At 42.7% G+C, this 285,077-nt stretch overlaps 1 protein-coding gene across 2 annotated transcripts; it reads right to left on the bottom strand.

The window, feature by feature from the left end:
* Positions 1–9,301: 9,301 nt before the first annotated feature.
* Positions 9,302–239,843, bottom strand: RCAN2 (regulator of calcineurin 2). 2 transcript variants are annotated; one of them, XM_087817432.1, is made up of 5 exons: positions 239,692–239,843; positions 200,028–200,254; positions 32,626–32,799; positions 29,860–30,031; positions 9,302–11,870 (listed from the first exon to the last, which is right to left on the bottom strand). In XM_087817432.1, the coding sequence occupies exons 2-5, from the start codon at positions 200,250–200,252 to the stop codon at positions 11,710–11,712; spliced, it is 732 nt and encodes a 243-aa protein (XP_087673558.1). In that variant the 5' UTR covers positions 200,253–200,254; positions 239,692–239,843; the 3' UTR covers positions 9,302–11,709. The 2 variants fall into 2 exon arrangements, with proteins under 2 accessions (XP_087673558.1, XP_087673557.1); XM_087817431.1 differs by lacking the exon at positions 239,692–239,843 and adding an exon at positions 239,204–239,333.
* Positions 239,844–285,077: the final 45,234 nt, after the last annotated feature.

Consider the following 285,077-nt stretch of genomic DNA (forward strand, 5'->3'; position numbering starts at 1 on the left):
TCTGACAGAGCTCTTTAGGAACCTGCAGAAGCACCCTGGCTGGGGGTGCAGTGGGCTGGGGCGCTGGGCCGAGCACTGAACAGTGTGGGTTCCCTTCCTGCTCGGGGTGCATAGCAGAGGCAACCGATCAGTGCTTCTCTCTCACATCTATGTTTCTCTTTCTTTCCCTCTAAAATCAATAAAAAAAAAAAACATATCCGAGGGTAAGGATTAAAAAAAAAAGAACTGGTAGAAGTAATCAGGTGAGTTTAAGAAGCACTTAAAACTTATTTGGGTAAAACTCCCCTCTAAGGCACCTGAGATCATGTGAAAGGAGCATGACTGCCTCCCACCTTCTGCCAGGCTTCCACACGCAAACAGGAGCAGGCTTCTGTCCGCAAAGGAGGGAAGGAGGGAAGGGCCATGCGGGGAATGGCAGGTGGCGGGTCTCAAGGGGCAGGCAAGGGGAAGGTGGGTTCCCATATTCTTAGGGATCCCTCTAGTCTGACCTTCCCAGGCTGGGCTGACATCTGCAAGGAGGTCTCCTGAATTTTTGCTGCTGTCCTGAGAATCCCAGACGGCAATAAGACCCCGAGTTGTCCACACTGACATTTACACTGGTAAGGACAGCCACTGCCAGGCGGCATCAAATCACAGCCAGACCCCAGAACACAGGCTGGCCAGCTGCCAGACTTGCCCGGTCACTCATTAATCTTAAAATGATGTAACCCACATTTTACACATTTGCATTTCTGGATCTCTCTTATTTTGTTATATTCCTCCCCCCCCCCCCCCCCCCGCCCCGTGTTTATGACTGTGTTAGCTTCCTATGGGCTCTGAATAGATCAGATACAGTCCTGTCTCCTCCTGAGCACGGGAGACTGAACCCCATTCTTTCTCATGTTTCTGTCTGCTCATGGATCTATGAATCAAGGGGCCCAAGGCCCACTCCCATTTTCCAGCTCCAGAAATAAAGAGCAAGAAAACTCACAAGGATCTGCGTTCTCCTTACTTGAGCGTGTCATTCCCGGAAAGATCTGCCCGCTCTTTTGGGACCAGAAACAATGTTAGATGCAAACCGAGATGGTAAGTTCTGCTGGAAATCACTGAGCTGGTGAGAGACCCAGAGGGGGGCTGAGCCAATCCAAGGCCAGGTGCAGATGGGAAGGCCTGAGCGTCCCTGCCCCTCCTTCTCTGGAGATGTCCCACTTTGCATAGTCTCCCCCAAGCTCTTTGGTGTAGGGTGTTCCACCCTGGGCATCGAGATGGTAGTAAATGAGTTCAAACAACAGAGCAGGTACCACAGGGCCGTCTTAAGCCCCCAGGTCCAACGCTAACAAGTGCGTTACCTGCCCAGCTGGCCCTCTGCAGTCACCTCTGCTTTCCCATAGGGGGGGAGTGCAGTGTCTTTAAAACTTTAGGCTCTGGACTCAAACTCCCTGAGCTTTAAACTTAGCATTTTGGGCTTAACTTTTGTTCACCTGGGTTTCCGAGCCTGCAAAACGGAGCAATAAAAATCAACTTCACAGACCGTCATGAGGATTAAATGAGAAAAATTCACAAATGTTAATTATCATTCTTCTAGCGATCAGAGCTGGATGCTGGCTTTTCTCTGGTCTCTTTTCCTTTGTGTTGTCTTTTCAATATGGGGAGTTAACACTGGCACCTAGATGGCAGTGGTCTAGCTAAAGGCCAGAATGAAGTATGTCTAATGATAAGGAATGGTAACAAAACAACAAAAGATGCTGCATTCCGTAGGCGGGGAACTCACTCCCCTAAAGGATACTGCAGTGAGGCCCTGAGGAGAGTCCAGGCTGTTAGAAAACTTTTGCCCAGCACTGTTTCCGTTTGTGGGAAACCGATAAATGTTGATTTTTGGAGGTTTAAAAACGGACATTTGCTTGTCTCTCCTCTGACTTCAAGTAACTTGATGACACATTTCTTATTGCAACACATCCAATAGAGAGAAGGGCCTCAAGTTCCATTTTCAGGAATTGCGTGCTTTCCTGCAGAGGTGAGAGGCGTGAATGGCTGTGGAGGAGCACGCCCCTTTCAGGAGAGTGGCCGCAGCGCTTGGCAGCTAGTGGGCCGAAGAAAGCGTGGTTCTTACAGCAGAGATTAGGGAAGCAGATCCCCGGGGGGCTGGAGGCAGGCAGGAGGCCAGGGCCTGGGGCAGAACCTCAGTGATGGCAAGCACCAGGTGCCTCTGAAAATGGGGGAGCAGGTGGGGTTAAAAATAGGAAGATTGTCTGAAACATGAATAAGAGGCTGTTAGAATCCTCGCTCGGCCTCCGTGCACAGCCAGGCGCAAGGTTTCACTGGGTAGACTGTGGTCATTTAGCTGTAAAGATTCCTTGTTCCCATGGTGATATAAAGTGATGTTTTCTGTGCTGACTGCTCCTTTTCCAGACTCCCTAGACTAGATTACAGACTCCCTGGGGAGACTGAACTAGAAGGACTTGGGTGTCAGAGATAATGAATATAGCTAGAGGTGGGTGGCTGTGGGCGTGACCCCATCACTGAAAGCAAACAATAGGCTGGGCACCTAGAATACTGGTTGCCAGACTTCAACCCTCCAAGCAGGAGACCCGCAGCTCTTCTCTGGATAAATTGATTCGCTATGAGCATTACTTAATGATAATGTATTAATATTGGTGCATTCTATTGTAACAAATGTCCCTTGCTAAAGTAAGCAATTAGTAGCAGGGGAAGGTGGGTACCTGGTATATACAAATTCTCTGTCCTAGTTTCACAACTTTTCTGTAAATCTAAAGCTATTCTAAAAAAATAAAATCTGTTAGGAAAAATGACTGTGATGTATTTAACTCCATAACTATGTAATCAAATTTTTCTTAAACTACAAACAGAAAAAAGCTTGAAGTTGTACAATGAAAGTGACATCTAGACGGACCTACCGTGAAGTTCAGTCTTCAACTCATGACCAAACAATCAATTCCATCACATTTTTAGTGTTTCATGGAAAATATGAGCAAATCTCCAAGAATCACAAAACACTGGAGAAAACATATGACACAGGTTTTCTTAACCTCAGCACTACTGCTGTTTGGGGTCAGGTAACTCTCTGTGTGGCTGTGCTGTGCATTCTAAGATGTTTAGCAGCATCCCTGGCCTCTACCCATCAGATGCCAGAGTGCAAGTCCCCAGTGGTGACAAACAAGTGTTTCTAGACTTTTCCAATTTTTCCCCGAGAGGCAAAAAATCTGTCCCTACTAAGAATGGGGTGGGAGGGGGGAGATATCAAATAAATAAATAAAAGTAAATAGGAAAAAAGACAGCATGTAGGAAACAGAAAAAAAAGCAACACGTAACATTTCCAGAGTAAGAAGAGGAAATATTGTATAAAACAAGAACAGAAGGCAATAGACAAGAAACATTCTAGGAATGAAAATACTCTCAGGAATTAAATACACGTCAACAGAAAGAAAAAATTAAATAGAAGATTTGGAAGAGAAAGTTGAAGAAATTTCCCAGAAAACAGAACAGAAAGACAGACAGAAAATTGCAGAGAGACAGAGGGGGGATTTAAAAAAAAGAATTAGAGGATAATTTCAAATGATCTAAGATCCACATAGCAGATATTTCAAAAGAGAGAAGAAAAGATAGAGAGAGGACATTTCAAATAATTAGTCAGGAGAAGTATCCATAATTGAAGAATTAGAGTTTCTAGATTGAAAGGACTTGGGAGGTAGCTAGCACATGACACTTCACAACAGTTGGGGCAAAGCAGCCCTAAAAGCTTCCAGGAGGGAAATAAAGAATCAGAAATGAGAATGACATGGGGCTTCTAGAAGCTAGAACTCAATGAGTGTGAAGGTGTAATAATGACACTTTCAGACATGCAAGGTCTTGTAAAGTTTGCATCTCATGCTTCCCAGGGAAGCTAAGCGGAAAGTATCCAATGTCAAAACTGGGGAGCACAGGCTTTCTCATCCAAGTCCTCAGTGGAGGTGACGAGTGGTTATGAGGCTCTGATGGGCCTCAAGTCCCCATTAGGAGCACTCACCAGGCAGCCCTTTGGCTTTGTTAGTAAACAAGTCTTGGGGATTTGGCCTTGGGACATTTCTGCAGCTATAGCTAGTGGGAGAGAGGGGTTCAGTTGACCTCAGGTCTTCTAAAAGCAGCCCTTTTATTTCCTGCCCCCTCCTCTGTGCACCTGCTGACTTTGAGCTCAGGGTTTCTCCTAGGTTCAGGTGGAAAGGCTGACTCCCATGGTAGCCAGTACAGGTTTTCTATTGTGGCTTTAGCAGGTTTAGTTTCTCTATCAATCTGTTTTCTGCATTCCAGAAGGGACTCAGATTTTGTGGACAATATCCTTTCCTTGGGTTTCAGAGATTTTATGTATATCTTCTTTTGATGACTTTTTTTCTGTAATTTCCAAGAGATTTGGGGGTATCAGTTGGGCAGTAAACATATGTGTTTCATAAAATGTTTTAAACAAAAAAACTCAGAAAAGAAGATTTTACCCCTCTCCCACACTGACACAACTAAGGTCCTCAAGCGGTTATTATACTTTCCTTCTTAAAATTGATCTCCTTCTCTATACTTGTGTATTTTTTAAAAACAAACATAAGACTTCACAGTTATGCCTATTACATTTTCTTTACTATTTAGCTGGTTGCTCTCTCATTAAAGTGAGGAAACCCCACTTACACTGAATTAAGCAAAAGGGAAGTTGCTTGCATCTGAAATATTTAAGATGATTTTAGCTTCAGGCATAGTTTGATCTAGGTGCTTAAGTAATGACATTAAAACCGCTTGCAATCCCTGCTTCTTTTTTCTCAATCTTTAAGCTCTCCTTTTCTCTGGATTGCTTTCATTCTTAGGGAGAAAATAGCCACAAGGAAGCTCTAGGCTTTTCAAGTTTAAATTTTTCAATTTAATAATTTAAGTAGGAAAATATTCTCCTTCCCATTAGTATCAGCAAAAATCCTGGTATTGGTTCTGATTCACTTACCTTGGATCATGTGAACATCCCTCAATCATTCACTGTGACTGGGGGATTGATCAGACCTGAGAAGGTACTAGAACCTCAGGCTGTAAGATCTCAATTGACTTAGGAGTAGGAGGGGAGGTGGCTTTCCAAAGGAAGTCCAGATGCCACTAACCAGGAGAGGGAATGTGTTATAATACAATCTAAGTGGTAAAAACACAAAATGGGTACCAAACGGTGTGCCAGGTGTGATATGCATTAACACCTTACATAAAGAGCTGGGGTCACGTGGCACCAAAATTTGCGAATGTACCAATAATAATTGCTGCCGTTATTAGGATTACTTTATTTTATTTTATTTTTTTAAAACATATCTTTACTGATTTCAGAGAGAGGAAAGGAGGGAAAGAGAGAGAGATAGAAACATCAATGATGAGAGAGTCATTGATCGGCTGCCTGGCCCGCAACCCGGGCATGTGCCCTGACCGGGAATCGAACCCCGATCGCCGGGATCCTAGGTCGATGCTCAACCGCTGAGCCACGCCCGGCTGGGCAGTATTACTTTATTAAGTCCCCATGACAAAGGTGAGGCATTATACCCATTTTACAGGAGAGAAAACTGAGTTTCAGGGACTTTAGTAATTTGCCTAAAGCCAGGCACAGCATCTCCATCCCTTTCCCGCACACCAGGCTTGGCCGGCGGTGGCCCCCCGAGTCGTGACCCCCTTGCCACAGATCCCTCTGTGGTCTCCATAAGGGCCCCCGGCAACACCTGAGCAGGCGTTCGCCGCCCTTCCTGCGCTGACACCTGCTGAACCCCCCAGGCACTCGGCTGTCCCACGCGGAGAGGCGTGGAAGGAGCTTTGCTGTGCTGCTTCGGGAAAGGCTACTAACTCCTGGCATGACTGGCCCAGGTCGGAAACGCAGGGGCCTCGGGGCGGACGGAAAGGCTCGCGCCGTCGCAGAGAGCTCCAAGGGATGGAGAGACGGCTGCTGGGGGTGCCTTGGGTTAGTCTCTCTGGGACACAGGCTCTCCGAGGGAGTCTTGTGGGGAGCCCTTAGTGGCACCCCTGGGGGGGTGTGAAGGAAGTATGTTTAGGCAGAGGGAAGAGTCGGACTGAGATGCTGAGGCCCCAGGCAGTCCCTTAAGTAGCTCCGGAGCTGGGGGCGCCCTTGAGTTGTCGCACCAGGTCGTCCCACTCCCGCATGGCCAGTCCCTGCGTGCAGGCTCTCCCGGGAAGCGGGGGGTGTGACCCGGGGTGGGCGATCTCTCCATCTGGGTGCAATGCCTGGCCACCCAGTGGGGGGTCATGAGCCACCACCGCCTCAGCATGTGGGGCATGAGAGCCTCCGCCCTGAAGGGGGTGCTGGGACTTATACCACAGGCCGCCCCCCCCCCCCCCGCAGCACAGCACGCGGGCCCGTAGGTGCCGAGCTTGGCGGCATTAGGAAAACAGGGACGAACCTTTCTTGAGGAATAAAATGATGCCGCAGGCAGATCCACAGTCTGCTTGGGAGACAATAATGGTTCCACTGATGGTTGCAGCCGTCAAGGAGCCCACGTCATGCCCCGCCCTAAAAGTTGGCAAACTCAATTGTTGGATGCGACTGCAAAATAAGGCAAAAGAACCGAGGAGGTATTCTGCATGAAAATCTTTAGCACAGAGTATTTCAACCATTTCAGCCTGTGCTGGGTTTCCTATTTCCAACTTATACCGAAGGCGCTTGGACACACACACACACACACACACACACACGGACACACAACCTTAGATATGGCTTCCTTTTAGACATAAAATCTCCCAAATCAACTCCAAGCACATTTCTCCAGACTATCTTTGAAAGGAGCAGATGAATGGGTTTGACAGAAAACTTTTTGCTTGAAATTTTCCCTTTCTCGGGTTGCATAAATTTAAGGGGAAAGTCTGCCAAGTGTGCAATACCGCTCTGCATGGTGGCTCCTGGCAGGGACACACTGTACCAGCAGCTAAATGAATGTTTTCCCGAATCACTGACTTATTCTTTATCACCTGCTCTGTTCTCCCCTGCTCGCACCAGACCTTCTAAATGACTTGGGGAGGGAGAGAAAAAAGCAGCAAACTTTTCTAGAACCACGAGCTGCACTGCGTATTGACGTTGGTTGCTGAGAATTTGTTGGGCAGATAAGACTGCAGTGATGTCAAAGTTATCTTTTCAAGCCTAGAGTGGGCAGTAGGCGGTCAGGCCCCCACACTGGAGCCTCTGGACACTGAGGACTGTGGCTTTGTGTTAGGAAGTTTCTGTGAGAATAGGATGTCTCACAATGAATTGAGTCATATAATTTCCCTGCTGAAACCCTCTTCACTGTGCTTAAAATGAATTCCAAGCCCCCTAGCTTGGCCTACAAGGCTCTACAGAGCCCGGACCCCACCCCTTTCACAACCTCACTCTGAGCCAAGGCCTGGATCTCTGCTTCTGCCAAACTGATAATACCTTTGAGGTTCCTCCAACATGAGGAGGCCTTTCCATGTCCATGGCCATCACCCTGATGCCTGGAAGCTCTTCTAGCTCTTCAGTGGCCAGTTTTTTCTCCATTTCAGCTTCGATGTCACCCCTTCAGAGAGGCCTTCCCTGCCCACAACCCTTCACTTGTGTTCTCTCTTCTCACAATGTGTTCTTGCTTTTCTTCACTGTGCTCACCCGTCAGAAGTTGTAATTATTTATTTGCTTACTTCTTTGGTTATAGTCTCTTTCCCACACTTGATTCTACTCCTAGTGTCAGGCACACAGTATGTCCTTGGTTAGTATTTGTCACTGGGATGAACAGTGCCTCATCCTGTGCTAGCGTCCTGTGCTTTCTACTTTATAAATACTTATTTATAGAGTTTAAAGGTTTTGTATGTAAGGAAATATCTCACAGACATAAGATGGGTGTATTTTTAGGATGAGGGGACATTCCAAATTATTTTCACAACGAATGGTTCGTCCCTCCTCTTCTCATAGTGGTTTTGTTTCAGCTGAGGTCTAATTTACATTTTAAATGAATTTTACACATGTATACCTCCCCGGAGATCTAGATAGAGATGTAGAATGCTTACAGCACCCCAGAAGGCTCCATGTGTCCTCTCTCAGTCAATACCTCCAAAAGGTAACCACTATTATTTCTATTAATATAGGCCAGTGTTGACTCTTAACATCATAAATGGAGTCATACATCATATACTCTTTCATGTCTGTCTTTTTTTGCTCAGAAGGATGAGTTTGAGATCCATCCATGTTATTCTATGCCCCAGTGATTTGTGTTTTTATTGCTTTGTGATATTTCTTTGTGTGAATGTTACCACGGCTTACTTATCCAGCCTACAGTTGAAGGACACTTGGGTTGTATCCAGCTGATGGCTATCATCAGCAATGCTGCTGGGGGTGCTATGGTGCAAGCACTTTGGTAGATGTGAAAGTCATGTTTGCTGGTTGTATGTCTTGGAGTGCAATGGCCCCCAGACAGGCGTATGTTCAGCCGTAGTAGGTATTACCAGTGTTCTGCCTTGTTCTGTTTCATCACCAGCACCTGACATTTCCCCATCCTCAATTTTGGCCATTCTGGTAGGTGTGTGGTGTACCCTGTGAGACTGTGACTTGCCTTTCTCTGATGAGAGATGATGTTGAACGCTTTGTAATGTGTATGGACCACATGAGTATTTCAGGTATGAGTGTGCATGCATGAACTGCCAGTATCTGTGATGTGCCTATTTAAGTACTTTGACCATTTATTTAAAAAAATGAATTGCCTGCCTCTTTCTTATTGATTTGTAGAACTTTTTTTCTTTTTTCTTAAGACATTTTGGGTATGAGTTATTTAACAACTGTACGTATTGCAAATATCTTCTCCCAGTCTTTCAGTCTTTCCTTTTCACTCTCATAATGGTGTCATTTGACTTACAGAGGCTGTTAATTTTAATGAAATAGTGTCCCTATCATTTTTTTAAATGAGAGTGCTTTTAGTGTTCTATGTGATAAGCTTTTACTTGGGTGTCTTAGAGTGCTTTAAATGAAAGAACAGAATTGGGTAGATGTTAAAAGAGGGTCCTCGTACACTTGAAATGACTTTTAGGACCAAGAAGGTGGAATAATGACAATGACACAGGGGGCTCTCCCATTTCCCCTCATTAGAACCCAACCCATCCCTCCAAGCCTTGCTCAAATTCCTCCTTGTTCATGAGGTGGCTACCACCCAGCTTCACCCTCTGCTCCCATCAGGGAAAAGCTTAGATGAGTCCATCTCATCTCTGGGTAATCTCTTAGAAGGACTATGAGCTGAATTGCACTCCTCCACCATGGCCACTCAAAAATAGTCAACTCAGGCAGACAACAAAGAAATTACACCACGTGGACAAAGAGTCATTCACCAGGTATATTTGAAGTCTAAGCTCTTTGAGCTATACACGTGCACAAATGATTCAGTTGGTGGAAATCTCCCCCTCCCCCTCCATAGTTAAACTTTCCAAACTTAAAATAGTGCTACAGAGGTTTGCAGAATGTGCGGCACGGAAATGCTGAGGCGGTTCCGACTCTCACAGGCTGGGAGCTTCCGCGGAAACACTTCAGCGAGGTCTTCTTGTTCCTTCCCGCCTTCCTGGCGAAAGTTCCTCTTCCTCCCTCCCCAAACCCAGTCTCAGGAAAGAGTTACTGGGTCTGAGACAGATCTGCATGGACATTTTGCAATAAAGCTCACCAAGACCAACCATTTAGGTCATACACTCCACCGAATTTGTATTTTATGACTACCCAGAAAAGTCAATCTAATTTTTACTGAATTTAATTAGAAATGTCTGCTGTACCTGTTCTTCGACATTTAAAAACCATTTCCAAATATTTTTCTCTCATCCAGATTTCTTTAGAACCTGCATTTTGAAAAATTCTGAGTAGCTTAAAAAGTCAAACAACCCGCAGATGATAGAGAAGATTCAGCTGCACTTCTCTGTTCATCTCAATAGCTGAGGCCAACGCTTCTATTCCTTCCACTAGAGGGCGACATTTCTCCACTACTCAGCCTAACCTCTCATTTATTAATGAAAAACCAAAAATCTCCACAGCAAAGGAAAGTCAAAGCATCTGCTTATTATACACTCCTCAGACTTTATTTTTAAGAGGAGCCTTCATTTTTCTTATGGAAACTCAGGACCTTACAGGCAACGCTGTCCTCAGTTTTACTCATACTGTGTCCAGTACAATATTGCTATATTCACAGTAGAACGGACTTGAATTTCTGAGTGATCAGTCTATGTTTTAAGTTTCTGATAAAACTAACATACACCTTAGTCGAAAACCACAACAATCCTTCTATTAGTTGGCTGCGTTATTGTTCTTGTGTGTTTTTCTGAGGCTTGGGTAATGAAAGTATTTCCCCACTCCGTCGCAATTGGCATTGGCATCTAAAGTAATTCATTAACGTACAGGAGTCGATGAGGCCTGGCACATATAGCAGAAGGAAATGGTTCTATAGGTGTATCTTCTGTAATGCACTTTGGGCTAGAGAAATAGAAAACTCACATGTAACAAAAACAAATGATTTTTTGAGCAATATGGGCATTGCATGAGTAGGATTGGCATACATTTATCATCCTTTGCCTTCTCATATGCTCAGCAGCTGCTAGATTCTGGAGATTTAGCTTCATCCAAATCGTCTATAACTGGCATTAGCAACGTCACTTTATTTAAAAACAAGTGGTTTTGATAGCAAAGATGTTGGCTAATCATTTATACATTGGCATGAGAAGTCTTGTGTCCTTTCAAAATTCAGCATTACCCATAATAGAGTGTAATATTATCTGATTATCTGTATTAGTATACGAATGCATTCATAAGCAATGCACATATTATGTTTTTAAGCAGCAAATGGCTGAACAATCACTAAATAAAAAACATCCAGATTTTAAAAGCACAGCTGAAACATTTGTACAAATATACAAAGAGAAAAAAACAATCATTCAGACACCATGAAACTTCTGTAATAAATAGGTTTGTCTGAAATCGGTCTCTATCACCCTGGACGAGCCTCCCCAATGAGGCTGGAAAGTTCTATATGGAAGTGGTGTTCAAAATCTACTGAGCAGTATCTTTGGGGCCAAGCTCAGTTTTGCCTCCAGGAGTTTTAACAGAGCTATGAAGTATTGACTCAAAATAGTGACTATACCCAGGCTTGTTGAGCTGGATGATGCTGTGATAATTTTCCTACTCTAGATAGGACATGGCTGGATGCTGATAATCTGTGAGTTAATAGTACATCCTCAAATCATGAAAATAAATGCTGGTGATCATGCATGTCCTGGGAATGTCGGGATGCAGAGGACTGAGTGAGACCAGATAGGGAAATCTCATGCAGTCAAACTCAAGCGTACTTATGGTCCAACTGAAGTGGCCAGGAATAAATGACACACACACATCAGGACTGGGACTGAAACAGCTCACAGACAACACGGGTGCTATTTGTTACTGACGTCTCTGGCTTGGGTCATCACGAGAGAATGAAGATACAGGCTGTGCTGACTGTTTAATAAGAAAATACTACTTTTTTTCTAGAACTTTCTAAATAATGGATTATACTTGATGGTATGATATGATCAGGAAACATATCCCCTTTCCTAGCCCTTTTCTTTGAGAGGCTTAATTACAAGGAAGGAATCTCAAACAACCAAACACCCAGTGATTTAAAGGCAATTTTTTTTTTTTTTCCGACAAACAACAGGGAAAAAAGAAAGCATGGTAAAGAGGAGACGTATTGTTGAGGCGGAGCGGTGAGCTCAGTTGGACACGGAGGGTGGCAGGCCAGGACGCCGGGTCTGGATGATTTTTGGCTTTGGGGAAGTCTTTGGATCTTCTTCTTCCTCTATGTCACTGTCACACACGTGCACGACGACACTTGGGGTGGACTCAGTCCCTGCATGGAGCTCATACTTCTCTCCTGAAAAGCAAGAAAAGTGGGGGTGAGAAACAGGTTCTCTGACGAGGTTTGCTTAGGAAGCGAGAAGAATTTACAGCCTCAGGAAGCTTATGATCTTACCCAGGGACAGCTCGGGGCCCTGGGAAATGGAATGAGGTCTGTCCGTCACTGTAGCCCAGCCTGACCGCCTATCACCTACAACACGGAACAGGCCCCTGAACCGCTCTTAGCCTCAGGTCCTCAACTGTAAGTGTCCGAATGGCAGGATCTCCACCCCATGGGATTGTGGCGAGGACTGAATGGGCCTGGCAGTGAGTTACTGGCTTCTCTTCGATTCCCCAGCATTGCTGCTAGCTGCTGAGTAGCCTTGAGCCTGTCACTTCAGTTCCTCACCTTTTGGATAAAGTAGTCTCTAAGTTCTCCAGCTGTTCATGGATGGAATAAGGCAGGATCGTGGCTTGTTTGGGGATTGGCAGTAGTCACTGGGTAACTGAGATAGGTGGCGATCAAGGTCCCTTTCAGGCCTAAAAGTCTACCATTCTTAGCTTGCCCATCTTACAATGAAATTGCTGTTAGCCAACTGGCTTCCTGTCTGTCCCTTTTCACTTCGGGAGAGACTGACTGAGCATCTCCCATGGTCTGGCCCATTGCTAGTCATAAAGGCTACAAAGCACAATAAAAATAAAAATAAATGTGACTTTCTCAAGAGCATAGCCCAGTAGTGGCTTTTAGAAGCAGGAAGTGTCACAATATTCCATGGTAAGCGCTGGGTGGTGATATATGTCAAGAACTATGGTGCCAATTTTTTTAAAAATATATCTTTATTGATTTCAGAGAGAGGAAAGGAGAGGGAGAGAGAGATAGAAACATCAATGATGGGAGAGTCATTGATCGAGCCCACAACCCGGGCATGTGCCCTGACTGGGAATCGAACCCTGATCGCCTGGATCCCAGGTCGATGCTCAACCGCTGAGCCACGCCCGGCCAGGCTATGGTGCCAAGTTGTAAGGAGCAAGTAACTCTAAAAGGCTTCCTAGCGGAGGTGACAGCTGACCTGGGCCTGAAAGACAAGGAGAAGACCTCCAGGTGGTGGGGCAGGAGGAGGGGCTTTCTCAGTCTGCACGCTCGTAACTTCTCAGCTACTGACATGCTCACCTTATCTTCTGATGGCCCATCCTTTACTTCCTGTTCTTCATGAATCAGCAGAAAAGCCTATAAGCAATGTCCCCCAGACATCCTCCTGTTCAGTGGCTCTCCCTGTCTCACCAAGATCAAGTTCTGATTTTTTAGACTCGACAGAAGACCCTGTACAATCTCATCAATCTCTTCCAACATCATCTCCAGCAATTCTCTATTGACTTGGGTCAAACTGGTCTACCTGTTGCCCCCGAATCATGACAGCCACATTTTATACCCAGCAAGCCAACAACTTTTATTTGGCATAGCCACACCTCTCTGCGAGACTCCCTAAACCCTGCCTCCCCCCAACCAGGATCAAAGCCAGACAACACCCTGTCCAGGATCTTACCTCTTATCTTCAGTCTGTAATGGGAAGTGACCCTTGAGGGCGGCTAGAGCAAGTATTGTCAGTTCCAGCTCTAGGGTACCGTGTATGTGCTGCTGTGCACATCTTGGGGAAAACAGCCAGCTCTTGCAAGGTACCGTATTAAATTCTAGGTGCCGACATTAGGGAATTAGGAGCACTAATAATGCAGCAAGCATCAAAGCTCGTCTAAATTATGCTGGGAAGGATTTAAACATTTAGAGTCAGCTGTTATTAGGGGTTCAATTATGCCCTCCCAAAATATGTTGAAGTTCCAATTCCTGGAACCTGTTAATGTGACCTTATTTGGAGTTAGGGTCTTGCAGATGGTTAAGTCAAAATGAGGCCACTGGGGTGGGCCCTGCTTTGAAATGACTGGTGTCCTTAGAAAAAGGGGGAAATAGGAGGCACGCACTAGGAGGCTGGAATTACGGCTGCCACAAGCCAGGAGCTGCCGCGGCTGGAAGGGAGACTGGAACAGGTCCTTCCCCAGCGCCTTCAGAGCCTGCATGGCCCTGCCAATGCCTCGAGTCGGACTCCTAACCTCCAGAACTTGAGTCAATCAATTTTGGGTTGTTTAAGCCTCTCAGTCTGTGGTTCTTGGTTATGGCATCCCTAGCAACATAATATCCATCCCCTGCTAGGAGTGTTCTCTTTCCCTAGGAGTCAGGGAAATCTTTATTGGACCCCCCTCGACATCGTGGTGCATGGAGCAAGGGCTTTCCTGGGTGAGGGCAATGCGGTTCACAAGAACGGAGCCTCATGCCTCCAGCATCTCCCCAGATACTGGCGGAAGAAAGGATAGAACCAACCAGAACCATAGAAATAGGGCTCAGAAAGACTCTATAACTTAAAGTCCAGATCTGGTGAAATGGTAGGGTGAGAGAGTTGTGTCAACAAGTATTAAATCTCTGACACGTGGGCCAGTTTAGCTTCAGGAGAGGACAGTGACACTAACGGGGGACACGGAGCAACACCAGGAAGGAGGTCCTTGACTGAACCAGTCATGACACTTGGCTTATCCCCCGCGAGGACAGGAGCTGACAGTGGGCACCGTCACCCCCCGAGGTTAGTGTCCCATACACTCGCAGCTGTGGTGAACATATAGATGCTACTCAGAGCTCACTGAAATGTGTTCGTTCTTTCTCCTTAAAGAACTGTGTCGTTTTTATCAAAATGCGCAGGTAGAAGAACCACTTCAGCTACTGCTAAGGAGAGGAAGGTACACGAACCGCCTTTATCTGAGGCGCAGGCAGGCTCTGGGCCAGGGTGGCACACCTGGCCGGGGGCATCCTTGGGCGGTGGTTCTCACACACCTGGCAGCTACCGCAGGTACTTGCTAAAAACAGAGGTTTCCAGTCTGAGGAAGCAACCTGCGAATTCTGACTGAGTGACATCTGCACTGGCTCCCTGCTCCACAGGCGCTCGGCTGTGACAGGCAGACGGCTCTGGTCCTAGGAGGCTGAGGTCCTGGGAGGGCACCGGCATGCACATAGTGTGCCCCTTCCCTCCCTCTGTTATGCATCATGATTTTTCATTAGAAAATAATAATAGTGCAGGTAGACGGCAGTGCGGGGGGGGGGGGGGCGTGCTGAAGATGCAGAAAGGAACACAAACGAGGGATCCGGACCAGTTCTAGAGCCACTCCCACCACAGGCCTGAATTAAGCTTTGACCCTCTCATCTGTGTTTCTGGGGGAACAGGAAGCCCCACAGTGCTCCCCAGCAAACAGTGGTGAGTTCACTGTATCCAGGGTGCCTAACATGTCCTCTTTCCTTCAGGACACTCTGCAGTTCTGAATGAGACAGAGGAAGAAATGACATCTGTGTAATGAGATTAGGTGGCTCTTGTTTTTGTGGGAAGGATGTCTTCGAAGTTTGCACGTTTCGAGAAGTGCTTTTGAAGGAAAACAGGTGGCCACCAAAGTTCCCTTTGTGGCCCTGCTGGTGGTGACTCAGGGCAGAGGGAGCAGCAGTCTCCTGTCCTCTGAGGCAAGCGGGGATGACAGGAGAGTCCGCCATAGCAGAGCAAGGTCGGAGAGCGGGGCCTGGGGGTGAGGTGACCCAGGGACCCTGGCCAGAGGGCTCACCGGACACCCTGCTCCTTTCCTCGGCTGCTGTTAAGAAGCTAGCTTTTTTTTTTTTTTTTAAATTGTGGTTAAAATATACATTATGAAGCTAGCTTTTTGATCAAACCATTTGTTGGCCCTGCCTTGAATAAAGAACATTCCCTTAAAGACCCCTGTAGTTGCAATGTGTTTACCTTTCAAAAGTGGGTGCCTTCCTCTCAGTCTAGGGGTGCTGGGGCCCACTCAGGATAGGGGAGGGGCAAGTACCCTGTGCAGGGCACCCTGTGCGGGGACACCTTATGCAGGGAACTTTCATGTCAAGGTACCAAAGTCAGATTGCTTGGCAGTAGGGAGTTTATTGTCGCCATCCCATTAACTCTGACATTTCACTGTTCTGAATTTGAGAATTTTCTTACTATCAAAGCCCAGCAAAGTTAGACAGCTGTTGAGAGCCTACACAATAAAAAGAAATAGCTTTGGTCTTGCTGGATTGAATTTCTCTCTTTTTTGGCCTCTCTTTCCCTTTGAGCTGCAGCTTATTCCTGTACCATGAGGAATGACGTCAACACTGTCACCCTGCATAGGGACCAGAGGCTCAAGGGACCTCATGTGCACAGGGCAGGGCAGGTCCTGTCCCAGGGCAGTGGGCGGGGCCACGCAGAGCAGCGTTTCTTATAAAGGACGAGCAGAGTTTCACCCATCACACTCTGACTCCTCACTCTGTACTCCAGCTGTCCTTTCCCCTGCATGCGGAAAGGAGGCCGGGATCAAAAGTCCCCAGAAAATGCACTGATCAGGGGTTTCCACCAACCCCCAGGAAACAAATTCCCAGCCACGCAAACGCATAATCCTCTAGCACGTGGTCCAAAGTTAAACTCTCATCCAGCCTTTGGAACTGATGCAGGCTTGGCCACTGTTCAAAATCGATGCCAAAGTCCTGTCTCCTGTTTTCCTGAGGGGCTGGAGACAGGCTGAGGACAGCGTCACCGTCTCTGCACGTCCGGAGGAAGCGGAGGGGACCACGGTCTGCTTCCTGTCCTCAGGAGGGAGGAGGCTGAGTCCCTGTGCTGATGAGGGGACGGTGTGACGTGTTCTGGCACAGCCGCAGAGAAGTGTGTTGGTGACCGCTGGTCCCAGTGCCCCAGCAAGTTCTCCGTCACGCCATTCCTGAGGGATGGGCCATGAGCTGGCACCTTCTTGAATTCTTTATAAAATAATCAGCATGATTATGCGTGGTTTGTGAAAACCAGCATAATGCAGATATGATCAGGGTGGGCCAATAATACAGAAAATACTACATTTATGTGCTGTGAGACAGAGCCGAGACTGTTCAGATTCCTAATGAGAAAACTTCTGTGATGGAGGGAAAGAGAAACCTTCCTAAAGTGTCACCACCTCCCAGCTGTCCTTATATGACTTCTTCCAGGAACAGAGGGCGCCCTGCATGGACGCTTTCAGAGCACAGCGAAGCTCTTTATTTCTCGGCATTGCTGCTCTTCTCAGAAGATTCTCCGGAAAAGCAGGAGCTCCCCGTTCCTGTCCCTATGGGACGCCGTGTGCTCAGCCTGGTCTCACCCCCGCATCTCGATGCACCCACATCTCCATCCAAGTCTCCTGCTCTTCTCGGAACTCACATGTCTACAGCAGAGTGATGGATTTTCTCCGTCGATCTATGTTAACTTCCCAGCTATTCCATTTCTCTTAGAGCCTTCGAGATACAATTCCTCGGAGTCGGGCATCCTTGAACCCGCTCTGTCTTTCATCCACCGTAGTTAAGTCGCCGAGTGTCACTGAGGATCGCTTTGAAACATTTCTCGTGTGCTCCCCCCACACACCCTGCTTGTAATGACCTATCCATGGTTCACCTCCTCCCACCCACAGGACTTTTAGCTGGTTTCCTCACCCCAGGCAGTAATCTCCCTGCCAGAATAAACTTCCTAAAAACATTTGGAAACTTCATCTCATCACTTACTAGTGATGTGAGTCTGAGTGTTCTCCAACATTTCTAAGCCTCAGTTTTCCTCATCAGTTAAATGGGAATAACCACCATGTCCTTGGGATACTACAAAATAAAAAACTATGTGTCAAGGCCTTTATACAGCCCTCCCGAGACGCATGATAGGATTATTTAAGGCCGTATGGTGGTCGGTGCTGACCCCCCAAGTTAATTTCTGGTTTCAATTTGATGTAACTTATCTAGTTACACTTCACAATAGTGAACGAATGAAGCAGCTGATTAATTACAAAGAGCTTTGCTCAGGGGGGTCGCTGTTGGAAACAGCAGCCAGGGGTGGACAATGACCAGCTGGATCCCGAGTAACAGTGGGCATCGTGAGTTCTGATCCTCAAAACTGAATGACCCTTTTCCCCGTGACCACTGCCTCCTTCTTTCCTCATTGGTAAGTTTCCTCCTCTTTCGTCTCTGTTCCTACCCACTTCCAAGTTGCCTTTTTTTTTTTAAATCCTCACAAGAGGATATTTTTTCCATTGCTTTTCAGAGAGAGTGGAAGGGAGAGAGAGGGAGAGAGAAACACTGATGTGAGAAAGACACATTGTTAGGTTGCCTCCCACACGAGCCTTGACCAGGGCAGGGGAATGGAGCCTGCAACCAAGGTACGTGCCCTTGGCCGGAATCGAACCCAGGACCCTTCAGTCCATGGGCCAACACTTTAACCACTGAGCCAAATCGGCCAGGGCCCGAGCTGCCTTTTTAATGAGAGCTCTGATTGTCTTTTTCTGAGGTAGTGTGAGCCACATATTCATAATGTTTCATTAGATCGTCTTTGTATTATTCATAATTTTATCTGGGGATGTTTTATATTTCAAACCACTGAAGCCAGGACTTGAACTTCTTTTGTGATGGCTGCAGTTTAGGCCGCATGTTATAAATGTGTTAATGATTTACGGAGGCATCGAACTTGACCGTTCATGACCGAGTTATGTAATGTCTGGCACACGTGCACACGTGAATTTTTCTCCTCTAGTTTAACTTGTGTAAGTTTTAGCTTTTCAACTGAGCTGAGAACTATTGAAGGGCAGGGGTTTCCCTCATTTTCAGTGTGCTTTCAGTGCTCGGTCATAGAAACTTGCCGCCTGCCTTAAACATAACAACCATTTACTGAGCACTCGCCAAATGCTGGACTCAGTTCTAAGCACTTCACATAAAGTAGATATTTAATTATGACAGCAGCTCTGTAATGTGGGTTTTATAATGTCTGTTCATACAGGAAGAAAGTGAGATCACACAGGCAGTAAATGGCAGGGCCAGGATTCAATCAAACTCAGTTAAACCCTGTCTGAATTCAAACAACGTGCTCATACCAGTGCTTTCATATTCCACAAGAGACTCTACTGAAAGGGAGCCGAGTTTTATCCTTTACTTTTAATACGTTTTCATGGCAACTCATATTTTTAGTGAATATTGGTTCTCTAGCTAAATAAGGAGTATGTATTCCTTTTGCATCTTGCCTTTTTTTGTTTGGCCAATTGCTAGTTTTTCTAGGCATGCTCTCCTTGACAATGAATCTTCTCAAAAGGCAACATTTAATAAATCATAAAAAGAAAAGGGCTATAAATTATAGACTGAGTTAATCTACATCTCGTACGGTGACTTTGGACTCTGAAAAAAGACCCTCTGTGTTTCCTTCTTGCTTTAACTTTATTATCTTTCATATTAATGGTGAATTCTCAACAGAAAAGTTACGTGTTTCAGCAGATTATTTGTGTTTGGTGAAGATGGTCATAATTTCTGCCTGACATTACTCTTTGAGAACCTTGCCACTCCTTCATGAAGGACTGTTCCCACTGTGCTCCCTCCCCTCAGACCTGGGCACGCCTTTACGTCTGCCTTGATTGATACAGTCTAGCAGCAGTGACCAGTGTGACTTCTAAGTTAGGTCGCAAAAATGCCATGCACTTCACCTGCTCTGTCAGGATGCTCTCTCCTGGAACCTCACCTCCATGTTGTAAGGAAGCCCAAGCAGCTCATGGAGACGCACCAGGGTCCCTGACCCACAGCCTTCCTGAGCTCTCAGCCAACAGTCACACCTCTTGCCAGCCATGTGAGTGAACCTTCTTGAAAGTCGATTGGCCAGTTCCCAGCTGCACTGCCCCAGCAACAATGCACAGAGCAGAGAGGAGCTGCCCCCCGAGATCTGCCCAAATAGCGGATTTGTGAGCAAAATAAATAACTGTTATTTTAAGTCCTACTTATGTTGGGGTAATTTGTTATGCAGCAATTGATGGGTCACGAGTCATACAAGTTCTCTTTGTTTAGAAGCAAGCTAAGCCACTACAATTGAGTTGAAATTAATTGCCTTTTAGAGTCTTTCTCTCTTTTTCCCTGCTCAAGTGCTGGGTTAGAGTGGATACTTCACCAGCTCCAGTGGGTACTCGCATGTGGAGGGAGCTGCATGAGCCCACCACTCGGACCTCTCTCCCTGGCCCCTCTTTTGTTCCTCTCATGGAAGAGAAGCAACACCTGATAGGCAGCTTTAGGGAACAGAGCTGGAAATGCTCAGTTTACCTTCTCCTACCTTTTTTTCTGAGCCACCCCCACCTGCAAAAAGCCTGTGCTCTGCTCTGCTCTCAGCTCAATGCTAAGCCCAGCAGAAAAGTCGGTGCCGTGTGCAGGGCAGTGTGACATGTTCTGTCTCTGGGACAGAGGAGTAAACCTGCATGGCTCTGGACTTCAGCATCAGGAAGTCCTGGCTGTCGCTGGACTAAACCACAGTCTCAGCTTTAGCCGTTCATCAGAAACAAAGCCTTCACTATTGAGCTCGTCTGTCTTACTGTTATTTAACCCTCAGTGAGTTCTGAACCAAACGGGGAAAAGGCAGATGTCAGTTATAATCTACGCTGAATGTTAAAAATGGATGATGGCTTATTGAGGCAAGAGCTCAGGACATTTCCAAGGGACCCAGAATGCAGAGCTGGGCTGGGCTGTGTGCTGAGCACTCAACCTTAGTTGGGATTAAGAGCCCTTTATATTTGGTTGAGAAGAAAGGAAATTCCAATATCAAATCACTGCAGGCTTCGTCATACTTAAAAGGCACTGCAATTCCCTACCCACAATGAATTTATTGTAAATGTGATTTTCCTCAGGAGGAAGTGAGAACGTGGGTCCTGATGGACAGAATAAGTCCAATGGAGTTTCTATGGGTGTTAGTTTCACTGAACATACACCTGTTGGTGGAATGGAACAGAGATTGAGAGAAGAGTTGAGAATGATTTTAAATGTGCTTGGAAGGTGTTCGTTTCTAGGTTTCCATTCCTTTCAAGCGCTGGGTAAGGACTTCATCACATTTGGCAGGGAGAGGAGGGACCACAAGGCTGCCAAACCCAGCTGACTACTGCTCCCTGTCACTTGCAGAGAAGTCGAGGTGCCTGGCACTGATCCAGCTCCCAAACACCTGGGAGAGGTGGGAAGGAGACTGACAGCCAGAAGCAGTGGAGGGGAAGAGGTGACTTGCATTTTCTTCCCTCCCCACCGGCATTGGCCGGGATTTGCTTGCCATGTCTTGGAACCCTCTCTCAGTCCTGGCAGGGATACTGCTGGTTTAATTAGGGGCCAAAAGTGTTCCTCGAGAGAAAGACTCAGTTACAGGGAAAAACATTCTCCAAAAAATGTTTTCCAAAGCTGCCCCCTGCCCCACATCCCACCCAGACATGCTATTTCACAGTATTTTTAAGTTATCTACTGTCAATCTGGTCTTCCCCTATTTTTCCAAAAGGAAGGAAAGAAAGAGTGTCTGGGGGGGGGAGCAGGCACTTCTCTGTACTGTCCCCCTCTTTTCCCCTCTTCTGCTTGTTCCACACTGGTCCCTCGGGCTCCTTACTAGGCAGGCCTTGCCTCTGTGTCTCTCACATTTGACAACCACCTGATAAGTACTGCTAAAGTGTAATTAGTGTGGTTCTCAAACACTCTCAGCGTTATCTGAAAATGTGATGGGGATTTCTTTTTGTCATAGGGACTGCATTGGGTGTGGATACTGGCATTTAGCAGGTGATGCCCAAAGATGCTAAATGTACAGTACTGCCGTGTGTAGGACTGTCGGTTCCAAAATACCACATTGAAAAACACTGAGTTAAGAACTTAAAATAGGCACACAGATTTCAATAGGAGACTAGGATGTGGTTTGAAAAACAAGTGACAACAAATAGGGAGCATACAGGGAGCATTTACTATGCCCAGAGCTGGACATGTGGATGTATATGGGTTATATCATTTGATGCTCACAACAATCTGATTTTACTCTTGAGGAAGCTGAGGCACAGAGAGATTAAGAGTTTCCCAAGGTCATATAGCTACTCAAAAGTGAGTCTGGATTCAAACTCACATCCTGAGTTTTAATCATCACCCTAAAACAAGAGAAATACCTCTCCTCTTGTTGGAACTTCATTTACAGCTACACAGAGAAGGGGGGAAGAGAGGAGGTATTCCAGGGTAGAAGGACTTACTGGAAACTTAAAATCACAGCCATTAAATTGTCTATTCACAACTTCAATCTAAGAGGGGAGAAAGAACTTATTTTCTAAGTAGACATGGAAAGAGAGATTCAGGATTAAAGAAAATACTGCAGGGAGAAAGAAATATTCCAAGGAGGAAAGTCCTTTGCAAATGTTTCCCTCTCTGATTCCTTTGTGTTTCTATGAGCTCATATTTAATTTTGGTAGGGCCCGGAGAAAAATGTTATAGGTGGACTTGAGGGTGGGATCAATCACCGAATAGCAGGCCTGCCCCTTCCTTTGTGTAGCAGCTGCTGTCTCTGTCACAGAAGGTCCTGTAAGCCTGGGTGCAAAGAGCATGAAGCAGAGCACAGACCGACCCAAATATGTCATTGGCCGTTCAGAGAACAGGTCCGTTTAAATAACAATCACCGCCACCTGAACACCATTCTTTCTGGCCGGTAGACACTATTCCGAGAGCTTTACAGACCTCAGTTCATACAATGGCAGAGAACACATCTCTCTGAGAATGCCCTGTTAACAATACTGCTCAGAGCAGAGTGATCGCTGCCAAGAATGTGATTGTTTCTATGTGCCAGCCCCTGGAGTAATACAGCTCCACCTGTATTAATTATTCCATCTTCAAGATGACCTTGCAAGTTGTCAAGTAATCACCATTAAAAAAACAACCCAGAGGGATGAAGAAAATTGTTCAAGGTCACCACAAACAAGTGGTGGAGCGAGGAATCCAGCTGAGGTCCACGGAGGTCAAAGCATGATCACTGTATTGGCTCTGACGTTTAGAATAAAGTTGGGATGGTGCAGAAAAGACACCAGGGCTGCACACCATTGACTTCCCTGCCTCAGTAGGTCTAGTGACCTATTTTCCTATAATAAGAAAATATTATCGACATGAATGGAGTCTTTCTCCTTGTCTCACCATCCTCAGTCCTGCTCCACATCAAAGTAGGAAAACAGAAGGATTTCTCGGTAAGATGAAGGGGTGGGGGTGGGAGAGAGAGAGAGAATCTTTCTGTGGTTTTAAGTGGTGCTCTATTTCAATTAAAGAAAACTTGCTTATCTTTTGGGGCTTCCCTTGAAGACTAGAGCAGGATGGCCATTTGTCTTCATTCCCTCCTGAGCTATTTAAGACCTAAAGTACTTTGTGGAGGCCACTGATTGACTGAAGACCTGAATTAGTGGCTGTGACAAAGAGGGGGAGCCCTAGAAGGAAGGTAAGGGTGAGAAAGACTAAAGAGACCATAGACGGAGGAGTGAGAGGTCAAGGTTGACCAGAGACAAGGGGGCCTCCAAAGCTTGTGAGGTGGGGCTTGTCCACACGGGGTGAGAGGGAAGCAGCCAACATAAGAGAAGAAAGAGCTGTTGGTCTGAGCTCTTTGTGTGCTTGGTCACAGAGCCATGAGGTTTCCGTTCCCGCACCAGGGCTCTGGCTAAGGGAACAGCTATGGGATCGCGAGTGCATCAGAATTTTGGTCATGTGTACGCTTTTCTATTTTTATGCAATGTGCATGTTTTACCTGTGAAATAAAAAAGGAAGTATTTTATATTTCTACTCAATAGTGATTGAAGATAATTGTGGAATATAAGCTGAGACAAAAACCCCCTTTAAAATAGTTTTTTTTTAGGGAAAATTCTTCGAAAGGAGATGGGAAATTATGAGCATGCATTCCAGGATCAGAAATCTTTGTTCCTTGGGTGGGGAATGACCCAGAGAGACTGCACTAACTGGGGCACTGGAGACTGGCTGTTTGATTTGCTTTTCATACCCATGATCAGAAAATAGCAATTGTTTAAACAAGAACTGAGGATTCTGTAATAGTTACACTATGTGCACCCAAAATATAGGTGTTCAGGTATATTTTCTTTTTCTTTTTTTTAAATATATCTTTATTGATTTCAGAGAGAGGAAAGGGGAGGGAGAGAGAGAGACAGAAACATCAATGATGAGAGAGTAATTGATCGAGCCCGCAACCAGGCATGTGCCCTGACCGGGAATCGAACCTCGATCGCCTGGATCCTAGGCCGATGCTCAACCACTGAGCCACGCCCGGCCGGGCATCAGGTATATTTTCAAAACAGAATTTTCTCTACCTTTGAATCAATAAGCCTAGGATAGAAAATTTTCCTTCCTTATAAGTTACATGAATTAATAAAATATATTTTCCTTTTGGAGGAAGCCATATATACAAAGCAGCAAACCGGCAAAACTGCTTTACTGTGGCATGTTTTGATGGAGAAGAAGTTGGAAAAAATCTAAATATAGCAGATGTATGCAACGTGAAACTCGAGCACAGCTTTAAGCCTCCCTCTGCAGTTAACTAAAATTGATCTCCCTAACAAGAGCTAAAAATAGCAGGAGGAAAAAAAGGGAACAGACAATGACTTTTCATATCGCTCCCTGCAGGCTTTTCCAGTGACAATGAGTGTGACCTTCCGGAGCCATCCTAGAGAGCAGAACAAAGGCTGGCATTTCCCACCCCACCTCAGGTCCACCACCCATTCGGTGCAGCTACAGCTCTATTTTGCTATTTTTGCTGATTGGTATAGATAAACTCTTTTGCTGGGCTGGGCTTTTGTTTTTCCTATTTTGTTTTACATTCAGCAAGAACACAGCACTATCCTCTCTCTGGAGTCAGGAACAATGGGTCTTAGACAATAAACCAAAATAAATATCTGATTCACGTCCCCCTTGGTCAAAGCCTGGCTTATTTTGTCTCGGTCATTGTTAAATGACGAGCTTCTCTAAATTCACCAGGGGGACAAATATCAATGCAGAAAGCTTCTGTTTTAGAGAGATGACCACTGTCCTTTAAACAGAGCAGAGGAAGGCAAATTCTGATCCACCGGTCCCTCTGGACAAGAGAGGAAAACACCAAGCTGGTGCAGTGGGAGTGTTTTTTTTTTTTGGGGGGGGGTGCCAGTAATCAGAGAAATGAAATGTAGAGGAACCAAATTTATCAGTTGTTTTGTATTTTTAAAATTTCCTTTTGTAACAATCTTGAGTTTTTTTCCTGGAAAAATTGATTTTACTCTTCAAGAGAGCTCTTCGGTTTCTCAAACTTTTCACTCCCCAGGGCAAGGGTGGTGGCTTGATCAATCCTTTCTGCTTCTTGCTGGTGGCAGAGGAACATATTTTAACTTACCAGCTATGCAGCCTCAGGCAAGTTACTAAACCACTCTGTGCCTCACATTCCCCACCCGAATAAATGAGGAAAATAACAATGCTTGTCTCACAAAGTTGCTGTGAGCATTAAATACAATAATATAGTGACGTGTTTAGAACAGTGCCTGACGCACAGTAAGCCCTATCTATAAGTTTTAGTTGTTGTTTCTACTTAAATTTTTCCCCCTAATTTATCTATGTTTATTTACTTTCTGGATCAAAAACAGAACATGAAGTATGGGGACACTGATTAAGAATGTTTGAAATTGTGCTCTTGTATTTCCCAGAATGCAAACCTGTCCTCTCTGTGATACACAGAGCTGGGAGATGCCTCTTCAGTGTCACGTTGCCCTGGTCTCACGCTGTTACACCCTGTTAAGGATTTTAAAGGCAGCCCACAGGCTTGGATAGATCTTGGCTCCTTGGAAACTGAACTGTTCTCTCCATGCTTGTTTCAGGAACCTCTCTAGAAGTTCCAGGGGGTTCTGGATGAGGGTCACCAGGGTTTCTTTCTGTTTTGTCCCTGCCTGTCTGAGCCGAGTCCAGAGTCCTCATCTCACATTTGTCTCCCGTGAAAGGGTCTTAATAACGCAGGTCACTGCCACCTTGGGCAGCCTGACAAGTTACAGCTCCCGCAAGCCAGCCGGTTTGCTAAGCGATCTGGAGCCTGGCACCTTCCAGCCCTGGATCCCAGCCCCAGGCTGCTCTGTCTTTAGACTTCCTTTTTGTCAGCACTTTAGGTTCCTGCATCTCTTCTCAGGGACCCAGCTCTACCAACTTAGTGCCATTAGTCACTCCTCCAAAGCAAAACTCCACTCCTTCGACCACTGCAGTTGCTTTACTCTGCTCTCGTTCTAATTCATTTCTGTATCCCTGGAACAGAGGCACTCATCCCTTAAAACGGGATGAGTCATAATTTGTTACTGAAATGATTCTGCCAAAGGATTAAAAATGGATTTCACTAAATCATTATTTTTAAAATGGAAATGCCATAAGTCCTCTCACCGGAGAAAACATTAATTTGGTGCTGCCCGGCTCAGTTTGGTTAAAGCCCTAAGAAAGTAACAATTTGCCAGTGAAGAAATTATCTCTAGGCAGGCTAAACGCTCTATCTATTTACTCATTCAATATTTATTGAGCACCTACTATGGGCAAGGTGCAATCAGGCGCCGGGAATACCTAAATGAGTAAAACATGCATTCTCTACCCTCAAAAAGTAGGGAAGGCAGTAAGTTAGACAATAGAAAATTAGCATAAAGAGAAGTGAGCATTTGTGCACAATGCCATGAAGAGACTGAAGGGGCAACTCCTCAGGTTGGCACCTCATTGGAGAGGGCACAGAGATGTGGGTGGGAAGGATGCAGGGTGTGGCCCTGCTCTCTCATTGTTGCAGCTAAAACAGCTGCCAGAGGCCCAGGCCTCTACTAGAACTTGGTGATGTTTTCAGCTCGATTGCTGGATATAAATCATTCATCTGTGTGGGGTGAAGAAGTTTCAAGGTCACAGGAAAAGAACGAAAGAATAGCTAAAGAGAAACAGCCTCAGGAGTGGAAAGAAAGAAGTCCCAGGGAATGCATCCAAATTACAGCTGTTCCATGGGACGCAAGATCAGCCATTCTTAGAAAGCAGGAGACTCGTGAGATTCGCTCTTGCACACGTAGTGCACAGGACTTCGTTTGCACACTTACTAGACCCTGCGTTAGGCTTTCTGGAAGTCACAGTGGGGTTACAGATACCTGTCAATTCAGGGTTAGGATACACATTTTGCCCGTGTCAGAGCCCAGTGGGCCTAAAGTCCACCGAGGCAGCCAGTGTCCTTAATAGGCCCTTGGATCCGGCCAAGCGGGGAGTGAGAAGAGCTGGGTTTGACATTAGCCTCTGCCACCAACCAGCTGTGTCACCTCAGTGAGTTCGTCCATCTGTCTAGAGCTCAGTGTTCCGATCCGTAAAATGGGGATAGTCACTGTTCCTATCTCTGCTCACTGCACAGCAGGGCACTTCAGAACTGGTAGACAGTAACTCAGCTGGTAAGGAAAGTGAGGCTCATCCATTAGCAGCACAATTAATGCATTTTTAATGCTGTTGAGTTATTCACAACTTTACAAAGAACTCCCCTTTTTCCTCTGCCTCGTTAAGACCATTTTATTCTTCCTCCATGCCAGGCTCTGGGGCAGCCCTTCTGAGGCTGAATTTCCACTCTACCCGTCTCTCCTGCCTCCTTCAGTCCCAGGTCTCGCTGGTCCAGGGAGATACCCTCCAGATCCAGATTCAGCTCCCTTAGCCATGTGGGTGTCTGAGACTCGCCCTGATCTTGTCTTTGCATCAGGCTTTGTGAATGTGAACTGCATATGAATTTTCTTTCTCATTTTGAATTTGAACTTATTGGATTACCAGCTCCAAGTGAGTGGACAAGTCGACCCTGGGATCTGCTGGTCAGAAAGTCTGGCCTGGGCCCTGGCCAGTGTGGCTCAGTTGGTTGAGTGTCTTCCCGTGCACTGAAAGGTTGCCAGTTGGAGTCCTTGTCAGGGCACAGGCCTGGGTTTCGGGCTCAATTCCCAGTAGGGGGCTTGCATGAGGCAGCTCGTCAATATTTCTCTCTCTCATGGGTGTTTCTCTCTCTCCTTTCTCCCTCTCCCTCCCTCTCCAAAAATCAATAAAAAATATTTTAAAAAAAGGAAGTTGGACCTGGCCTGGGCCTCCTTGACAAAGACGGATGCAGGAAGAGCACAGCAGTGGAAGCCCTGTCATTGGCAAGTCACTTCTCCCCACCCTTTGGCCTCTGGGTCCATCCTATAAAATGCAAGTTGCCCACGGTCTCATAGGTCCTCTAGCCAAGACCTCGATGATTCTATGAAGAGCTCTGTGTGTTGACATTCAAATCAACTGCACAAAGTGTTCATATGTGTTCTTGTCAATATCTGCGCGCAAATCAAACAGGCAGCTTCAAGGACCTCCGCTCTGACAGGTCCATTTGCGGGGTGGGGGTGGGGGGGGGCAGTTCTTGCTGCTTGTGCAGTGTCCTGAATTACTGTGGGAAGTGGACCCAGGAGGCTTGACCTGAGCAGACTCAACTTCTACACTTGACATTGATGCATATGACAGACACAGCTCTCTTTGGATGGGGGGTGCATGAGCTCAGGATTCCTGTATGGGAACCAGACTTTCCAGGAAATCGCATTTCACAAATATCTCCCTTATTTTTACACTGCTTCTTTCATCAGCCCATCTCAGTTAGACACCTACTGCTTTTCATAACGGCTCTTTGAGGGAAATGGACGGCCACTTTAATGACCCCAGAAGCTGAGTGACTTGATGGTGATTTCCAAGATACCCCCAAGGAGCTTGCCCTTGAGAATCCCATAATTCAACTTTCAGGCCACACATGGGACAGCGAGAAATCCTCTTGCCGCGAGCGCTTATTAATCAAACTAGACTCATCCTCATCTGAGGACACCGTAAGGTGACCCACTCTTTCTGCTTTGCCTGAGAGATTCCTGGTTTTACCATTGAAAGTTCCCAGGATCCCCTCAGTACTGAGCAAGCCAGGATAGTGGGTCGCTCTAGTATCCAGGTTTCTCAAAATTCAGTGTATGGAAGAATCAACGTGTGGGATGATTCAAACTGCAGGTTTCTGAGGTGAGTGACTCTGGTCCAAATGTTTTCCTGACCACACTGAGGAATACTGGTAAGAACTTATAAATATACCACCCCTGGCATTTGGCATTTGGCTACTGGTGGTTCTTGAACTCATCTGCACATCAGAATCACCTGGGAAGATTTTAAAAAATACTAATGCCTGGACTTGATCCAAATCAATGAAATGAGAATCTCTTAGAGTGCAGTCAGGGCACTGAGTTTATATTTTTAAAGTTCCCTCTCACACTGGGAGAACCACCAGTAAAAAGAGCAGTGGCATTGGCCATTACTTCCCTTGGGGTCCACAGTGCCTAATACTTCAGCTGCTACCTGGCTGCACCCTCTCCACCATTTCCTCTCCTGCCATAATACAGGAAACATACTTTGGAGTACAAGGTGGAAACATGTGCTGAAATTGAGGACAATGTGATCCCAAGGTATAAAATGTAAAGAAACTTTTGGAAAAGTGGTTAGGAGATATGTATAAGAATGTTAACTGTAGATTTTTAACTATAATGGCAAGAAACTGGAAACATTCTAAATGTCCATTAACCAGAGAAGGGGTGCATAAAGAGTGATGTGGAATACTATACTGCCATGAAAATGAGTAAGTCCAAGATACATATACCAATCTTAGAACAAAGTGACCGTAAGATATTTCTAAAGTTTGAGGCTACTATGTCCAGTTTCTTGGGGCCTTGGAAGCTTCACTTCGGCAGGCAGAGGTTTCCTGGGCACATCTATGACAGCAATAAAACAGGGTTGCACAGCATAGAAACCTCATGCCAGCTGCTAGAGCTCATGTTGCTTGTTCTGAGAAAATAACTTTATGGTGGTAGAGAGAAAAATCCCATAAGAATTAAGTAGTCTTTTCCAATCTTACACTGTCGGCATTGCAATCCAGAATTCACATGGATAGATGTTCTAGAACTGGCTCCTGAATTGCTCTTAATCAGTTACAAAGTGTGATGCTACATTCTCATTCATCATCCCACTCGTTGTCCACATGGAGCAATACATCCATTAGAAATGCAGATGTGACCATGAACCCAGGGTCTCACGGTGGTTCATCGTGTTTGGCTTTTCTCGGCCGCTGACACATGTTTATTTTTAAAAGGGCCTCAGAACTTACCTGGTCCTAATTTGGCCACAGCGTAGAGGAGGTCATAGTTGAGGACGGGTGTGGCATCACTGATGGGCTGCCAGCCAACAGGAGGAGATGCAGGGGGTGAGATGAGAAACTGTTTGGCAGGCTGTGGTGGAGCCAAATGCAGCTTGTCTCCGCCTGTCTCTGGAGTCTGAACCTTTCAAACAGAGCAGAAATGAAGACGCATGATTCATTATGGCTGAGAGGTGCCACCTTGATATACTAAGGTGTAGTCTCACTTTAGCCTTAATAATTGAGCACATCGCATGTGGTGAGGAGTAATTATCTTATTTCACCCTTAAAACAGTAGATCTCAACCTTTAGTGTGCATCAGAATGACCCGGGAAGCTTACTAAAATACGAATTACTGGGCCCCACTCCGGGAGTTTCTGACTCAGTAGATCTGGGTTGGGGCCCAAGAATTTCATTGCTAACAAGTTCCCAGGTGATGTTAATGCTGCCAGTCACCAGATCCACCCCAGATCCACCCCTCCCTCCCTTTCCTCCTTCCTTCTTCCTTTTTCTTTCTTTTAATTGAGGTGAAATTCACATAATATGAAAGTAACTGTACAATATACTGTTGTTGACTGTAGGTAATATGTTGTACAGAAGACTTCTATAGCTTATTTATCATGCATAACTTAAACTTTATGCCTGTTGATGAGTAACTTCCCATTTCTCCCTCCCCTGCCCCTGGGTACCACCATTCCATTCTTTGGTTCTATGAATTTGACTATTTTAGGTACCTCATATGAATGGAATCATGCCATATTTGTCTTTCTGTGACTGTCTTATTTCACTTAGCTAATGTCCTCAAGGTTCACCATGTTGTCTCATGTTGCAGAATGTCCACACTACCTAACGTAATTTGTAGATTCAATGCAATCCTTATCAAAATCCCAATGACTATTGTCTTACAGAAATAGAAAAAAAAAATTCTAAAATTCATATAGAATCACAAATGACCACAAAGAACCAAATCAATCTTGAGAGAAATAACATCACACTTCCTGATTTAAAAATATAGTTAAAAGCTATAGTAATCAAAATAGTAATGGTACTGCAATGTAGACAGACCTAGGACACAGTGGCTCAGAATAGAGAGCTCTGAAATATATCCACACATATAGGGTCAACTGATCTCAGCAAGGGTGTCAAAAATATACCCGGTTCTGGGAAAACTGGATATCCACACACAATAGAATGAAACTGGATCCTTACCTTACACTATACACAAAAAATCAACTCAAAATAGATTAAAACTTAACGTGTAAGATATGAAACTATAAAACTCTTAGAAGAAAATATAAGGAAAAAGCTTCATGACATTGGTCTTGGCAGTGATTTCATGGATATGACACCAAAAGCTCAGGCAACAAAAACAAAAATATACAAGTGGGACTATATCAAACTAAGAGTCTTCTGCACAGCAAAGAAAACAACCAACAAAATGAAATGACAATCTATAGAATGGAAGAAAATATTTCCAAACCATATATAGGATAAGGGGTTAGTCCTACCAAATATATAAGGAACTCCAATAGTAAAAAAAAAAAAAACCACAACCCTACAACTAATAACTCAATTCAAAAGTGGGCAAAGGACTTGAATAGACATTTCTTCAAAGAAGACATACAAATGGCCAATAGGTATATGAAAAATGCTCAGTGCATGCCTTATCAGGAAACTATAAATCAAAACCATGATGAGATATCAGCTCATACGTGTCAGAATGGCTATTTTCAACAAAACAAAAGATAGCAAATGTTGGAAGGAAATCCCTGTACACTGTTAGTGGTTCCTCAAAAAATTAAAAATAGACCCACAATATGATCCAGCAATTCCACTTCTAGGTATTTAACCAAAAGAATTAAAATCAGGCTCTTGAAACAGGATATTAGCACTTCCATGTTCAATTGCCATACTATTCAAAGTAGCCAAGATATGGAAACAACCTAAATGTTCTTCGACAGAAGAATGGAGAAAGAAAATGTGGTATATACATAAAATGGAATACTATTCAGCCCTAAAAAAGAAGCAACGTCTATGTTCTTTTCACTGTACCATATTAATAGAGTCCGAAGGTGGAAACAATGTCCACTAACCAATAAGAGATGGATCAAGTTATCTACTGATTAAACATTATGGACATTGATCTTCTACTGTGTGCATTGCCAAGAATTACCCATCCATTTTTGGAAGAGCCAGAGTTTATTTTTGGATTAAATAAAACACAAAATTAATTTCTATATGTTTGTAGCCTTTTATTATAAATGTGAATCACTGAAAAAGTATATAGTCCACTGAAACTGGCATATAATATAAATTTTAGTTATAACTTTGCTAGGAAGGTTAAGAGTAGTTGTGATTAGAGCATTCTTTACAACTATTAGCTGTCATTTATTATGCATTTACCAGATGTTAGACACTTTAATAGCCAATAATTTATTTAGTCCTCACAGCAACGGTATGGGACATATATCATCATCCCCATTTTATAGACGAGGAAACTGAGACCCAGTAAAGTTATGTAACTTATCCAGGTTAGAGCCCAGGCTGTCAATTCTCAGAGTCTGCTTTCTAAATCTCTATGCTGTCCTTGCCTGGGAATCATGATATCAGTTTATTTCTAAATGGGCTAATTATGTACTACAAACCAATCTGAAAGTGGGAAAGAATTCCATTTACATTTTTTAAAAGGCAAAAAATAATATAGGGCAAAAGAATTAACTTTGGTCAGAATTACCTTACCTGTGCAAAGTAGAGTTTTAATTTTTTCCCTCTGAACTGGGTTTCATGAAGCTCTATCCTGGCTCGGGCTGCAGATTTGGGGTTGCTGAAGTTTATTCGGACACGTCTGAAGCTCTTAAATAGCTGGAACGTCACGCAGTCATCATAAGTCCGGAACAGACCCTCAAATTTTTCCTGATCAAAACAAACACAGAGGAACATCCATTGGTCATGTATCTTACATGATGCTTGATCTGACAAAAACAAATAATTAAGTAAATGAACAACTGTTCCCAACATAAAATTAAAACTGAACACGGGTTTTGTATTTTTTTTTAATCTGTTGGTGTATTACCAGGTGCGAAGCACGCTTATGGATTCAGTCAAAGGATCCATAACTTGGCTCCAGGAATCCGTAGAATAAGTGAATGGGGTTTAAAGCAAGTGAAAAACCTAAAAATTATGCAAAATATTTAATAAGTTTCTGTGTACCTATGTTTCTTCCTTGGGAGAGAGAGCATAGCTATCTTAAGATTCTCAAAAAAGTCCATTATCTCCAAAATATTAGCACAAGTCAATAAAGCACATGGCAGACATTGTTAGGGATTATCAATATTAATGGCACTTTTCTTGCCTAAAGATATGAGAGCCCACACTCCACACACCCTTCTAGTCAGACAGTACCATGTGATTAGTTCTGGTCAATGAAATGTATGTAGAAGGCAGGAAAAAGCTCTTGAGAAAATTTTCAGTCTCATTCCCTGAAGACAGCATGTGTTCCAGAAGTCAAAAGCAGATTCTCCTCAGCCTGGGTCCCTGAGAGGCTGTGTGGAACACAAATATCTCCCTCCTTGCTTTCACCCCATCCTATAGATGACTTTGCCTTGACAAGGGGGGGGGAAGGGTCCTTTCCTTTATTGCATTAAATCACTGAGATTTTGGGAACATTTTATTCCCACGGTATAACCAAGCCTATCACAATACAAAGTAATCATTTAAAAGCGTTGATTCAGTGCAATTTTCAATTCAGTTGAACAGATCCCTATTAAACGCTCACTTTGTACAATGTGTGGTCTCTAGGAGGATACAGAGATAAGCATCATTTTGTTTTGACTCACAATGATCTAACAATCTAATGTGAGAGGCAGACATAGACACAAATAAGAGAATGCCCATATGATTTGGAAAAGACACAGAGAACTAAAAATATTTATATATTAACACCATCCATCTGGTTCCTCTTAGCTTTAAAAAATCCTTATTATAAGTAACAAAAACAGTGCATGTTGAATTACTGAGTGTTCTTAATGGAGAAATTGCCACTGAGGAAATAACTTCTATTTAAAACAAAACAAAACACCTGATTCTTTTATTTCTACAGTAAAAGGCATTTTGTTATGAGTGAGTACAAGTGGGAATGAAGATGCACAAAAGATTAATGGTGCAAGATTAGTTTAATTTTTATTTGAAAGGGACCTAAAGGATAATTCACTCAACATTTCCCTCCTCATCTCTATCATTTTACCAAACAGGACCCCGAGGTCTGAAGAGATCAGGACCTGCCCCTGGTCACGTGGCCAGTTAGTGGCAGAATCCCGACCGGCCAAAGTCTTCGTGACCCTGAATACAGACATGCTTTCAACTACAGAAAAAATTACACTGCCAGGCTGAGCGGAAGAGACAGTTGCTTTAATGAGAGCAATAAACTGACCCAAGGATCATGTGTGACCACACCTAAGAGGGTCAATAACATGATGTGATGTGGGGTGGTAAAATCACTGACTTCTGAGGTTGCTCAGGAAAAGAAACTCACTTGTCAAAGAAGGGCTTCTTGGGCTTCCAGATGAACTTGTCTCAGGCCCTCAAGTCTCCGGCCTGTGATCCTTCCAAACGTTGTTGCCCATTTCTGAGATTCCCCAGGGAATCCTATAGCCCTCCCCCCCATTTTTGACTCCTGTGTCTGCACACTCTCTCTTTTGTCCCATATCTATCCAGTCCCAAACCCCAAAGCATACACTCAAGGCTAGCTTTTTGTTTGTTTGTTTCATGACATGCACAGAATTTGAGGGGTTCTTTCTGCTCTTTCCGGGCTCTGTTCTTAGTCCCCTTTCCTTATCAAGAGCGAAACAACACTATCTCCTTGTCTGTTCCTTGGCAGTATTTTTCTCATTTCTCAGGCCTTGGGATCAGCCAACTCCCAGGCTTGGGGTCTGAACCACCACTCCAAGGGGGCTCATTAAGGAATTTTTTCCCAATAATCCTGTGCTTTCCTGAACAGAAATTCTGGTGAGTACAATGCTTTCTGGTCCTTAACAATGACAGTATTCTCCATTGGTCAAATCATGGCTAGTGGCTTGATTAATTTGGGGAATTTTTAGGAATGGGAGGAATTAAGAGATTAACAGCTCTTATTGCTATAGAGAATGATCATTTTAAAACAAACTCCTTGGGTCGTCTCTGAGGCTCTATTTTTCCATTTCCAGTTTGGGAGTTCTACCTCCCTATACCTACCCCAAGGCCCCAGTATGAACATTGAGATAAGATGGGGGGGGGGGCGCAGGGGCTCTTTTCCTTTGAGTCCAACTCACTGCTTTTTATTCTATATTTCTTCTTAATGCCTCACATCTCAGTTGTTGAGCTGTTTGTCCTCAAGGGCCTGGATTAGGAGAAAGGAATCAAGGAGTCCTGGGCTCTGCGCTCTGGGGAGGGTTGGAAATCAATGGCCTATGTGCTGTCTCTGTTGGGACACCTTGGCAGATGTCACTAATGAGCGCACTTTTTTTCTCCACTGCTCTCAAAAGAAGCCTCCAGGCAGCTACTACCATCAAGCTGGAGTTGGCAAATGACAGAGGCCTCTTTGACATCCCTTGTCTGGGGCTTAGGTTCACAAGTCAACAGAGCCCTTTCACCAACTCTGTTGCGCCACCCAGAACTCAGAGGCCAGGTTTTTCACTGGACCACCTGGGGCCCCCACTTTACAATGATAGTAATAATCAATAATTGTAAACAAACACTGTTAGTTATTTTTCTGGAAGTAGCATGCTCATTCATTTTTGAGAAAATGGCTGCCAAATATTGAAGTCTGCAGAACTGTAGTTTGCCTGATAGTTGTTTTTTCAAGTCAAAATGCTGTTCCATGAGAAAAATAAGTGCCCAGTTCAGCTTCTGATAGCTTAGATTGTCTCCTCCAGCCAAGCACTGTGTTTTGTTTGCTGCAGAGTGCTTTGTGTATACTCCCCAGTTGTTATTCAGATTACTAAAAAGGTTCCAGGGTAAAGAGTTAATAAAATTAATTTCTACTGTTTCATCAAGGACATTCTTATGTAAAACTGGTATTTTGCTTCTTACTTTTCCTGTTTTTTTTGTTTTTTTTTAACAGTGAGTGTGTGGCTGTGAAGGATACAGGTAATACCAGTACAGCTTGATGCCACTGCATTGACTCACAGGGTAAAGACCCTTGCTTCTTGCTTTTGCACCGTGGGTGTGAATGTCAACACAGTTGAAAAGGGAAATGTATTACTAGTATTATGAAGACAGTTTTCACCTCAAGGGAAGTGGTGCTGGGGATTCCCAGGAGTCTGCAGACCACCCTCTGAGAGCTGCTGTGCAATAGAATCTCAGAGACTGTATGCATTTGGTTGGCTTGGGGGGTAGACAGGAGGGCTAGTGAGAGTCTTAGGGGAGAAGAGAGGTCATTCTAAGAAGTGTGATGAACCAAGGGGAAGCTGAGGGAAGGCAAATAGAATGAGGATGGTTTCGGCAAATGAGAGCCCATGGGTGATGCCACTCAAAGCTATTTAAACGGCTGTGGAGGTGAAACACAGATTGCTATAGACCGTGGAGTGAACGTGGCAAGGTAAACGGTGCAGAGAGTTTGGCAACGGCCAAAAGGGAACTGTGAGGATAACTATGTGGGAAGTCAGGGTCACGAGAAGATTCTTAGTAGTGCAGGGAGACATTTATTGGTTGAAGAAATGAAACCACTGATGAAGGAGAGAGAAGAGACAGGAAAGAGGGGAGGGGAGTAGATGGCAGAGACAAGAAGAAGGGGCTTCAGAAAGAGCTGTGGGCATTTCTTCCGTGTGACAGGTGACTAGGTAAGGGTGATGGGTTTGAAAATGAAACAAGCAGAACAAGATGGGTGTGTTTTTTTTTTTAGTCTCAGGGAAGTGGAAGGTGAGGCCCTCTGTTCAGAGCAGAGGAGGTGAAGGGAGACAGGCTTGAGGAACTTGAGAGAGATGTTAGAACAGTTGCCAGGGTCAGAAGCAAGGAGAGTCCCAGTGGAGGAATCTGAAGACTATGTTACAGGTTGAATTATTTTCCCTCCCCAAGATATGCTGAAACCCCCAGGACCTCAGAATATGACTTTATTTATAAATAGGATTTTTGAACTTGTTATTAGTTAAGATGAGGTCATGCTGGAGGGGGGTGGGAGGGCCCCTAATCCAATACAACTGTGTCCTTCTAAGAAGACACCATGTGGAGACAGAGACATAAGGAGAATTTCACATGAAGATGGGGGACTGGAGTGATGCATCTACCAGCCATGAAATGCCAGAAGCTGCCAGCGGACTGCAACTGCCAGAAGCTAAGAAGAGACAGGAATGAGCCGCTAGAGGTTTCAGAGGCCGCATGGCCCTGCTGACACCTTGATTTTGGTCTTCCAGCCTCCAGAGCAGTGAGACAATACATTTCTGCTACTTTAAGCCGCTCAGTTCCAGCAGCCCTAGGAAATTAATACAGGCGGCGTTAGTGAGCAATTGAATCTGGGAGTGATCCAGTTTGAAGAGTCAACCAGCACGATTAGGCCGATTTTTTCTCTAGGAGAGCAGTAAGTAGAAAATTAGGTCATCCTAGGGTGGGGTGTGTAAGCCAGGTGTGTGTACACGTGTGTGGGGGGAGAGGGAAGCACGAAAGAAGAGTGCTCAATGTATTCTCCTTGATGGGTTGATACGAAACCCCAAAGCGTTTTATAGAATGGCAGAATATTAAAACATTACCTTCAATGTAACTCTAGGCCAGGCAGGCAGCAGAGAAACAATATCATCTAGTGTATCACCTCACTGAACCCCCACTTCCTGAACAGGCCCTTTGAGGGAGCCTTGGAATCATGATGATCCTTGAGTAGCTACGAACTAACCAAAAGCCAGAGAAGTTAATGACCTTTACACAGTCACACCACCAACTAGTTAGCAAAGCCAGAGCTAGTAAACTCAAGTGGGTTATATGACAGAAATATCATTGATGATACGCAAACGAGTGAGAAGTCTGAAAACCAAGAACGAGAACTTGGGCTCTCCTTGTGGATCTGAGGAACACGCTTGGCACTGAAGGCAGCCGGAGTCCAGCGAGGTCTTCACCTTCCTTCCTACCAGTGCTGTGGGCCCATGCACTTTTCAAGTTTCTCTTACGGTCCTCTTTGGGTATAAATTATCTTAATAAGAAATTCAGCTTCTGTCAAAAGCACAATAAGAAATGCAGCTTCTCTCGTCTGACAGATAACACCTCCCAGAAAGTGCCCAGGGATGCAACAATTCATTTAGGTTTATCACCTCTCAGTGGATACCACCGGCAGGTCATGTGCAAATCCAAGTGTCAGGATCTCCTGGATTTTATGGTCAGCCCAGGAGAGCCACTGTCTAAGGGAATGCTGTCATAAGTCTTCCACAGCGCAGCTGTGTGTGTGAAAGGAGCAACCAGGCCTGCATGTGGGGGGGTTACGTCTGGATTTTAACCTGTCCGCATTTCTTAGGCCAGACAGACTTATCTTAAATTGTGCTTTGTTCCATTTGTGGTCTGATATTACCTAAATTAAAAACTCATCAGGCAAAGGAGGCTCTCAACCCTTATTTGCTGATAAAAGAAGTGGGCAGACTCCATGTCACATAACTGCTCTGAGAAAAGCTACTTCGCTGGCAAAGGCACAAAGACCTTTATCCCTTCTCCCTGGAGTCCTTGTGAGAGACAGAGATCTAAAACTTGACTCCAAACGCAAAAAGCCCCGCTTTGTCCCCAAACCTTATGGCTTCACCACTTGTTTCTCTCAACAGAATGCTTTCCATGGTCTGTATTTGAATCTATTCTCTCATTCCAGTGGTGGCCCTAAAGTTCGCTGTGGCTGGATGACATTGCTATACGAAGGTACATTTTTACTTCTTTACTTAAGGAAGTCTGCATTTCTCTGATTCCACTGAGCCATCACCTATGCATTTAGAACTAGAAAACCAAAAACCAAAAAACTCCAGAACTAAAAGAATGTACAAGCGCTATGAACTGGAGTGATCTTTAAACAGGGGGGCATCTAAGTGTTGTGGAACCTGAAGCTTTGACAACTGGGGACACCCTCTTTAAGCAAATCATACAACATTAGGCACGAAGTGAGATTTTTTTAAAAATGAGAACCAAAGAAAAACATAAGGAATAACTTCTGCAAATTATATAATAGATGAGCATGTGAGCATATGCCAGGGCCATGCCAGGGTTTGGGTAGAGGCCCATGCAAACGAGGGCCCTGAAGCTGATATTTCATTCACTTTCAGGAAACGTGACTAAGAGACTGAGTCTACAGTGCCATCACCAAGTAGTCTGGGGTCTAGGTTTTCAGAACAGCTAAAATAAGTAGAGTGTTTACCTCACTCTTACCACTGAGACTCATTTCCCTAAGTGTTTGAATCATCAGATTGAGAGCCCAGAAATCTGCATCTGCAAAGTTGCAGCCCACACATCCTATTACAGATGGCTATGCCCCTGCCCCACGTGAACCCATTTTGTAAATACCCAAGAGGCGGAACTGAGGAAGAGCAACACGTTAGGGGGATGCTTGAAACCTGTCCTGCAGGTGTTCAGTAAGGGGCAGCAGGTGCCAGATGAGTGGACCAAGAGAGGAAACCATGGCTGGCACCGTCTGCGTGCCTAGGAGCCTTGTTAGGTCTAACTCTGTGCAGTGTGCCCACCCTTTGGATGAAAGAGACCCTCCCAGCACCTGAATCCAGGGCTTGTTCTGGTGGGTCACATTTACCCTACCAAGTGCCCAGGGGCTACAGAATCTGGCTGTGCCAAGCAAGATACCTGCACGCTGCCTGCATGCTTCCTGTCTGCCTCCTACGATACTTGTAAGCTTTCCATTGGTTCTTTGAACACCTACGGCCTACTGGGGAGGAGCACCCCACATGTACTGGGGGTGGGGAGAGGGTGGACAGGCAAACTTGGGAGCTCTAAGAGAGCAGTGATGAACACAGATCTCTGTCACATGGACATATCTGCATGGTTATAAATACAAAGGAAGGGCCTGGCAGTCATTTTACAGCTGCCCATTTCAGTTTACGTCAGTGGCTGCCTTGGTTCATGGCATTTCCTGCAGGCTAACGACAGCGTCATCCTTCTCTGGGCCATCAACTCCTCTCCTCTGCTGGTCCGTCTGCGGGAGTGCCTGTGACCCTCAGCAGCCCTGATTCGATACATGCTCTAACTGTGCATGTGTAGCCGGTGAAAGGCACGGCCTCCCTTACAGCTTACCCAGTCTCCTAAGACAGGAAGTGCACTTCAAATTAATTTAAATTCATTCAAATTCATTAGCTCTAGATAAAGAGGGGCAGAATAACGCTGTGTTACTAGCCCAGACTCTAGAGCCACTGTAGTTCAAATCCTGGACCCAGGGTTTGTTCAACCCTGAGCAACTTACCTATTTGACACCTCAGTTACCTTACCTGTAAAAATGGGGATAAAGTATCTACCTCATAGGGGTGTCTTGAGCATTGAGTGAATTAGTATATTTAAATCACTTGGAAAGTTGCTGAGCAGTATGAGATGTGACTGTTATGAATCCCAGATTGGAAGATGACTATATTTGGCCTGCTAGCGCTAGCTGTACAAATCTCCCTATAACTAGATCCAAGTAAATCTTTATCTATGCCTACATCTATCTATATTTATATCTATACTTGTACCTGCATCCAATCCTCAAAGATTGTAAAGAGCAATTATAGGAATGCTCAGAGTAATACCTCCTATAAATTAAGTCTAATTATACTAACATGATTTCATTAATGTTATTATCTACTTAAAATGTAGAGCCCAATTAACCATCAAGATTTCTTTCTTGGATGTTGAGCTTTCAAAGTTTCCTTTACAAAATCAGCAAAATAAATTAAATAATTCTAAAGTGGAAATTTACTGGTTACTTGCCTTCAGTTCTTCCCTGTGAAAACCCTGCACCATCAGCAGGGGCTGGGGCTCAGAGAGACAGGAAGCAAACAACAAAGGTGCCAGCCACTAGCAAAAATCTCTGACGCTCAGATACCGAACAGATTTGTCAAGCCCCACCCACCTGGCTCCTTTGCCTGTCCCAAGACACCTCGGCTACCTTTTAGACAAACCCATCTCCACCAACTCTATTCTCCATAGTCAACTGTTTCCTGAACATTTCCTTTGGGGTATCCAATAGGGGCCTTCAACTTAATGTCTTAAAAAAGACAAATTCTTCACTGGGGCCTCTCAATCTGCTGCCCCTCTCCCTGGATGAATGGCCCCCAGTTCCCCAGTGGCTTAAGCGAGGAAGCTGAGAGCCATCCTGCTCTTTTCCCTCTCCCTCACCACACATCCCAGCACTCAACAAGCTCTGTTTCTCTCCGCCCTTCATTATCTGCCCTTCAGCCTACCACCAATCTCGTGGCTCGCCACAGCTCTCACCATTACTGCACTGGGTCTCCCTAGCATCAGTCTGGCCCCCTCGAATCAACCTTGAAAGTCTGCTGCCAGAGAAATCTTGCTAAAAGAGAAAATTCTAATTATATTTCTTCTCTATAAAATCCTTCAGTTGCTTCACATGACTTTAGAATACAGGTTGGCTTAGCCTTAAAGACCCTTTATAAAATGGCCATCACTCAACCCACTTTCATATTCCACCTTTTCCCTCACCTGTTCTCTGTGCTCCAGTCAGGCTTCCATTTACAGGTTCTCGAAGGCAGGCTATTTTGCATCTCCAAGCCTTCTCTCACTTGCTCTCTCACTTGCTCTCTCTTCTGCCAGTGACACCCTTTTCCTTCAGATAACTTATTTTTTTTCTGATTTCTTATTTTTTCCAGTTTTATTGAAATATAACTGACATATAACATTGAATAAGCTTAAGGTGTTTACATAAGGATTTCATAAAAGTATATGTTGAATAATGATTACAATAGTCAATTACTATTCAGCAACTCACATAGCTATAAATATTCCTTCTTGTGATGAGAATTTTAAGATCTACTCTCTTAGCAATGTTCAAATACACAACCCAGCGTTGTTAAGGGAAGTCTCCATGCTGCGTAGTACAGCCCTGTCGGATAACTTCTAATTGTCTCTCAAGTCCCATCTGAGAAATCTCCCCGAATCCCACCGAGATCTGGACGTCTCCCCCTGTGCTCCCGGAGCCAGCTACCTAGTCCGGAGGGTAACTGCTCCCTGTTGACCAGGCTGTAAGGACGTGAAGGGCAAGGGCGGCTCATTTGCTCTGTCCTGTGCTCCCGGCTCACGCCTTCGTTGGTGCTGCCTGTGAGCCGAGCAGAAGGCCCGTGTGGAAGGGGCTCGCCTGGTGATGAAACCCACGAGGGGAAGTGGGGGGCAGCCCCCCTCCTCCCCACGCTGCCTTCCGTAAATGTTTTCTACTCTTCATTAAACCCAACACGCATGTACTGGACACACAGGTTAAGATTCTCTACACTATAATAGGAAGCCTAGAATCAAATTCAACACGTTGCTTCCCAGGAGTCTTTCCTAATCCCTTCTCTCTACATTCCCCTCCTCCACCTCGGTTTAATCTCTATTTCCTTTAATTTTTTAAAAACACTCTGAATCTCTTTTTAGAATAATAGGTCACCAAAGTGTGTGTGTGTACACGGGGTGTCAAGAAAGATTTGAGGGAAGCGATGGTACATGAAGATGGATGAGATGTTGACGTGTGGAAAGGAGTGGCGGTGGGAGCTTTTGGAAGAAGCTTTTTGTTCCAGGGAGGACAGCAGAATTTTTTGAAGGCTTTATATACTCCTGTTACTCTGAGGTCACTTCTTAAAAAAGGTATTTGGGGGCACTGAGGAGGAAGATAGTTGGTCCTAAGCCACATTTTCCTAGGCATGGACACTCCCACGGCTATGAAATACTTGGGAACTGCAGGAAACGTAAGACAAATGAGAAATGAGGTTATTTTAAGGGTCTTACGTGTTTCTTATGACATTTATTTTCCTAGCAATATGCTCCACTGAATACATTTCATTTAAATTCCAAATGACAGGTCAAGGGCCTGCTGATGCAAATAGGACAAACGGCTCACCAGCTCGAACACCAATTTAGGAAGTGATTTCTGTCCAGAATGCCTCGCAATGTTGTCGCTGGAAGAGACAGGAAATGTACTTCTAAAAACAAGCATTGTTCTATCTTCTCAAGACTGAAGGGACGCCTCTGTTTTAATATCAAGCTGTCAATAATTGATGAGGACATTTTTAGTACGTTTAATGTTAAATTAAAGGGCTAAATCCTAAATACGTTCCCTATCACATCCTTCTGAAGAGAGGCAATTTAAAATTTAATACATTTTCCCATTTGGCATAAGATCAAAGTAAGCTTTTCAAAGGCAGCATGGTGTCCTTAACTTATTTTTCCCATGAAATTGAAACGCATTTGCATCCTTTTGAGATGCGGATATGAGCAACGTTTTGTGACTCAATCTTTAAATCTAGAAAGCAAGTCCACAGTTTGTTTTGCTCCTAGCGGCCTTCGCTACAGGTCCTGTTCCTCCCCTCAGTTACCCTTTTTTAATTCCTTAGTTTCTGTTCTCTCTGTCCTTTATGTAATGACATAAAAGGAATGCATGATAATGATGAAAACCTGATATAAAACTAAATCTCTTATGTTTAAATTCCTTGAGATTTGAAACTAAACTGATTGTTTCAACCCGTCACAAATTTGGGATGCACGATACCCAAAGGAAGGCGTAAAGAGTCAGCACCACCCCTGTGGGCCACTCCACAGCTGGGGCTAACACAACTTAATTTGGGGTTGCGATTTTGTCCAGTGGTTAAATTTTCACTTGGGTATTTACGAGATAGCAAGTAGGTACTACAGGTATGACTTAGAATGGCTAAGGGTGGAATGCTTTTGAGGCAGATAAAGAGATGGGATAAAGAGATCCAACAGTTTGCCTGACACGGCCAGCCAGTGACAGAGTGCAGATTTCATCCTAGAGAGTCTGGCACCTGGAGCTACCGTCTTAACCTCCAGGCTCCCCCATCTGTAGCAGGGAGAAGTTGGGTTGACATAGTTTCACCCCTTTTATTGCACCTCGCCCAACGGGATGGACACATCTTTTATCTTCAACCAGTTTTGCTCCTGCGTGCCTCACGCACCAGCAGCAGTGGGAAGAATTTCTGTACAATCCTAGGAAAGGTGGTTGGAACCGGAAAGGAAGCTTCATCTGTCAAAGGGATGAGCGCTTCACATAGGAGGTTCAGACTAGAAGCATCTGCAGATTGCATCATAGTGATGAAACCATGTTTCTTCCACAATATACACACACACGTGTGTGTGTGTGTGTTACACACACACGTTCAGGATTGTTGAACAGAGTCTGACTTAGGCCTCAACTACTGCCAGCCAGGAGGGATGATTTTACAGAGCTCTCTTTGCTTCGTGTGATAGCAAGTTTGGGGGAAAGCAGGCAAGCTGAGCGAAGGCAGTAACTCGTGATCACTATAATCAGGACCACTGTACAATGTTTTGTTGAAGAGGGGAGTGTTGTTGATTATGTGGGGCCTCAGGGTATCCTGGGTACACTGGACACGTGCTCACCAATTGGCTCGTCCCTGAATCCCTGGTTCCGAGACTGTGGTCCTCAGCCCACTAGAAAGGTGTGACAGCCCTCCCGATGGGCGGATCCTGTCTGAACATGTATGCAAGCCTTCTCTGCAGCTCTTAGCAGCAAATCATAAACATACCATAGACTTTCTTCCGATGAAGGGCTACTTATTTGTAATCTAATGAGAGAGTGAGAGTTACAGAATCAATTTTTAGGGGTTACCAAAATCCATAAATCAGTGAATTGATCAAAGGATTCTAGTTAGGTATTTAACTAAAAAAACTGGCTGCTGTATAATTCTTGGTCCTATTGCACCAGACATGCAGAGAGTTGGCCCTCTTAACCATAATAATCATTGCTACCACTTATAGACCTTCCTAAGTACAGACATTGTTCTAAGGGCTATACATCATCCTCACAGTCTAACCTGTGGAACACAGGCCACCACCAGCAGCAGCCTTGGGGGGCTTGTCTAGCAGGCCTCATCTCAGGTCCTAAGCCCTGAGAGCTACTGATTCTGAATCTGCATTTCGACAAAAGCCCCAGATGATGAGAGTCCCATTGAGAAATACCAGATTAGAAGACGTGGGTTGGACCATCTGAGACTAAGAGCTTCCTGTCTCAGTGAGTAAACTGATTTGTGTAATTGTGCTACTGGGAATTACAGTGCTGTCCTCTGGTGTTAGCGCTTTTCCATTCTTTGCATTCAGTCATACGTTTACAGAATTGCACTTAGCAATTACTCCTGTTGATTAAGTCTTATTCTTACAATCACCTCATTGTTTTTACTTTGATTACTATTTTGTCCTTTGTAAGTTTTTTGTTTTTACTGGGTTCTTTTCCCATTATAAAGAGGGAACTCATTGAGTAGGTGGGGCACTGTGTTGGAGGTTCCCATAAAAAAGTGAAGAGATTTTCAAGTGGCACAGGTTTTGGCCTCAGCTGATTGATAAGTGAATCCTGATCTGCCTGTGTGCACACCCAGGACAATTTATTCCTGCTGTGTGTGACTTAATCAGTCCATTTGAGACCAAGAAGCATAAACGTATGAATGACACCATATTTAGCATTGCAACAGGAGTGTAAGCATCAGACTTCTTCATCTCATTTAGTTTTAATTACTGTTCCTCCAATTCCCAGTGATCAATTTTTCCCCCCAGCATCACTTTAACCTCTATTTCTATTTATTTTTTATTTTTTAAAAATATAACTTTATCGATTTCAGAGAGGGAGCGAGAAGGAGAGAAACATCAATGATGAGAGAGTCATTGATCGGCTGCTTCCTGCACACCCCCACTGGGGATCGAGCCCACAACCCGGTCATGTGCCCTGACTGAGAATTGAACCCCGATCACCTGGATCCTAGGTCAATGCTAAACCACTGAGCCACGCCGGCTGGGCTAACCTCTATTTTTAGAAGGAACAGCAGTGGTTACTTTCTCCAAACCCTTTACCTGAAAGTTGAAAGGTATAAAGCACAGAGCCATAAGCCGACACGCCCAACATCTCATCACTAGTCAGAGGTAAAACTGCACTAGAACTTGGGACTTGAATGTACAAACACGAAACCCAAAGACATTATAGCAACATTTAATATCAAGAATCTCCGCTGGCACACCTTGACCCTGTGAAGGGAAGGGACACACGCCTTTATTTCGTTAGCAACACCACACAATTGCACTTCAGGTTCCTAGTTATATAATCTGTGTTATCATAACAAATGTCTTCTTTAAGTCATTCATCACAGAACCTCTGAATTGCTGGTCCACTTGCAACCAATTAACTTTTAGACCTCTTGAACATAACAAGATTTCATCTCAATCCTGGGCTATTTCTACCATTCTGTGTATCTTCCTCCTTGAAGAACTAATTTCTGTTATGTGGGAAATCATCTTTGAGTGGTCCCCCCCCCACGTGACAGCATATATACACGCGGAGTCATTCCATTGTCAAATATGCACACGTTAGACTGATGGTCCCAACAAAGGGCTCAACAGATCTCATGGCAGCAATGGGAAGAGGCATGGCCCATCAGAGGTGGCCCCAATTCAGGACTTTGCTTCCCTTGGAACAGTCATTGGGTGAGCTCTGTACCCTCAGAAGGGGGCTGGCCATAGTGATGAGGCAACTCCCCACTCTCCTTAGTTGAAGTCCATTCTCACAGGGGTCTCAGCTGAGAGCCTTCAGCTGCCAATACTTCAAGACGGGAGAATTCAAGCTGTGCCAAGAGGGCCTGAAGGACTCAGAGATGCTGGGTGGGGTGTCCTGACAGGCTTCAGGACATGGGGGGACTGGTGAGTGCAGGACCCCAGGACTAACCAACTAGAGTGACTTGACTCTAGGGCAGGGCAGAGCCTCCTGTGGGCAGAGCTGCCTTGGAGTCATTTTGAAAGTTGTTTGGCCTCAAGTTCCCTCAGGCTCAGGTCTGCATTTCCCTGCAGCCTCAACAGCCCTCAGGACTGATATGCTTCATTTAAATGATTGTTTGCTCACAGGATCAGCCTGGGAGCAGATGGGAGGCTGAGCTGTGGAGGTCTCTCCCCCCACGTGGCTGCCCTATGGAACCCCGCTCTTTCACCTGGTTAGCCCCATGACCCTCAGTGAGCAGGCGCTCCCCGGGTCTGAGAGCAGGAGCCAGCCCTGCAGCAGCCGCTCCTGCCTGGAGGACCTCACCCGCCTGCTGTCTCCTGGGACTTCTGATCCACTCAGGGAGCTTCCCCTAACCTAATGCCATGCATCGCTTCTTCTTCTTACATTTGCTCCTGTCATTTCAGGGAGATTTTGGTGGAGAGAGAAGTTAAATACCCTCTAAGCCTGCTACATTGAGCCAGAAGTGCCCCAGTGGTGGCTTGTCACGGTTGTATTAGGTTAAACTACGTTGAATTGCATTTTATGGAGGTTAGAAACCTTCAAATCTTAGAAATTTCATGTGGCTCCATCTAACAGAAAGTCCACAGAGCATTGAATAAACCAGATAAACTGAGGAATGCCTTCCTAACTCCCTTTAAAGAAATAACATCAGCTGCCAACTTTTACAAAAAGTATCTTTCATTCATTCATTCTCAATTCCAAGGAGGGAACTTAAAATGTCGTTCCAATGAATGTCAGGCGCTGTACCGGGAATTTCCCCCTGTCGTTTCACTGACTTCTACAACGCTGCTGCAATGTAGGCATCTACCTGGTTTGTGGTGGCAACACCAGTGTCTGTGGAGGCTGCATCTTAAACAGCGCAAGGAACGGCTGACCCAGGCCCACAGCCTCTATGGGGACACCTTGGGGGACGGGCTGTGTGAGTGTGGGATCTGAGGGGGCTATGAAAAGCTGAAGAAGCTGTCTCCTTGGGTACCCAGGCCTGTGGTGGCACATGATTCCTGTGAGCAAACTTGCCTCATTCCCTCCTGCCCCCTGAGAAGCTGCGGCCCACCAGCGAGGGTAGCTTGTGCCATGTCCAGGAAAAAAAGCCCTGTTACTTTCAACAGTGGCACTGCTGAGAAACAGAATTCCTCAGCAGCTCGGGCTGGCTTTCCACCCTTCCTTTCAGCTGGGGTGAGAGTAATAAAAACTGACCCCATGGACAACTGGGTTCTGGGTGCATCAGAGGAGGAAGACTCGGAGAAGAAAGAAAGGTATTTCACAGTGGGCAGCACAGGGCTCAGAGGCCTGGATCTGCAGGAACGGGACTGCTCTTTGTGCCCAGAGGATGAATATAAACACATTGATCACGACACTATATATAAAGAAGAATCATATTCCCAGAAAAGTCAAGACGGAGTCAAAGTTGAAAAGGCAGGTTTCAGGTGTGCATGTCGGATGCTCTGGAGGAGAGACACTTACCCTGGGAGCTAGAAGAATGCCTGGATGTTGCTGAGCGGCATGTGCCTCACCGTGCTCTGGAGGATTATTTAAGGCCATGGGCTCCCTCTGCTTTGTACCACGATCACCCAGTGATCCTCGGCCGAGTCCTGTGGAGGAACTGCCTCAGGCTCTCCAAGGTCTCAGAGGGCACCATGGAGAGGGTGGGCTCTGCGCTCAGATGGAGCTTGTCTCGCCAATGACGGGTAGTGACTAGCTGGGTATGTGTGGCGGGCTCCCTTCTCATGTGGCTTCCACTGATCCTCACCTCCTGGCATTCATGCCCTGTGTGAGCCCCTCCTCTTGAGTGTGGGCTAGACGCAGGGGTTGCTTTAAGGACCAGAACGTGGCCACAGTCATGGGATGTCACTTCTGAAATTAGTTTACAAAAAATGGAGACATATCTTGTTCCCTCTGGCTCTTCTCACCGGATTGCTCCAATTTAGTGAGCTACTCCTCTTGAGCTACACTCTGGAGAGCCCCACATGACAAGGACCTGAGGGAGACCTCCAACTAACAAGCAGAGAGAAACTGAGGCCTCAGTCTAATAACCTGCGAGGAACTGAGTGCTGGCAACAACTACTAAGTGAGCTTAGAAACACTTCAGAGGAGACTGTGGCTGCAGCCAACATTGTAATTGCAGCCTTGTGAGAGTCCTTGAGCCAGAAAACCCAGTTAATTCATGCCTGGATTCCTGACTCTTACATACTATGAGATAGGTTTAAGGGGGTAATGTGCTACTGTATTTGTCAGGATTCTCCAGAGAAAGAGAGCCAATGGGTGTGTGTGTGAGTGTGTGTGTGTGTGCATATACATAATATGTGTCTTTATATATGCAGAGAGAGAGAGAAGTTTCTTTTAAAGAACTGGCTCTTCAATTGATTGGATAAGACCCACTTACATTCTAATTTGCTTTATGCAAAGTTTACCCATTTCAATATTGTCATTCAGAAAACACCTTTATAGAAATACCCATAATATCTTTGACTAAATATCTGGGCATCATGACCCAGTCAAGGTGACACATAAAATTTACCATCACTGCTACCCTGCCATAGAAAACAAATACACTACAAGAACTAGGGACAGTACTTGATCTGGTTACTCTTCCCTTCCTGCATCTCCATAAGGACAAGGGTAAGGGTGAGTGTAAAAATCAGCTGATAGGACATTCCGGCAGCACATGACACACGGGAGGCAAACGCTGGTTTCTTCTGTTCTGCCTCCCTTTTGCTCCCGGAGGAAGTGGCTGTGGGGATAAAGGATAATCGTCCTGATTGTCCCGGGAAGCGGCGGATTCACACACTGAGACTCTTGAACGCCACCTTCTTTCAGGCTTTGCTCTATCCTCACGCCTAAGAAACTGGCGAGTGTCAACACAGCCAGAGCGGCCAACGTCAGGCTGACACACCTCTCAGGTAGAAGCTTCATCTCCTGGAAACTGCAACAGGGTCATCTCTTTTTATAGACAAAACTAAGGGTGACACTCAGCTGGTGACAGTGCAGCTGGCGTTTCAACACCAGTGTCTGTCTTGTGCCCTTTTCAATACAGCATAACTGTCTCACATGCTTACAAAGTGCTGTCCACTGTCATCCGAAATAGCTGATACCACTAATAAGGGGGACACAGCAAAATGTTAACATCTTAACGATCACTGACTTCAAAATGAAGTTAAGGCAGGCAGGCCTTTCTGAGGCCCCTCACCTTCCGCCTGTCGCTCACCGCCAGCCTGGTGAAGCGGTCATATTCTCCTTTGACTATATATTTTTAAAATAAGGGTCTTCTGTTTTTCTTTCAGCCTGAGAGAGAATTAACATATATAATTATATAAGTTTACGATGTCCAATATAGCGATTTGGTACACGTATATATTGCAAATTGATGACCACAAGAGAGTTACTGAACACATCCGTCACCTCACATTGTTACTATTTTTGTGTGTGTGGTGAGAGTTTTTAAGACCTGCCCTCTTACAAATTTCAAATATACAATACAGTATTGTTAAGCATAGTCACCACGCTGTCATTATCTCCCTAGAATTTATTCATCAGATTAGTGGAAGTCTGTGCTCTTTGAGAACGTCTTCCTATTCCATACCCCACACCCACCCCTGGCAAGCACCAATTTGTTCTTTGTTTCACTTAAAATAATGGCCACAGTGTCCGTTCATTTTGTCACAAGTGGCAGGATTCTTTCATTTCTTATGGCTGATTTATATTCCCATCGTATATAAATACCACATCTTTATCCATTCATACGATGGACACTTAAGTTGTTTCCATGTCTTAGCTATTGTAAACAATGCTGTGGCGAACATGGGCGTGCAGCTCTCTCTTTGAGGCAGTGATTTCATTTCCTTCAGATATATGCTGAGAACTGGAATTGCTGGATCATATGGTAGTTCTATTTTTTAAGGAGTCTCCACACAGTGGCTGCACCAATTTATATTCTTACCTCTATGAAGAAACTACAGTATTAGCCCCTTGAGATAAGGAACATTGACCTATTCCTAAGTAAGGTGCTAGGTTTATAAGGGTTTATTTTATTATGCTTCACAAATTATATATATATAAAATGTATTATATAATAAATTTCACAGAAAACAATTGGAAAAAGGTGTATCAAGATGTTAAAATATATTTGTCATAAAACTTAATATCCCTTAGGATTTTTGGTATATTTTTCTATAAATAGGTAATGTTTCCATTATTAGCAAAAACATAAATGTTATTAAAGATAAAAAACACTTTTTGAATTAAAATAATATTTTTAGCCTGCATCGCTCCTAGAAAAAATTAGCTCCATAAGCTTATTCCAGATTCTGTAGATTCTTCTGTAAGAGTATAGATTATTTTTTGTTCTGAGTTTGTCTTTTATAAGTTTCAAATTGAGATTTCCTGGCTTTGCTGTCCTAAGATACTATGAATATGGACTCTATTCACCTTAAGTAGGTCCCCCTGGGTAACATCTTTCATTGTAACATTCTTTTGTTTGAGTTTAAGGGTACCTAATGTTTTAAAATGTTCTAGTGTAGTTTACCTGCCCAGCTTTATGCCTCTGTGACTGTTTTGCTCAAGGAATGGCACCCAGAGCTGTGTTGTTATTATTTCAGGACTTGGTGTTCCGAATATTGGACGTGGGCACCACAGGCTTACACTGTTTTTTCCAGTGCCCTTCCCAATGGTACCAATATTCAGCTGTCCTTTTGGCCACTGGAGCAACTGGGCCCATAGACTTTACAAAAATGTGTTTCTTCTTTCACTAAAGATGAAGGCATAGGATTCAGACTCTCTCTGCTCTTGCTTTTTCATCCATGAAAACATGTCTGATGTGCTACTTACTAGTAATGATGATGACGATGACATTCACAGAAGGATTTTGTGCTTCAGGGTTTATACATCACTTTTACATATTTCATATCCTTTTTATATAGATTATATTGTTAATGTTCCCAAGCCTCCCAGGTATGCAGGGGAAGCATTATTACTATTGTCACTTCTCCGATAAAGAAAATAAGACTTAAGGAGCTTAAGTAATTTTCCTTTGCTGAAGCTAATGTCTTCATTTTAGTTAGAATAACTGAAAGTTATTACCATATTTCTTTGATTACATTTTAAAAAACCTACTTGTGCAGTAGTTTAAAAATGCATGGATCTTATACATATACGACCATAAATGGAATCACAAATATCTCACAAACACTAAGGCATTTTGTCCTTATATAGTGCAGAAAAGACGTTAATCGAGACAGACGAGCTGAATGGCTGTGTCCATCTATGGCATGGGCATTTTCTCTAAGTGGATTGTGGCTGTTGTGCTAATCACGATTAGTTCCTCTTTAGAGAGTTGAAAGAATGTGGGGGGAAATCATGATTTGTGTGTTTCTTTTGTGAACAAGCCTGCCCACTGCATTCGGTTCTTAGGGCAAAGCTGGCCTGTAGTCAGCTCCGTGAAAGGCTGGAGGCGTAAGACGTTGATAAAGAGGGTGATGAGAGTTTTGGCTGAATGGGACACAGCCTGGGCTCTGGCAGCAAGCAAACGTGGACTGTGATTGTTTTATCATCTTTCCAGCAGCATTTTAGCTGCCTTCTTGTTTGTGATTTAAAGATTAACGTAGAGCTTAGTTCAGGCAAGGTGTTCAACCTGCAAATGTTGATAAACAGGCAAAGCATTCACTAAACTTGTTTTTGGAATGTTGGTTGTATTTGTGGAGGGATTTTCTAACTTATGGTTTCTTTCTTTGAATTCCATTACTCTATTTGGTAGCTAAATGTGGGTCATCTGCTCCCTTAACTGTGATATCAGAAAACAAAGGGGTCAGATTCTCAGCCTTTGAGTTCAAAAGCTGAGGTGCACCTGCTAATATAAAATGTTTACAAGAATATTTGCAGAGTCAGTTCCCGTCAAAGAAGACAGAGTTTCTCTAGATTAGAGAGAGTTGGAGAGGAGAGCTATACAGTTAAATGCTGGTATGTGTCTGAGTCGGGGACCTACATGCCACTTCAATCTTGGTAAAAACCTTCAAGGGGTGAGTAGAATTCTGAGACCTCCTAAGTGAGTGTAGAGATCTGTGGGCAAGAGGTGTCCAGGAAAGTGTCAAGGCCACAGGACCCACGCCCCTGCCCACAGCCGAGTTTGTACAGGGACAGTAGACTGGGCATGGTTGTGTGGCATGTGCAGGCAGAGAGGTCCCAAGACAGCCCAGTGGATTCTCCATAGCTCTAGAATCGCGGAGGAGCTTCAAATACTTTTTTGGGTTCTTCCAAGAGAAGTGCAGATGTAGGCAGGGAGGGCAGGAAACCCAAAGACCTACTTTGTTGTCAGGACAAAAAGAATAGAGAGTAACCTCATTGACTTTTAAAGGGAGCAGATGGAACCATGGGCATTTCACGCCAGGACAGATGGATGCAAATGAACTGGGAGCTGGCAGCTTGAGGACACAGCAGTGGATGTTTGATCGGCAAAACTTAAACAAGGCCACCCTCACTCCCAACGACCATCTCACCACTTTGACAATGCATAGGGTTTTTAATTCAACATTGGTTTGGAGGTGGTCTAGACTGACTGAGAAAACCCTGTAGCAACTACAAGAAAAGCCAGAAGTGGCTAAGATTATGTTTTCACAATCAGCATTCTAGGGTTTCATGGTAGGTACTATTTTGACTACCAAAAATATAGGACATTATTGCCTCTGATCCCTGAGTCCATGGCCCATGAAGCCTATACCTGTGTCCCTCTTGAGCTCATGATGAGAATGCATTCACAATGCAAAACAGTTGATGAGTTTGCCAAGATTGGCCTTGGCTCCACCATCTTCACCCAAAAACAGACTTCATCTAAGTCATAATCACTGTTGTGCGTTTTTTTACCAGCTTGACACAAGAAGTCATGAATGCTTTTTTGTTAGCTTGGTGTATAAGCACCACCTACTTTGTAATTCTTGAGAAAGAAAAACTACCAGAGGCCAGTGATGGTAAAGAGCTTACAGGATGACCACAGAACAAGACACTCACTTCGCTACACAGCTGTTGAGACACAAGCCCTTCCCCACCATTCGCTCTTGGAGCCTGGTAGTTTCTCGTGCTCTCTCCATGCAAATGATACATTAAAAATAATAAAAACAAATTAGGAACTTTCCTAAATTATGGAAGATGTTCCACAAATGTAACAACAGTGGGGAAATATCCACTATGAGTTCATTGCCATTTCAGTGAGCTGATTTCTTTTCTTCAATAAAAAGTGTTCAAGAGAAAAAAACATATGGAGTAGGGTTTGATGTGTAGAATTCTACTGGATATCTTAATATACCATAAGCCTTACCTCAAGGTCAGACCAGAGCTTGTAACATCTGCCTTCACTCATGAACGTCAGTGGTGTCCATGGAAAGGCATATTTTGCCACAATATAATCTCTGATGAGAGCCAAGCAACTTGAAGTAGCAAGTGTGTCCAGGAGCACATGAGGTGTGGCCACAGCTAGGGGCTCTGTGCCCTAGGATTTAAGTGTTCCTCCATCCATGAGAAACATTAATCTAGCTCAGCTAAAACAACGAATGTGTTTACATCCTAATCTTGTCACAGTCAAACTGTCCCTCCCTCAGATCTCATGAGTTACACACAGTCTTTCCCCCAAAATGCTGCTTTGGGGAGCACTTTAAACACGAAAGCCTGTTTGTGTTTGAAAGAAGCCGATCCACACTCTCATAAATCATTCGAACTGCAGTTACACTTTTTCAAAGCTCAAGCACGGGAGTGGAAATTGCGTTGAAAACTCTCTGGACTGCATTAAATCATCCCTTTGGCTGTGCATCAGCTACGATTTATTTCATCTTGATGGGGCCTTTGCTTCCCAGAGTTAGTGTGTGCATCACTTTGTCATCTAGCCAGGGACAGAAGCTGGTTGAAAGCCAAAGAGGCAGAGAGTGGCAGCCTCCAACAGACATCTGGGTTGACTTCCCCTGAAATTCAGTGTGAGTGTCATTAAGTTCTTGAGCAGATACTGTTGGACCCTTTTGTGGAAATGGGAAAGAACTGCAGGATGACAATGTAAGGTTTTGTCTGGAAGGGAAAAGAGGGAACAGCTTTGTTCTATAAAACAATAATTTAGAATGGTGGTTAATGAAAAAAGAAAGGTAAATAAAACTGACAGGTTCAACTGACTTTCTGCTCTCAAGCCGTCCACTGTTTCATTTGGAGAATGTATTTGTTTTCTATTTTTATATCTGTTTCTGTTCTATCCCAAATGGGCTCAGATTTCCACATGGTTATTTACTGGTTAATTTTTCTATTATGAAGCAAAATGACCTGAGTAATATACCACCTTTGGTGTGAATTATTCCCCCATAGGAGATGGAAATGGCTTTTTCTGCAGATAGAGGACTGTAGAATTTAATATTGAAACTGAAACATTTTTGAGTATGAAAGGAGATGTTGGTAATTATCCTAGGAGGACTAGTACCCAAAGGGACCATACTGAGCAAACTGAGATATGTGGTTAACCAACCCATGGATCACAAAGAACAGTTAAAAAATGATTTTCTCCAAAGGAGACAATGACCTTTGTGTCCAGAAATGCTCACTTTTTCACTTTCTGGAAAGTAGCTTTTCATTTTGTTTCCTATTTTTTTTATCTATAAAGAAGGAACAGTCCCTGTACCTTTTTCCCCCCACCTAGTTTTAAAAATTTATGCCAGGGAGAGGCCTAGATGGGGCAGTGTTTGTGTCCCTCCAAAATTTATATGTCAAAATCCTAACCCCTAATGTGATGGTGTTTAGGGGTGGGGCTTTTGGAGTTGATTAGGTCATGAGGGTGAAGCTCTCATGAATGGGATTAGTGCCCTTATAAAAGAGACCCCAGAAAGTTCTCCCAGTGCTTCTGCCCTGTGAGGACACAGCACGAAGATGGCTATTTATGAACCAGGATGCTCTCACCAGACACCAAATCTGTTGGTGCCTTGATCTTGGACTTCTCAGACCCCAGAACTGGGAGAAATAAATGTTTGTTTAAGCCCCCCAGTCTGTGATATTTTTATTATAGCAGCCCAGACAGACGAAGACAGGCAGGTTGTTGTGTGTATGGGGAAGGGAAGTCTTCTGGAGGGTTATATTTAATTGACTAATCTGTTTTTCTCTTCCTATGTAGCCACTCCCCCATCCTTCCATAAAGAATTTAAAAAGAGAACTGAGTTCTCTAAGACAAAGTGCTAAAAGTGGCTTCAGCACTTAGGTGACTAAGTCAACAGAGTGCTGACTTATATGAACTTGATTGAACATCAGATGTTCAAAGGAAGAGGCTTTCTGAAGAGATGACTTAGCTCCATCAGCAGACCCACTTAAGCAGATCTCTTAACTCAGAAGTCGCAATGGAATTTCTGATTGTAAAAAATTATCTCATAACCTTCAGATTACCTTTTATGCATTTCCACCCACTTCCTTTTTCTTTGCACAAAAGATGTCTCCTAAGCCGTTCATGAAAAATGGACATGAATCTTAGTCCCAAAGGACTCCAGAAACAGGAATCTTTTTAATTTGTGGTATTTTAACTTTGTATTTTGGCATAATTTCAAGATTGACAGAAAAGTTGAGTGACTAGAAGAATACAAAGACTATCCTTTACGCAGATTCCCCAAATGTTAACATCTTATCACCTTTTCTTTATTCTTTAACTACCCCCCACACATATCCCCACACACAACTTCTGAATCATTTGAAAAAAGTTGCAGAGAAGATATGCTTTTACTTTTAAAAGCTTTGTGTATATCTAATAAAAGCAAGGACATTCTCTAAATAACCACTGTGCAGCTATCAAAATCAGGAAATTAACATCGACACAATAATCTATAAACCACTTTCAGTTTTGTCAGTTGTTCCATTAGCGTCCTTAATAACAACAACAAAAATTCGCATCATGTGTTGAATTCAGTTATTATGTTTCTTTAGTCTCTTTTGTCTGGAACATTCCTCAGTTTTTGATATTCACATTTCTGAAGTATACAAGCCAGATGTTCTGTAGAATGTCCCTCAGTTTGGGTTTGTTAGCTATCTCTTCATGATTAGATTCAGGTCACTCATTTCTGGAAGGCTGTTGCAAGTATTTTAAAGTCCCATGTACTGGATGCATAGTTTTTGGGGGTAAACTCATCTCTAACGCTGCTGTTTCATCCCAGTTCTTTTCATCAACAGCCCACCTTGATCCAATATAGCAAGTGATTCTCAACCTTGGCTATGCATTGGAAATACTAGGCCATACCAGATCCGGTTAACCAGAATCTTGTGGGATGAAACCTGAGCATTAGTATTTTAAAAACCTTCCCAGATGATTCTAATGTGCAGCCAGGAGTTTTTTTCCCCTTTGAATAGGTGCTAAGTTCTCTTGGCAAATGTGAGAACTCACATAGTTAGAAGATCTTTCCATTCAATCAACCTTTGCATTAAACTAGGTTAATAAAAGCCAAAATCTTGCTTGCTGGCACAGAGATCTGTTGACCCTCACTGTAGCCCACCTCCTAATAGTCCGAATTCTACATTTCCTAATGGACAGATATGGGGACTTTAACAACCAGGCAAGACCAGAAGAGTTCCTGGTTGTCTCCTTCTTTGGAGACGCATAAACAGAGTAGTCTTGCTCTAGAGCCAGAGGTTTCTCAGAGGTCTTATGCATGTAGAATATTTAGTGTCAGCCATGGCTTCTATCTGCTAAATGTAAGTAGCACCCCTAATCATGACAATAAAACATCGAGTGTCCCCTTGGGAGTGGGTAATTATCCCCTGTTGAGAACCACTGGTCTAGACTTCCCTGCCTCCAGGCCTTTGGTCAAACTACTCTTCACACTCATCTCCACTTATCTAAATTCCACTTGTCCTTTAAGGCCATCTGGATCAGGGCAGTATAGTATATATGTAATTCTGACAATAGCTTGCTTGGTTATCACTCTGTACTTGGTTCACTTACTGAAGGACAGCCTTGCTCAAGGAACTTGGCTTTTGTAATTCTTAGTCTTCTCTTCTGCAAAATGGGAATAACAAGAAGAGCTCCTCACAGACTTGTGAGAATTCAATGAGATAGTGTGTAAAATGCAGCTGGTGAACAGTAACTGCTCAGAAAATGATTGGTTATGAGATAGTCCAAGTAAAGAGATGAAAATATGCCTGGCAGATAAGACCTCAGCAGATATTAGTGATTGTTATCATCATCATTGATGAAGAAATTGCAACAGAGTGATTAAGAGTCTTGGTCAAGTTTACATAGCTGATTAATGGTAGAACTAGAAGTCGAGCCCATGCTTTATTTTGTAAAATGCTCCTTAACCTGCACAAAGCTTTGAAAGATCAAGGACAATTCCAGGGGAGATGAGACCCTTGGCAAGATGAGCTCTGGGTAGTACTGTAATAACCAAGACTTGGCAGTACAGGTGAGGCGATTAATCACTCTAAATTGGAGAAGTCAGAGCTAATACTATTCCAAAGAGCATTTAAAGGCACAGAATCCCTTAAGTACCATCCACTGAAAATAAATTTTTAAAAAGAGAACAGAAAAATATTAGGGATACTTTTAATCTCTTCAAGCAAAGAACTGGCAGACCCGGACACAGAACCTTTGTAATACATCAACGCTTAACCGTTAAAAGGATCTTTGTATATGAGGACACAGAGAGATGAACATAGGAAAAATGACTTCATCGTGCTAGAAGATACAAAAAAAAAAATCAGTAGACATCCCCAGGCACCCAATAAACATAAAGAACTAAGAAGGCTTGCTCTCCCTACAGAGCTGTATTTTGAGACGGATTCTGCTGGTTCCAATAGAGCGTTGAAGAATTACTTCTACTGCCAAAAGGCTGTAGCTTCTTATAAAATAATAGACCAGAGAAGTTCATTCATTATAGCCAGTGGGTTGACAGCCTTTGTCATCTGTTCTTTCTCCCCTTCAGTAAAGAAGCTGGGTATTAATTACATCGAAGGACTCTTAGTCAAGCAGTTAGCAACTGTGGATGCCTTGGGAGGTCTGTGGGCACAGGGGTATGCATATGTGTGGTGTGGTTGGGGTGTGTGTGTATGTGTGTGTGTGTATGTGTGTGTTTCAACTAGAAGCTGTCATCTTTTCCCTATCATCAGTCATTTTCAAGGACAATGTTAAAACTATTTATGTCAGTCCAGCTCTAGAACAGACCTCAGCCCCTTCCCTATAGCAGAAGCCCATGCTGTGCTAGGCTCCTCGGTTGCCGCTGGTTGGGAGCTTCCTGGGGAAGGTCAGGGAGCTGAGGCTTGGAGTGGGTGGGAATGAAGGGGGTGGGGAGGAGTACTCAAATACTCTAGGCAGCTCCCAGTTGGGAATGGTAGTAGGAAATGAGCTTGATATTTTAACAGATGTGTGCTGGCTAATTCCAGCCGTCCACATATTTCCAGCTTATGGCATTTGCTTATTTTATAGGCACAGGTTCACAAGGCAGGCTCTCAAGAGCAGAGTTTCTCAAACTCGTGCCCACAGTTGGTCTGCACAAGAGAATCCTTTGGTTTGCTTGTCACAACACAGATACCTGAGGCTGCTCTCCAGGAATTTGACCAAAGCCACAGAGTTAATCAGTAGCAGTCTTTCTCCAGAGCCTGCACCATTAACCACTAACTTGCCTCCCACTATCATTTTTAATAACCTACTTTCTCTGAGTGTCAAATATACTGGAAGCACCATAAGGCCAGGGGCCATTTCTGTCTTGCTCACTTCCATTTTCTCTGGGTCTACCAGAATCCTGAGCTTCCCAATTAAAAAAAATTGCATAAGAGAAAATTTAAAAATGTGTATTTTAGTACTAATAAGTTACATTTTCCTTAATGATTTGAATATGCTTATCAAAATGAAACCATTTAAATAGCTCACAAGCAACATAGGTTATTAATCTCTTTTTGTGGTTGCCGAAACTCAAAATTGGTCACACAGATGTGATAGGAGAAACTGATGCATTGTTAATCCTTAGGTTCTTCTGCTAAGAAGCCCTCTGTCTTTTTCTACTGAAAATGTGTGTGTTCATTTTCTAAATTATACCATGAAACCAAAGCCTCTTTGTGGACCACTGAGCTAGAGCCCTGCCCTTCCTCTTTATGATGCACTGACAGCACCATAAATAATCCCACTGGGAGTTATTGATGGGCCAAAGCCTTCAGATCAACTTGGCAAAGAACTGCTTTGAGGCTCTTCCTGGCCTTCAATGCAAACAGAGCTTCACATCCTTTCCCAAAAGCCATTTCCAGAATTCTGGCTCCAAGTCAAGCTTGCCTTTTCCCCTAAATGTATAAAATAAAACCTCAGGATTTTAGAGCTAGAAGAAACCTTTGGGTTTATCTAATCTACGCTTTCATTTCAGAGATAAGAAACCTTAAGCCTAGGGCAGACGTGACGTTCTAACTATTTACTTAGGAATCCTTCTCCATGGGCACTGAGCAACCAGGGGGCAGGTAATAGGCCTTTACAGACTGGATCACAGGGAAATCCAGGGAGTTCCAGGGAAGCGGCCTGGAAGGGACCTGCAAGGGGCTTGAGCAAAGGCTATTTTCCAACTGATATAAAGTATTTTAATAATTTAAACAAGAGGCACAGACATACCAGTGTATACTGACTAAATCTGCCTTGGCTCCGAGGAAAATGGCTTAACCACAGGAAGTCAGCAGCAGGGACAAGAACCCTGGTTTTCTGATTTCCATGCCAAGATGCATGCCTGGTCATCAAGGCCTCTTTGTCTTTTCGTCTTTCAGTACTCGCCAACCTTGATGGTGGGTTGCCATTAACATGATACTTTGGTTATAGTTTGAACACCTTGGCTTCCTGTTGGTCTAGTTAACTGAGATTAGAATCCTTTTCCATTTGACTGTAATGTTTTAAAAGAATTCTTTATGACGTTAATTAAATATAAGTATGAATGTTACAAAATCATCACATGGATTATCGCAGGTGGAGAAGGGAAAGTGGGCCCTGCTAGTGGTGGTAGAAGTCATGCAATGATAGGGACTGACCTGAGACCTCTCGTGGCCTGGTTTCTTTCATACCCCACGAGCCTTTAGAAAGACTGAATCCAGGAGCCAGCTGGTCACATTGCAGGTACCAAGTGAGTTAGAAAGAAGGGGAAATGTGACTTGTATGTATTTTTAAAATTATGTTTGGAGAAGACTTTATTGTTTTTCCTTTACAATTAAGGAATAGCTTGAACTATATGTAGTTTTAAAGGGTAAAGGGATAGACTTAATATAAACAGAAGAAGTGAATTTGTCCCTTCTCACTAAAAATAGTGGTGAAGGGTTAAGAAATCGAAGTAACAAAAAGAAGGGAACACCTCTTAATCTCCTCTTGAGCTTCTGCCAACATAATTGGAAACAAAAAGGAAAGGCCAGGAGACCACCATTAAGAAGTAATCAAACAACTTATAAGTATAAATGCATAGCCCATGGATACAGACAATAGATAGGTGAAGTCCTGGGGTGGGGTGGGGTGGGGTGGGGTGGGGTGGGGTGGGGTGGGAGATGGGTGGAGGAGGGCAGAGGGGAAACAATGGGGGACATCTGTAATACTCTCAACAATAAAGTAAATATTAAAGAAAAGAAGTGGTGGGGGTAGTGGTGATGGGGGTGGGAGTGGAGCTCGGGGTCGTGGTGGTAGAGAGGACAGATTAGCTGTAGTCTATGTAGGAAAGACCTGAAACTTGAATAACCACAGCTGCACTTGGAAGGAGTTGATCATAAGTCCTTTGAATGTAAGTCCATTGATCATAAGTGGCCTCAGGCAAAAGTTATCTCCACATCCCAGAGGGCTTTTGCCCCCAAACTAGAATTTTCTAGGGAAAGTTAAAGGAAGTGCTTGACTAAAGCTTGGGGGTAGAAAGAGGGTTGGATGAACCAGAGTTGCCACTTTATAAACTGAAGTGCAAAGGAAATGTGTATTATTTATGTATAATAAATGTCGGGATATTCAGTTGAAAGGCTTAAGATCCCAAAGGTGGCCATTAGGGCAGAGTAAGGATACTGAGTCCTGACAGAGTGGCCCTCACTGCAGTGGTGGGAACTTCTAAGTTCCTGGGCCTAGGGAGAGGGGAGAGCAGAGGATGAATGATCTGGCCCTGCAAGGACACTCCAAATGTTCCCCCGGACCGAGAAGGGAGAGAGAATGTCACAGATGTCTAGAAGAGAGTGATTTGCAAACATGGACTTCAAAATTGGTAATGGAAAGAAAAGTAACTAATTTTAATAAAACTTAACAGATAAGAATCTGTAGGTGCCATACCACTGCAGCAGACACTCAGTAAAGGAGGAACTGCCTTTTGAGTTTTGACTATTCCTGAATGTCCCTGAAACTCTGGGACACAGAGCATTTGAAATTTTGCTGAGGGAGTATGATAGTATGAGCCTGAGTCATGAGTGACGCAAGGCTGATGCATGAGTGAGGCTGAGTGAGTCATCCAGGTAGAGAGCTGGGCCCTGTGGCCTCCACAGCTGCATCACTTCAGTGTCAGCTACTTCTGGTCCCTGCATTCCTGGAACTCTGACTCTGAAGAGCTTATGGAATATTCTTCACTGCTGTTTATTTGGGGAAAACAATATGCTATTGCAATCTTCAAGAATTTGGGGTTAAAAGTATAAAATACCCATACCTTAAAATGCACCGCAAGACACTCATCCTCCACAGAAACAAATTGATTCCTTCAAATGATTCTTAATTTTTCTCTTATCTACTCCTAATGGAATTAGATTCTGTACCACACAGTTGATATTTGATTACATGCTGTCTTATAGTGTCTATTCATTGATCAATAACATGTGCTTGCCTTGCTTTCTCTATTATTGATTCTCTATTAGAGACCAGGTCTTAATTTGTTTACCTTCACCTGGATATACATACAACCTAGACCCCCTACTGAACCCCTAGCTCTGTGTGTGGGTAACTGTGCATAATGATAACGTAATGCTTAATAAAATGTATATCTAAAAATGTAGATAGGTCTTGAGCTCCACCTTATTTCCAAGAATGGAGTCTAGAACTCTGCATTTTACATAATCATTCTAAGTGATTTGATGATAGTGGTCCAAGATAACACTTTGAGAAACAATAGCTCTTTGCTACTTGCTTTGGGCTTGGCAGAATTCTCAGGGAATGTAAAAATCATCTGGGAGAGGCATTAACAAAGCCAATTCCCTAGTCACAGACACATAGGTTCTAATTGAGTGGATCTGGGATAGGGCCCAGATGATCCCAGTGTAGGTGATCTATAGGTCAAATTAGACAAAGACCACTCTAGTAGATGCCCAACAAATACTTATTTATTGGTAAGTTGTTCTAGCTACTTGAAGATAACCACATCCCAAATTTGATTATGGAAAATGTCTTCCTTGCCTACTTTTCCTAAATGCAGCTTTAGAGTTAGATACACTTGAATTCTGGCTGTGCCATTTACCAGATTTTAGATAAGGAGCCCATTCTTTGGGTCACTGTTTTCTGTAAAATGGGCTAATAATGACTCCCTTGCATGATTGTTGTGACAATTAAAGATGAACTGTGTGAAACCCTTGGCATACAGAATGTTATTAGCAAGCGCCAACTATTGTAAGTAGCCATTCTATGACACATCTCTTCTTGTTGCTGAATAAAGATATAACATTTCCCACAAATGTAACTTTATACCATAACACAGATTTTCAAGGATAGCTTGCAGAAATATATGACAGAAAGGAGAAGCAGACAGCATCAAATTTCATTTTGGCCCAAACCAAGATGGATCCTCCCGGCTGGGGTGACAGGACTGGTGTCATGTTTGAGGAGCTAAAGACATGAACTGAACTTCTGGGAAGCTGGAGAAACCTCCAACAGCTTCTCTCTGGGGCTGAAAATAGACATGCCCAGGCAGTTAGAAAGGGCACTTCAAGACCCAGCCAGGCAAAGAAGCCTTCCTCCCCGTACCTATCTGGAAACTGGCCTGCAGAGCCCTCTATCAGGCTGTGGGGGGCCTGGGAAGAGGCCCTTTGTGTGGACACAAAGCTTCCCTGAGAGGGAGGCTGATGGGTGAGAGCACACCCAGCGCCAACGCCCCCAGCTTGCACACACAATGACTCCACAGGCAGTCAGCAATACCTCGTCAGCACACCTTTGCCGGCGTCACGGTAAAAATAGACTTCAATTTCATCATTCAAAGAAGGCCTCGGCCTCTGCTTCTGTTCAGTTATACAAACATTTATGGGGCCCGGTTCTGGACGCTGGGCTGGGCTCTCTGTGGAGCAAGATGAGTGAGACAGACCTCTACCCTGGAAGGGTTCAGTGGTCATTCGAATCTTTTCCTTTCCCACTATGACCCCTGAAACAAACATGCATCTTCCATCCTGGATTAAGGTGAATATTCACTGAACGAATTTTTCTGTCCTGTGACATCATTATCAGAGACATGACTTCCATGATGGATCCCTTTTCATTTAACTTCTGATAAAACTTCACACTAAAAGTCTTTCTCAGAAATCAAATATTCATGATCCTCAAGTATACACACATTTAATAGGTTTTCGCTGTCATACATTTAACCTCTTTAAGGGAGACTGAAAGCCAAATTGTAAGGCCAGGTTGTGAGACTGTCCTTGGGGCCTGGTTTGCAGCCTCCTTTTGTTTTTTCTGGAAGGAGTGTGGGAGTTCTGAAGAGGCCATGGATTCTGTGAGCAAATGGCTGTCCTTAAACATCAACTTTCTCATCTATGGAGTTAACATTTGTCCTGCCCACTTCAACTGGGCTATTGCAATAATCAGAAAAGTTATTTGACATCAAAGTGCTCTGTAAGTGGCAACACACAATAAACATTGAGAATATTAATGTTTTTCCTTCCCTTACTTCCAAACCTTTCCTCTTTTTCCTTCCTGCAGAGTGTGGGTCTTACTCTTCTCCATCAAATCAATATATTCCTGAGAGTTCTTCATAATCAAGAATTTCAATAAAAATGCAGTCATGCCCTCTGCCCCCCAGCGTCCCTTTCTCTGCCCTCCATTCTCAAATTACAGTGACAGGGAGCTGGGGCAGAGAGAAATTTCACATACCGTAAAAGGCTGTGCAATGAAGAAGCTATAAAAAAGTCAACTAAATAAAACAATTAAAAGCAATAAATAAATATGGAGGAGCCTTTTAGAGAGTAGGCCAGCTTTCTCAGCATCGAAGCTTTAACTCTGGTGAGGAACGCCCCCCCCCCCCATTCCGGAATCTAGGAGCCAGTAGTTGATCAGATGACTCTAATGCTGCATGATTAAGATCCTATGCTGAGGACCCGGGAACACAGCTACTCATTTAGAGACTACAGTTCCCAACCTCCTTTGCAGGTGAGTATGGCCACATGCCTCAGTTGGGACGAGTGGAATGCAAGTGGAACGATGCAGGCAAATTCTCATTCTCATTTTTGAAGAAACCTGGTTGTCCTCTACTTTATGTTTTTCCTTCCCCTAGGCTGGGAAATGGAGAAAACTGGAGCAGTCAGCCTGGATCCCTTGATGACACTGTGGAGCACAGCTACTGACCCACCATGGACTGCCAGCTACCTCTGAGATGTTGTGCAAAAAAAACCCACGAACAAAACAAACAAAAAACCACTTCTACTTTACTGCACCTTTAGTTCTCTCTCTACAGGGCCTTCACCTGTACCCTAAGATAGGATTTTATCCATCCAGCACTCTTGCATATGCAGGAAAAACATGGATAACCAGGAACTAATGCAAATGAGGAAATTCCAATCCTGTAGATGGAATTAACAATCATGATATCTTGTGCAGTAAACATGGTCAGTGCTGAGATGTTAAATGATGAGAAAGAGAAAAATACAGAAAGACTAATTGGAACGCAGCTCACAGGAGGCCATTGTGTTGTCTGTTGATTGTTCTGTTCAGTGACAAAGGAAACCACAGCAATGAACTCTTTCTCCCTCTCACGCTGTTCACAGTCACCCTTACATTTTCTATGAATTACTATTCCAGGACAATTTTAAATATCAGTAAATCATTGTGCCTGAAATAATAAAGGAAAAAACCCAAATAGAAAAATTATCGAACTTGCAAATCCAGGAAAAGTGTAGAGGGAAATGAATCATAAGAGCGGAATTAATATGGTGCTGTCAAGTTAATAATCAAAGATATATGACTAAAAAATGAAGATGGAAGCCTGAAAGAAAGAATTATATCTCACCCAGTCAGCATAAGTATCAGGAAATACGGCAGCAAGATCATGATGGTCGTGTTTAAGTAAAATTACAGTTGACCTTTGAACAACACTGGGGTTAAGGGCACTGACAACTTCTTCTCCCCCCACCTCCCTTACAGTAAAAAATCCATGTATAATTTCTGATTCCCCTCAAACTTAGCTATAGTCATCCTTTGGTATCAGCAGGGTTTGGTTCCAGGACATCCAAGGATACCAAAATCTATGGATGCTCAAGTCCCTTATATAAAATAGTGTAGAACAATGCATACAGTTGGCCCTCCATATCCATAGATTCCCAACTATGGATGAAAAATATGATATTTGGTTTGTTGAATCCACAGATGTGAAACCACAAGGATATGGAAGGCCAGCTGTATGTTAACTGAAAAAAAATCCAAACATAAGTAGACCCATGAAGTTCAAACCCATATTGCTCAAGGGTCAACTGTTTTTTGAGGAAAATGATGAAATTTCTGGGTAGAATCTGGAATCCTGATTAAAACTCATGGGGATTAATAAAATTGTTATGATAATATTTCCTCACAACCCTGACCTAAAAACATCAGAGAAAGCACAACCAGGACAGGTCCACAAAGCACTGCCCAGTACTGTCGTCCAAACACAACCTGTACCCAACGGACAAGCCCAAGTTCATGAGTCAGAAGAGCTAAAGGTTCCACAGAATTAAAGGCAGCTTGCTGAGGTTTAGAAAAGAGATGCAAGAGGACAAGAAGAGCTTTAATAATAAAATTAGGAGAAATTTAATCAGTATGTTTCTAAGAGAACTTTTATTTATATCCTAAAAGCTCCACAATAGAGTAAAAAAAGAAAAGCTGAATCAGCTGAACTAAAAGACATTAAATATAATTAACCAGTACTTTCACTGGTGTTATTTTTGCTTTTTAAATAGAAACAAGAAGCGTAAAAGAAAAGGAAAGAGTGATGGAAACGGTGAAGAGAGGAGTTTCTTCATCGTGTTGAGTGACAGGTGGTGTGAACAGACCCAGGCCCCATAGCTTTAGGGGTTCCCCCTCCAGGCACTGCAGTGCCTTGGTTAAAACCGTAGGACTAAGGAGGAAACCAAATGACAGTTTGTGACTTTTTCTTAATAATTGAAAGGAGGTTCACACAAAAATGCACCTTAGGTTCTTCATTTTCTGCCATAGACAAGGTCATGCTTATTTACAACAAATTTTTTCCCCATGGCTATTTCTATAACTGGCAACTTGTACTTCTCAATCCCACTCACCCTTTTCACGCATCTTGGTCAGTAGTATTGTAATAACTATATACGGTGTCAGATGGGCACTAGACTTATCAGGGTGATCACTTCTAAGTTATACGAATGTCTAACCACTATGTTGTACACCTGAAACTAATAGAATATTGTATATCAACTGTAACTGAAAAATAAATTTTAAAAAATCACTAACAAACCCCAACAACACCAAAACACTTGATGGCCTTTTAAAAACCTCAACAACAACAAAAAACTTTTCATTTTATAACCAGAAATGCTCTGCAATTATATAGCCTTCCTTTGCTAGGACTCTTTTTATCAACATCTTCTAAGGACACCCCTGTCCCTGAAATACAGCTTTGCTGTGCCCTATGCATGCATAAGAAAGGACCCCAACTATACAGTGGCACGCGTAGTTTCTTCATCTACTAGGAGTCACTAGCAGATGGCAAGGGAATTTGAAGTGTTGACCGGTGTTTTCGGCAGACAGGCCGGCCCTTGCACAGGCACAGAGGCTTGAATGAGCAGACAGCGTTCAGCAACCAGCACGCACAGCTCAGGTCTTTCTAGCTGCTTACTGATGACTAAGACTTCTTACTTTCCAAACTGAAATGAAAAGGCTTACGATGCAAATACCTCTTGAAACTGCCCTGTCAGCAAACTTATTACACGAAACAGTGATTAGCCTGTCAGGCAACTGGGTTAATGCCAACCTCAGTTCTTTCCTTTTCTATAGGGAAGAGAAGATGAAAGGGTAGTGCTTGGAAAGCTACTAAGAGCTGGGGCAATGGGCATTAGCAAAGTTGGCCAAGTCTCTAGTTGAGAGATTGGTTGGCCTCCAAATCATTAAGCAAACTCATCAAGTAAATGATAGGCATGCAGTTATTATTTCAATTTCCTCCAAGATAAATGTGTTTAAAAAGCAAATGTTGGCTTCCTAATATAATTAGTTGGTTTGGGGATATTCTTGTCATGCTATCCTTTTGATTGATTCTTGGGACTGATTATTGTTTTGTTTGTTTGCTTTTGCCCTAAATGAACAGCAAAATTGTTGTCAACCTCCCTTTTAGAGGTTTACTTACTATTTTTTATTTTAGCATGTAATTTAATTGAGCCTCAAATGGTCGCTGAAATGACATAGAAACATTCTTAGATTATATGATATGGTATCTTTTATCATACCATTCTTAGATATGATATGCATATTTATGTCCCCCCAAATTCATATGTTTAAACATAATGCTGGTTGTAATATTAGGAGACGGGAACTTTGGGAGGTGCTTAGTGAAAGTGGAGCCCTCGTGAATGAGATTCATGTCCTATCATAAAAGAGCCCCCGCAGAGCCCCGTCTCCTGCCATATGAGGTTACAGGGAGAAGATACCTGTCCATGAAACAGTGGGCTCTCACCAGAAACCGAATTTGTTCATGCCATGATCTTGAATTTGCCAGCCTCCAGAACACTGAGAAATAAATATTTGTTGTTTATAAGCCACCCAGTTTATGGCATTTTGCTATAGCAGCCAAATGGAGTAAGACAACAGGTAAACTTATCTTTTCCAAACGAACATGTTCTCTACTCAACAAGTAAACTTTAGATTTACTTTCCATCCACCCTTCAGCCACCATCCATCATCCTGCCATCTACGTTCTTAGCACTTCACTGTGTTTTCTTAGAATTCAGCTGAGAAATCAAATGCTATGGTAACTGAACATATGCACTTATAATTTCCAGTTCTTTGTGCTTAATAATGAATGAATTTTGGAGAAAATCAGATCCATGAGGAAGAATTTTTTTGACAACCTTATGGAAAAGCATAGACACATTAGATGTATGTAACCATACATTCTATCTACAAGGGCTTTAGTAAATTAGAAAATATTGCAGCTCTAATGACTTGGATTTATGAAGGGCTAGAACATGTTATTGCAATATTCATATAAGAAATTCAAATTGAGGTAAACTTCCCAGAGCAAATGCAGCTCTTTTTAGATGGCGAGTGACAGCTTTATTCATTCTTCTATTTCATCAACCTTTATGGGGTATCTCCTACCGGCTAGCTATTGTGAGGCCCTGGGAAAGCAGAAACAAAAGACCTGCCTTCTCTGTGAACAGGAAAAACAACCTAGTGTGGTGAGGGCTATGAGAGAGATTTTCCCAGATGCTGTAAGAGCACAGAAGAGGGGCATGTAATTCAAGCCAAGAGGCGCAGAGTCGTTCCCACCTAGGGGAAGTAACTCCTGAGCGAGTGTAAGGGTGAGTGGGAGTTTGCCAAGCAAAACAGCAGGCAGGTAGAGAACGGTGATTTGCGCAGAATGAAAGAGCGTGTTGAAAAGACATGAGGCATAAAGAACAAATACATTATTTTGAGAACTGGAAGTAGTTCAGAATAACCTGTGGTGTATTTGTGTGCATCTTGGTGCAGAAAGGGCAAACAGTCAAGGGCAAGATCACAGGAGGCATAGTGTACCAAGCTAAGGGAGTTACTGGGAACAATGAAGGACCTTTAAGCAAGGCTTACATTTCAGAGTGACTGCTCATTCATGCAAAGTAATAATAATGATGATAATAATATAATTAAAACCTTAATATAAAAACAAACCCAAAAATTAATAGGCTAGTCACAGAATAACAATTAGCTATAGCTAATAAAAATATGAAAACACATTCAACTTCATCTGGAAAGTACCAAGGTTTCACTTTCCAGTTACTGAATCAGAATATATATTACTTAAACATTCATTCAGGCACGTGTGAGTGAGGCATCCATCTCATACACATAGAAGACATAATTTGTTCCCTCTTATCTGGGGAACAATTGCAAAAACTATATCAAAAACCTCAAAAATACTCATTCTTTAACCCAATCATTTCACTTCTAGCAATTGATCCCAAGGAAATAATAAGAGATAAGAGTTATAGATTCAAGCACAAAGTTGTTCACTTAGTGTTAGTTAAAATGATAAAAAACCAAAAACACAATCCAAATGCTCCACAATAGAGGAGTGGTTAAATTAGGCTTGTTTCTTTCCATTTCTAGACCATACTAATACAGGGTATGGCAAACGTAGGTTTACAGTTGTGAGTACAAGAGGCAGGTTTATTCTTTTTATTATTGTTTATTAATTTTATATGAACAACTGTAAACCTACTTTTGTCCCACCCTGCATTTCAAAGTAATTTTCAATTATATAGGATAATGCACTATGTGTTCTATGAAGAAACTGAACAATAAAATGATATATGGAACATGATCCCAACAATAATTAGAAAAATTACACATGCTTTTAACTGAAAGGAAATGCATCAATATGTTTACAATAATTATACCTGAGTTTTAAGAAAATGAAAAACTTTCATTTTCTTTGTTATGTGTCCAAGGCATTTTCCAAGGTTTAAGAAAAACAGTACGTATAAGCATATATGACTTTTATATTTTAAAGTTGTTTTTAAAAGGGCAGTATTAATTTTTCTATGATGTGGAGGCAACTAGAGGGTGAGAGAGAATGAAGAGAGGAAAGCTACATTTGGGGGCTGCTGCAGTGATCCAAAGGGGAAAAGGTGGGGGGCCTGGGCCAAGTCTGTGGCAGAAGCATGGAGAAGGAAAAGGCATCCAAGGACATCAAGGAGGAAGAGTCCTCAGAACCCCCTCCGCCTCCCCCCACTACTTGGCATGGGGCACAAGAGGAAGGAAGAGCTGGGCAACTCCCACATTCTTGGTGAATCGGGGCAAGTAGCTGATTTGCAGGAACAAAGATACGAAACACTCCACTTTGGACATGTTTTGTTTGCTTGGCCTTTGGAAGACCCATGTGGCGATGTCTAAAAAACATATAAGCAATAAACATGTAAGTTCCCTCTGTAGATCTGGGCCTACGAGGCAGCTCTGGAAGTCTCCAGGGTTATGTGTGAAACCTGAACTCAGAATTTGAGATGAGGAACAGAGAGATGAGTGCTGGCCAAGGACTGGGCCTGGGAAGACTGACGTGGGCCGGAGGAAGGGAAGGGAAGGGATGAAGATGAGGAGTAGCTAGAGGAGAGAGGAAAGTTAGAAGAGAGCCTGGCAAAAGCCCGGGGGGAAGTTCATTGCAAGTAGAGAGGGGTCACCTGTGTGAAGGCAAAGGACGCCCCTCTTCCGAGGTTCCTCGGTCTGCTCCATGTCTCTAATCTATTCTGTTCATCAGTTTATTAAGGTCATTAGATTCCACATATGAGTGAGATCATGTGATGTTTGTCTTTCTCTGCCTGGTTTATTTCACTTAGCATAATACTCTCTAGGTCCCACCATGCTGTCCCAAAGGGTACGAGATCCCTCTTCTTTCCAGCTGCATAGTATTCCATGGTGTGAATGTCCCATAGCTTTTTATCCACTCATCTACTGATGGGCACTTGAGCTGTTTCCTGATCTTAGCTATTGTAAATTGCTCTGCTATGAACATAGGGGTGCATATATTCTTTCTGCTTGGTGTTTCAGGATTTTTAGACATATTCTTAGAAGTGGGGTCACTAGGTCAAATGGCAGCTCCATATTTAATTTTTTGAGGAACCTCCATACTGTTTTCCATAGAGGCTGCACCAGCCTGCATTCCCACCAGGTGTACCAGGGCTCCCCTTTCTCCACACCCTCGCCAGCACCTGTCATTTGTTGATTTCTTGATAGTAACCATTCTGGCAGGTGTGAGGTGATACCTCATTGTCATTTTAATTTGCATCTCTCTGATGATGAGTGAAGTTAAGCATTTTCTCATATGTCTCTTGGCCATCTGTATGTCCTCTTTGGAGAAGTGTCTATTCAGATCCTTTGCCCATTTTTCAATTCGATGTCTTCCCTTTGTTGAGTTGTATGAGTTCTTTGTATATTTTGGATAATAACCCCTTATCAGATGTGTCAATGGCAAATATGTTCTCCCATAAAGTGGGCTCCCTTTTCATTTTTTTGACGGCTTCTTTTGCTGTGCAGAAGCTTTTTATTTTGATGTAATCCTGTTTGTTTATTTTTTCCTTTGTTTCCCTTGCCCTAGGAGATGTATTGGCAAACATATTGCTATGAGAGATATCTGAGGTTTTGTTGCTTATGGTTTCTTGTAGGATTTTTATGGTTTCATGACTTACATTGAAGTATTTTGTCCATTTTGAGTTTATTCTAAATTTTAAAGTAATTCATGTCACTATAAATCATTAAAAATTAAATCATAATAGAAGGAGGAATAGGAGAATGAAATAAATTTATAGGATACCCAGAGGCCATCTGACCCACCATTTGGCCTCTTATTTGTACATAAATATTCCTTGAACAGTGTCTCCAATGTCCTGAAAATCTCCAGGAAAAGATAAATGACATAAAGCAATGACCAACCATCTATGACAAGATTCATTCCAACACTGAAGCATCTTCTTAGGCAGTAAGCTAAAAAAAAATGTATCTCCTGTAAATCTTTCCCACTGTGATTCTGTTTTTAATGGAGTGGCCACATAGGTAGCTAGTCACACAGAAGCTTCAAAGCCAAGCCTTTCTATTACACTCGGAGGCATTCACCCGAAATACTCTAAATTCCTTCTTCATTTTCTTTCCTGATAGTGAAAACTCTTTTAAAATTCTTCTCTCATTTCTGAACTCTGTTCAAAAGAACTTTGCGACAAAGTCTCGACACGACTTGCAGTGCCTCTCCATTCTGTTTTAAGGACCCGATTCTGCACTTGCTCGGCCCTGCGGTGCTGGCACCCTCTCACTGCAGCAGGCACCCCGGCGGGGCATCCAATTCTGCATGAAAGGATTTCAGTGCAAAAGTTCTGCAGACACTGATTGGCTCAGCATGGGCTCTGCCAGGCCTTCCAGATGAGAAGATACAGCCTCCTGTCACTTCAGAGAGAGGAGGAAGAGCCAGCTACTCTTAGAAAGGAAATCATCAGAGTCCAGCTCCAGCCTGGAAACCGTGAAAGGGTTATACACAACCAACGCCTCTCCTTTCCCTTCCAGAGGCTGCGAAGTGCTAACCGACCAAAAGTCTGCCAACCACTGCTCAGCCCAGATGGGTAGAATCAACTGGAAAAAAAAAATGTAACATGGATGGGAAATGCTAGGATTTCCTATAGGCAGAGGCACAGGACATGCACTTTTTTTGCAGATTTCCTGAAGGGCCAAATTAAGTGTGAGCTTGTCTGTGCATTCTAAAACATTTATCACCATCGAAACAATCATACCGATGGAAACAGAGAGAACAGTCTCTGATTCTTTGACTTGATAAGAAAACCCCATTTTTCATTCATACTCTTGATTAAGACAAAGAAATATGTATCACATTTTCTGAAGGCTTTCTGCTAAAAAGTAAGTCAAGTAAAGGAATAAATTCTAGTTTTCTGTGAAAATTACTGGGCTGTAATTCTTTCAGCCCAAAACATTTTATAGAGAGAATGGTCAGAGAAAGAATAGCTGGAGATGAGAACTTCCCCTTTTGGGGAAAGAGTGGAAGAGTGGAGCACCTTGAAACAAATTTTACCTTCTTAATATTCCGCCAATGTCAAGCTGGCCTGAGAGCTTTAGTTGAATCCTGAAGGTCTGCCATGTACCAGAACAGAGCTGGTAATGCGTGTAAGTGCATGACAAGGTCTATTCTATTTCTTAATGACAGAGTGCCTAACAAGGATACTGTGGCTTCAAATGCACTTATCCTCACAGCAGCTTGCAAGAAAAATACTAAAAAAATAATTAATTTAAAAAATACCTTGCCTTTAATACTGTGAGATATTTTATTTATTTTAATTTTTTTAAAAACATATCTTTATTGATTTCAGAGAGAGGAAAGGAGAGGGAGAGAAAGAGAGATAGAAACATCAATGATGAGAGAGTCATTGATCAGCTGCCTCTTGCACGCCCCTGACTGGGGATCGATCCCACAACCCGGGCATATGCCCTGATTGGGAATCGAACCCCAAATGCCTGGATCCTAGGTCGACGCTCAACTGCCGAGCCACGCCCGACTGGGCTTGTGAGATATTTTATATACTTTCCCCAGTTAGCTGACTTTTACTCCTAGTTGTAAATACGATTGATGTTATGTGAGTGTCATAGATGTTGCTCAGTGTAGGGGAGTGGTATAATGTCCATATTCAAATAATTAAAAATTATTTCATTGGGTGGGGGGCAGTAGTGAGGGCAAACCAAGCAAACCAGGTACTACGCTCCCAGAGGCCTGGATTGGGTTTATTCATTTTAAACTTTATTCTCTGCTAACAGTTCAGTTTTTTCAATGCAGTAGATTCTCCCTCACTTTGATAAAATATCATACAAACTAATCACAGTTGGAGATGCTTTTTAAAAAGTTACCCAACTAAAGCAAGAGTAGAAACTGTCTTAGTCCATTTGGGCTGCAATAACAAAGTATGGCAGACTGGATGGCTTATAAACAACAGAAAGTTATTTCTCACAGTTCTGGAGGCGGAAAAGTCCAAGATCAAGGTGCTGGCGGCCTTGGTGCTTGGTGGGGGTCTGTGTCCTGGTTCATAAATGGCTGTCTTTCCCCTGGGTCATCACAGGGCAGAAGGGGTGAAGGAGCTCTCTGGGGTCTCTTTTATAAGGACACTAATCCCATTCATAAGAACTCCACCTTAAGCACCACCCAAAGTTCTCACCAGCAAATACTATCACATTGGGAACTAAGTTTCATCATATGAATTTGGGGGGAGCCCAAATATTCAATCTGTATCAGAAACCAAAACATCATCTCAACATAATTGCAGTGCAGCTATAAAAGCTGGTTTCTCAGGGTTCTACCATCAATGTATGTGGCTCTCAAGAGCACCAGTATTGATCCCTCTATTGCAAACATTTTTAGGACTTCTAGTTCATACCAGAGAACCTGGTGCAAGATTGCTCTTGGCAACAGTGCTAATAATGTTACCATTTGGGTACTGACTCTATATCAAATATTTAATTTGCATTATTTCCTTCAATATCACAGTAACCCTGCAGGTTAGGCCCCATGCCCATTTAATAGATGAGAAAAGTAAGCCTCAGAGAGAAGGTGAGTCACTTGCTATAGTCCTAGGGCTGGAACCAGGGGCCTCCAGAAGCCTCCTTGCAGGACTCAACACATGTTTGAAAACAGTAAAGCAAGGGTACCTGAATAAATCATGGACAGCTATAAGCAACATATCACTCTTTTCAAGAATCTCTGCATGAAGCTTGCAACTTAGAGTTGATAAGCATGTGTGTGAACCGCTCATCTATACTTGGGCAATATCAGGGAACCGGAGGCAACGCTATCACATCATTAAGGAGGCCAGTGTGTCTCCGACCTAAAAGGTCCACAGACCGTGTACGCGGGGCAATTTTCAAGGTTTCTAGTGTTGACTTAAATAATTTTTATGTTAATGTTATTTAAATATGCATGAATACAGAACTAGCCTTAACTACCTTATTCTAAAGCTCTTATACAAGTATTTTTAAAAACATACAAATGTTCAAATTAGATGCAAATGACAGAGCCAGTATAGTTTAAATTAGCAGTGGCTCACAGCACTAATGGGGTGCTGGCCTGTTTCAGTGTGGCTCACCATTCCCATCCTGTCCTGGGAATACAGGTTTTTCTCTTTTTCTTGCATGAGAACTTGAGCATCTATGAAGCCTTCATTCTCTTCCTCTTTTTTATAGATTGAAAATCCTATGCTGTTCTTTTCTCCTAAAATAAAAGCAGTATTGCCACTTACTGCCTTGCAACCTGAGGAGAGTTATTTGACTTCTCCCTTCCTCTTTGTTTTCAACTGTAAAATGGAGTTAAATAAATAGGACCTACCCACACTGGGTTGTTGTGAGGATCAAATGAGTCAATAAATATAAAAGTTCTCACAGTGGTGTCTGGTACACAGTAAATGCTCAGAATTACTATTTATTATTATAAACACAATTGTTAAGAAAAATATAAACATAGTAATGGAAAGACAGCTTCAATACTCAGTTGGTTATAAGGTGGTCATACTGACATTCAGAATTGAATTATATTACATTTTTATCATATACATGAAAATAGACTAACTGATTAAAGGCAACTATCGTTTGTATATTGTAAACTCTAGGGCAACCAGTAAAAGTTTTAAGAAGACATATTAAAAGAAGCCAATAGTTAAGATAAAATGAAATAATCAAAAGTGCTCAATTAATCTAAAAGAGGGCAGGAAAAAGAAAAGGAGAATAAAAACTGAACAAATAGAAAACAATTTGAAATGTAGTAGACTTTAATCCAACCATACCAATAACTACATTAAATGTAAATGTTCTAAACAAATGCATTAAAAGACAAAGATTATCAGATTGGTTAAAAAAGCAACACCCATGAACAAGAAATCCACTTTAATTACAAAGTCCCATATAGGTTCAAAGTCAAAGGGGGGGGGGGGGGGGAATAACATGCAAATGCTAATCAAAAAAGTTGGAGTTGCTATATTAAAGTTTTATTATCATAGAATTGAAAACACAAATATTTAATATATATATGAGAAGCATATATATATATCTAAACCTCACAGATCCTTGAGAAATAAGACTAGGAAGTAGAATTGAATTAATCTTACTTAATATCCTGCCTCATATGCTCAATAGATACTATGTCACATTTATTTACGTCTTTTTATTTTATTCTTTGAAAGTATATGTTATGGCATTTATTTCTTTGTCTGAACTTCAGACAAAGTTGAATAATTGGTGAGCAGGAATGTTAGACTGAAAGCTGTATTTAAATCCTAACTAGCTAAAATCAAATTTGAATTCTTGTCACTGAGTAGGCACATATTTCACTATTTAATGACCACATTCTAAATATGTTATTTAGTTAGAAGAAAAAAATAAAATGGGATCCTGTTTTCAGAATTTGTCAGCTAGTCCTAAGCCTTAATTAAAACGAAACCAAACCAAACCAAACAGATAGCTACGTAAACTAAGATTTTAGTGACTAAAGAGACAGCAGACTCTATTATTTAACAAAATCAGAAATGCCAAAAGAAAAAAATTCAAAATCCTAGCATGGAAAAGCTGAAACATCTTGTACTGCAATGAAAATCTGGGAAATCTGGGTCATATTTCTTTCTTGTACAGGGAAATGAGAATTCCAGCACTAGTGCTAAAATAGAGTGGGTGTAGATAAAGGAAAATATTTATCAACAGAGATGCAGAAATGTTTCAACAAGAACAGATTAAAGCACATTCTGCTAACATAGAAAAAGACAGGATTCAATAATTGCGAATGTCCCTTATTCACTCTGGCCTCCGTGTCTGCATCTGTAAAATGAGGAGTGAGTCCTCTTAGGATGGCTGTTAGGGCTACAAAGATACACAGGGATGGGCCTCCAGATGGCTATGCCTGTGCTCAGGGACCCTGACACCTTGGCCACAGGTGAATGATCCAGGGGTAGACATCATATCCTCCAAGATGGGACAATTATATCCTTTCTGGCATTTGACATTTCACAAGCAATTTAACACATTCATTCACTCATTCAACAAGCATCTATTGAGTACCTACTAAGGGCACTGTTCTAGTCTCTGTTAAACAAGACCAACAAAGGTATTATTCTCTTAGAGCTTACATTCCATTGGTAGATACAGACAACCGACAAACAAGAAAATATGAGATCCTATGCAATGGTGAAAATATAACAATGGTGAAGTGATGAGGAATGGTGAGTAAGGGAGCAGCTACTTCAAGTTGGGTGGTGAGATAAAGCATGTCTGGAGAGGTGATAAAAAGGAGCTGATAAGTTAGAAAAAGAGGGGAAAATCATTCCAGGCAGAAACCGAAAGAAGACCAGTGTGGCCTGAAGCATAATGAATAGCGAATGGGCAAAGAGATGAGTTTAGACAGATAGATCAAGTTATGTAAGGCCTTGTAGGCCATGGTAACGTGTTTGGGTTTTATTCTAAGAGCAATGGGAGCCACTGGAAAATTTTGTGCAAAGTAACATGACCCAATTTGTGGTTTCAAAAGATTACTCTCACTGAGTGATCTGGAGACTAAGGGAAGAGATTATAGGAGAGCAAGTGTGGAGGTAAGAGGACCTGTTAGAAATGACTTCAGTGCCCAGAAGGAAGGTGATGGGACTGAGGCTATAGTGGAGGGGGAAAGAAGTACAGTTTGGAGGTGAAATCAAAAAGATTTGCTGATATGGAGCATATGGGACAGAATACAGTCAAGGAAGACTGCTATGCTTGTGACCTGAGTGACTGGGTGGCTGATAGTACAATTTCCTGAAATGGGGAAGATTGTGGAAAGAGCAGGGCTTGTTTGTTTGTTTGTTCGTTTTTAAACCTAGAGCTCTGTTTTGGCCAGGTTAAGTAAGAATGCTGTATTAGACATCGAGTGCTGTGCTGGGTCCCAGCATTGGGAGGCATTAGAGCTGAGTCACACTAATGATGATGTCCACCAGAGGATCTGCAAGCCTGCTGCCCACAGGGTGGTCCCCATTTCTGCCATTCTGCAGTCTTGGTGTCTAGCTTTTCCAGCGATTGCATAAGACGCTCCTGCATCCTTTCTATAAGTTGCCATTTTTGCTTAAGCTAGCATTCCAGCATCTATTGTTTGCAACCCAAAAGGACCTTAACAAACCTTTGGTGATAGCAAGATCATTTCTAAGTTTCTTTCCTGCTTTACTATTTATGAGACTAAGAAGCCATTTTATAACTAACATGGTGTCATCTAAAACTTAGGGTGTGGATGGTGGGCGCAGTAGGCATTGGCCACGCTAAAAATAATGGCTACTCTATTGAGAGAGGCACTGTGCTAAGGGCTATGAAATACTTTATCTCATTTAATCCTTAAAACCACAACTCTGTACGGTGGTGGTTATTCTATTTTATAGAAAATCGAGGCTTGAGGGTGAATGTAAACTGTCTAAAGTCACAGAGGCAGTAAATGTTAGAACTGGGTTTCAAACCCAGGTTAGCTTAACCCCCAAGTGCACCAGTAACCACTGCACTGCACTGCCAGAAGCAGGTTTTCCCTACCACGACTGGAGATGATTCATTGAGATCCTAAAAGAACGAACATTCACAGTCCCTCTGGTTGGCACTGGAGCCACAGTCACCCACTGCTGGGTTCTCTGCAGAGTTGGCCACTGCACACCTGCTACGTAGAGCTCTAAACCGAATATGCAGAGTTCCGAGCTCTACTCGCTCGTCAGTTCCTCGGTGTCATTCAGCAGAGCAGAACCAACACGAGACTCGGATCTTCACCTTGGCCTTGGGTGAGAAGGCAGTCACTGGGATCTTGTGATTTGGGAGGACACAAGAGATCTTCAGCAGTCAGCCATTTAACAGATTGGGAAAGTAAGGCCTAAATAGCTTTCTTTCTAGGATTGCATGGCTAATTAATGAAGACTTAAAATTTGAAGACCAGGTTTCCTGAGCCTGTCTTATTTAGCAATTTCCAATCTTGTCAGGGTGCCAGCTCCCTCCCACTTAATAATGAGGTCATGGAGCCTTTCCTGGTTTTTGAGGGGATGGTCAGTCATCAACTTTCTGTTCTCAACCTTGCCCCTTCTTAATTTATTTTTACTAAGGTATAATACACAAATTTAAAATGCACAACCTTAAGTGTACAACTCAATGAGTTTTTACAGTATAACCGCCATCGATGTAATGACTTCCCAGCTCCAGATAGAAAATGTTTTCAGTACCTCACAAGGCACCATTCTGCCCCTTCCAGATAATAAGTGCCTTCCCCCTCCCTGGGGTAACAACTAGCCTGGTGTCTTATCACCCTAGATTCGTTTTGTCTGTTCTTAAACTTTTTGCAAATGGAATAATAAACATGTACTTCTCAAATCTATCTTCTTTTACTCTATATGGTGTTGCATATAGTGGCATCTCCTTTTACATTGCTGTGTAGCGTTCCATTGTGTGAGCATGTCTAGATTTATTCATCCATTCTCCTGCAGATGGACATTTGGGTGTTTTCCCCTTTTGGACTGTCATGCATAAGGCTGCTATAAACCTTCTTGTGCATGTTTTCTGGTGGACACATGCAAGCATTTCTCCAGGGAAGCAGAATTACTAGATTATAGGTAGATGTATATTTAGGTCTAGAAAACACTACAGTTTCCCAAAGCATCTGTAATAGTTTGCCCTCCCACTGGCAGTAAATGAGAGTTCCAGTTGTTCCCCTTTTTGCCAGCCCTTGGCACTGACTGTCTTGTTTCTTTTAACCACTCTGCTGGCTGTGTAATGGTATCTCATTGTGATTTTCATTTGCATTTCCCTGATAAAGAATGGTTTGGGCCATTTGGATATTTCTTTTTTGAAATGTCTGTTCAAGTATTTTGCTGATTTTTAACTGGGTTGTTTGTCTGTGTCTTACTGATTTCTAAGATGTCTTGCTATTCTCTGGAAACGAGCCCTTGTCAGCTGTTGGTGTTGTATAAGTGTCTTCTCCTAGTCTGTGGCTCGTCTTTTTATTTTCTGAGTGGTATCTCTTGATTAATATGAGTCCTTAATTTTTAACAGAGTCTAGTTCATCCATCTTTTTATTATGGTTAGTGCTTTTTGTGTCTTGTTTTAAAAATCTTGGCCTACTCCGAACCTTGCCTTTTTAACACAAGAGGCCCAGAGGAGCCATTTAAAATTGTGTCTTTGACAGGCTTTGAAAACTCTGACAATGAAGCTTTCTTTTCAGGCACAGGCGAGGAAAGATGTTGAGAAGTCAGAAGGGGAAAAGCACAATGGTGCTGAAGCTGGTGGAAGCTCATGGTCTGCAGCAGGCAGGCAGGAATCAAGGACTTATAATCAGAGCTCGTAGAGGGAGTTTTCTTGAGAGAAAATAACAATAGCAACAGTTTGCCCTCCCACTGGCAAATCTGATCTATATCAGGCCTTGTCCTGATACCATCCCCGTGCTTTTGATAGAGGCACTAGTCAACCTCCCTGAGCAGCTGCTGCAATTTCCTGACCAGGTTTAGGGAAGGGTCCCAGCAGAGAGCTGCACAACGGCAGGTGTACAAACAACCTTATGCCTTTCTTAGGACAAGGAGGACTACAAAGAAGTGCTAAGTCATCACAAGCCTCCAGTGTTTGTGCTGGATACTTCTAGTGCGTCACTTCATCTTCTCTTGGCCCCACCCGCCTCTTATTCCAGCTACCGCTGCAGTTACCAGTTTTGTGTGTTCTGATGAGCTCCACCCAGTGTGCAGCCTGGGCCCTGCCTCACCTCCGTGTCTGTCTCTTTCCATCCTTGGCTTCTCTGCTGACATAGAGGCAGGCACCCCAACAACACGCTTGGTACTCATGCATGTGCAAACCCAAAGGTCATGGGAGTTAGTCAACAGTCTGCGGGGAGAAACTTGGGCCCACAGTGATTGGGAGCCAGTGAGTAAATGTTTCTTTTTCCTTCCCTGGACAGAAGGTTCTGTACCATAGACCATACAGTTTCTCCTCTCTTGGGAAGGCAGCAACCAGTCGCCATAGCAGGGCCAGCTCCACCACCTGTCATCTTTGCCTTGGCTCCCCTCCTTCCTTGCTCCACTCCACTGCCTCCCTCACCCCCCCCCCCCCCCCCCAGTACGTAAGCTTTCATCTCAGGCTCTGCTTTCTGGGGAACCCAGGATAAGAAGGCACTTACTAAGACTCCTGCTTGATTGATTTTACTTCATTAGATTTCAAACAGATCAATTTTACACTATTATAATGTCAAAGGAAGACTCAGACCTTTTAAAGGAAAAGTATCATTATGAATTAAATTCAACCAATCAGGAACACACGTCAGCCACATGGGAAATTTATTGCATCGACATGATTCTTCGTTAGCCACAGAGCTGAAAAGATTTCTCCTAAGACATCTGCTGGAGAGGAGCCAACACCAGAATCAAAATTTATGTTGGTTCATGAGCTAATCAAGGCACTGAACTCAGTTAAGACAATTCATTATATGAGAAACACAGTCAGAAGCTGACTGTCCAGGAAATGTGGACTCGTCATTTGGCTTCCGCAGCCAGGACACAGCACAGTCCTGGTCTTAATTGGAGGCCTTTCTGGTCACGATCACCCCTTTGTTGGGCTGGCACCCGGTAAGCCGCGGGGCTCAGAACACGTGGCTGAGGGGGTGAAGGAGCCTCCGTGGCACTGGCACAGGCGGTAAGGGGCGTGTGCTGCGGATGCGCCAGGGTGCTGACAGGGGCTGTGGGGTGCAAAGCGCCACCTGGTGAAGGGAGGTGGTGAGTAGGCAGTGTGTCAATAGCAGCGTGACACCTGAGGGGGCTATGTGGCTCCAAGATTGGCTTGTTTCCACGTCCAAAGAACCAAATGATGAGAACTGTCAACAAGCAGTTTAGCTGAGCCTGGCCGGGCGTGGCTCAGTGGCTGAGCGTCGACCTAGGATCCAGGTGATAGGGGTTCGATTCCCGGTCAGGGCACATGCCCGGGTTGCGGGCTTGATCAATGACTCTCTCATCATTGATGTTTCTATCTCTCTCTCTCCCTCTACTGTCCTCTCTCTGAAATCAATAAAGATATATTTAAACAAACAAACAAAAACACAACAAAAAACAAAGCAAGCAGTTTAGCTGAAATCACCTTCTCCCTGGCCTGCTCGGTATTTCTCCTTTGTGAGAGGAGACAGATAGGAAACAAAGCCAATATGTGAATTATATAATATGTTATAAAATAAGTGCTATGGAAAAAAAGGAGAGCAAGGAGGTGGGATGAGGAGAGCTGGGAAATGCACTGCAATGCGTAGGGTTCGAGTATAGCTCCTCCCCTCTCTCTCTTTCTTTTTGCTAATCCCCACCCAAGTATATTTTTTTCATTGATTTTTTTCGAGAGGCTGGGAAGGAGGAAGGGAGGAGGGAAGGAAGAGAGAGACAGAGAGAGGGAGAGAAACATCAATGTGAGAGAGACACATCGATTGGTTGCCTCCTGTACATACCCCAACTGGGGCCGGGGATCGAATCTGCAACCCAAGTGTGTGCCTCGATCAGGAATCGAACCCAAGGTCCTTTGGTGTGAGGGCCAAATGCTCTAACCACCGAGCAACACCGCCCAGGGCAGCTCCTCCCTTTGGATCACCCCCTAATATCCTCTATCAGAAACCTTCCTGCAGACAGTAGAGGCCAGCCTATGTAAAGAAGTCTTCATGCATTACAGTAATGAGAGCCGTAATTATACTTTCTATTAGATTCTGTGAAACCCTAGAGTAATTATCCAACAAATCAACAAATGAAAGGACCCTCAGAAACAGTCATCAGACAAAGACACTGAGTGAAGGCCCAGCAGCACAGTGTTGAGTGGCTCGGGCTCTGAGCCAGGCAGACAGGTTTGGGGTCCTAGCTCTGCCCCTTCCTGGCTGGCTGACTTGGGCAGTTCATTAATCTCACAAAGCCACACTCTCCCCAATTGCGCAGAAGGAATGGTGACGATAGGAGTTACTTTACATGGGAGTGTGAAGAGTCAACGAGGTGATATGGGAAACACAAGCATTATTCCTGCACTCACAAGTGTTTCCTAATATCCCCTCATTGGACCTTCTTATCTTTTGTGACAGCATGGATGGACCTAGAGAGTATTATGATGAGCGAAATAAGTCAGACGGAGAAAGGCGGAACCATGTGATTTCGTTTATATGTGGAATCTAAAGAACAAAATAAACGAACAAACAAAATTGAAACCAACTCATAGATACAGAGAACAGACTGATGGTTGCCAGAGGGGAGGGGTGGCCTGGGAGCTGGGTGACAAAGGTGAAGGGATTAAGAAGCACAAATTGGTAGTTAGAGAATTGTCACAGAGATGTAGATTATAGCATAGGGAATATAGTCGATAATGTTGTAATAACTGTGTATGGGGCCAGGTGGGTATTTGAAATATCGGGGGGGGGACCACCCTGTGAAGTACATGATTTTCTAACCACTATGCTGTACATCCGAAACTAATACAGAATAATATTGAATGTAAGCTGTAATTGAAAAATAAAACAATATATAAAACAAACAAAAAGAAACCTCAACAATGTTGAACATTATTAGTCTAGCCAAATATGGTTTCTTCAATGACCCTGGAGAACATGAACTCTTATCTTAGACAAATTGGCCCACTTTGCAGCATAAAACGTGAGGAGAAATTTGAGTTCAGAGGAAGGAGAGGCAAATGTGCTTGATGGGGCCCGGGGGCATTTGGGGCACAATCTAGGGTAGAATGTGACTGGGTGCAGTGCAGGGCTGCTGGATGCGGTGTGATAGGGGAAGGACAGTTGTTGATCGAAATATGGTGTGAGTTGGGCAAACCCGCAGGATGGGAGGTGGAACTTGTGACCAAGTCACATGATGAACCTGCAGAAACTTTCAACAGAGTCTGGAGAGGACGATCTGGAAGTGGGGGAGAGACTGAATATTGTCTTCAAAGAACAAAAGTTTTTTTCTGGCAAAGAAAGAGCAGACTTGCTCTGTTTGCTCACACAGCACACTATTATTAGGATAAATGAGTTGAAGTTTTTCAGGGAAACAAGTGAATAATCATGGAAACAGTCTTAGTAAGGAGTGAGGACTCCGTCATTGGAGGGACTCAAGGAGAGGCTGGAGTGCCGCAGAGGAGATGGCGACATTAAGTAAGGGGCCCTTAGTTGTCTCTCAAATCCTTTCCAACCCTGAAATCCTGACTTAGAACCTCAATTAAGGAGGCAAAAGTAATAAGAAGCCTTGGAGGGCTCCAAGCTTATAAGTAATTTGAATAAAATCAAAGTGACCAGTAGAAGACACATGGAAGTGAGCCTGCTGATACAGAAGTTTACAGAAATGAAGTCATGAGGTGATGATAACATAGTCTGTGAAGATTGTCCAAAATGTTGCTTTGATTAATCCTAAACACAACCCTGGGAGGTCAATGTTACCCTCATTGCCATTTCATCATGAGCAAAGGGAGGCCTAGAAAGCATTTTGCTAGTAAGGGCAGACCTATGACTTCAATCCAGTTTTCTGACGTCTAGTCCAGCATTCTTTCCAATTCCCTGTACAGAATTTCCATGTTGGACTAAGAAAGAGGGATGAAAAATGAACACATGGGTGTTTCAAGAATTGTAACAGCCTCCTTACTGATTTCCCTGCCTCTCCCTCTCCCTATTTTCTCCTTTCTCACATCAAGGCTAGACTCCTGGAACATTGTGATCTTCCCAAATTAAGGCTCTTAATATTCTGATGATTCCCCATGGTTCACAGGGTTAATTGCAATGCTTTGGTGGGGGCTCAAGGTCATTCAGAGCATGACCTATCTTCACTCCTCACTTCAGCATTATCTTCCACTACTCTCTGCATATCTTGGGAGTAGGTCAAGTGTAGGCCAAGAGAGAGTGGTGGGGATTAGAGAATGCTTGCTCTGTTGAAAAGGGCAGACTTAACTGATCTAAAGCCAGGATATGAAGTCATGCAGTAACCATAATACAGTCCACAAAGACTGTCCAAAATGTTGCTTTGCTTAATCCTTACCATATCCGGGGCGAGGAGGGGCGAGGTGTAGCCTGTGAGAAAGGAGATTCAGTGATGTCAGTTCTACCAATGTTTTAAGAGAAGCTGGGATGTAGATTTTAAATATAAAACCTCTTTCATTTTTAAAGGCTAGCAACAAATTCAATTTAATAAAACAACACTATACAGGACAAATAAAACCCACCTAGCTCTGGCCAGGTGGCTCAGTTGGTTGGAGCGTCGTCTCGTACACCAAAAGGTTTCGGGTTCGTTTCCCGGTCAGGGAGAATATGGGAGGCAACTGATGGGTGTTTCTCTCTCACATCGATGTTTCTCTCCTTACTTGCCCCCCTTCTCTCTAAAAATCAATAAAAATATATCCTTGGGTGAGGATTGAAAAACAACCCACCTATGGATCTGGTTCACAGGTGAACATTTTGCAGCTTCTGATCTAAAGATGTTACCTTTTAGGTGAAGCTGGTCCTCATTTGTCCAACTTGAAATGAGTCCTGCTTCCTGGAAGCCCCATGCTAGGAAACACGCACCCTTCTTATGGCACTTGTACTAGTCATCTCTGCCAGACGGCATGATTTAAGGTATCAAATTTTCTTCCCTTTGGGGACTGCACAATGCTCTATTCATATTAAATACTCAGAAACAGATTTTGAACTTGACTCCACAGAAAAAGACTCGAAAAGATTTGGTTTTGTTTACACCTGAAGTCCATAAAAGGGGTTGATGACTAAAGATGGTTCCAGATTCCAAGCCCAGGCAATGACAATAATTGCCTGGAGTTATTGCTTAGGTGGGTCAAGCAGGAGGTTCAAGGGAAAAGCTGAGGCTTTGTTGTCTTGTGCTCATTCAAGTGCTTACAGTCCTCTTGAGTTTATTTCGCTTCCATTCGCCAGAACACCCATCAAGAAATCATTATAAAGTGTTTGTGCTCCAGAGCTGCTATTCTATCAGATATATTAGGAGGAGGGCTGAATGAGAGCACAGAGCGTCCTGACCCAACACACTCAGTGAAGGAACTTGGTTTTCCAATATTTGTAAAAAAGACTGGTTCATATTTCCTCCAAAGTGATCTCTTAGTTGACTTAACACAAGATTGCTGCTTGCTTATCTGTCCTTAGTACCAGCCAATAAACAGCTGCTGTTAAAAATTTTCCATTTTTGTCACAGTGTTGAACCAAAAGAAGCAATTGATATCGTCAATATAAGGAACCTCGTGGAGAATTTGATGAGTTACCAATGTCTGCACCCTTGAAAGACTTGATGGAGTTTTTCTCTCTCACTAAAATGGATGATATCCTATGAAGGAATGTTAATCAGAAATTGTGTGGACTTCAGAAAAATGACAGTTTTGTGGATGAAGCTAATATGTAATTCTCAATATAGCAGAACTGCTGTGTCTTTAACAGCTAAATCTCATTGCTGGATTCAGTTGAATTTAAGGAATTTTCATCATCAAAGTCGAGAGATGAAAGAGGCAAGAAAAATAATAGCCATTTCTTGAGTGCCTTCATGCCTTAAGTACATTCTTATTCATCTACAATGCCCTAAAGAGTAACATTATTAGACCCACTTTACAGAAGAGGAAATTGTAGCTCAGAGGTAAAGAAAACTTCCCAAGGCTGCAAAACTCATAACTGTTAGGGTCAGCCCAGGCTGGTCCTCTCCCTACTGCCCACTGCTCATCTTGCATTCCGGGCTATCGGAGAGATCACATTATTCGTCCACAGTGAGTGGCCTGCAAACCCGCACCTAGAGCTTCTGCCTCTTTATTCAGGCCTCCTGTCTTCCCACAGCCTGTGGCTGCATCATGGGTTCCACTGCATCTATAAAGGGTGCAGGAAGGCTGAAGACCTCTAAGTACTCACATGGGCAGAAGGTTGCCGGCTTATTTAACATAACTCTAATCTTATCCAGTGACTACAAAAGATCGGAATGATACTCTGGATCTGATTAGAGATGGTCTTGCCATGTGTTAATAAGAACCTTTGGGCAAATAGATTGAACTACCCACTGGATGGTGGTATATGTAAAGCAGGGTAGTGGGTCAGCATAGAAGAGCAGCCAGTGCTAAGGCATGGGGGTGGGACTCGGGAGGCAGCCTGCTGGGCTTGAATCTTGCCAGTTGACCTAGAAGGGAGCAGCCACATTGGGGAGCTCCTAATACCTGCCATGCCTTTCACACTCCAGGTCAAAGCTTACTGGTTTCATGAAACTTGACGAACTTCACCTAAGAATATGTGTTTTGAGATTTCATTAGGTCCTTCTGGGCCGTCATTTAACATATGGGAATTCTGAGACTTGAGTTCTCTAGTCATTTATTTAAAGGCTACATTTGTCACCTGCACTAGAAATTGCTTCCTGTCCCTCAATATCCACCTTCCTCTTCTGTTTATCATAGAATACTGATTTTTAGCCTAACACAGGGCCACCAGGAACATGGTGGCATTCTGAGCTCTCTCGCACCTCAATGTGTCCATATGCCCATGTTCTGTCCAGGTGAGTCTGAGAGGCAGTGATGTGTGCAACTTTTGGGGCTGCCCTGACAGACAGAGAGGCTCACCCCACCTCCTTCCTCCAACCCACTGCCCAAAACTAGGCCTGCAACAAACTCTAGCGCCATTAATTTATCCCCTCGCCTAACTTTTATTGAGTACCTACTAAATGTAGACTATTGCTCTGAGGCAAGACTGCTGGCATGGTATCTAACTTTCTCTCTGCTTTGTGCATGCTAAGTTCAGGGAATATGAGCCTCTATAAATATATTTTAGCAATAATGTTGAGGGTTTGGGGTCATTTTTGCATGTGTATTTGTTCTCGTGAGGGGCCCAAAATATTCTAGGTGCAGCATTTAACATCATTGAATTTCTATTTCCAAGCTGCCAGAAGTCTGAAGAGGCATCAGGGAGGCTTTTTGGATAAAGGACATCCGGCTGTGATTGTAAGTCTGCCTGCCTCACCCACAGCCTGATTCCCCAAGGCCGGGACCAGGTTTTGGAGCCTTGACTTCTGACGCTTGTCCCTAGAAGACAGTCAGTCCATGCCTTCTGAATGCACTTGCTGCAGACCCAAGGTGTAGCGATAACATATACGCGCTTCCCTCCCCCCAAATCAACCTCGTTGAATAGCAACCTAATGACATCCTAAAGATGGCTGCTTTTCTGTTTTGATTTCTTTCCTCTTAAAAAGAAAAAAAAAAGGAAAGACAGAGGAATAACAAAAGATAATCAGCGTGATTCAAGGATGCTGGGACTCTGCCCCTGAGTCCTGCAGGCCCCATCCAGTTTGGCTGGGAGGCAGCCCCTCCTCTCTACTCGCATCTTTGCAGCACCAGCCTCGGTGCAGCCACAGTCACGCTCCCAACAGAGAAAATCTTCCATCAGACCAGGTGGATGGGTCCCTCCCCTGCTGAAGATGCTTCTCACAGCCCAATCCATAAGGTCCAAGCTCCTTCGTAATGTGGGCCTGGCCTCTATCTCACACCCACCCAGGGCTCTGCTTTCTAGAAGTGACCACTCTGCCTGGCATTGCTGCTTTGGTGCAGGTCCTCCCTCTCCCAGGGGTGCCCTCTCCTACTTCCATATTTCCTTCATCTGTCCAACACCTACTTAGCCTGTAAGGCTGTAACTCAAGAATTATCTCTGTGGGTCGTCCCAGACCACCCTCCTGTAGATGTTCATAGTATACCGTAGACTGGGCTTATTCAAACCATGGCATTTTCTAGACTCTATGTATCACTCACTCCCTTCACTCCTCCGTCGGCCTACGAACCTTCCGAGGGCAGGAGGCACGCCTCCACTCCTGGGTTCCCAGGACTAATGCAGCACCACTACCTAACAACGTTTGTTAAATGTGGAATGAATGGATGAGGTGCCTCACTAATGCTATACATAGTCATCCGTAGTAATTTATTGATCACCTGCATTCTATCAGCCTTTAACTTAAATCTGGATCTTTTTTGCATATAAGAAGAAAGTCATAAATAAGAAGTGGTGTGAATTCAGGACTGTTTGCATCCAAAGACCAAGTTGTTTTCCACTAAACCACGAAACCAAGTTGATTCTTGCTTCCACCTCCAAGAACTATGCAATAAAACTGTGAAATCAAGCCCTGGTCAGTTTGGCTCAGTGGTTAGAGAGCTGACCCTTGAACTGAAGGGTGACAGGTTTGATTCCTAGTCAAGGCCACGTACCTGGGTTGCAGGTTAAATCCCGGGCCCTGGTCAGGACGCACGTAGGACGCAACCAACTGATGTGTTTTTCTCACGTGTTTTTTTTTTTTCTCTCTCTCTCCCTCCTCCCTCCCTTTCACTCTCTAAAAATCAACAGAAAAAAATATCGTGTGAGGATTAAAAAAATAAGTGAAAAAAAGTGAAGTCAAAGGAGCAAATTTTAATCTGTTTATTGATTGGGTACATAGTTTGGGGGATACGTCTAACCTGAATTTCTCACTGAGAGAACAGTACTTCCTACGTACATGAGAAGGGTGGCACAAGGAAGCAGTCACTGAAAGAGGGTTCGAGTCTTCTGAGGTTAACAGAAATGTTGACTGTTATTGATGCTAGGTGTTATTTAAATATAGCATGTTATTTTGCTGAGCACTACACTACAATATTATTTTGCTGAGCACTTTTTCTTACAAAGTTAGAATATAAAATAGACCATCCACTATCCCTCTCATTAATAATTTAGACCCGCCTCTCACATTCATTCAGGCAATATAATAGTAGGACTTTTAGCTTAGCTTTTGTTTTTGTGTTTTAAGTATCACTTAAAGAATTGTTTACTAGTTTTATGACACAAGCTAATAAACAGTCAGAGGTAAGTGTGCATGGCAGAACACAGAGTTTCTAGGGCAAAACGCCTATTAAGCAAAAGAGAAATTGAACTCAGCTTGAGTAATTAATCTAATTTCCACCTATCTCCGCAGTTTTAAAGTAGAAATGGGAAGCGAAGGTCAATATTAAAAGCACTGCAATTATAGTTTAGCATTACCGTGGTGAAACCAGTCTATAACTCCATCTAAAATTCCAGCTCAGAGACAGATGTAAATTTATTTTGAAAAAACTGGTTCTGAACTCAATCTCTGGTTTCCTTAATGGGCATCTTGCCTTGAAACCTTTGTAATCTGCCATATAAAGCTGGCTTTGGGTCTGGAAATCTAGGCAGTCCCTTGTAAAGAAGGTGGTCTAACAGCATGCTCAAGATGACTGAGAATTAGAGTCTATCACTTGTCTGTCAGCGCACACTTTCTCGAACTTACTGCATGGAGTCTCTAGGAACTCAGAAGTGGACAAAGGAGAAAGCACCTTCTGAAGCTTGCACACGAGGTGGGGGAAGGGGGCAGACAACGAACCAATAAATAAACAGACTATGTCACCTTGTGATTGTGCTGTGATGAAAATCAAGGCAGGGCGAGGGGTGGCGAGTGACCAGCAGGCTGTGCTATTTTAGAGCCAGCGGTCAAGGAACAGCTCGGTGATGAGTGAGGGAGAAGCAAGACAGGTGGACGCCAGGAGGAGGCGCGTTCTGGGCAGAGGGTGCAACACAAGTTCAAGGGCATGCTTGGCACGTGCAGGGATCAGGGTGGTTAGAGCTGAGAGGAAGAGATACACGGAGGAGAGGAGATTGGCAAAGCAGTTGGGCAAGGTGTGGTGGGGCTTGAGGGCCATAGCACGGATTTGGGCTACTCTGAGTGAGATGCAAGCCACTGAGCCTCTGAGTCTTGGTCAGGCAGGGAAGGGGAGTTTACTGAGGTTGCTTCCCTTTCGATGAACTCAACCAATACCAGCAACTTCCTTGGGGCTTCACCTCTACACCGCCCCCCAAGTGGCTGCAGAGTGAGGACACTGCCTGTCTATCTAGACCCCCTCATTTCTTGGTGCCACCTGCTCTGAAGGGACCCTTACTCAGGGGCACTTGGAGAGGAAAGAAAAGTCACAGACAAGGAAGGAGACTTAGCCTGAGATCTGTTGTTCCTCACTCCCTTGCTTAGCCATTTGCCTCATACTCTGATTCTGTGACCTCAGAGTGTCACTCAGGTAGGTCACTGCTGCCCCCGTGCAAAAATGGGTTGGAAACGGCAGCGAAGAGTCTCATATAATTAGAGCAGGTGAAGTAAGGCCACCCTGGCAAGAAAGCTCAAAGCTCCGTATAAGAAGCCTGCTAATAATAACGATGATGATGACAATGACAATAAGGGCTAACATTACTTTCGAGTGCTCTGTCTGCCAGTCACTATTAAGTCATTTATGGACTCAAATGCACCTAATCCTCACCACCAGCCTACAAGGCAGGCACTATTTCTTCATTTTATAGTTGAGGAAACTGAGGCAGAGAGGTAAGGCTCTTTGCTTGGGCTCACACAGTAAATGGCCAAGTGGGCAAACAGACAATTCTAACCAGGCTGTCTGGCTTGGAGGATGGGCGTGCTTCCTTCTGTGATGCCCTGTGTCAGCAAAGGAGACCTCTTCAGAGGTCGAAACAGCAGCATCCTTCCTGGGAAAAGTGGAACTGAGTGAAACAAAGGGCGGCCCTGCATGATGACAGAGCACAAGCTTTTGCATTCAATGGACTTCATTTCTGTATCTCCAGAGCCTAGTGTGAGGCCCCAAACATGGAAGGCACTCAATACATACTTGCCATATAAATGAATGAATAAAAGCACTTTGCATAGTGCCTGACAAATAGTAACCGCTCAATACATTATTGCTATTATTAAGTTTGCTTATCGCTTGCATATCCTGTTCCAGGAAAGGTGGCCTGAGATGATTGTCTTAGTCAACAGCTGAAGGCACAGTGAAATCACAGAGGACGAGCTCAGTTCCATCGGATGAACTATTGTTGCAGGCTATAACAATACACCAAGAGGTCTGTGTTGTGTCGTGAGCAAAATCCCAGTCCAAGTTTCCCCTTATGAATCGTGTGATCTTGCCCGCCTTGCAGATCTCTTGTGAGAAAGCTGAGTTTTGTATAATTACAAAAGTAAAATGTAATTATTATTATAATGAGCAGTTTTACCACCACTGTTCTGCAGTTCTTCATAGATCAGATCACCGCTCACTAAGTCAATGGTAGAAGTTGGGTGACGTCAGGGAACAGGTGGGGGAGCTCTCACAGCAGGAGCTCTCAGTCTGTTGGTGAGCCCTAGGTTTTCTAGCAGATGTTTTGTTTTCCAACTAGATGGCTTAATTAAAATTTGAAACAAATTCTAAAACAAAATCCGAAACAGATGCTATGCCTAGAACTGCCACAATGTTAGATTTATCAAGAAAAATAAAATGATCTCAACTACTGATTTATGTAAAAGTAGTACTCCCACCTCCAATAAGAAATAGAAGACAAAGCTGTGTTTTAGTCACTAGAGTAAATATTATATGTGAGCTCATTGTCTTATCTTCTAAGGTTTACATCCCCCCCTCCCCCGTAATTGATTAGCAGCTGGTTAATGAATCCTTAGGGATATTTGGGTAGGACAAAGAGTGACACAGTCCACAGTTTGAGTCCTGCTTCTGTCAGTTAATAGCTGTGTGATCTTTCGTAAAAGTTTAACTTCTCTGATCAGGAACATATTTACAATGAGGCAGATAAATAGCTGCCTTGGGCTATTATGGGAATGAATACCTGGTATGTGCCATGTGCCTGGCACTTAGAGATATTTAGTAAATGGAAAGAGTTGTTAGTATCTTTTAAATTGCCCATCTTGATAACATATAATATTGATCCATAGAGATGAACATCTCTGGGGGTTTATATTTGTCATAATGGGAATAGTTTGATGCTTAATTGAGTAAATGCCCCTCCCAAAGTCAGATCTTTGGGGCACAACATGAATACTGCTCACATATTCTTTTAGAACCACCAGAGATTGGGGGAGGGGTTTTCCAACTAGGAAGAAAACTACCCTATTGTTGGGACAAGTAGAATATTAAGAAAGATGCTCTTTGGTGGGGGATAAAAGCTGGTCCATAGTCCAATCTAGCAGGTGAAGGACAGATTTGCCAAAGTCATCTTTCTGGAAACTCTAAAGTCAGTATCTTCTTAAAAGTCTTTAAAAAAGGGTTCACAGTTCAGAGCTTGCATGTTAGATTCTGGAGAGAGTAATTATGCTACTAGACTGTAAGGATATAAACACCCCTTTGGTACTATAATAATAAAAAAGGCCATGAATTTCTTAGTGTTTTCCCCCCCTGAAGGAATTGTTTAGCAATCATTTAAGCTTCTGTTCAATTATTTTGCCAGGAAACTTCTCCAGGCTTTAAGTCTCTTAGATAGCGAAGAGCCACAGTTTCTAATAGCTAGTTAGACACGCCCAAGCTGAACAGAAAAGACCTCCCATGACCACGGGGCAAAAAGAAATATATAGTATATACATGCATACATTTTCAAATATATATTTCCTCTAGACACATTTGCCCTGAAAGAGAAACACGAAAGCGCATAGAGTGAATATTTTCTAGGGAAGGTCTGAATTGGTGATATTTTACTTTCAAATACTTTTAAGATAAATTCCTCATTCTAGATGAAATGGAGAATATGTAGCTTTGTATCTGCTTGAAATCCTCATTCAATGATCTCAACATTTTTTACATTGTATTTTGGCATCAGCTTAGATTTAGAGCTGGGAAAGGCTGCATTCCCTTTACATAAAGAATACATAAAGAAATTGTCCCTTTATATGAAGACATTCTGGGCCAGGCATGGGATGGAGAGTGTAAGACCTCCTTGGGAACCTGGGCTATCCACCACAAAGATGCAATGCCTACTGAGCTTACAACCTAAACACGCCCAGTGATAATAAGTGTTTAAGCTATCATATCCTTTCTTATTTGTCAATTCTAAGCTTCATTAGAAAGTACTAAAAAGCTCATTATAAATTATTGATAGTGGTACTCAGATAGAATCACTAAGGATGTAAATAGAACCCTCTGGGTTTTACATTGAAATCCATTTCTCTAGGAGACAATGTTAATGAAGATGCTGTTTCGTTGTTGTTATTTTTAAATAAATCTGACACTCAAGTTCGAGGTAGCAACTGTCAGTGTCTCAGTTACTTTCCAACAGTTCAAAGGCTCTTTAAACAGATAAACAGGTTTTTGGTTGACTTTTCTGCTTAACGATGTCATTAGTTGAATACTTTCCCTTGTCTTTCCCTCACATGACAGGTGGCTGAGAAATGTGCCTATTAACCTTCTCAGGGAGCATCTGTCATTTGCATAAAATCACTTCTCACGATGTGAAAGATGTTTGCTACTTTCTTCAGAGGCAAGGAAATGTTCTATATTGCACATTTAAAAATGCTAAGATTTTTTTTTTTAGGCTTCATTTTTGGCATTCAGTTGTGCTTAATTCATTTATTTTCAAAACGGCCTCAATTCTAGTCTCTTTTATTGTCAGAGAAAGAGCAAGTATTTGTTTGCTCCACTGTTAGTATCTTTGATGAACGCGCCACCCCACCTCCCAACCGCCACCCCCCTACCCCCTTTTGGTTTTCAGAAACGAAACGTGGCCTGCTGATATGTAACAAATACTCTTTAACATCCCAGTCACTGAATAGAGAACGGGGATTTCTGTTAACGTTGTGGTTACTGAAAGCTGCCGTGAATCTCTCTAGGGGGTTTCAGTTTTTGAGAACTAAGTCATAAGCAACTCAACCTCTTCTGTGTTACTGGGTGAACACATGGCATTTGAAGATGCTGACAAAGCTTTAGAGCTCGGCACAGCCCTAAGGCCATGGCTGTGGCCAGAGCCTCTGCCCAGCAAGCATGAGAAGCAGGCATGGAGGTTGACCGCCTCTCCTAGCAAACACACCCGCAAGCTTCTCCTCCGAATCAGTTCCCGGTGCCCGGTTCCCACGCACTCATGTTGTCACTCGTCTCTCCTCAAACCACAGTGCAAAGTATATGACACCAGCTCTGCCCCATCCTTCTCTGCTTCGACTCCCACCGAACAAAACAAGCAATGTGAAATCTCCAAGTGGCTCCGATGACAAAGAGGTTTCACTGTACCGAGGGACCACAATGTGCCGGTTTTTTCATAGCTCACAGAGCAGCGAGACACAGACGATGACTCAGTCACATCATACTATTGTGTGAAAAGGAAAACAAAATACAAAGCACTCGAGTATTTTTCTCAGTACGATTATCCTGTGTCCGGAAAGGTTAAGAGGCTCTCCCAAGGTCCCGTGGATTAGACGGATCCTGGGAAAGTCTCAAAGGCAGAGGAGAGAAAGAAGGACCACGAGTCACCTTTTAAAAGCCTTGGCCTTTCAGAAGGAGAAGGGAAAAGCCCAAGGTTTCAGTATATAAAGAATTATTATGCTGAGAACAAATATCAGCTTATATTTCTCCCTCCTGCATAGAAACCAACATGCTTAAAATATAGCATGGGGGAGGGAATTAGGTCAAGCAAAGTTTCTGAAAAGGAGCATCCTTAAAAATATTTTTTAAAAAATCAAATATGCCATAAGATAGTGACAGCTTCAATAGGTCCGCCAATGAATAAATGATTAAAATAGGTTAAAAGCGGGCTGGGTAAGAATACATCAGATAAGATTGTCTCTTTTTGCATCTGCTATTTCCTCTACCGAAATGCTTTGCCCTCAGGCCTAACCATGGCTCTCTCACTCTCTTCTGAACGACAGTGGAACAATGACATTTAATAAACGGTCACCTCCCCAGTGATGCTTCCACTGGCCATCCATTCCAAAGTGGCCAATGGAATTTCTAGAGAAAGACAAATAGGGCAGAATGTCATTTCCCTGATTTCTTCTTCTTTTCGGTGCCATGACCCAGCGGTTAGGTGAATCTCAACACTTCTGAGAGCTGAGAGACATTGCTTCTAAAACTGCGCACACCAAGCCTTCATCTGGGGGATACGGGTCAGTGTTTAAGCGGAGGTTACTCTAGGCGATTGACTGACATCGCCCGTACCTACCTTTGCCTAGAAGAGACCCCACACTGACTTCATATGATAATCTAGGTCTGGGCTCCATTCAGATGGGCCAAGGTAGAAGTTTTGGGCATGGGGCCTGGGCATCTCTGATAGTTTTAAAAACTCTCCACGGATACCAAAATGAAATCAGGTTTAAGAACCACTGGGCTAAAGTGAAATATAAATTTCATTATCCATCTTTGGATCCCTTTCATTTCCCCAAGGGTTTGGCTCTCCTTGGGGAGGGGGAAGACTATTTTCAGAAATATAAGAATACTGAAAAAAAAATCAACCCTGCCCACACACACACACACACGTGCACACACACATTCTTCAGTTCGCCGTATCATTTTTCTTCTATTAAGGGCTTCGTATTTCCTGATCTCTCTGAGCACTCTTCTGCCGTGAAACAGCTAAGTTCATGACACCACTAATGGGATTTCTGGAGAAAGCCAAATACGGCAGATCCCCATTCACTTGCTTTCCGCCTCTTTTTAGTACTACAGTGTTCGCAACTTTGGCAAAATTTACAAAGCTGGACTCTGAAGGGCCCCCAGTGCAACCAGCTGAGATCCACCCTGGAGGATACAGCTTTCTAAGTCGAGATCAGACACTGGGTTTGCACGGGCCACCACCACCTGCAAATAAGCCACTGCGCTTGCAAAGGCTGCCTGCTGGCTGCCCAACCTGGGGTGGCTGCTTCCCACGGGGCTATCTGCAGGAAGGAAGGGTCCGTATGAAGAGTGAGATCAGGACCCTGGATGCAGGCAGGCGAGTCAAACCCCCAGAGGGCCTCCCTTTTCTCCGACAGCAAATATTAAAGACTTTGAGGAAAGGAACTCTGGTCCCACCGTGTCTCTGTTATTGGAATTAATGAAGTTTGCCTTTGGGGAAACTTTGGTGCCAGAATTTCACATTCGAACATGACAAGAAATGGCCACTTTTGAACAAGGAGCAGATAGGTTTTCTCAACAACCCTCTTTGGCCCCCCTTACTTTGTTCATTTCTGTTTTTCCTTTTTAATGAGCACAGAGTAGATCTGAGCTTGGAAATCATGCCACTGTTTTACCTTGAATGATTAAATGTCTGAAAGGAAGGACCATGTTTTCTAAATTGCTGGGGGGGTGTGTGTTCATGTTTGAGGGAGTGAGAGGAAAAACACTTTCTGTGTCCTGGATTGTCACTGTAAACTCAGAATTAGGACATTCCAATAAGCTGGCGAAAGTCATCTATCACCTTCAGAGAATGTCTAAAAAGATGACAATGATGATGATGGCAATAGCTAACATTTATTAAACACTAAATGCATCAGGTACTATGTTAAATGTTTTACACGTATAATTTTCTTCAATCCTCCTAACAAGCCAAAGAGGTAGGAACTACTATTATCCCCGCATTACAGGTGAGAAAACTAAGGAACAGAAAGATTAGGTAGGTAATTCATTCCAAAGAGACAAATCCATCGTGATTTAGAGCTATTTGGTAGTAAGTATACATAATACATCTTTCCAGTGGGAGTCTTCCAGGAAGACCCCATAAATTTCTGATGAATAGTATCAGTTGCTCCATCATCTGGTCCTGACTCACCTCCCTCCCTGCTCCCCCTCCCATCTCTCAAATCCTGCTGCAGTCAAATTCTTGACTCACTCTACTGCAAACTGAAATGCCTCCCCCTCCCCAGATCTTCCCTCTTTCTGTATCAAAATCTACCCATCATCAAGTTCAGATGCCACTTTCTCCATGAAGCCATCCATCCCAACCACTCAAGTAGAACCAGCTGTAAGAATTTTGTGTCCCTTTAATTCTACAAGACATTCTCCGTTTTTAAGAAATATTGGGCAAGTAGTTATTTTTATGTCTACCTCGCAGATATGTCATATAAGCATATTTTAAACTCCTTCCGGTATAAGCATAATGCCTGTCATATTGCAAATGCCCAGTAAATGTTTTCTCATTATTGTATCTTGAGCCACAAAAGTTTAGACTATCTTACGACATTGCAAAACAAGCATGTAAACAACAGAGAACAGTTGAGGACAGGAAGAGAGCTATGAAGTTTTCGTTCTGACCCAGCAGTTGGTGGGAGATGTGTCTCTACCCGGTTACCATCAAACTTGAAATTGGTTCTAAACTGGAGGGACTCTGACGCCTGCTCTCCCGTCTGGAGTGTGTAAGGCAGGTGCACCTGGAGGGACTAGGGGTCTCTGCATGAGCGTTTCCATTCCGATGCGACCACAGGCAGCACCAAACCATTAGATTCTAATTTCCTGACCTCCATAGGACAGGTGGTAGACACGTCTACGCAACTGGCATGACAGTTGGTAAACACAGGGCCACCCATTTAAAATATGCAGAAACAGCAAATCAGATTTTTTTAATACAGTTCAAAAGTGTGTCCAACACCCCAATCTTGAATGACAGAGCCATGCGTTATGCTAACAGACATATAAATCCCCACCTGGGAAGCACCAGGGGGTCACTTGAGCTCAACAGTAAAGAATTCAAGGTCTTCCTTTAAGTAAAGACTAAGGCAAGGATGGAAAACGATTATGCAATGTAATTCCCCCTTTCTTCTTCCCATGATACAATGAGCAACTGACCTCTGTGTGTGTGTGAGTGTAAACTGTTCAAATAAGAAGCTCCTGCTCATTCTTACATTAAATATGAGAGAAACAAATCAAAATTCCCCTTTACAAGCGTGGAATCTTTTTCATAACGTAAAACCAAATGGGAAAAGCAAGAATGAATATCATCGGGGACAATCACCCATGACAATTAAACAATTCCTGCAGACAATCAGCAGGGACCAGCACCGTGGAATACTGAATCTTAAGACACAATATTTGTTTATGCCTGAACTTTCTTTTGGACAACTGCTCAGGAGAATGACTTGCTTCCTTTGCTTGACAAAAAATAAAAATAAAAAATTTAGGCAGCTTCTCTCCAACTTCATTTTGCAGGGAGCTGGAGACCGAAACTGCCACCCTTAGAAGAGCTTTTGTTCAATTGGAAGACCACACCGGGGTGGCATCTTTAAGCGACATGCCACGAAGGGGTTACTGTCCCACTAGCAGGGTGTCCTGGGTGTGAGGTTTATTATGTGCACATTCTTCCTTTACTCATTGAGTCAAAACCCCTCTGGACATTAAGGACTGACAAATTCTCCTTATTGACACAGACATGAGACTACAAAAACATGTCTACTGTGAAATCTCCTAATAGAAAAGGCCAGGAAAAACAGACGGCGGCGGACCTTATCGCAGTCAAAATTAATGTGCTGGTCCCCCTTCCAACTTATTCTAATGAATACAGCCATGCCCTCACCACATGCATTTCTAGCACAGACCGTGAGCTGCAAACTATTAAACAAAGTCTTGTCTCCTTAAGCTCCAAGGGCTCTGAACAGCAGGCATGCAAAAGATTGCAGGTGCGTACCTTAACCTCCTGATTGGTAAAGACCTCCACATCCACCACGCAGGCGACCAGAGTGGAAACATCACAGTCCATGCTAGGGGCTGGCATTCCCCCTCCTGGTTGTCAAAAGAGTTAGGCAGCCTCGGAGTCGTGCGTGACAGGGTGACGGGCAGGGCCCCCAGGTGGATGCTGCCGTGGCCGGGACGCGCCGGAGCTCGGCACCTGGAGCCCGCTGGCTGCGCGCACACAGCCCGCCGCCTCTGAGGCAGCGCAGCGGAGTAAGCAAGGGCCGGCTTTCTCATGGCAATGACATCACCACAAAGACTGACACAAGCTGAAGCTATTTTTTCCCCCATGCCTTTTATCTCTAGGCAGTGCAGTGGAGCAAATTGAACATGATTAGGTGCTAAATCTGAACTCAGACTAAATCAATTCAGGCAGCGCTAGCTAGGAACTGAGTCATAGCTGTTGTTTCAGCCGAGTGCTTATGTTTGCAAAAAGCAAGGAGGAGAAGCTGACACCAGAGGCTCTGTTTGGGGGAGGGGGTGTTGGGGGGAGGGAGAATTCTGCAGTTGAGCCTCCTGAGGTTAAGGTGTGACAATTTTCTGCCTCGGAGATGAGCAGGAAGTTGAGGCATTTTGCAAATTGCTTGCCTTCTGTTAATTGCCCTGCGCTGCTTGGAGCAGCCACACATGTTCTGGGCATCCTAATGCAGCCCGGGCACGGGCGGAATAGAAATCCATTCTTGGAGTGACTAAAGGGCTAGTCGTCAGTCATTTAGGCAGCCTGGTAAGAGAGATAATTAGAGGTTTGTGAAATTCTATTTGAAGCACATAAGTGCAGGCCAGTAACTCTAAAAGCACCCTTCCAAGCTCGGGATTTCAGGCTCTCTCCAAGGTCATTCAAACCAAAAGCGGCTCGTGGAAAGGAGTCACAGCGAACGTCTCATGCGGGGACAGATGGCAGAGTCTAATGGGCTAACGCATTGATGTGGGTCATTGTCAGAGCTTCGGGGCTCTATTTTGCCCGAGACTTTGAACACGTCCTATTGCTTTTTCGCTTTTTCTGATTTGTGGATGCCTGAAGGGCAGGGCCATGGATAAGTCACCTCTCTATCTTGAGCCTTTAGCAGAGTGCCTGGCACGAGAAGCAGTAATTGCCGAATGAATGAAACAACAGAACAGGAATCGCCTTCTTTCACAGTAGGAGCGAGCAAAGGAAAAACATCAGGTTCCTTTTTATTTCATTATTAGTTTTAAAAGCACCAGTAGAACTCACTAACATTTTCGCAGGATCTGCCCCCAGCAGGATACAGTTGCATCTTCAGTGGCCATCAGAGCAACAGGATTTGTAACAGATGGGCTCCTTTCAACACATGATTGAACAAAGTGGCCACCTCTGCATGCCGATGAGAAAGGGGGCATTTCACACAGAAGGTAGAAGTTTTGTCACGGTCCTCATTGGACTACATTTGAGTCTAGTGTTCCCCTCAATAAGGCATTTCCCAATAAGGCAAAATGAAATCAGTCAAGTACAAATATTTAGACTGATGAAACTGTGTGTGTGTTTTGTGTGTGTGTGTGTGTGTGTGTGTGTGTGTGTGTGTGACTTACTATGTTGTCCAGGGCACTGGTGGGGAATATGAAGTCATATATGCAGATAATTCAACTAACCCTTACAGAGTAGTGATTATGTGCAAAACTCCGTACCAGATGCTTTAAGAGATAAAATAACGAATAAGCAAAATTCATGATCCTCCAGGGGAGGAGACAGCCATGGAGACAAACACCTACACCAGGAGGCAGTGGCGACTGAGAGGTACAGATGGCATCAGGTGGGAGCACTGCAGAAAGAGCAATGGGTAATGAAGGGAGCTGCGGCAGAGGAGTGTCGAGGAGAACGTGACCTCTGCTCTGATCTTGAAACATGGGTAAGACTTTGCTAGACAGAGAAGGGGGAAGAAAGGCCCTCCAGGGAGGGCAACAGACTCCAAATGTCCAGAAGAAAGAATAGGTTTCTTAGGGGACAAGATTAAATTTGATTAGAGCCAGAGTAGACAAGGCAGCAAGAGTCAGATGACTCAAAACCTTAAGTGGTCCTTAGTGTCTATCTGGTCAACCATGGAAAGCCTGCAAAGATTCTGAGAAGGTAAATGGGGTCTATATACACGTAAATATAGCTAAATTGTAAAGGTGAATACAATTTTGAATACTATTAATAACTATTCAAGAGGCAAAACAAAGAAACGGCTATTTTTTTCATATGTCATGTATATGCTAAAATATACTTTTTTAAGGTTTCACCGGGGCGGCCTGCTGGTGTTTAACAATCAGCTCTCTGAAAAGAAAAGCCCAATGTGTGCCATTTGCTGATTTCTGTGGTGTAAATAATCTTATCTTTGGTCATTTCAAGCAACCGATATGAAGTCACTTGAACACAAAGTTGGAGAGCGATGCCTGTGATCTATTCCCACCAGCTGTCCCAGCCGCCTCCAGCACACCACGTTTCATTGTCATGAAAACGTCTGTCCGCAGAGGTGAAGTCCAGGCTGCGTGTCCACAGCCCATCAAGGAGCATGAGAGCAGTGGGAGCCGTGGACTGTAATCACTGGGCTCTGTGAATTATTTCACACTTTCTATTTAGGAAAGAGCTATTAAAAGACACATGTGTTATTTTGAGAAGAAGAGTTGTGCTATAATAAGGCTTTGGCAGGAGGACATTAGTCTATCCAGGAAGCAGAGCACAGCTCAAAATTGTAAAATAAGTGGGTTTCTGATGCACCCTCAGTTTCTCCTTTCTGACTGGTTTCTGCCTCAAAGATTCCTTCCTGTACTCAAGAACCCACCAACTTTACACCTTTCTTTTTAAAAATATCTTTTCAAGGACACAGCTCTCTCAATTCATTTATGTTATCACAAAGTGACTGGTAACTCATAGTGTTACCCATCACAGAGGAACCTGTATTTTCACAGGGGATCAAATCTTAAATTGAGCATACAATGCTTTTAAGGAGGAATTATAAGCCATCAAGAGCATATAGAGATTCTAAAATAAAATTATTGCTTTTTTAAAATAAGTTGGTTCAACAAATTAGATATACAATTCAACTGACTATACAAAACACTCATTTTCCCATAGACCAGAGCCCCTAGGGAGCTTTCCTGTTTAAAAAGTGTCCTTTTTCTCTAGGTGAAATGGACTTCTCATAGCTGGGGGATGACTGGTAGCCTTGGAGGTGTGTTGGGTATGTATTAAACCCCCTGGCTGATGGTTACAAGGCCCTACATACTCTGGCTCCTGCCTCCTCTCCCATCTCACCTCAGAACACTTTTCCCTTTCCTCTTAATGTCACAGAATCACTGATCTTGGCATTTCAAAAAATGCCAAGCTCATCTCAGGGCTTTTGCACTTGCTATTGACTTTGTCTGGAAATACCCAGATCTCTGCATGGTGGCTGGCTCCTTCCTTCTTCTCCCCCAGTTCTTAGCTCAGATATCATCTCCTTGGAGAAGGAGCCTGGATCCTATTTGAAATTACTCTAATCATATAGTTTTTTGTTTATTGCTTGTTTCCCCAACTAGAATTTAGTCTTCATAAAAGCAGAGATTTTTGCCTATTCTGTACCCTGCTGTATTCTCGGGGATTAGTAGGTATGCTAATAAATATCTGAAGTGTGACCGGATAAGTAAATGAATGAATCTTAACAGGCGAGTAGAGGGACTACAAACAAAATAAATGGTTCTTGATCTAGGCATTTCAGGAAGGTCCTCGCAGGAGGACACATGGGTGGCTGAGTTCAGTGATCACCCATCTCTGACAGCTGAACCCACTGGCACAGCTCTGCTCAAGAACACCCTTCCCAGGTGAAGTGGCCAGAAAATCTTAGGATTCATCCAAACCACTGCTCTTCCTCTGACTGACCGCACTGAGGGAATGTACGCAACATGATGCAGACCCCCTAGACAAAGACCACTTACTTTCCTTAGACAAAGAACACTTCCCTGCCCCCCAGGCCCGGCAGTCCTCTAAGAGGACTGACAGCTGAGCGGGTGCACTCACCTCCTACAGGGCAGGAGCAGGTGTGGGCCTGGAACCCAGAGGCAGCAGCCAAGTCTGTTTTACTAATGAGCATAGATGTTCCCATTACAACAGTGGGCTTTTGCAGGCTTTGCTCCTTCCGTGACACTTAAGTCTGTTTTTAATGTCTATTATAGGAAATTTCAAATATGTTCAGAAGTAGAGAGCAGACTAGAATGAGCGTTCATGTACTCACCACCCAGGTGCAAGTATAACTTGGGGCTATCCTTGTTTCCTCTCTGCCAATGAGTCTCAGAATGTGGTCCCCAGACCAACAGCACCTGTAGCCCAGGTGGTACTGTAGCAAATTCTTGGGCTACACCCGAGAATGAATCAAAAGCTCTGGAGGTAGGATATGTAGCTGTAATTTAACACGCCCTCCAGGTGAATCTGACCCAAGTTCAAGACTGAGAGCCTGCTCCATGTCCCCACCCACTCTCCCACTCGCTCCAGGTTATTTTTTTTAATTTGTTTTTGTTTTTGTTAATTTTCACTCAAGAATATTTTTTCCCTTTGCTTTTTAGAGAGGGTGGAAGGAGGGGAGATAGAGAGAGAGAGAAACATTGATGTGAGGGAGGCACATCAATTAATTGCCTCCCACACATGTCCCTACCAGGGCAGGGGAACGAACCTGCAACCCAGGTACATGCCCTTGACAGGAAATCGAACCTGCGACCCTTCAATGCACAGGCCGACACTCTACCACTGAGCCACACCAGCCAGGGCACTCCAGGTTATTTTGAAGCAGATGTCTGACTCACATCATTTTGTCTGTGAACATTTCAGCATACTTCTCTAAAACATAGGGCTTTTCTTTTGAAATCACAATACCTATCATCACAAAACCCAAAAAGCAAGAATAATTCCCCAGTGTCATCAGATACCCTGCCAGTTTTCATATTTCACCAACCATACTACAAATGCTCTCTTCACGCCCGGTCCCCTCCCTGGGTCCATACTGCTGTTCTTTCCTTCCTTTCTTTAATAGTTTGTTTACATCGGGATTCAAACTATGCTCCTCTCATGCCTCTTAATCTACAGGGTCCTCCTCCATCTCTCCTTTTTTGCAGTTTTTGTTGTTGATGAAATCATGTTATTTGTCCTTGAGCATTTTCCTCCAGTCTAGATTTTTTTAAAAATATATCTTTATTGATTTCAGAGAGAGGAAAGGAGGGAGAGGGAGAGAGATAGAAACATCAATGATGAGAGAGCCATTGATCAGCTGCCTCCTGCACGCCCCCTACTGGGGATCAAGCCCACAACCCGGGCATGTGCCCTGACCGGGAGTCGAACCCCGATCTCCTGGATCCTAGGTCGATGCTCAACCACTGAGCCACGCCCGGCCAGGCTCCAGTCTAGATTTTCTCGGTGAATTGCACAGTGTCATTCCACCGGTCCCTTCGTTGCCAGCAGGCCCTGTTACTCGGATCCAGAGGCTTGACAGATTCAGGTTTGCAGGACTTCTTCCTAGACGGTGTTACGCGCTTCCAACGGGGGTCACCTAACGCTGCTGTCTCTCTTCTGTGGTATGAGCGGCCTTTCGTGCTCAAGGCCTGGATTCGTTCTTTCATTAGGCGTTCATTCTTTCAGAAGGATGGTATTCCTTCTTCACTTATTCACGGGAACACTTTCATAAAGGGAACTACTTCTCTCTACTAGGGAGTTACCCTGAGCTACATTTTTATATGACAGGCAACATACATACTTGACTTTTCTTTATTAACTTTTGTTAAAAATGATTTGTTAAAAAATGATTTGTTCCCTTAATATCCTTTAAAGAAGATCACTGAGGGTCTGTTTTGTTTTTCAAGTGCCATTATGAATTCATTACACATATTTGATGGGTTTAAATCCATTGTAATTTTGCTATTGATGCTTAAATTGTCTACCTTTGGCTGGTGAGAGTCTAATAGGGTGGCTCCTGTGTCTTTTTGACATAGTCCCAATCGTCTTTGAGGATGACCTCACCTTCTGGCATGACAAGGTGTCCCGGGCTCATATTATCCATTTCTAGCCCCAGATAAGGAATCAGCCATTTCTCCAATGAGCCCCAGTTTTATTTAGTAAGTATTTCAACCTATTTCAAGATCCCAATCTATACACTTAAAGAGAGAGATGCTCTTTGCACTGCGTTGGCTATCGTTTATCAGCCTTTTAGTGGACAGAGGTAGGAAATAGGCAAATACATTTTATAGAGAGCATATGTCATGAGTTCAGACTGATCATTCCAATTCAGATACAGGACCACTGTAATATTTTTTAAATTTTTGCTGAAACTTACCCATCCTACACCGGCATCCTCTTTCTTCCACATCAAATATCTTGGTCCTTACCAACAAAATAACTACTCACTTGCCTTATCCCGCACCACATGCCCAGCAGCCTCACAATCGCATTATTAATGCCACCAGCAACAGGTCAAGGTATTTTTTCCAGGTTTTTTTTAATCCTTTGGGTATAGCCCATAAACGGGGTACAAAGTTTTGTGTCTTATGGTGGAGCATCTGTTCACTCAGTAAGAGCCATTTTCCCTTCCTCCTATGACACCTCGCTGAGGTCTGGTCACCGCATGGCAAACACATTCTCACCTCAGGGCTCTTGCACGCGGTGCTCCCTTGCCAGGATTGCACATAACAGTTTGTGAAACTATTTGGAATCGTTTCTCTATTCCATCAACTGGATACTAAGTTAGGTTCATTGGTTTCTAAAATGTTTACTTTCAGAAATTTACTTTTAAAGGTCCATTTGCTTCTAAAGTGTTTCTAATTTTTATTTTTTTTACTTTTTTCAAAATTTTTTGATTTGTAGGAATGCCTTTCCCATTAAATTTAATTTTGTTTCACAATTTAAAAAATATTACATACCTCAAAAATCAAAACCAATCTACAAAGAAATCTAGTTTCTATTCCTGTACCTTCCACTCCACTCCCTCCCTACATCCCATACAGGTTGCTGATATTTTATATTTATTGTTTATCCATTCTCTCACTTAAGGAAAATATCATCATATATATGAATATTATTTTCCCTCCCTTTCTTAGACAAATGATAGCATTCTTAGCACACTTTTCTCTCTTGCTTTTATTGCTAAAAAACATGCATTCCATAGTAATATGTAGAAGTATTTCTATTCCTTTTTACAACTGTATAGTATTCCACTATGTGGACTTACTAAGTGTGTGAAACTAGGCCCCAGCCTTTTGCTATTAGATGGCGCAGCAATTGATAGACTTTGCTCTTGCCTTTTCATATTTTGCCATTTTATCTTTGGGACAGATTCTACAAGTGGGATTGCTGGGTTAAAAGCAAATGTCTATACTTTTGCTACATCCAGCCAAATGCTCCTCCGTAGGAGTTGTACCATTTTGCTTCCCCACCAGCAATTTCTGAGAAAGAGTGGCTCCCCACGTGGCTCTCCATGGGACACGTGGCACAACCTGTTGGACACTTGCCCCTATGGTGGGTAAGATGTGGTTATTTCAGTTGAGCTTTGGTTTGCATTTTCTTATTATGGCACTTTTAAGGATCTTTCTATATGTGAACTCTCTTTTCTCCAGTTAGTTCAGATTCCATGTCTGGCCCCAGCGAGCAAAAAGCCCTAAATAGCTCTGCCCAGGTTGCTCAGTTGGTTAGAGTGTCCTCCCGTACACCAAAAGGTTGTGGGCTCGATTCCCTGCCAGGACACATACCTAGGTTGTGAGTTTGATCTCCAGTCAGGGCGTGTATGGGAGGCAAAGATCGATGTTTCTCTCTCTCTAAAATCAATAAAAACATATCCTCAGGTGAGGATTAAAAAAAAAAAATCCTAAACACCCACACATTCCTCGGTGAGTTTTAGTTTGCATTAATCTAGTTCTTAGCAAGGTGGAGCATTTGTTCACTCGGTGAGAGCCATTTGCCTTTCTTCTATGACACCTCGTTGAAGTCTGGTCACCACATGCCAAACACATTCTCACCCCAGGGCTCTTGCACGTGGTGCTCCCTTGCCTGGATTGCATCTGCCCCAGTCTCGGCAGGGCTCACTTATCCACAGCATTCAGGTCTCTGCCCCAAGGCCCCTGCCCAGAGAAGCCTGCCTTGATCAGCCCATCTATGCAGCACGCTTCTCACTACCTCCTTGCCCAGTTTTATTTTTCTTCAGAGCACTTACCACTAACTGATGATGTTATATGATTATCTGTGTAGCTTCTGTCTGTCTCTCCCATTAGAATGCAAGCTGCAGGAGGGCAGGGCTCCTCTACCCTGTTCACCGTGGTGTCCTGCACAGTGGGAGCTCAATGAAGGTGGTTTGGGGCAATGATTCATCAAATGAATAGAATCCTTTTGCTCTGAGAGCCACCTGCTGGGGACATGGACCAGAAATAAGCCTATCAAATGAGTCCCTGTAAAGGAGAGTGAACCTGAGAAGGGTGAGCAAATGAAGGTCACCAGGCAACAGGGATAGTGAGGTAGAGGCAGGAAAGGTCCATAAGGAGTGAGAAGGACCCTGGAAGGGGGGGAGGGACACCAAATGCAAACTCTCCCATCTGCACAGGTCCCATGTTCAGTGGCAGCTGCAACGCCCTTGGTCAAACTCAGGGACTGTCCTCATTCTACCACCACCCAGTTAGCACCTGCCGAGCCCCCACATATATCTTACAGCTAATCCCTGAGTGACACTCTGAAGAAGCCGTTGTCACTTCTTCACCTCACCCTCCTCCCCAGTCCCCAGGGCTTTCGCCCTGCCTTGCTCCAGCCTTCGGGAAGACATTCTTCCTTTCCCATCCTCCAGGTCTGACCTGGATGGTGCATTTTGTACCAGGCCTGGCTATGCCTAAGAAGCTGACACACTTGAAAAATTACTGGGATGGGCATAAATAGGGCATCTGCTGAGCACACCTGTCTTCCGGCATTGAATTCCCTGGAAATTGCTTCTCCTTCTCCCATCTGGGACTCAACTGAGGGCGACCCTGACCAAGCTGGGCCAGCCAGAGTTTTCATAAGGATTTTCCAAAGCCAAACTGGCTCAAGGGCACCCATCCCCTGTGGTGTCAGAAGCTTGGGGCTGCAGCTAGCCAAGTTTTTCATCACAAAGCCAACTTCAGACATAAACAGGAAGAAAAAGTCAAGAAAGGAAGTTCTGGAAGCACTGGAGTCCCCTGTCATTCCCTTGGTTATGTAAAATATTCTAGTATTAAACCAACCAATGCCTCCCTCTCTCCCATGCTCATTCAGATACTGTTGCTATCAGTAACAACCAGAAAAGCACCCCCCCTCTCTCTCACACACACACATACACACACACACACACACACACACACACACACACACACACACAGCCCTAAGTTAGAGAACAAGGGACAATAAAGTAAAAGTCGATCATCAGAGGCCACACATTCAGGTTTCCAAATTGTCCCATGGAGATGCTCTCTTCCCCCCCCAATTAGAATCGAGGTGAGGGGCCTGGCGCTATCCTAAAGCTCCCTCCTGAGGTGACAGCAGAGTCCCAGGATGGATTTCTGCAAAGAAGGGTTCCTCATAGAACCAGCTTCCCAGCTCTACTCGCTCCACCCTACTCACGGTCCTATAGGTTTTAGAGCTAGCTGACTAGCTCTCAGCCCCCTGCTTTGAAAATCTGTGTATTGGTCTGATACCTAACTTTGTTTGGAATGTTGCATTTACTATTTTATCCTGTTCTGCCTTGCAACTTGGAATTTAACATCCTGCCACACTGTCATTTACTTGGGGCTGACCTTGTAAAGTCACTCACTCTGCAAAAATTCATTAGCAGTATGCTACTTACACTTCACAACAGGCCCCATTTCGAGATGGGGAAGTAATTTGCCCAAGGTCGAACAGCTGGGAAGCAGCAGACCGAGGCTGAATCACAATGACTGACCTCCAAAGTGTGAGCTCCTAACTTCTCTGCTGTATGTGAATGTTCTGGAGGAGGGAACATGAACACATCTGCTCTTCAGGCAGAATTTTAGTGGTGGAATCAGGCTGGATTGGAAAGTAACAAAGGCAGGAGCAAAGGGAACTGACATCTCAAAGGAAGCAAGGGACTTTAGGAGGGTAGAGATCAATGTGGGTGCATTTTTGATAGAATTATCTACGCCAGTGGCAATGAGGAACCAGAGTGAGCCATGAGCAATGCCGGAGACATTGCAGAAATATAAGAGAGAACTCAGTGACCGCACTAGGTGGGGAAAAGGGGGGTTATTAGGGGCAAGGAGGGAGGTATGGGACAGCTTAGGTTTCAAAGTCTTATCTCCAAGGAGAAAATGGTGCCAGTGACAACGGTGGGTTCCTTAAAGAGATGAAAGATCTCCCTACCAGCAGAATCAAGAAAGCCACAAAGAAAGGGGGCATTTGATATGGACACTGGGTAGAATTAAGATGAATCAAGGTCTTATGAGCAAGAGGCTTGTTTAAGGACCAGTGAGCAGCCCATTTAGTTGGAATGTAAAGCTGAGCAGGGCAATGGTGAGTTAGAAGATCAGAAGGGAGAACTGTGACCACATAAATAAAAATTCTGAGTGCCAGGACAAAGGGTATATTTCATTCAGTAAGGGTTAGAATCTATCAGAAGTTTACTAAAAAAACTGCCCCTGTGGTTGAATCAGAGGGTGAGAGGGATTGTAAATGTTGGTAATCCCTCAGGCAATGAGGGGCTGACTTATGGAGATGCAATAGTAATATTAGGAAAGGAATGGATAGGAGAAATGCCATGAGATAGAATGTTCAGGATTTAACAATCAACTGGCTGTCAAAGTAATGGCCAGAATGGGGAGGAAAGCAGGTTGGAGGTCCCAGAAAACGGAGACATGGAGGAGGAGAGGAGACTCTGAAGTTCCAAGCCTGGTAGCTGTATGTGAAATAGCTTAGTTAGGTAGGTGACAAGAGCAAACTGATCTGTTTTATACATCCATGACCGTGAGGTACATGCCCAGATTCATTCATTTCTATCTTTAGCTATAACCATTAATGTTCACATATGTGAAAAGGCAAAAAGGAAAGATAAGGGTAAAAAGTGAGATTAGGACTTACAGGGGTGCATTTATTCTTTCTGATTAGTGTTTCAGGATTCTTCGGATATATTCCTAGAAGTGGGGTCACTGGGTCAAAAGGCAGCTCCATTTTTAATTTTTTGAGGAAGCTCCATACTGTTTTCCACAGTGGCTGCCCCAGTCTGCATTCCCACAGCAGTGCACCAGCGGTCTCTTTGGTCCACATCGTCGCCAGCACGTGCCATTTGTTGACTTGTTGATGGCAGCCATTCTGACTGGTGTGTGGTGATACTTCCTTGTGTTTTAATTTGCATCTCTCTCATGATTAGCGACGTCGAGCATTTTCTCATGTGTGTCTTGGCCATCTGTATGTCCTCTTTGGAGAAGTGTCTATTCAGGTCCTTTGCCCATTTTTTAATTGGGTTGTTTGTCTTCCTCTTGTTGAGTTGTATGAGTTCTTTGTACATTTTGGAAATTAGCCCCTTATCAGATGCATCCTTGGCAAATATGTTCTCCCAAACCATGGGATTCTTTTGTATTTTAAGGTTGATGTCTTTTGCTGCGCAGATGTAGTTCCACGTAGTTTGATATAGTCCCGTTTATTTTTTCTTTTGTTTCTCTTGCCCTAGGAGATGTATTGATGAAAACTCTACTATGTGAGATGTCTGTGACTTCACTGCCTATGTTTTCTTCCAGGATTTTTATGGTTTTGAGACTTACGTTTAAGTCTTTTATCCATTTTCAATTTATTCTTGAGTATGGAGTAAGTTGGTGATCTAGTTTCATTTTTTTACATGTACCTGTCCAATTTCCCCAACACCATTTATTGAAGAGGCTGTCTTTACTCCATTGTACGCTCTTGCCTCCTTTGTAAAAAATTAACTGACCTTAATGGTATGGGTTGATTTCTGGGGTCTCTGTTCTGTTCCATTGATCTATATGTCTGTTGTTATATCAATAGCAGGCTGTTTTGATTACAATGGCTTTGTAGTGCAGTTTGATAACCAGTGAAGCGATCACTCCAACCTGTTTACACTATGGAATACTATGCAGCTGTAAAGAAGAAGGATCTTGTACCCTTTGGGACAGTATGGATGGACCTGGAGAATATCATGCTAAGCAAAATAAGCCAGGGAGTGAAAGACAAATACCACATGATCTCACTTATATGTGGAATCTAAAGAACATAATAAACTGATAAACAAAATAGATTCAGTGGCATAGAAGCATGGATTAGACTGACAAATCTCAGAGAGAAAGTGGGGGTGGGAGGGTGAGTGAGGAGAGATTAACCAAAGAATTTATATGCATATACATGACCCATGGACACAGACAATAGTGTGGTGAAGGCCTGGGGCAGGGAGTGGATGTGGGGTGGAAGGGGTCAATGGGGGGAGAAGGGGACATCTGTAACATTTTCAACAATAAAAAAAAGACAGTGGTAACAAGTACTAGTCTTCATATGTATTAATTAGGGATGAACATTATTGCAAAGCTGTTATAGTTCTGACTAGTCAAGACTCTACAAATGGTTCCTTTCACCCTACCCCATTCTCTCATGCTAAAACCTCCGGCAAAGGAAAAAATAACATCAAATCTGTGAATAGTGGTCTTTCTATGCAACTGTTTCTACTCTCTTTTAGAAAGTTCTAGATTTTCACTTGAGGTGTAAATACATGAAAGTATTTGATGAGTCTTAATCTTTATTTGAAAATTCAAAATTATGGAGAAAAAAAAAACTTGTAGGAAAGCAACTGTACCATTTTTGGACCTGAATTTCTGATCTTCCCACCAAGTCTGCTAGTCTTCCTGTTTCAACCGTGGCACCACCTCCCACCTTGCATCAGAGCCTGTCATCTTTGATTCCTTCCATTGGTAGTCCATAGCTTGACTAGGGTACAGGGCTGGTTGATCCAGAGGATCAATGAGGTTGTCAAAGGGCCCTGTCTCTCTGACTCTGTCTTCTGAGGGGCATTAGAGAAACTTTCTCTAAGGAAGGACCATTTTGTTGAATGTTAAAGGGTAGATGGCAAGCAAGTAGGGAGATGACATGTTAAAAGTTGGCAGGGGCATGGGATGATGTGCTGAAGTATAAATCCTATGGCTAGACCAATATTGCAGAAATTTCCAGGCCAAGTTGGGGATTAGGAGTTGAAACCATAGAAAACACAGCTAGCTTGTTAGTAAGTGCTTGTGAGTTATGGGTAGGAATTTAAATTTTGTCCCATAGGAAGAAAGAGCCAGTGAAAGCTGTAACAGTAGCATCTTGACTCTCCCTGCCTCTAATTTCACTCCTATTTAATCCATCCTGCAAGCAGCCTGTGCTCAGAGAGGTCTTTCTACTAAGGCAATATGATTGCATTCCTGTCCTTGAGAGCGGAGTGTAAAGTTGGAACCGGGGCCACATGTGTGCAAAGGATTATACAGCAGGTCCTCGAAGAATGGGATTTCATTCAAGCTGTTTCGTTATAACGTTGATGAGAAAAAACACATCAATTCCAGGCCCAGGGCCAATGTCCGTGCAGAGTTTGCACTCTCCCATGTCCGCCTGGGTTTTCTCTGGGTACTCCGGTTTCCTTCCCCTTTCCAAAGATGTGCCCGTTAGGTGGACTGAGCATCTACACTGTCTCGGTCTGAGTGAGTGCGGGTGGCCGTGATGCGCCCTGTGACGGAAGGGCGTCCTGTCCAGGGTAGGTGCCTGCCTGCTGCCCTGAGCTCTGGCCGCCGTGACCATGCACTGGAATAAGCTGGTTGGAAAATAATTATCTTAACTGTTTCTATTCATCTTTCTTAAATGTATGTATAGCTCACATTTATTTTAATGTTTAATATTAGAAGTGGTTGGGGTCTTCATTTAGAAGCTTGGTGATGTTTTGTGATCAGAAATATGCCGTGGGAAGTTAACCCTTGTTTATATCAGTGGTAAAATCGGTTTAGATACATGTCCTTTTGCTTAATATCGCAGCTTCCAAGAACCTATTGATGAAGTTAAGTGAGGACTTACTGCAACAAGGAGATGTCAGAAATCTAAGAGGCAAATAGGCCTCCGAGACCTGGCGCGCAGCTTTTCTCCTGCTGCCTGAGTGGAAGGCCGGCCCCTCTGCTCAAACAGTGCATATCACTTCCATACACGAACGCACATAAACCCATTATAGCACTCACCCCGCTGCTTGGTTTAAATGTTTTATTGCATCCTCAGCACTTAGTACATCGCCTGGCACAAAACAAGTCATCAAGATAATGTTGATAAAGGAATGAAAGAATGCAGGAGCGAAAGGCAGATGAGCTAATGCCATGCTCGCTTCTTTGCATGAATGGATTATTTCCGAGGGATTCTATTCCGGCAGCAGCTCCGCTGGCTTCTGTCCTCGGCGCTTAGCGTGAAGTCTCCTGTCCCACCGCCCTATTCCTTGCCTCCTCAGCTTTGAGAGCCCCGATGGCCTAGAGTGGAAGAACGAAGAAGCATAGCCACGAAGCCCCAGGTGTATTTCTGTGGATAGAGATGGCTGGAAGTCCACCAAGGGTTGGGCTCCTTCCATAGTATAAATCTGTCCCTGGAAAGTGGTTTCCCAAACAGGGCTGCAGCTCCCAGTCCCAGAGTGACCCCGTCACTGAGTTCTGGCCAACGGAGTAGTAACAGAATTACCGTATGTCCCTCTCAGGCTTGCCCGTAAGAGCTCCCTGAAGGACCCTGGTCTTTGGAGCCAAGTGTTGAAGACGGCAGAGCCTCCATCAGCCCAGGCCTCTGAAAGCCTGCATGGAGCACACTCCTATTTCCTATCACACTGTCAGTGGGGTTTTCCTTGAGTGGGAGATAAACCTCTTTTCTGGTAAGCCCCTGAGATTTTAGGGCCTACTTGGTACAGCAGACGGCATCACCTAACGAACACAGCACACGTGTGTACTGTGTGTATGTTCACATATGCTTTCTCTGAGCACAAAATCCAGTTTTATACAGAATCAAAAATCAAAGGGAGACAGAACCAGAAGAGGATTTCATCCATAATGTGGACGTCTTTCATGTTCATTTAATTTGAATGTCTTAAATCAGCAAATGAGCAGGGATTCATATTGTTATTTGATATATCATGGTTAGAACGTTTCAAGAAAGAGACCAAGGGAGAAAATGGAGCTGGAGAAAAGATCTGGAAAGCCAAAAAGATAAGATGGACATGACTGGAAAAGATTTTCTGGTGAAGTTCATAACTTTTTAAACAGCTTAATTAGTAACAGACACTCATTATGACTGGTGAGATTTCAAATAAATAAATAAATAAATAAATAAACAATCTGGATTGGATGTGACATATATTAGAACTATATTATGCTTACATCATCACTGGGTCTTGTCAACCTGCAGACGGCTAATGCCCTGTACTTTCTGACCACCTCCCTAAAAATTGCAAGTAAGGACATCCAGCAACTTGCTCTATATTTCTAACCATTCTAAGGCTAAAGAAGGCACTAAGAAAGTAAATTCTCTTCTGTTACCCATGCATTCTTTCATTGGCTTCCCTTTTCAAGAATAGCTTGAGGAAATGTCCAAAAGCTGGAATAGAGCACGGTAAAGAGGAAGAGGTAAGAAGCCACATGGAAATGCACAAAAGGCTGATTATACACATTCGTACCACCTAGATTGGGGCTTGGGATGGGAGTGTCTGTTGGGCAGGTCAATACCTTTGGAAATTTCCAAAATTTTGAGAAATTACATTCTTTCTTTGACTGAGATATGTCTTTTGAGTGTTTCCATGGAGTTGGGGTGTCAAGAGTAGAAAAAACAAGAAGCTCTCTGTGGAGGACTGATGCTGGGATCAAGGAAATAAGAGGAATATAAAGTTTCAAGTTACTTTTCAGGTTAGCCAGGCTAGTTTATCAGAACAGGTAAGGAGAAAGAATCTCAGGGCAAATGCTCTACATAGTAAATATTGTACATCTGGGTGGAGTTTTATTTGTGCTGTGTTTTGAGATACCTGGTATGGAAGGGAAGGTGGGAAAAGACATAGAATTGCAGAGGTGGAATCATAAATGAACTTTTCAAAGAGGAAATATTCAATAAGCATGGCTCTGGGATGTGCATTGACATTTTTGATGTTGTTATTTTTGGTAAAGTATAAATGGAATTTTCAATACTCTGTTAGTAAAAATGTAACTCAGAACAATCTTTCTGAAATGCAGAAGCCTTTAAAAAGTAAGTAAAACACACAGAAACTTCCACTTATAGTTAAATATAGAAAGTTGTACGAAACTACTGTGCCACTCTCAAAAAGAAAAAGCCACCCTTTGGCGTGTGGCTCAGCAGCTGAGCATCGACCTAGGATCCAGGAGATCGTGGTTTGATTCCCGGTCAGGGCACATGCCCGGGTTGTGGGCTCGATCCCCAGTCGGGGGCGTGCAGGAGGCAGCTGGTCAATGGCTCTCTCATCATTGATGTTTCTATCTCTCTCTCTCCCTCTCCCTTCCTTTCTCTGAAATTATTAAAGACATATTTTTTGAAAAAGAAAAGAAAAAGCCACCACACTACACAATCACAGATTTTTAACACCCCTTCAGAAAGCGGATGAAAAAAAAACCTATATGCACCAAATTTCATAAAATGATGAGCCCTTCTCATGAGAAAAGAAATACATGTTTGCTTTCATCTTTTGTGTAATAGTGGGAGGAAGAAGAATTTACTAGACAGGCATAAGGGGGAAACAGATGAACTAATAAACTTTTAGTTTCATGTGGGCTAGAATAATGGATTAGAACCCCATTAATATCAAAGAACAAGTCTATAAAGTCAATACTTTATCCAGACAAAAACTAAAATAAAAATCTGTGAGACAATATAAAGTATTCTAGCATATGTATGATAAGAGTCCCAAACACAGAAGTGAGAATGATGCAGGAGAAATATTTGCACATATAATGGCCAAACTTTTCTCCAAATTGATTAAAGATGTCAATGCATAAATCCAAGAAGGCCATTAAACTCCGAGATGGCCACACCTAGAGACATCATAGTTAAACTCTTCAAATTCAAAATTAAAGAGAAACTATTAAAAGCAGTAAGAGGAAAAAGACATACAGAAGAATAGCAATAAAAATACTGGCAATAACGGTGACCATAACACCATGGAACAACGTATTTAAAGTAAAGAAAGAAAAATGGTAAACTATCAACCTAGATTTAGATATCCAGAAAAAAGTGACATTCAGATATGAAAATAGATCCTTATCTGTTGCTCATGAGAATGTAAACTAGTGCAGCCACTTTGGAAAACAGTTTTGCAGTTTCTTAAAAAACTAAACATAAAATTAAGATATGACCCAGAGATTCCACTACAAAATATCTACCCGAAAGAAATGAAGACAGATGGACATGAGACATGTGCATGTGCATAGTAGCATTATTATAATAGCCAAAAAGTGAAGACAATATAAATGTTCATCAATTGGTAAGTGGATAATCAAAATGCAGTATATTCATACAATAAAATATTTACTATTTATCAATAGAAATAAGCTATTGACATACTATGACATGGATAAACCTCATGAACATTGTGCTAAATGAAACGAAGTAAAAGGCTATATGTTGTATAATTCCATTTATATGAAATGTCCATAAAAGTAGATTAGAGGTTGCCTGGAACTGTGGTCGAACAAGGTGGTGGTCTACAAAAGGACCTTTTGGTGGGGATAGAAATATTTTAAAAACTGGATTGTGGCGATGGTTGTACAACTCTCTAAGTTTACTAAAAATCACTGAACTGTATATTTAAAATAAGTGAATTTGATGTTATGTAATTTATGCCTCAATAAGATTGTTTAATAATACAAAGACAAAATAAAAAACACAGACAACAGAAGTATGAAAAAAATCTATCTATTGCATATCTGAACTACTAGAAATGATTTAAAAAATATTCTTTCTACTAGAGGGATATAATCCCTAGTGGAAACGCTGATTGGCAGAAATGAATCAAGAAAACGAGAAGGGGTGAATTCGTGGGTATATTATCGTTATTATATTTATTTTAAAGTTCTTTAAAGGACTATTAATTATTTAAAGTAAAATAACAATATGAACTGTGGGATTTGCAGCATATTTAGGAGTTTAGTATATGACAATAACAGCAAAAAAGATTGGGTAGGCAAGAAAAAAATTATACTGCTGTGGTGATCTTTATGAAGTAATATAATTCATTAGTTGCAGGTAGGCTGTGATATGTTAAAGGTGCATATTGTAGCCTTTAAGCTATAGTAACCATTAAAAACAATATAAGGAGGACTAACTAAAAAGTACACAGAATAGAATCAAATGGAACACTAAAAAGAAATAATTGTGTTACCCAAGAGAAGGCGGAAAAGAGGAACAGAGAAACATAAACCAGATGGAACAAATAAAATCAAATGCCAAGATGGTAGACTTTAATGAAGCCACATTGATAATTACTTTAAATGTAAATGGATTGTAAACACTTTTATTAAAAGACAAACATTATCAGACTGGATACAAAGCAAGAAAGCAAGAATCAATCTCTCTCTCTCTTTCACCCCTCTGTCTCTCCATATATATTACACATATATTACATATATATCATATAAATATTATATCTATTATATATATCTATATATAATGTACTAGTAACACATTTTAAATCTAAAGACACAGACTGGTTAAAAGTAAAAGATTAGAAAAATATAAACCATACAAACAGAAAGCACTGGAAACATGAAGTAGACTTTAGGACAAAGAAAATTACCAGAGATAAGAACATACATTTTACCATTTTAAAATCAAGACAATGTAACAATCCAGAATGTGAATGCACTTGATAACAAAAATTAAAAATACAGAAGCAGAAGTTCACAGAGCTAAAAGGATAAATACAGATCTATAATCTCAGTTGGATATTTTAACACCTCCGTCTCAGCAAATGATAGAAAGAAAATATTAAAAAATCAGTAAAGATAAAGAACATTTGAACAATTCTACAAACCACTTTGACCTAATTGACATTTATACAACACCGTACCCAACAACTGCAGAATGCACTTTCTTTTCAGATGTGCACAGAACACTTGTCATGACAGACCATATGCTAGATTATAAAAAATCTCAATAAATTGAAAAAGATCAAAATCATGTACATCAGAGTTTCTCAAAACCCTCAAGTCCATGGAGTACCCGAGATCCTTTTACGAGGTCCACAAGTTCAAAACTTTGAAATATTGAGAGATTGTTTGCCTTTTTCTTTTTTAATTTAATTTAATTTTTTCCATCACCATTTACCCCCTCTATGCCCTCTTCCACCTTCACCCATCCCTCTCCCCCACAATCACCACACTGTTGTCCACGTCCATGAGTTCTCTTTTTTTCTCTTTTTTGCTCAGTCCTACCCTCCCCCCCCCCCCCCGAGCTCTCTGCATGCTCTCTAGCTATGAGTCTGTCTCCATTTTGCTTGGTAGTTCAATTTGCTCATTAAATTCCACATGAAATCATATGGCACTTGTTTGTCTTTTTCATTCTCATTCTTTCCTGAGTGTACAGTGAAGTTTTCCAGAGGTTGAGTGACTTCTGATATCGCAACAGATTAAATAAAGAAGCAGATGTGAAAATCTAGGTTTTTTTTAAAGCCAAACATTAAAGAAATTTGCAAAAACATAAACCAATCTCACTTTGTTCACTATGTTTTTATTGTCCTGAAAAATAGAATTTTTTCAAAAAAATATGATTTTTTCAAAAAAACATAAACAGATATAACCCACACAAACAAAAGCTCTTTGGGTCTCCAATAATTTTTAAGAGTATAAAGGTGGTGAGATAAAAATTTTTGAAAACCACTGATACAGAACGTGTTCTTTGACCACAAGGAAATGAAATTAGAACTCAATGAAAATAAGACGCCTAGAGACCTCCAAGTATTTGTAAATAAAACAAGACTCTTCTGAATAATTCTTCAGTCAAAGGCAAAAACCTAATGAAAAATTTTAAAAAATATTTTAAACCAAATGATAATGAAACAATATATCAAAATTTGTGGAATGTAGCTAAAGCAGTGTTTAGAGGAAAATATATAGCTTTGAATACTGATGTTGACAAGAAGAGCAATATTAATAAAATGAGTGCCAATTTTACACAAAATCTTTCAGAAAATAGAGAAGGAACACTTCACAAGTCATTTTATGAGGGCAGCATAATAATCCTGATGCCAAATTTTGTTAAAGATATAAAAATAAATATGCATAATCTATTCACGGTAATACATTTAGAAATCTCTTCCAAGAAATCATCAGAGACATAGATAAATATTTAAGTACAAGAGTTATAACAGTGAAAAATAGCCAACTATTAAGGACTAGTTAAATAAATGATTATATGTCTGTAGAATGAGACATTATAGATCTATTAAGAATATGTTCTCAAAGGAATTGATGCCATGGGAAAGACATAAGTAAAGCAAACGTAGCCTGAATCCATTATTATATGTAACACACATGCATTTAAAATCCTGAAAACAAATGCACCGAAGTATGAGCAGTGCTTAACTCTGAATTGGAGGGATTGCCAATAATTTTTGTTTTATTTTCTCTTTTGCTGTATTTCCTAAATCATCTTCAATGTAAATGTGTCACTTTAACAACAACAAATCCAATCTGTTGTTCAAAAAAAATTTGGATAATATAACACCATAATTCACAGAATGGTATTTCTCTGAAGAACCTTTGAAATTCACTAGTCCTCTGCTTCCATTTTATAGATGAGGAAATTGAATTCCCCTTTGTGGGTGGATACATACAATGTACTTAGGTCATGCATCAAGCTAGTGATAGAATCAAGTCTAGAATCTGGATCCCCCTCCTCGCAATACCATTCCTTTCACTTTAGGTCACAGTGTAAAGAACATGACATTGCTATCAAGGGTATGAAAATCCTTCAGATTTAATCACTGCTCTCCAGCCTGTGAGCCCAGGAAATTTATTCTGGTTTAAGCCATGAATTCAAATGTAAAGTGTTTGAACTTATGTTTTAGAGTATTTGACTAACAATCTCAACAAAAATGTAAGGGATAAGTAAGTTCTACATACTTTATGAGGAGACGGTTATTTTTCCTATCTGAATTTTAAAAATATTTTTCCATGTTATCTAAAATATTCCAATTCATTAAAATCTCAAATTAAAGCACTCTGTTCAAATTTGAATTATCAACTGCATAAAGAGCTTAATGATCTATGAAAGAATTCTGCCCACCCACCACCACCCCCAAAAAATTAAAACCAGTCATTGTTCAAAGTGCCCAGGTATCATTCAATAGAAACTTTGGCTTAAAGATCATTCTCGCATCCAAAATTTGGGTTAACTTACTAAGAAACAGCTCTTTAATAGACACTTTTCAAAGAACAGAAGGCACATGTCTTTCTTGGCATATTAATGAGTAAATCAAAACTGTGTGAGGATAAATGAGCAAGACCTTTCATTGCTGGAAATCTGGAGAAGAGGGCTTGACTATCTGTAAGACCTGAGCAGAACACAACACTGTGATTTACATCAGAGCATCCATCACTTTCCACCGTAAAGCCTAGATTCCTAGTGATGGCACATCTAGTAAAACACCTGAAATGATATCTGTGTCACTTCTGAGTTGAGGAAATTAAACAGCCATTCTGTGATGGGTCAGAGGTGACTGAACCCAGATTCACTGGGCGATGAGAGAGTGCTTTTTAATTTTGTAAGTATTTCATAGAAGAAGAAGAAAAAACACCAACGTCAATGGCAGAATTAGTGTGTCAGATCACACCTTCCATGATTTGAGTGGATAAAAGAGGCTAATGTTCATGTCCTTTGCCCTTAAATCGTCATAAAGTGACTTAAGAATCCTAGACAACAGCCAGTTTTTCCTCTGTGGTGCAGGAAATATCTGTGGAGCAATGAGCTCTGGGACCCCTTTCTACTCCAAGCCCATCTGAGGGGTCCTCTGCCTACCCACCAATTCTGGAACCCCACTCTTGGCCCTTCACTCACCCATAGAGCTTTTTCCTGTCACATCTAATCTTGCCTGTGTGAAGCCTTATTGCTCTGTCAACATCTGCTTGAAAACACACTGGCCTGGGAGTCAGGGTTCAGGTTCATGGTGTGGTTTGAGCCCCAACTGCTTGGGTACAAACACTAGGGAAAGTCACTCACTCTCTCTGGGCTTTCATTTACTCAGCTGTTCAATGAGCAGATTGGGTCAGGCAGGGAAGGCAACTTGGAGTGCTATGTTGAGGAAGATCCTGAGGCTGTTTTCATACCTCCCAGGAAAGAAAACTCAATCAGCACTGTCTGCCGGTGGCACAGGGGAGAGTGGTGAAATAAACCCTCCAAGTCTAAAATGCATGATGTTAAATGATAGCTCAGTAAGACATTTCCCCCAAGTTATTTCCACTATTCTTTCTGCCTTGCTATAAATAACTGAGGATTCTCCATTGCATGCTCTCGAATTACTTGCCACCCACCATTAGGTATATTGACACTGCACCTAACGTTTCAAAGGCAAATATAATGAATCTTATTTCACAATAAAAAAAAAAGTGAGCCATTTCCCCCAAACCATACAGTAAATCCAGGACAAATATTAAAATTTAGGGACCATCTGTTCACAAATAAACATATTTACTTGTTTCACAGCATTTATTGTGTATTTACTACATGCAAAGTACCAGGAGAGTCACTATTAAGGAGAGAAAAAGAGAACAGAATAACTAAGGATTTCTGGACCAAGGGATTTTAAATCTAGTGGGTGAGAAAGATACACACAGATAATGTACGTTGATACACACATGTCCATCTCAGAGAAAGAGAAGACTGTTTGCCCTGGAGCCTGCCTTGGTTTCCTTCTTCCTTTCTCATGCACAGCCAACCCCTAGGCATGTCCTGTTGACCCAACGGTCAAAGTCCACTCCAATCTGACCATTCTCATCTCCTTCCAGCCCTGGTTCCAACCATCATCTTCTCTCACCTGGAGTCTCTTCACTGGTCTCCTGGCTTCCCCTCTGGCTCTACCGTCTATTCCCACACAGAAGCCAGAACGATCTACCATTTAAAAAGCCCATCAGCTCATCCTTGTTCTCACCCTCAATAGTTTCCTGTTACACTGAGAACAGGATCCCAGCTCTTCACCATGGTCTATAAGAACCCATTTCATCTGGTCATGGCCCCCCGACCTGATTTTCCACTGCTCCTCTCCTCTTTTACCATGTTCCAACCATTCAGGCGTTCCTGTTGCTGCTTTATCGCACCGAGCACACTCCGGCCCCAGGGCCTCTACACTGTCATTGCTTTGGTTGGAAAGTCCTTCCCCCAGACCTTCACAGGACTCTCTCCTTCCCTTCATTCAGGTCTGATTTCAAATGGCACCTCTTCAGGGTGGCCTTTCCTGACCATTCTATCTAAACTAACACCTGCCCATTCCCTGACACCTCACCCTGCTTTATTTTTCCCAGGAGCATTTATTACCACTTACCACATCATAAATGTGTTTACTTTTTTCTTGGTTTCTCTGTTAGAATATAAGATCTATGAGGCCAGGAACACTGATAGCCACACATTCACTGCTGTATCCCCAGTATAAACAATAGCTCATGACAGTCACATAGTAGCACATAGGAAAAGAGGAGAGAACGGAATAATTAAGGATTCTGAATGAATGAGTGAATGAATGAATGAATGAAAGTAGGAGAGAGCTAGAAATTGGAGAAGAATCTGATATTGAATAACACCAAGGAATATTGTATTTTAATGTGTGTCCACACTTCTAAATTCCGTGCCAGAGCAATGGCTGATGTTAAAAAAGTTTGCTCAGTTAATGAGCAGGTGAGCAGGCTGGACAGAGGTGTCTGGAGAGTGGCTGAGATGGAAGCAGCTGTCTCATGATGAAGGCAGGTCCCCCTGGGTCTGGGGCACACAAAGCCACCAGCTGTAGAATGGGAGGGGAGCAAGTGATCGCAAAGATATAGCATTTGAGGTGAGCCATCTTGTATAAATTACATTATTTCTGGACATTTGGATCTAGATCCCAAATATGGGAATGGTAAAACTGATCTGATGCTTTGCAGGCTGAGGCAAGCTGTGGGCTGAACAAAACCACCAGAGAGGATTTATAGATTCACTGCTGCTCTAGGAATTGAGTTGAATGGCTCCTGTTTCTGCAAAGAGAAACTACTCTGAAATCCGCAGACACTGCATGCATCAGCGACATCAGGGAAGATTCTACTTTCCTCAGCGTAAAACACCACGTGGGAGTCTTTACGTAGCAAACACCATTCTATCCTTTAACACAGCTTCTTAACAGCAGGGCTGTAAGTGGAACCCACTAAGTCTGGCCCTAGGGGGTCCATGTACTTGACCATGCCCCTTGCTGCTTCTCATGAGAGTACTGACTAACTCGACCTTAGTGACTCATCCACTCTGTGCCTCAGTTTCTTGTGGACAGCAACAGTATTACTTCTCAGAGTCATGTGAGGCTCCAATGGGTTAACACATTTAACGTGCCCAGAAAGGGGCCCCACATGAAGCGAGCATCTCCTATTATTACTACCTCTGTAGGATCAGTTACTAGCAGTGCAAGTACCAGATCAAACACAGGACTTAATTTTTCCATAGTCACCTCGCTGGTAAGTGGAGCCAGGACTATAACCAAGCTCTGTTTCTCCCCCAAACTCTTGTTCGTACACCCTTGCTAGCTGCTGTCAGCTGTGTCCGGTGCTAGCATCCTTCTGGCATTTGACAATCCTCCGTCAAAGCTCTCTGTTCCCTTCCACACATTCTTTGTGATAGCCGAGTTTTAATTCAGCATGCAACCTGTTAATGATCTAGCATCCTAGTCGAAGTGTTTCAGCCAGGGGCTTGTCTTGCGGTGGAGCGCTGAAACCAAGGAGGGCAGCGGTGTGGATGCTGCATTCGGTTTTCATCTGAGATTCCACAGCAGGGATTTGAAGGAAGCCGTGTCCTTGAAAGTCTCGCACATACCCATGCTCCACACTCCAAGAGGCTTTATCTTCCCGCTGCAGCGCTCACAAGATACGCGGGTGAGAAATTGAATAGCATCTCTAGCAAACAGCACACACCGCCACGCTGGCAAAATGGGCCAGCTCGCGGACGGGAAAATAAGCGATGCAGTGGGGCCCAGATAATAAACACCTTTGGCGGTGATGGATGAACACAACAAACTACAACTGCATGCAGACTCCATGGCCAGGGAGTTGATGGTGCACATTGCTTGTGTTTATCTTTATAATTAGGGGAGGATGGGTGGGGAGCCAGGAAATTGAGAGAAGTGACATTTTTTTGTGGCAACCAGCCCACTAGACTTCCCTTCCCATGTCCTCAGGAAGTCAGTGTACTCAGTGGTGTTGTTTATCTCTTCCCTCTATTTAATGCTGGCTTCTGGAAAGGGTCACAGCATTATGCTATAAATAAAGGACTCTTTACCTTTAAAATAATGTTACCCATCTCAGATTATTTGTCAACAGGGCCCCAGTAAGCATAAACCATGGGCGTAGAGGTGTACATTAAGGTGTACTTTGAAGGCACTCTCCAGTGGGGGAAGGAAATTCTGGAGCAGGATCCTACTGGGTTCTCTAAAAGCAAAGATATTAGCAAATCCTATTGTCTTAATCTGGCTGATATACAATAATAAACATGTCCCAATGACTTTACCAGGGCTACTATAAGTTCACAGCTTTAAGTAAAAAATGATGGATCAATGGATCGAAAAAGAGGAGGAAGTGATTATTTGTACCAAAATCTCTGGGAACAGCCCCTTTCCTTCCCTCACATCTCATCCCCCTGCTTTTCTCAGGCCATTTTGGGGAGCCTGGACCCAGAGCAGGAGAATTACATGGTCTGGGTCTACAGACTCCCTCGGCCTTGCCCTTGGCTGAAGCACTCACAGCTCCATCACGGTCTCTCCAGGGTCTTCCTCGGGCCTCCCTGAGCTCCTGTAAATGCCACTCCGAACCCGGTCCTCTCCCTAAAATATTTGGCAGAAAGAGTATTCTCAAAAGTCTGACTCAAACATTCGTTGTGCTCTGTAACTTCATGGACCTCATCCAAGTAAAATTCTCCTGGGAGACTCAGGCTCTGGGCCAGAACAGGAAATTGATGGGGTAACTTGGGGACACAGAGTACTTGGGAGGGATCAGGAGAAAAGAGGGGGTCTGTCACTGAAAAGGAAGGAGACACACAGGAAGGTTGTCTAGGGAGGCCTCTGAAGACAAGAGGCCCATCCCCCTTGTGAAACTTTCGGCCTTAATCTGCTTCTTGGAGGGGGCACTTTGAGAGACCTGGAGAGACCAATATGTGCAGACAGTGCAGCTGGAGGGAAGAGCAGCTGGAATCTGGTGAGTCCTGCACAGAAAACCCTTGGTAACTAAATGGCAGACACTATAGCAGGCTTCTCCATTATCTTGATGGAGGTTTCATCCCAAAGAAGGGCACATCTCCTTTTTGTATAAAGTGGGGACAAGTTTTGATATCAGATCCAGGTTCAGCTTAGAGCCTGTTGAGGTTATAAAATGTCCCTACTTAGGCTCACAGTTAATCCCTGAGAGTAGACACTAGGATGAGATGTGAGGTTTATTCTTTACTCCCCCCACTGCTTAACTGACTAATTCCCATTTCAACTCTTTTTTAAAGAGAAAAGGTATGGAAACTTGCCCAGGACAGTGCTTAATGTCCTACTCGGCAGAGAAGGAAACACTGATTTATTTACAAAGAACAACATTCATTTTAAGCATGATAAATGGAAATTTTATATACATAACTCTGTACACAAGAAGTTTTTTACCATATTACCAGCCTTTAAAACTGAAATTGTGTCTATAAATTACATTTTTAAAACCCATAGAATTTCATCTCACTCCTCCTATAGACTTTAATTCCGGGTGTCATAATCTCTAGTTTACTTTCTCAGGTATTGTAGACATCTTTTGCTTGACATAGGTTCCAAACCTATATATTTTATACAAAGGTGAAGTGTACTTTTCCAGCAGTTAAGTTTGCTTCCAGATGTCAGTTATTTTATCCTGCAATCTGTCTTTAAAAGTTTTAAGTGTTTAGGATGTATATGTGTGTGGTCTCAATTTTCACACATGCAGATGTATATATACATTGTGTGTGTGTACAGAATCACAGTTGTGTGGGTGGCAGGCACCTTAAATGGCACCCAGTGCAGAGGTTTTCAACCCTAGCAATTTAGTAAAATCGCCTGGAGACCTTTTCAACGTCCCGATCCTCCAACTGGTGAAATCTATATAACAGCAATGGTCTTCTAGTTAACGTTATGATTCCAATGTTGATTTCTTGGCTTTGATGTTGGACTGTAGTTATGTGAGATGTGACCACTGGGGAAAGTGGGGTGTAGGAGACTCTGTAACTTTACAACTTCCTGAGAGTCTACAATCATTTCAAAATAGTTTAAAAATGTTGATGAGCAGGCTGTGCGCTGGACCAGAAGCTCAGGGGGTGGGGCTCTAGAATCAGTCTCTTTAAAGTTCCCCAGGTGATCACAAAGTAAGGCCAAGGTAGACAGTCACGGATCCTGTCCAGCTGGTTATCTGATGTTTGCATGTTCTGCAATCTCCTCACACATTGCTTACTATTTTATTTTTATTTTTTTAAATTTATTGATTTTAGAGAGAGAGGAAGGGAGGGAGAGAGAGAGAGAGAGAGAGAGAGAAACATCAATTTGTTATTCCCCTTATTTATGCATTCATTGGTTGAATCTTGAATCTTATATGTGCCCTGACCAAGGATCAAACCCGAAACCTTGGCATATTGGGATGACGCTCTAACCAACTAAGCTATCCAGCCAGAGCCATTGCTTACTATTTTAATAGTAATGAAGCATATTTCAATTACTGAACAAATACTTATTGTGAGCTTTCTAATTCTAGGAAACCTGCAGCGGTTTCTTGGGGAAAAGATTATATATATGTTGCAGACAGAACGTTATGCTAACTTTGTAAATTATTCCTAGATTATATTTGAATGGACATCAGCTAACCCTAAGGGTTTCCTAGTAATTGTTCATAGGAGCAGGAATCCATGTTATTGTGGCATAAAGACCGAAATAATTATCTTTGTAAATAAAAATATAAATGTTTCCCACAATTAAAGTTGGCCATAAAGAAAAGAATGTTCTATTTGTTGTTTAATAGGTATGCTTGAACTTCAAAACGTTTGTAATGCACAACTGGAGTTGTCTCCCCAAAGACCCATAATAGAGGCAAAAGATTCTACCCAATATCAGCCTGAAATAAAAATGAATTTTTAAAAAATTTATCTTTCAATCTAAAATTCCATGGTTCTGATCCTGAATGCTGTGTGTCAGGCTTATGTGATGTTCGTTATTAAAATACGCTTAGAAATCCCCACCATACAACCATATGCATGCAGCCTGAGAACAAATATTGCAATAAAAATGGAAAATCATACAATAAAGCAAGTTAATCATTAGGTCATTGCTTCCTTTATTGACAAAATAAAGCAGATTTCAAACACTGAAGCAAGTCATTAGAATGTTACATGTGTCAGGAAACCCATAGAGGCTTCTTAAGAGACTAAATTGGTCACATAGCTCCCACTCACCACTGGCTAAAAACATCTGTCCAGGAGGGCTCTGCACATGTGAAGGTCAGTCTTCCACGTGACAGTGTACAACAGTATAAGAAGTAAGACTACTCCAGAAGAATAAAGTAAAAATTGAAAAAGAAATTATTTTCCCACAATAATAACTGCCACCTGTATGATTTGCTAGGTAAGCAATGTAGAAGAAACACCACTTGTAATCTAATAATTTATACCTTATCTTAACCTAAACCTACATTGACATTGGTCACTAAACAAGCCCAAGGTCAATGACTATCGGTTAGACCACTATGGGAGTAGGCCTGCTATCATTTTTTTAAAAGAATAAATAATATTTTTATTATGAGCTCTCAGGGAGGCAAATTTAAGACAAACACAAGCAGACATGGTAACCAATTCAAAGGTGTATTAAATGGATTAAACCTGGGGCTATGGAATGAATCTATATTCATACCTTCTTAGCCCAATTTTGGATCTAATCTCTTCTAATAGTTACCATAGGTGGTTAGCCAAGGGACAGCCAAATCCTCTAGGCCAATGATCATAAACTCAATGATCTGTGGGGACCAAGCACATAATGAAATAGGCTGAAATGCATGGAAAACTCCTAAGTTACAGGGTCTGTAATGAACATGTAAAGTGGGCACACACTGGTTTTTTTGTTCGTCTGTCTTCAAATATTTTTATTGAGATATTGGCATTGTATTAGTTTCAGGTGTACAACATAATGATTCAATATTTGTGCATATTGTTAAATGATCACAATAAGTATAGTAAGACTCATCACCTCATAGAGTTACAATTTGTTTCCTTGTGAGGAGAATGTTTAAGGTCTACTATTTTAGCAATTTTCAAATATACAATACAGTGTTAACTATAGTCACCAGAAATCTACTGTTTTTACCATACATAGCCATGCTTCTGAGATTTTACTGTGCCAGAATTCACCTGAGGATCTCGTAAGAATGCAGATTGTGGTTCAGAAGGTCTGGAATAGAACTGAACGTCTACATTTCTAACAAACTCCCAGGGGCTGCTGCTGCTCCAGGACCGTGCTCGGAGGAGCCAGGCACTGCGGCTTCCCAGTCTTGGCAGCCAGCTGGCTAAGTCCTGCCAGAGTGACCAGGTGAAGGCTGCAGTTGTCCTAAAATATCTCATCACAACCACCCTCAGAGAGTGTGTCCTTGTAACAGTGCCTCAGTAAAGTTATATTCCAAGAATTAGGCAACAATGTGGTAGAAGAGAAAGTGACAAAGCTAGCCCCAGGTTCTTTTGTCCTTAAATAACATTAAATGTTTTGTTTCTTCTTATTACCAAATTAAGAAGTGTATCCTTTTTAAAGGTATAAAAAAAGACAAATCTGAAATTATGAATTATTCAGAATGTTCTTAAAGTCTCAGTGAAGTATGTGCTTTGGTTTCTTTTGTGTTTTGGTGCTTTACAATAGGATAATACTATTCCTGGCCATAAACTAAAAATAATGCTTTAGAACTTGTAGACTTGATATAGTAATATAATTATAGTAATATAATTATCTCTTTAACATGCCACAACTATGTGTACTAATAGTTATGAATGAAACTGGCCAAAGGTCAAACATTGAGTAAATGGGCCCCTAAGGTAGGGCCTCTGCCTACTCTTCACCCAGAGCACGCTGCCTCCGAACTGAGCACTTACAGGGGATCACAGGTATCGCTTCCCCCTCTGCTGTCTGGACCAGTCTTTTCATTGACCCTGTGAGATAAAGATTATACTACAGCTATTTCACCCAATAAGAAAACTGAAACTCAAAGAGGGTAAGGGGCAAGCTTATCAAGCTTATCCAACAGCTTGATAAGTCTGTCTTCCCACGATCTACTTTCTGAGGCCAGCCTTTATTTATTCAGTTCTCCTTGAAATTCTGTTGTGATGAACTTGACCTTCCCCTGCTCTGCCGGCTGGTGGCTGCCAGAGGCTTGGCTATGTCAGTACCAAGGAAAAAACTGAGCAGGCTGGCACACCACACTGCCGGTGCCAAGACACGAGGGCCCAGCTGGCCAAAGGCTGCAGGCAGTGAAAAACTCACCCCTGGCTGCGTGGGACGATCTCAGTACTAACAGCCAAAGTTCCACATTCCGGAAACCCCCTCCTTCGTTAAGGAATTAGTTATTAGTGACATTTAGTTAATGATTTTAAATATATAATGGTAATAAAACATAAAACATTCACATAGTGCCAAAAGCATGCCAGACACTGAGTGCTTCAAAACCCACAGTAACCACTTAAGCCTTTCAGGAGCCCTATGATAAAGGCACAGCATTCGTCCTGTTTTAGAGACACGGGGGCAGAAGCCCAGAGAGGTTGACAGGTTCAAGGTCACACAGCTAGTCAGTGTGGAGGCTGGGAAAGCTATGTCTTAAGGACATCTTGACTAGAGCACTAAGCCCTGGCAGGCATTAGCAACAGAAATTGCAAACTGCTTTGGAAACAGAGACTACAACAAAGAAGAGGCCAGGGCAAGGAAATGTATTTACAGTCCTTCAATCTTCACCTTGTCCGGGGCAGAAAGACTTGGGAGATGTCTTAGAGTCTCTCCCAGCCAAGATATTCTCTTTCCTTTCCCTCACCAGAGGGCGCAGAGGCTTAATGCGACTGGAAAAATCTATCCGGTCGCTTCAGAACTAATTTTTGTATAAAATCTCTAGTTTATTTTTACTGCATGCAAATCAGAGGTACAGACAGAAAATTCAATAATGTGATAATCCTGGTGATGCCCCAGGTCTGAGATGACATTTATCTAGGCAAACGCACTTCTGCAGTCCCAGGAAAGATGGCTGTGGCATTTTAAAACTGCATCAGACCCTGCTGCAGAAATCCTTCCCCTACTTTTGTAAATCCTGTGGGGTAAGGCAGAATTTATGAAGTCAATGAAAATTACAGTTCAATAATAATCCTACTGTGTGTTTGGGGACTCCTGCCCACTGACTGCCATGAGTGCACTTCAGAAGGGCTTCTCTGGGCAGCTTGTTTAGGGCAAGGGTGGTGGCCAAAGAGGGAAAGACACTCCCCCATGGTGGGTTGGCCCCAGGTCCCCAGGCATCTCCAATGGCCAAAGGTTCTGGGATTCTCCCACCCAGATGGTCTTCTCCAGCCTTAACTGAGACACCTCCCCAGTTAAAATCTGAGTGCCCAACGCAGTGGGAACATTAGAGAACGTGGACACCCGAACGTGACTATTGGGAGGAGTTTTCCACATTTTCTCATCTATAAAGAGGGGCGTTAAACTTGATGAGCTATCCTGTGTCTCTTCTATAGATCAGTGACGAGGCCCTTTTGCAACCTACAGATGCCCAGGCCCTACGAGATTGGGTTTCAATTGGTCTGGCCCAGGACTGTTGGAGCGCCCAGTTGACTTGACTATGCTGACAGGCTGACCTTCCTCAGGGGGTCCCAGCCCAGGCTGTACATTAGAACCACCTGGGAGATTAGAACAAATCCCAACGCCCCGGGTACAGCCCAGGCCAATTAAACCAGAACCTTCAGGGAAGACCCAAGCAGCTGGTATTGCTGAAAGCTGCCCCGCGATTCTAACATGCAGCCAGGGTGGCGAGTCACTCGAGGTGACGGCTAGGTGACCATTACAGGGGAAGACTCCTGCTGTGTTTAGAGTCCTGCAGTCCTCTCCACATCTAACATTCCATGGTTCCTTCTAATGCAGTCAATCCCCAAACCTGAGCACCTCAGAATCACGTGGATAGCTTGTAAAGACACAGGCCTCTGGGCCCCAACCCCAGAGGTTCTGATTCATCAGTTCTAGGGTAGGGCACAGGAATTGGCATTTCTAACAAATTCTCAAATGCTGCTGCTGGTTTCAGAGATCATACTTTGGGAACCACTGCTCTAGGGCTCAACATCAGAGACAACCGAAGCCAGAACAGGTAATTTTTGTTGGATAAAAATAATCAGAGGGAGAAGAGCAATCACGCAGGGCTGCCGGGATCAGCACCACAGACAGTTAAGCTGTGATACAGAGATACTCATTGGGCACTAAAATGCAAAGAAGACGATGGGGAGGTAGCAAAGACACACGTCATCTCTATCAACATTTCGACTAGAGCCTCGCGCTCTTTTTCAGTCAAATCACAAGAAGGCAGAAACATTGGAGCACGTGCTGATTTCATCAACAACTTCATTTCAATTCTGTTAACACTCTCCAGTGTGTTTCCTTATAACCTTTCAACTGTTCTTGTTTTATAGAAGTGAGTTTTTATGATATTAGTTTTCTGGACACATGTATTCAGCTATATCCAAACTATGTCTCAACATAAAGTGCATAATATTGCTTTGAATGACTTGGGATGCTAAATAGACAGAACCACCAAGAATGGGGGACAGGCCTGTGGTAGGGGATGCGTGAGGAGATTAACATCAGCTATGGTGAGTATGTCCTGTTTGTGAGAATATATCTTTAATTCTCACCAAAAATTAGTTTGACAACAGAAGTTACATCTAGTACAGATGCTAGAGCCAAGGCTCAGAGATCACAAATCATTTGTCCAAGCTCTCAGCATTCCAGAAACAAGAGTCAAGATTTAAATCTGGGTGTGGCTTACTCTAAGCCCAGGCAATGTCCACTGTATCTCTTGTCCTTCACGCCAACGTATCCTATCCCCTTATATCATCTACTCAGAGGCTCTACTAGCCTTCCTAGTCTAGTGCTTCTTAAGCTTTTTATGTGGTAATAACCCCCAGGGAATCTTACTAAAAATGCACATTGGGGGGCGGGGGCCTATGATTCTGCATTTTCAAACCAGCGCCCAGGTGTTACATATGGATGCTGCTGGTCCAGGAACCACACTTTTTCATATCAAGGTTTCAGGAGATGTGAGTTTAAAGAGAACTTTATGTAAATGAGAAAGGGAGAAAAAAATTCCCAAAGAACTACTTTGAAGAAGACACTATTAGACTATGAAATGGAAAATAAAAGGGAGCAGAAGCTGGACTTACAGGATACAGAACAACTGGTCACATTGTGCTTTTAAATGGCCAATCAACCATCTGGCACCAAAAAGGCAAATGAGCCATACTCTGTATTGGTTCAATCTAATGAATTTTCTCTTTGCTACAGTGGTGAAGAACCCAGATAATAGAGGGGTAAGTACACTCTTATACTTGGTAATAATGTATGTTTTAAAGTGGTCATTAACTTTGTACAATGGTGGTTGAAGAGTGATGATATAATATCAAGCCTTCTCCCTACCCCAACATATGTGCATAACTTGACTTGGATTTTCAGAAAAATAATTCAACGATAAGCTTCCTGCCTCCTGCCCCATTTTGCAGTTTTCAGAATAGCGACTGTCCACTTCCTGAAGTTTTAAATAAAGTTTATTTGTAACACTCAAATTGTCTTCTTGGATCATTTTTTAACACATGCACCTTTAAACGGAACATGCAAGGGGACTTCTGTTTATAATACAAAAGGGGGCTCATAGTTGAAGAAAAGCCACCACAACCTGTAAATTATTATTGGTATGGTTTAAGGAATGGAAAAGTCTCAACTAAATGTCTATCAGGAGTGCATTTTATTTGGTTATTTTTCTACACAAGCCATTGATAATTCCAGGCTTATCAAATCACACCATCAGGTAAAGTTATTGCTGTTTTTTAAGAAAGTTCAAAAGAACACCTGTTCTTACCAACAAATATCCTAAATGTCTAGTGACAACCTGAAGATTACATGAGATGTTGACCTATTTAGAAATCTCTTGAAAGCCCCAGTATTAAAATTATGCCACTACGAAACTTCAAAGGCTTGGTGGGTTAAGATGAATTTGAAATGTCAGTTCAAGATCAAGTTAAATCACTTCATTATTCCAACTCATTATTTGCAGTCAAGATGGAGAGTCATTCTTTATTTTTTTCCGTACTGCTGGATCTCTTATCAACGGCAGATGATCTACTTCTACACATCATCTTTTAAACTAAGTATGGGGATTTTTTTCTTGCTGATTTAATTTTTCTTACTCTTGAAATACATATAATCTCCAACTATAAAATCACAGTAATAAACTACATGTAGGCGGATATGTTTTTCTTCTCTTTTCTGTGTAAGTTATAATTTCCAATCTTTGTTGACATAGCTAGCAATTAATTCTAGCATTTTGAAATGCATGTATGAGGCAAACGATAATTAACAACAAATGTGTCTTGTCTTGCATTCTCCTAAATTCATCTTCAAGTTCCACTGGCTCCAACAAACTACCCTCTGCTCTAAATTGCATGTAGTATCTAGATAAGTAATTTAAGAACTGTTTATCTTTCAATCTAGAGCAGCGGTGGGCAAATTTTTTTCTGTAAAAGGTCTCTTGGGGCTCTGTTCTTCCACACTCAGATTGCCTTTCTTCTGGACTTGACCTTGGCACACATCTCTAGTCTCAGCACCATGACCAAGCCCCTGCCAGTGCCTCCTCAGCACCCATGTGCATCACTCACACCCCTAACCCTGCTCGTTTCTTTAGTTCTGCCTGATCCTCTATCCTGGTTGTTCTGTTTGCCTTCTATAATCATTCCCTACCCTTCTCTGCCCTGCTCTGTGCCTCAGAAAGCTGCCCCATGGGATGCATTCCCCCAGGTCCCTTTTCCTCTGGCTTTTGGTTGAGGTCAGCCAAATGGGAGGCCCCAGCAGAAGATCGGTGGGCAGAGAAAAAAGAGTTGGGGGCATGTTTGTGTTCCTGTGTGCAGATTATCTGACAGACTGCAAATAGTCTGCACAGACAACTTGAGCTCCTACTGGGCTTAGAAATGCTATTTTTCCTCCTCGCTCCTTGGCCCTGAGGGTGGTAACACCACCCAATATTAGGGCAACTTATGAGAGGAGTAAAATGCTAAGTTGAAAACTCTGTACCATTCATAAATAGGACTGATTCATGCTAAGTGGGTGTATCAGAACATTTTTTACTTCAAATAACAGACAACCCAACTGAAATTGGTTTGAACAACATGCAGATGGTTTAGTTTACATAACTTGAAGCCTGGATGTCCATAGTGAGCCAGTCACTGCCAAGTAGGATAGGGTTCCTTTAGACTAACCCTGCTGATGGTGAAAATCAAGAAGGGGTGGGGTCCCCCTGAGGCACAGGAGCTGAATGTGAGAACAGTGGATATATCTCAAAAAGGAGGTCCTCTAGGAAGAAAACAAGAGTGGTTAGTGGAAATCAAGTCCGATACAGCTGTGGTGTTCAAAGTTGTTCCTTCTTGTATAAATAACATTTTGGCCCATCATTGAGATCTAGTTTCGATCAGTTGAACGTCATAAATAAGGAACAGAGCACAGATGTTCAACTAACATGTGTTGATTAGAAACCAAATGCATGTCCTGGAGCTGGGGTTGGACTAGGTGACCACAGAGACCCCTTCCAACTCTAATTCAGAATTAACTTACGGGAACTCTGTGGAATATAACCAAAAGAAGAGTCCTCTCTCAGGCAGCAGGATCAGGGATGTTTCTTATTACCCATGGAAAAGGTAATGCTGAGGACTAGTACATGACTACAATAATCATATTTCCTACCAGTCCACTGGGACTGGAGACACAGAAGAGATGAGATAGAATAAAGTGGTCATGCCCACAAGAGCAGCAACTCCATTTATTGAGCACTTCATTTGCACCAGGTTCTGTGCTAGACATTCAAGTACATTTTATTATTTAACTTAAACACTGCAACAATCCTATGAGCAGGGCATTATCTCACCAATTTACAGACCAGGAGATTGAAGCTTGGAGGTAAAGCATGTTGCCCAAGATTAAATGTAAACCCAAGCATGTCACATTGCAGCCCTCACACTAAGAGTTGTAGACATAAACCAAGACTGCCTCAGGGACTCTTCTTATTTCAAGAAAACAACTCCTTAAAAGCCATGCCAACTACTAGCTGTCAAAAGAAGGACTGTTGGTAGGTCTTAGCTAATGCTCTGCTGGATCCTTTAGCTATCAGAAGGACAGGTTGTTCCATTTGTAAAGTAAGGAAAATAACTTCTGAGCCAAGGATACTGTAAGATAAGTGTTCTGTGCTTACAGGAAGATAAAACAAAATGGTGTTTCAGATATGGAAGAGACATTAGAGATCCTGAGGTCAAAGGAAAATAAGCCCCAGGGGTATAGAGGCCCTTGTCTCCTGTCACATTTCTGGTGAACAGAGGAGCTGGGATCAGCATCCAGACCTCCCATTGCTGGGCCAGTGTCCACTCTGCATGTCGTCATCGGTCACAAACACAACCAAGTAGTGGGCTACAGTGAGGTCATTGGACAATTCGTATTATTTCATGAAGACTGCTTTCTTTGAGTTCCTAATAAATTACTGTTAATTTATTTTCATTGTTTGATAGGCAGTTTGGTTGGTGGCAGATAAACTAATGTTAAGCTACAGGGTCAAGAAACATAAAACCCGAGAATTTCCTGCTTTTATTAGATCGGTATTTTATTTTTCTCACAGTAAGAATTAATTAGTCATTAAGGGAAAAATGTATCACTACATTAGGCCCCATACTTCCTTCATCTCTAAATAATGAACCAAAGAAGACAGTGATAGGGTACTTGGCATAGCTTGTAAAGCACAAACAAAGACTGGGGCACCTAAGGAGAACAGCAAACACAACAGAGTTTTAAGGTAGAACTCATTGACTGAGACTCTCGATTAGGAGAAAACAGAAGGTGAGTCAGTCTCTGTCTCTGTTTCTCCTCTCCCCACCCTGATTGCACCCCAAGTCCTACTTTCATCTCCCCTCTCTCCCCTCCCCTTAGAACCAACCCTAGTCCTGTCTTGGATACTTGAGGTGAAGTCTATCTCCTGATGTTCCAACCAACAGATGCATCACAACAACATCCCTAAAACTCTATGTCCACCCTGCGAACCCAGCATATTGACTCTGCCTGCATTACAGAACTCAGCATATATTGTAATTATTTCATTGTTTGGTCCCCCTAGGAAGCTGTAAGTTTCCTGAGGGCAGGGGCTATACCTTAAACATCTTAATTTCTCCACTGTGTAGTATAGAGCTTAGTATACAGAACACTAAATTACTGGCTATCTGAACACCCCCAAATCTGCCATGGCTTCCCCGGTACCTATTACATAAAAACCCATTTTATTTTTCATAGGGCATGGCAGGTGAAATACCTTCCCATGGCTTTTCCTTCTAAAAAAATTATTCTTCCTAGAATCCACCTCAGCCTTCCCCAATTGATCCCTCCTCTGAATTCCTCTGGTACACAATCATGTTCTACCTTGTGCTATGATTTTAACATGTCTTAAGTGTCCTTCCAGCTCTGGAACAGAAAATAATTTTTTAAAAACTTTTAGTATCTTATTTCATAGAGTCCAAAATATATATCTGTTTACTCTATCATCTATCTATCTATCTATCTATCTATCTATCTATCTATCTATCTATCATCTATCTATCTATCTATCTATCTATCTATCTATCTATCTATCTATCTATCATCTATCTATCTATCTATCTATCTATCTATCTATCTATCATCTATCATCATCTATCTATCTATCATCTATCTATCTGGTAATGCTTGATATCTGTTATACAAATGAATGGATAAAACATGAGGCCAACAGACTGTAACACCCACAACCATTTTCAGCCTTACGAATCTAGAATTTTATTTTTAAAAAGTGATCTCTAGATTCCGTAAGTCTAACAGTGTAGAGAAGCCTAAATTTTGACAGTGAAAATAAATACAACCAGTGTGAAAACGTCACTCTAACTACTTCAAACTTAAATTCATCAACCTGTCTGTGTTTGCCCGACACTTTTCCTTATCAAACCAGACTCACGAGAATACCATTTGGGAGCCACAGAAATGCAATACATATTTTTCAAATAGTTCAGAAAGATGAAAGAAAACACCTTTTGCTGGCAAGGAAAAAAAATCCCTCTCTGGTACTCATAGTTTAAAGTTCAGCTCATGAGATCCCATGAAAATCACCACATGGGTCTTTGGGAATTAAAGCTAGCCCAGAATACTCTCCCCTTCTCTGTCAACCCTGCTCTTTCTCGGCCTGCATAGTTTTCTTCCCAAATACAGATACAGTCATGTTATGCCCCAGGATCACATCTTTCCCCTGTTCAGCATGCTTCAGTGGCAACCCATTACTTACTTGTAAACTAAAGTCCTAAAGACATACCTTTCAAAACTTTCTTAAATGTGGCCCCGGTTTACCTTTCTGGCATTTTCTTTGCCCCATGCACCAATTTCATCAGCCAACCTGTCATTCTGGGAAACCAACACTCCACAGTGATGCCTTTATGTCAGGCAAACATTTTCTACAAGAACAGAGAGTAAATATTTTAAGTTGTGCAGGCCATACAGTCTCTGTCAACACTACTCAACTCTGCCATTAGAGCTCGAAAATCCCTCTAGCCAATACAAGAAATAAATAAATAAATAAATAAATAAATAAATAAATAAATAAATAAATAAGGTGTGGCTGTGTTCCAATAAAACTCTATTTATGGGAGTAGAAATGTGAATTTCATATCATTTTCACATGTCCTGAAATATACTTTTGTTTTTTCCAATCCTTTAAAAGTATAAAAATCATTAACATCAGACCACACACCTGATGGCCTTGTGGCCCATGGGCCATAGCTGGCTAACCTCTGTCCTATGACACTATGCCTGTTCTGCCTGCCATGTTTTTCTTTTCTTCTCATCTGCAAATTCTTTTTCATTCTCTAGCGTCCCACTCAAATACCATGCTCCCTGGAAAAAGCTCCATTCCTCTCAGAGGTGATTCTGTGCCTCTTCCTTTCTGCTCCCCAGAAACTTTGGTTGGACACCCCCTCCCCAACAAGGAGCTTGCTGGCTGCAGTCAGCTTTGGCTGTTGTTATTTTGTGAGCTCACTAGACTGTGATTCTCTGTGGTTTTCTAACTCAACACCCCATGAACTTCACACCCTCTTTCCCCTGCTATACAATGCCTAGCACAGATACGACACTCAGTAAACATTTTATTTAGTTGTAAAAACTTGTTCCTTGCCTCTTTCCAAAACCCACCTAGAGTACTGATGATAAAATCAAACTAGAGCACTAAGACCAGAAAAGCTGGGGTGAGCAGATACTAAGGACTGACGCCGTCTCTGAGATTAAGCCCTGGCCTCCATGCTAACGGGCAAAAATTGCAAGGTCTTATCAGAAAGGAGGAAGCAAGACCACAGCTTTGACAAAAGCAAAGTTTTGTTTCTTTTTTCCTCTTGGCATAATAAGCTTCAAAGGCAGTTGCTCGTATGGAAATTTGTGCACTTGGCAACAGGCTGGGTGATGTCCTCCGTGGCAATTAATATTGAAAAAAAGAATGTGATTTTTATATGGTTGTATCTAGAACAATGTGGGAAATGCAAAGGCAATCCCCTGAGGAGAAGAGGTCCCAGGATGCTGCCTTCTAGAGCTCTAACTTGGAACAGCCATGGGATTTAGAATATACCTGAAGCAGAGTGGGTGGGGAACCCAGGTCCTCTAGCCTCTCTTTCCTAAGACTTCTTCTTCAAGGCCAGAGGCCCACGTTTGATCCGCTGGAGGCCCCAGAGCAGATCTCTGGCCAGGGCTGGCATGTAAGTGAAGGAAAGGTGGAACTGACATTGTCTCCTGGAAAATGAAGGGGCTGAAACACACTCTCCCCCAGCTGGATGCTCAGCGGAACCTACCGACTAAGTGGCTGGTGTGCTGCAGTGGGAGCCTGGCTGCTCCTCAAGCTCTGGTTCAAGGATTTAATTAAGACCCCAGAGATCTCCTCCAAAGAGCCTAGTGGAAATGACTTTAGCTTAGAAAATGTTCAGAGTGGGCAGTGCCCCATCCCGGCAGGAGAAAACCTTCCATAATGTTTTCTTACATGACTGAACTGGAGTAGCAGAAGTCCCCGTGGACCAGGCAGGGTGAGTCAGCTGTGAAGTGGAGCCCAGCTAAAGGAACAAGGGACTTGGTGTACAGAGTTATTTATTATTAACTAACTGAAAAAGACCATCAATGTCAAGAGCCCAGCTGTCTTTTCCTGGCAAAAGTTAGCTAATGGGGCAGAGTGTCTCCTGAGGTCACTCCCAATTTATGCTCTCAGTACTATTTGGTTGGCATAAATAAGGGCCTTACTTCTCGTTTTTTATAAAACTGCATTCACTTTATCTAAAACCGTATCAGTCCATTATACTATGAATTATAGAGATGGGGGCTAAATTCTGACCAACCTAGGAGGTCAGGGGGAACAATAGAGGGTACTGTTTCGGAGCACAAAATTTGGAGTCATAAAGACCTGGGTTCAAACCCTATGGGACCACTTATTAATGATAAGACCTTGGGTTACTCTATGTGCTCTATGCCTCAAGTTAACTCATTTATAAAATAAAGAGACTGATAGGAACCTCATGAACTTGTTATAAGATTAAATTAACCCCCATGTGTGTAAAGCAACGAGCACTCAGAAAACGTCAGCTGCTCCTCTAATTATTTGCATCCCCATAGTATCTGTCACAGCAGCTTGCACACAGTAGGCACTAACTAAATATTTGCTGATTGATTAGCTAATTTCTTGCAGTTAGGCTGATGGCCATTCAGTTGCTAATCATGATGCCAGCTCAGCGAGGCTGCTTTGCCTGGCAGATGCCACGAGTTTCATGATTTGTTGACAAATAGTAAAAGCTTGTCTTTTATAAATGGCTTCTCAGGAGTGAGAGTAAACATGAGAAAGAGAATGGAATGTGATGAGAGGCAACTTAACAAGCATTGCTCAGCACAGCTAGTGAATGCCTGGCCCAAGGCCTGAGCCACTCGAAAAATGGTGCCATTTCATAGCTCTGCCCCAAGAGGTGCAGCGATCCTGTCCTGACAGACCGGCTGGCTTTATAGGAGTATTAACAACCCGGGATTTATGTAAATCTATATACCTTGGCATATACGGACCCAAGGATGGTTCGATGAGTCCTGAGTTCTTAGCATATTTATTCATAAAGTGTGGGAGCTGCTCACTTGGTGGTGCAGGTTGTGCACCACACAAGCCTCAGGGCATGAGTTTCACAGGCCAGGATGCCCGTGGGGTATGGACTGTGCACATCAGTGTTGCAGCAGCCCTGCTGCCCAGTGCTCAGCGCCAGCATCTGCAACCTTCCTGCCCCTCCTCGGAGACACTGAACCCAGAACTGGCGTTCACTAAGAACAAAACTGGTACACGTTTTGCAGAGATGGTCAGCAAATTAGTTCTCTTGTAGTATGGATGGAACAAAGAGTTACTCTTTTTGCGAGATTGGGTAGATGATACTGTGGGACTTATCCAGAGGGTTCTGGACCTAATGTGCACATGGAATCTAATGGTTTGAATATAGTGACCTGACATTCAAAATAGGCCTCGCTGAGTACTGTGGCCAAACAAGGGCGCACTAAGCTTTATAAGTGGATATGACTGACCAGTCAAATTCCTTCTGGCCCTGGTTGAGGAGTGGACATGGATCTAGAAAATAGAGGGCAGGTGAGAAAGAACTATAAAGAGGGAAGAAATGGGTCTTCAAGTGGCCGAGGGAGGTTGCTGATTATGTGGGTTCATGAAACCTGCTGGGCCTGAAACACAGGAAGCAAAGAGCCTCTTGGCTCCTGGGAAGAGAGGCTGGGGCTTCCAGTCACAACACTGTTGGAGGGAGCCCATTGTGAAATGATTAACTCGGAGAATGAGGAATTGTTCTGAGTCTCGAGCACCATCGGGGGAGGGGGGTTCGGGGCAGCATGGCTGGGGACCACAGCCACATCAGCTCAGTGGCAGACAACCTCAATGATTCTATGACTAGAACTCAAAATTATAAGCTCCAGATACAAGAATTGTGAGGGTTTCATTTTTTTCCCCTCCGTAAATCATTTTTGCTCAGGTAATTTCATGTAATCCAGTCAGAAATTCTTGATGAATACACTTTTTATGGCTTTATAATAACTCTAAGAAGCATTCTCACTTAAACTAAATGATGTTTGGGGGATTTGAGTAATTGCCTTATGATTTAAGGCTTCCTTATTATTAAATAAAAAATACTAAGCTCCCCCCCTCCCCCATGCCAACCTGTGGCCAAGTGGCCCCGCATTCCCAGGTAGAAAATGAAAGCTTTAGGGGGAGCATGGTCAAAGCGTGTGTTGGTATTGATGGAGTCCCTATTAATTGTAGTTAAGCTTCGGGAAATTGCCTAACTCAGATCACTGTGTCCTTGGGACTTGCCCAGGGAACTGGGGAAGGGCTGCTTAACTTCTTCTTGCAGCTCAGCAGGCAGTGGCATTTCTGCAGCTGAAGGAGAAAAGGTTTGAAAAATCTTCCAAAAAGATGTCTCAGAAGGTATGGAGTTCGCATGTGTTGGCTATCTAAGGCTTTTTTTTTTTTTTTGCAGCACCAAAGCAGAGCTCACAGTCCCTTCTGTCAGGTTAGCACAGACGTGCAGTCCCTTATCTGAAATCGTTGGCACTGGACATGTTTTCCATTTCAGATTCTACAAGGACTTACAGTATGCCTGTCACGGAACATTCTCCAGAAAGGTCTGGGGCTCTGCCTGTAATCCAGCATATTAACACGTCTGTGCAAACTGTACGAACAGTCACACCAGGGGATAAAGAAAGACTATTCATAGTGTCACCTCGGTTCAGGTCAGGCGTTGCTGCCAAATGAGACTGCTCCCACCGTCCGGAGGAAACGTGTTCGGAGCTTGTTGGAGTTCAGTGCCGCAGGTGAGGGATTGACTCCCTGCCAAGGGTTCGAAGATGCTCTGGCAAAGCCACAGAGCAGCAGCTCTCAAAGCGTGGCCTCCAGACCAGCGGCAGCAGCATCACCAGGGAGCTGGTTAGAAATGCATATCCCCAGGCCCCAGCACAGACTTACTGAGTCAGGGACTCCAGAGGTGAGGCCCAGCATCTGTGCTCAACAAGCCCTGCAGGGGGTTCTGAAGTCCTGCAGAGTGAGACCTGCTACTGCACAGATCTGAGCATAAACCCTGGTCTAGGAGTGGAGAGACCGAGGCCTGGTTCACTAGCTGTGAACTGCATCTTGTAGTGATTTGGTTTCAATCTGCAAAATGGAGATTGAGTCTGCCTTGTCCTTTTGTTAAACAGGGTTGTTACACAGATGTAAAGAGATGAGGCCTATAAAAGGCTTTATAAACGATAGGGTACTGTGTACCTATTAGTTATTTCAAATAAGAATAAAATGAGATTATTAGATGGGTATGAGAAAAATGCACTCACAACGTTGTCTTCCTCAGGTTTCCTGCCTCTGGGAGCCCCAGAGTCCTGTTCTCAGTGAGTTTCAACTCACTTTAAAACATGACAGCATGGGAGAAGACTGAGATAGTCAATGACGTCTTATTTATGAATGCATTTGCAGATGCCCTACCCCATCTCGTTCCAGAAAAGATTTAAGATAATGTTGGAAGACAACATGTTCTGCTGTTTGGATTTCGGTGCTATGAACAGCAAGGAGAACAATCCAGGCAGGCGGATAATACAATGGGAAGGTCCTTGGACGGAGCATGGGGAAGCCCGGATTCTAATTTCAGCTCTGCCCCCGCGAATGAACTGTGCAACCTTGGGTGGGTCCCCTGAATCTCTCTGAGCATCGATTTCCAGCTCTGAGCACTGCTCTTCTGGTTCAGCTCCCTTATCCAGTTCCTAGAATTAGACTATAACCTGAGGGCAGGGGGACAACACATGAATTCAATGAATGGACATGAAATGAGCTGTACACCTTCTACAAGCCCAGGTGGGGAACAGAAATACAGCGGAATTGTGTTTCAGCTTTCATAATGTAATCCTGCCGTATGTTCTGGTTCTCCTTAAAGGCAAAGAGCTTTATTTGCAGTGAGTTTCCTATAATGGCTATTATTCTATTAAATAAAAAATCTCATAAGAAATTCTCTCTGCTGTGGCCACAGTCCAATGATTGAACTTCAGCCAGGGTCACTGAATCCCGTCCCACAGCTCACTTTGAAACAGAGGCAATGCATACAGCTGTCCTAGCCAAGCCCTGTCTGCAACTTTTTATCTTACCTGGCAAAGCCATGTCTTCAAGGGCTTCTTGGCTGAATTACCTGCCCCACCTACCCCCGAGGTAAACAGCCTTCAAGAGGCACTTGCTGATATTCACCAGGCCTGTGCTTCCCATGTGTCCATAGATCAGAAGCTCCTAGAAGCACCTTCACACTCAGAGCACAGGGGGGTTGCCTGGGAATTTAAAAACTGTTCCCTAAGCAGCATAACACACCTTGTCCAATCTTCCAACATATGATTTCCAAGTTCTCTATATGCTCATGTGGGAGGCAGTGAGGTGGTTGAAGACAGGACTGGGATATCAGATTGCCTTCTAATAGTTATTTATATCTTGGCTAATTCATTTAACTTCTCTGTGCTATGATTTGCACATCTATAAACTGAGCAAAAGGGGACTGGGAGAAATAAATGATATTCTTTGTTAAATAGCTAGACCACTATCTAGAACAGTATCTGCCACATAGTAAGAGCTCCCAATCAAAATTTTCTGTCCATCTTCCAGCTACTCTCTAGTGTAAGTCATGGAAACTACATTCAGCCAAGCCCTGGAGCCCTCAGGAAGCCCTGGCGGGACAGAATATCCCCCCTCGAGCAGAAGATCACAATTCCCAGAAGGATGAGAACAGTTCCATCTGTACCCACAGAACTCAAGCAAACACAAGGCACCTGTGCCAAGGGCACAAACCCAGCAAAAGAGGCTCCTGGTTAGTTTAGAAAAATCACATTGCCCATCTCGGGTGGTTCATTGATAAAATTCTCCAGTGTGGGATTTGGTTTAAATACTGCTATAGTCATCTTGGGTTTATATAAATAAGACTCCTGTATTTTTTTTTAAGTAAAATGAGACCATATAGGAAGTAGTCTAGAACATATTGTCAAAATAAATTCTAATTGTAGATGACTAGAATACTCTATGGGTGGAAATTAAAATGGAAAGCATCTCCTCTACATTCCCAGCAGCTTCCTATGAGGTTCCGGGACCCACTGGTGGCCTTTACTGCTGGGCACTGGGGAAGTCACCTCTTCCCCATGGCTCCTCAGCTTTGAGGGTAGAGATGAGGGGTGGCTTTCTGTTTTGCTAGTCTTTGGTTTGCCTCACTATTGCCTGTTTGGTTTCTCAGCTCTTCTAACACCTTAAACTGATTGCCAGAATTAAATTCCTTCTATTGAACTTCCCAGTGTGAGATCTGTTTTCCTGACTAGATGCTGACCAATACACTGTACCTATCCAGGGATCACATTTGAAGACAGGCATTTATTGGTAAAAACTACCCAACATAGACTATTTTTTCATATAAGAAGTAAACCTTCAAGATGTTCGTATTCCCACACCCCAGGTGCAACATAATTAGCATTAGTTTGCATTAGAGAGGACAGTTCTATTTTCCGAAAGCCCAGTTAATTTTTGTCAGAAGAGGCCTCGTAATTCATTCAAGGACAGACAGATACAAAGAGAAACTGAAAGCTATGCCTGTCACATGACCTCGAACCAATGAAGCCTCACACAGAAATAGTATGTGCTGTAAGTTCCATTTACATGAAACTCTTAAGCAAGAAAAACATATCTAAGGTGCTTAAAGTCAAACAGTGCTTGCCTTTGGGGGATGGGCAGATGGTTTGGGAAGGGATACAAGAGAACTTTCTGGAGAAACAGATATATCGTATCCTCCATTGTGAAAGGGAGACAAGACACACAAATGCATGTATTTGTCAAAATTGTGAAGTTAAGATTTTGCATAACAGTGTATATAATTTACCTAGAATATGGGGCACTGAAAAAAATCTAGTCAAGCATGAGGAGCAGGTGGAATAGTGGATGAAACAAGAATGGCTGGATGCTGATCCTTGTGGAAGCTGGGTGACGGCTGTGAGGGGCCCATCATGCATATTCCACTTACTTTGCAGGTGTCTGAGAATTTCCATAATACAACATTTTTTAAAATCACAAAAAGAACCACTAGGTTTCTCTGACTTTAAGCCTCAAGCTCTTTTCACCAACCACTTTGCATTAAAAAATGTTTTAAGTAGCACAATTCCAACCCAAGGGAAATACAGAGGAGAGGCACAGATCCACAAGGAGGGGCACTGGGCAGCCGACCAGATTAGAGCCCAAGCAGCATGGACACCAGGCCGGGGAACTGCATTCCGCAGAGGAGGCACCACTGCCCGGCCCTAATTTTCATCTTTACCTTATTGCTATAAATAACACACAGACTGGAAGGAGGGAGCACCACTGGTACGAGGAAGTCGCAGTGCAAAGCATATGGAGGCATGCAAATCAATCAAAATTCTACAAGCAGAAGATTCTTTGAGCAACTTTGGATTTCGAAAAGTGGAAAAAAAAAGCCAGAGAATGAAGGTCAGGCAAATACTGTCTTGAATATTTAAGAAAACAGAACAGGCCGAAAGGCTGCCTGTGATCACAGGGCACTGAGTTCCGCAGGAGGAAGGCAAGCAGTGCTCTCTGTGAACTGAGCTGCAGCCTCACCTCTTGTCCTGGCCTCTGCACTGTGATCATAGCAAATGTCTTGTAGCTACCTGCACTCGACCTGCTGCTTCAGGCCTCCCTCCGCAGTTTTGTGTGTGTTTGTTTTTATGCTGTTCCCTCTCACTGGAATGCCCTCTCCTCCTATATATTCTTTCAGACTCAATTCAGGAATTATCTCCTTGATCACTGCTGGTTGCCAGAGGCGAGCGGAGTTGGGGGCTGGGTGAAAAAGGTGACAGGATTAAGAAGTACAAATTGGTAGGTACAGAATAGTGACGAAGAGATGTAGACTACAGCCTAGGGAATGTAGTCCATAATATTGTAATAACTATGGATGGGGCCAGGTGGGTGCTAGGAATATCGGCAGGGGGAACACTTTGTAAAGTATATGATTATCTAACCACTGTGCTGTACACCTAAAACTAATACAAGATAATACTGAATGTAAACAGTAATTGAAAAATAAAGATTATATCCTTTAGGAATGGTCCCCGGAACCTCAGGCCCCCTCTTGGTGCTCCCAAAGCACCCTGCCTGCTAGCCCCCCACAGCACTGATGATGGTGATCTGCTTGGGTCCCAGCTTCCCCACTCGTTCATCTCTGCGCTCCCAGTTCCTAGCACAGGCTTCACACTCGGCAGGTGCACAATGAGGGTTTGTTACGGAGCTGTTCTGGAGCTGGTGGGTCTATGCAGCTTAGGAATATAGAGAAATAGATGTAGGGGCCTTACAGCCTTTCTGAGAGGCTGCTCAGGACTCGTCCATGTCCCCCACTTATTGTCTGCACAGAGACCAAGACTCATGCGTTCAATTAGGTTGCCAGGTTCTGACAGAGGGGTGTTTGTGGTGGATACTGAGATGACCAAAGAGCCTCTAGGTATCACTACCAGGTCAGAAGATCTGGGAGTGGAGGCTGAAGGATTGCAGGCAACATTCTTCTATCACATAACAAAATGTAGTTTTGTCAAACACGCACCTGGATGATGGCCCTTTACTTATGAAATGACAAGAACAAAGAGAAATGAAAAAATAGCATCATTATATGAGACAGAACTGAAAACTGACCAAGGCACTATCTTTGAATAAATCCTGGTTAAAATATTTAGGTGTAAAATGTTTGATTGACGCTGCAAGCAAAACCCTTGAAGATGTGATCATAGGAAAACCAGAGGTTTCAAGGCAGCTGATATCAGAGAATAATCTTATTGAAGTGGAAGGATCTAGAGGAGAACTCGGGGTGGGAAGAAAAGGCAAACTCTGTGCCCCTGATTCTGTGATGTTGTGAAATTGTTTCTACCTGACAACCTTGTCCAAAACTGTTAATGTTCTATAAATATTCACAGACAAGTGGAGCACCGAGTATACTGCCTGCACAGGACAGTGTCCTCACTGCACTCGTGGCCCTTTTAGAACAGATTCAAACCCCAGAGCTAAGCCTCGCCAAACAGAAAATCAAGTCTCTTTACTTTGCATAAGACATAAAGCATTGGTAGGTTCTCTGTGGAATGCGACATTTGGAACTTTCCTATCTTCCCCTTTTATTTTTTACATAATGCATTTCTGTTCAGTTACTGGCCTGTTTTAATGAAAAAAAACAACCGTGGCAAGCACAAACTTCCCCTCCCTGGCAGAAGCCCAGCTGAGCCACGTTACCCTCACTGCTGTGAGGAGTCCTCGCACAAGGGAGTGTCGGCAGAGTGCTGGGAATACCTTCAAACAGAGAGGAAGAAGTAGGGGGGTTAAAGGAGCATATTACTGGGACCTGGAGCAGCAAGAGTCATTTTGGGAAGCATACTGATCTTGGGAAAGTTTCTTTTTCCATTTCCTGATGTATAAAATAGTGCTAATACCAGCTCCCTTGTAGGAGGCTGAGTGAGAAGACGGATGTAAAGTGCCCCGTGGAGTATTTGGAGGTCACAGCAGCCACACGAATGGCAGGCAGGATGAGAGTACTTCAAGGTGGCCCTAGACAGCGGAAGCTGAGGCTTGGGTCAGCCAGGCCTTGAAGCCACAGCTCCTGTGTGTCCTGTGGGGTCGGGTGGCTTGCAGCATATCCAAGCTCCAGGTCTTCAACTCTCGGACTTGGGCCCATCACACGAGCTCCCGGCTCATCAGTTTCCTCTTTTGCTAATATGATCAGTCCCCCAAATTGCTTCCCCTATGACAGTTTTGAGACAAATCAGTGATAATCACAGTACCTATGTTTCATGAAGCTATTGTGAGGACTGATTGAGATCAGCAAAGGAAAGTGCCTAGCACATAACGAGTTCTCAAAAAATGTGGCTGCTTAGTTGCAGCTGCAAGAAGAGGAGAATGGACTGAACCAGAGCGGCAGGGGAGAGTTATGGTGCCCAATTCAGTGGAAAGCGGCGTATGCATGGGGTGGGCATCTTTGCTTAAGAGGCTGACATGAGTAGTACATTGTCATTTGTTTCCTTCTTTAGTGGACCGTCTACTCTGCCCCTGGGACCACATTTCAAATCTTGAGAGCAAGAGCTAACAAAACCATGGACAGGTGTCTCATTCCATCCTAAGAACCAGAGTGGCCCAGATGACAGTGAAAGTTGGAAGATTTATAGCTGATTACACTGGCAATCACAAGGTTATTGATTGTTAGAGCAACACTTAGAAGATGCCAACTCAGAGGAGTGTAGCAGGTCAGGGAAGTGACAACACAGAGAGTGTATTTACTGTGTTCACCTGGAACACAGAGGTGGAGGAGACAGAGGCTTTGAAACGGGGCCTGGCATTCTGCAGGTGCTCAGAAATTATTGGCTGAATGAATGAATCAGAGAAAAATCAAGGTTTACAAAGCTCTCAATAGGCTAAGTGATAGGTTAAAAATCAAGACGGAATGTAATGCAAACAAATGTTAAGTTTTGCCAAAAGGTAGAGCCTTTGCCTGATAGAAATACATGCAAAATTTAAGCGATGTCATCAATTACATGCTTCATAAGTAACCATATGATGTGACTTAAAAATGGAGACTGAAGCCACGTTATGAGATTTAGAGAGGAAACAGACCCCGCAGTCGGCCACAGTCAACCCTCATGGTGTTCTGTCTTCAGTGTTAGGGAGGGCGTTAGCAGCTTCATTTATGCTCTGGAGTGGGTATAAGGTGGAACACCAGCAAGAGTCTGAAAACTCTATCATAGGGGAAGCAGTTCCCGGGATTGGTCCCTCTTAGTTTGGAAAAAGAAAGACAACTTACTTGAGACATGAGAGCTGACTTCAAATATTTAAGCACTTGAAGTGCCATCAAGTAGAAGATGAATGAGCTTTACTAGTAAACTGAGCATTTATTGAATGTCTATATTTACAAAGTACATTTTACAAACACTGACTGGCCACCTAATTCTGTGTCAGGCACTGTCCTAGATGCTGGGAAAAGGTCTCTGTCCTCATGAAGCTGCCACTCAGTGGAAGATGGAGAAGACAGGCAGTAAACAAGAAAACAAAGAATCAATCTGACAGTGGAAGGATGGAACTGGCATGGTGTGTGCTCTCAGACATTTGCCTTCAGATCTAGTAGGATATTCTTATTCTTTGTTCTTCCAATAATTAAAGATTATAATTCAATAAAAGGAAGAAATTTCTCCCAACAGAGCATGGACTCTGTCAAAAAGTGATGGAGCGAATTCTATCATTGGAAGTGTTAAAAACAAATGTGCATGGCCAACTTTTAGGGCTGTGGTGGGGGATTCCTGAGTAGAAAATAAAACTGAATAAATGATAAAATGATCAAATCCAAGATCTTTGGATTTCTTAGACCAGTACAATAGAAAAAAAAAAAAAAATGGTAGGGGGCACCATACGGTTGCTAAGTTTTGATATTTCTAAGTACGTTGACAGAAAACCCTACTATTTATTAACATCTTTCCATTAAAGAAAGATCATTTTTAAGGGACCTCCCAAGAAAAAATGACACAATACCAGAATAAAAAGTTCTCTTAGTTAAGGCAATTTGGTTAAATTAAAATTTCATAACATTGGCTTTACTTTTCTAATTTTGCAACAGACCATCAAAAATTTCATCATCGGCCTAAAACTGTCCAGAGACTAGAATTTGAAAATGGAACCAGATGACCTTTAAGCTCTTCCCAATATTTTTAAATGTTTATTCATTAATAAAATTTAGTATACTGTTTACGGGTGGGGTTTTGGAGTGGATGTCCATGAACTCAAGGCCAAGGCTCAAATTAGCTAAGGGAAAGTTACTGAATTTCTCTGAACGTCAGATTTTACTCCCGCGATATGGGGATAATATTGCTGACTCATGATGCTGTAAGAACTGACTGAGACAATGCAAATAAAGCACTCAGTGCAGCCTGTGGCACGTAGTAAGCGTTCAATAAAAACGATAGCGACTACCCCTTTTCATCAGATCTCCCGTTCCGAAGGAAATGATGGGGTGCGGGCATTTCTTATGGATAAGGGTGTCAGTACACACCATTTGCTAAGCACTCTAATTTCCCACAAAAGAAGAGATTGCGTTATTTAGCATGTATACTTGAATCCTGCCCCCTATCACCAGGGGTGTAATCAAGCCTCACAGGTAGTTTCTAAAAAGATGGTACCACTCATTGTCTTAGGCCCCTATTTGATTTCCGATGCCCACCTTCTCTGGCACTCACCGGCTTCTCCATAGAATTCTGGGCCACTTACGACTTTTCCTCTTGCCTCGTAAAGCCTCAGACATTCTCCCTTCCTCCTGCCTCCTTTCTTGTCAGTCTGCCAATGGGACTGCTTCCCTTACCTCCTCCTGACCCTGCCTGCCCGTCAACAGGACCAACCCTCCTGGCACATTTTTGGAGAAAATAAGAACCTTTGACATTAATAATATCAAAGAATCTTGCTCTATTTCTTTAGCAGGCAATAGAACGTGTCTGGATGCTGTAGAAATTTATATCCTTAGGCCAGTGACTTCAAGGCTGGACACTCAAGCAACGTGAAAGCTGACTGGTGTTTGAAAGCTGAGCTACCAGTCAACCTTCCGTCGCTCCAGCTCTGTGACAACGCCCAGCAGTGTCTTTCTAAAGGATGCACTGTTCTACCAATAGCTAATGCTTCTCTTGTCTGGTGAGGAAGAGATATTGTGATGCATTAACAGTGATCAGATTTAAGTCCTTGACAGACTTCAAGAGCTCTGTTCTTCAGCAGCAGTAAATTTAGACAAAAAGGTGCTGAGATAAGATCTTTAAACACAGGACTTAACTGAGAGATGTCCGGGAGCTCCTGTGATTTGGCCTTTGCGTAAACTAAAATGTGCTGAGTAAGCCCTGAACTACTTTTCATTATTGCCTATGCCAGCTCCATAAGTATGACTTATTAGTTAAAAACGTGGCTGGGCCTGCGAGAGGAATAAAAGTGTAGTGTGGTATAATTAGTGAACACAGGCCAATGGGGTAAAAAACTAGCCCCAAAGTCAGGAATTTAGACTCACGTTAGCGATTTCTTATAGGCATGGGTGGCTTCTAAGCAGTTCTTCAGGACCTTAATAAGTGGAAGCTCTTCCCTGACAGAGATATTGCTATCATTTTTATTTGTGCCCTCTGTTTTTCTCTTTCCTTTAAATTTTCTGTACAAAAAGCAGACCACACGGGGCCTTATGGGCTACTGGAAGGCCTTTTGCTGTTATCCTTAGTGAGATGGGAGCCATTGAGGGCTCTGAGCGAAGGGGAGACAGGATGTGCCTTACCTTGGAAGAAGATCTCTCTCGTTGCTATATAAGGGTCAGGGTAGAGAAAGAAGGCCAGTTAATGGGAATTGCAGTAACCCAGGTGAGAGATGACAGTGCCTTGGTCCGGCCGGGGTAGAATCAGTGGACATGAGGGAAATGGTGATGATCATTTATTCTGAAGAAGCAGTAACTGAGTTCACTGATAGACTGGATGTGCCTTCCAGGGAAAAGAGAAGAGTCATGGATGACTACAAGACTTCTAGCCTGACCAACCAGAAGGAAGGCAGACGTGCTATTTCCTGAGATGGGGAAGACTTGAGAGAAATAAGTTGCCGGGGTTGTGATAAGGCGGCGAATCATGAATTTGGCTTTAGATTTTCGAAGTTTGAGAGGCATCAAGTAGGGATGTCAAGGAGCAGGTGAAAGTTAGGAGTTAGAGCAGAGACCCAGGCCAGACACATGCAGCTGGGAGCCATCAGTGTATCCGTGGAGTTTAAAGCCATGAGGTGGGACGGGGCCAGGGACAGAGGGAAAATAGGTCCAAGCCTGAGGCCGGGACACCTGTACTTGAGGTTGGGAACAGGAGGAAGAATCAGCAGAAGAGAGAGAAGCCATGAATACAGTAGTCCCAAGAACCCGAGGAAGAAAATGTTTCCACAAGGAAGGAATGACCAGCTGTACCAAAGGCTTAAATATTCAAAACCAATCTACAAATGTTATCAAATTCTTTTACTCCTTTCAAAATAAAATAACACGTCTAAAATTAATTACACATTTTAAATCAAAATCTCACTGCAAATTTGTCAGAAACTCTAACATGTCAGACTGCTTCAAACACCCCTAGTAACAAGTAGCCAGGAATAAAATGAGTTATCACAAGATTTATTCCTACACTTAGCACAGAAGCGTTGAGACTAAGGAGGCTGGCTCATTCCGTCGTCTCCCGGCCTCCTTTAACAGCCTCCATGGGTTGTAAAGTCTTTGCAATTTAGGAGGAAACATTTATCCTACCACCTGCCATGTTCCCCTGGTCAAAGATTCAGGACTGTGACATAATTATCTGTCAAGTTCAATATCAGGACATGGGATCTGGGCACCGTGTATTTCAAAGCCGATTCTTCCCTGATTTCAGGTGAGCAAGCTGATTGCTTTCCAATCAGCGAGGTCTGTGTGCTATGCCAGCAGGGGACCCTGTGCCCAGCTATTTCAGCCAGGGTTTAGTTTCACAGCTGTTCATATCACACATTTCCTGGAATATGTTTCTAGTTACATCTTTACTCAATTTTTATCATAAGCTTATTTCAGTGTTTTATCACCTAATTTAGGTAGAGGAAATTCTGCACCTTTAACCAAGTTGCAGTTAATTTCTTTTATCCCTCAATTAGAGTCAACTAATGTCTTTATTCCCTAATTGAACTCCACATGCTTTTTCTATTTTTGTCGTCTGGATCGTGGCCATATGCTAGAATCATTGTTATTGACGAAAAGATTGAATTTAAGGTCTATGGAGGCAGTAGGACCAAGCACAGGTTGGATTTCTTTATTACAGTGAACAGCACTGAGGGCTACTGCCCAGGGTTGGTTAGAATGGTGCTCAGAGCTGCGAAGGAGCCTTGGCCTGCGCTTGCTTAGCTGTGAGGATGCCACACAGAAGAGTCTACAGACTCAGGAAGGAGGGCTAGAGGAACCATAAAGGAGAGCCAACGTGCCTCATTCATTCAAAAGACATGTCTCTGGCACCTTGAAAAGGACTCAATGTTTACGTCCTTCCAGAATTCATGCTTTGAAACCCTAACCCCCAATGGGCCGGTATGAGGAGCTGGAGTTTTGGGGAGGTAATTAGGTCCTGAGGGTGGAGCCCTCGTGAATGGGATTAGTGTCCTTATAAGGACAGACACAACAGCTTGCTTCCTCCCTCTCTCTCCACCACGTGAGGACACTGCGATCACACAGCCACGCGCAAAACCAGGGAAAGGACCCTTGCCAGACACCAGGCCTGCCAGCGCCTTGATCTCAGGCTCCCAAGCTTTCAGAACTGCGGGAAATAAATGTCTGCTGTTTAAGCCACCCCAGACTATAGTATTTTTGTTATAGTAGCCCAAGCTAAGATACGCCTACCATTTCCCTGGCGCTGTGCTCAGGGGCAGGACTGGGCTGAGGTGCAGCTGTGTCCGCTGGCCTGGCTGTACTATGCCTTACAGCTGGTGTTAGATTGGTCAGTCGCTGTTCCATACAGACTGTTCCATGTAATGAATATCATCCACGATGCTAGAGATACTGAAATGCATAGGATACATTTTTGTCTTTCAGAGACTTTTGTTTGTTTTAATGATTTCAAAGAGACATCTCTCCCTTCTGGTCCCCATGACAACCACCTTGATAGCCAAATAGTAAGCAGTAACCTAGGATATACTTTCTAGGCCTGTTGAAGTACTGTGTTTACCAACAAATGCCCTCATATGACTTCATTTATGTGAGATTCTAAAACTGATAAAATTATAGAGATGGGAACTAATCAGTGTTTGCCACAGGTCTGGGGGAAGGGGAGACTGTACGGGGTCATCCAAGGGAGTCCCCTTACTGGGAGGAACAGTCCTCCAATATGATCACGGTGGGAACACAAATTTCTACATGCGATACAATGTCCTAGAACCACACACACACACACACACACACACACACACTTAGTGTATGTAAAACATTGGTGAAATCTCAGCAAACTCTCTGTAATCTAGTTAATAGTATAATCCTAATGTCAGTTTCCTAGTTTTGATAATGTATTGCAGTTAAGATGTTACCTTTGGGGAAAGCTAGAGGAAGGGTATACATGGGACCTTTCTGTGCTATTTTTGCATCTTCTTGTGAGTCTATAATTATTTCAAAATATTTTTAAGGAAAATGATGTATTCATTAATTTACAAAGTAATGTCCTATTACAAAGTCATGTCTTTTTGAAATCATTAAAACAGTTCCTTTCATTTTAAGTCATCGTTCCCTGTCCCAGAGTAGCCAATGCTAAACAAGTCATCTGTAATTATTACTGAAGCCCTGAACCTTCATCCAGCTATGAGTTATCACCACCACGTCTTTAACATGATTGAGTCACAAACTTAGCCTGTGCAAACACTTTTAAAGTTTGCATTTTCTTTGATACAGAAGTTCTAACATTGGGAAAACATCCCACGAGTAAACAGACTCATTATCTGGGTGCACCAAAATTTAGGAGTAAGCACATTCATCAGGGCATAGTCTCTGATGGCAGAAAATTGGAAACTAAATGTCCAGAACAGCTGATTGTTAAGTACATTTTGCCAGCTACCCAGAATTGACAAATGAAAGACAAGCAAAATGTTACTGTAAAAGAATACTTAGTCATTTGGAAAGCTGCCCTCAACTTTGCTAAGTGAAAAAATAATTCTTAAATACAGCAACAACAATATATGTATATATGTATTTGCATAGGGAAAGCACAGATAGTTAAATGTTAATGGCGGTTTTCTCTGTGTGATGAATTTTGAACGGTCTCAATTTTCTAAAATGTCTACAGTGAATATTTATTACATTTCTGATAAACGTAAAATCAAAAAATACTGCATATTTTAAACCCAGTTCCTTATAGACCAGTGTTTCCAAACTGTGGTGAGTGGATGAATTTCCCAAGATGTATTCACAGTGATCCACACACAACTATTGCATGAGAATTTGTAATGTGGTGTTTTTTTATGCTGATAACCTCAATATAATAATACAGATGTATTCTGGGTCATCTGGGTGGTCACGGTATATCAGAGATGACCACTGCCCATATTTGCATTTATTTTTATATCTGCAAGGTTGACAAGCTCTACTATCCTCTTTTCTTTTTAATTTTTTTATTGATTTTAGAGAGAGATAGAGACCCATCAATTTGCTGTTCAACTTATTTATTTATGCATTCATTGGTTAATTCTTCTATATGCCCTGACCTGAGATTGGACCTGCAACCTTGGAACCTTGGTTATCAGGACAATGCTCTAACCAACTGAGCTACCTGGACAGGGCTACCCTAACTCTTACAGGCAAGTGAGCAAAGAAAGTCAAATGCAACAAGCAATGTATTTGTAGCTTCTAAAGGCCACGGACCACTGCAAAGGTTAGGGTTTGCAAAATTTCCAGTACAGAAAATCTGAGAGAAGACCACGCAGGTCGAACCCAAAAGAATGTGCCCTCAGTAATCAATACCCAATTGACAATGTGATCAGTGGTTGAACTTTAGCAAAGAGAATCGTTAGTCACACTAAATTAATAGTTTTACAGTGCTTGTTTTTACTTGTTATTGTATTTAATTTATAAATTTGTTTTGATCTTATAAAAAAAAGCAGTAAGTATAGGGAGTTGGTGCCTTTTTCGTTTTCCTCATTTAAGTAGCACATTGTTAAGAATGTTAAATCGCCTGGAGTCTGCAAAAATCTTTCTCCATTTGGAAGTGTCAAGCATGAAAAAGACAATTTCAAAAGTCATACCACTTATACTAAAAAAATAAAGTATCTAGAAATAACTTTAACAAAGAAAAGAAAGTGTCAAGTGTGAGAAGCACTGTTCTAGAAGCAAAAGTTACATAAGCTCGAGGCACCGAGATGCTGTTGAACCCTGTGCACCGACACTCCCAACAGGATGTCACGAACAGTGGGGTGGATCCAGTTCCAAAAGCCTGTTACTAAATGGATTATTTGGAACCCCGAATATATTTTTGTCCTCACAGAAATTATATTAAAACCAGTGTTACACTCCCAGATCAGTTGACCGAAGCCCTTTTAATATAAAATGTTCCTGAGCCAGGAAGAACGATGTGTCCTGGTGATAAGAGGGCATTGTAAAGGCGTTCCCTCTGCAAATAAACACTGTCATACGTTCACAGCATCCTCGGAAGTCTGCAAACAGCTCCGCACAGCCTGCCCTATTTAATCCTCGCACTGCAACAGTTTGGTAAACAGCATTACAATTCTCATTTCTAGAACTGTAAGAATGGCTTCTCCCTGCCTAGGTCCCTATGCCCTATGGCAGGAAGGCACTTTTTAAAATACACCCTCCACGGGTCACCCGAATGAAAAACAACTGATAAATTGTGAAACATGCACATTTCTGAGCCCGTCTAGGTTACTGTCATAGAATCTCTGGGGAAGGACTCCGCTTTTTACCAAGTCCCCTAGTGATTAGTACACACACTAAATTCTGACAACCACCAGCCTAATCAAAGGCACGGACACAGCCGTGTTCCTGGAGTTCAATCAGGTTCCGTCGAGAAGCCCGACGCTGAACATTCTGGTGAAATTACTGCTGCTTCTGTTCACTCTCAAAACCCTTCCGTGCAGCCCAAGTTCCCCCACAGGTTCGGATCAGAGCCTCATGGCCCAGAATCACCTATTCTCTTCTGTCCTTCCAACCTGGGCACAACCCAGCCCGCAGTCGTGTCTCTTTCTGCTTCGTTTTGGGGAACTGGTTGCCCATTTTTGCCACTAGGCCTTTCTCGGCATCCCCAGGGCTTCCCTTAAAATTTGAACTTAGGGAAGACGGTTGAAATTTGGGTTCCTCCCTTCACAGAATATCCTTGGATTCTTTGTACAGATAAGTGCATCCTACTTGGAACTCTAATTATCAAAGGTACTGAGAGAAGCAGAGAGAAAAAGCACAGCAAAAGATCCCTGTCCCCTTCCCCCAGGAGAAAGCCAGCCTGCTTGACTTTCATTTACACCCCAAAGGAAGCCGTGGGCGATGCTCCCAATCTGACTGTGCTCAGGTCTGTTTTGTAACCTACAAGTGGAATTCACTGGCATTAATTTAGTTTCTTTCCTAACATTTCCCTGAAGCCTTCACAATTATCTGCACGTCTTTATTTATGCGGCAAACTATGTGCCTGAATCCTAAATAATAAATATAGTAACTCCTTGGACAACGCAAGTACTAATAGTAAGTCAGATGTCTTCCTTCCATTCCCGTAAGAGCCCCAGGGACGTAAGATGTCTGGGCTTCTCCCTTCATGAGGAGGAGACGAACTGGGTCTCCCGAGCCCAGCCCACGGAGGCCCTGAACCAGAGGTTTGCAAAAGCTCGTCTGAACAGCTTACAAGTGAGGCCTACAGTGGTGCCAATGCAAAGCCTATGTAGAGCTGGGACACTGTCTATGTGGAGAGGCATACATATAAATGGGTAAATTAAAACATAAATAAGAAAGTTGTTGGGTTGTTTTTTTAAAAAAATTAGTGCTTGTTACCTGGGAAAGTAGGTGATGTTGCCACTAAGTATGAAGACTGTGTGCATCTGAAGAGCGGAGCAGCAGGAGCACAAGAAACAGAACCGTGAAAGCGCAGGACTCAGCTTCCCCACCGGAATTAGATCACAAGTACTTACTGTGTGTGTTGTATGTCTAGATAAGTGTGTGTGTGGTTGTGTATGTGTTGGGTGGGGTGGGGTGTTGTGTGCTTTCCAAGGGCTCCTGGCTAGATTCAAGTGAGTGGGATATGCCAACAAAGGATGGAATCCAGATATATTTTCCCTTCCCATCCACCCCCACCTGCTCCCATACTGCCTTCTAACAGTAACAAAGGTTTTACTAAAGAAAAATGTTTTTACCCAAACGCCTGTGTGGTATAGTGCTACACAGGGAGCAGGTGTTCCTGGCCTCCAAGGAGAGGACTGGCCACTTTTCATGTGTATTTTGGGGACATGGGGGGAGCTCAGAAGAGGGAATTTGAAAGAGGTAAGTGACTACTCTAGTGATCACAGACCATGCTCCCTTGAAATGTTAGTCTTTGTACTCTCATAATCGCAAAACATTTATATCTAAGGTGCTACACGAAGGTAATTTGCTGTAGGTAAAGTAAGTACTTTATTATGTTTTTGTTCATGGTATCAGCACCTTCTTATTAAAGCTGGTCTTGAAACCCTACTCTTACATTTACCCTCCAGCCATGTCTAGGGCACCTGACGAGGTTTGTATCAAGTTCTTAAATGTAGGTTGGAATAAAATGTATTCTACAAATTTAATAGAACCCACAAAATAAGTATACCTTTAATACACGTATTAAGGCATTAATGCCTTTAGTGATTTAGAAATGTAGGTCTCTGCTATGTACCAAATATACTGATTTTGTATCTACCAATTCCTTTTAAAATATAATACAAACAAATCTTTGGGTGCTAAAGTGGACAAAGGCTAACCTGGTAGCTAAATGGAGGGCAGAGCTCAGGAAACCTGAATTATATAACACCAGCAGCTTGCTAACCACATTGCTGTATCAGCTTCCCCGTGGAACTGTAGGAAAAGCAAAAATCCAGTATAAGATTGCACCACATACTGGAATAAAAGTACTATCCCAAATTTGGGGGCAATTTTCCTTCTGAAGAAAACTAATTATGTTCTCATGAGGGTATTGCAAAGATTAAACAATAGCTGGATGCAACTCATTCTCAATAAAAGACTGCACACATCAATAAACTGTCATCTGCAAAGGCTGGCACTACCATCTCACAACAGGCGCAGGGAATTTGGATGGAAGCGTCCCCATGCACACTCCATGTAAAAAACAGACGTATTATCTAATTTCTCCAATAAAGTCATTCCTGCAAATGTCATTAAATTCTGGCAGATATTTCTTGGTCCGTTTTCATTTCTTTCTTAGACTTCAAATGTGTTCATCAAAGCAATAAACCTTAGCTCTGTCTTCCCGGATCACTCAGCCTCCTTGGCTTTGATGATGTTGAAGAGAGACCAAGGACAGCTGTTGGAGTTTCAGGGCAATTTTAGGTAAATGTTTTTGTCAGCTCTTCCCTTAATGCTTACAGATGATTCACAGAGAGGAGCAGGTCTCAGTGCCCGGCTTTTAGTCAACCCTTTGCTTTAAAGGAAGTTGGCTGTGAACATTTGGAAAGACATTGGCCACTCGAAGAGGCCACTTGCTTGGCTTGGCTAAAAGGATCAGGGAACTTTCAGCGTTAATAACAGCAATTGCATCCCTGGCATTTTATGCTTTATTCTCATTGTTTTACGTTTCAAGGAAACCAGACAAGCAGCTGATGGTTTCTCTGAAATAGAAATTAAAGTACTGCAGTTGGAAATGAGGTATACAATTAACTGCTGGGGGATTCGGCAACAAACACGCAACACTGGGGCTCCCCTCGACCTTCACTGCCTATCAAAGGTGACCGAGACCTCTTAACTGGACTCTAAATCCCCAACATCTGAGTTTGGAGCACGGATCTGAGACTGTGTTCCATGCCAGGGCCTGGGAGGCATTCAGAGGCTATTTTTCTTGTCAACTTGCATTACTGGGCTGTTTGATGAAGTAGCTGCAGACTAGCAGGTGAGGACAAGGGAGGAGACACTGAAGGCGATAAAGATGAAGAGGGATAAATGCAACAGGGAGGGCTCCTTTTCAGCACCTTCGGTATAGCTGAATAGATGCGAGACCAGGCCCAAAGTAGTGCAGTCCTGAAGCAACAGCAGTCTGCACCGCTATTTTCAACAAACTACATCTTTACTCTCCGGGTGGCAACCACTCAACTAGAAAGATCTCAGTGGAAATGAAACTTTGGTTTCTCGTAAGAAAGAAAGTGATGATTTAAGCATTTTTTTAAAAAATTGTATTTATTGATTTTAGAAAGAGAGGAAGGGGGAGAGAGAAAGAAACATCGATTTGTTGTTCCCCTTATTTCTGCAGTCATTGGTTGATTCTCGTACGTGCCCTGACCAGGGATCAAACCCGCAACCTTGGTGTATCGGGGTGATGACCCACTGAGCTACCCAGCCAGGGGCTCACTTAAGCATTTTCAAACAGCTGTTTTCTGTAAGTCCCCACAAAGAGTTCCAAGAAGACTCAGGCAAAACACTCCATTTTTTTAAAAAAGTCTGCTTTCAAAGAGTAGTAAGAACAGAAAACATACAATACTTCGATCAGAAGAATGGTAGTGCTCCTTTTGGTGTGGGCAGCTGCTTCACGGACAGTACGCTAGACCTTGAAAGATGAAGATTTAAAATATATATAGGTGGCGTTGCAGGATGGGAAATCATTTCAAGATCGATAATTTTACATCATTTTTATTTTGCGACGGCGTCGGGAAATACGTATTTGTCATAAGTTGTTTTGGTGATTTTTATGTTCAACTGAGTTTGGAAACCCGCACCTTGACCTACCGCTGTGGTCCTCAAAGTGTGGGCCCTGGACCAGCAGCATCAGTCAGCATCCCCTGGGGGCTTGTCTGACGTGCAAATGCTCAGGCCCCTCGGCAGGGCTACTGAAGCAGAGCCCCTGGGAGAGGGGCGAAGGGGGGCAGGACTCTGTGTTCTAACTAGTGGCCAGGTGAGCAGGACACAGCCGAGGTTTAGCACCTGTGCCTACAAAGATGCCAGGGCTCCCTGGGGGCCTCTTCAGATGATCCCTGAGAGTTTCGAATAGATGGATAACTTCCCAGTACTAAATAAAAGTGAGATTACAGAGGGGCAGGCCTTTAGAAACATGCTTCTAAAGAGAGAAAAAAAAAATGACTGAGGACTACATAAAAATTAAGACCTTGGTAGGTCCCAAAAGGAGATAAATGCAACAAGAAATTGAGGTTCCAATGGAGTCATTGTGGCCAACACTGAAACCGCCCATCTGGAAAGGATGACCTTCTTCAAAGTCATCCGTATGTTGAGATTGCCGTCCTCAAAATCCATGATTCTTCTCGCAAGAGTGAGGCCGTTTATCAGACGACTTCTGAGGATTCTCTGGCCAGAGTCCTTCCGGAATCCAAATATTTTGTTTCGTACGCAGCCTCTGGCAGGTACGGAAGGGAGCGCGTTCGGAGGTTTCCTGACGATGTTCCTATTACTTCCCTGCGGCAGCGCACAAGCGCCGCTCCGCACGGTTTTGCTCGGGTGCCTGTTTACACGCCTCGCGCCTCGGAGACGGCGCAGCAGCTGTGATGCCTGCGGGCTGCTGCCGGCGGGACCAGCTGGCGAGCTGCGCAGGCTGGGGCTCGGGCCGTCGCCGTCCTGCTGCGGGGACGGTGACTAATGAGCTGGGCCTTTCAGCCGACCTCCCTCTGCCGGAACAGGAAAGCTGGGTGCACGCGCCCCTCACACACCGAAGGTCCTTCCAGGAGGGAAGCGCCTATCGTCTGAATGTTTCCGGCACTGATCCCATTTCCAGGAACGGCGACAGATGGATGCTGAGCGCGACCCGTAGGACTCCCGGGGCAGTGACCGAGGTTAGGATGCGGCTCCTGCCAGCAGAACAGAGCAGCTTCCAGCCCACGCGGAGAAGGCGCTCAGCTCCGAGAGGCCCCTGCCTGGGAGCTCTACCCAGCGGGCTCGCTGAACCCCTTTCAGTAACCTGACAATAAAGAACAAGGCCAGGGCTGGGTAGGGGCTTGGCAAAAAAATAAAAGTACTACCTGCTTTGTTGTTACTGTTTTTTTTCTAACAGAAGATAATCTGGCCAAGAGAAATGCCACCCTCCTAAGGATGCCCGGTGCCGTGTTTACGCCTGCACACTTCTTTTATGTCAGGGAACCAAGGAGAAGCTAAGAAAGGACCAGTCATCACATAAAACCCTGGGTCCTGGGTCCTGGGTCCTGGGTCCTGGGAGAGAGTCCAGGGTCCATGACTTTCACAGGGACTTATCAAACCACAAAAATCCAAACCAAGATCATTTGCTACTAAGATGTCTTTTTAATTATGCTAATAGAATAGATTCCTGATACACTTATTTATTTCAATGAAAACGTTGTCTTGAAGTCCTTAGGACACAGTACGTAAATATTGGAAATTTTGTGGAAAGGAAGGGAGTAGTCTAAAATATTTCTCACGGTTCTCATCCAAACCCAGAGTCCTACAGATTAAATTTCTTTTTAATATAATTCTACAAGCACATGTGAATTCAATAACTAAAAACCACATTTAGTAGATGTAGAAGGGTTACATAATGAAATCAGGGATATTATACCACTGAATTTGTTCTGATGTTATCATTCGCCCTCCAAAGATTTATTAATTCCCTCAGAGGCTTCAAATACCATTTAATCAACTCACATATTCAATTGACTTCTAAAACACAGATATACAGCTAGACTCTACACTTCCATCCCACAATGTCAAGAGAATAGAGACCAAAAGAGATGGACTACTGTTTGCATCCGTGAAAGTACTAGATCATTTTTTCCAGTATCGCTTCTATAATAGGCTCTTAAATACACCATTCATTCACTATATATAGATAGATAGATCCTGTCCTGTGTCAGGCTATTCTAATATTTTACTCTCTTATACATTCTTTTTTTAAATGATTTTTAAATTTATTTTTAGAGAGAGAGGAAGGGAGAGGGAGAGAGTGTGAAACATTGATCGCCTGCCTCCTGCACGCCCCCTACTGGGCATCAAGCCTGCAACCCTGGCATGTGCCCTGACTGGGAATCAAACCCATGACCTTTTGGTGCACAGGACGACACCCAACCAACTGAGCCACACGGCCAGGGCTCTCTTATACATTCTTTAAATTTTTTTCTCTCACCCTGCCCAGTTTTGCTCAGTAGTCAGAGCATTGGCCCGAGAGCTGAAGGGTCTCGGGTTCGATTCCTGGTCAAGGGCACAATTCTCAGTTGCGGGCTCAGTCGGGGCACATGCTGGAGGCAACCAATCAATGTGTCTCTCTCACATTAATGTTCCTCTCTCTCTCTCTCTCCCTCGCTCCCTCCCTCCCTTCCCCTCTCTTGGAAAAGCAGTGGAAAAAATATCCTCAGGTGAGCATTCAAAAATTTTTTTTCTCCCCTTAGAAGTTCATAAAATATTTTGACCAGAGTTTTGAAATATCAGCTGATGTGAGATACGGCAATAACAGACCCCGTTTTATTTTAAGTTGATTAGGATATGCTCAAAAAGCTGGGAAAGACTGGTGAGAAAAATCTTGGGTAGGGAGCAGCGCTGAAGCATTTGACATGGTATGTCTCCACCTCGTGGCCACCGGGCAGAAAGGCAGCCTGCGAAACGTAACAGCTTCTGGAAGCAGACCGGCTCTGCCAAGGGCAATCTCTTGCCTGTTCCTACAGTATTCAAACATTTCCTGAACGCCTAGTCTGGGTGAAGTTCTAGATGAGATGCAGCCTCCTAAGAACAGTCTTTAAGGAAGTACGATTCTTCTATTGGATGAAAAATCCTACCTTTTAGGAAAAAATCTTTGAACAATTCGAAAGCGTGTTAATTTGGGAAAAAAATTCAATGTTAACAGGACGACAAGATCCTAAAGTTATCTGTAAGTTTGTGGTCTTTAAAGTCTTTTTATATCCACGATGCTGGTCATCTTTATAACAATCTAAAGGCGGTGGTTCACGTAGGAAGCCCGCGTAGCAGAGAGCATGCGGGAACTCACGGGCTTCGGAATTCGGCAGGACTAAGGTGGACTATCAACAGCTCCATTTCTTAGCATGCAATCCTGAACAAATACCTAACCCTACGAAGACTCATTTACTGTAAACATCAAATGTTAGAGGAGCCTACGGTTCCTAGGAAGATCACATAGAACAGTCTACGTAAAAGTGCACAGCAAGTCCACCGAGGGATGAATGAATAAGCCAGCTGTGGTACATACATGCAATGAAATATTATTCAGTCTCAAGAAGGAAGGAACTTCTACACATGCTACAACATGGGTGAGTCTTGAGGATATTCTGCTAAATGAAATAAGCCAAGCACAAAAGGATAAATATTGTATGATTCCACGAATATGAGGTTCCTAGACTCGTCAAATTCATAGAGACAGAAAGTAGAATAGAGGTTCCCAGGGGCTTACAGGAGGAAGGATGGGAAGTTAATTTTAATGTGCATGGAGTTTCAGTTTGGGAAAATGAAAACATTCTGGGCATGGACAGTGGTAATGGTTGTACAACACTGTGGCTACCACTGAACTGTACACTTAAAAATGGTAAATTTTACATTATGCATATTTTACCAAAATGAAAAAACAGTTCATAGGGAGATAGCTGGGCCAGAAGTGGGGTGAACCAGAGCTCCGAGAAGCTGCAGTAACTCTCATCTCTGCCACCATCGTCACTGATTATGTAACAATGAGAGAAAGGCTGCGATGTTAAATGATGGGCCCAAGTACCTTCTGTAACAAAGCTGTCAGCAGGCCTTCCCACCGGACTAACGGAGGTACGTATTTCCATGGGAGTTTACATATCCGACACCAGGGGGAAGGTAGGATATGATGTCCGAGAAAACAAGGGTCATGCCCGCCAAAGGCAGGTTCAAATTTTCTAGTGAATTTGAAAAGAAGGCGGTTTTCATTTCTTTGTTTTAGGTGAGATGTATTTTTAATGTAATAGACCACGCCCAGCACCGAGGCTCTGACCCATATAACAATGAAGCATGATATAATTCTATTATTTATTTGGCTGGTATCTCCCTCTGCCATGTATAAACTCAAGTTTTCAAATGGCAAAGTCATTGGCTGCATCCAGGACATGGCTCACCCTAGAGTGTAAAGTCCTACAATTCTCACTCAGTTAGAATTAGAATTAAAATATTTTTTTAAAAAGTAGTAATAAACCAGACTAGGTTTCATGAAGAGACCAGGCGAGTAGATTTTAAGCATCCTGGTTGGTGTGTGAACGAAGCCACAAGTCTGTACTGTTCTCTGCAAAGGCTGGTGACAGAGGGACTGGAAGGTGGTGGAGGTGTATCTGCAGCATTTACCTGAATGGTAAAACATTCCTTCAGTATAGAATCATCAGGGTTGAGTGGGATATTCGGTAAAGATGCCCAATAATTTCACTGTAGGATTCTAAGGTTCTATTTAGAATAAGTACAAGCTTCAGAAAGTCCAAATTAGTGACATAATTGCCTCCTCCCCCTAAAAACCCCAAGAAGCAAACAGAAAACATTAAGAAATATTTCTTATAGTTTTGTTCATTCGTGTATCATGTAGTCTGTTTGTTTTGGGGTTTTTGTTTAATTTTTTTTTAATCCTGACCCAAGGATATTTTTTCCATTGCTTTTCAGAGAGAGTGGAAGGAGGAAACAGAGAGAGAGAGAGACATCGATGTGAGAGAGACACATCAATTGGTTGCCTCCTGCATGCACCCCGGGGCAGGGGATGGAGCCTGCAACTGAGGTACGTGCCCTTGGCCAGAATTGAACCTGGGACTCTTCAGTCTGAGGGCTGACACTCTAAACACTGAGCCAAACCGGCTAGGGTTCACGTTGTCTGTTTAAAGAACTCTTAGTGACCTTTTAATATTTACATAAAAGTATAGAATAATTGCTCTTCATGATTTTAATTTTAGCTGCTATTTATTGAACACATATTCTTTGTACTTTTCCTACATTCCAACTCTCCCGACATCCGACATATGAAGGACCAAGGGTCAGAGATATTAAGGAACTTTTGCAAAGCCACACAGTTACTAAGTGGCAGAGCTGGTTTTCAACCCAAGTCACCTGCCTCCCAAGACTGTGCAGTTATCTGCTGAGTCTGCCCTAGTGCTTTAGAGTAGGCGTCAACTCATTCCCTAGTATTCCAAAGATACACGGTTAGAAGCGAAGTGGAAATGTGGCTTTCCCCAATAGATTTAACTTCAGAAAGCACACACGGCGTTCTTTTTGCTCTCGGCGGCTAGCTCAGTATTCAACCCTAAGGAAATGTGGGTGGAATCAATCGATCCATCAACAGGCCCCATGCAGCTAAATGAAAAGGGTGTCACAAGACAGTACTGATCGATACAGGTCATGAACAGTCACCTCCATAATTAATGAATAAAAAATTCTAGTCTCTTCCCGGGGCATAATTCTATGTTGGAAAAATGTTACATACTGACAGAGTGTTCTGTAGGTTGACAGTGGCTGGGAGACTGGAAGGAAACGAAGGAAATGCCACAGCAGCAGCCCTGGCGCCTAGCACAGTGCCTGGCACATGCTGAGCATACAATAAATATGTGACTAATTCAATCACCCGGGAACAACGGCAGGTCTGTCCTGAGAAAGACCATAAGGGCACAAGATGCAGTAAACCATCCTAGGGGCCTCCATCCCTCCTGGAGGGGGACATCTTCCTGGGCACCCCTAAAGGGGCACAGTTTAGGCAAAAAGCTCTGCTTAGGTACCTGCATCTGCCCAACCCACTCAGCTGATCCTCAGGTTGCAACAGACAGCAAAGGCCTGACTGGGAGCAGGCTGGGGCATCAATATGGGGTGGGGAGACAGGGATTATAGAAAACTCTTTCCAAAAGATTTTCTGTGGGGTGGACAAGAGAAATAGTTGGGAAAAGACACAGGGCAGAGATGGGACTGTCTTGCTCTAAGGATGGAGGCATCTTTCTATGCTGATAGGGATGAGCGAGTAGAGAGACAGTAATTCATCGTGTAGGAAAGAAGGCTCATTGTAGGTACAAAAAGACTGGGAGGCAAGAAGGGTTGGGCCCCGAGCACAGTGGAGGGATTGGGCCTTTGCTAGGAGCCGAGATGCCTCAGCCTCTGCAAAAGGAGGGAAGGCGGGGACCATGGGTTAACTCGAAATCAGCGGGTGCCCTTGGCGATGGGAGGCTGAGGGTGGCGAGCTCCTGCTTGTTTCTGTGTTATCAGGGAAAGATGAGGCAGCCCCATCTTCTGAGGCTGGGTTTGGAGAAAAGTGTGAAACAACCATTTTAAAGAGGGGAAAAGCAAACATCTACAGTAGAAACACCCGTGGCATTGAGTATCCCACTGTAGTGTCTCATGTTCAATGTGAAGTGAGAACTGAACAGCCAGTTACGTAGTTTTCTCCAACATCTGCTCAGGGGCAGACTCATGAGTTAAGCTTGAGCGGAGCCTCTACCGAGAGAGCGTAGGAAGATGGCAAGAACATGAGGGCGCCCTGAAGGAGGCTGCTAGTCATGGGCCACAGCATTTAAGCCTAGAAGGGCAGTGAGGTCATGAAGAAGGACGTGCTGGAGGTATCGTCAAGGACTTTGTGGTGGCACTCAAGAATTGCCAGAGTGGAAATATGTGAGTAGAAAAAGGATCATAAGAAGCAGGATACTTGGATTCAAAATTTTAAACTTAGGACACCCTCTCAACAGTGCCGCCTCTTCCTACGAGATTGATCTCAGCTTTGCTGCTTACTTTCTGTAAGTCCTGGGGCAAGTAATACAACATCCCTGAGCTCATATCTATAAAGCAGAGACATTCATCTCTTCCTATTACTCTGAAGGTCAGAGATCACACATGGCAGGTGCTCAACCTTGGTTGCCGTTGATCATTATTTCCATTGTAATACACAGACTGGTGGCTGTCTACATCGTGTGGCCACAGATTACTACTGTAACTCATGTTCCTGACTTTTTGCAGCCTTTTAAACTCTTCTTGCTGAACTCGTAACTGTAACTATGTGTGGTTCCACTGAGGACCTAGAAAGCCACTCCTGAGACCTGTAAATGTAGGCAGTGGGAGACTGGACCCTCGGGGGGCCCAGCTTTTGCGGATTGACTTTGCGATGCTGCTTTCCTTACTCAGAAGTCTATTTTAATGACTTCCAGTTCTCCTGTGCTGTGCCAGATACTTGAGTTTTGGCTTTGGGAAGAGTTACTATTGTTCTCCCCCCCACAATTCTGTCACCTAGAGCAGGATCCCACAGTGCTCTGTGGGGAAAAGCAGCAGGAAGTGCCTGTGCATTTTAGGGTATATTTGATTTCGTCTATATTAAAACAAACGAGGAAAGCAGCACTGTAATGCAGAAGTAAATGAGATGAGGGTATGGTGCTCTATGACTGTGCTGTCTCTCATTCCTCATTCTCACGGGGCATCTTCTAGTGCATTACCAACCCTTCTCCATTCCTGGATGACAGTACAGTTTATTCCCTTGATTTAAATTTAGCCTACACAGTTACCAAGAGTAGTCAGTTTTGCACATTTTACTTAATTTTGCACAGTTCTTTTCAAATTTCTAATTAACTTGGCCAAATGAGCCAGTAGTAAATTACAAAGCAATCTCTTAATTTCGTGTTCTTAACGCTTATTCCTAATCTTTTTTCTTCCTATTAAAAATGACTCTTTCTCTTTTACCAAAATCGTTGCTCTATTAAGATGCAATGAATGAGCTGGGTAGTATTAAAAATTTAACTTCCACTAAAGAAAAGCACTTTCACTAATACTGGCAAAATATATAAGTAGAAAAAAAGAAGCAAAAACTTTATTATATTTTTTAAAAATCTCCCAGGAAGAGAGACAGCATTTGATGAAAAATTCTCAGAGGCACACTGAGTTAAAATAATATCAGAGCTGAAGTGTGTGTGTCTTTTAAAAAACAGATTACATCCTGGAAATGTGCGAATAATTAGTCAGTACTTCAATTTATTAATTAAACTACTTAAATTAGGAAATGTGGGCAGATCTATTGAAAGATAGACTCCCTGCCAAGATTTTTAGATGGAAAACTCCTTCCAGTTCTGTAGGGCCCTCCTGTGCCTTGTGGCTTGATTGGCAGATACCACTGAGGGAAATCATTTGGATGGAACAACAATGCGAGTGCAAGTTCATATGTATGAGGTTTTCCCCAAGAAACTTTGAGGTTGTACAAAACCTTTAAGAGCATGCGATCTTAAAAAATATATAAGATTTACTATGGGTAGGAGGGTCTTTCAGATCAGAGCTGACTCCATTGGTGAGCCCTGAGTGCCCTGCCTTTTCTCTTTGCCACCTGCCAAGGATGCTCACATGTGAAGGTCCTGGGAAATGAAGTTTCTCCATGACGACAGAGCACAGCACACAGTTCTGAACTACTTACTCACCAAACCGGCCGATCAACCCCGACAGGGTGAGAGTGAGGCTCCCTTGAATGAGAGGAGAGCTCCTACCTGAGGTCACTGGAGGAACAGAGTCAGGGATGGGACCGAGACAAAGCGTGGTGACCAGGCCTAGGGTCCCACCCCTCCGTTTGATTCTGATAGCAAGGCCATAAGACCAGCCACTTGGTCCTCTGAATGAGTAATTAAGTGCTTGTTTAGATTTTAAAACATTCAGAAATGCTAAAGGGCAGCAAGGAGGTGGGGTAATCTGCCAATCTGGGAGGTCCCTGAACGTGATATAGGAGAAACCAAATGAGAGATTAAAATGCCAGTATCTGCAGTACTTTCCAAGGCTAAATGTATGTACTAAGTGCCTGCATTGCACAGCGCCCCTGCTGGCACCATGAATTATACAAAGATTAAGGAGGCACAGTGGCTGTCATTAGTGTACGTGGGGAATAAGCAAATGGCAAAATTACAAAGACCTCGTAGTGTGGTAAGCGCTCGGAGCTTCCAGACAAACAGCTGTGGGAGTGCTCAGGTGGGCGAGGTGACTCACGGCTGGAGAAACGACACAGGACGTCCCGGGAGCGGGATTTTTTGAACAGGCCTTGACAAATGGCCCACCGTTTAGTTAGCAGAGATGGAGGGGAGAGTGAATGATGGAGGAAATAAGTGCCAGGTGATGGCTGCATGAAGGGGTTGTCCAGGGAACCATCAATTAGGGTGGCTGGGTGGCAGGAAAGTCGCAGGGCTCCACCGTGGTATGCACGCTCGGAAAAGTACAGTCGGGGACCAGATCATCGGTATCTTTTATTACTGAGCCTGGGAGCTCGAGCTTTATTACGTAGCAAGGTTTTGGCTCCGAACAGCAATACAGCCGGGACCATCGCTAGAAAGATGTCCCTGGCAACAGTGTGAACGGTAGGGACAGGACACCCAAAGACAACTGCGCTACCCATGGGAGAGATGCCAAGCTAGTGAGGGCAAACCCCAGACACTGGTTATAGGAATGGCTTGAATGATACAGAATCAAGATACTGAAAATGACAGGATGGCAAAGGAAAATAGAATTAAATGTGTCTCTTACACCATTAACCAGGTTAGAATTACAGAAGGTGGAGCAGAAACGAAGCTGGAGGGCAAGAGACACAGGCAGGTAAGTTCCCTGTGGGCCCGACAGCTTCCAGGCATTGACGGTACATGTGCGTGAACGGATTCGGAGACATGCTGGGCCAAGGTGAACTGAGAGCATCTACACGGACGAGCCAGTGGGGACGATGCTGAGACAGAGAAAAGAGCTTCGGGGATGTTGCTACGTGAGCCCGGGGCACAGCAAACAAAAATAAATTATGTGTTTATTATTTATAGAAGTGGGATCATGCAAAACCTTCAGTTTTATATATTGCCTTTTTTTTTTTTTTATTTGATCTTACAGCATTTACCATCTTAGGGATATGCCATCGTTTTAAAACCATTCTGCTGTTGCTAGACTTTGGTTTACCTCCCTTCTTTATCCACTTTGCTATTTTCATGGTAATGAATACATTTTTCCTTAAATCTCTGTTGTAGGCTGTTTTACCATTTCCTTGGAATATATCCCTAGATGGGGAATCGTTGCATCAAAATAACACTGGTACTGTTATTACTCTTGCTGTGTCATCAAATGGCTTTCCAGGAAGAAGGTACCGATTTGCAATCCTTCAAGCAACGATTCACTGCACGCTCTTCCCCATTGAGTATTATCGTTTTCTTTTCACTCACTTTGTCTATTTGAGAGATAAGAAAGCGATATCTCATTGTTGGATTAATTTGCATATTTTAGCTCCAAGAGCTCTCAAATAAGATTTCTTCAGTAAGATCTGTGATTTGTTTCTAAGACTCCTGATTAAAAAGGCAATGGAGAGAAACAAATGGATGACCAAAGATTATGAAAATGAACTCAGATGAAAATTTAGTTCTATAAAAACCAACGGAGAGACAGATCAATTTAGACAAAGAGAAAGAAGCTCTTCATTTATGACAACCAAGCACTGCAGGGAAAGAATCTCTCCCCTATTCAGTTGCCATTAATCTGAAATCCATTCCTCCCCAATCACAGGAGACGGGGTAAAATACTCATGAACCAATTTTCTTGGATTCCTTATATCCATCTCATGGGCATAATCCAACACAGTCAACTTCATTCGGGGTGGTCTATTTCAGAGCAACAAGGTAAAACTCCTTCCTACGTATTTGTGTTCAAGGCCTAATGATATGGGACTAAGAATAAAGCTGTCATTTCCTAAGAACGGGGCACCGTGCCAGGTGATTTACATGCATGATTAACTCTTACAACACTTCCCAGAGGAAAGTATCAGACCCATTTCACTGATGAGAAGACTGAGGCTCATGGACGCCAGTGCTCTCTCGCACAAATCCCGCTCCTGTTTTGTGTCATGTGACATTAACAATTTACTGACAATTTGTGAGACAATTTATTATCATTACCCTTATTTGAACTTCAAGAAAGGGAAATTAAGATCCCGTAGCAATTTAACAGTATTTCAACGAAATAATCTTAAATACTGTAGCTGACTAAAGTCAATTATGAGGAGATTAGAGGAAAATCACTTGAGTTTTTAAAGCAAACATCCAAGCATCCCTCTTTCTGGCTTTCCAACAATTCTCCCACTTCATTCAGCCTTCCAATCTGTAAGGCTCCTAGTTTTCCACTATCCACAATCAAAGTAATGCCGTGTCCCCCTCTCCTTATAAAACTGGAATTCCATATTCCACCATGGTCATCAGAGCCTTGTGAACACCCTGAACTGCTGCATAGCTCTCCTCTCCATTACTCTCACGCGGCCAGCCTTAGGCTCCCCCGTCAGCCATCTCCTCTGCACCAGCACCCTGGCAACTCGGTGTTACTAGAGAAAATGACAAAAACTTGCCAAATGCTCTCACTTTACATTCATAACCAAAACTTTCAAATGGCCACTTAATGCTGCCCGGCAATTCTAAATATACTTCCTTAGAATATGTTTGGGATTTTTTCTGCTCCAAAATGACTATTTCACATCTCAAATATACAAGACCTTTCCCAAATTCATAGGCTGATGAACCTGCCTCAATCTTCATGGGGCACAGAGCAGCAATCATACAGGAACAGGGTCACCTTAGTACCATTCCCTACATCAGTATCCCACGTGGCCTCCCCAGCTGTCACACTGGAGGATGTAACCCTGCTCCTACCAAGGTAAGTCCTGTGATCAAGTGCTTTGGATCCCAGCTTTTCCAAGTCTAGAGTTTCTCAAGGCTCAGGGCTCAGCTCAAATATTACCCTCTCACAGAACCTCCCTACTCAGCCACTGCCTAGTGCTCTGTTCTAACACATTGGTTCTCAGTGTGGGGCATGGAATAGCTGTATCGGCATCACCGGGCCTGTTAGAGATGCAAATTCTTGGACCCCAACCCAGACCCACAACACCTACTCCAGCCTCTCTCAGGGTGGCTCAGTTTTGTGCTGGGGCCAGCTCCTTCCCACACTGAAGGACTATTACAGTTCCACAAGCTGATTGTTGAACAAAACCATTAGTAAATGCTACTAAATTAAGCATTCAATTAAGTAAATTATATTTAAAATGAGAATAATAAATATTCAAATTTCAATGATCTCTAATAAAATAACTACATTTTATCTGCGCTCTTGAGGTTACTTGCATCGGGTGCAGACGTATGGTGGAAATGCTACAGTGGTCTCTTCTTGACTTCCCATTTAGTGACGCTGTATTGGGTGCTTGAAATCAGCCTTGGTAGTAGCATTTACACCATGGAAATCAGCAACTGCTACAAATCAGGGTCTTTTTTCCAAAGATCCAGTTGTCAAACATTTCCCAGAATACCACTGGATGAAGCCCAATAATCTTCATTAGAACAAGCCTTCCAGGAGATACTGATATAGCTCGAGTTTGTGAACCTCCGACTGGAAGAACTTCCCTGTCTATCTCCAATCACCCAGCGCCCTCCTCCCACCACTAAGCAGTCTGATTTCTCCCTCATACATACACAGTGGAGCTTGCTCACTTTAAGTCTCCCTCAGCTTCATACAACCTGGTTTCACCCAATGGAAGGTTTTGTATAAGAAAGATATGCCTTTCCTTGGGACCCAGGGAAAAATCCCTGTTTTATTTTATATTTATGTCCAAGATTCTATAAAAAGACATTTTAATAAAAAGTTTATTTGTAACCTAATCCCATTTTAGTATTTCCTTTTATTTTAATAACATAAATAAATTACAAAATGATCCCTCCTCCCCCGAAAATAACATCTTGTTGAAACCTGTCATCCATTTAGAAGTTTGCTGAATAATAAGAACCAGCAGATGGCAGCAGGGGCTCTTGGAAACAAATCTTAATGTGCTCAAAGTGTCTGGCTAAGGAAGACCATAAACTGTTACCGCAAAGTCAAGCACATTTCTAAATAGTCTGCTGGTTCATCATATTCTTTGTGTCAGCAAACTGCCTTTTAAAATGCAGGAGAGATTATGCTCCGTGGTTTCATAAGAACAATAACAACCAATAAAGTGTTTCACTCTTTTTATGCAAACTGGCCCATGTCACACAAGAGTAGGTTTAAAAATTTCAAATTCTTACAGATTCAGATTTAAATCATTTTATTTTGTTAATATTTTTTAATGTCTTTTATGTTATTGCCTTTACAACCAGTTTTCTTGTAAACTCAGGAGACAATATATGAAGAGTACAGATTATAGCCCTGGCTGGTGTGGGTCAGTGGTTAGAGCGCTGGCCTGCGCACTGAAGGGTTGTGAGTTCGATTCCCAGTCATGGTCACATACCTGGGCTGCAGGTTTGATCCCTGGCCCCAGTCAGGGCACATGCAGGAGGAAACCAACTGATGTTTCTCTCTCTCCTCCACTCCCTCCCTCCTTTCCACTTTCTCTAAAAATCAATGAAAAAAATATCCTCAGGTGAGGATTAACAATAACAAAAAGAGTACAGATTATAAGTCACAGAACCCCCACATTTTTAAACAAACATGAAAGACCAGAGTGTTTACATATATTCTCTAGGTCTATAATATCATACAGCATCACTGAAAGTCATGCAAGGCAATTAAATTGAGTTGGATATTAAGAGTGATATAAACAAACTACTGTGTGCATGGGGCCTTGGCTACATAATTAAAGAAGGCCATTTACATGGAGTGGTTCTGTGTGCACATAGCAGTGAATGTTAAGAATCCATTAGGAATCTTGAGGTTCGAGAGTTTTTGGCCTCAGGTGGCAATTGCAACATAAAGGGGTGATTCTTTGACTGCTGAGCAGTGTGTGGATACAGTATCGTCACTGAAATATGGGGAAAGATCTTGTTTTATGACTCAATTTCAATGTCTTCTGATAAAATCATTTCTGTTGGGCACATAAAGATCTGTAGACACTGGGGAAAGCAAACGCATGGTACAATTATTTATTGGGCATCATTTATGAACTGGCACTGTACTAGGCCCTGAGGGTGCTAAGATGAACTAAATGTTTCCCAAGAGCTCACAACTAATGGATTATAAATTTAAGAGATATTCAGAAGAGTATACTATTTATTTCACCAGATTGTTTTGATAATTAAATGAGATAACTTTTTTAAAAAGCACTTCACAAACTAAACATTGAATAAGTGTTAGTTTGCCATTATTTTTGAATAGATCAGTGACAAAAATTAAACTGGTGTTCCTAAAAGATTGATAAGACAGATTAAATGGGAAAGTAACCCCAGGAAAACTGACCAACACAGAGTCCACCGCAATAACCCAGACAGGGGGTGGCAGAGTATGTATGACCTGACTGGGGTAGTAGGAATGAATGAACAGAAGATGAAGAATGCAGACGACATTGTGTTGGACAGTTGGTCAACAGAGAGAAAAGAGACAAAGATGCCTAAACTGGATTCCCTGGATGACTGGGGGGATCATAAAACAGGAAGTCAAGTGGGCAACATCAGTTAGGGAGAAAGATGAATTTGACTTTTGACATGTTGAGTTTGAGGCGACAGCAAACTTCAGAGCAAACACAACAGAAGGTAGTTTGGAGATGTAGCAGCTCACAAACTCCTACTTAACCTTCATGACCCACCTCCCATGCCCTCTCATCTGGGAAATCTTTCTTTGGTAGCCCTCAGAGATTTAGTTACTCATTTCTCCATGTTCCAAAAGCAGCTTTTTAAAAAAAAAAAAAAAAACTCAGTGTTTGTCATATTGGTTGGCTTTATCAGGCAGGCTTTATCACCTCAATTAGACTCCATTAGAACTGGTGGAAGGTGGAGAAAGTCACCCATATTTTTTTTTAATTCTTACCCAAGGATATGTTTATTGATTTCAGAGAGAGGAAGGGGAAGAGAGAGAGAATAAAACCCAACACTGATGTGAGAGCAAAACATCGATCAATTGCCTCCCTTACGCTTCCTGACCGAGGCTCAAACCCGAAACCTTTTGGCGCAACCAAGTGAGCCACCCGACCAGGACAAAAGTCACCCACCTTTATGTCCTTAGCACCAACACTGTGCACCATCCCAGCTACTCAGCAAACGTCTGGTGAATGATGTAAGGAATGAGCTGCTGAAAAACTACCTAATAGCAAAATACATCTGTTTAAAGAGAAGGCAGAGCTGTTAATGGATACAATTTCCAAGGAAGAGTATTTAGAAAGAAGTGAGAGCGAAAGAGAGGACTCGTACAAGAAGAAAGGAAAGTTAGTAAATGAAAAGAATTTGAGTCCGAGCCTCAGAGGAAAGGGAAGCCGTCACTAACAAACAGGACACAAGCCAACAAGGTTCTAAAATGCTCCTGCGTCCAAGTGAATGAAGATACAGAATGAGCCATGAATTCCAAAGCCAAATTGACCAGAGAAAATTCAGGTTTATTTCACCAAGAACAAAAATAAGACAATGAATAAATGTACTTAATTCAGTGAAGCCAAGAATACGGGAACAACCTGTTCTTGTTATTTACACTCTGTACAAAGGCTGCACAAAGCCAAGCGCAGGCTGGGTGCCTATCTCTAGGCAAAGAGGTCAAAAATATTACAAGGATTAAGAAGCTGATTTTAAAACATGCAGGATTACAGATGAGAAGCTGATGGGGAGGTGAAAGGAATCAAGAAAGCCCTCAAGGGCATCTTCCACAAGGAATGATGACTGTGTCCAGAGGAGCAACTACTTATTAGTGCCTTAAGTGTGCATTACTTTAGGGTAACACAGACTTACTTAGCTCAAGCTACGTTCGCCAGCTGCCTGCCAGGGGGTCAGCAGGACCCCTGTTCCCGGGCACCTCCAGACATCTCAGTTGGGGTACCTAGTCCTTGCTGAAGGGGGGGTATAAGCACTAGGGCTAACCCATCTGGATTCCTAAAATGTATTCCAGGAAGTCCTAGTATTTCTGGATAGTCTAAGTGAATTCCCAGAATCAGCCTAGGAAGGGACTTTAAAAATAATTTAATTTGACCTTCTTATTTCCAAAAGAGGAGACTGAGGTCCTGGGGGGGGTCAAATGGTTTCTCTAGGGTCACCGTTGGTTATGAAAGATCTAGAATGAAACCCAGGTCTCTAGATGGACAGTCCTATGGTCTTTATGCTTTATCCTGTACTTTTCAATATTGTAGGAGGTGGGGGGAGAAAAAGCAGAAAAGGAAGAGAGAGACACGATGAGACCTATGAAGACCTGACCTCTGTGCCACAGCCCTGGCCCAGCCCTGTACTCTTTCTTGGGCACTATGGAGCCATCAGAGAACTGGAAGGGGGACCCTCCCTCTCAGGAATCCATGCACGTGGTTTGGCCTTCTTGCAATATTTTCTAATCCTGTGTGCAAATTGTGGTAGCCCTATTATTTCATCGTTTTTACAGTGACTGCATGACCCTATTGAAAAATCCCGTTTTCCTAAATAGCTATAATTTTTGCCACATCTCTGAGTGATTTTTGAGATTGGACTGAACTTCTGTCCCTCATCACTAAAGGCACAAGTTGATGATGCAGCATGAACTATGCCAAGTACTTACTATGGCCCAGGCACGTCTCTAAATACTTTATGTTCATTAACTCCCTATTTCCCAGAATTCACTGAGGCAAGCTCTCTTCTGTTTTACAGAAGCGGAAGCTAAGGCACAAAAAGGTAGGTAAGTCATCCAAGATTTACAGCCAATAAGTAGCAAAAGTCCAGAACCTGAGTGCTACCCACTGTGTGCCACCATCCTAACAGCCCTGCCTCTGGTTCTGTAGGAATCTGGATTCATCTCTTTTGCTCCCAGTCAACTTAAAAAAAATAGCTCACACTTACATAGGCATATATAGAATTTACTAAGGGCAAGGCACTGTCTGAACGGCTGCACATTTCTTATTAGTTCATTTAATAACAATCCTATGAGAATGTTATCATCATACTCGCTTTATAGGAAGCTTAAGCAACTTGCCAAAGGTGACGCAGCCACCAAGTGGAAGAACTGGAACCCAACCCTGAGCAGCCCAGCTCCAGCGCCCTCCCTTGTTATCTGCGATGGTGTCCTGCCTCACAAGGAGAGAGCATGAAACAAGTCAGAAAGGGGCCTACCTTTGCCATGGACTGAGTGCATCAATCCACTTTCAGAGCCTCCATTCTCATCTGACCTTGATGCTAGACTCTGTTCTTTTCCTGAGGAGTTGACCTCTCTGGACTGACCTCCTTAGATTGGTGATAAATGCAACACCCCTACTTACCTGGCCTGAGCCAGGAGCCAGTATAGCAGAGTTGTTCGGGCAGAGAGCAAGGGATGAGGTCAGCAGGCCTGTGTGTTGGTCCTTTTGCCGCTAATGACTAGCTGTGTGATCTGGGGCATGAAACTTCACTTCTGAAGAATGGAGACACAATGGAGATAAAAACAGCACCTCCCACACCGGGCTGCTGGGAATATTAGAGATAATGCACATAATAAGATCAGCACATAGTAAACATTCCATAGATATTGCAATGTCTTGGTTTTTATCCACTCATTCAATAAAACCAATTGGAAGCCTCCTGGATGCTATTTACGCTCTGGAGATGCAGCCTTGAGCAAAGCAGTCAGAGCCCTACCCTTGCGGAGCGTATATCCTTGTCGAGAAGAATGACCCAAGCCTGTGCCCCAATAATTATATGCTATCTATCAAGTAACAATCCTGACCCAAAAAATCAAACTTCTAAGGCCATGGATGTGGTTCCCAGCCTTCCACTGGCTGGACATCAGTAGCACTTGCAAGAGAGTCCCCTTATCGGTCCGAAGCTATCTTTCTCCAGATAGGGTTCTCAATCTTTTTGGTCTCAGGAACCCCATTATGCTCTTAAAAATTATTGAGGAACCCAAAGGACATTGTTTGTACGGGTATATCGGTAGATATTTTCCATATTAAAAATTAAGACAGAAAATCTGAAAACACACAAATGCAGAGTACGTCGTATTAGTCCCCAGAGCGATGACATCCCACCGCGCACTGTGAGACACTGAGAGTGAAAACGGCAAAAACATCTCAGCATGTGGTTGGCCTCACAGACCCCTGGAAGGGCCTTGGCAACCACCACAACTATACTTGGAGAGATGCTGTTCCAGAGAAAATATACTGAGACTGGCACCAGCTTAAAATAAAAAGAAATTGTTAATTTACTTTTTCTGTCTCTGCTGATGTCTTCTTGAATATTTTTCTAAAACCAGAAGCTGAAAATATTAAATTACAATTTGAAGTACATAGAGTATGAATACCTATGATTAGTTTCTTGAGTTGTATACTTATGTGCCGACTTACCTTAAGAAACAAGCAACTAGCAAAACCTCACTTCTTGATCTTCAGAAGCACAGCCATCTTTATGAAATACAATGCGCTTCTCTACTAAAGACTACATATTAAACATTTCTCAGCGGTCCACTTAGCAACGACTTTAACTCCCAGGATCGGTTCAGAAAGAACCTGATTACTTCCTTTAAAAGCTGTCCTAGTCTTTCTGAAAGAGATTTAATTGTTTAGTTGCTATTTTAAAAGAATAAAATTATTCAGAGTGCTTCTAAACATGGTTAAAATGATTTCATAATTGCATTTCACTCTACTTTGGAAGGACTAAGTTTTATTTTCAGTATTCCTATAAAATCACTGTTTCCAAAGACAACAGGAATTTTTGCAACTGTAATCTTTTCATCATTGAGCAGTTTTTAAAAAGGTCCTATTGACTACTTCTAGCACTAACCACTTTAATTCATCTATATGAGAAAATAGCTGGCAGCTCAATACTCTGTAGATCGTAAATAGTCTTAAATAAAGGGAGCAGCTGGCTATGCAAGTATGTAAGGTCAATGAATGAGTCCAAAACATAGGAGGAAAAGCTAAAATTCCTCACTACAAAACCCATCTAGCATGCTGGTCGGGAAAAGGAAAACAAATAAATCTGAGGGTAGCACAGGAGGTATTTTTATTGAGCACTTACTACATGACAGGTCATGTTCTACGCACTTTATGTAAGTTATCTCATTGAATCCTCACCCTTAGTTATGGGCATGTTCAGTTAACAATGAGGAAAACTAAAGCACAGAAATATCAGGTAACTTGCTCAAGGTCACACAGTAAGTGGTAGAGATGGGGTTTGAACCTGTCAGACTTGTGAGAAGCACAGCACAGGTTGTGAGTTGGCAAAACTTCTGTTCACTTACTAGCTGTGTGACCTTGGGAAGTTACTTCATCTCTCTGAATAGAATAGAGATGACAATGCCCCTCCTTCGTAGGATCACAGGGAATATTATGGGAGGAAGAATCACCCTACTGAGGGGCATGAAAGAGGAACTCCGCCGCCAGGATGGTTTCCTGAGCCCCTGCAACAGTAAAAGCTATTGTGAATAACTTGAATTTAGAAATCCTAAAAATAAGAAATCTTGATTAATGTTAAACATTATTTAAAGACTGATTAAAGAAGTCATTATTCATTTAATTTCTCTGAAATATATAGTTAATTTCTTTTTTAAACGCCATATTTTCATCTAGTGCTGTGTTCATTTGGCATTCTCTAAGAATTGCTATGTGTTCCCCTCAGTAGCCCAGCTCAGTGGTGATGGGCACGGGCTTTAGAACCAGATTCTCTAGGTCCACATCCCTGCTTGACCTTGGATGAGTGACTGAACCTGTGCCTCTTTCCTTATGGGTGTTTAGATAGTTATACCTTCTGCATTGCATTACACTACAGTTAAATTAGTTCATGTGTGTAAAGTAATTAAAATAGTACCAGGCACATAGTAAGAGCTCAATAAATGCTACCAATTATTTTTCATTAAACTGTTTCCCAAGGGCTTGATTTATATTAGGACTGAATAAATATTTTACTGAATAAATAAATGATGGCATGCCCATCCGATGAACACAACAGTGTGCATTCTGAATGCTTACTAACACCCTACTTCCTTAACCCAGCTTCCAGAGTCCCATGGCCTGGAAAGCACTATATCTCTATTGATGATAGAGACATCTATAGGCTCTGGATTTTCAAGAGAAATGGGAGAAACCAACAAATGGACAATTGAAAGTTGCAGGCAATCCAAACTCAAGTTTGTGGCTGATATTGTCGGTTGATTACACAGAAGCTATTCCTTTCTCACCACTGGGGACAAAAGAGCTCCAATTTACTCAGGACCCAATTCAGCCTCAGAATGAATCCTGCTGGGGCTAAGCCAGACATGGCTATTCCATTCTTTTTTTAATTCCTGAAAGAAACAGATCAGTTCCATGTGAAACGTCTCTACAAGTACAAGTAGGATCTAGAGGTACTGATATATAAATACACACATGTAGAATTTTATATAGAAAATATAGAAGATGTCGCATGTTCATTTCTTCAACAAATATATATGCCAGGCACTGTGCTAAATGCTGGAGAATGGCAAGTAGGGTAGACATCCCTGCTCTTATGGACCCTAGAATGTAGTTAAAAATCATGTAAATAGATATGTCATTCATAGTGAGATAAGCAGGCTGAAGGAAAGATACCACACTATAAAAGTGTACAACAAAGGAATTAATGAGGTCTGGGGCTGGCACAGGAGGCATGGGGAATGGGGGTGTGTATGACAGACGCTGGCAGCAGCAACAGCACATGCAAAGGCCCTGGGGCACAACCATGGGCTGCATGTACTATGTTCAGGTACAACCTACGGTCATAGGTATGATGCCATAGGTAGAACAATAATAATGTTTGTAAACTAAAAAAAGGAGAGAAAGTTAATGCTGCTGGAGGCAGAGAGCCCAGCACTCAAGAATGTAAAAGAAAAGCTCTGAAGGGGGTGGGCCTTGAGGGCCCAGGCTAAGACTATTAGAAACTAAAGGATAATTCCTTTATCCTCAAAGGAATGGGAAGTCTTTGGTGGGTTTTACACATATCAGATTTGAGCTTTAAAACGAACAAACAAAAAAGCCGAAACAACAACAAAGCCCAAGACTCAGTCTAGAAAGTGAAATAAACTGAAGAAAAGCAAAAGGGAAGGAGTCAGCGACCAGGACAGAAGCAACTGCAACAGTCCACCTGGGAAGTGCCTGCATCTTGGACTAGTCAGGGGAGATTAAATGGTGAAAGAGGAGGGTGGTTTGGAAGGCAAGATCACCAGGGTTCGTGGCAGCCAGGGCGAGGGCGAGGAGGGTTTCTGATCTGAGGGGCTGTGTGAAGGTGGTTCGGTTCAGGGGCGCAGGAAGCGGTGGAAGGAAAGCGGGTGAGCTCCGGGAGCAAGCAGGAGCTGCACGCTGAGCACGCTGAGTTTCCACATCACGAGAAGTCCCTGGGATTCAGATGCCCGGCTCAGGGGGTGCAGATCAGGGACAGAACTGGGTAGTTAGTAGTTAGGGTGTGGATGGCTATTAAAGACCTGGATAAAACTGAGTAGGGGGAGAAGAAAGAGGGAGATAAGAGGTCTATCTGAGTGGAAAGGCACCCACCTTTGCAGTCTAAAAAACAGCCGCCTAGACCCCCTAATTTGGTGTAAAATTTGCCTTGTCTTGGGGAGTTTGTATTTGCAGCCCCCCCGCCTGCTACGTGTGGCTGCGCCTCTATTTGCCCGACAGGGCGGTGAAAGATCGCGCTCTTCAAGGGAAGGCCAGGAGCACAGCCTCGCACGTCTGTGCCGAGAATGCGGATGGGAAACAGTGGCGAGGGAACAAAGGGAGGCTGTGGGCTGTGGAGTCGGAGGCTCATTAGAAATTGAGGGAGGCAAAAGGAAAAATCATCGTCCCTGACACGGCCTTTAAAATACTTCTGCGTGGAGCACCCCGAATGCCATCAATCAGGAAAGCGATCTGAGGCCGAGAGAGTGGCGGTGTGAATAATTAATGAGTCGGGGCGAAACGGAACACGGGAGCAGGAGTGGCTCTTGGAGAGATTTTCTGCTGGAAAGTTCAAGCAACCACCAAATGATGTCCTTCTCATTGACTGTCTTCCTGCGAGCAAGCACGCGCGAACATGTGTGTGTGTTTGTGTGTGTGTGCGTGTGTATGTCTGTGCCTTTTATTTCCCGGGTTAAATTTTGGATATTATGGAAGATCCTTATTTAAAAACAAAAACAAGCCCTGGCTCGTGTGGCTCAGTGGTTAGAGCGTCGGCCGTGGACCAAGTGAAAATGCCCTCACCTTTACAGTGAGGAGTCTCGGGTTTGACTGGCGGTCAAGGGCACGTACCTGGGTTACAGGATCCCCGCCCTGTCCAGGCGCTTTCGGGAGGTAATTGATCAATTTCTCTCTCTCTCTCTCTCTCCCCCGCCCCCCACTCCCTCCCTCCCTTCAACTCTCTCTAAAAAAAAATCTACGGAAAAAATATCCTGGGTGATATTTTTGTTAAAAAAACAAAAACAAAAACAAGATACTGCTTGTTTTTAAATGCTAATGAAGCCACTAGAGAAAGAATAACGTTATACCAAAGTTGTTATTTGGCCCTCCATAAATTTGCTCAGGGAAAACAATCTAAGAAAGCCACTCCTTGTCCTGGATAGCGCTGAACAACAGCGAATGCCCACAGCGATTCATATGGCTTCACGGTGATCTCAGAATTAGAACAACTCAGAAATATTTCTTCCTAGAGGCGACCAGAGACTCATGTGACATTATAACATTGTTCTCTAAATCCACAAGAAATGCACATGCTAAAGTCCCCACGTAAGTAAAACAAACGATTTATTAACTGGCCTTTTATTTTAACCCAACATTTATTCAAAAGTTAGAGTTTGAAAGGAAAGAAAACCACAAATTCACCCAGCCCCGTGTTTGATGTGACAATTAAAAGTGTGATTAGTATTAGAAGGAATTTCAACTTTCATAGTAACAGACTAATTTAATTAAAATGGGGGGGGGGGGACTGACATTTATTGACTTTGTATTACAAGTTACATCTGTATATTTATATATCAAAATCATGGCAATTTTGTTCAAAATTAGATACATGAAAGAGACCCAGCACAAAAACATAAATGTTGAGACAGAAATAGAAAAGCTTATCATAAATTCTCTGTTACTCTGTGACCCCACTTTCCAACTAATGAATTACACACTATTCTTCAAGATAGTTTATAAGCTCCACTTACAAACTAGAACTACAGCTAATGAAAGCTAATTTGCCAGAATAAATCATGTGTGTTAATTTTATCACATTGTTCATTCACTCAACTAGCATCATAACTAGGCAATTAATACATAATAAAGATATTAACAATAAAAAACTAGCTGAGAGCTTATCTGATTTTGTACTTTTACTACTTAACCATGAGAAAGTGGGATATATATGTAATTCTGCTCTATGAATAGTCAGAGATCATTTAGTATAAACCTGAACACACAGGAACGCACTCTGTATCATTTTGAACAAAATTATCCCTGAATCTTTAAGTACACTTATTTTACTTTGTTGGGGGGACCCACCTTGGCTCACCAATCAAGAAAGTCCTAAATTATGAGCATTCTCTGGATGGTTTTGGGTTATAACTAACTTCTTTAACTCTAAGTGTCTTTAAAAAATAAGTTAATAATAATTATGATCAAGGACATAATAACAAATCTTAGTGTTCCATTTTTACATTGCTAAAACCATGCGGTAGGGAGAAAACTGTGGAAGAGCAAAGGTGATAGTCCACATATGATCCTCATATTGGCCCCTACTCCCAAATCCCAAATCTATATGTGGACAGATAGATGTAATTTGTTACAGCAGCAATAGAAACTAATACTGTAGAAAAACAAACCAAACCGACTTACAGAATTTGTTCATTTCCATGATGTAAATACTCCCATAACTAATTTAAAGCCATGTCATTACTCCCAAATCTAAAGAAGCTCCCCGGTAAGTGACTTTCAGGGTGTGGTAGACAGAATAATGTCACTCACGCCCAAAGATGTCCATGTCCTAATCCTTAAAACCTATGAATATATTACCTTATGTGGCAAAAGGGACTTTACAGATATTAAGCTAAGGGCCTAAAGATGAGGAGATACCCTGAATTATCCAAGTGGGCCCAATGTCATCACAAGGGTATGTAGGGAGGCAGGGAGGCAGAGTCAGAGAAGGAGAGAAGAGAGAAAGGGAGAGGGAGAAGGGGATGGATGAGTGAATGGATGATGGATGGATGGATGGATGGATGGATGGATGGATGGATGGATGGATGGATGGATGGATGGACAAACAGACAGATAGATGTAATTGTTACAGCAGCAATAGAAACTAATACTGTAGAAAAACAAAACAAACCGACTTACAGAATTTGTTCATTTCCATGATGTAAACACTCCCATAACTAATTTAAAGCCATGTTATTAAATGCTGCTCACAGCCAGGTGAGCCAGTAAAAGCCCCCTTCAACATACAACTGGGTATAACTGTAAATGGCACTAACAACATATGCCATCTGTAAAACCCTGACCCAAGACTTTCATGTGATTTTTGTAGGGTCATTAATCTATCTTCAGTGTTTTATGATTTCCTTCAACCGACCCACGTGCTGAGTAGCCAGAATCCCAGCGTTGCTCTTCTTCAAGCCCCATTCACGCCACATGCCTGACAGACAGAGGCTCTTCCTGGGATACCAAATACACACCAGAGCTATGAAGGTGCTGAGCCGAACCGCATGGGGACTTGGTCCAGTGATAACTCAGGGAGCACATTTTCTCAGACAAAACTCTTCATTGGCCTGAATGACACAATTTCTGGTGTCCCGAATGTGGGGACAGTTGAGGGGCAGGGCCACTGAAGCCAGCTGAAGAACAGGCCTCCTGTGGTCCAAGGACAAAAATTCTTGGGAAATCTTACAAAACAGCTTTTGAGAAAGGATTCCTCAGAGGGCTGCTTCATGGGAGCTTCCATGTCATTAAGCCAGAAACTGTCCAAAAAAGGCTTATAAAGAAAAGACAGGAAGACCTTCAGCTTCCTCATTTGGAATGAAGGAGAGAGAAGAACTCAGAATGGGATGTCAAAAATTGGATTTTGCCCAGCCGGGCGTGGCTCAGCGGTTGAGCGCTGACCTAGGATCCAGGCAATCGGGGTTCAATTCCCGGTCAGGGCACATGCCTGGGTTGCAGGCTCGATCCCCAGTCGGGGGTGTGCAGGAGGCAGCCGATCAATGACTCTCTCATCATTGATGTTTCCATCTCTCTCTCTCTCCCTCTCTGAAATCATTAAAGATATAATTTAAAAAAAAAAGAAAAGAAATGCCCAGCCAGTTTCTCTAATCTGTGAGTAGGAACTATCAGCTAGACAAGCGCCTCTCAACCAGGCCGATTCTGCCCGCCAGGGGGCATTGGCAATGTCTTAGAACATGTTTGGTTATCACAGCTGACAAGAGGTATTACTGGCATCTGGTGGGAAGAGGCCAGGGATGCTACCAAACATCCTGCAATGCTATGCAGCCCCCATGACAAAGAGTTATCAATCCAAGACGTCAAGTGCCAAAGTGGAGAAACTCTGAACTAGACCAGACCATGAGAGGTCCTACTCCTCCCATATTACTTCTATTCCTGGCAACAAAATCTCTGGCAATTAAATATGCTGTTGCAGTGCATTACTTATTAACGATGACATTTCTGTATAGATCAGAATATAAATCCTCGCACTTTGTTTGTGCCAAGCAATAATTAGTATTACATGAATGACAACCTGTGTCGAAGGCAGTTTTAAAAGGTTACTGTAAATGGCATTAATTATCATTCTGTCTACACCAATTATGTAGGATTCTCTAAAAGAATTATTCTTCACATCGCTTAAGTGTAGTGAAGTCATCCGTACAAATTCAAATCCTCTTCATAATAATGTTTCTCTTCCAAAGAAATGCCACTTTCATTCGCCTACTTTGTTAAAATGTTTTCTTCACTATTTTCTACAGAAAAATATGCTTGGATTAAATGAAGGATCTTCTAAGCAAAACTCTTAAAGTACTTAATGACTATTAAAAAATCATGTTCTGTTTTTAAAGGCTCTCTTCTCATTTACCTTCTCTTCCTAATGCAAGTGTTAAGCCCTTCTAAAGTAATTGGGCCCCATAAATTGCCAATCGCAACTAACACATACTTACACTGAGGTAGAAACGCCAGCAGGGAAAAAAAAAAACTTTAGCATTCAGTAGGCTTTTGTTTACTGAGATTAAAATTTGAAATGACTTTAATTATTTACAAAGAAGGCTTTTTTGACCAATACAGTTTTCTCCGGAAACTGGTGAAAAGATAGACCAAATGGAAAGAAAACCCATTTGGCAAAATTCATGAAAGGGAAACTAACTTGTCTTTTAAGAAAACTTCTAAGGATATTGTTCACGCTGTCACAAAATCCAACACAGATTAGGCTTCACATTGAAGTATATAAATGGAACTGACAAATGAGTACATCTAGTTTTTTCGACTTTACATTCAAGATTAAAGAGAATGAAGCTTTCCATGAGTATTAGGGGATTGAGGACACAGAATTGGCAATTTATGGGAGCAGTCAAGAAATGTATGGCTGTTCAAGATACTGTGTAGGGGAGATAGCAAATGGGCTTTCCTCTGGGCTGATTCTAGGGACTACACTGGTATTTGTTCAGATTTCAAAAGGCAGTCATCTGGTTTATCCCCAGTCTGGATTTAGAAGACCTTCTGAGAGTAGAGAGAATGAACATTGGGGGCTGACCTGTATACTGTTCTATGGTGAGTTATGCAACAACCATAGGCAAGCAAAGCCAGAGAGTTTTAAATGATGCAAAATGCAGAAGATCAGACTGATAAGCAGAAATTATTATTATTACTGGCCAACATTTACAGTTACTATGATCAAGGCGCCATGGATTAAATCATTTATATCCTCACAGCAACCCTCTGAGGTAAATACTGTTACTTGATGCTGTTTTACAGGTGAAGACACTGAGGTTTGAAAAGTTAAATAAACTTTCCATGGTTACACACGTAACAAGCAATGGAGCCGGGTTTTGGACCTGAACCTACAGATGCTAGAGCCTTCTCTCTTCATCACTCTGCTAGACCATTTCCCTAATTAGAGACAGGATGGCCCCTGTTGGGAGGAGGCTTGAGCTCTGAGATAATAAAAGTGGGACCAACCCCGTCAGAGTACCTCTGGCTCAAAAGGAAGCTCAGCCTTCCCAGCAAGCCCATCACATGCACTGCTCCTTTCAGCCACACTTAGACACCAGTCACGTGGCTGCCCTTCAGTCACCTACAGACACAAAAGACACACTATAATATAATAAAAGAAGTGCCTCGATTTATTCCAAGCAGCTGCTTCCCTTCATGCTTCAGTTACACTAGCCTTTGGCTGTGCTCATGAGCCATTAGGACTCCTATGGGCTTAAAAGTGCCACATAAAATAAATTGATCATATTTGGGCATATGCTCTGAATAGGCAGTGGGAAAACCAGCCTCAGTACTGACCCACCAAGATCCATTTCTGGGCTTATTCCGTCATTTTTATTGCCCTGTCATCAAGTTCCAATATGGTTTTCAATTTATATGTTTATTTAGTTTAACAGGCTATAACAACATTTATTTTGGCTGCTTTTAGTTCTTCCTGCACAGAATCCAACAATAGCACCCCCTATCCTTTGTCCTAATGTGAGGGACCTAGAGTCCTTTAATTCATAAAACACAAAGCATGGGAATATATCTTGAAATGTTTAAAAACTGGGTAAAATCACTGATTAAGGAATTTACAAACCAAATGGGCATGGAGTACAGACACTAAGAAGCCCTTGAAGAAGGCTTTTTACTTTGTTGGCATTTCCAACAACGAATACGTTTTAACACGGGGTTGAACAAATTCAACTGGGCGCCCCTGACACAGTCATCATGTTCTCCACACACAACCTAAAAAGGCAGGATGTCTGGGAGGTAAAATTCTAAAAAGTGAGCCCTGAACCTGGAAATTAAGAAAGCATTCCATTCCAACTGTGGAGCAGTGACAGGATCTGTATTGAGGTGACTTTCTGTAGAGTCCAGACACAAGGGCTATTCTTAGAACAACTGAAAACAGCATGGAGCTGCCTAAAAATAATGATGACTCAACACCTAGAGGCCTCAGTGATGTAATGTTGTCAAAGAACACCCTCTCGCCTCACAGGTTGCAGTTTTTAAAATAAGCAAGCTCACAGCTCACCTTCTGAGGAAAGCAAACATTTCACACACTGAAGGAGAGAATTAGGACACGTGGGTCACAGACAGAAGGTCCCATCCATGCATCAACTGTCACCGTGTCTTGGTTTAAAGAAGAAGCCGCTGCCAGAGTCCAAGTCGGTTCTTTCCCTCTGCCACCCTCACTGATCAGTTGTCCTTTCTAAACAGTCCTGTGAGGCAGGACAACAATGCTGATTACACAAGAGGCAGGCCTGACAACTCCTGTCCTCAGGTCACCGCAGCCAGCATTTGCATTGCAAAGGATGGGTCCACAGGGAGACTCTCGTTTAGGTGCAAGGTACAACTCAAAACAAAGAACCAAAACATATCCCAGAGCGTCCTCTCACCCTTCTCAGGTGTGCCCAGTGCCTGTGCCCCTGGAATATGCTGCACCTACCTCAGTCTCCCACTTCACCTGACTTGTACAATCACTCTCAGACCCCAGGAAACATCAAGCTTCATGAGGGCTTGCATCTCATTTGCCTTTGCACTCCCAGTTCCAAGAGCAATCCTTGGGACATGAAAGGCTTTCGATAATTGTTAAATAATTGATGGCTGGATTGACTGGTTAATGCACTAGTCTTTCCCTTGCTAGGATATTTATGATCACTGCCCTTCCCTGGGTATGTAGATCTTAGGATACATCTTAAGTATATTTTAGTATATAATATCTCCTAAGGGTGCATTCATTAAAAAGAGAATTCTTGACCCAAAAATAGCATTGGAGCTCCAAAACATGCTAGACCACCATAGGAGATACTTAGGGACAGGAAGTCTCTTGCGCCACAAAGCCAATCTCCTTGTTTATAAGGCTTGCTCTGTTTAGCAAGGAACAAAGCAAGAGGTGAAGGTTTGAGAGTTCAGGCTGGGTGTGTTATAAATCGGTATAACAAAAAAATTCTGCATTGTATTTAATACACTAGGTCTTACACCTGCAGATGAGTGTTTTCTTTTTCAAAAAAGGTGACCTCGCTGCAGCAATGCCTTCACCGTATATTTCTGGAATTCCCAAAAGGCAGTTCCAAAGCTCCAAAAGAAAATCATTCCTGTTATTTTGTAGCTCTTTCTCACTGTGGCATTTTGTAGATGCTGTTTTTAAGAAAAAATGACTTTACTTGGGTTGGTTACCCACCTGAAGTGGGTGACTCTGAGTGACTTGTTTCCACAACTTCAAATCTACCCTAAAAGCAAAGGTTTTGCACAGATCAGAACAATGCAAAGAACGTGTTATCATCAGTGATGCCAGAAGAGAAGGCCCTTTGAAAGGGAGCTACCTGCACAGAAATGTGAACTCAGAGATGTGTGTTTAGGGGAAGACAACCCACTAGAGTGAAGAGCCCAGTTGTCGACAGGAAGCAGATCAAAGGCAGGGCTAGGAAAGCAGAGGTACTCACTTTCTTCCCCTCTTTCTAAATCATGATGCCCCCATGGTCCCGACTCCCACATTTAGAGCATGACTATTTGTAGGAAGCAGGTTTAATGAAAGCTGCTTACCTATGCCAAATTTCCAATACCTAAGACTTATTTCTCTGAAACTTTCAAAAGAAGCTATTTGAAAAGCTAAACTCTTTCCCTCGTCTGTGTTCCTTACAAAGCTTGAACTTCATCTACACTGTGATAAATTTAAATGGACTTCTGGTCCAAGTTTTGCAACTGGACAGAACACAATACCAAGGAGGAAACTAATCTATTTGGGGGGAGAAAATAAAATCTCAACTGTTAGGCATTGAAACTACAGCACCTTCCCATGAAATAATTTGGCTCTAGGCCTTTAGGGTTCAAAATTCATGATTTATTATAAGGACAAAAAACACATATCCTCAAATGATTTATATATGTTCATTTCTCACCAATTAATATTAGAATAAAGATCAGTTTTAAGAGACAAACTTACAATGTGGTTAGTTATGTGACTGGGTGCTATTCTAAAAACATGCAGACCACACATGCTGTGGAAGATGTTGTTGGTAATTGGGATGGCCGAGGTACCTTTTTCCTTGAAGGATTTTTCTAAACCATGTGAGTAAAGGGAAAAATTAGTGTATGTTATAACTACCAAGTCAGGTGACTCTTTTCTATTTCTCCAGTTTCTAAATATCCATTCTGCTTAAAAGATAGGCATGTACAGTTGGACACCGTATGCATAAGGTTATAAATGAGTGAACCATCATGAGATACAAGCAGCACACTGATAACCCCACTCTCATGAAGTGACTATCACCTGATATTCCTGGCACCGGCGCTCAGCTCATCTATACCACACTGATCTCCTGCGCTGAGCTAAATGTCAGGCCTGCTGCTAAGGATACGCTGGTGGAGTTTTAAAAATCATGTCCGAACTCTCTGACTTTCTCTGCTTCGTTCTGAATTGATCAAGAATTCCAAGACTACTGAACTGAAGACCAGAATCAAGAACATCGAGAAAGGCAGGGTGAAACCCATGCCATTTCAGCTGGTGAGAGCAAAAATAACAGTAATAAAGATTATTTTCTCCCATCCATCTCCAGGCTCCATCTCTGAAACTCTCTGAAAAAGGAAAGTTCTTAGGCAACAGAACTCAGAGTTATCCTTGAATTTATATATCCTTTTAAATCTGAAACACTGGAAATGATCTGATTACGACCAGGCCACTGTAATGGTCGGTGCACTTCTCAGAGCCTCCTGGCCGGGAAGAGAGTGGGAATGAAACCCAGATGGCCCTCCTCCTGTCAAGCCACCCACAACCACTCAGGGCTTCATCCAGCCCTTCAGCCCCAGGAAAGGGGATCATTTCTCAGATTCACCTATCTTGCCCCAGGCAGTATACCTTCAGACTGCTTCTGCCCGTGGGGCCACCTCCTAACAATTCGCAGAGTCCCTCTATAGGCTAGCAGCTCTGATGGGAACCATAGGAAGTGGCTTCCAAGTCCCTTCATTTTCCCAAGAAGGGAAAAAAGCCCCATGTCCCTCTTTAGTATCATCCCAGACTAATTGAAACACGGCAGCCGTTTTCCCCCAGGTGCCATCAAGACTATCTGCTCGCCCCCTCTTTGGCACAGAAACTGAATACTCTCAAAGCTATATGCACCGGGCTTAATTCTTTCCACGGCCTCGATTGTTTCCAGGTAGTGATGTGGGGCATTTAGAGTGGCTTGTTAGGCTCTTGAGCCCCAGGGGGTCACTCAGTGCTGGGGAGAAGCAAGACACTAAATATGTCTCTGGAATATTTTAGTCACTTCAAGAAAGGTTAAGGTTCCAGGGAGTGTCCTCCAGCAGCTTTCAGATCGGCCCCACGCTGGGCCTCTCATCTGGCAGGTGTCCCCAAGTGATTAGCAGTGACTAATTATGGTTCCCAGCCATCATCCAGGGAAAAGAGAAAACAGGACCGACTGACTGAGGACCGTGACATGCACTGTCTTTTACAATTTAAACATTCTGTAAAATGACAAACACATCTGTAAACGTCACCCCTACCTACAAAGGATGAAAAACACAAGCGAAACAGTGAAGCTCCTAACTATTCCTTAAATATCTAATTTAACTGTTACCTGCTTTAATATTTAACATGAATGCTTGATGACCATTCCCCCACCCTCAGATCACCATAGTTCACTCCTATCTTTTTAACCTATATTCAGTGACACTTAAACGACGGCAAATTACGATCTGTTTGTTCAGCCTTTGCTACATACCCTTAGCATGAATTCTTCAACCGGCCTCAGTCGTGCCCACACCATTTTCCTAAAAGGTTTTCCAAAGCGCTGGATTTCAGTTTTCTTTGCTGCCTTTGCTTTTCCCATTTCTCATCTCTCTCTTTTCCTTTCTAAGAGGAGTTATGGAAAAAAATGTGCTTAAGACATTTCTAATTTTTGACTCACTTGGCTAAGTGGGTCAGTCACCTCTAAAAGATTTAAAGACCACATAAATACAAACCAACACATAGGACAGGTTTATTCATACGTGTATCGTATCTTAACTCCAAGAGTGATCTGGACTCATTGCATTTGCGTGAGTCTTACTGTGGAGTCAGCTGAGTTCTCTCTGCCTTACATTCCTTTACTTGAAAGTTCATGCTGACAGGTAGCCAATGTCATTCTTAGAACCTGTTTTCCACGGGAGGATTGAAAGATGGCGAGGTACAAATGGTAATGAACTTCATGAAAAAGCCAAGAGGCCTCCCTCAGCTCTTTGCTATATGTCTAATTAATCAGGGGATCCTGGCAAAGTCACCCCTCTGTGTCTTAATCACCATTTAAGTGGAGGTTCAATTCAATACTGATTGAGTACCTATGTCAGGCCCAGTGCAAGGTGCTGGAAATAAAATAAAAAAAGAATAATACAGTTTTGTATTTCATTCCTTCAAGACATCAGAGTCTGGAGAGAAAAAATGCAAATGAAGAGAAGCAAAATGTTTTCAAATAGATGCTCTCTGGCATAAAGAGAACCCTGTGCCTGGAGCAGTCGGTATCTCCCTGACTGGGCAGGAGGGCTTCCTCTGGACCCAGCCCAGGCCACTGGTCAGGAAGGAGGGGAGCGGGTGGGCAGCAGGAGCACTGACAGAGGTCAAGGCCAGGGGCTTTAAACTGTAGACACTCAAAGAAGGAGACACGGAGATTGTCAGAGTTTGGCTCGGAAAGGCCACACAGGCAGAATCCATGCACAGTGCTCATCGGGCTCCAAAGTGCCCTCTATTCCCAATAGACACAAGTCTCTCATTACAGGAAAATAAATTTCATCACTCTTCTCGATACCACTGCCATTCCAGACCGAGATGATGAGTTCATTCTCCGTTTTGAACATGGAGCATGGGTGCATTTTTATATATCCTACGGGTCTATGACCTGCTGTATGAAACTTGTGAGGCTGATGTGTTTGGGATTCAAAATTTGGGGGTTTGGAAATGGAATATATACATATGTTCATATCATGTGATGCCCAGCAAGATCTGGGGCAGCCCCCCGCAGTTAAAGACAGGAAAACTTCTGCAAAGAGGCAGATGGATATTCACACTAGAAGGGGTTTTCCATCAGTACAGGTTAGATTTGGAATGAAGTAGGTCAAGTAAGGTTTTTTTCTCAAAATGGGATATGAAGAAAGCCTTGGTTTTCAGAGATTTTCAGTTTTCAGTACTTCTGATAAGGGTTTGGATCTGCAGTGATGAAGCACAAAGCACACATCACATTTCCCTACAAGCTAAAGTAGAGACAAATCTTATATGGGGAATAAATAAAAAATGCAACTCATCAGATTCAACTTTGAAAACCCTTGAGGAAACCCTCCTAATGCTGCCAGCATGAGGCTAGATCAGTGCCCCCTCAGCTGAGCTCAAGGAGAAGGAACTGGGTTATATTTAGTGGTCACATCTTTGAACATTAGAATTATCCCAGCCACTCACAATGCATGGAGATGATCCATTTATGAGAAGCACAAAGTCCATGAAAACCAGTAGAGCTGGGTCTCACGCACATTCTGGGGGCATATATTCTTTAATGGTTGGCAGAAATGCCCCCTTATTGAAAAAACAAAGCAAAACCTATCAAAAAACAGCAACAAAACCTTTCACGTGTGTGTGTATATATGCAAGGCAGTGACTATAGTTAAATATACATATTAAATACCCTTTGATTTAGAATTGCTATGAGCATTTATTATGTGTATTTGTTTGCTTGAATATTATCTCTTGGTAGATTTTAAATTCAATGAATTTATGCTAGCTGGGTCATCACTGCATCCCCGAGCCAAGTATCTTGCCTGTTTTCAATAAATACTTATATATCAAGAGGCAGTACTGCAATGTTTAAGAGCACAGACTCTGTTGCTTGGCAGTTGAGGTTTGAATCCCCGCTCTGCTGCTACTAGCTGGGAGACCATGGGCAGGCTCTCTGTGCCTCAGTGTCCTCATCTGAAAAATGGGATGCTTACTGTATCACTGTAGATGGACTAAGTACTGCTCCAAAAACAAATCCCCAAATCCCAGTGGCTTAAAGCAACAAACGTTCTTTTGTTTTTTTCTTGTCACATTACATGGTCATCATAGGTTGGTCAGGACTCTGTGCAATTCATTCCTCACTCCATGACCCAACCTTCCTGAGCAGGCCTACCTGGCACAATGCCAGATGCCCTGGTGGAATGAAAAGACTGAAAAGAACATCCCTCAGGGTCAAACATTGGTAACTGAATTAAATATTGGCCTTAAAGTAACACAGGTCATTTCCCCTTACACATTGTGCAAAACTAGCCAGAGGGGTCACAACCCTGCCATGTGCCCAGGAGGTAGAGAGGCAGAAAGATACCACTCTCCTGGCGTTATCATGGCCATGAAAGGGCTAAATGTTTATAAAACACTTGGAAGAGCACCTTTCCCCTTGCTACGTGCTATGTAAGTGTTTGCTGCTGCCATTATTATTATTATTATTGAATTCATCTTTTTTGGAGGCCATTATAAAGTCACTTTTTAGGGTTCTCCTTATTAAACTGAATTTGGCTAATGGTGGTTGTTTCACTGTTCTCCTTTGGGTATCAGTGAGTGCCAAAGTCCCATCAAGAAGACCCTTACCTACCTTCAGTACAAACAGAGAGCAGCCCACAGGACGCCCCACCAGCTCACCTGTCTCAAGATGACTTTTGCAGCCCTGCTGGAAGCAGAACAGCAAACCCAGGGGAGCATGCCAAAGGGTTGCGAGCTGTGCACATCCTGGTTCTAAATGTGTTTCATACAAAAATATTTATGCTTCAAGCTGTAGCATGCAAACAGCAAGCTGTATTTATTGGTTTCAGATGCCAGTTTCCTCCAGCTCTGGTTCTTCTTTGTGTTACATAAACAAATCTCAACCATTGGGACCACAACAAGCCACACTGAGGTATGTATGTGCTCCCTCCTGGCAAAGCATCAAATCAAAATACAATGTCACAGAAAAGGAGTGAACATCATGGCCTTTGCAAAGCTGTTTTAAAAATGTTCTTTAGGTGTCAGAACTTAGAATTTAAATAGGATAGCAGAAATGAACATATCGGAATATTCATCACTTTGATAAGCAGAAACAAACAACCAGAAGATCATATCCTGTGGTGTTACCCATGTTAAGAGCTAATTCAGTTCCTTCCAAATTATCTCAAAAAGAAATAGAGCTTAGAAACAGTGTCTCAGACAGGAGGGAAAATAGAGAGGAGATTGCTGCAAGACTCATTCATGAGAGTCAGAAGCAAAAACTTTAATTCCTATCCTGCTAAGGAAATTAAAGTTTATGCTTTATAAGAATTGCAAGGGAAAAGCTAAACTCTAGCCCATCAATATCAACAAATAATGAATTGAAAGTAGCTTGTGCCAAAAAAAAAAAGGGTTCTGCCAAAACAAGCTACATATGTTACCACCTAGCCACCTGGGCCTCTGAAATGAGTGCTAAGCATCCTTTCTGCTGCCTTATCTCCCTGATATAATTCCAGGCTGCTGCAGGCATCTTCTCAAAGCCAAATATTTTAGACAGTCACCGGTGGCCAGCCTTGCCCACAGGCAAAAACAAGTGCTAAAAAGGCTTCTTGCTTTTTTTTCCCTTCTGCCTAAAAATATCTCCCCACCAATTTAGCACAGTGCCCAAAATGTCCACCCTTTGGGAAAGATGACTATCATCAGACTTCATGGCTCAGATTCATGAACCTTGAAAGTTGTGGTAAGAAGATCCTGAGAGAATGGGTATAAGACAATGAGTTTTATTAAAGACAGTGAAAAAAATGAAGGTAAAGAGAAGACTATAAGGTCTGGAACTGGACGAGAAACGTGGCAGTAACAATGCGGAGCTGGGAGTCTCCTTAAACACGTTTTCCCTGGAACCAGTGATCATGCCTCCTGGCTACTGTCAACTCATTTGGTGTCTGATAATCTTGCTTTGTCACCCTTAAACTGTGTATATATAATTAAATCAAAACATAATCTATATCAGATTATTTGATATCCTGGAGAATCTCCACTTTCTGCCTGATTTAATAAGTTTAATTATGTAGACATTGGCTAATTATAAAATTCACCTCCTTGGCTAAAAACTACATACATACATCTGGTTGACCTCACCTCAATATTTGATCAAGGTCATTTTAAAACAAAATACTACTTGTCAAGATGCAATGTACCAATATTTTGTAATCTATGAGACAACCACAGATCAAAATATCAAAACAGATATGGGCAAATCCCCATGAACTCTCCCCAAGCCTCAGTCTTTCTACATAACCAACTCTAGTTCAGTTGACCAGCCATTCTTGAGTAACACTCCTGAATGAGATTAGCTCCTTCTTAGGTTTTTTTGGTTTTAATCTACTGGTAAATATTTAATCAGGAAAGGATCAAAATCCCCTTTAAGAAAAATTTCCTAATTATTGATGTTTAAATAAACAGATAATAAAAATGAGAAAACATGGAGCTTTGTTTCATAGTTAATGTCAAGTAGATTTCAGGGGAAATTACTTGCTCTGAGTAAGTAATAATCTGTGTTATAACCTGGTTATAGTCCAAAAGTAAAATTCTCAGTTTCTGTCAGAGGCTATGTGCTATTTTCTGACTTCAAATAGTCTAGTGATCACAGCACTGGAGGTTCTAATCACATCTAAATCCTAGGATTTCAAGCTGTCTTAAGACCTTATTTTTTTTAATGTTCAACTCCAAAATAATATCATTATAAAACTATCTTTAAATGGCTTGAAATCATTCCTAATCCTCTGGCTTATCAGAATTGCTTACAAAACCAATAAAATCCAGAAAAAAATACAACCAGTAATGGTTTTCAGACAACAGAGTTTGGACTTCAGCAACGGGCAAAAACAGATTTTTGAGACAGCAATCACAAATCCCACTCTTACATCTCACACAGAGCCACATGCTTCAGTTTTAGAAAAAAGACCCTTCCCCAAAAAGTGTTGGCCACATTTTATAACATAAGATAACAGTGGATATTTACCATTAGAAATCCATGTCCACAAGGGAAGGACTGATCTATTCAGACTCCACACTTAAAAGGTCAGAAAACGTTGAAATGAAAGATCTCCAAGCAGAATATTTACTCTGATTTCCAAGAATACTTATACTAAACCAAGTTTATCTCTTCAAATGATAAGCTTGATTTTTCTGGAAAATGCTTGTACACAGACAACCTCATTCTCCAGTCATCTTAAATCAAGGAGTTAACTGCTTTCATTCAAATTCTTCCAACACACATAACAATTCTACCCACTGTGGTATCGGTGAGCAAGATTCAGAGGGCCAACCAACTTACCTTCTAACTGCTGAGGCACTTGGATGAAAGCTATTTTTAGAACTTTCATCAAACTTCAGGAGGGGCAGGGATGAAACAGAGCTTGTGCTGTTTTGAGAAAGGCCAATTACGTTGTTGGCATAATAGGGGAAGATTTCTTTCTTTTTTTATGGCATCTGTTTCCTAGCTGAAGGGATATCGCCTGCAATCATTATACCTAACACCACTTGTTCTGTTAGAAAAACCTATGAGTCGCAGAGGTCAAGATTTGATTCAACACAGTCTCACCCACAACCTTGTCATCAGTACCTCCAAAGTTAGCTGATCATACAACAGGCTTTTCTCCTCCAGCTCTGCACTCCAAGAATAAAGCTAGCTACACGTTCCAAACACTTCAAAACGACAGTCACAAGTGAGCCAGGGAAACATCTGGGGATAGGGCCACAGCTCCCCATGTTTCAGGGGCAGGAAAGTCTTACCTTGCTCTCTTCTCCTTCAAACACCGACTGGTGAACATTGCACGCAAACAGCGAGTTGGGGAGGTCGTTGAAGTCGGTGATCGCTTGGAAGGCCTCCTCTGCGAAACACTGAGTTACAGCCCAGTCTCTGTCTATGCAGCAGAGCAAGAAAAGTCCTCCATCCTCCGGGATGTGCCCTTGCTGCCCCAGGCTCCTCATTCCAATGAAGTAAGATTCTCCCCTCATTCCTGAGGACGCAAAGGCAGACATGTGTTAGAGCAGAACTCAACGATTCCTTAAAACCTGTTCAGGTCGCTGGTCTGGAGAGCCTGGGGCAGAGCAGGGGAGAATGAATGATTAGGAGGAGAATTGGGGGCTATTGGAAGTTTGAAGGCCCAGCAAGTTCATGTTATCCCCTTGATCTCGCAGTCACAATTTCCCATACAGCTCTGCTTCTGGGCAAAACTCCAGTCGGTGTTATAGAAGCTGGAGGCCAGGGGCTCTATTCCAGGTGCCCAGTGTTTACTAGTCTTGGGACCTGGGAAAGCTACATAAGCTCTCTGAGCCTTTGCTTCCTGATGACAATCAAATGGACTCAAACAGAAATTCATGTGGGAAAGGACTCTGATAAGTTACATGACCAAGTTACACACCACCACCACCGATGCCTACCCTTTACTGAATTCCAGGAACTGTTCTCAGTGATTTGCATGCATTAACTAACCCATCTCACCTCCACAATAGTTATGAGATGGGTTTCAGTATTATCTCCATTTTATAGTCAGGAAAACTTAGGAGAAAAGCAAGTAAGAAATGCTTACTAGGTCAATGGCAGGACTAGGATTTGAACCCAGGGGCTTTGGCACTGGAGCTCACTTTTCTATACCTTAGACATAAAGCAGATCAAAACTAGTGCAAGTCTATATTTAAGGCAGTACAATCTACTTAGTTCCACCTGAATCCTGATTATGACGACTCTAATAGTTAACAGTTGCACACAATGAGGACTCACACACACGCCTTCTTCTGCATGGGATGCTTACGCTATGTAATTTGTGAACCCCAGATCTTGAAAAATCAGTACTATTTTGGCTCATGGCCCCCACCTTGAAGCTTTCTAGTATTAATCTCACCCACATTCCATAATTTTATTTCTTCACTCCTTGCATTCAAAATTCTACCCAACTGCCACCAGTTGGAAAGTTTTTCCATTTTTTGATACTGGTGTATAATTCAGTAAAATTTGCCCATCTCCCCAAATACTTTTTCATGCCTATCATAATATCTATTTTTCTATCTATTTTCATGCCTATCATAATATTATGTTCAAACTTCAGTCATTAGAAGCCCAGAAGGTCAACTAACTTGTCCAAGGGTATACAGGTAAGACAGTTATGAGGTGGCTGCTAGATCATCTTCAGTAAACTCCATTTCCCTCTAATCCCAGCGCTGCACAACCTCAGAGTAAAGAACAGAAAGGTGATACCGCAAGATGTCACTCAGCCCTCATGAAGCTTAAACACACAGCCTGGATCCCCAGACCAATAAAGTTTCTGTATCTCTCTCTTGAACTCTGTATCATGGTGATGAGGTTATGTTTTTTTGTTTTTATTTTTCCTGGAAACAAAACCCAAATGGAATCCTGATAAGCAGTATTTGATGATAATATAAATAATGCATTACATATAAATCTTGGGCCTGGTTTGGGACAGAGCCAAAAATTAAAGAATTTGAAGTAGTAACTCTAAAATCAGGCCACTATAATTGTGGCCAATAAAAATCTTATTCTATAGAAAATATAATAAAGCCATTTCTGTATTCTAAATTTCTTAAAACTCCAATTAATTAGCAACATTTTCTGTATTGAAATCAACAAAATATTTATTCTAAATAAAAATATGATACATATTTTAAACTTTATTTTGTTTTATAGTTGATCCTAAATATATGGATATTTTTAACTGGAAGGAAAAGCTTCAATGAAGTACTTTTATGTATTTATTCTTCTTCATATTCAATTATACTGTTGCTTCAGACATTTTAGTGTAATATGCATAATAGCCATCATTTATTATTTGAGTATAATTATTTTAATAGTAAAAATAACAAAGAGCACTAAAATAGTATTATTTTGATTAATGGATTATAGGAAAACCTTTAGATAATGAAGTCGTAATCATCCAGTGGCATGAAATACAAAAATTAAGTGTCGATCCTGATTTTACTTTTAATCCTGTCCCTCTTATTTGAAAATTTTTAAATTAATCCAAATGGATCCCAAAATGGTATTAAACAGGTCTGAGAATGCTGCAATTACTCTTTTTCCAAAAAGAATCAAAATCTATTACTGAACAAATTAATTAAATAGATGAAATAATAAGCCTTACTCAGGGCTCACTTTAATCTACTCAAATGGCCTTAACTTCGGGTCTAAGCTGTAACAACTCGATTATCTTCAGGAGACTTTTTATTTTAAGCTCATTACTTTCAGGAAAGATTTGAAAGGTGAAGGCATTTTTGGCAAACAACCTATTCTACTCTATGGAGAAGTACTTGAGAAGCCAGAGCTCTGTACAAAGGAGCCCTGACTTCTTGCAATTCCATTACTGACTCACCTCATAATTTGGAAAAGTCATCTGATCATTCTATGACTCAGTTTACCCATACAAAACAGGGTAGGAATGAAATAGGGATGAAAGAAGTGATCCACATCAGCATGAACCACTACAGACAAGGCTATGTAACACGAAATACTATAAACACACTTCATCAGGATAGTCTCGGAGCAAGACTACTATGCTTTGGCATTACCACGAACTTTCAGTGAACCCAAATACACAGAAAGAGAGGGAAATTCTGAAGATTAAAAGAACTCCCTAATAAAGAAATGTAAAGGTCCTACAGCCCAAAACGACTAGTTTGTCTTTCTAAATTAATTTCAAAACTCTTAACTATTGTGAAATATCTTTGAGGCAACAATCGCCTCACAGCACAAGAAGATTTGCGTGTGATGCCCTTATTTCTAAATCTGAGGTTTGTCATCCAAGAGAAAAGAGCTGCCTTCGGCTCAAGGGCGACTCTTCCAGGAAAGCTCCCAGCCTCCCCCACAGCGCTTGCTTTGTCCCCGAGTGTCCTGCTCTCACAGAAGCTGGGATGACTGCGATGACTGCTCACTGTGATGACTGCTTTGCTGGTCCATGTCTCCTGAGAGCAGGGACTGGGCGGTCTCCATCAGTGAGGTCCATTACACTTCATCTCCAGCCTGGCACTCAGAGAAAGCCCTCAAAGTGATGTTTGACTGAATTAATGAATTATGTAAAAAGGAGTCACTTTCAGGAAATAACAGACCAGAGAATGAGTTATAATGGCCAATTTCAAATACAAACACTAATAATATACTATTTATTTCAAACTTACACACTGAAAAGCACCTGATAATTTCAATTTAAGGTCTGATTTGTGTACTTTTATAAATCAAAGATAGCAAGGATTACTCAAAGGATTCCCCTGGCAAAATTAAATTTAAAAATCAGTGCAGTATAATTAAAATACCATTTATTATGTTTTTTGATTATATGAGTTCACTGAAGAAAAAACTGGAAAAATCAGAAAGGTATAAGAAAGGAAAATAAAATTAAACCATAATCCTACCATACAGAGAAAACTGCTAATATTTTGGCATATTTCGTTCCAGTGCTTTTCTCGCGTGTATAATTTTTTAAACAAAACTGAGATCCTGTTGTTTAGTGTCCAGCTTCTTTCACGAAACATTGATATAATCAAGAGCAGCTCCCTGTATCATTATATAGTCTTTGAAAACATTCGTTTAAATAGCCACGTAGTAACCCAGGGTAGGGATCTGGAATAGTTATTTCACCATTTTTCTGGGGTTTGACATTTGGAAAGCATAAATTTCCATCATCACATGCACCCGGAAAAGGAAAACCACTGTCCACTTTAAAAGCCTCCCCTGAGAACCTCAAAACTTCATTCACTACAGAGAAGAAGCATCTTTCCAAAACACTGGAAAGAGCCCTGGGGGCACACTTGGGTTCTAGTCCTTCTCAAAATTTTGTGCCTTGGGCTGTGGGTTTCTTGTCAGCAAAATGAAGAAACACTGAGGCCTTGTCTACTGCGACCATCTAATGAAATGAAGCAAGCAAATGTCTTCTGTAGCCTCCAAGATAATGCTTGAATTAAAGCTATTTATTACCATGTGTGGGCTCGTCAAGAGCAAGTCAATAGCGGAGGAACCTGCGACACAGAGGGGGCTGGCACCTGCTTCTGCCAAGTGTGTGAGCAAGTTTCAACCTTCCAGGGAATGTCCATGAGGTAACGTTAAGCCAGTGCCATTCAAATGAGAAACAAGTAGAGATGCCCCTGGAATGTTTGATATGACCCTGGTTGGAAACCCCGTTAGAAGAGAAAGATTTTTCCCTAAGAAAAAAGAAAGTAATTAACATAAAAACAAACAACCACGCCTCTCCCCAAAACACCACCAACAGAATAGTTTATTTAAGCATTACAAAGTTAGTGGCACTGAGAACATAAATGTTTGACTTTGACCCACTTTAATGGAGAAAAAAGCTGGAGAGAGGAAGGTTTTCTTTTTTAAAAATTTTACTTATTGATATTTAGAGAGAGAGGGAGAGAGAGGGAGATCAATTTGTTGTTCCACTGGTTGATTCTTGTATGTGACCTGACTGGGGATGGAACCTACAACCTTGGCGTATTGGGATGACGCTCTAGCCAGGGCAAGATTTTCAACTATTTCATTATTTTGTTATAATATGAAAATGACTTCTTCCAAGATCCTCAGATAACATAATAGCACTTATTAATTAAACATTAAAAGTTCTAGAATGAAGACAGTATATTTCCTGCTGTTAAGTCTAGCCACCTGAAACTTAAAGATGCCTGTCCAGAGTCAAAGACATGCTGAATAAATGTTTGCTGCATAAATAGTGAATAAATTTTCTCTCTCCCAATAAACTTGGGTGATCTAGACATTACTGGGTTTCTACACAAGGAATTAATCTTTCCAAAACTCCCTACTTCCATTCCTAACATTTATATGGTACAATTAAACCCAGGGGAAAGGACCTAAAGAGACATCTGATTCTGCTGGATATCACTATTATCCCAGCGTAGAAAATATGCAAGAGTTTCAGAGCCCTAAAACACTACACCTTTCTAGAAATAGGGTAGAAGTCATGAGAGTGGGGAGCCGTGCATTTGCCCAGAAGACTTCAGGGCTAGAAAGTCTTAAACTGGATATAAAAGGAGGAAATTACAAATAAGTCCATGAGAATGGCAAAGAGCCATGACAAGAAAAATAAAATTGTAGCCTGGCCAGGTGTGGCTCAGCAGTTGAGCATCGACCTAGGATCCAGGAGATCCGGGTTCGACTCCCGGTCAGGGCACATGCCCGGGTTGTGGGCTCTATCCCTGGTAGGGGGCGTGCAGGAGGCAGCCGGTCAATGACTCTCTCATCATTGATGTTTCTCTCTCTCCCTCTCCTTTCCTCTCTCTGAAATCAATAAAGATATATTAAAAAAAAAAAAAAGAAAGAAAGAAAATTGTAAACATCCATGGAGACGCTCATTCTAGCTTCGCTATCAAGTAAGGTCACCCAGTTAATAGTGAGATGTGTGATCTATAAAACAGGCTAATTCCACGTAACAAGCGGTGGGTGGTGATAATATCATCTTGAGTCTCCTCAACACAGAGAAAACATCAAGGCCAATTCTGAGTACCACCCACAAAAAAAAAACACCTGGCAGTCTTTCTAAGGAGACTATCCAATCTTACTGAGAGGCCAAAAGTCATGTCATCTAAGAAACAGAGGCATGGGAAGACACAGCAGAGGAAAATGTAGGAAAGAAGTCTTGAGCGAAATCATAGTTGCTTTCAAATTCTGAAAAAGGAAATGAAATTTTTGTGTATGTCACTAAGAGAGTAAAAGTCTAAACGGAGAAAGAATTCAATTTAATAAAAGGAGCTATGGATTTTTAAAAATTAAGGTTAAAACAGAAGTGTCCTGCCTCATGTTTAAGTGAGCAACTTGTATCACTGCTCCAGAGAGGAGGTGACTAACATCTGGCGGACTCTGACAGAGGAAATCCAAGGACCAGGAGATGGGTGGCTGGCATTTCCTTTAAGGTCTCTTTTCACCTTGAGATTTTTATCCTTCCAACACTGAAAGAAAATATACAAGAAAAGAGACGTCTGTTTATCTCTGGGCTTAAAGATGTTCAAGAAAGGGGAACTTATAACCTTTAACAAAGCTTTCTCCAGTGCTGAAACCTTTAAGTTGATGCTCATAACAAACCCGCCTCTGTTTTCCATCTCCCAGGTTATTCAAACTAGTAGGTGAGAATTTTTAAAAGTAGGAAATAATGATCCACAAAGGGAAAGAAATGAGCAAGACATACAAACAGCAACTTAAGTTTGGGTTTCTTTTTCCTTAGACAGAAGAATGCTAAAGGTTCATGTGCTTTTTAAACTAAGAACAGGCACCTAAACTTTTGCAACGAACATAACAAAATAGGAACAAATATGCCTCGAATCCATGTTAAGGCCCACCAAGGAGGATAATTAAGGGAATGGGATAAATGGAAAATATTAATGAATAATTCATTCTGACTTTTAGTTCCGTTTTCACTGGAAAACAAGTAAATGGATTATGGGAGATTAGTTAGTGTGGAGGAATTTAAAGATGGCAATGTCTGCTTGAATATTAATGTAAAACTAAGAACGCAATGCTGTATTAAGAAGTCATAGAGAAGATATGCCTATAGCTATTTTTAAGTTGAATATAAGGTTAAATGAATCCAGTTGAAAGTTTTAAACAACGGAAACCTCAAGTTAAAGTTCTGCTGTGTTTAAAATTCCTTCATGTCTAAAATTAAGTGATTTTTTTATGATAGCTCAGACAAAATCTTATTAGAAGAAAAATTTTATATGAATAACAATACTCTTTTTACCATTAAATCATACCATCAGCCTTCATTTCTGGTCTGGCCTTATGGGTGAGGTCCTTTTGATGCCTTTTGGTATTTTAATATATAGACCCTTTTAGGAATAAGCCAGACCTTATGCTCATTTTTGTCTCTTTTACAGGGAAATTGAAGTATAATATGAGTAACAAAAACCATCCCAGCCATCCTGAAATACAAAGGAGAGACATGATATTCTTAGGGTGTGCTCCACAGAAACCCATTAGAGCTCTTGCTGAAATATAATGGAACCTATTTAATTCAGAGGCAGAATTTTCACACCTGCTGAGCTGTGTGAGCCTCATGCTTTTCTTGATATCATATGGGATCAGTCTTGAAAGAAACAGGACCATGCAGTTTTCAACTCATGGATTTCAAAGGAAATTATCCACATTCCTTATTCATGGCTCTCTTCAGGACACCTTCTAGAGCCACTGCTCCATCTTAAGCTCCCACAGGACAACAATTCAACTAATTCAATTCCCTAAGAAAGCAGCTTCTTATGAAGTTTTATAAAGTTGGGGGGAAAAAGCAAGTTGTTTCCATCGTCTCCTTTTGCACTGGATTCTACAGCAACGATGGGACTACAAATTCGCCCATGGTAATGTCTTCACCCTTGTAGGGTTTTAATGCCCATGGTCTCCCAGAAAGATTTACAAATCCTGTGTATTCTTCCAATGGACAAAATTAAAACGGAAGGAAGACCCTCGAATTTACTCAGGGTCAGACAAGACAAGCAGGACATTTGTATTCCATTCCCACAAATCTAACTGACATCATCAAGAAAATGTGGTTCAAACAAGCTTGCTTCGAGAGGACAGTCAGGTAGAGGAAATGTCATCTTTGATGAAGAATAGGAATGTGAGGAGGTTGTTCTTAAAGACAGAAAAATCTTTCTACAAAGAATGACCTACCATGAACCATAAGTTCATTATATGAAACAAGCAATATTGGGGCACTCATCTCAAAGAGCTTTGGTCACTGTATCAGTCAAGGTCCAGCAGGAAAGACAGCATGCTCAAACCCAGTCATGTAAAAGGGTTTAATAAAGAGGCTGTTTACAAAGGTGTGGGCGGAATATGGGAAACCACAAACCAGTGCAAAATCCTGGGCTGGCACTACCCCTAGGCCTGAAGAGATGAGAAGAGGGGAGATGTTTCAGAATGGGAGACGTAGAGGGTTGAGCAGGGAGGCAGAGTTTGTCCCCCAAAACTATACCTTTTGGAAATACTGATTATTTTAAGATGTTATTTTCAAGAAACAAGACTCAGGAAAAACCTTTGACCTTCTCTGTAACTGCCTAAAAGAATTTAGATAGAGGACCTGCTCCAGGAAGAGAAAACTAGCATCATACGTCAGTGGAGTTTAATACAAACTAGTGTGTGATATTCAAAGAGAAACCTAGCAAGGCCCCTTTGATCAAAATCCTCTGTGTCCCCTTGTTAAAGATAGCTCAGCAAACATTTGTTTACCAAACATTTGCTTTTCCACCTCCATGTGAATTGCCTTCGAACCCTTTGGAGTTCAAACCACAGCTTCTTAGGTCAAGATGGCATGTATGCCTCAACTGCTCAATTTATCCTAAGGTCCCATATTCTTATGGGTCCCCGTATGCACATGTGTAATAAATTTAGTTTCTTCTATTTATCTGTCTTGTGTCAATCTGATTAATAGACCAGTCAGAAGAACTTGGAAGGGTAGATGAAAATTTACTTTTCCTCCCCACAGCTGTGAGGAGAGGGTCCCCTTGGCAAACCCTGGTTGAGGGATACAGCCAATCCACAGTGGCATCACAAAGAAGGTGCCAGAGGAATAAATATCCCCACCTTTCCCTTTCTCTAATCTGCAGACACCTTTCATCAGCCAAACCCAACTGGAAACCAGACGGCAGGGAGCTGCAATGTGGAGTCTCCGGGCCAGCTTCTGGGGCACAGTACAGAATGGAACGGATGGAGAGAGTTTTGTGGGATCGGCTAAAGAAATGCCACTTCTAACTGGGTAACAGTCTGGAAATCTCATATGTTCATTTCAATTGAACTTGATTTCAAACTTGATTTAAAAATTTAAATCTCAGCCATTTGTAAATTGACAGCTCAAACTAGAGCCTATATAATGTGGTCGCAGATTCACCTTTTCTGACCATGTTTGTTTGTTTTCTTAAGAACAAAAAGAGTGGAAGGGGAAGGAGATGCTCCATGTGGTATCCTCTGCTTGCACCATTGTGGAGCATGTATTCTTGAGCCTAGTGTGGAGGCAGAAGATCATCCTTTCATTTGTTGCTAAAAGAAGCTTAAAGATAGTCCCATGCCTCTGGATGAGCTAAGTAATTATATGCAGAACAAGTTTTCACAAGAGGATGGCACTTCAAAAGCGAACAGCAAAGCAGGTGAAGGTTGCTCTGGTAGCCAAAGTAAGATGTATGCTGTCATCTTTCACTTCTGCTTGCAGACGGGGCCTAGAACGTACTGGGAAAAACAGAGTGAAAAGGGAGTGAGACATGTGGGACTTTTGAGGGAAACCCAGCCAAGAAAATTCAATTTCTTTCTGATAAGAAGATAAGCCAGACTAGAAGGTTGCCTGGAGGAGGGTCAGGGGTGGGGAGTGGATAGCTGGTCAGAACTCATCAGAAGGCCAAGGAGGCAGGCTTCACTTTCTCTGATAAAATTAGCAGATAATATTGGCTTCATTATAAGGGGTTTTGATACAAGAGGGAAAGGAAGGAGGAAAGGAGAGATAACTATCCTTCTCTCAGTGCCCAGCACACGGTATGCTACTTTTTCCCCCCTCAAATGCAGCTAAATGTTCATGTTGCTTTCACATTAAAAATCTTCCATAACTCACTAAGATCAATCCAATTCAATAAAAACAGTTCTTCAGCCCAGCAAACCAGGACACCCCCAAAACGATTATAGCCTTCCTGTCCAAATCTGTCTACTCTTTCATTAATGCTGAGAAAAAAGCCCAAGTGTCAGCATCAAGTTCCAGCTCTGTCAATAGCGATAATAATAACAGCAGCAGCAGCAAACAATTACTAAGTGATTCTTTTGTTCTGAGGGCTTCATCTGTATCAAACTTATAGATGGCTGTGTGGCCTGGACCAACTTACGCAAGCCTTCCTCACTTCTCAGTTTTTCTCCTGCTAGCCCCCATCCCCACCCTGAAAGTCACTTCTGGGGACACTGCCTTCAGGCTTCCACTCTGGGCTTCACCTGCACAAGTGAGATCACCCCTCTCGTGGACCCCATTGTCCCATGTCTGTCCTGTCTCTCAGGGACTTTGTTTTGCCTCTTCTTGTACTTTTCTTATTTTTACCTTCCACTCAATGTTGACAGCAGGAGCTCTATCTTCCCCACCTGGGTAACCCCTGTAGCAGCTAAACAGAACATTTACCTTTAGAAGGTAGCCTCTGACATTTCTTTTCTTGAATGGAATGAAATTCAAGGAGTTCTGAATTTAATTCTCAGCTCCCAACACACTAGCGCTCTGATCTTGGGCAAGTTCTCTGTGGTCAGTTTCCTCACCCATGAAGTAGACATAAAAAGAGGGCATACCTTAGAGTGTTTTGAAGATTTAATAACTGATTCAAATAAGGCATTTTGAATGATGACTGGGACACACTGTGAGTGCACAATAAATGTGGACTATTATTAGAATGGACCACCTTAGTCCTCAACAGAGCAACTCCATAACTATGTCTCACATGCATAGAATCTCTTCTCTTTCGTAGAGTTTTCAGTCCTTTTCCATATAGACAGACATAGAGTACGGAGGAAAGTAAAGCGGGCTTTGGTCTGAATCTGAGCACTGCCACTTTCTAGCTGTGTGACCTGGGACATGTTACTGAACATCTCTGGGCAGTGTGTGCAACATGGAGACCATATGGCATCAACTTCATAAAGTTGTCATATGGATTAAATGAGTTACACACCCTCCCCCAAATCCAAAATTCCCCAAATTTTTGGTGGGTACACTGTTTTTCAGCCCTTTAGAAGAGGTAGTGTTTCCACAGTGACAAATGCAAGAACTTTCAAGTCAGACAAACTCAGATTGAAACCCCAGCTCTCCATCCATTGCTGGCTCACCATGAGGAGAAGATCAGCTAGTGGTGGCAGCTGGACCCTGGGGCGTGGGTCTGAATCCCCCTTCCACAGCGACTTTACTTAGTGATTTTTAAAAAGTTGGTTTGGCTCACTAAGCCTCAGTTTCCAGACCTTTAAATCGGGACTACTGAGAGGTCCAAATGAGATCATCCCAGTCAAAAATTTAGTCCAGAGGTCAGCACCATGATCACTCAAAGAATGCTAGCACTTTCTGTGACCACTGGCTTGCCCTTGTTAATCTTATGGTCAGAAGCACCTTTAACTACTCGCTGGTTCTTAGATAAGTGTCTACTTTTCAGAAAAACATATTTTATGTTAGGCCCAGGGTTTGCCATAAGAATAAGGACTTCCCTTGTGTTTTCTCAGCCCACTTAGTTTTCTGGTACATTTCCTGCTTCAGACTTAAAGTACTTGCCATTCTCTTTCCTTTCAGCACCATTTTCCAACTTAGATAAAAATGCCATCAGTGCTTAACCAGAGATTCCAAGGTGCCTCACAGGACAGGTCTCACCCCAACCAACACCCGCCAAGCACCCTCCACCCTGGGAGGGCTTCCCAGCGCCCCTATTCTGCCCTCCTGTCTGCAAGTGTGTTGTTATTTACAACATTTGGCAAAGAGAGCCTATTTATTGATGTTTTTACATCTCTTCCCGCATGTTGAGCATTCTTTCTTCTTTCTGTAAAGGCTGGTACCAAGCACAGCTCCTGAAAATGTGGTGTTGGCAAAACAAATGGGATGTAACACCACTGCCCTCTACCCAGAGCTATGGCCATTCATTTTCTCTCTCTCTCTCCTGATAGATGTCCCATAGGTTTGCTCACCTTTGATTACTACTTTCTCAACTGAGTGACTTCCTAAATCTGAGATTTCCGTTGTCTCCTGCTATGTTAAATCCATTGCTAGAGCAATTCACCAATTCACTCTTTTTTTATAAATAAATAACTAATTTTTCTAACTTTATTGAGATATAACTGACTCATGACATTATGTAAATTGAAGGTGTACGATGTGAAAATATGATACATTTCTATATATTGACCACAATAGAATTAGGTTAACACCTCCTTCACCTCGCATAATTACCATTCCTTTTTGGAGTAAGAACATTTCAGATCTACTCTCTTAGCAACTTTCAAGTATATAATGCAGTATTGTTAACTATAGTCACCACACTATACATTAGATCTCCAGAATTTATCATCTTATAACTAGAACTTTGTACCCTTTGACAGACATCTTCCCATTTCCCACATCCCCCAGCCCCTGGCAATCATTATCCTACTCTCTCTATGAACCAGGCTATATTACGCTCTGCATATAAATGATATTATACGGTATTTGCCTTTTTCCATCTGACTTATTTCACTTAGCATAATACCTTCAGGGTCCATCCATGTTGTCACAAATGGCAGGATTTCCTTCTTTCTTGTGGTTGAATATCACTCCAGTGCTTGTGTGTGTGTGTGTGTGCATGTGTATCTTCTTTATTAATTCATCTGTAGATGGACATGTGTATATTGGAAGGAAATTAAATCAGTATCTCAAAGGGATATGTGCAATCCCACGCCGATTGCATCATTCACAACAGCCAAGATATGGAAACAACCTATGTCACCAGTCTACTCTTGACCTGAAAAATCAGTCACTGCCTTGACTATTTTAGGTCACTTTTTAAATCCTTGCCTTCCTTTTATATCCTCTGGTTAAAGTTGTTCCTTTTCTCTCTCCCTCTCCCTTTCCTTTTCCCTCTCCCTCTCCCTCCGTCTTTCAAGCTTACGGTCATAACATCCAGCAGGTTGCTACAGGAGCAAATACTAGCTGGACTTCTGCATTGCAAGCCAGAGCTCTCCTCCTCTCTAGATGAAGCTGCCTGCCCTCGCCCTGTTCAACCAAGGGCCCCCCTATGAGAAGCCGACACAGGCTGGGCAGTTTTCCTCCACATTGTCAGAAAGTCACAGTTCAGGATTATTCATAACTAATCCCCCACTTCTGGTTCCATGTGTTGTTTACAAGAAAGAGGTGACCAAGACTCTAGCTTAGAAAAAAACTAAATTAAAACCTTTATTAAAATCCTTTCTGGCTTGTTGCCATTGGGACCAGTTATTCCGAGGGGCCAATTCCCCTCAACTCTCACTCCTCCAGCAACCGATCAGGGGCCAGGCTCATGAGGACAGAAGCTGTGCTGGTGATAAGGTTTCTGGGGAAGACCTGCAAGGGGTGAAGGGAGACCAACTGAGCCGGTGAAAGACACAGGTCGGAGCAGCCAAGTGAGCTGGATCACTTGTGTACCTTTGAGAGCTGGTGGTAATCTTGCCTCTACTTTGTAAGGCCTTTACCCTGATGTATGCCAAAGGCCACGCTGGAAAGGAAGTGGGAGGAAGATATGCAGCATCGTCTACTTGTCCCAAAGAGCAGATGGAAACACTTGAAACTTTGACATCATGATAATCAACATCGAGGCTCCATCACTGTAACCTCCCGACTCCTGACAAGGACACTAGGACAAGAGGAGGAGCCTGCCCAACATTCCCACAGGACAATGGACACTCTTTACATCAGAGGAGAAAACTAAGTCCCCTTCCCCTTCCTGCTCTTCTCACCGACCCCAGCACCATTCCATACGTTTGACTGGAGAAACAGCTAATTCAGTTAATGCTTTTTACTAAGATGTGAAAGATCGGCGCTCGCCACTGGGATCCTGACTCCTAATTCGGTACCAGGAATGGGGAAGCACGAAAGATAAGAAAAGCTACTTTAGGGTAGCTTGTCTTTTTGAGAAACTTCTACTGTTCTTCTCCTTATATAGTTACCTAATAACTCTACCTTTGAGATGATAGTGCCTGTCACATAGCAGATGCTCAAAGATACTTGTTACGTGAATCTAGACTGTTCTCTATTTTCCTTCTGTCCACCAGTTCACTTACTTTCACGTCTTCTCCATTTTTTACATTTCTTAAAATTGGTTTTATTATTGCCCTTCTTACAAGCAGAACCTTAACATTCTTTACACTTGCAATGTACAATTACCCCAAAGACTAAATACGAAACACTAAAATAATTAGTCAGTGTATGGGGTTTAAAAAAAAAAACGTGGCACACGCATAATATGAGGGAATGGAAGCAAGTCTAGTGGACCAGGGAAACAGGTTTGCCCTTGGTTAGAAGTGGGAGGGTGACTTCTGTCTGCAGCGTGTACGGCTCAGTCTTTGCTCCCTTCCCTCCTGGTGTTTTCACCGCTTGGGACCTTCAGGCACAGTTGTCCTTCAGAGTATCTACCAGTCTATTTGCAAAGGGACATTGAGAATGTGCATCTGAGAAAGGAGGAGGGGTGAGCCATGTGGCTATGTGGGGAAAGACTTGCCAGGTGACGAGACCTGCCGAAGAAAGCGTGCGGACAGCAGGAGGAGCCGGGTATGCCGAAGTCCTCGGCGCTGGGTGGAGAGGAGGGAGGCCGGCGAGAATGCGTTCAGAGGGAAGCAGGGGCCGGGACTCGCAGCACCTAATGGGCTGTGCAGAGGTCTTTGCTATTTCCTCTGGGATGAAAATTCACTGGCAATTTTGAATAAAGGACTAACTTATGCTTTAAAATAATTTCTCCGGTGGCTGTTTGGAAAATAGATCAAGACAGCAAGGGCTGAAGGAGAGGGCCGGTTAGGAAACTATCGACAGCAATCAGGTAGGAGGTGATGGCGACAGAGACCAGAGAGCAGCAGTTGAAACAGCATAGCGAGAAGTAACCAGATTCCGGATATTTTTAATGTTCTAGCAGCATCTGCTGATGAACTGAATATGAAGTAGGGAAGCATCAAGGATAATGCCAAGGTTCAGGCCTGAGCACCTAGAAGCACAAAGCTGACATTTGCAAAGATGGTCAAGACTAGGGAGGGGCAGGTTTGGAGGAATGAAATCAGACGTTTGCTTTAGGACATGCTGAAGATCCCTATTACTCACCTAGGCGATGAGCAGTTGGTGCTCTGAGCCCAGAGTTCAGGGGAAAGGGGGTGTCATGGATGATACTTAAAGCTGTGGGATTGGGTGAGGGAGTTAAGTGAGAGAAGAGGCCCAAGGTCTGAGGCGGGAAAAACACCAGCATTTTACAGGAACAATGGTAGCCTCCTGTGGGTGTGCTGCAAGGACTGTATGAGATAATCCACATAAAGCACTTAAAACAGTGCTGAAAGTCTTCTCCCACAATCAACCACCACCCACACACCTCTCACCACCCGTGAGCCCCTATCTCCACCAGAGCCCCAGCCCAGGACCTAGGGGCCTGGTGGAAATTTTCCGAGAGCTCAGTAAGGAGGGGGGGTGGGAAAAAGGAAACTTTGCTCTCCCCACAAAGGCCACAGAGGGGAAAGTGCCCTGGCTTGTATTCCAACCTGGAGTTCTGAACATTTTCCCACAGCAACATAAACAGTTTCTAAAATATCTCAAACCAGAAATCCAGTACTTTATCTCAAGTACATCATGCATAGAGTAGCCTTTTGGGTTAGCCTGAGGCCCTGGTCATAATTTATGATGTTTCTCCGAGAAAATACATTCCAAGTCCCAAGCACCTCAATAGAAACCTGCATTTAAGAGGAAGCAGGTTGCTTTCTCACATAAAAGCACACATATATCAACTCTAATGACGGATGGATGAAGACTTCCTTTTAACAGCAATGCTCTCTAACATACAAGCTATATTTCAGATCCTCAACCATGACTAACGAAGTCCAGTGACAGTCCCTCTGTAGCACTCGTGTTGGTTTACCTTATTGTGGCTGTCTGTGGTCCTCCTTACTTCATTCCCCAGTGCTCAGCCAGGCACCAAATAGACCACTGAAAATTTGTAATTCCAAGATAAATTCCCCATGAAGCTATATTTCCCCATCAGTCTTTATTTTCCTGTATTACACTTGTTTAATTGTCTCCTTCCCAATGAACTTTGCAAATGCTGAGGGTGTGTCCATCTTGTTCACTGAATTTCCAGAACTCAGCATAGGATCTGGCACTCAGTAGAGAATCACTAGAATTTCTTTAATGAATGGGGAACTCGAAACTACACCTTGGTCCTAGCCCACTCCAAGCTCATGAGTCTCCTTGAAAAAAAAGGAATCCAGAGGATTCTCCCAAATTAGTGAAGCCGGTCAATCCGAGCAGGAGGCTATAGGAGCACTGGGCCTCTTCTGCAGTGATAAGATATGGGGATTTGCACCCAGAGCAGAGCTCCTTAGGGTGGCTTTTGGAAGCTCAGAAAGAAAAAAAGTCTTCACAGGACTAGCCTCAGGGCTGCCCAAGAATGCCAAGGTTAAGCTTCAAATCTCCAGTTTTCCATAAAATCGTACTTTTTGGGGGCTTAAATGGCAATGTGATCTCCCCAGGCTCCACAGCCCTGAACTCTTAGGAGTCATGTTTTAGGGCAGTGCAATTAGCTACACACATGCATGCTTGTCTGTTTCCACAAACCATGTTGAAATGTAAGCGAACATTAATGTGTCCTCCCATTAATTTGCAAACTCCTAAAGCATACCATGCTTTCCTCTCCTTTCTCTACGGCACACTGTTCGGTATTCCATGATGATTAGTCATGACCCTACTCTGTATCTTCTCAATAGCAAAAATTACATTACATACACATACACACACACATCTATCTCAATCCTCAGCATACAACAGGCACTCAATAAATGTCTAGTGAACTGAACTGTTTAACTGCTTGCCTGGACTATTTTTTCCTTTATTTCTTTTCATGATTAACTATAATTTATAAACTACCAATAAAATCTCAGAATGCTAATGGGCTGACCTCTTCCACATCACCACCAGGAACCAGATGTTAATAATAACACAGAACACATCAGTGGCAGAGCTAGTACAGTAGATGCTCAGCCAGTTGATGGCCTCGGTAGTATTTTCACAGATGAAATCACATTTCATCTAAAACTAATGGGACTTTTTTTAACCTGATAATTGTCAGATTGATCACTGAAATATTTTATAGTGGATAATAAAGGACTGCTTGGTCACCATTTAGGTCTGAATAATTTATTTAAAATATCAATGGAGATTAAACTATTTTTTTTCTCTCTAATTTCATTCTTTAAGGGCACTCTTTACATAATTCCTCATGAGAAGAATGAGAATGAATTTACAAAACAGAGATAATACTATAACTTTTGAGTATTACATATACCCTTATATATTTCTCCTTTACAATTATGTATTGAGAATCTGCTGTATGCAGACCCCTGTGATGCCTCTGAGATCATTTGAGTTGTGGACAGAAAGACCCCCTGCTGGGCAGGTGGTAGAGGAGAGGCACCACTATTGCACAGGGACACACAGGCTGGATGGAGGGAGCGGGAGGTGAGCACTGGAAGAGATGAGTGGGCCATGCTCCAGGATTCAAAGTAGGAAAGAGTCCAGCTGGAGGTGGGCATCATGAAATTACTCAGGAGGAGCAGTATTAGAGAACAGGTGGTGAGAAACCAAAGACGTTTCAAGAAAGGGCCGGGAGGGCGTGGAGACCATTCCAGGCTAAGGGGAAACCTTGAGCAAATAAATGTGCAAATGACAAAGAGCTCAGGGGACATTTAGAAAACTACAGGAGTCCAGATTGACACCTAGGAGAAAGGTAAGGTGAGGCCGCATTGCTACGTACCTTTCACAGATGTAAAATCTGCTTCTAGCTGACCGGTAGAAACCAGGGGTAAGGAGTCTTGTTGAAGCAGCAAAGTGCTGTCATCAAAAATTCATTTCCATAAAATTCTCGAGCAGCTCAGCTCCGAGTGAGGGGGTTATGGGACTGGAGGGCACCTAAGCAGCTACCAATAGGGTTCTGCAGGAAGAGCTATGAACTGACTTGTGTTCCCCCAAAATTCATATGATGAAGCCCTAAGCCCCACTTTGACAGTATTTAGAGATGGGGCCTTTTAGAAGGTAATTAAGGCTAAATGAAGTCATAAGGGTGGAGCCTTATGAGAAGAGAAAGAAAAATCCGACACCCTTCCTCCCCCATCGCCTATGCACAAAGAAGAGGTCATGACACAGCAAGGTGGCAGCTGTCTGAAAGCCAGAAAGAGAACCTCACCAGGACCAAATTGATCTTGGACTTCCCAGCTCCCAGAACTATGAGAAATTTAAGCCACTTGGACTATGGTGTATTACATGGCAGCCCAAGAAGACAAATACAAATTCTGGTATAAGAAGCGAGGTGCTGCTGTAACAAATGTCTGAAAATATAAAAGTGGCTTTGGAACTGGTAATGGGTTGAAGCTGGAACAATTCTGAGATTCCTGCTAGAAAAAGCCATGATTGCCAGCTTTTTGTGGATGTTAAAAATGATTCTGGTGAGAGCACAGAAAGAAAAGAGGAGAGCTAGAAAGTAAGCTTCCATGTTCTTAGAGACTGTATAAATAATCATGAACAGAATTAACATGCTATATCCTTCAACAAAGCAAGAATGACCCTTGAAGGTGACTCAGAAATCAGCAGGGTTGGCACCCCCACCACTGGCCCAGGAGGAAGGCTGCTTCCTCCTTGGTTTCAGAGGGCTGAGCCCTGGCACAGAACCGCATGGGGGAGGCCTTCCTAGAGAGCTGAGGGGGTGGCACCCGGTGGAGCTGAAGGAACAGGGCCAACCCACAGAGCCGTGGGAATGACACCACCACCCCAGTGGGTCTGAAGGGCAGAACATTAGGCCAAAGATTATTGTTCCTGGGCTTTAAGATCTCATGGACTTTGCCTTGTTAGGTTTTGGACATACTTGGGACTCATCATCTCTTTCTTTCTTCTTTTCAGTTTCTCCCTTTTGGAATGGGACTGTCTATCCTGTGCCTGTCTCGTTCCAACGTTGCATTTTGAAAATACATAACCTGTCTACTTTTATAGATTCACAGCTAGAGAGGAATTTTCCCTCAGAATGATTTGACCTCAAGTCTCACCCATATCTGATTTAGATGATATAAAGACTTGGACTTTAGACTTTAGAGTTGATGCTGGAATGTGAGTTAAGACTTTGGGGGCTTTTAAGGATGGAATGAATGTATTTTGCAGATGAGAAAAATATGAATGTTGGGGGACAGGGGCAGAATGCTATGGACTGAATTGTTCCCCCTCAATTCCTATATTGAAGCCCTAACTTTTAGTGTGACTACATTTGTAGATGGGCCCACTGGGAGGAAATTAAGGTTAAGTGAGGTCCTAAGGGTAAGGCCTTAATCTGATAAGATTGGTGCCTTTATAAAAAGGAAAAAAATCTCTCAATTTCAATCTCTCTCTCTCTTTCCCACACACACACAGAGAAAGAGAGAGAGAGAGAGAGAGAGAGAGAGAGAGAGGCACAAAGAACAGGTCATGCAAGGACACAGAGAGAAGGCATCTGTCTGCTCCATGACTGAGAAATAAATTTCTGTTGTCTGAGCCACTCAGTCTACGGTACTTTGTGATGTCAGCCCCAGCTGATGTGGCAGTAAAGAGACGGGAGGTTTGAAAAGTGACACGGGGTGAAGATGAAAAAGGAGGAGAATCTGGTGAAGAACCTCCTCCCAGAAGCAGAGGGAGTGGGTTTCAGGAGAGGAAGATGGTCCAAGGCGTCCACGCTGTGTGAGGTCGGGGAGCTGAGGGCTGTGAAACCCCTGTGCTTCCCAGACTGGGGGTTCCATGACCTTCAAGAGAAAAGATACAAACAGGAGAGGAAGAAAAATTGAACAGGATAAAAGGGGGAGTCACTGGGAAAGAACACAGGCAGCAGAAAGTGGGGGGGTTTCTTTCAAGAAGTCATATGCCAGATCTCCCCGCATCCTTAGGAGAAAGCCAAGGCTGATTTTCTCTAGTTGATCACAGCTGTCTTATTGTTTTAATACTCTCTCTTTTTGGTAAAGCAGTGAACTCTTTTAGGCTCTCGGGGATTTCCAAGAATTAGTTTTGTTCAGGTAATATTATTCCATTTCTGACAAATACTAGATAAATACGACTTTCTTGTTTTTTGGAGTAAGAATCTCCCAGAAGCTTTGGAAATGTTTCCTCTTGGCCTGGGTAGATATCTGAAAACCCTTTATTTCATTAAAGTTGATGTTTAAGCAATTTTGAAAAAATCCTCGGAAAGCCCTGACAAGCACCTGTGTCATTCGGAGCTGAGTAACTTCAAAACCTGCCTGCCTGGCTGCACATGGCTCCTTGAGCGTTGACCTAGGATCCAGGAGATGGGGGTTCAATTCCCTATCAGGGCACATGCCCGGGCTGCGGGCTCGATCCCTAGTCGGGGGCGTGCAGGAGGCAGCTGATCAATGACTCTCTCATCATTGATGTTTCTATCTCTCTCTCTCTCTCTCTCTGAAATCAATAAAGATATATTTTAAAAAGAAAGAAACAAAAAGCCTGCCTGAGAACACAAGGCTGCCCTTGACTTGAGCGTTTTCCCCTTGCACCTGGCATCAACAACTCCCAAGCTGCTTATTTCTAACTATTATTTTTCCTCTGCTTCAGCCCATGTTCCAACAGGGAGAGGCCTCACTTGACCATGGAGTCAACACAGTTTAGGCCCACATTTCATCTCTAGCACCTGGCACACAGATGTCCTGGAGGGAGGTCAACAACCACCTGTTAGTACCTGGGCACCTGGAAATCAGGTTAGGGGTGAATCATTACGCACATAACTGAGAACTCTTTCTCAGGACTCAGTGGCTATCAGTGTCGGAGGGGAGAAGCCCTGTAATAGCTGCTTCTATAGAGCAAAGCAAGCATGGACTGGATGTCACAGAAGCGTCCCTTTGCCATTTTCAAAAAATACTCACTTGAGCATGCTTCTGGTAGTTTAAGAGTCAGGTTCTGCCCAGGCTAATTTCTTGACAGTAAAGATTCTCAGCTTATGTATGACTTCAGACAGGCAGCGACCTGTTAAGCCCACTGGGGTTGAATGGGGTGCTTTTTTTTGAAAGATGAGAGCAGGCTGCTGGCAGACGAGCTGCTCCACCCCTTACTTCTCCAGTGTCAATCCACACGAAAGGAAGTGAAGGAAAATTTTCAAGGCTTCACTTCTCTTCAAACAGGAAGAACACGGTAATTCAGACATTCTTTAGTTATTTCAGCTTCAAATTCATTTTGCTTTTATCACTTGTCTCCTCCACCCCTATTGGTTTCTGTATTTACATGAAAACAGAGTAGTCGAAACACCGTGCTCTCCAGGGTCTGGTGATGAATTGCTTCTGCTCCTACACAGAGCAGAATGGTTACCTGATTCTATGAGCTACCATGGATGTCAGGAGTTATGTTTATTCATTCAACAACCACACTGGTAAACAAAGCAAAGCAAACGAACAGCCAAGATCTCTGCCGTCACAACTTTCGGAGTCAAATGTGGTGTCGTGAGTCATTAAAAAGGGTCTTTTTTGTGTTTTTACATATTTATTTTACTTTTTCTAACTTTTAAATTACTATTGACATACACTATTATAATAGTTTCAGGTGTACAACACAGTGATTAGGCGTTTATATAACTTACAAAGTGATCACCAGATGAGTCCAGCACCCATCTGACACCACACACAGTTATTGCAATATGATTAACTATTTTCCTATACCGTACTTTACATCCCCATGAAACTGTTTATAACTGGAAATTTGTACTTCTTAACCTTTCCTGTTTTTCACCCCCCTTCCCCCCTGCCATCTGGCAACCGTCAAAATGTTCTCTGTATCTGTGTTTGTTTCTGCATCAAAAAGGGGTCTTTTTCTCTTTTATCATTTTAGTGTTCATCTAACAGGTATTCTCATGAACTCCTTTTTAAAATTTCAAGCCAAAGAGGAAGGATGAAGCTGGGCAAAGCGACATCATTAAAGAAAGGGAAGTAGGTATGGGAAAGCACTGGTGGGTGATGCTGAGCGTAAGGCCCTCATTGATCAGCACCAAACCTACGATGCCATCTGACACTCTACACAACTTTGTCACATCACAGGCAACTACTGTAATGCCCATTTTGCAGAGTAGAAAACTGGGGCTCAGAAAGGTTAACTGATTTGCTCAAGGTCTCAGAGATAAAATAGCAGAATCAGGGCTAGAATAAAGCTCCCCTAAATCTTGACCTCCCATCCTTTCCATTTCCCCAGCCAAAATAATGAAAAAAGCAAAAGAATAGTATTTTTTTTGCACAGTGGCATGCATGAAGTAGAACAAATGATCTATAGAGCTTATGAAACATTATTTTGATTATTAGGTAGAAAACAACCCAGTGAATATTAGTAATCACATAATTAGAATGCTATCACGAGTCATCTAATCAAGCCAGAAATTCCAATGATACTTCATGAGGGTTTCTAATGTGCAAGATGCTCAGGTATGGTAAGACACACCAGTGAATCACAAATGATGGTACCACCCCTCACAGACTGTAAGACTCTTGGAGGTGGAAGGTGTTTTGTCTGGTGCTCCCTACCTTGCCCAGGTTATGCACTCAGTACTTGTGTGTTGACTAAGTGACCACTGCAAGCCTTTGTGCCACTGAAAGCATGAAACTATTTAAAGAGGAAGGCGGCAAAAGTAGGCCTTGGCTACCATAAGTGCTCAATGGTCTCTCTACTTTCATAAGATCCTCTCCTTCCTCCTCTCCAACTCTGGAACTTAATGATGAAAGCACTGTACGGATTTGCGATAGCTTATTTACTAGACATAAACAGTTAAAAACAGGAAAGCAGGGGCAAAAAGTCTGAGCACTAATTAACCTTTTTTTAGGATAACTACTGGTGAGCTCTTTAAGGCTCAATTCATAAAAATGATAACATTGCGTCCATAGCATTTGTGTGTAATACATACTTATAAAGACTAATAACATCAAACAGTGTCAAAGCCACAGATGCTGGAGTGTTACAGCTGGCTTCGATCCCAGCTGCGCCGTTTATCAGCTGTGTAACCTTAGGCAAGTTATTTAACCTCTTTATGCCTCAGTTTCCTTATCTGTCAAACGTAGATCGAAATGTCTTGTTATGAGCAAAAGTTTCAACACCTTGCACATAATAAGAGCTAGGTAAGCATTAATACAAACATTTTCTACTGAGAAGAGGTTTGCCAGATAGCACATTCAGAACCATGACGAAGTATAAAATAAGGTAAAGTTAATGATTCCTCCAAAACCAGCACGCTCCCACAGTCAGCTGAAGACCTGGCTGGGGTTTAGGGTCCATCCGTCTTAGGATGCCATCCTTAGGATGAAAGTTCCCTACAGAAGGTAGTACTTGGAGAGAGAAATGGCCACAGCTCCTACCATAAAGTGCCTACCTCTAAACATACGGAAATCTTTGATGAGCTTTTGGTTCAAGGTCTTCCTAAGGATGTCCTGAAAAGCTCTCCAATGCCTCTATTATTTAAGATGACAAAAGGATTTCCACAGCCCCTGCCTAAGAATAGCTTTGCATTTAAAGATAAAGATTAATAATAATAGCCCGGCCAGGCGTGGCTCAGCGGTTGAGCACTGACCTGGGATCCAGGCGATCGGGGCTCGATTCCCCGTCAGGGCACATGCCCGGGTCACGGGCTCAATCCCCCGTCGGGGGCGTGCAGGCTGCAGCCGATCAATGACTCTCTCATCATTGATGTTTCTATCTCTCTCCCTCTCCTTTCCTCTCTCTGAAATCAATAAAGGTATATTTTTTAAAAAAAGATTAATAATAATAATAATAACCAGTGGTCATTCTCATTAATGAAACACAAGCTCTAAGGATGTTATAGTGACCTGCTGCAAAGACTAGAATATACAAAGAATGAAGGAGCTGGAAGAAATTTCAGTGATCATTTTGCCCAGCCCCTTAATAATGTAAACGAGAGAACGGAAGCCACAGTGGCTAAGGGAAGGAACTTCTCTCAGGGGGAAATCGCTGCCAACCAGGGACAGAAGCCCAGATCTTCTGACTTCCCCACTCTGCCCTTGGCAGGGTCCTTTCTGCACCAAACAGGGTGTCAGGGAACAATAATCATGACAGTAATAACAATAACAGCACTTACTGGACACTTTGATGTGTTAGACACTTTTTTATACATATCATTAAAACAGGGAAGCCTTATTAAAATTATAAGAGGAGGACAGTGAATTGCACACAGAAATAAAATGCCCTCTCTTTTGAAGGCTACCCAAGGTTGGCACTGCTCTTGTGCCAGCCTTTGCTTCCGGGCTTCCTAGCCCTCAGCGCACAAGCTGCACCGCATGCTCACATGCTATAAAATTACCCCCTCCTCTCTCTGCACAGAACTCGCTGTCCTGTTCCAGTGCTCCCAAATCTTACTAGGAATTCACCAGAAGCAATAGCAAAGAGCTAAGGATAAATACGCCGCCCTATATTACCTCCTCTGATAGTCTGCATTCAACAAGGCTTTCCTTTTTTTTACCCAAGAGTAACTGATACACTCATTTTGGACAGACTCAGGGACCTTTCAAACCAGAAGCCTTTTAAATCCCAATACGCTGTCATTATCTTCTCTGCTTAGACAGGGCTGGTGCCGCTCCCCAGCCCAGGCTGACAAACCTTCATGTGGGGAGGAGAAAATGATTGTAAACCAGAGTGATGTGCACACACAACTGCCAGTTACCAGAATCAGGCCGGAGAGGCCCGGAGAATCCAAAGGCACCTTGATTGACGCGCCAGTCAGAGGGGAACCACCGTAAGGGAGAGTTTCACCCAAGGTCAGGCCTTAACCTTTCCAGATACTGTTTACAGGTTGAAAGGAATGCCAATGCCTTATCCTGAGAAAGACTTGGGCAGGCCAGACCCCTGGTGGGCGGAGGAGCATTGTTTGAAAGGTAAATTTTCATTAAGTAGTGCAGAGGAATTTAGTTTGTTCATATTTGAAAAATGTACAGACCACTTTTTTTTAGGAAAAAATTTCTACTGCCTCCCTCCCAATTTTGACTTAAATGGTCTTTTTTTTTTAATTGTAATACCTAAATATGGACAAACATAAAACTAAGTTCATATAGTTTCAACTCTTTTCTAAAACCATCAAACTCTAAATGTTCTAACCAAATACAGGTGAAATTTAAAAGCAGCTCCAATTCAGATTGACAACATTGACTTAATATTCCGGTGGTGATGTTTTGTTAAAAGTAACTCAGCTCTCATTATGACTCTGACACTGAAAACTCCAACGCAGGTATTCTGGAGTTCAGAATGTTCCTGCCACTCACCTCATACCAGGACCCTCCTCCCACCTCTCTGCCTTTACAGCAAAATTAAACATCACCGGACCAGCGCAGTGCTCCACGCCATCCTGTGTTCTTCACTTAAGGCTAAGTACATAATTAAGCCCACCAGTTCATTCCCACAAATCCACAACAACTAAAGTTACATTGGCACCACCCTGTTCATTAAAAACACAAAGTTTTCAGGCACCAAACCACATGGCAGTATTATTCATCATAAGGCGGTCATCTGTACGATCCAGAAAATGCTAACATTATTTTAGATTATCAGTGAAATAAAAAACCCACAAAATTTAAACATTATCATATAGAAGTCCCATGCCCCTCCCCATGAATGCCTCCACAAACCCCCCTTGGACAAGGAGTGGTAGGCTGTGGAGGCAAAGAGACCACTAGTGAGTCCTGTTTCCACCACTTATTACCTGTAAGGCCTTAGGCCAGTTACTCAACTTCCCTGAGCCTCAGTTTCTTCATCTAAATAAAACAGGGATAGAAATAGAACCTGCCTCGAAGGGTTGTTGAGAGGACTATGCCTGATAACCTGTGGATAACCAGCCCAATGCCTGGTATTTAATCAGTGCAAAATAAACAGCCATTATTATTCCTGATCAGTTGCTTTACATCCAAGCTCCCCAAAAGAGGGAAGGAAGCACTTTCTTAACCAAACAGAAGCATTTCAGAATAATTTGAGACAGAAGCCTTTAATACCTCTGCCTGAGGGATATTCAGACACTGCTACCCATCATATTTGTGCTTTAGGATGTAACAGAGATGTGGCACCGCATCTTATTCTGAGAAGAGGGTTTTGGACACAAAGTGAAACTAGACAAACTTATCTTGTGGAGCTATTATTCTAGTAAGCAGCAGTGTGAGAACAAAGGCTTTAAAGACATTTGCAGGTGTTGCAATCTTCAATCTTGTGCTTCCGAGAATTATTTAGAATGGATATAATAATCAGTTCATTTTTATCACCAACTGAGTGCACCTACATGCAGGCATTGTGATGTGTAGCAGGGGTCACAGGGCGGATGAGTACACGTGGCCTTCACCCTCAGGGCGCTTACCATGCACAGTAGGTGTAGGTAAACAAGAAGCTGCAGGCTACTGGACTCTAATTCCACTAAGGACAGGGACTATGTTTTTCTGGTTTTTGTACCCCAGTGGCTAGCACAACACCTGGTGCATAGCAGGGGTGAATGAATGAAAATGAATGAATGAATGAATGAATGAATGAGTGAGTGAGTTAGTTAGTTAATATATGAATGAATGAGATATAAAGGTTAGACCATGTATGTGCTAGAAATACAGGTTGAAAAACAAGTGATGGCTCTTAGAGGGCTCAAGGATTGAGGGAATCCTGAAAAGATGGAACTTGAAGGAAGACTAGAATTTCAAGAAGCAGAGACGAGGGAATGTCCAATTATAATTTTATACAATTGCAAAGTGCTTTAAATTAGTTATCCTTAAGAACAGTTCTCATTCTGATGATTATTGTGTCTAGCATTTCTATAAGTCTATATCTGTAAATTACATGTAACTGCTTCTTAGTTTGTTGTTTATTATAAACCTTTTAATTTATTTATAAGCAACTTGGTGGTTAATTATTTATTAGAATAGGAAGCTGAAGAAATAATATCTGGTCTCTAGCAGCCATGCCCCAATTATTGCTATTGGTCTCCTGGGATTCTCTAATAAGTAGCCATAAAAAAAGTTAATTTGCAATTAGAAAAAGAAAGGTGCATATTTAGCAGCATTTACACTGACATGATTAACAACAGACCTCACTGACAGAAACTCTACAGTGTAAGAAGAATGACCTCAGAGTGGCATCAGCATGCAGTCTTAAAAATAAACCATTAGCAATCCTAGGATGATAAAAGGGGGATAGGAATGGTTGGTTTAAGCAATGGTTGGGATTCTATAAAGGGTGCATACAAATATCTCAACAGTAGAAACTCAAAAGCAATCGATACTTTGGAAAATCATTAAACCAACCAGCCCTATCAGAAAAAGAAGTAATTAAACTGAATAAGACAAAAACTATTATCTCAGTGATGATCTCTCACCAAACAAGCAACCATTTCTACTAGATATTTTAAAACCTAGATGACCTTAATTGATTATTAGTCATTTAAAAATATTTTAATAATAATATTTTAATATTTTTTAAAAGTATCCTTTAGGTCAGTGTTTATAGTCTACCACCTGAACATCACTCCTTTTTGTGGCAGGAAAAAAGAATATCTATGTGGTTATCTATCTGTTTTTCCTTTCTCTTGGGAAGAAGTATTAATTTAGCTTTTCAAAACCTATGATCACTGAGATGAGGGTGTCTGAGAAGATGATCGGGGACAGGTTCTAAAGGGAAAGTCTCCATTCAGACTCAGAGCGGGGCATCTGCCAAGATCTGGAATCGCACAAAATAATTCAAAGGGAGCTCCTGGTGGCTGGGGTGGGGCTGGGGGCGAGCAGGCAGCGAGCTAAGATAGTCAGCTGGGAAACGCACCGTGTCGGGCTCCCAGGCAGCCTGGAAACTGCCCCAAGCCCCAGTTAGGCGAAGGCCTCTGACCTCTACTAGCCTTTCAGTTTCCTTTCCTATAAGATGCGCTCTTGAAATGTACACCGTCATCAAAGTACCTAGGGTTAGTTTTCACTAATATCCATTACGGTGCTTCCAATTTTGTTCAGATAAAATAACCTTTTCATATCATAGTATCACACCTTGGCTTGGGTTGTAAGACAATCGCCAGGTACGGCTGTGAGGACATGGAAATGGCTGAGCAGAGGAAGAGGTTCAATTAAAGGTGAGAAGGAAGGCTGAGAGCGGGGTGTTCCTTCGTGACACGTAGAGCTCTGCTTAAAGGTGACATTTTAAAAGCAATCTTAAAGAATAAAACTACAATCCTCATGAGGAGCTACTACATTTGGAGATTTCTGTAGTTGGAGACACTGAAGGCCATTTCATGAATAATACAGGATCACCGGCTATAGCACTTGCCCCTGTGGCCTCCAGGAACAGGCTAGGCTAATAAAATGAAGTATGAAGGAGCAGAGAGCCACATGTGCATCTGGACTTTCTCACAGGCCACTAGCGCCTGTCCCGTGTCCCATGAATGATTTCACTCGCACATATGTGAGCCTACGTAGAGCCCTCCTGAATTTCTTAATGTCCCTAGTTTCCAGTTAATGGTCTGAGCAATTTTCACACAGCCTCAAGGATGTGGTTGTGTGCTTGAATCCAAAATAAATTTGGATTTGGGAGAGTTAAGGGGAACAGTTCAGGTTTCCATTTATCTCACCTTCACCTGGAGACAAGCTTTCCAAACTGGTCTGCACAGGTGTGGGGGCTACGCAAGCCTTCCTGACCTTCTAGAGTGACACCAGACCTCCCAGCACGGCTGCAAACCAGAATGAGAAAGGAGAGCCTCTCCATCCATATCTCAGGAGGCCGAAACCAAACCAAGGTCCGGGTGTGAGCCAAGACACCCCACGGAGCAGCCATGAGCCGGGGCACTTAGACACAAGGTTAGAGAGTACGCTTTGAAAATCTGACCAAGCATATATTTCAAATCAGAGCTTCACCTAAATGTCACCTTGCCAAATTTTGAAGTTTAAGGCAAACAACAGTTGTGTGTGGAACAGAAATCACCAAGAGGCAGAAAACTAAGAAAATAAAGGATACCAAATAAACACATTCATGATGTCAGTTGCCGGGTATGTCCCCTGACCAAAATGTAACCTTTTTATAAAAGGTTGCTTGTACACCATAAAAGATCAAATGCGTATCATTAATGCACACAACAGGAAAAATTAACATATTCATGAATTAGTATTTTGCTTTCACTTGTCAAGGCTGAGACTTTGCTCTTGAGCAAAGACAATTTTGTTTGAACTACCATTAACTGATCTGAATTTACCATCCTCTTTATAAAAAATCATGATGATACCTGTAATGAAATAAATATTTTTTTAGACTAATTATTAAACCTCAAAAGAGAAGTATAAATTGGACTTTGATCTGTCCTGGCCAGACTCCATGACTAGGCTTTTATCTTTAACAGCTATAGAAGTCAAAATAAAAGATAAGCTATATTAATTTAGCTTGTCTTTCAGGTAATTTTATGGGGGGAAATAATTCTAATTGGCTCTTTACCTCAATAAGTTGGTCAATATAATCACCTTAGTGGATGGCAGCCTCATAATGAATGCAGAGACTTTTTTTGAAAGACTAATTTGATTAGCCATCAAATTAAAATTCTAAAATAATGGCCATTTAAGTGATTTTTAAGGAGATTCCAATTGATTATCTTAGTTATTCAAAACGGTGTACTCTGCATTGTGTTTCCGTTTGTGGAAGGGAAAAAAGACATATCTATCCCCAAGAGGCCCTGTCAGCAGTGGAAGGAGAATTACTCAAAATCAACTAAAAGCAACAACAGAACTAATGCAAATCAGTACACACACTTGCAGTTAATATTTTGGGGGATTTAAAAGGCAAGCTGAACCAGTTCTCACTTAAGCCGAGGTTGCTTCATTCTACCTAGTTTAAGTCAGCTCTAGAAGCTTCCCAGGCTGCAGTGACAGCTGTCCTCTGATAACAGAAGTACTAGAAGAAAAGCTAACCCACTGAAGTCAACTCTCCCACAAACACTCAATCACACATGTTAAATCTACCCGGTCCCCACCCACCCAGCCTCAGCTCCCACAGTGAAAGCTCAGCCTCCTTGAAGCAATTGTTAAGCAGCAACATTTCCACAGTGGGGTTATCTCTGGAAAGCACTAACACCTTTATCTTCACCAAAAAGAGTGCCTATAAGCAGGGTGGCGGTGAGGCCTGTATTCTCATGCATTGCTTGTGGGAATGTTAATTACTGCAGTCTTCTGGAAAAACTAAAAATGTCAAGATATATACAAAGCCTTAAGAAGGTCCGTCTGTTTGAGCCAATGATTCCACTTTTAACAATCTATCCTAAGAAATAGCCTAAAATATAGAAAAAGTTATGATCAAAGGTGCTCTTCAAAGTATTATTTATAATATTTTGGACATTTGGGAACTATCTAGATGTACAACAATAGGGGAGGAGATCAACGAATTTGGTAAAATCCCACCTGGGAATGCCATGTGGCTACTGAAAGCAATGTTTCTAAAGATTGTTTACTTTACATGGAAGTTATTTAAAATGTTTGGTGAAGTGCACTGGATGCAAAATTCTAAACACAGTACAATCCCAATTCTACAAAAATATGCATATAAAAAAGACTGAGAGGAAACACAACAAAATATTAATAGCAATTATCATTTGTTCATGGTGGTACATGTGATTTTAATTTTCTCTTTGTATACTATTCTGTTTTCCAAAGATTTTATAGAAAGCACATGCATCCAAGAGAAAGAAGCTATTCAAAACATCAAGATAGAGGCTCCCTAGTTTTGCTGCTGAGTGGACAGACCTCAACAGACAATGGGACATACTGCTAGCCTTCTTGAGCAGATTCCATGCCCTGTCACTCACACTTGATTGTAAACACCGGAGATGACTTCTTGCATTCTACATCACGCCTATGCCTTCCTCGACCTTGGCTCTGACTTTCAGCCTTCTCTGTTTATACTGAAACACCCCCCTGGCAGTTACCTCTCTTCTGTAAACCATGCCTTCCTCACTGCTTCACCAGCAAGACCCATGGCCTGGTCAGCCTCCTCCTGGCCCAGCCTAGTGGAGCTGTGGTACTGACAAGTTACCCTTGAAAGCAACAGGTACCGTAAGACAAACTACCAAAGAACTAGACAAGGACATGCAGTTTCTTTAATACATTCTACAGAAGTCTTTTCTATACAGTGGGCCTCCCTTCCCTCGCAGACCTGGTGCTATACCAGGCCCAGCTATAACTGATTTCTTGGGAGGTCCCTACTGTGACGACCATCCCTAACATGTGTGCAGTGTTCTGTTTTGTGAACAGGAGAGCACATTCACAGACTCTGTAAGGTAGGGCGATCAAGTATTATCTTCCTAATTGTACAGATAAGAAAATTTCAACTCAGAGACCTGATCCTCAGGGCACGCTCATCTGTAAATAGTGACAATAATACCCCCATGTTGTCGGGATTAAATGAGATAATGTATGCAGTGTGCTGAGCCCAGTGTCTTGAACAGGGGCAGCATTCATCAAATGCCAGCTCCTGTGACTGTCAGGTCAACGGAAAGCTCAAGGTTACATAGCTGGGAAGTGACAGTGCCAGGAAGGGAATCCAGGCCTTTTCATGCCAAGTCCACGCTTTTTATACTTTATTCCCAGCACTGTAAGAGCAGTATTAAGGCATGGCTCATGCCCTTAGAATATTTTGTAGTAGGCATATCTCCATTACTTGGAACAAGAAAGCCACTATTTCCAAAAGAACTAAAGCAACAGTACTGAAAACAGGACCTAGCTTCAAATTACATAATTCTTTTGTCCAACAGCTACAGTTACAATACTTTCTTACTCATACATTCCAAAGCTTAGGAGCCCGTGTCTCATCCCTGTTTTGAAGTGAGCTGAGTGTGGGGAAATCAGATAAGAAAGTAAATCCCTTTCTGTCCTGGCTATAGAAAATATTTTCTGTGGACATATTGAAATGCAGGAGGTATGAGCTATTTTTGGAAACTTTTCTTCAGCTTCTAAAAAGTACGATTCTCAACCACACACTTGAGTTTAACGCTGCTTCCATCTTTAAAAAACATCCTCAACTTGATTAATTAACTTAACCTAAAACATATGACAGCTGGCAGTTGGTAACGAGAGAAAAGACATGAGGACAATGAATATTTTATAGGAAAAGGCATAAAGTTCCTCATGAAGATAGAAGCACAGCCCCGGCCAGGTGGCTCAGTTGGTCGGAGCATCCCCCCATGCACCAAAGGGTTGCGGGTTCAATTCCTGGTCAGGACTCATGCCTGGGTTGCAGGTTCAATCCCCAGTTGGCAGCATACTGAGGGAAACCAATTTATGTTTCTCCCACACTGATGTTTCTCTCTCTCTCCCTTCCACTCTCTCTAAAGTCAATAAAAATATATCTTTGGGTGAGAATTAAAAAAAAAAAAAAACCACAGCGTGCACACACACACACAAAATTGGAAGTCATTCCATCTCCTGTATATCTGATGCCATCATAATGGAATCCTGATCACCAACCCCAGGCAATACTATTTCTTTATAGCAATCCTGGCCTATTGATAAGCTGACAAACAGAAAACAGTTTAAAACTTCTTGTTGTGGCATGTTGAAGCTTCTTTATACCTAAGAGAATGATTTATTAATAAATACTTGGGATTCACATTTTGAAAAGTATTGAATATGCTATGTATTTTTGTATTTCCAATATATACTACTTCCTAAGATATATAAACGATGCTCACTAGTGGGTGGCCCTTAGCAAAACTATGGGGTAGGGGAAATTTCTCTTCAGAAATACTCTACCTCCTTTCTCTGCATGTCTGTTTTTATGGGGGCGAAGGGTAAGGACCTCCATTTACTGAGCGCCTTCGATGAGGCAGACATGTGCTGTGCCTGCTTTATGTTATCTGTTTCACTCCTTACCATCCTACAACAGGTACATTACTCACCCCAATTATTCAGAGACGAGAAAACTAAGTCTCACAGAATTTAACTAAAACAAAGAAACTGATCAGTGACTAAGGAGATTCCTCCACTTTAGTGCTCATCGGGGTCTCCACTCTCTGAACTGCAGCTCCCCCAGGATCGGCACCCTCAGCAGCACCTGCACCTGACATCAGCTGGTCCTTACCATTTTAGTCGTCAGGCCACCATTTGAGTCAATCCTCTTAGAAGTATTTCTATCCTAAAAGAAGCCAGGCAGGCGTGATTTTAACCCAGATCAATGGTAAAATTTTAGACAGGATGGGAGGACTCCAGAATGCAGAGACTCTTAAGAGATCATCTGGTCAACCTCTTTTCTGATTAACATACAGATTTAAAATAACAAAAGCCTGAGAGGGAATGTGAATTTGCAGAGGCCACACAACAAATTGGGTGGGAGCCCAGATGAGAGTCAGGACTCTTGACTCAGTCCTATTCCTTTTTTTTTTTTAAATATATTTTTATTTATTTCAGAGAGAGGGAGGGAGAGGGGGAGAGAGAGGTAGAAACATCAATGATGAGAGAGTCACTGATCAGCTGCCTCCTGCACACCCCTCACTGGGGATCGAGCCCGCAACCTGGGCATGTGCCCTGACTGGGAATCGAACCTCGATCTCCTGAATCCTAGGTCGATGCCCAACCGCTGAGCCACGCCCGGCCGGGCCGGCCTGTTCCCTTTTACAGCATCAGCCACAAATATTCAAACACAGGTTTTTAAAAAATTCCTGGCTAAACAGGAATTACTCCAATGTTGTTAGTTTATGCTGGCGATTCAGAGTGCTGGTCAGACAGCCTGAGCGTGAACCCAGCGCACGCACCTCTTACTAACTGTGTGGCCTGCATAAGATACTCTCGCTTCGCCTAGGGTTCTCATCAATTATATGAGAATAACAACAGCGACCGCCTCATGAGGTTACTGTGAGAATCCAATGAGGGTGTCTAGGTGGAGCTCTGGCTTCTTTGTGCTCACATATAGTGGACACTGAATAAATGTCAGATATTGCTTCATAATTAAAATCATTTTTACTATTACTACCACTAGTTCAGATAATGACAGTTCACACTTTCACTTTGGGGGAAAAAGGTGGGAAAAACTTCCTGCTTTCAAATTATCTTTCTTTTCTTCAAAGGCAGCCCAGACAGTCTCAGGAGTCATGGGTAAGAGGAGGAGAAGGGTGGCACCAGGAATGAAGAAATTACCTTTGAAAAATAAAAGTGCCTACTGAGCATTTTCATCTGATGCTCCAAGTCCAAATTCCCCATCTTCCTCAAACGTACTGTTTCTTGTTTAATTTCTTTTCCCCTCGGTTTCACAGAGATGCAATGAAGACTGTATTAGTTTTAGGTGTACACATAATGATATACATACATGACCATAGTAAGTTAATATCAGTTGCCTCACATAGTTACAAATGTTTTTTCTCCTGGTGAGAACTTTTAAGATCTACTCTCTTAGCAGCTTTCAATTATAAAATACAGTATTGTTAACTAGAGTCACCATGCTGAACATTAAATCCCCAGAGCTTATAACTGGAAGTGTGCATGTTTTGACCACCTTTACCCACTTTGTTCACACCTCACACACCCCCCCCCCCACCTCTGACAACCACTCATCGGTCCTCTTACCTGTGAGGTCAGGTGTTTTATTTTTTAAGATTACACATATAGGTGAGGTCATGCAGTATTTGTCTTTCTCTGACCTATTTCACTTAGCACAATGCCATCCATGTCATCACAAATGGCAGGATCTCCTTTTCCATATACACCACATCTTCAAAATCCATTTATCCACTGATGGCCACTTAAACGGTTTCCATACTTTGTTGTAAATAATACTGCAGTGAATATAAAGACACAGATGTCTTTCAAAGACAGTGATTTTCTTTCCTTCAGACAAATACCCAGACGTGAGATTCCTGGATCACATAGTAATTTTATTTTATTTATTTGTTTTTTATTCTCACTGGAGGATATGTTTTGAGTGATTTTAGAGAGAGGGGACGGAAGGGAGAGAGTGAGAGAGAAACATCAATCAGTTGCCTCCACATCGGTTGTGCCCTGACCGGGAATCGAACCCACAACCTTTGGTGCACAGGGTGACACTCCAACCAACTGAGCCACACCAGCCAGGGTGGTAGTTGTACTTTTTAAATTGTTGAGGAATCTCCATACTGTTTTCCATAATGGCTACATTCCCATCAAGAGTGCACAAGGATTCCCTTTTCTCCGCCTCCTCACCAATACTTGTTACCTTGTTTTTTGTCTTGTTTTGATGGTAACCATTCTAACAGATGTGAACTGATATCTCACTGTCATTTTGACTTGCATTTAACTCATGATTAGTGATGTTGAGCACCTTTTCATGTATCTGTTGGCCATCTGTACATCTTCTTTGGAAAAAATATCTATTCAGTTCCTCTGCCCATTTTTAAAATCAGATTGTTTTTTGCAATTGTATGAGTTGTATGAGTTATTTACATATTTTGTATATTAACCTCTTATCAAATATATGATTTGACCACATTTCTCCCACTCCATGGGTTGCCTTTTTGTTTTATTGATGGTTTCCTTTGCTATGCAGAAGCTTTTAAATTTGATGTGTGGTCCTAGTTGTTTATTTGCTTGTGTTGTTTTTTGCTTTGCTGGTAAATAAATTTTAAAAAATCATTGCCAAGACCAATTACCAAGGAGCTTACCCAATATGTTTTCTTTTTGGAGTTTTATGGTTTCAGGTCTTATGCTTAAGTCTTCAATCTGCTTTGAGTTGGGTTTTGTGTTTATTGTAATATGGCTGTCCAGTTTTCCCAGCATCATTTATTGAAGAGGCCAGTCTTTCTCTGCTGTATATTTTTGGTTCTGTGTCATAACTTAATGTACCGTAGATGCATGGGTTTATTTCTGGGCTCTCTCTTCTGTCACATTGATCTATGTATCTGTTTTTATGCCAATACCATACCGTTTAGATTACTATAGCTTCACAATGTAGTTTGAAATCAGGGAGTGTGATGCTTCCGGCTTTGTTGCTCTTTCTCGAGGTTGCTTTGGCTATTCAAGGTCATGAAAATTTTAGGATTGTTTGTTCCATTTCTGTTTTTTTGTTTGTTTGTTTTTTAAATATATCTTTATTGATTTCAGAGAGAGGAAAGGAGAGGGAGAGAGAGAGCTAGAAACATCAATGATGAGAGAGTCATTGATCGAGCCCACAACCCGGGCATGTGCCCTGACTGGGAATCGAACCCCGATCGCCTGGATCCTCAGTTGACGCTCAACAGCTGAGCCACGCCTGGCCGGGCTGTTCCATTTGTGTTGAAAATGACATTGGAATTTTGATAGGAATTGCACTGAATCTATATATTGCTTTGGGTAGTATGAACATTTTAACAATGTTAATTTTTCAAACCATTAGCATGAAATATTCCATTTATTCATGTATTCTCCAGTTTCTTTCATCAATGTCTTACAGTTTTCAGTGTACAAGCCTTTAACTTCTTGGTTAAATTTATTCCTGGGTATTTTATTCTTTTTTATGCAATTGTAAATGAGATGGTCCTCTTAAATCTTCTTTCTGACAGTTCATTATCAGCGTATAGAAATGCAACTGATTGTTGTATATTGGTTTGTATCCTGCAATGTTACTGAATTCAGTTATTAGCTCTAACAGTTCTTGTGTGTGTAATCTTTAGGGTTTTCTATATATAATATCATGGTATCTGCAAATAAAGAGAGTTTTACTTCTTCCTTTATGACTTGGATGCCTTTTAATTTTTTTTCTTGCCTAAATTTTCTAGCAAGGGCTTCCAGTACTATGCTGCATAAAGTAGTAAGAGTGGGTATACTTGTCTTGTTCCTGGTCTTAAAGAAAAAGCTTTTTGTTGAAATTCCTCATCTTTCTCAAACCTACTTGTTCTCATTTACTTCCTAACTCAGTTAAAAGCCTGACCATATCTAGACATGCAGTCTCATCCTTCCACGCCACCATCCACTTGATGACCCAGCGCCACTGAGTGTCCCTCTGAAATGACTCTCTGTAGATCTCTCTTCTCCTTCCCCATTCTCCCTGGTTCAGGCACAGTTAATTTCATTTGGGGGGGGGGGGGGGGTGGATGGCGCTGGACCACTCCACTGGTTTAAAATCCAAGCTCATTCCTCTTTGTAATCTCACCTACTCACCACCTCCAAAGTCACTTTTGCAGAATACAGATTAGATCAAATCATTTCTCCCATAAAGACTGCGTGGTTTCTCCTCAATCTGATATATTTACAACCCAGGTGAACTGAAATCCCCCCTCCCCTGCCAAACTCCACTGCCACCTCCCCGTTTCAGAACACCTACACGTTTTTCGAACGTGACCTTTCCTTCATGTGGAATGCCAGCTCCCTTCTGTAGAGAGCTCCTAGTGCCTACTGGGATCCAGTCCAAATGTGAACTCTGCAGGCTCTTCCAGATTCTCTCCACCCTTCTTTCCCTGGGCTCCCTCTGAACCTGTTCCTGTTTCCATTAAATACTCACATTACCACTTATTTTCTTATCCAATTTTGCTAGATTGATTTCTGAAAGGCATGGGCCTCATTCACTCAGTCTCTGGCACAGGGCCTACACGGCACACAGTAGATGCTTAACAAACAACTGTTGATAAACTGAGTGGAGCGTACAGACAGTGTGGGAAATGATACCACAGAGGCTATCAAAGTTGGTCTCAACAAAGCTGGTTTCTGCAATATATATGAATAGCTGCAAATGATTATTCCAGTGGTTTTTGAAAGAGTGTGACATCTACTTACAAACAACAAAGCTCTCAAGTTCCCACTTATGCCTACTAAATGTTCATACCTGGAGAGAGCCACACCCTCCCAGATTTAGTTGGGCTCTGCAGGATCTGCACACAGGTCTTGGGATTCTGGAGCTTTAGTTGAGAACATTTTTCCCTCACAAAATTCAGTGGACTGGACTCGGGCAGGAGGTGTTCAATAAATGCAGACTTGATCTGCAGTGGGTTTGAAATCAAAGTGCAATCCACATTTCAGCCTAATTCAGCTCAATGACTGATCATTCTTAATAGCTCTAAGGCTAAAGAAAATCTATGTGTAGACTGAAAAGCAGCCAAATGTTCACTCCCTGCCTTGTTCCACAATTAGTGCTGACCTGCTCTGTGATCCTTTCCAGCTTCTAGGTTTTTCCAGCTTCCTTGAGTCCCCAGAACGGAGGGGGCCAGTTAGGAAGTGTTGACCTGTGCCTGTGACACTTTTGTCCTGTGTTTTGAAGTTGATGTAATATGTGTGAAAGTTGAGTTGCACTATTTACAATGTCCTACTTTTCTTACAGCTTCCCCTGTGTGTGATAGGTTAAGCGGGATTTTGGCTGAAGGAAGGGGGAAGAGGGGGCTGGAACCCTTTAGTATCCTTTCATCTCCAGCTGTGGGACTGCATGTTAAAGGGAAACCAGAAACCTGTTTTTACTAAAACGACACTTTAAAAAGCTTTGGCTTTTGAAGCCGTCCACTGAACACTTCTATCCCAATGTAGGAAACAGCAAAGATTCAAAGCGTGCGCTCTGCTATATAATTCATCGTGCTATAAGAAAAAGACTGCAGTGCCTTAGAGAATGAATCATTAACTAAAAGTCAAATCCAGACACCTTGGAAACCAGTGAGACCAGGACGCAGCAGAGGGATCAGGTGGCTGAGATTTGCCTGCTCCCTCCGGTGACTTCCAGAGCGAAGCATCCCACGGGCAGGACGAACTCAGCACACTGTGCTCCCTTCTATTTCACTTTTCCAACTTGAAGTTATTTTTAGATGACCCAAGCCAGCTAATCCCAGGGAGGACAATTCCCGCTGCGCCTCAAAGCACCTTCCCCCTCCCCAGCACTTTCCTTTAAGCACTGGGAACGGAGCCTCGCGGTGTCCCCCGCTCTCGGTCCAGTCCACCTCCCCTACCCACCGCTCCAAACCTCAGTCCCAGGGACCACGGGCGTCTTTCTTTATCCTGCACTCACGCACCTGCTGCTGCTACTGAGAAGGCAAACCCTGGGGCCACCAGGAACGGGGAACAGGCTCTAAGAGACCCGCGCGCTCTAGCAAGGGGTCAAGGGAGACCTCTCCCCCCACAGCCGCCTCCGGGGCGTACAAAGGGATCAGGAGACCACCCCCCACGCCCGCCGCCACCCCTCGCCGCTCCCGCACCCGCGCGCGCTGGCCCGCCCCCTGCCGCTGTCCCGGGCACGGCCGGGGCGCAGCACGCAGCCCTGGCAGGACCCGGTGCAGGGGCGAGAGGCCGGCGCGGTTACATAACCGACCTGATGGGCGTCCCCGACGCGCCGGCAGAGACAGAGACCGCGGCTCGGGCGCTGCGCTGGGCCGGCAAGTGCTGGCGCGGCGCTGCCCGCTCACCTGCCCGCTGCGGCGAGCGCGCGTGGGGGCGGGCGCGGGGCCCGCGGGCCTGAGTGTGCGGCCGTGCGCCGTGCGCCCCGCCTCCCGGTCTCCGGGTCCGTCGGTCCGTCGGTCCGCGGGTCTCTGCCTCCCGCGGGCTCCTCTCCACCACCTTCGCCGCCGACACCCGGGACAAAGCGGCTCCGGGGAGGGGCCGAGCCGCGGCTCTCGCCCGAGCCAGTGGAGATGGGCGCGCCCCCAGCTCCGACTCATCGGGCCAACCTCCAATCAGACCCCAGGAAACCCAAAGCCCCCGTCGGGCCTCTTCTCATCTCCTCCCGCCCCGACCCGGCGCCCCGCGGGGTCCCCCACCCTCTCCGCCTCCGGGGCGCGCACTCTGCCCGCAGCCCCTTACCTGCTCCTTTCCACCGGGGGTGCCCAGTGGAGGGGGTGGAGACCTTCTGGGGACCCAGCGCAAGAGCCTGTCCACAGGAATCCCAGCCTCAGCGAGGAGGGGCTTCTCGGGGTCCCCGCCGGGGTGGGGGGCTTCTTGGGGCTGGGACTGGGGAGGGGGCTGATTCTGAAGCGCTGGGCGACCGGGCAAAAGAAAGTGGCCGAGAAGCCGACTGCGCGCGGGGCGCCCTGGCAGAGACTCTTCCTAGGAGCGGGCTGACCCCCCTCCCCTCGTGCTGGCGCTGGAAAGGTCGGGAAGCCCCTGGAAGGCGCTCGGGCGCTCGGCGGGGTGGGCGGTGGCGCCCTCTGGCTGGAGCCCCGCGCCCGCCCCGCCCACGCGCTGAAGGTGCCCTGCGCGGGCTTCGCGCTCGGCCGGGATTCGCGGCCGCGGGACCCGAGGACCGAGGGCTCCGAGGACTCCTATTGTGTGAGAGCCTGTGGCCCCAGGAACGGGGCGGGGAGCCGGCGTCACACAGGAAACGGTGGCGCGGGAAACGGGGTCTAGGGTAGATCTGCGGCTCCACGAACTTCACCCCAGCCAAGCCTCCGCTTTTCCAAACAAAGCAGTTCAGAGCCCCGAGGAAGCCTGTGGCTTATGGGTGGCGCGGGTATGGGCAGGGCTGAGCCTCAGGGCAAGGAAACGTCAGAGATCCTAACAGAGAGAGTGGGGGGAATTGAAGGAAGAAGGGGGGCGCAGACAAACCTGAGTGAGGAAATGAATTACAGATTTAAGTCAGTTTTGATTTCTGTCATCCTTCTAACTGCTGCGTGGAAAGGCCTCACTCCCTTTTCTTTTTTGCCTTTCTGTTTCCTAAAACAATATTAATATTGGATTGAAGCAATCTGTAAATTTCACAATTCTTCACTCACTCAGACGCCACAATTGTTTTTCCATCAAGGTTGACAGAGATATGCATCCTTTACAAAACCAAAAACACAAAAAGGTAGACCTCGACTCTTCTCGCTGATTAATCTGCAGTAATATAAATACGGAATTTCAGAGTTGAAAATGAACTCAGACTCCTACTCTCCCAAACTTCTTCTGAGTGTGTAAATCCACATAGTCACTGATTAAGATGAATTACACTAGTCCCTCCCGATCCAGAGTTTTGCTTTCCACCATTTCAGTTACCTATGGTCAACCACGGTCTAAAATATTAAGTGAAAATTTCAGAAATAATTCACAAGTTTTAAATTGTCTGCCATTCTGAGTAGCTTGATGAAATCGCCAGTGGGCTGGGTCCTGCCCAAGGACGTAAACCATCCCTTTGTGCAGTGTATCCACGCTGTATAACCTACTAGAGGTTAGTCTCCTGGTAGCCAGCTTGGTCATTAGATCTACTGTCCAGATACCACTGTGTTTGTGTTCAAATAACCCTTACTTTATTTAATAATGGCCACAAAGTGCAAAAATACTGCTGACAATTTGGATATGCCACAGAGAAGATGTAAAGCACTTTCTGTGAGAAGGTGGAAGGAAAGGAAAAAAATCTTAACACTGAGGTAGATAAGATCAACCGTAAGAATGAATCTTCTATAGGTGAAATTGCCAAATTTATAAATTAAACTCTATCATAGGTAGGTGTGTATGTACAGGAAAAAAGATAGTGTCTATAGGATTCAGTATAGCTTGTGATGGGTTCAGTACTATGCATAGTTTAGAGCATCTACTGGGGGATCTTGGAACACAACCCCTGCAGATATGGGGGGGGAGGGCTACTGTACTTTTTTTTATAAAATTGTCTGAAAGGGCATTCTTATATTGAGCTCAAATTTTCCTTCTTAGGATTTTCTCTCAGTGGGTCTAGTTTAATTTCTGATACCATGGAGACAGTACAGTTTCTTTTCCAATTGACTGTCTTTCAAATAAGTGAGGATGGTCGCCATGTCTCACTCACTCCAAGCCCCTCTGAGTAAAACATCCACCATCCTTTCAACAAAATCTCACTCTAGGTAGTCCCTGGAATCTTCACCAACTTGAAGACTTTCATGTTAATAGGACCTACTTGGTAGATATATGTTTACGAATAAAACTTTCTGGTTACAGAAGTAGAAATTATGAAAAGGTAGAAAAACAAGATTCAATGTGAGAATTAAATGAAGTAATACGTGTAAAGCATTTAGCACAATGCCCGGCCCACAGCGCCACTCGATATATGTTAGCTGTTACAAAAGACGAACATGGTCATGTCCCAACCACTCAGCTACAAGTACTCCTGTGTTTTATAGACTTTATTTTTCGCAGTTTAAAGTTAACAGCAAAGTGAAGTGAAAGGTGCAGAGATTTCCCCGGCCCCACGCATGCATAGCCTCCCCCATTGTCAACATCACCCACCAGCGTGGTACATATGTTACAACAGATGAGCTCACATCGACTCATTATCAACCAAAGCCCACATTCTCCATTAGGATTCACTTTGGTGTTTCCATTCTTTGTGTTTTGACAAGTGCGTGCTGACATATCCACCACTTACAGTCTCATACAGCATAGTTTCACCGCCTTAAAAATCACCTGTGCTCCACCTTTTCATACTCGCCCCCCACTATCCCCAGGCAACCGCTGATGTTTTAACTGTCTCCATGGTTTTGCCTTCTCCAGAATGTCCTATAGTAGGAATCATACAGCACGTAGCCCTTTCAGATTGGCTTCTTTTTCTTGGAAATATGCAGTTAAGGTTCATGTATTTTTATGGTTTGATGGCTCAGTTCTTTTCAGTGCTGAATAATATTCCATAGTCTGGATGTACCACAATTTACTTATCTATTTACCTACTGAAGGGCTTTTGTTTGTTTCCAAGTTTTGGCAATTATATACAAAGCTACTATAAATCCTTTGTGCGGTATTTTTGTGGACATGTTTTTCAACTCATTTAGGTAAGGAGCATGACTGTTGGTTTGTCTTGTAAGAATATATTTTGTAAGAAACCACCAAACTGTCTTCCAAAGTGGCTGTACCAGTTTGCATCCCCACCAGCAATGAATGAGGGTTCCTATTATTGCACAGACTCACCAGCATTTGGTGTTGTCAGTATTTTGGAATTTCACCTTTTTAATAGGTGTGTAAAGTAATCTCACTGCTGTTTTAATTTACAGTTTCATGATGACATATGATGAGGTTGAACATTTTTTCATTTGCTTATTTGCCATCTACATATCTTCTTTGATGAAGTGTCTGTTTTGATTTTTTCCCTTCCTTAATTAGGTTGGTTTTTATTGTTCTAATCATTACTGTTTTAAGAGGTTTTTTTAATTTTGAATAAAGTCCTTTATAAAATATGTATTTTGCAAATAATTTCTCCAACCTGTGGCTTGACTTCTCATTCTCTCAAAGGTGTCTTTCACAGGGCAGACGTTTTTAATTTCAATGAAGTCCAGCTTATTGATTATTTATTTCATGGATCATGCCTTTGGTGTTGTATCTAAAGAGGCATTATGATACCCAAAGTCATCTAAATTTTCTTTTATACTATATCCTAGAAGTTTTATAATTTTGCCTTTTACATTTAGGTCTATGATCCATTCTGAGTTAATTTTTGTAAAGTCTGTGTCTAGATTATTTATTTACTTGTTTGTTTGTTTGTTTGTTTTGTATGTGGATGTCCAGTTGTCCCAGAACATTTTTTAAAATTTACCTTTATTGTTGAAAGTATACAGGTGTCCCATTTTCCCCCCATTGACCCCCTCCATCTCCCTCCCAGCCCCTTCCCAGCCCTTCACCCCATTATTGACTGTGACCAGGGTTATGCATATATGCGTATAACTTCTTCGGTTAATCTCTTCCCACCTCCCACCCCCTTCCCTCTTCCCTCTGAGTCACGACAGTCTGTTGCCTGCTTCAATGTCTCTGGGTCTATTTTGTTTGTCAGTTTCTTTTGTTCATTATCTTCTTCTTAAAGAAAACCCTTCAACATTTCATGTAATACTGGCCTGGTGGTGGTGAGCTCCTTTAGCTTTTCATATCTGTGAAGCTCTTTATCTGACCTTCAATTCTAAATGATAGCTTTGCTGGGTAGAGTAATCTTGATTGTAGTTCCATGTTTTTCATCACTTTGAATATTTCTTGCCACTCCCTTCTGGCCTGCAAGGTTTCTGTTGAGAAATCAGCTGACAGTCATATGGGTGCTCCCTTGTAGGTAAATAACTGCTTCTCTCTTGCTGCTTTTAAGATTCTCTCTTTTTCTTTAACCTTTGGCATTTTAATTATGATGTGTCTTGCTGTGGGCCTCTTTGGGTTCCTCTTGTTTGAGACCCCCTGTGCTTCCTGGACTTGTAAGTCTATTTCTCTCACCAGATAGGGGAAGTTTCCTGTAATTATTTTTTCAAATAGGTTTTCAATTTCTTGATCTCTTTCTTCCCCTTCTGTAACCCCTATAATGTGAATATTGATAAGCTTGAAGTTGTCCCAGAGGCTCCTTATACTGTCTTCATATTTCTGGATTTTTTTTTTTCTTTTTGCTTCTCTGGTTGGGTGTTTTTTGTTTCCTCATGTTCCAAATTGCTGATTTGATTCTCAGCATCCTCTACTCTACTGTTGATGCCCTGTAAATTATTCTTCATTTCAGTTAGTGTAGCCTTCGTTTCTGACTGGTTCTTTTTTATGTCATGGATGATCTCACTAGTTTCCCTAAAAGTCTTACTAAGATCCTTGACATACTCATTAAGTTCCTTGAGCATCTTTATAACCATTATTCTGAACTTTGTATCTAGTAGCTTGCTTAGCTCCATTTCATTTAGTTCTTTTCCTGGGTTTTTCTTCTGTTCTTTCATTTGTGACATATTTCTTTGCCTCCACATTTTGGCCACTTCCTGGTGTTTGTTTCTATGTATTAGGTAGAGCTTCTATGTCTCCTGGAATTTGTAGAGTGGCTTTGTGTAGTAGGTGTCCTGTAGGACCCGGTGGCTCAGTCTCTCCAGTCACTTGAGCTGGGCATTCTAGGTGCTCCCCTGTGTGAGCTGTGTGCACTGTCCTGTTGGAGTTGAGCTTTCGTTGCTGTTGGCATAACTGGGAGGAATTGGCCCCAGGCCAATCAGCTGTGAGGACCAGTTGCAACTATAGCCAAAAAGCTGCTGTGATGGAGATACCCCTATGGAGCAGGATTTACTTCAGTGGAGCTTTGGTGTTCACTGAGTCTGCCCCTTGAGTATGTCACTCTTGGATGTGGTAGGGTTGTAATCCAGCATAGTCAAAGCTGACCACCTGGTGCACTGTCTCTGGGACCTCCTGGGAGGTGCAAAGTCAGCCTCTGCCTGTGCCCTGCCCAGGGTCACCCAGCATGAGCTACACAGAAATTCATAAATGGATGCTATTTGTGCTGGGCTTGTAGGTGTCCAGGAGAGGCCAAGCTAGGAACTAATGCAGGCTCCCGATAGTGCCAGGCCTGGGGCCACTTATCGAGAGGTATGGGGCATGCTGAGGCCAGCTGCTACTTGTTAAAGAGATTTTAGGAAAGTCCTAAGCCTGAGGCAAGAGAGGCCACTTGCATAAAAAGTCACTGGAAATGGCTTAGATGAGCTTGCAAGTAGGGGGAGGTGAGGTCTCAGGGATTCAGCAGCACAGGGAGAAAGGTGTGAGCCAAGTTGATGGAGATTCAGAAAAGGCGCCTGAGGTCTCTGTGGGTGGAGGGCTTGTCAAAGGAGCAGTGGCCTCCTCCAGCTCTTCTGTCTCTGAGAAAGCTGCTCCTCCAGCTCTTGACCTGATTCCAGGCAAATTAGTTCCTCCCCAAATGTCCCAGGTTCCTTTCAAGCTGCTGCCCCAGCGCTGGAGCTCAGAGGGAGCACACCTGAGTAAGTCCGTGTGTAGGCCCTTTAAGAGGAACTGCCTGGGACTCCAGCAGCCTCCGCATCACTCAGCTACACTCCCTGCTGGTTTTTACAGCCTGAAGTTGTGGGGATTTCTCTTCCCAGCACTAGAGCCCTGGACTGTGGGGTCTGATGTAGGGTTAGTACCCCCTGGCTCCTCCAGGAAACCTCCCCTGCTGAGACATCCCTCCTGGTTTTAAACTGCGGCACTTGGGTGTGGGACCACAGCAAGCCTCCGCTATTCAACTCAGTTTCCACCCCGCATCTCCACTCCTCCTACCGGTCTCGATGTGCCTCTTCAGTTCCGTTGTTGTAGGACTTCTGTTCAGCCAGATTTCAGGAGGTTCTGAATGATGGTTGTTCTGTATTTTAGTTGCAATTTTGATGTGGTTGTGGGAGGCAGCAGGTACTGCTGTTACCTACACTGCCATCTGGTTGTCTCTCTCAGCACAATTTGTTGAAAAGCCTATCTCTTTGTTGTAGCTTTTGCTCCTTTTTCAAAGATCAGTTGACTATGATTATGTGAGTGAATTTCTGGGCTCTCTGTTCTTTTCCATTGATCTGTTTATCTATTGTTTCATCAATACCACGCTCTCTTGATTACTGTAGCTTTATAGTAAGTCTTGAAGTTGGAGCATGTCAGTCCTTTGATTTTGTACTTCTCCTTCAATGTGTTACTGGTTATTCTGGATATTTTGCCTCTTCTTGTAAACTTTATAATCAGTTTGGCCATGTCTACAAAATAACTTGCTGGGATTTTTATTGGGATTGCATTGAATCTATAGATCAAGTTGGCAGGAACTGACATCTTGACCATGTTGTCTTCTTATCCATGAACATGGAATATCTCTCCATTTATCTAGATTTTTTTAATGTCTTTTATCAGAGTTTTCCTCATATAAATTACATACATATTTTGTTAGAGACGCCTATGTATTTCACTTTGGGGAGCTTCTCCCAGTTTTAATTGGGTTTAGTTCATGTGTGTGTGTGTGTGTGTGTGTGTGTGTGTGTGTGTAGAGTTTTAAGAGTCCATTATATATTCTGGATATGAATCACTTGTCAGCTATGTGATTTACAAATATTTCTCTCATTCTGTGAGTTCTTTTCTCTTTTTTGATAGTGTCCTCACATTTTTAAAAATTTTGATGAAGTCAATTTATCTATTTTTGTTGTTTTGCTTTTAGTGTCAACCAACAATAACATTATTTTATGGCTACACAGTATTCCCAGTAGCTGTACTTTTTTCCTTTTCTTTTGAAACTTACAGAGAATTTGCAGAAATAATACAAAGAACTCATAAGCCCTTTGCCAGAACCCATTTTATAAAAGGATCCAAAAGAGATATTGCCTTTCACCCGGTTGTCATGGGTCTTTAATCTCCTTCAATGGGAAACAATGACTTTGACAGTTTTGAGATTTTAGACCACTCATTCTGTAGAATGACCTTCCATTTGAGTTTGTCTGATGTTACCTCATGATTACTTTGAGGTTATACGTTGTAGGCCAGAGAATCACAAAAGTGATGCTGTGTTCTTGTATCTTATGTGTGGTACACGATGTTGATTTGTAACATTAATGTTTTTCTACTTTTATCATTTCTTTTACACTAATTAGTTGGTATTCTACTGCACGAAAGAGTTTTCCTTCTCATTTATTCCTTTAGTAATATTAATGTGCACTCACAGATTCCAGTTTATTCACTGGGTCATAATCTGTTAGTATCATTAGTTATTTTGATGCTCATCATCCCAGATTTGGCCAGTGGGAACCCCTCCAAGCTGCATTTTTGTGTCTATTGACACATCCCCATAATTGAGTATTTTCTTATTTTCTGGTGCAAGTTATTCTAGGCTCAACTTATTCTTTCTCAGCCCACACCTTGGAATCAGACTTTTCTCTAAAAAGTTCTGATTTGTTTTTCTTTTTTGTTGGTGGTGGAGAATAGTACTTAGAAGCCAAGATCTAGATGCTAGGTGTGACTTTTACTGAGAGGGACTTGGATAATAGTTGCTGTTTGAGTACTATTGTCTAAGACCCTCTCAGTAAAAGAGCTGGGAGATATATGTATATATACACAAGTATATACATATATATACATATATGTGTGTGTGTATATATATGTGTGTGTGTGTGTGTGTATATACACACACACACGTAGGCAAATTTACATCTTTACTTCTACATTTATCTCTATATACTAAAAACTATCGGTTTACAACAGTCCTGCAGTTCTAATCTAACATCATAGGGTTTATTCTAGTTTTTCTCCTTCTCTGGCAATGGGAAAACATGGTTCCCGTTATCCCCAATACATTTTTCTATTTGTTCAATCTTCTGCCAGGCCAGTGCCCCAGTCAGTTACCCTCTTTCTACAGGCCTCAACTCCTACTGAGCCACCCCATCTCAGATGGCTTCCTCTCACGGTTCAGCTGTCTTACTACAAGAAAAGAAGGGAAGAAAGAAGCAGACTTTTAAGTAAAGATTGAATACAAATGTCCAGGTCAAGTCTGATTGGAAGAGGGTAAAAGGGGCCAATTACACCCATTGTCCTGAATACTATTTCTAATAATTTCTCTTAAATGCCAAAATCATTATTTTGCTTTCAAATCATTCAGTTGATTCATGTTGAATTTACTGTCTACTTACTCTGTCAGTATTTTTCATATACTTCACTGTTAAACTATATACCTGCCTCAAAACTCACCCACTTGAAATTCTTATACAAAATAGAATTCTTATACGAAATAATTCCTTCTATTAAAATGATTTCACCACCTGAAATCATTCAGATATTCTTTTTCTTTCAATGTATTTAATATCTACTATCACATCCAGATTTGTGTCAATGACCAGTTTTCAAAATAGATATCTATACCCATATTCAAATCATCAATAGAATTGAATGAAGTTAGAGCCTGGGGACCACCACTTGAGACTTCCATCAATGTTGGTGATTGTCAAAGTTCAGTTGGGGGCTATGCTCACTTTAGGTGAATCAGAATCTCTAGGGGCTTTTCCCCATGCATATTACCCCAGTGGTTCTGATATGCTTTTCAGGATATACATGCTTTTCCTCCTTTCCCTCCCATGTTGAGTTGAGTCTCATTGCTCGTGTAATTGAACATTATTAATATAAGCAAATCATATGGCTTAGGTCTATTGGGGAAAATAGATTGAGAATTACCACTGTTTATAGAATATTCAAAGTCACAGAAGTAAAATATATGTATTTGTCTATGTGGTAAACATTCATTTATTCATTTAACAAATACCTATTCAGTGTCCATTATACTGCTGTTGGTACATATTCTGCTGGAGATACAGCAATGGATAAGACAAAATCCTTGTTCTCATGGAGCATATATTCTAAAGTGAAATGTTTTCCTCATAGGTTTGCCTGATTCATTATTCGTGGCTTAAAAGAAAATTTAGTTTCTGAAGTGTAAATTTTATTAAAAGTCAGATTTCCAAAGATACATACTGAGATGGTTTTTTTCCAAAGAGAGAACTTCAGACTCTTTGCTTCCTCTCTAGTAGAGATTACGGGGGTTTAAATTTGTAAGAAATTTGGACATTACTTATCACTATTAATAGAAACAAAACAACACTATTAAATATATTTTTAAGCGGTTACAAAATGCCAATCACTGTCCCCTACAGTTTGTATACATAAATTAATGTATCCTCGTAATACCCTATGAGATAGTACAACTATTTTTTTCCATTTTACTGATGAGGAAACCAAGGCACAAATAGATTGTCTAGCCCAGGTAAGTTGAACCAGAGTGTAACCTAAGTAGCCTGGTTCAAGGTGTTGGGGTCTTTCATGTAAAAAAATGCATTCATTTTTAATGACACTCATGAATGAAGCCTTCCTCCTCAGTGCCTGGAAGCACTTTTTTTACACATCCCTGAATAATGCCTGATACATATTGTTTGCAAATTACTTGATGGGCAGTACAAGTAACTTCTCCTACTACCTGGCACACAGTAAATTTTTAATACACGTTCAATTGTTAATAGGGAATCTAGGCTTAGAGAACATAACTCAGACTAAAATTCCAATCTTCTCAGTCCCAAGTTACTGGGGGTTTTTTCCTGCATCAAACTGGCCTACCTGATGCCACATTGATTACTAGAAAAGTACCTGTAACCTACCTCCATTTAAAGCTGTTCCTTATTGATTTTGTTTAGCTATAATGCCATGTGAGAGAGGTGTTTGTTTTTTATACAGCAGTCCATGCTTTACAGTGACAAATATAAAACTGGGCTGGATTTTAAATGAAAATAAGCTGGAGCAGGCCAGATTCTGGTCTGAAAGTGGAGGCTACCATGTAATCATCCTGGGTTCAAAATATTTAATGTCAAGTTGTGGAAATGTAAAAGACAGAGGAAACACTTCTCACAGCATTCTAAGTTCCTTTGTTTTATTTTTCTCTTGACGGTATCTAGAGTGGGGTGGAGAGGTGGAGAGACATCACCAAAGCAGGGAACAGACTGAGTGATCCTATGGCAATGTTCTTGGTTGCTCTCAACTGCTCTAGAGACTTTTCGGGGATAGGGGTGGAGATGGGGAATAGAACACACATACTCCCGGGGGCGGGGGGGACAATAAAGTCAAGATGACTGAGTATATTTCTAGTATACTAGAATCTCTGGAGCCAATGTCCTCCATCCAAAGACCAGCAAGAACACACCTGTAGGTAAACAAGTTGGGTTTACTGCTGATGCAATGAGGGAGAATGCACACCATGGAGATGCGCATGGCACTAAGAGGACATTGGAAAGAACCCATCACAAGGGTTGGACTTGTCTTAAGTGATTTGGGGGAAGGTTCAAGAATCAGTGCTTTGCTCTAGATTGGCTGTTGTTAGAAACCAGGCTTAATTCCTTACTTGGGTAAGGCAGGAGGAATGAAACAAGGCTACAGCTATAACTGGTAAAGAAATAGCAGTCACTCCTCTTAGCCGGGATAGGGGGATGTTTGATCACTTTATAGGTTGGAAATGTTCACATTTAGCCTGTTTAGATATAACTGCAGATTTTGCTATTATGTTGATTTGTCATGGTCCTAGGATGTTTTGTGACACAATTTTTTTTTTAACCCTCTCCCAAGGATATTTTTTCCATTGCTTTTCAGAGAGAGAGAGAGAGAGAGAGATTGATGTAAGAGTCACATCGATTGGTTGCCTGGATTGAGGACCGCGCCTGCAACCGAGGCACATGCCCCTGGTTGGAATCGAACCCAGGACCCTTTAGCCCTTGGGCTGACACTCCAGTAACTGAGCCAAACTGGCTAAGGCTGTGACACAATTTATATTCAGTTATAGGCTAAGACCAACGCCAAGCTGATCAGACCCATCACGGCAGGTCATAGCTGTCAGGGCCACTTTTCTCTTTGTCACTATTAAAACATTGTCACTATGATAGATAAGTCCTCCCTGACCTTGGCAAACTCACATAGTAATCAGCCCACCAACAATCCCTAATAATCAGCAATACCTAGTACCTAATAATATCCTCCACCTCACCACTAGTAGAAAATAAGGAAAAGTAACATGAGTACTTTAAAAGGGCTTTTGAAAGAAAAAGGGGTAAGTGTAAAGCTCCCAAGACAACTCGAGAAAAACAAAAGATGGGGCCTTGTGATAGGCGTTGGAAGGAAAGAAAGTTCTGTGAGTAATGGGGTGGTGTGGGAAGATGTCCCAGGGGGTGGCACCAAGCTAGGCTTCAAAGTGAATTGCACTTGAAGAAGAAAGAAAGAAGGTGGTGGACCTCTCATGTGTGGGGAACCACACTAACTCTGAAGGGAATGAGCTTTGGCCCCGTTCACCACTATCGCACAGGACGGACGGGAGGGGCAAAAGCCAAAACAAGATCCACCCTCCAGCTGACCAAGCGTGGAGGTGGGAAAATAGATGGGGGGCAGAGGGAGGGAGAGATTAGCTCTAGCACTGGGCCAGATCCTGTCCAGAGACTCATTTCAGTCCCAAATAATACCACAGCAGACAAAAATAACTGTCTAAACACATTATTACCCTCTGGAAGTCTCACACAGAGAAGCTGGTTTATCTTGACAAAGAGCTTGGAGAAATAGATTCCAAGACAAGACAGAGACCCCACTGCCAAAACCCTTAGGTGGAGACTGGTCCTTGGAAACCAAGAGGCTCGGGGACTCTAAGGATAGCTTGCTAGTAAATTGCGCCAGTGAGGCTGGAGCTCCTTACAACACCCCTTCCATCCAAAGTTTGGGTCAGTTCTAAAGATAGGATGGGACTGAATTGCAGGCAAGAGTCAAGAGCCCCAGGGATGAGAAGTGGAGGGCTGGAGACACTGGGGCCCAGGGCAGGTCTGAAGTTGGAATCTCAGCTCCTCTATTTATTAGCTGGATGTCCTGGAATAAATAAATCACTTTACTCCTCTAAACATCTGTAAATTCAGGATCGCAGTAACCATATTGCACATTGTTGTGAAAATTAAATACCATCCTTACAAAGCGTTTGACCCAGTATCTGGCCTCAATAAATTTTAGCCATCAGAGTTGTCACCTGCAGCAGCAGCAGCAGCAGCTGCTTCATCATCAGCTGCATTAGCATCGTCAAAAAGAGAAGCATGCTCTGAGGAGGTCAGCAAATTATGGCCCCCAGGCCAAATCCTGCCCTCACATGTTTTTCTAAATGAAGGTTTGTTGGAACACAGCTCATTTACTTATATATTATTTAGGGCTGCTTTTCCTACAACAGCAGTTGGTAGTTCCAATAGACCTCGAGACCCACATGGCTGAAAATGCTATCTGTTCCTTTGCAGAAAAAGTTTGCTGACTTCTAAGGCAAGAAAAGTCAAATGGCCATGACTGCATACATGGAAGCTATGGAGGCTCCCAGGTGAACAAAGCACAGGGTGACATAGGAAGTAGCAAGAAAAATTTGAGCAGGTGAGTTGAAGTGCACATTTTTGAAAAAGAATAGTGTTATTAATTAAGGATTAAAAAATTATGCCATCTTCCAACCATCTCAAGTTAGTGACCCTAACTCTCTCTCTAGAACCAGATACATAGTTTGGGAGAAGGGACAGTACAAAATAAAAATACAGGGCCCCACGATCAAAACGTATTAAGAATTTCCAGATGATGACAGCAGACCATTAAGCCAAGCACAGGGACCTTCTGCACACGTCGCACAGCTCTGTCTCTAGAGTATGTAAAGTTGTCCAGTTCAAGTTTTGGTAGAATGACATGTTCAGAAACAGCCACAGGGCAGCTAAACTGATCTGCTTGTGTTCCCTTCACAGAAGGAAGAATGTACAAGGGGCTGTAATATGGGAACTGTCAAACTAAAACTCATGAATTATTTGATTTGTCCAAAAGTGGAAAAATAATCACAAAACAAAAAGATGGATGTGTTTTTGATTTTTAACACTCTGTGACAGTTCATGGAGAGGAAAACAGTTATATAAATAAGTCCATTGCAGTCCATAGTATAGAAAATATTCATAGATAGATAGATAGACAGGATATATATGATATAATATTATAAGCTTTCCAATGTTATTGTATTTTTTAAGTCTACAAATTAAAGGAAGATGCTTTTGGGTATCAGGAAAGTGAGTGTGCAGGTGCCAACAGGCCAATTCCAGGTGTGATCACAGATGCACATGTCCCATGGTGAGGAAGGTCTCTCCACGGGGATCTGGACAACTGAGCACCCTCAAGGGTGTCTGTGACTCATTGGTGTGGCACCAGTCTATCAGGGCCATCCAAGTTGCCAGGCATGGGTCAGATTCCTCCAGGGGTTGACAAGGTGACAGATAAATTAATTTGTGCTAAGGTGCTAATGGCTGATAATTCTCTGGTTACTTTCAGATAATGTCTACACTGAAATGGGGCCAGTTTCTTCAGTCTGGAGGCCACAGTCGTCCTGTCTCTCTGCCAGCCTGTTTCTCCCTGTTCCTGTCTTCCATGCTTTGCACTGGTGGCTCCCTCTCTACAATGGGACAACCTCAAATTCTTCCATCAAAGATGAACTGAAAAGAATAGCAACAAATGCTGCTTATCATATTCTAACACAGTGATTCTCAAAGAGTTGTCTGGGACCAGCAATACTGCCGTTACCCTGGGAAAATGTTAAAAATGCATCCCATATCTATTGACTCAAAAACTCAGATTGGGACCCAGAAACCTGTGTTTTAACAAGACTTTCAGGGGATCCTGATACTTGCTAAAGCTTGAGACCACCATTCTAAGCACTTTACTTGCACCAGCACATTTAATTTTGACACTCTAAGAACACTCTAAGGTCAGCAAAGATTGCCTCCATTTTACAGATGAGGAAACTGAGGCACAGAAAGTTTAAGAAACTTGACAATGGTATTTAAGGGGTAAATGGCAGAGCTGGGCTTTGAATCTAGGCAGTGTGGCTCAAGGATGTGGGTGTTCCCTCAGCCATGTGACATACCTCAATGTGTGACATACCTTAGTATGTTACATACTCAGCTATGTTACCTTTCAAATCAATGAGTCCGTGAAGTCATTTGTGATTCCAGTTTCCCAAATGTCACAATTTCATTAGCTGCCATTGCACCTCTTCTCATAGGATTCTTGTGTTTTCCTGTCATTGTAGCCCCAGCACCCAATACCAATATTGCAGTGAGCAAAATCTGCTATATGATGAAAGAATAATAATCGAATTGATCAGTGTGAGTGAATAAATGTTTTGACTCAAAAGTAACTGAACTAGAATTTTCCAAAGAGCTTTAAAAAAATCAGCTTCCAGAATCCTAACTTCTACCTACGTAATCAGAGTCTCAGGAGTGGGTCTGGGAGTCTGTATTTTAAAAAGTAAAACCAAAAATAAGAACTGGGTTTAAGAAACAGTTGTGCCCAGTAGACTGATTCTGCACACGGGGAACCCCTGCCTTAATTGGCACTATGATTTCAGATAGTTTGACGAGGCCAAGTTGAGGGCATGAATGGAGAAAGCGGGGCTCTTTGGACCCTTAAAATCCTACCTTCTGGGAGCCAACACTTCCTGGAAGAAAGCCCGAACACCCTCCAAATTTAGGCACATTGTCTGATGGTCCCTGCATAAGATCAGTACGAGAAACGCCTGCAGTTGGTGCCACCGAGCTGTTCATGGCAAGCGTTTTCACCCCCGCAGCAGGCAGTCCTCAGCCTCTATAGAAATGGGACGTATTCCAAAAATGTGCTTGTAAGTCGAGTCGTTTGGAAGTCAGGAAACACTTTCCCACAGAAGTAATATGAGAAAAGAGGGTTCTAGTCCCCTGCCAAAACACAAAACCTGATTTACAACACCCTGTCTCAGACAGAGCCGTTCAGGTGGGCGACATGGACAGCCACCGGAGATGTGACTGGGACCCGCCCGGCTCGGAACTGGGGGTTATGGGAGCACAGTGGCTTCTGGGTCAGACTGGTTGTGACAGCGTCATAGACAGGCTTGGTCCTCCCCCCTCCGTCAGGACTCTCCCCAACACACACACAATTTAGTGGCTACTGGTCACGTGATAGAAAGACACAGTTGTCACTCAAGGAGTACCACTTGGGATTCAGTGAAACCTCACCTGCCCAGGCCTCAGAGTTCCCCAGATCAGGGAGAGACAATCAGCAGCGCTTGGACCCTGACCTCTGATATCCTCTGACCTGGATCTGGGAAACATTACACAAGCTGTGTAATTCCTGCTTCAGGGCAACTGCAACTGCCTTCCCTAGAATGCCTAGAATAATGTTTTGGAATAAGAGCTATAAACAAAACTGCTGCTAAAAAGTGTAAAAGAATTGAGTTTCTAGTTTTTCTTTGTCCATTAATTAGTTAGTGGTATGACATAGGGTCAGTTTCTCTGAGCTCCAGTTTCCTCGTTTGTAAAATGCTGGAGAAGGGGAATGGTTTATAAGATCTATGTTCTTTCTAGATCTGATATTCAAGAATTCGATAAAAACGTTTCCCTCTGCTTCCTTGTAAAAAGACTTGCCGGTCTGCCAACTGTTCTACCTTTTCCATGCTTGGCAATGAAATGCTGAAAGCTCATCTCATCTCCAGGCCCAAAGGTGCTCTGAGAAGGACTGAGACTGACAAGTTACAGTTTCATTTCAGTCTTACTCAATTAAATTTATTTCATTTAATTCTTACATGCCCACAGCCAAACTTCATTTGGGCACTAGCTCACTGAGTTTAAGTCCTGTACTCATTGAGGCCTTGAGACATGTCTCAGCACACAGCAAATTAAGAGTCAAAGTGGTAAAATAATGATGATGATGATGGTGATGGTGGTGATAGTGATAATTATTAGAATTTTGAGTGGAAAGCAAAAAGAGGAAAAAATAATAATTGAAGGGAATTTGAAGTTATTTCAGAGAAAAACATTTAAAATGATTCAACACAATCGTAGCATGTACCATCAGAGACTTGACTTTAACTCAGAGCAAAATATATTGGGGTTTTTTTTTAATAGAATGCTCTTTCCCAAAGGTCATACTATCTAGAGAAAAAGAAGTGAGGAAATGTGTTTATTAATAACCAGCTATGGTTTGGGATTGGCGATACCTGATAGACATTAAGACCAAGTACTCCATTCAGCTGTGAGGATAGTGCTCCCCTGTCTGCTGGGGATGCGCCTGGAGTTGGCATTAGGAACCTCAAGAAGATCCACTTAGCTTCCACTGTCTGCCAGGGATCTTTAATGAGATTCAGTTCTCAGACCTGGATAAAAACAGAAACTTTTACTTTCACTCCCTTAGAAAAAAGAAAGCCAAATTAAAACAAAACAAAAACAAAAGTTTTCCCAAATAATACTCAATGAAAATTTCTCATACCCCAGCATCTTCTTAGCCAGCTATGTAAGAATACTGGGGAATTATTTGGGGTAGAATGAAAGGAAAACCTAGTTCTAAAACCTCTGGAATTTCATTGGTCTGAGAACCAACAATTTAATATAAATAATAATGTTTTAATAGCCTTCTACTTACTGTGTGCCAGACACTATGCTGAGTGTTTTATATGCATTGTTTAATTCAACCCTTAAGACAACCTAGTGAAGTATGTATTGTTTCCACTTTGTAGAGTAAGCACTTACATTCCCATTCATAGAAGAAAAAATATCAGGAGTAGATGGGCAAATGGTCCAGGAAAAAGACAGGACTGCATGTACCCCCAATCCCAGTCATACCTGTAAGGGCCTCAGATTAGAATCCTTGCTTCACCACATCCTACGTCTTCAAGGAAGTTACTCAGTTTTCTTATCTATAAAATGGAAACAATAATAATGCCTACTTTTCAGGCTTGTTACAGGTTTCCAGTGAGACTCTACACATAGCAGACTTAGAACAGTACCTGCCAGACGGTAATATTCAATGACTATCAGACAGAACTTTTACCTGGTCCAGCAACTCCCTCTGTTCCCACACACCAGAAGCCTGCCTACATCTGGGCATATTGCAAGGGTCATATACAGCCCAAGGACCAGAAAAAAAGCTGGACCCTAAAAACAATTCATTCTTTTTTCCTAAGTATAGGCCTTGATTCTAAAGTGTGGTCCCTGGACCAGTAGCATCAGCATCACCTGGGAGCTTGTTAGAAATGCAGAGGCTCAGGCCCCACTCCAGACCTCCCAGAAATGCAGAGGGTCAGGCCCCACTCCAGACCTCCCAGAAATGCAGAGGCTCAGGCCCCACTCCAGACCTCCCAGAAATGCAGAGGCTCAGGCCCCACTCCAGACCTCCATTTTAAGATTGTCCATTTTAACAAGATCCCCAGGTGATTTGCATAGGCATTGAATTTGAGAAGCTCTGCTCTCAGGCACACAAAGTAGCAATTCTCTCTGGCCCTCTGACGGTGCCTGCCCTGAGGCTCCTTGGCCCTCAAATATCAGGAGAAAGGCAGAACTTGCAGTGTCTACAATATTCCGGCCCCTCGGCCTTTCTCTGCCTTTCTCATTTTGTTCTTGTTAGTTCATAATGTCCTTCATTATCACCTACCTGCTGAAAACCATTATTTGAGACTCAACTCACGGAGACTTCCTGCCTGCCCTCCTCCTGTCTCAGGAAGGAATTCATCACTTGTACCTTTGCTTTGCCGTTTAAGTTCAGACCAATGCTGTTCAAGCTTCTTTGACTGTAATCCATATTTGGAAACATATTTTGTAAAGACATGTGAACACACACACACAACCCATATATTGCTGAAATAAAAGTTTCACGAAAGAATACTTTCACTTACAGTGGACTCAGATATTTTTCAACATCACTGCGTTCTATTTCGTGTGTTAGCATGCTATATGGGTCGTAACCGAGCATTGTAAAGCCTCGTCTGTTGCTCTTTCTTTCAGAGGGACTACAACATTAGATTGAATATTTAGTTTCATGTCTATCACCAATTATAGGCGGAGAGGGCAGGGTCTGAGACTGGCACGTGTAGGGCCTCAGCATTTTGTTGAATAACAAGAGTGCACAAATGGAGCTTGTTTTCTTGGCCTGACACTACTCCACCCCTCAACTCCTTGCTGCCATAATTAATAGAAAATAGTATGAGGGCTTTTGGTATGTAATAATTTCTATAAACCTGCACAATGAGTCTCGATGCTCCCCATAGGAATTTACAAATGAGAAGCGGTTCTACAGACTATTGTGTTGAATAGAGGGAAAGAAATACTGTGAGTTTAAAGGCCAGCTTGGTTTCGCATAGTTCTGCATCTTTTGTTTCTGCCATTCCCGGTGACATTTTTTTGTCTTCCCATTGTAAATGAAATGGAGCTCGAGTCGCTGTAACCGAGCCGCTTTTAGAACATCCCGCGTCAGGGAGACGCCAGGCTGCCACCCGAGCCTCCCGTGGTATGTGCCAGTTCACCTCCATGCTTTCTTTCAACACCTCTGCCCTTCCAGCAGGAGATCTCCGATGGAGAAAATGATGACCAGCCGCATTCATTTATCATTTATATCCCAGGCTGGGACATGGCACTCTAGTAGCAAGGCAGGGCTGGAGTTTGCCCTTTGGGGAGGCCTCAAGACCTTCGGTGCTGTTTTTGCAAATCACGCGACCCCTGCGGGCTGGCCTCTTTCATTCACAAATGAAAGAAAATGTGAAGACCCAGAAAATAAGTCTGGAAGGAATAGTAATGTTTGCAGTCTTACCTGTCACCACAACACCGTGATAAAACAAGCCACCTAATAATTCTCTCACATCTGTGCAGCTTATTCTCAAATATTGACTTTATATATGACATTTGAGAGTCTGACTGTTTGGGTTTTAATCATGGTTCTGATTAAGTAGTTTAGTGACATGAGTGTCCCCTGCCTTCGTTTTCTATCTATAAAATGGAGATAATACAATACCTACCTCATAGAGGGTTTTTTATAAGGAAAAAATAAGACAGTTCATATCAACCACTAACCAAATAGTGGAGAAAAAATAAGATAGTACATATAAACCACTTAGAATTGTGCCTAGCACATAGAGTTTAGTAACTGCTGGCTATTTACTTTTATTCTCACCCGAGGATATATTTTCCATTGACTTCTAGAGAGAGTGGAAGGGAGGAAGAAAGTGAGGGAGAAAGAGAGAGAGAGAGAGAGGAACATTGATGTGAGAGAGACAAATCAATTGCTTGCTTCCCTGACCGGGCCAGGGATGGAACCTGCAACCCTTTGTTCCTGGCAACACTGGCCAGGGCGATGCTGGCTCTTATTATACACAGAAACTGTATATACATATAGTATTCCTCTTCTACCACATTTTAGACACTTCAAGTAATGAAAAAAATCTTCAAATTAAATGCTACACATCCTAAGTGCAGTGTGGTGTCCTGGATTGGATCCTGGAGCAAAAAGGATGTTAGTGGGAAAACTGGTGCCATCTGAATAAAGGCTGCAGTTTAGTCAATTTCGTACCAAAGCTAATGTCTTAGTTTTGACCAATGCATGAAGGTTATGTAAAATGTTGACACAAGGAAAACTGAGTGAAGACTGCGCAGGAACTCTCTGTACTCTCTTTGCAACTTTTCAGTAAATCTAAAATTATTCCAAAAGAAAAAGGTTATTTTTAAAAATGCCACACATAGTTGTTGAGTATGTAATAATGATGAAGTTGTGCCAGGCACCGTGGAAAATCAAGAAATGAGGAAAATATGACTGTCTTCCAAGAGCTTAGTCTCATTCTGAGAACAGGGCAGCAATGAATTTACTATAAACTGGCCAGGATGTAATACATGTCTTCACAAAAGTGGAAATAAACTCTCGTCAGCCTGATATTAAGGAGCAGCTTCATAAAGGCTTATTCTCCATGATTAAATACACTGGTGATAAATTGACACAGGCTCAGTTCCTGCTTCCTTGAGTGACTACTCTGCCTGGTTGGTAAAGAGGTGGGATGCCTCCGTGTGAGAGGTGCCATCTGATCCCTGACTAATGCAGATATAAGCTCTAATAATTTATTCATTGTTATAGGTTGTGGGGGGCAGGAGAAAGGGCATGGACCTCATAATCAAGCAAAACTGGGATCAAACCTAGTTTCTCACCCACTTGAGCACATTCACTGAACCTCATTTCCCACTGTAAAATAGGAGAATATTGAACTTGTTGGCTGTTACAATAATCAAATGATATAATATCATAAAGGGCTGCTGGCCTACAATAGGCAGGTTTTATTATTATTGCTATCATTAGAAATTATTTGTTAGGCATGTGCCCTGGCAACCATACTCAAGTACTTATTCAGTTGTCAAGTACTCATTTCACTTACTATAGAGGGTCCAGGACTGGTTTACCAAAGGAGAGGGTGACAGACCCCAGTGAGGGAAGCTGACATAGATTAGGGTTTAATTGCATAGGCTTTAGAGCCAACTGGCCTGGATTTAAATCCTGGCCTTTCTACTTACAGCTTGCTACCTGTGTACCATTGGGAAATCGATTTAACCTCTCATGCCTCTGTTTCCCTATCTGTAAGGTGTGGTCCTAAAGCCTACCTCATAGAGATATGCTATGAGGAATTCACACAGGTAGAGTCTCTAGAGAGGTGGCTGGCACATAGCTAGCATTCAATACCTAACTATCACTATTAGCTATTATTATTCAATAACCATTTCCTCTTTTTTCATCTCATTTTGTTCAGATATGGGGCTCAAGGAATGGGGAGCTCTTTCCTCCACAGCCAGGGGATGAACCATGATCAGTAAACTAATTATAATAATCCCTTCTGTTCCCATTTAGATATGGGTATGTGGCTGAAGTCTGGGCAATGGAACCTAAAGGAAAATATACTGGAAACTTCTAGGGAAGCTTTCTCGCGTTTAACGCTGTCATGAGGGGACGTGATGGCAAGTGTCATATGGCCATGAAAGAGCCAGGAGAACCATAGAGCCCAGAGCCCAGACATCAATGAGCTGCTGCACCATCTACCTCTGGACATCTTGTTTTGTGAGATAATAAGGGTCATGATTGTTTTAGACACTTTTAGCATGTTTTCTTTTGCTCGCAGCCAAAAGCAACCTAACTAATATTGGAGGTCACCAAGAGTGACAGGCAAGTGTCATTATCCCCAGTATTGTGGATGAAGAAACTAAGTTTCAGGGAGATTAAAGTAATTTTCCACAGCGTCACACAGCTGGTAAAGAGCAGAGTCAGAGGGAGTGAATACAAGATGTTTATCTCTTTCCATTGAACTTTGTCTTGGCCCTTTATTTTATTCAAAAAATATTTATTGAGTCTACAAAACACTCTCATACACCCTGTGGTATTTTCTGGCTTCAAGGCTTGGGAGGAGCTTCCAGAGGGCAGAGCTGGGCGAGCGCATGGCCAGAGGCTACCACTGCTCTGCACATACGTTTAGGCCTAAGCCCTCGGGGAAGGGCCAGCCACGAGGTATCTGAGGGACGAGTCTTTAGTAAGAGAAAGCATTTGCAAGAAGTCTGAGTTGAGAGTTTTGTTTCCTGCATATTTAAAAAAATCAGAGTCCACAGCTGTTTAGTAATTAATTATTAAAACTAATACCAGTCTGACGAGATACTTGATTTGATGCCAACATATCTTCGGAACATAAAAAGACAGGATCAGATGGGAACGAACCAGAGTCTCCAAGGGTAAGCTCTTTCCTTCCTTTCTCAATTTGCAGTGCTTCGCTGTACCTCTAAGAATAACGTAGATCCTCCAGATTATTTGTGCTTTTCGTCACATTCGTTTTACTCATTTTTACTCATTCCTTTATTCAATGACTATTTTGGAGCAGCTACTATTTCCTCATCAAGTTGGGAAGAGCAATTAACACAAGCATCCGCTGGTGACCAAAACCAAGCATAATGGTACCGCAAGAGGTGCTTTATATGTTATTATTAATCCTCTAAACTATTGTTCAGGGTTAGCAGCGTTACTTTCAAAATTATGGCTGAGGAAAAAGGATTCAGAGAAGTCGAAGTGATTTTCCAGAGTCATAAGCTGGTCAAGTGTAGATCAGGGTTTGAACCTGAGTCACTCAAACTCCAAAGGCTGAACTCATCCCACAGGAAAGTGGTGACTATAGCAAAGAGGGGGTGGAGGTGGGGATGGGGGACAGAATCTTTGAAATGCTGGACTGGAGGGGAGGTCTGAAAATGGAGTGAAGCTCGGGCATAGATATACCCCAGCGCAGGCTCTGCGGTGGAGGTGAGAAAGGTGTGTGGAAGGTGGGAGAGGAGTGAGTCTGAGACGAGCAAGGGGCAATGAGAGGGGACTCCATGAGGAGCGCTAAGCTAAGGCAGGTATCTACAGTGAACCTGGCTCACCACAGTCGTTGTTGGTTGCTGTATAGACAGGATGAGCCCATTTTTGTCCTGAGAGTTCGAAGAAAGAAGACAAGGTGGAAGGATGCACCAGACAGGGTATCCTTGTTACTAGCAGCTCAAGGACCTCGGAGTGTCTAAAGACATGAATTCTTTGGCCAACATAAATTAGTTGCTAATTCCTAATAAGCAGATTTCTAAGAAAAATCTGCATTTTCAGTGTCTCTTGAAAAAAAGACCAGGATATCTAGTTCTAGTTTTTTAGAGCTCTCACTTCTGGAGAGTAACGGGTAACCTGAGCTGGTCCCATCTCCTAGGGACAATAAGCCTGACTGTCTTCCTCTCAGCCTGCTTCCCAAATTTACAGACCTGCCTCGGCCCTATTGGCATGTTAGTTTGCTAACCTTAATAAACACCAAAATGTTAGCCACAGACAACTTTGGATAGTGAAGTTGTTGCTGTTCTTTTTTTAAATCAACAAATTAGCTAGCTGCATTTTCTGAATTTCCTCCAATTATTGTGTATTGCTTTTATAATAAAAAAAAAGTGAATGTTATTTTTATAACTATCAATTCCACGAATATTGAGGGAGGAACTGTGGCTTGGCAGGAGTCCCTGTGAAAAGATTCAGGGGTTTTATTGAAATCAGCCTCAGTGTGAGCCAAGACCATGACATAGTAGCTAGAAAACAAAACAAGACAAAGCAAAATCCTAGCCAATCACTGGAAGCCATGGCCTCATGGTGCTCTGCAGGGGTCAGGCCTCATGGAGCATAGGCCACACTTTATTGAAGAAAATAATAAACTAGAAAGAGTTTGTTGCTGGGATACCAAGACGGGAGGAGTCTAGAAGTCAAGTCATATGAGGGAGTTAGGAAAAACTGGACATTTTTAGCTTGGGCTTTTTTATAAAAAACAGAGATGTGTGACAGTTTTCTTCAGGATTTGGAAAGATGAAATGTGGTCTAAGCAGCCTTCGCTTATCCAGTGTTGATGTAGAAGGCAGGGAAAGCACCAGTGAGAGTAATGGGAAAGGGATTCAACTTTGAAAACAAAGAGATTTTATTTTATTTATTTATTTTTTTAAAACATATCTTTATTGATTTCAGAGAGAGGAAAGGAGAGGGAGAGAGATAGAAGCATCAGTGATGAGAGAGTCATTGATGGGATTCGTCCTGCATGCCCCCAACCGGGCCCGCAACCCGGGCATGTGCCCTGACCAGGAATCGAACCCCGATCGCCTGGATCCTAGGTCGATGCTCAACTGCTAAGCCACACCCGGCCGGGCAACAAAGAGATTTTAAAGGCGAATTTATGCAACATTGCACTGCCTTGTGAATTGAGAAGCTCCACCTCATGAGAAACCTTCAGGCAGAAACCATGTGGCAGCCTACTTAGGTGGAAGTTTGGACCAGATGACTGCAGTACTCCTCTCCTGCTCCGAGGGTCCTCTCTTCCTCTGACGAGGTTCAGGACTGTTCACAACCATCCAGGTGCAGGCCACCGGGGATGACAAGAAGGGTTAATAACAGGGAGACATGCTTCAAGACTGGCAATGGCTAATTTGCCTCCATTTCCCCAAAGTCATCTTCCTCTGTGAGACAGAAAAGAAAGTATTTTCCAGCAATTGAAGGAAGCAGAAAATACCCTTGCCATATCTCTGTCGAAACATGGAAATACCCTCGACATACTTATTGCTTAAGGGCTCAGAGAGCTCACATGCTGCTAAATTTGAGTTTTTGGTGTTAGCACTTCCAGGAAAACAACAGTCCCCAGGTTTAGATAGCAGTGGGCATTTGCTTCGATGACCGGAATTCTAATTTCATTTTCTTATTTAAACTTAACCCTAGAGTCTTGTATTTTTAAGATGTTGGTCTCTATAACCAACTAGTCTGTCCTCACTTGAGCACAAAACTCAAAGTGTTCCCACAGGATAATTTATGCTCCTTCAGATGGAAGAAAGTGGATCATATCTGAGATGTCCTTGCTAACACTTCTAGTCTAAGCAATTTTTCTGGTGAAGCACTGAACAAAAAAGATGTTCTAACCCTCAGTGCCAGTATGAGATGAGTGGTACCATGGGGAGGGTTGGCCACAGGGACAAACACCTGAGGCTGCACATTCATGGTATCTGGGAGCCAGCTGCTAAGAGGGAGTTGTCAACCAAGTTTGCAAGGGGACAGCGTCTTATCTAGAGGGTCTTACCTAGAGGTCTCTGACCATACACACTACTCATAAACATGAAAGATGGGTAAAAGAGTAGATATTAACTTTTGGATTAGTTAGCCCTGGGTTCAGAAATCAACATAGCTGTGGCGCCTAGTCATGCTCCCTCTTTCCTTCTGCATCCATTTCTGCCCTGCTCTGTGCCCTGGCCGTATCCCATTCTGGCTGGTTCCTGGTTTCCAGTGGGAGGTACCAGAAGAAGATCAGGGCGTAGGAGAGACAAATCAAGGGCTCTCATCCTCAGTCCAGGCTCCCTCTCCACTTTGCATTTTGGCAGTGGCTGTGTATTCCGTCAGTACTGCTCCTGTGAGTTGGCCTCTCCTCTTGGGATCCAGCTCTTGCTCTTTGGACCTCAGGTTGGCCCTGCTATGCCTGGATTCTCAGCTCCTCAACAGTCTTTGCTGGTTCCATTGACACTGTTTGCACCTCTACAAATAATTTCATCATTAGTCTTTAACTGCCTAAGCTAGATCCTGTTTCCTGCCAGATTCTGGCTGGTACAGTTAGTTGCTCCCTGGCTGTGTGACCTTTATTATTTTGAGTCTTATATACACTCTTTGTGGAAATGAGATCAAACTTGTTATTATCATATGTTGCCTGAGTCTCTGTCTTATCTCTTATTTTAAAGGCACCCTAAATTTGGGTAGAGAAGGAAAACACTCTGCAGTGAAATGGGCATGTGACTGAGAATGTATCCAGGACTTGGCGAATAAGAGAATCCAATCACTTGGCAACAGTGATTGGATCCGGGAAGATCACACGACCCAGTCAGAGACAATGAGGTGCTATCCAAGATTTAGGCCTATTGAGCAAAGGGGTTCTTTCCCCCTCAGACTTGGAACTGTAAAGATGTAAGAATGGAACTGCTGGAGGTCACAACATAGAGAGCACCTGTCTGAGAGTAGCCAACAAAGAAAGAACCAAGAAATGAAGAGAGACAGGATGCCAAAGAGCTTGTTTGGAGCCCTGGATGCAGTCATGTCTGCACTCCACAAACTCTGGGCTTTTCACTTTTGAAGCCAACACATTCTCTTTCTGCTTAATAAAGTTGGAATTGTATCTTGTGTCACTTGCCATAAAGGGCCCTAACTCGTATAAAAATACATATTTTGTACATTTTCGATGAAAATGAGAAATAAGACATGTATTCACTTCTATGCTAGCAAAGAGTTCATGATCATTATGAGGTCAAAGTCACAGAGACTTACCCACTGTACAAAACAACTGTACCACATAGACATTTTGAGTAAAAAAAAAAAAAAAAAATACAGAAATAACCTGGATTTGAAGGACAGGAATCAGAGTTCCCTAAGGTAGCGAGAGAACAATTGTCATCTCCTGAGTGGTCTCGTTTTATCTGCTCTGAGATTCTATAACCACCAGATCAAGACGCCATAGGCAAGATTAACATGCTCAGTGGGAAAATGGGCCCAAATGACCTCCAAGTACCCTAATTTCTGGAATGTCCAGGTAAGGGTGTTAAGGAAGCGTGTTGTTTTGCAGTAGCATCCCAGGGGTGTCCCTGACAGTCACGGGCAATTGGAGAAAGATCCCACCAGTGTTTCAAAGTTTCTTTAAGTCTCTCCTCTTTTTCAGTTCATCAGACGATTCCATCGAACATATTCTCTCCCCTGTCTCCTCGTTTTCCTCCTGGTGTTTCCATTACAACATGGTTGCAGCCTGTTTTATGTTTCCAAGCAGGAGGGAGAGCCTGCGGTGGGCAGGGACAACTTGGCCCTTATCTTCATACCATTTTCTTTTTTAACCCTCACTTGAGGATACTTTTTCCATTACTTTTCAGAGAGAGAGAGAGAGAGAGAAACATCACTGTGAGAGATGCATGGATTGGTTGCCTCCTGCATGCACCCCAACCAGGGCCGGGGAACAAGCCTGCAACCAAGGTACGTGGCCTTGGCTGGAATCGAACCTGGGACCCTCCCGTCCACAGGCCAACGCTCTAACCACAAATTTTCTTTATTCATTCACTCAATCATTCATTCAAAAGCATTTACTTATTTACCCACCATCTGCCATGCACTATGATAGACACTGGAGCTACAAAGTAAAAAAGAATCACAGGTCCTATGTTTGTTACCTGGTGGGGAAGGCCACGGTAAACAAGTGAGCTAATAATTTTAATTGCATGCCAGGCGTTTTGCCCTCAGAAACCATTTTCAGAATTGAATTATTTTGGATTAGAGAGTGGGTTCTATTTCTAAAAGGTTAAAGTCCTGGTTTTATCCAGATATTCAGGTGGGGGTTGTTCCCAAGTAGCTAGACCCTTGAGACCAGAGGAAAGAGCCTAGTTATCAAACTAATTCTGGAGTTACACACTGAGAGAGGATATCCAGAAGCCAAGACTGAGAACAGGATCTTTGAGGCAAAAAGTTCAGAAAAGGGGGGAAAGAAAACCACCTTTCAGGTCAAGAGCACACATAGTAGTATCATTAAAGTTTGGGAGGGGGGACCCATATGTCTTAGAAACAGCCTTCACACAAAATATGCAGTTTTTACATAGCCAAAATATACATTCATTTGATTTATGGATCAGAATTTAAGTAGCTGATATCACCAACTTCTGACATTTATAGCATGTTTTTGGTGAATATATATATGTACATATATTCATATATAACTCCCCCTACCGCACGCACAGATAGTTTTTTTCGTCAGATATTGGAGTGTTGCATCTTTTGTCCTTTGCTTCTCTCCCCCAACACACACCTCCCACCTCAGCTGAAAATTCTCCTTCCTCTGGGCCTCAGGATACAGAAAAAGGGGAGAATTTCCAAGGTTCCAGACTGCTAGGCAATGGCTCGGGGGGCTGGGGAGGCACTGGTGAGAAGCTCAAGCACTTGGTGTAAATATAAACCTGGGTTTCATCTACACAGCTAGACAGTCAACTCACAGCCCTTCACATGTTCATGCAAAGTCTGTCAAACCCCATGGTCCCCAGTAAGTTTATTCACTGACAATTGCTGACATTTCAGCTCTTCCAACTTAGAATGTTTTTATTTTATTTCCTGTGCTATTTCACTTAAGTGTTTGGGCACAGGGCAGTGGGGCGACATGCAAGGGGCCAACACAAGCTGCTTTTCCTCAGCTCTTTTCCCTGGCACACACACATACTGGCCCAGGACCTCCCTACCTGCTGACTGCCTTTTTCATCCAGGAATGTCCAGAGCAGAGCATGAGGGCCTGAGCCTTGGAAGATCATAAAAGCAATAAGAATGAGTGAATGGTGGTGGTGACGGTGGCGGTGATGATGATGATGAGAGCGCTAACCCTTACTGAGGGCACAGTTTGGATGCCAGACGCCTTTTGAGCACTTTACATGTAGTCTTCACTAGAAAGAGGCACAATCAGGAGGCAACTGAGGCACCCAGAGGTTAATGACTTGTCTGAGGTTACAGAATTGGGAAAGGGGCAGGACTGGACCCCAGACACCTGGCTCCTGAGCCATGCGTGGAGCCCAAATCCACACCAGTGTTCCAACTGCCACCTCCTCCTGCCCCGCATAGGCCATCCGCACTAGGTTCTCCTCCCCCAGCAGAGCGCCTCCTCTGTGGGTGGGTGACCATCCCCATTCCTGCCTGGCGAGAACACCCCTACCCTGGGATGAGGCCCCCCGGTGGCTGGAGAGACTCACTTGCCTTTGTCAGATCCTGGTGAAATTTGTAAAAGCATTCAAAGCACGAGCTCAGGATCTCCTTGTTCTTGGGATAAAGCACAACTATTTCTTTTTCTATAAATATCCATGAAATGAAAAATGAGGGACAATAATTTAATACTTTATTTTATAAAATTAAGTAATCAAATTCTTCCTAAAGGGGAACATGACTAGATTTTTAAATGTCCTTAATATTATTTTTAGCCCTTTAAAAGCTCTCTGCGCAATCTCTTGACATTTCCTAATTTTACTGTTTGAATATTTAGAATAGAAAATTACATTTTTCTCATGTTTCATTCTCCTCATTGACTCATATGAAAGAATTTATTACTTCAAATGTCAAATCTGCCCTTATTGGGTTAGCTGTTTTTCAAATAATACTAGAACATCTTAAAATGTTCATATACATATTTTATTACATAAAAAAATGTTCACCATATTGTAAGTACTAAAAGCAAGTTTATAAAATTCTCTATGGTATGATACTATTTTTTATAAAAATAGTTAAAAACCACATGAATACATACAAAAGAGAGAAAAGAAAATTGAGAAAGATGTATATCAGAATATTAACAGTGCTTATATCTGAGAATTTCATACTTGAGCATTCAGAATATGGAAGACTTTTAATTGTTTATTTTTCCTTATATCTACAAGGAGTCCCAAAAAATGTATGCACACTTCACAGATGATAGCTCAATTAGTGTTTCTTTTTTTCAGATTTAACCCATTGGAATTAATAATTATTCAAAGTGTGTATGCATTTTTTAGGACATACTGTGTTTTCTAAATTTCCTGTATTACTTTTACAATGAGAAAAGAAACATCTTCTTTATAATAAGAACTAACATTTGAGTGACACGCACTATTCTAGGTGCTTTACAAGTATTCATTTAATTCTCACATCAGCTCTTTGAAGTGGACCCTGCTATTACCTTCATTTCACATATGAGAAAAGTGAGGCAGAGAGCAGTAGGCCAAGCAGTAGGGTTTCAGACCTATGCTCTGAACCACTTCAGTGTCTGGACTTATTGAAGCAATGTTTCCCACTTTCGTCTGCTTAGGTTGTCCTAGCACAGGAAGACAATATCCCTGATGCTCTCTGGTGGGGTTTTTTTAAGTTCTTGAACCTGGAACCAGCCTTGATCTAATGTTGATCAGGCAGGTAGTACACTCATACCTCTTGGGTATTTAGTTTAGAATATCTCTGAGAAACAGACACTGAGGTATAAAAAAACAACTAACAGAACAGAACAGCAGATGCCAACTTCCAAATGTGAGTGCTTCAGGGGTCAGAGGAGGCCCCCCAGAAAATGAAGATCACCACTACCTTACCATTCAAAGATACCTACTGATGATAGCTTTCTTTTATTATAACTTAATCTGAATGTTAATGGCATCATGGTATTTCATTTCTTGGATCTAAAACTAATTTATTTTTTCAGCCCCTTTCCGTTGGATATTTAGTTGTTCCTGATTTACTATAATAAACCGTCATGAAGATAAAAATCTTTTTCCACATTTATGCTTTTGTTAAAACAATTACTAAAACTGGTATTCCTAAACCAAATTTATGTTTATTTTGGTAGGTTTTAATATACGTGGCCAAATTGTCCCCTCAAAATGCTTAACATTGGACACTCACCAGCCAGCCATGAGGGCACCTGTTTTTTTGCTCATTGGGCATTGTAATTTTTAAAGATGTGTTGCAGTTGTAAATAATTTTGCAATACATATCTGTGTGCTGATTGGTTGAAGAGATAATCTTTGCTCCATTGAATTTTTTTTGCTTTTTTGTCAAAGATCAGTTGATCATACTTACGTGAGTCTATTTCTGGACCCTCTACACTGTTTCATTTGTCTGTTCTTTCACCAATACCACACTGTCTTGATTACTGCAGCTTTATAAGTAAAGTCTCGAAGTCGGAGCTGTCACTCCTCCAACTTTGCTCTTTTCCTTCAAGATTGTGTTGGCGATTTGGGGTCTTTGCCTCTCCGTATAAACTTTACAGTCAGTTTGTTCATATCCACAAAATAACTTGTTGGGATTTTATTTGGATTGCATTAAATCTGTAGATTAAGTTGGCAAGGACTGACATCATGACGTTATTGAATCTTCCTATACTTGAATTTATTTAATTCTTGTATGATTTCCTCAATCACAAGAAATTTTTATAGTTCTCGCCATGTAGACCTTGTACACATTTGTTAGATTCATGTCTAAGTATTTCATTTTGGGAGTGTTCATGTAAATAGTATTGAGTTTTTAATTTCAAATTCCACTTTTCAAACCTGGTATATATGAAAGCAGTTGACTTTTGTATATTAAACCTTGGATCCTGCAACCTTGTTAGATAACTGTTTATCGGTTTCAGGAGTTGTTTTCAATGGATTTTTTTCAGGTTTTCTACACAGACAAATTTCAAAACATTTCTTATTTTTAACATTTTGTATATATGTGGACTAAAGAGGGAAGCCACAAGAAGTGTATCTTATGTTTACAGAACTAATTGATCTATGAAACCGTAACAGCATCTCCAATATATACGTCCTACTTCTTTAATAAAATAATTATAATTTTACCTGGACAAATTACCATCCAACCAAATGATCACATTTCCAGGTGTCCTTTGTAGCTAGGTAAGCCACACCACTACATTTTGACCAATGAGAAGTGGTAACAATAATATACATATATAAACAATATGTATGTATATACTTTTCTTTTGAGACTGCTGACAAATATTTGAAAGGGTTAGAATTTATAACCATTTTAGAGCCTGGGTTACATTTTAGTTTGGTTGGCCTGCGATGAGGTCCAGGGGAGCAGGTGCACTAGTCCATTCTGATGGTAGCTGCTGCTTGTTGAGGCAATTTGTACCCCCATGCTCTTCACATTGAATCCCTTTCTCTTTATGACAACCTTAAGAAACTGGTATTTTCACTCCGTTCTCAAGAGTGAAAATTGAAGCTCAGAAAGGTTAAATAACTGTTCTTTGAGGTCTAACAACTGAGAAGAAACAGGCAGAAGTAGGAGTCTACTCCCTCCCCTAATCATTCATTAATGAACAAATATTTTCTGAGTGCTTAATATGCAATATGTGCCCATTATTGCACAAAACATAAATGAAAGCTGAAATGCAGTCCGTGCCAGCAAGCAGCCAGGGGGCTTAGCGGAGATACAAAGTAAGAAACAGGAAAGTGGGCATGCTGTACCCCACGTGGCTTACTCTTGGAGCCAGCAATTCCAGATAAAGGTGAGAGATGCCGGCTGAATCGCAAGAGGGCTTCACCGAGGAAGCTGGTTAGCTGGGCCTGGAAGGAAGGGTGAGATTGGAATGGGAGAGAATAGATATTCCAGGATAAGCCTTATCCGTGTGAAGCTATGGAGGTGGGAATGGAGCAGCATGGGTGAGGGAGAGTGAAGAAATGCCCCACCGGTGCGGGGAAGTCGGGTAGAGCTGGTGGCGAGGCCATGCTGGCAGGGCCCTGAGATTCCAGCAGAGCCACGAGGGTTTGAGGCAAGGGGACCTCCAAGGCCACCTCCAAGGCCACCTCCTTCATGTGTGGTTAGGGAGCCAAGGCATTCTCATTTCAAACCCTAAATAAAATGGACACTCCATGTTGACTCAGGCTTAGGACAAATAAAAAAATGAATCGACTGGCTTCAAGGTTTTAAAACATTCCAGGTTTTGTTTGTACCGGGAAGGATTTTTCAAAGGTCAGACTTCCACTGCTGTAATCACCTTTATATATCCATGTGCAGTATTATTCTCTGTCCAGAAACAGACTTAAAAAAGGAGTTGATAACACCATCAGATTTTAAAAGGGGAAGAGCTTCGCTTTTCTGTATATCTACAGGCAAATGCATGTTTTTTCCAAGGGAGGTTAGTAGTTTTGGAGAAACTGCATTTCATGAGACGGGTTTAGGCCATTCACTGGGTATGGCTCCAGCTCTTTTTTTATGTACAGTCAAGAATGAAGTTATAGAAGTATATGCATTCGCATGAAAATTTGCTTACAAATATTAAATAACATGTACCATTAAAAGAGTAAAATACCATTTTTCGATCATAATAGGGAAAGGGGAAAATTGAATGAAGAAGCCGAGGGAGTGCAGACAAACCTGACTGAGGAACTGGATTACAGATTTAAGTCAGTTTTGTTTTCCGGCCTCTTTCCAATTGCTGCATAAAAAGGTTAGTCACGTAGTACCCATCTTGGTTATCAGATGGACTGTGGTGGTGTCACAGTGCTTGTTTGTGTTCAAAGAGCCCTTACTTTACCTAACAATGGCTCCAAAGTGCAAGAGTAGTAATGCTGGTGATTCGGATATGCCAAAGAGAAGATATAAAATGCTTCCTGTAAGTGAGAAAGTAAAGGGAAAAAAAAAATCTTACGCTGAGGTTGCTAAGATCAACTGTAAGAACAAATCTTCTATCTGTGAAATTGTCTAATTTGTAAATTAAACACTGCCATGGGTATGTACTTATAGGAAAAAAGGTAGTGTCTTTAGGGTTGGGTGCTATCCATAGTTTCACCCCAAACTTCTGGGCCCTATTCTCCCATATATAAAATAAAGAGCAGGCTAATCTTAGTGTCCCATCTAGCTTGAAAAATATTGCTATAACTGGCATGTGTCCTGACCATCATGGGACTTAATGTACCTTTTCATCTTAATGCTAATAGAAGGTTGTGATCCTCACCTACATGCCCAGAAACAAACAAACAAACAAACAAACAAGCAAACGCTATTTAAGAGGGTTAACCTTAGCAAGCAGAGGTGGCCATCAGGATCTCTCATAACCTGAAAGTTCCTTAGGCCCCGGGATAAACTCAGCTACTGCAATTGCTGGAGAAAAATCAAGTTAATTACTGGATTTTCTAGTTTTAGACAGCATTGTACATTCCTGTGTGAATTCCTTTCCCTTTGTTTCAGGAAAGTCCTTGTCCTTGGATGTTTGCCAGTAGATTGTCTTTGTCCTCAGAGCAACAGTTTGGCAAGGTTCAGTTCACAAGGTACAAAGACAAGGGAAACCAGTGCCCTTACCAGTTGCCTTTCTGTATTTTTTTTCCTTGCCTTTCCTCAGTTGTTATTATACTCTCAGCCATTTCCATCCTAACCCTTCCCACTTCCCAAGGCTTAGCATTCATTTTCTCCATGAAGCATTAATCCAGTTATTCTGCCCACAAAAATCCCTTCCTGTAGGAGTTTCTATGCACATATTTCCAATACCACGCGAGTTAACACTTCTGCTCTTATCTTGTCTATGTCGTTGTCTACTCCTTTATGCAAGCCTTTCAATCTAACTGGAATATAAAGACTTCAATAATAGAGACAAAGTCCTTCACTTTTCTGCCATTCCAGTAATTCCTGACATATCATTTAGGTCACAGAACATGGTAAAAGATACTTTTTGATTGATGAAAGAGTCACCAATGGATGATCCATTTTCCTTTTGCCAAGAACTGAAATCAAATAGAGTACCTGCAGCAGGTATAGAAAAAGATCAATACTTAGAAGTATAGTTCAACTGCATGATTTTTGTGATTCAGGAAATGGGCTTCATCTCCACCATCACAAACCCAGTAGGAGCCCTGTGGAGACTGGAATAACTTGGGCTTCTTGTTAAAACTTAACGGAAAGCCAACTGGTAAAGAAGGAGCATAAATATAAGATACCTGAATTCCTTAAAAAATCAGCAAAGAGACAACAAGTTATGGATTTTAGACCGTGATAGAATAAGAAACTAGGAAGGTATCTTAGAAATCTCTGAAATCATCATTTTACAGAAGAGCAAAGTGAAATTCAGAAAATAATTTGCCTAAGGTAGATAAGTGGTAGAATCAATACTAGAACCCAAGTCTCTGGCCTCTTCAGTCCAGGATTCTTCCTACTCCGATCATGATTTTTTTCCGCTCATATTTTCCTAATATTCGCATGAAACAGAATGCACTCAACAATTGTGCCCATTTCCTTTCAGGAGGCAATGCATCCTAGAAGAAGGAAGAATATGCAGTGGAGCATTCCTACTCCTTGAGTTCCCAGGATGCACCACTTGCTTTCCTTCATGCCAGTTATATGATTCCTCTTTTATATTCCAGAGCCCTGAAATCATCAAGATTAAAACTAAACAATCCAACCAACAAGTGCATACCACTAGCTCAACTTGGGGTTAGTATTAGGAATGACTCATGAGGCCATTCCTGAGAACTGAGAACATTGTGTGATAGGATAGTGCTCTGTACAAGCGAGCTCAAAATCCTTCATGGACGCTCTCTAAGGCTTAAAAATGTGGTTTGTTAAACAGTCTTCTAAAACGATGTTCTGAACTTAGTCAGTTGGTCATTATCAAAGTTAAATTATTGTTGCATTTGGTTGTGTGTGGTCCACTGGAAAGAGTTGAGACATGACGCTGTGGTGGGGACCACTGTTGGAGACAGAGCATGGTTATTAGTATACAACTGGTATGATGAATTCAATCATTACTTGCTGAGATTTTCTACATCTTTAGAACATTTCATGGAGCTAAGGAGAGACTATTTCATTAGACAAGGAGTCTTGTTAGCTTGGTTTGGGTGAAACAGCAAAGTAAAATATGTCGGTAGGTCCTGGCTCAGAATGGTGTATGTCTACATGGTACTTGCTGACTAGCTCATTTTGCACGTGTAAAACAGGGCCCTAATTTTACTTCTTCACTGATGGAGTCAATAAATCAGGGCTCTATGAGTCACCATTGTGAAAACAAACAGCCAACATTCTGTTTATCACGATGAGTGTTCAGTGGGGAAACTGAGAAGACTTTCAGAGGGAGAATGTATAGTCCCCAAGTGAACATTTCAGAAAGAGGCAGGAATGACGCTCTCCTCTGGTCCCTTTACAGCAGCTTTACTCTTCCTCCAAAAAGCAGGACATGGTGATTATTGTCTTTATTTTCAGATGAGAAATGTGAAGCTTTGAGAGTTTGAATAATCTGCCTAAATCACCTCTGGTAACTGGCAGAGTGATGCACTCAAGTGTGGCATTCACATGTAAAACCTCATAAAGGCTCTGCCATAGTTTAGTGCTCGCCTTGTACTAAACCAGAACAAACCAAACCAAAGGCAGATCTGCTTGACCGTTAACTCTCATAAAGCAAAAATAGAGGAAACCCAAGTGTATCCCCCTTTCACAACAGAACAACTTTAAAAAACCTCAATAGCCAAAACACTAAACATGAGCAACTCTCTTATTAGTTCAGTGGGTTTGGTTAAAGTGGGTAATGTATGTAAAAAGGCTATCTAGAGCTTATTTTAAGTTTCTAATAAGTCTGTGTAAATATGCCAGTTTAGAATCCCAAGGTTTATGGGTAAAGGATTATCTGCCCCCCTTTTCCCTTTGTGCCAGAGTTTCATCTTTAAGACTATAACAGTATTTCCTAAACTGTATATTGATGCTAATAAGTGTGCAGAGAGAAGAGAAATAAATTTAAAATAAAATGTTAAAAATAAGTTGAGAAAACATCAGGATCCAGGCTATCCTACTTTTGGACTCCAAGACTTTAATACACCAATGTTCATGGGCTGGTTTGCAAGCGTATTTGACCACAGGAACTTTATTTTCAGAGGGATGCATCTATGACCACCTGACATCTACTGGGACATGCTTTAGAAAACATTGTACAAGTGGGCTCAAAATCCAGTACAACAGTTTCAAAGTCAGTTCCCTGGAGATCCTGAAGTCTCAGAATCTCCAAATTTTGCAAGATGCAGGAAGAAAGCGTCACCTGCCACTGAAATTGTGTGACCAATAACTGAAGAAAATGCTTCCAAAATGGACTAAGTAGAGTTCTCTTAGTTTAGGTGACATAAATGCTATACAGTGCTTGCTGAAGGAACCTTCAGAAACAAACCTAGATTGTCCTGCAACTGGTTCTTTCTTGTCACTCAGGACTTCCCTGACCATCTGATTCAAAGCTATTTCTGCCCTCTTCACATTTCTCGAGTCAATTTCTATCATATATTCCTACTTAATTTTCCTCATAGCACTTACACGCCATCTAAAATCATCTTGTTGGTTTGTCCATACTTAGAATCTGAGATTCATGCAAGTAGGGTCTTATTTACATTTACAGCAACTACTACAGTGCCAAGTATATGTAGAATAATGAAAGTTGTTTCACTCACTCATGTATTTATTTATTCAACAAATACTCACTGAATACTTCTCATGTGCCCCAGACCATCCTGGTTCTGGACGCAACAGTAAGTAAACCAGACATCAGTTTGCTCCCTGAGTTGTTTGTACATTGGATTTATTTGAAAATTAAATGAGGCCCTCTAGTTCCTTTGAGAATGGAGTACTTCAAACCATTGTAATTATTATTTAAAAATTCAGGCTATCAATAACTAGTTTACCTAATTTGATAAACATGAATTTCCATGTGATGTTTTTGTTGTAGTTTGTTGTTACTTGTTTAAAGTAGAAAGAACAGAACATTTATATATAGACCTCATTTAATCATGACAACCACCCTGTGAAGTGCAGACTATTACATCTATTTAACACATGAAACTGAGATTATAGAAATAGCTTACTCAAGACTCTTAATTAGTAGAGAGGTAGTATCTGAATATAAGCCCAAAAGATCTGAAATCAGAGCCCGTGTCCTTCTTTTACTACAACCACTGCCTCCTTGTGATATTAGTGTAACCCAACAGTTACTAAAAGAAGAAAAAGTTAAAAGCATCAAAAATCAACTGAGCCAATGGATCCCTTGCATCCCATTCGTAACCGTGTGACTTCTCTCTAACTGCTCCTGTGCACTTACGCTCCCTTTCTGAGCTCGTTCAAGTTACAGATTTTGTCTTGTTTTCCAACTGGCCAGGTTCTGTGGTAATTTGATGTGTGACATGACCTCAAGGGGTGTCTTTGCCCTCGTGTGCGTCAGGTTGGTGACACCAGAGGGTGTCAAGCCCGCCCTAGGCTGCTGACCTGGAGCATCCGTAATGCGAGACCGTGGGCTCTTGTGCTTCTCATTTCCGTGGCCTGGGCACTTTCTGTTATACGCAGCCAGTGGGATCCTAACGGAGCCATTGGTACACGCTTTTAGTCTGGAAAAGGACAGTTTGAGAAGAACGTCTTGAGACTTGAAACACTCAAAGAAAAAGTGGTGATGTATATAGTGACGAGGGAAAAAATGACAAGAAGACAAAGGAGGCGGTGAGTAGAGTGGGGATGTGGCAGAAGGGAAGGGGGAGGGGAAAGGGGAGGGGAAGGGGGAGGGGGGAGGGGAAGGAAGAAAAACAGGATCAGGGACAACAACAGAAACAACAAACAACAAAACGAGTAGGAGATTTCCTCCCAAACATAGACTGAAACTCTTCAGTGGACATTCACATAATATTTTCCAAACTTTGTGTAACTGTGGAGCTCCCCTTACTCATTGAATGTAATTTTCGCCAAAGATTTCACCATTCCATTCTGCTGTCATTCCCATCAAAACCCATAAAACCGAGGCTCAAAGTTCTTGCATATAATGGACCGTAGCATTTTTGTCTTTAAGTTCACTTGATCAAACACGATCACTAATCTTAGTATTCTGCCAAGGTTTCCACTTTCCTCACTGAGGCCAAAGTCTTCCTGGGGTTCCACATTTCTTTCAGGCTTTGAATCAAAAGATCCCTTCCCTCTGCCTCCTTGATGCTCCAACCCGGAGTAAGTTGGGCCTCTGACTCGTCTCCAGCAGCCTCGTTAGAAGGAGCCGGTGGCCGCGTGATAGCCGTCCCCTGAGGAGGGACCGCAGTGCCCCCCACACTAGTACTCAGCTAGGGCATGTGAATTGCTTTGGCCAACGAAATGGGGGAAAAAGAAAACTTGAGAAATATAAAGCCTTCCGTTCACCCCAGATTAGAAATTATTCTCTGGCAGAAGGAGAGGAAAGCTAAAGGGAAAATAGCCAAGAGCAGTCACAGGGGAAAGAGGAAAGAGGTGGCAGTGTGACCTGAAAGGAGCCGAAGGTGGCCCAGCCTCTACTCCATCAACACCCGGCATGAGCCACACCTGCTGTGGACCGAAACGGGGCCAACCGAGTGCCCCGGCCCCGCCCTTGTGAGCCCTGTACACCTCCTGTACTCAGGCCTGCATTAATTTTTCTTCCTGCCAGCCTAAAATGAAGATAATCCTCGGCAGTAAGCAGCGTGATGCCTACTTATCAGTTAGCAGGCACGGTACTCATTGGAGCCCTGTGTCTTTGCTGGGCCAAGTCTGACCTGCACTGTGCGGATCATTTCCCACCACACCCGTGTCCGCCGCTCGCAACCCCATGGGCTCATCGAACTCGCAGGGTGGAGCTAATGGCAAGAGGGAAAGGCTTCAGGCCTGGGCCTCAGGCGGGTTCAACACGCTGAGCCTGAGACCCTCCCTAAACTGGCACCAGGGCACGCATATCTCTGTTGAGCTCGCACTCCTCCATGGCTCAGGCTCTGGCTCGACCGCTGTCTTCGGGCTCATGGACCTACCGTGTGTCTCTCCTGCAGTAACCAACCCTTGGCTTCGTTTGCAGGTCCCAGTGCCTGAAATGACTACACCAAGTCATTTTTTTTTCCTTTCATACCTGCAGTCAGCCCAGTCCTGGATCTGCCCTCCTTTGCTTGCCAGCATTTCCCTTCTGGAGACGAATATTTTATTTCTACTGTAAGAATTAGAGGGGAGTTAATCAACCTCCAAGCACTTCGTCACAACTCTGTACTCATATGCTTGTCTTTACTAGAGTAGAAGCCTCTAGAAAAGAAGAAAAGAAAGAAAATAATAATTAAAAAAACAAAAAAACCCAAAAAACTGTCCTGGAGTTTTACGTATGAAATCTCTTTGTTTTTCCAAATCAGAGGAGGGTAATTCTAGTGTCATCCACCACCCCAAACCATCCTGTTTTGGACTTTTGAAGAGAGTGCTGGTGTTATTATTAATTTGTACCAAATGGATGCTTAGCAACAACCAAACATGGTGTATTAAATATAAAACTACTTTCTGAAGTAGCTCAGAATTATAAAAAAACAAGCTCACTAGGACATAGCTCTTAAAGAGCCATATAAATAGAATATAAAAATTTGAAAAATATGTAGAGAGATTTCATCACATTCCATTTCTTGATGGATGAGCTACAGTAAATGAAATCAGATAAAGTTTTAATCTGGTTTGAATTAATTTTGCTTCATTTTATTTTATGGTGCTTGCACTCCAAAGTAAGAAAACTCAGCTTGGTTTTCATCATAGTATGGTAACAAATAATTTTGAAGTGATGTTCATTTAAAACTTACTTAAATCTGATCCAAAGGACAGCACAGGGTTTAAGTTATGTTGCAAAACTCTTACATAAACATATAAGGTAGGTTATCTGCTGGAACTAACGATCCACAAATTTCAGTGGCCTAACATGGTAAAAGTCTATTATTTATTGTCTTCACATTTCAATGTGGGTTGGCCTGGGAGGAGGCAATCCTTCTCCACACAGCCTTTCAGAGACCCATACTTCTTGCATCTGCAGCTCCACTGTCTCTTAGGATCTCAGAGTCATTCACGGAAAGAAACCCTGATGCTGGAGGAGAACAGGGTGGTGCTTGGAAGGTGTTTTATAGGCCAGGCCTGGAGCGGTGCGGTGCATGTCAGTCACCTGTCTCCACATCCCATCGGTCAGAGCTCGGCCACGTGCTCACAGCTAATGGCAAGGAAGCCTGGGGAATGTGAGGCAGTCGTGTTCCCTAGAGGACAAGTGAATCAGTTTGGTGAAACAGTTTCTGGAGATCTCAGGGTGATGGGAAAAGGCCCCTTGTTCAGCAAAGGAAAAGCACAGATATAAGAAAGTGGCACTGTATGGAAGGGGAAAGGCACAGAGCAAGGGGTCAGCAGTTTCTTACTTTTGTTTTTCCAGCATGGAAGATGTGGATTGCAACATTGAAAAGAGCCGAGGGCGTGCCTCCGGTGATAGAACCTCCTGTGGGTTCTGGAAGGTGTGGATATAATGCCGCCACTGAGCGGCGACTCAACTCTTCAGCCACTCTTAGATTTAACAACTGTAGCTGTTTCACCATCCAGCATGTTGAATTAGGCTCTATTTTCTATCTTTTGCTATATTTAAATTTATTCATATAATCTATGACAAGGATGCATGCCCCATATTTCAGAAAGTCCCAGGAACATGTTTCTCTCTCTCTCTCTCTCTCTCAGTCTCTCTCCCTGTATGTGTGTTTGTAGGAGTATGGGTGACTGTTGAGAAGGGAAGCAGAGTGTGGGCTGAAATATACCAGTAAGAGCAATATTTTGTGGACATTAATTGTCTGGGAGAATTTCTGGAAGGCTGACTAGATATTCCGCCCCCCCCCCACTGTGCTATCAAGCATTATAAATGCTATTTATTGACCGCTGGCGGCAGTTTTGTTGGAATGTATTGAAGTTCTGTAGCATCTGCTGCAGTTGCCATCTACCACACATCAATCCTGGATGTTGGTCCTGTTGGTTAATGGAATGCTGATGGAATTCAGTAGATATTTTCAGTAGAGTGAAATCACTGGAGCATCTTGATAACATGGCTAACAAGCTAGACAAGGCAAGAGCTTTTTATTACAGTTAAAGTCCCCTTTCTCTGATTATATGTTATTCTTCCCAATGGCGGCATTGATAGGAAGTATGAAAACATTTAGAGAGAACAGATTTTTAAAGTAAGAGCTAAAAAATGCACTAAATCATCCTTCTGGTGGACACTACTGCTCCAAGATATTTTAAAAGCCTCAGCTATGTTTGGGCTTGTAAATTACTGCAGGAGATGATTGCCTGTTTAGTGTTTAGAGATGTGGGGATTTGAAAGGCTTCAGTGTAGTTTCTGAAACATCTGTGACTCACTCCTTTGGAGTAAATCTCTGACAATGCTCATAGAAGAAGCAAAGACAGAGCTAACAGCTCAACTCCTGGAGCCATAGTGTCTGGATTAAATCCTGCCTCACCATCTACCACCTGTGTGCCTTTCGGAAAGCTACTCAAACCCACTCTGCCTCAGTTCCTCTTTTAAAAAATGGAGCTAATGTTACTATCTACGTCATAAAGTTTTAATAGGCACCTGATATTAGATGGGCTCTTGGGAGGGAGACAGTCTAACTCCTCTAATAATAGAGACATCCTTGAGGGCAGGGTTTCGCTAACAAGCTTTTTTGTCTTTTATGTTTGGTTTGGGTCTTTATCTTCCCCCCAAAAGTATTTTCATGGAAAAGGCAGTTCCAGGATTCACTGTGGCCTCTTCCACAAGAGAGAAGAAGGGGGGGTTAGAGATCTGTAGAAAGAACTGAAGTTGTTCACAGCAAGCTGGTTGGGAGAATGTGAATGACAGGTTCTCAGGAAAGAGACTTGTTCGTCTAAAACTGCAAGTGAGAGTCAGGACATCTGCGAGGGGAAAAGCAGAGTGGCTGTGTTCACAGCTACTGCAGAAAAACACAATCGAGTTTCTGCAAAAATGACAGCTAGAAATGTCCTCGATCTAACAGTGCTGAGAACTGCAGTAAATATTGACTCCAATTTGCAGGGAAGCATACAGGGCTGGGAAGCTGATCCAGGCACGTTTCTCATCATTACTGTATCATAACTGTGTGTCACTGGGTAGGTTACAGAGTTCACAAAGTGGTTCTGTCTAAACAGTGGGGTGAGGCAGGCATCGTAATCAGCCCTGTTTTATAGACTAAGAAACGGTGGTTGCCCGAGGTCAAGTGTAACAGCTAGTAAATGCCTGAGCCAGCGTTAGGACAGAGAGGGTTGGTCTAAATTCCGTGCTCTTTCCACTTCTCCTAACAGCCTTTCCTTTCATCCCCTTCATGACAAAAGATGCAGAAAGGCCTATAGCTGTGACTTGTTTACCCCACAAATCCTGCTTTAATGGGCACCCCTAATGCAACATTTATTTCACGACCATGTGCGTGTAGCGGTCAGAGGACAGGAGGCCTGGAGGGCCTCACAGCTCCTCCGGTCTAGGCTGGCCTTCGGGTGTTAGAGAAGTGAAGAGCCAAGACTCAGCTGTCAACCGGGACTCAGTCGAGAGTTTTTTCTCCAAGTCGTCGCCTCCCTTCTTTATCCTGAGCTTTCTCAGCAGCAGAGTAGCTGCTCTCTGTTGCGCATTGCAAAGAAAACCATTGTCTTGGAGCTCTTTTTCTGAAGTGAAAACTCTGCTCCCATTTGTTCTGAAGGGGAAATATATTGAAAAGTAAAACACTGTTGGCTGTTTCTGCCAGTGCAGGAGACTATAAAGCAAGCACCCCTGGCTTTGCAGCCATTGTCCTCGATAGAGTGTTGGAAACAACTTCAGGATGCTTATTTTATGAATTGATTTGTCACATTTCTTGGAACTAAGGGCTAAAATCAATATTTCCATATTGAGTGTGGTTCTTATTTGTTTTTCTTGAAAGAAGAATGGTAAAGCATGGAAAGTGCTTACACAATGCCAAATACCCCCCCCAAAATCAATGTTTATTATTATTATTATCAGCACCACTTTATCAAGATGTATAGACTTCCAGGATGCTCTAGCAGTGCGATTTAGCTGTGCTGTTTGTTTTTTCCTGCGCTGCACTAGAAAAATGTAATGTAACTATTTCTCATCACTTCCTGGAAAAATTTTGAGTTTAAGCCATTTCTGTCCGTAAAGTTTTGCTAGGCTGTGGGTTTTATGAGACAGTGAAGTCAACTCTTAAAAAATAAGGAGAATTGAGTTTCAGAGACACCACAGTGAGGCTTAGCGAAGCAGGCAGCAAAGGGAAGTTCTCCCACACTAGGAAGAGCTCCCACCAGGCTGCAAAGAATGCGATGGCTGAGCCTTGGAGACCTGAGCCTGGCGGGGACCTGAGACCAAGGGAACCCAGGCAGAAGGGAACTTACACAGGCTCCATCCGGTGTTGCCGGCCACGCTGAGCAAGGCACAGAAACCACAGTCCAAGAGCTAAAATAGAATTTTGACTGCAGTGGTATGACTTTAAAGAATGTTATTGCATATTGGCTATCACAAAATCATTTTCGTAGAATGCAGGCACACTCTTGGCCAAGTATCTATTCCTGCTAATCAAATTGGAACAGAGAAAAGGGGCAAAAAAAGAAGAGAATTTCATTTCTAAGACTGTGTAGGCCGCCTTGTTTCTGCTGGGACAGCAAACAGCAGTGTCTCTTGCTCAGACTGTGAGCCGTGCAGATTGTGGGGAGGGACTCTTCTCCTCTCTCATGCTCAGGGACCCAGGCTGTGGAGACCTCTGCCTTCCTGTGGCTGCATAACTCTGTTGCCACAAGGTCAGGGAAGAGCGAAATAAAGACAATTTATGCCCCTATGCCTGTGTCTGGAATTGACACTTATCACTTCTGCCTACAGCCCACTGGTCACATTGGCCATGTGGCCCTTGGTAACTGTCAAGGTGCTGGGAAATTTGGGGGAGCCCCCAGCATTCAGAGGGCAGTAGATGTCTCTGCTGCACAGAGCTTGTCTGGTCGTGTTTTGCAAAATGCGCCTCCCTGACTGGGCTCTGCAGAGGCGTGTAACGAGTTCTGCGAACAATTAAGTAGAGTCAACTAAACGTTGAGTTGAATTTATCATCTTTTATCTGCTTTTTTATTGGGAGAGCTATAAAGTAATGTGGAAAGAAAAGTTTTGCTGCCAAGAGAATCAGAAATTTACTCATTTGTTCCATTTTTTGTCTTTAAAGAATTGTTCAGTCAAACCATCTAAACCCTCTCACCCAGAGGACTGTTTTCACCAGTCACTGAGCATCCTTCAAGGACACCTAACATGACATTTCTCCAGCTTGGATTTCAGCTTCTTAAGTGAAGTCAGGATGTTAGGCTGATATCTCTGCTTACGGGTTTGATTCTAAACACGCTCATCTTCAGCAGCAGCAATAAAATCAATGGGGAGTCTGCATGCACCGTGAAGCCACCACCACGGGCTTTCCTTTAGGTTCCTTGTATATAATCCTTCCCAGCATTCTAGGCCACTGGAAGACAAAGCTTAAACTTAGACCATTCCCTACTCAGCTAGTTCCTGTCTCCGCCAGAAGAGAAAATCCATACATCTGCCTTCCCCCATGGCCTGTTGGGTCTCTCATGACCAGGGCTATTTTTATGAAGGAACAGGTAGAACACTGCTCCGAAAAAGAGCCAATGTCTATTCACAGACAGAGCATGCTCTAGGACATCGCCAGGACTTACATTCGTTCAGCATTTACCTTTATATGCCCTTACTAAAAATATGCATTTTTATCAGGTATTTGTCTTCAAACAGTGAACAGTCCCCTCCCACATCTGCTAGGTTTCATTCTGGGCCAGTCTACTGCAGGTCCCACAAAGGAGAAGGGCCTGGAGGGCTTCTGGAGAAGCAACCCGAGGAGGAAGGAAACCGGTACACGTGAGCCTTTTCCCCTCCCCTTAGTGTGCAGGCTACACAACAAATGAGCTACTTTTCTTCCCCAAAGAGTTAAGAGAGAACCAAGAGTGTGGATTATGATGGTGAAGAGGTCAAAGGTGCTGTCTCTTGAGGGAAACATTTTTTTTTAGGAAGGGTGCAGTGCTGTTCAGGGTTAGGAGGACATGTTTTGGAGCCAGACTCCCCGGGTTCAAATCCTGCCTCAGCAACTTACTAGCTGTGTGACCTCAAGTAAGTCACCCCGTCTCTCTGAGCTCCACTTCTCTCATTTGTAAAATGGGGATAATACTAGAAACAAAACTAAAGCATTGGATTATAGTTAGAGTAACGTGGGTGGGTGAAATGATCTTGGCAAGGTTCCAGGCACATAGTAATTGCTCAAGTAATAAAGGTCCAAGTGTTGGTTTCTAGAAAGTAGTAGGCATTTTGTCAAAGAAACAAATAGCTTACACATAGACTTGTACCCTTGTCAGTT

Source organism: Miniopterus natalensis, chromosome 5 (assembly GCF_054644295.1).
Source record: "Miniopterus natalensis isolate mMinNat1 chromosome 5, mMinNat1.hap1, whole genome shotgun sequence".
Classification (NCBI taxonomy): Eukaryota; Metazoa; Chordata; class Mammalia; order Chiroptera; family Miniopteridae; genus Miniopterus; species Miniopterus natalensis.

What these genes read in the sequence shown, in the direction of transcription:
- RCAN2 (XM_087817432.1), bottom strand. Translation starts at nt 200,252, where the DNA reads ATGAGGGGAGAATCTTACTTCATTGGAATGAGGAGCCTGGGGCAGCAA. An exon ending in TTGAAGGAGAAGAGAGCAAG is followed by an intron (nt 32,800 to 200,027) that starts GTAAGACTTTCC and finishes TGTTTTGATCAG; the next exon opens with GAAAAATTTGAGGGTCTGTT. An exon ending in TGTGGCCAAATTAGGACCAG is followed by an intron (nt 11,871 to 29,859) that starts GTAAGTTCTGAG and finishes CTTGCTTTTCAG; the next exon opens with GAGAGAAGTATGAGCTCCAT.